Raw genomic sequence first — 288,358 nt, 5'->3', positions numbered from 1 at the left:
GATGAAGAAGATCCAGAGTTAGAAATTAGAACCACGAAAAGATGTAATGAATATAAATATCTCGGATCTATAATATCTAAAGAAGGCACTACCAAAAGAGACATCGAAAAGAGAACGCAGCAGGGCAAAAAAGCGGTAAACATTCTGAGCTCTCTACTGTGGTCTAAAGATATAAGGCAAGAAACGAAATTGACAATCTATCGTACCTTGGTAGAGCCTATTATGACTTATGGGGCAGAAGTTTGGCAGATGACAAAAAAAGATAGGAAAAGAATAGAAGTAGTAGAAATGGATTATCTAAGGAGAGCGTGTGGTATATCTAAAAAAGATCACATCAGGAATGAAGATATTAGAAGGAGGACACATACTGTATATTCCAGTGTAGATAAAATTGAAACTAGACAACTAGTGTGGTATGGTCACGTGAAACGAATGAATGAAGATAGATGGTCAAAGAAAGCTTTAAATTACATACCACACCAAAGAAGAAGAAGGGGAAGACCTTCAGTTGCCTGGGAAGAAAATGTACGGCACATCATGAAAGATAGAGCCATCAAAGAAGACGAATGGATGGACATAAAACGATGGCGGTAGAAATGCGAGAAGCGGCAGAGGCTGTAGGAACCTCGCTGATAGATAGATAGAGATTTTTATACGCTAAATCGATTTTCACTAGAGTAGTGATAGCTATAACCACGTTCCGACTTTGTTATTAATAAATTATTGCAAAAATAACGGTTTATGATATACGTTTACTCACGGTTTTTGCTCTAAATTAAAAAAAAACCACTTGGATTAACATGAAATTTGGCATACACGTAACTAACATGTCAAACAAAACAAGTGATATTGTGCTGATGTCTGTTTTTACCCTGGGGATGAGTTTCACCCCTTTTCGGGGGTTAGAAACCTTTAAAATAAGTCCGGAAGTGGATAAACTGATTAATTCTAAACAACTTTTGTTTTATACAATGTTTTCACTAAGTCAATACTTTTCGAGTTATTTGTTTTTTTTGTTGAGATAACGCATGTTCACCCGCAAATAACTCGAAAAGTATTGACTTAGTGAAAAAACTCTAGAGAACAAAAGTTGCTTAAAATTAATCAGTTTATTCAATTCCGTACTTATTTTAAAGGTTTCTTTTTTCACCCTCGAAACGGGGGGAAACTCACCCCCAGGGTAAAAGCACACATCGGCACAATATAACTTATTTTGCTTGATATGTAGCTACGTACGTGCATACCAAATTGCATGACATTCCAAGAGGTTTTTTAAAAGTTAGAGCAAAATCCGTGCGTAAACGTACTATAAACCGTTATTTTTGCAATAATTTATTAATAACAAAGACATAACGTGGTTTAATCTATGACCACTAGTGATAATCGATTTAGCTTATAAAAATACTACGAAAAAAAAACAAACTTGCTGTAGATAACGCATTTTGAGCTTTTTGTCGAATAAACAATTATTTTATTAGTAACAAAATAAGAACATATTTTGAGTAATCGCGACTAGTCGCATTCGATTCAGCGACCAAAAATACACCAGAGAAGACCTTAACACTAACAATGTATTTACAGGGCTTCTAATAATTCCTGAAAATTAAACGCACCACATTTGGGCTTCCAGACCATGTCCATTGGATTCAGCGACCCAAAAAACCTATAATACCACCATCAAATCGCGGCGACCTAAAAGTGCCCAGTGCCCACGGGACCACCTATGTTGCGACTAGACTATCATGCCTACACCAACATAGATACTGAATTTTCAGTACATATCGGCATGAGGTTTTGACTATTTAGGCAACCCCTAGCTGAACCGTAGTTAAAGAAGAAGCACAAAAATCATTACCTTTGTTTCTCCCCCATTAAGTGCATAAGATATTATAAATAATGAAATATTTTTAAAACCAATAAGTTCACTTGATTGTAAGACTACTATATAATACACAATAGTGTTGCCCAAAATCGGTCTTGGTCTTGCAGTCTTGGTCTTGTTGTTGCGTTTTCGCAAGACCAAGACCACGACTTACCGTGCAAGACTTGAGCAAGAACAAGACTAAGCCTGCGAGACTCTTGCGTTTGCAGTTAGAACTGAGGGTCGTTTTAGGGAGTATATTTACGTTTGGCTATATTCTTAGATATTCTATGACAAACAAAAAAAATTGTAACAAAAATTTTGAAAAATGGACTTATGCGCATTACGAACAATACCATAAACATACATAGCGAATCAAAATATCCATTAAAAGAACACTCGACACATTTGACATGTACTCAAAGGCCATTATTATAATGTAAAAATAAATTTTTTAGTAGGTACATCCTTTCTCAGCATCTGACTTCTTTGCTTTGAAATTAATTGTCCTGGTTTTGAGAATAGTCGTCTTTTAATCATATTCATATAACACAACATTCCTGCGTTGCGACGCCTACAGTAATATCGAATATCGTATCCAAACTTTTTAAAAATAATATGTCACCGTAGCACTTATATAAATTTACATAAATAATTTTTTTCATTATTAGTTTTCTAGGAATCTAAACACCAAAAAATTTCTGGTGTTTAGATTCATAACAATACATAATAGTCTTACTATAATAATATATACTGATAAGATTTAATCTTATCATTATACATTATTATAGTAAGATTATTATGTATTGTTTCTGCTGACTGTGTCCTGTGTTATGAGGTCGCTCGGCTAAACAAAGTTTGCCGAAACAGCGGGACCATTATTTATAAGTATCATAACCAGACAAAACCATAGAGATAATGCCGGATATCGTGTAAACATAATACATAGTGTCAGCATCCTCAATGGATTTCTCCATATAATGGATACGATAATAAAAGCATCCTCAATGGATTTCTTTTCCGTAGGTATAGCTCCAGATTAGATTATGAACGAGCTCGATCCAACGAAAGAAGATGGAACAATACCTTCAGAATGGGGGGAGAGCCTGCCCGCTATGCTAATGCGGAAAATAACGCACCAAATGCACCGAGTATCACCTGCCAGAAGAGAAGTGCTTGGGACCGAGGTAGATAAATACTTGGGGGAAGACATCATCGAATAATACGAAAGTGCTTTGGCCGCACCGATAGTAATAGTGTCGAAAAAAGATAAAACGACACTTTGCGTAGATTATCAACGTCTAAACACTGTGACTAGTGACTCGTATCCGTTACCGCGTATGGACGATATGATACAAGTCACGAAGTAAACATTTTATAATATGATCACCATAGACTTGCCATCGGAGTATTAACAAGTGAACGTCGTGGAAGTTGATCCGGATAAAACTGCCGTGATATCGGAACGGTTACCTCCGATAAACGCGAAGGAAGCTCCAACGCCTCTAGTGCCAAGACGAAGACGAGGATGCCCCAGGAAGAAAACTACAACTTCTGCTGGCCCCTCCTCTAACGAGTTCGAGGCCAGGGGAAGAGACTGTAACAAACCAAACCCTTAGGCTGCACCTCTGGAGGGTTGCTGTGTGATGCGTATTGCCAACTACCAACACATATCGCCTCTCAGAGCCCGATACCTACATGGTCCAACGCCCGGGTCCGAATGTTTTGTTTATATTTTAATGTTTTGCAGATGTAAATAGAACACAGAGACAGTATATTAGCGCTTGCTATTATTCAGTTAATGATCGACTTTTGTATGTTCTTCTTTGTGTGCCGTGCTTGTTTTCAAGCGTTGGCTATCCTCGTATTAACAAGATGATGATATGTTTCTCGGTCGGCAGCTATATGAAACAATTCCTCGACCGTTCGACCAGTCCATTGTCTAATGTTACGCAGCCAGGACAATTGTTTTCTTCCAACCCAGCGTTTTCCTTTTGTACGGTACGACTGTTGTATGGTAAACACGATATACACAGCTCCATCCAATATCGTAATTGTCATTGTAAAAAACGCTTTGAGATTAATGATTAGTAACGTTGTATTTATATTTGGCTATCCAATGTATCCGTCTAGAAAGTATCCGGAAATAAGAAAGCAGAATTATAATTTTACGGTATTTATTTCTATCACTTGAAATATAAAATTTCAACAAATAGTTCATCTCATTTACTTACACAACCTCCATTTAAATCTAAACACTTCACTAAACGTCCAGGTACACTCGAAACTAGGTCAAGGCCTTAATAATTTTCGGTAATGGTGTTCCAGGCCTGTAAAACTGACCGAATCAAACCTTCTTTATCTCGTGGCGCTGCTCGTTCCACTTCAAATCTTCATCAGTCGCCATATGTTTTCAATGGGGCTAAGATCTGGAGATGCTGCTGGCCACGGAATTGTTGCCAATTTGTGTTCTTGCATCCAAGCTTGAGTATAAGCAGAAGTATGGCATCTTGCATTATATTGCTGAAAACGCCACCCCTCTGGATATAAAACATGAGCCGTTTCAAGAAGAAAACCATTTAGGATGTCACAATATTTCGCACTAACAGTAACATTAACTATACAGAGAGGTGTAGTACCACGCTGAGATATTGCTCACCAAACCATTATTTTAGTGGGAAATTTGGAAATTTGAACTGTAACATTTTCTCTTGATAGGACTTTTAGATGATTTGCATCAAGCTGGAAACAACATCATTATCTTCTCGAAAACGTTGACAAACATATATTCTTCGTTGCCTTTGCGGAGGTGTCATTGTAGGGTTTTTTTGGATTCCTTGATATGTAATCTTGCTTTTTCAGTGACAAGCGGACAGCTTCTTGGCTCACTTTTATTCTTCGTTGATTTCTAAATCTGTTCGCTAATTTTCGAGACCCTAGGAGCGGATTTTGTCGTTCTAAAGTCACTAAAGCATTTAAATTGTTTCCGCGAATCCTACGCGGTCTACCCCAAACTGGTATATGTCTCATATCTATGCCATTTTTTATCCTCTTTATTGTCTCATACACTGCACTTTTTCCGAGTTCCGTCAATTGCACTAATTTTTCAACGTTTCGGACACCCTTTCTATACAAATATTCCACCACTTTTCTTTTTTCTACTTGCGACATTATTTCACAAATCTTAAGTCTTTTCACAAACAACAATATTTGACAGATGGTGTTGTCATGCGATTTTGTCCATAACCTACTATCGGCACAACCTACTTAATGCATTACTTTTGTCTTAAAATGTTACAAAAAGGAAATCTATTAAAATTAGGAAAAATATAAAATTCCGGATACTTTCTAGACGGACTATATATTTATGTTATATACTGAAACATTTCTAAAATCAACAAATTCAATTCACAGTGCAACAACTCTATTAAGTATAACAATTCAATGTCAAACTCAAGTATTTTTGCCTGGCCAGAAAAATAATGGATATCAAATGCTTTCTTTGAAATATCGACATAATTTTCAAATGATCCTTTCGGATCTGTGTTTTATTGAAATGAGCGTTGGAAAAAATTCGCTTTTCGCTTCTCAGTAAATTTTAGAGACAGTCTCGGATTTGCTGACTTCCTTGTCAAAGGAAATTTAAATTAGTTGCTGTTTTAGTAGAGTAAATGTGGGAGATTCAGAAAGGAATTTTTAAGCACGATCCGGGGGAGAAAAATGTGTTTGCAAAATTGATATTTACAAAAAAAAAAGCTGGAATACGAATCTAAAATTGGAACGCGAGTTAGTGATGTTTATAATAGGCGAATCATTTTTGTAACATGAATTCCTATAAATATTTTTTATAATACACTCCATAATATAATTCGGTATTTTTAAGCAATTACGATTCTTCGATATTACTATTATAGCGAACGGAAGGAAGAAAAACCATTAGGGCTAAAAAAAAGATCTGGACGATATTATCCTTCTTCTTCTCAAAGTGCCTTCTCCTCAATGGAGGTAGGTTATTACAATTGCAAACTCTTCTCAGCTGTTCTTATTAGCTGTTCAAAATTAAGCCCTGTCAATTGTTGGATGTTTCTTTTTGTTTTTTGCCCACGATTTCTTATTGCAGTTTTGGATTCCTTACGTAAAAATAAGTAACTTTTATTCGAGACATTTTTTCGAATTATGGATAGATGGCGCTATAATCTAAAAGACAATTATTAGAAATGGAAAATTAAATTAAAAATGGAAAGTCCCCACTAAAATGGAAAACTTTACTTAACTTTTTTTAGTTTTAGAACCTACTCTTCACAACCCAACAGGTCCCCAAAGCGCTCGAGTTACTGCACATTTAGCATACTTTGCTCCCCTACCATTGGGTTTTTAATGTTTATTTTCATACCAAATTGCTCACAGGTCGAGTTCGCCTTGTCAATGAGTCGTTGTAGACTGTAGACCCAAGTCGGAATCCGCAGTGACCGCAATCAACACCGTATCATCGGCGTATCTGATGTTGTTGATATTTACGCCATTCACCTTGACTCCATCCTTGGAATCCTCCAGTGCTTCTTTAAATAGAAACTCGCAGTAGAAATTAAAAGAAATTAAACAGAGCAGGGGCGACAGAAAACATCGACAGTTTTGGTTTCAGTATATAATATTATCCTTAGATGGATCAAAGGGGTGACTTATGTAAGATGGTAAAATCCAATCGCATACGAAGCAGATAGATGTGGGTGTAGTTCTTTGGATAGGTCTAATGGAGCAATAACAGACGAAAGATGGATAGATAATATTTAGATAACAATTTGACAGTAGAACATACGGGAAACAAGAATTATAAATGCTTCATTCTAGAAATTGAGTTACAGGGCGCCAATAAATTTTAATCAGTAAACTCATAAAGGATTAAACTTTAAGACAAACATAACACAAAACTAGTAGTAACACTGCTTAAAGCAACATGCTTATCATGCGCTGAAAGAGAAATACCTAGTAATTATTTTTTAGTTAAATTGCTCTACTAAAAATTCTGTCATTTAGATTAAAATGAAATGTAAGTATACAAAACATAATTAAATGTAATTTAATATAATTGAATGGACACGATTTTAACTCTAAGATAGAATTTAATGATAAAATATAATCCTACAACCTACAATGAGAAAGAGAAAACGCTACAAATGAAAATTTTAATTAGTTGCTATTTTAAGAGGGTGGGAGATTGCTTAGTTTTTTTATACAGGGTGTAACGAAAATACAGGTCATAAATTAAATCACATATTCTGAGACTAAAAATAGTTCGAATGAACCTAATTTACCTTAGTACAAATATGCACATAAAAAAAGTTACAGCCCTTTGAAGTTACAAAATGAAAATCGATTTTTTCGAATATATCGAAAACCATTAGAGATTTTTATATTGAAAATGGACATGTGGCATTCTTATGGCAGGAACATTTTAAATAATTATAGTGAAATTGGTGCACCCCATAAAAATTTGATGGGGGTTTTGTTCCCTTAAACCCTGTAACGGTCACGTTACGAAAGTAGCTCTTTAATAATTATTATTATTATTTTCCCTCGGTCTCTCATTTAAATTCTCGTATAGGACCACTGAGGTGACGTCATACCTCGGTGATGGAACGTACTCCACCTATCGAGCATTATTCGGGTTCTGAGAGAATTTGACGTTTACCTTGGCGGAGAAACGCCTCTCGTTCTTTACTTGACTGTGAGCTGTGGTGTCGAATAGATATACCATATAGAATGGCGGATGATTTCCTCCAACTTATTTTATCACATAAGAAATTTAACGTAAAGTAAAAAGTTACCACCAGGGATTGTCTGGAGTGAGGAGACATGTGGGTGACAACTCCTGTTGGAGTATAAATAGGAATCATTCGGTGAGATCTACTTTTTCATAGTAATTTTTTATGTATAGTCTTGGTTTTTGTGATGGAACCTTTGAGATATTAGGTTCATTGTTAAATTTCTTAGTCAACTCATTATTTGGATTTTATGTAGATTATTTCGATTATTGAATATTCATTCAAGGAAAATTATATATTAATATATTTTTTGGTTAGACATAACCAAACATATGCAATTCTCAATTAATATTAGAAATAATTATCATTTCTCTGTAGGTTTTAAATTTATTGAACCTCCAATATTTTTATAAATTCTATATATTTTTACAGATATTCCCTCAGATAAATCATATTCAAATTTCACATTTATCATTATTTGTTCATGTGTTCACACTCAAAATAGTTCAAGGTTACCTGAGATTAGTTTTTGTTCCATCTTAATGATCGGTTTTTCTATGTTAATGCTTCTAAAAAGTTTCCTCAATTATTTCTTCTTCCCTTTACTTTTTGCTAATGTTTAAAATGGGAAATAAAACTGGGAATGTTTTTAGCCATTTGGGAGAAACCCTACCATGAAGTCATAGACCTTATTTGACCACCTAGAGAAACCACTACAGCCACAGTCAAGTCATCATGGGAGTATGTCGATTTGGGAACAAGCTATGGGAGCGTTCCAGCTCAATTTTCGTCTTGGCACCTGGGCCTACAGGAGTCATGGGGTCGCACCATCCTGGTGCATCATTTTCTAGGATGCAACCGCAACCTCGTTTGGGAACATTTAGTGAGGTGTTGTAGTAACTATTGGTTTTTTTTATATTTCAGACTATCTGTTAAATACACTGTTTTTTTTCCAGATTTAGGTTACCTCTGGTTTTTTTTTGACATATTTGTATATTAGATTATTTGGTTCCCAAACTTTGTATCTACGGTAACTTCTTGTGCACAGGAATAAGCCTAGAGAAAATTAGGTTTTTAATACTTTATTATTGCTTTGATATTGGTTTATGTAATTCGGGTAAATTTATTTTTTTCATATTACTAGCTTGTTTCCCAAATATTTTACTGTTATTTGCTTTATTCCATTTGTTCGGTTAATTTATGTCATCGTCGGTATTTATCTCAACTTCATTTCTACTTTAGTCAATTGTATATTTAACTTTATTTATTCATTATTGTATTTTCCCTTAGTGAGGCTTGGGCCTATTTATTTGTAGTATTTTCATCTTTGTCAGTTTCCTTTAGTTGTACGTAGCAGGCGTACTATAACCATTTGGTAGAAGACTTATGTAATTTTGTACCCTATATGTTAGTAAGAGGTACTTATACCTTTAAGTTTTGTAACAGGTAACATTATTATTATCTCAAATATAACTTTTTGTATAACTTATGTCATTTTAGAGTCACATGATATACACTTTGTGTAACTCAGAGATTGTTAAAAATCTAGTAGTTATTTTAATAAATATTTACTTATTTTGTATATCAATTATTTTATTATTCCTTTATGTTCATTATTACAGGTTTAATATATTTAATATTGGAAAGCAGTGTAAGATACCTGGGAAAATGATCGAAGATCATTTTCATGGCGCCCATGATTAGTTAGTTTTATTTATTTTGTTCGTTTTTAGTCATTATTCATCTCCATTCATTTTCAGTACATTATTCTTATTTTATCATTTCATCTTTTAGTCATCATTACTATCTACTTAGAGCTACCGTTCTTCGACAGGCATGCAAACGAGCCGTATCCATCCTTGAGTGTCAAGTTGTTCTCTTGCATCTCTTGCTAGCCAACTCTATTCCGTTTGCCTCTGTCTTTTCATACTTCTACTTATATCCCTTTTATTATTCCCTTTCTTCAGTACTACTGCACTTTAGTAGTATTTTTTTATTTTTTCCTATTGCGGCTTCTCAACGTAGAAGCCACTTCACCCTTTTCTTTCCACCCCAACTATTTAACTATTTAGTTACCTAGTCTCTACATCTATGTCCCACTTAGTCTTTTTTTTTTCCTTACTTCTGTTGGAGTACCTATATCTTTCTTTTTACTTTCACTCCAACAGAAGTTTTCTTATTTTTGTTACAACCCCCACAAACTTTTGTGTACGTTCCAATTAAATTATTATTGTGGTACCATTAGTTAAACTTAATATTTCTAAAACTTTTTTGCCTCTTAGTATTTTTTCGATAAGGCAGTTTTTATCGAGTTGCGGCTTCTTTTTTAATATGTTTACATAAAAATTTTATGGGGGTTTTGTTCCTTTAAACCCCCCAAATGTTTATGTATGTTCCAATTAAACTTTTACTGCGGTACCATTAGTTAAGCACAGTGTTTTTAAAACTTTTTTGCCTCTTTGTATTTTTTCGAGAAGGCATTTTTTATCGAGATATTACATCTTTTTTAATATGGTTCAAAATATACCTAAAAATGTACAATAAATCATAAATAAATTTTCATATTATTACCAAGTCTCCATAATCGTACTTAGCCATATACATATATGTGGTGGATTTGACAAATATTCAAAATATCTCGATAAAAACTGACTTTTCGAAAAAGTACTAAGAGGCAAAAAAGTTTTCAAAATATTGTGTTTAACTAATGGTACTACAATAATAATTAAATTGGAACGTACACAAAAGTTTGGGGGGGTTTAAAGGAACAAAACCCCCATAAAAATTTTATGGGGTGTCCAAATTTCACTATAATTTTTTCTTAAGATACTACTACCATAAAAATGCCACATGTCTATTTTCAATAAAAGATCTCTAATAGTTTTCGATATATTGGAAAAAATCGATTTTCATTTTGTAACTTCAACTTCAAAGGGCTATAACTTTTTTATGTGCATATTTGTACTAAGGTAAGTTAGGTTCAATCGAACTATTTTTGGTCCCAGAATGTGTGATTAAATTTATGGCCTGATTTTTGTTACACCCTGTATATCACATATACACTGACCGGCACAAAAAACGGCCACCCCACAAAATGGATCATTTTTGATGTTTAGAATTTCCTTAACCTGTTGTCCGATTTAAGTGATTTTTTTAATATGTTATAGCCATATTCTTTAACAATATCGGTGTATTAATATTGTTTCCAGACAAGTAAATTATCATTGTATACCAAATACCAGGTGTACCAATCAAGTTGTGTTTTTTTCTCAAAGTTCACCACACCCTGTGGAATGTGGAATATTCTAGCATTTATAAAATACTGAAATTAAAACTCAACTATAGCCTCAGGTTATCTTAACATTCTGTTTGTTTTTTTATTCATTCGCTTTTGTTGGATAATAAAAAAGTTAGGTACTTTAACTAGCCATGTTCTTCATCAATACAGGGAGTTTTTAAATAAGTGCCACAAACTTTAAGGACCTATTCTGCATGAAAAATAATGACCGTTTGCTTTAAAAACATATTATGTCCGCAAATGCTTCGTTTCCGAGATAGGGATGTTAAGTTTTTTTCTTACAAACTGACGTTTTATTTATTGCTCTAAAAACATGTTAAGATATGCAAAGGAAATTTGGTAGGTTTTAAGAGGTTGCTATTGCGCATTTTTGACATACAATTAGGAATGCTATATTCACCATTGGCGTGCATGCAGGTAATATTTGTCATATTACTCGTATGCGCGCCAATGGAGAATATAAAATTCTTAATTGCATGTCAAAAAATGTGCAATAACTGTCTCTTAAACCGTACCAAATTTCATTTGCATATCTCAACCGGTTTTAAAACAATAAATAAATCGTCAGTTTGTAAGAAGAAATTCAACATTTTGTATCTCAGAAACGAAGCATTTGCGGACATATGTTCATAAAGCAAACGGTCATTATTTTTCATGCAGAATTAGCCCTTAAAGTTTTTCGCACTTATTAAAAAAAAACACCCTGTATTGATGAAGAACATGGCTAGTTGTTAAAGTGCCTAACTTTTTTATTATCCAACATAAGCGAATGAATAAAAAACAGAATGTTAAGAAAACCTGAGGCTATAGTTGAGTTTTAATTTCAGTATTTTATAAATGCTAGAATATTCCACAGAATGTGGTATGAGAACTACTTTGAGAAAAAACACAGTTTGACTGATACACCCGGTGTACAATGATAATTTACCTTTCTAGCAACAATATTATTACAGCGATATTGTTAGAGAATAAGGCTATAGCATATTAAAAAAATCACTTAAATCAGACAACAGGTTTACGAAATACGAGACATCAAAAATGACCCATTTTGTGGGGTGGCCGTTTTTGTGCCGGTCAGTGTAGATAGGATTTTATTCATATCCATATCACATATTTTCATATCACATATACGATTTACAATTATTATACTACCTTGATGCAACCTTAACTTGCCACATCCAAAACGGAACGGAACTAGAAGAAGAAGAAGAAGAAGAAGAAGAAGAAGAAGAAGAAGAAGAAGATGTACTAATTAAGCCATATAAATTTTATTTACTTCAAATACATACTACTAAATTATAGTTTATTTTTTAACCAGGAGGAGTAAACTAAAAAGACAGATTCACACCCCAGGAAGTCACTAGAAAAATAACCAAATACATCTTCTTTTTTGGTTGATCATGTCGGCCCTGAACGGTAATCCATAAATATTATATAATATTAATACGTCGCTGAAGAGTTCTAAAAACAATTGCTTTTTATATCTAATCAGACTAAAAATCTAAAAATTAAAAAAATAACACAGAAAACACAAAAATCTCCGATATAACTGAATTAACCTATGAAATGCCAAAAGTGTCAAAACTTGTTAAATGTCATTAGTGTCAAAATTTTATGACAGTGGAGTAAACTTGCCTGTGGTTGGACCAATTACAAACAAGCATTACAGCGCGGTAAATTTGAATCACTCCTCTTGGTTAAAAAACAAACAATAGTTAAAAGTTACGTTTAACACATATATTTATTATTATCGGATTACACGGTTCACTCACTTATTTACTAACTTAATTGATGCGGTATAGGATCTTCTATCCCCTGGTGTTTGTACATTATAATGCTAAGATTAGGATTACTTATACTTATGTTTAATATTCACTTTATACCTACATTAAATTAATTACAATCAATCGCGCAACCAATTGGTTGTAAATGGGTTTCTGTTTTAGTCCAGTCATGGGCCATTTTGTCTGAATTTTGGTACCCCGAGACGATTTTTTGGAGAATTTAGAATTAGGTAGTATTTGTAATTTTCTTTAAAATCTACACTGTGTCAAAATGCCCTTTTACCCTAGGAGTGAAAGCAATCGCTTCTAGGAGAATAAAAAGCTTTTAATAAAAGTAAAAATGGCCATTATTCAAATATTAACCAATTCTAAGCAATATTATATTGCTTATAATTTATTAATTATTCTATAATTTTTTTCTAAAATTTCGCTTTCAGTTTCATTTTTGCAAAACAATAATTTAGCTTGCAAAAACAAAGAAATATATTTAACGACTTCTGTTTTTCTAATTATTACTTGTTCAGGGTGGTTATTACCACCCTCATGGGTTATTTTTAGAGGACCGTGAAACTTGGAACTTTAAACCTTAAATAAAGTTTTGGAGAAAACTGAACATAATATGGAACTTTTGAAAGTAATTAAAAACCTTTCAAATGAGCACTGATCCACACCTTTCACATTCACTCAGCACCTTTCAAAAGTTTTAAATTGATCATATCTCATACAGTGGACTCTCTCTATAACGAACACCGATATTACGAGGTTTCGCTTATAACGAGGTATTCCATGAAATTTCTATTGAACTATAATTCTCTATAACGAGGATTATTTGATTATAACGAGGAAAAATGAAACCAAACAATATGCTTTTTAACTGTTTTTAGGTCATTTAATTTAACATAACCGCCAGAAAATTTAACATGTTAATTTCCTCAAAAAAGACAGAATGAATGGTTATAACAGCATTCCAATAAGATGTAAATTGGAGCTGGAAGGTCAGATAATAGAACAAGTGATGGAGTTTAAATACCAAGGCATCACACTATCTAGCTACGGGAGGTTCGAAACAGAAGTGTAAGATCAAGTGAATAGAGCAAACAGAGTCGCAGGTAGTGTTGCCCAAATGCAAGACCAAGACGAGACTTAGACAGTCTTGGTCTTGGTCTTGCGCTAGTACACCTGGTCTTGATCTTGGTATTGCGCTCCCGGTCTTGGTCTTGGTCTTGGTCTTGCAGCAAGAGTCTTGCAAGTCTCGCAGTTGCCCATTAGCCTATTGCATATCTTAGAACAACGTAATAGAGAGGTACATTTTAAGCTTGAATATCATAGCCATAGTAAAGACTAGCTAAATTAATAAATATCTAAACAACTGACACCGGGTGGGGTTTAAACCCACGATCTAAGTGATCCCTGCCTATGTTATAACTAACTAAAGTTAAAACTACCTCTTAAAACCCACAAAATTTCATTTGCATATCTCAACCAGTTTTAGAGGAATAAATAAATCGTCAGTTTGTAAGAAAAATTTCAACCCCCCCCCCCCCATTTGATAAACAAAGCATTTATAAAGTAAACGTTTATGAAGCAAACTGTCATTACTTTTTCGTGCAGAATTACCCATTAAAGTTTGCCATACTTATTTAAAAACATTCTGTTTGAATGATCAATATAAGTGAATGAATAAAAAAACATAATGTTAAGAAAATGTGAGGCTATAGTTGGGCTTTAATTTCAGTATGCTATTGCACGCTAGAATAATAAGTTAGCATAATGCTAGAATATTCCACAGTGAGAAAAAACACAGTTTGATTGGTACACCCGGTATAAATTGACAATAATTGATTTGTCTAGCAACAATATCTATTATTACTGCTATATTTATAAAGAATAAGACGAAATATTTAAAAAAAATCACTTAAATTGGACAACAGTTTTAGGAAATTTGAGACATTAAAATGACCCGTTTTTAAGGTGGTGCGTTAATTTCTTGGAGAAGTGTACATCGTTAAAATAATATTTCGGTATTATGTTTACACGATATAAGGCATTATCTCTATACTTTTATCAGGTTATGATACTTAATATAATAGCCGCGCTGTTTCGGCAAATTTTGTTTAAGCGAGTGACCTCATAACACAGGACACAGTCAGCAAAAACAATACATAATAGTCTTACTATAATAATGTATACTGATAAAATTTCTGGTGTTTAGATATCTAGAAAACTAATAATGAAAAAAATTAAGTATGTTAATTTATATAAGTGCTAAGGTGACATATTTTTAAAAAGTTTGGAACGATATTCGATATTACTGTAGGCGTCGCAACGCAGGAATGTTGTGTTATATGAATATGACTACAAGACCAAGGACCAAGAGTTTGATATGAAGATATCAAAACCAGGACAATTAATTTCAGAGCAAAGAAGTCGGCTGCTGAGAAAAATGTACTAAAAAATTTTGTTTCTACATTATAATAATGACCTCTAAGTACATGTCAAATGTGTCGAGTGTTCTTATATTGGATATTTTGATTCGCTATGTATGTTTACGGTATTGTTCGTAATGCGCATAAGTCCAATTTTCAATATTTTTATTTACAATTGTTTTGTTTCTCATAGAGTATCTAAGAATATAGCCGAACTTATACACTCCCTAAAACGACCCTCAGTTCTTACTGCAAGACGCAAGGGTCTTGCAGGCTTAGTCTTGTTCTTGCTCAAGTCTTGCACGGTAAGTCTTGGTCTTAGTCTTGATAAAGTTAGGAGGTCTTGGTCTTGCGAAAACTCAAGAACAAGATCAAGTCTGCAAGACCAAAACCGATTTTGGGCAACACTAGTCGCAGGTTGCCTGAATGACACAATATGGAGAAATAAAAATATCGGAAAAGAAATGAAAGGCAGAATTTAAAAAACGGAAGGCCACGAAAACTTTGGAACGACAACTTACTAGAGGCAGATTAATAAAACAGACAGAGTCATGTCTATACAAAAAGAAGAAAAAGAAGATAAGCTTGGTAAGTCATGTCCTTTATAGAACTCGGGCGGTAAGTCATGTTCTTTATAGTATTACGTGTAAACATATGCTAGCAACTCCCGTAATATTTGTGGGCTGTTAGGTTATATGCTGTTATTAAGGCACAACTAAAGTTAATTGTTTTTAAATTCTCTTTAATCGTGTACATAATAAGTCCTAGTCAATTTATTGGAACATATTTAGAACACACCCACAACATCCTACGTTTAAATTTCATCAAGATGTTGTCAATAACTACCCCACCATATCACGCACACCCTGTGTGAATTTAATGCCAACACCTGTAATATTGCCATCAAACGCGTGGCGCTAATCTTTTTATAATTCGACGCTTATTTCCTTTCAATTATTTTTGGTTGAAATTAATCCATTTCCGCGAGCAGTCGGTGGGAAAATTGCATGGAAATGTAAACAGTAGATGTCGCAATTATCGTAATTGATAAAAATGCTGGGGCAGTTTTTTCACCGCTTGGTAATGGATCGCTTAGTCAATTTGCCACAAGTTCATTTTTTAAAACTTGTAAATAGAAAACTGAACAGTTTTATGTGCATGCACATTTTGGGAGACACGTTAAGCTGTAATTTACTGTTTTTAATTAACTTTGATATTTTGTCATGTAATTTTTGGGAGAGTAAAACCATAAATGAAAATAGCGAATTCTTGCGTTACATATGGATTTTTAATAAATTACTTTTAAGAGGAAACAGTAGCGATCAACAGGTAGCAAAAACGCGTTCCAAGATTGCGGCTGTAATTTTGAATATTTTTTCGAGAGATTTGGCACACGTATCCGTAATATAATAAAAAATGGCGGTACAGAGCCCAATTTGAAAAATATATTATTATGTGGAAATTACTCTGTAATTAAATACAATATTAAAAAAACGAGCCTGTACCGCCATTAAGAAGAACAAAAAAATACACTTTCTTTAAATAAACTTTTTTATCCGATGCCTAGATTTTGTGTAATTTTGGAACTACTAAAATTTTTTATTTCATTAGTAGTTCCAAAATGACACAAAATCTAGGCATCGGGAAAAAAAGTTTATTTGAAGAAAGTGTATTTTTTTGTTCTTCTTAATGGCGGTACAGGCTCGTTTTTTTAATATTGGATTTAATTACAGAGTAATTTCCACATATTAATATATTTTTCAAATTGGGCTCTGTACCGCCATTCTTTATTATATTACGAATAAGTGTGGCAAATATCTCGAAAAAATATTCAAAATTACAGCCGCAATCTTGGAACGCGTTTTCGCTACCTGTTGATCGCTACTGTTTCACCTTAATGGGAAATAAACCACAATTAAAAAAAAATGATTTTATTAACGTTTCGAAGCCCAAATCGGGTTTCGTTGTCAAAATACAAAATACTACTAAAATAAACAAAAATGTTGTTGCTAAGTAAAAAAATTCTTCTAATAATTTATTTAACCTGACTCATTTATATTGGCAATTCAGACATATATTATACATTTTATAGTAGAAGACTTTAAAATGATATCGCCAATATTTATAAGTTGCGTTCCTGGGACGACTTTATTAAAAGATAGTTTATTTGATTACATGAAATCAATCCCAACTCAAGAATATCCGTCACAAAAAAATCATAGCATGTGATCTGTCTTTAAAAAGACAACCAAATGCAACCATGACAGTAAAATTCTCGCGTTAGAGATTCCATAGTAAATCACGAGGGAAAACCAGGAAAAAACCTCGCGATACTACCCCGACATCGTAAGTAACTAATACCAAGTTCTGACTTTAATGTGTTTAAATTATAAATAATATTAATAACACACAGATATACAATAAGTAATACTAAAATATAAAATTTGTACTAACTCGATATGTTATTGACTTACTAATCGTGGTATTTTCTTTCTATTGACTTCCTCTTTCAGTATGGGTAACCACATACTGCATTCTACCGAGAAATTTGCGACACAATTGGTTTCATTTAGCATAATTAGAGCCGCTTCTTTGATTTTTCTCTTTTTACTATCTGATTCTTTCAGGACTATACTTGAATCTCTCCACTGACCTCTATGTTCATTATCCCATGCATGTTGACATATTTAAGATCTATCAAATTCTCTATTTTTAATATAAGACTGATGTTCACTTATTCTAACGTTTAATGGTCTTGACGTTTCACCTAAATAAAATTGTTCGCATTCACAAGTTATTTTATAAATACAATTCTTTGTTCTTTCTTGTTCACTGTTAGGTTTAGTTTTAGATAGAATAGATCTCAATGTGTTTGTTGTTTTGAATGTTGTTGAAACGTTGAATTTATTTCCTATTTTATTTTATTTCTAATTTTAATTTATTTCCTAATAAAATCATTTTTTTGGTAAAATTGTGGCTTATTTCCCATTAAAAGTAATTTATTATAAAAATGCCACAAGAAAATAGCTTCAGAACAGCATATGGATTTTTATCGTAAAATACATAATTGATGTAACAAGAAACATACATTTTTCACAGTTATTGATAAACCAAGTAGTGGGTACATAATATATAGTATAGGACAGCGGTTATCAATCTGTGGTACATGTACCATTGGTGGTACATATCATTATTAGCGATGGTACACAAAACACAAAAAAAATTAAAATAGTAGTAATTAGTAAGTCTTGACAGTACAATCTAAACATATAGGTGGTACCAAAAATAGCAAAAAGAATTGTAGGTGGTACACAATTCTCAAAAAGGTTGAGAACCGCTGGTATAGAATAATCCTGGTATTATTATTATCAGTCGAGCGAATGAAGTGAGCGATGCTAGTTCAATGAAGTTACTTTACTGAGGTGGTGGATATCTATGTACAAACTTTATCGTTAACCGTAAAAATCCTGCATTTTCAATTTCAATTTGTGATTATGGCTCCATCATGGAAATAACAAAGGATTAGATGTCACTAAAAATTTGTTTCAATTCGATCTTTGTATCTTTTCTTTAATCATAATATTAAGTATTGGATTATTATATTAATTATTAAACATTGGAAGTATTCTAAGGGATTTGATCGAAAAAGGGTATAAAAATTATGAAGAGGAAGAACAGTGCAGTTTCCGAGCTGGCCAATATAGAAAGAAATCAACCAATACATCTAATGTTTGTAGGTTTACAAAAAGCCTACGATAATGTCCCGATAAGTAAACTATACTTCAAAACAATCGAAAGTAGAACTGGAAGTCAATATTTGAACTGTTCATGTAACTTTGCGTCGATTGATATACGATTTTACTAATTTTAAGTCATTGTGACAACTCTAAAACCGGAAGTCCGATGTCAAATTTCTCATCTTTAATACCATCCTTGGGTTATAAGCTTTCATTCGACACCTCATTTGTCATTCTACCTGGTATAATGACGGAGGAGTTATATTCGCGGTGGTACGGACAGACGGACAGACAGCCTAGGTCAAATTTATCACATGTAGTACCATCCTTGGATTATAAGCTTACATTTGACACCTCATTTGTCATTCTACCTGGTATAATGACGGAGGAGTTATATTCGCGGTCGGACGGACAGACAGCCTAGGTCAAATTTATCATCTTTAGTACCATCCTTGGATTATAAGCTTTCATTTGACGCCTAATTTGTCATTCTACCTGGTATAATGACGGAGTTCCTGCCCAGTTCGAACTCCTGATCGTTGCCTGATTTGTTGATGGTTATATTATATAAGAACTGGCTAAAAGAGCATCATCTACTAGACCTGGATCCCGCGTACCAAAAAAAGTTGATTAATAGCCAGCAGAAAATTTGTTAATAGCTTAACGGTGTCTAGTCGGACAATCTTTGATGAATGGGAACACTGGAGCAATGGGAAGTTTTAATTGTGGAAAAGGGTAAAAATTTGGAACGTCAGACTACGAAAACGTTCCATGTAATTTGTCGGACAGAACTTCCAATTGATTTGTTATCATTTCATTAAACTCTCATGCAAAAATCAAACTGGTGTTTATCACCAACTGGGCATTTTAATGAGTGAAACACGAAGAACATGTCAAATGATATGAATTATATTGCTGACAAATAGCAGTCAGCTTTTTGCATGAGAGTTTAATGAAACGGTAACAAATCAATTGGAAGTTCTGTCCGACAAAATACATGGGGCGTTTTCGTAATCTGACGTTCCAAATTTTTAAACTGTTCCACAATGAAAACTTCTCCTGTTCCAGTGTTCCCGTACATAAAAGTTTGTCCTACTAGACACCGTTAAGCTATTAACAAATTTTCAGCTTGCTATTAATCAAATTTTTTAGGTACGCGGGATCCAGGCCTATAAGATTAGTCTGTGAGTTTGTTTTTAGACTGTCCATAAAAATGACGTTATTTCATAAAATTGATAATATAAAGATGTCCATAAGATTTTTCTGAGATTCTGTATAGGAGAAAGTGGAAAAGAAGAAAAAGGTAGGTACCTAATCAATAATCCACAGAAACATTATTTTGAAAAAAATCGCACTGAGCACTGAGTATAATGCTTTTACTTAGGTATGTAAGAAATCTTCGTTAACAATATATAAATCTACATGGGGGGTCGAATATAATAAATTTAAAATAATAAATTAAAAACTCATCGATAGGTATTTATTTGGCTGTAAACCTATAATGAGTTTTACAAAATTTTAGTTTTTGTTAACACATTGTTACATATACGTGAAGGTTTATTATCAATCAACACAAAGATTCTAAAAGACTTTCAGCCAATAAGGATGATGATTTATGGGCAATTTTATTTACAACTTAGCGTTGTAACGATGATTTATACCTAACGTCCATATTATTTTCCACAATGTTAATTATATATACTCATAATGAGCTTCATGATGTTTGAACAAAAAAAAACAAATTATGTATTTCTGGCAAAGAAACTTTTAAAAATGTTTTATAGTGAAATTTGAAAATTTTCTCACTAATTTCAAGGTTTCAGTTCCCAACCAAGCGTGCTGAGGAAGCATGTGGTTGCTAGGTTGAGGTGCCTTTTTCACTTAGGTAAATAGACAAGGCGAAAACGGCGGGTTCGTTGGAAAAAATATTCCCATGAGATTTTTTTGCATAATCACATTTGTAATACACCCCAGAATTTTTAACAATTTTTTTTAATCAAATTGCAAAAATTTTTGTTTTTGGTCTAAACAATTTTTTCGTTATTTAGACCATTATGGACAAACAAGGTCTCTTGTAATTTTTCTCTAAAATTAATGGTTTTCGAGTTATAAACAATTTAAAATTTGAAAAACGCAAAAATGGCCATTTTTAAGACTTAATAACTCGGTTAAAAATTATTATTATGAAAGTCAGAAAGTGACTAAATTAAAGTTTAGAGCCCCCCTACATGATCCTGAAGAAATTTGTGTCATTATTAATTTATTACTAAGCTGTTATTTTTAATTATTAACAATAAGCTGCAAGAGCGTATTGACGCGGCTGTAAATGTGAGTGCGAGTAAGATGCTCCATTGGACTGCTGGAATGGCATCTCTCTCGCACTCACCATAGACGGCCGCCTAATACGTGCTGGCGCTCATTAGATATTATTACTTAAAAATAACAGCTTAGTAATAAAATTATGACAAAAATATCTTCAGGATCTTGTAGGGGGCTTTAATCTTTGATTTAGTCACTTTTTGACTTTCATAATAATAACTTTTAACCAATTTATTAAGCCTTGAAAATCGCCATTTTTCGTTTTTTTCAATTTTAAATTGTTTATAACTCGAAAACGATCAACTTTAGAGAAAAATTACAAGAGACCTTCTATGTCCAAAATGATCCAAATAACTTAAAAAAAATTGTACTTGCCAAAAATACCGATTTTTGCAATTTCATTAAAAAAAATTGTTAAAAAAAAATGGACGGACCACTTTTCACGTGGGCGACTTCTTGAACCTTATTCTGGGATGTCTCACGAATGTGATTATGTAAAAAAATCTCATGGGAATATTTTTTCGAACGAACCCGCCATTTTCACCTTGTCTAAAAAGAATTCACACAATGGCTTCAATTTACTCTATTAATCATTCGTCATTTCTTGATACAACTAGCAACGACTTTGTTGATACAAAATACATTAACAACAACAGTATACACTGACTAACTTTCACTATTTTAACATCATCACACAGCTAAATTTGTCCACTGTCGGACATATGCCTCCTCAGGATGTCTCCACCCTTCTATGTCCTGCGCAGCTGCAATCCAGTTTGTCACTAAGTAGACTGGATATTTCAACATGCTATTTACTATTCCTCTACTCCTAATTCGGTACTCGTATTTATTTCTCTCTCTCTTGTTGTTTCCCCATTACTGAGGATCATGATTTCTTCCAATATTCCTAACAATGTTTCTCCATTGGTCTCTATCTTCAGCTGCTCTAAGAGCTTCGCAGAATGAGTTTCCAGCTGAATTCTTTATTTGGTCGGACCATCTAGTTGGTGATCGTCCTCTTGATTTTCTCCCCGGAACATTTCCAGAAACAATTAATCTCTCCAAACTGTCGTCACCTCTGCGAACCACGTGACCAGAGAATTGCAGAATTCGTTGCAGACATATTGTGGACAGCCTTTTTTTAATATTGAGTTGGTTTAGATTGGAAACGTTTGTACTATGAACTGTCCAAGGTATGCTCAGCATACTTCTCCAGCATTACATTTCAAAGGCATCAATTTTTTGGCGCTCGCATGCGAGAAGAGTTTAAGTCTCTGCTCCGTATAGAAATATTGAGAATACATGGGCATTCACCAGTCTCATCTTGATATTTTGAGAGATATCGTATTTATACACATGATCAAATTGAGAAATCACGCACGGCCACGGTCAAGTAATGGTTATATATTTATATATCGGCCGCTGATTCTTTGATGGTCAAATAAGGTTGATAGCAAAAACTAGCAATTGCCGCTAGGGCATCCCTGCCATTTCGTTCGTTGCAATCCGTGACTGCACGCCGGGGTTTGTCCTAGTTGGGTCAGAGAGAGCAGCATATGTGCCTCCTGATGAGAGGCTAATAGGTTTCGAAACCGGTAGAGGTGCTTGCTGCACTCTCTGATTGGACTAGAATAATGATGCGGCTGTAGTTTCGTGTTGCAACGAAATTGAAAATGGTTATTCATTTAAGGTTAATAGCATCTTCAGAATTAGGCGAAATATATTTATATTAATGGTATTAAGCGTGGTTAAGACTCCCTATTAGGGAGAAATGGTGTCTCAGCGAAGAAATGGGGTCACACAAGGGGAGAATGTAAGAAGTAAGAAGAGGGACACATTTATTGAGATGTGGCAGAACGCGGGATGCAATGGTCTCTTTCTTCTTCTTCCTCTTTATAAGCAATTCTGCTTGTTCATTGGCGGATTGATACCTCTATGGAAGTTGTCACTCCATCTTTTGCGCGGTCTCAGTGTTAATATGTCGGTTTCGCCATATAGTGTTATTAAGGCATCCTGCCAATCTATTTGCTTTTTGTACTTGATTTCTCACTTCTTTGTCTAGGTCTCCGTAACTTGACAATGTAATTCCAAGGTATTTTACTTCCATTACTTGTTCAATACTGATACCATCAATTTCTATTTTACATCTGATTGGTTCTTTAATAATTACTATTGTTTTGGTTTTCAGAGATTAAATTGTCATATTGATTTCTTTTGCTCTTATGTTAAATCTGTTGACTAATCTTTGCAGACTATCTTCATCTTGGGCTATCAATATTGCGTCATCTGCGTAGCAGAGTATTTTTACTTCTTTGTTTCCCATTCTGTATCCTCTTCCTTTGTTGACTTTTTTGATTATTTTATCCATGATTAAATTGAGAAGCATTGGACTCAATGAGTCTCACTGTCTTATGCCGCTGCCTATATCTATGTGTTCTGTAAGTTGTCCATCTATTTTGACTTCCATTTTGTTGTTTTGGTAGATGTTCTCAATAGTTTTTATGATATCTAGAGGGACTTCTCTATTATACAGAAGATGGATTACATCTTTAAGTCTTACTCTGTCAAATGCTTTCTTGAAGTCAATCAGACATAGGAATGCTGGTCTACTATACTCTAGTGATTTCTCAGTAATTTGCTTTATGACGAATGCTGCATATGTACACGATCTTTCAGTACGAAAACCCTGTTATTCATCTGCTAAACTTATCCTCTGATTCATTACGTCTTGTAAGATTGTAGTTGTAAGTTTTAGGGTAGTATTTAACATGTTGATACCTCTGTAGTTTTCTGGCTGCTTTTTATCTCCTTTTTTGAATAGTAGAATTAGTTCGCTCGTTCTCCATTCTTCCGGTATTTTATTGTGTTTTATGATTTTGTTAATTAATGTTGTTAATTGTTCTGTCATTGCTGCTCCACAATATTCCAGTAATTCGCTTGGTATTCCATCCTTACCTGCAGCTTTTCTGTTCTTCAGCTTTTCGAATGTTCTTCGTACTTCCTGTGCACTTATATTAACATCTTCATTTGTGGTAATTTCTGGTGTTTCCGGTTCTAGCATCATTTGTTCTTTCTCTGCATAGAGCTTTTTAGATAGTCAATCCATGTATCCTTTTTTATGTGTTTTGGTTCTATTAATTCCTTTACCTCCGTTCTTTGACCTCTTATAAAGCGCCATATTTCCTTTTTGGAGACCATAAAAATCATGTTCCATTTCTTTCGAAAAACGTTCCCAGTGATCATTTTTTATTCTTCTTACTACTGAATGTGTTTCAATTCTTAGAGTATTATAATTATCGTATGCCTCTTGTGTTTTAGTTGACATGTATTTTAGGTAAGCTTTTTTCTTCTCTTTACATTTTTCCTTCACTTTTGTACAAAACCATGGAGTTCTTCGTCTTGGAAGCGATTTATTTTTAATAATATTACTTTCACCAAGAACTTCCTTGGCTGAGGCTAAGATATTGGACATAATTTTTGCCCAGCTTTCTTCGACTCCGTTATTTTCTGTGATATACATGTTCCTGCTTTTTTCTGTTAGTCTTTTTTGGAATAGGTATATTGTGGAGTCGTCCTGTAAACTTTCGACTTTAATCTTGGTGGTGTATTCTGCTGTTTTGTTATCACATATATGTGTTTTCATTCTGATTTTGCACAATACCAATTTATGATCGCTTCCTATTTCCGCTGATGTTAGTGCTCTTACATCCAAGATTAGAGACGGAGAGACGGGTGTAACTCTCTATTCGACAGAATAATATAGTCTATCATAGATCTTTGCCTCAAGTGTTTTCAAAAGTGTATTTGTATTGTTCTTTGTGAGGGAAATGGAAGCAAGGGATGCAATGGTGTGTGGTACAATAGACGAGGTCACGGAATACTCGTACTAAATCTGCGGAACTGGCTGGAGTGCGGACCTAGGCGCTTAGAATACTATCTGATGCAGGGGCTGACAGGACACTGAAGTTTCCGTAGCTACTTGCAAATATTTAAAGTGCCTGTATTGTGGGGCTTCGGATACTGTGTCATATAACTTTTTGGTGCTTGTCAGATGGGTAAGAGAAAGGAATGAGCTAGAGAGTGTTTGAATTTATGAGAGACTGTAGAGAAGATAAGATGGTGACTGATGAGAGGTAGTGGAACGAAAAGAACAACTATGTAAGAAAGGTGCTATCGCTATAAGACAAGGAAGAGCGGGAGCTACAGGCAGTTCTAGCAGACATCGAGGAGACAAAACTGGGACACATAGGGGTAGTAAGAACAAAAAGCTGACCACTAGGGCTAAATGCGAGTACAAACCAGAGAGTAAGAAAGTCAGATATAACACTAGGTATAAGACTTCGACAAGGTAAGTGGAATGATGTGTACACGGCTACAAAGAGGCTACGCGACATCTTATCGAAGCCTAGCCTATATTTGGAGGCAGGGCTGCAATGATATTTTGACTTAGACTGAGTCTTTAGCAAGATTATCAATTGTACATATTATTTTACGGTTCTCTACAACCTTTTTATGTATTCAATTTTTATACAGTACATTGGCACCAATCCGTCAACAAAGAAAATAAAAAGAGGATATATGAGACTACAGTAAAAAGTAGGTATCAGTCTATACAGTTGCCAGGTATGGCCACTGAGAGAAAGAAGAAAGAACACTCACAACACTGCAAGCAACTGAAAGGGATGTTTGGAGAAGAGCAGCTGGAATATCTAGAAGAAATAGGATTACCAACGTACGAATTGAAGAAGTAATGGGAATCAAACGACCAATCACAGGTGACTTATTAATTTATCAACAAAATAAGTTATCTGGTTTGGATGTTATTAATTTTTATCTACAAAGAATGGATGAACAACGAATACCAAAGGAAATACTAAAATATCAACCAGAAAATAATGGAAAACGAAATAGACTGAGAACTAACTTCGTTCTAACTTTGAAGCTAGGACAAATAATCCCCGGACAAATAATCCCGGACAAAAAATCCCCACAAATTATCCCCCGACAAATAATCCCCGGACAAAAAATCCCCACAAAAAATCCCGGACAGATAATCCCCACAAATTTTTTTGGACAAAATATTCCCACAAAAAAACCCGGACAAAAAATCCCCAAGAAATATTTTTGCCGAATAAAGTTGTCAAATGAATGCTTATAATATAATCCAAGGATGGTACTAAAGATGAGAAATTTGGCCTAGGCTGTCTGTCCGTCCGACCGCGAATATTCCTCCGTCACTATACCAGTTAGAATGACAAATGAGGTGTCGAATGATAGCTTATAACCAAGGATGGTACTAAAGATGAGAAATTTGGCCTAGGTTGTCTGTCCGTCCGACCGCGAATATTCCTCCGTCACTATACCAGTTAGAATAACAAATGAGGTATCGAATGAAGGCTTATAATCCAAGGATGGTATTAAAGATAAGACAATTGACCTAGACTTTCTGTCCGTCGGACCATCCGACCGCGGGTTGTAAGCCTTCATTCGACACCTCATTTGTTATTCTATCTGGTATAGTGACGGAGGAATATTCGCGGTCGGACGGACAGACAGCCTAGGCAAAAATATTTCTTGGGGATTTTTTTGTCCGGGGATTATTTGTAGGGAATACTTGTGGGGATTTATTGTGGGGATTTTTTGTCAGGGGATAATTTGTGAATATTTAATAAAATTTCTTATTTTTAAACGGACTACATTCCTTTTTGTCAACAAACTAAAACACTTGTTCATGATTGTTAGTTCGGGTCATATTCCTTTAAAAGAATTGATATTTGATTTTTTGTTGTTTCAAAATCTGTAATTATTTGCCGTCTCCTATAGTCAGTCCCTTTTTTATTTTGTACAACGTATGTCAATGTTTAAAAATTCATTGAATTGCACTGTAATGGACATTCACTGTTACACTAAAATCTATTCTTTCGGCAAAATGGGTGCAACCGACTGGACGGAATACAGAAAGAGAAAATAATGGGGAGAAAAGTGGTTCTGGGATGGTATCAGTTGCAGTTTGAGTTAGGGCTAAATGAGTCGATTTAATAGAAGATTAAATGTTTCCAAGAGCTTGCCTTTCAAAATTTAATTTTACACCTTAAGGATATTTTGGTGTTGAAGGTAGGTAAAGGTTTTGGAAAATGGTTTAATGTGTTATAGAAAATAAGTGTTCAGGCATTTTTATGATCAACTTGCTGGATGTCACAACACTAATATTAAAAAATAAAAATATTTAATATTAGTATAAAATTTTAATAAATAAAATCAACTTTATAATAAAATGAATATATTTTGACTAATTATTAAAAAAAAAGAAGAAAAGGGAAATATAGTATAGGTTAGCCAAAAAAAATTGACTAAATTTTGACAAACTCTTGGACGTTTAATAGAAGTCGATTTAATAGAAGATTAAATGTTTCCAAGAGCTTGCCTTTCAAAATTTAATTTTACACCTTAAGGATATTTTGGTGTTGAAGGTAGGTAAAGGTTTTGGAAAATGGTTTAATGTGTTATAGAAAATAAGTGTTCAGGCATTTTTATGATCAACTTGCTGGATGTCACAACACTAATATTAAAAAATAAAAATATTTAATATTAGTATAAAATTTTAATAAATAAAATCAACTTTATAATAAAATGAATATATTTTGACTAATTATTAAAAAAAAAGAAGAAAAGGGAAATATAGTATAGGTTAGCCAAAAAAAATTGACTAAATTTTGACAAACTCTTGGACGTTCATCAATATCCATGTGTTCGTCTTCAAATCATTTTGAAAACGCTATTATCAATCCTCGGAGTACTTCTAACGCTAACGATACTACACTGTTATACATCAAACATGCATACATATATCATCAAACTGCAAAATTTGGTAGGTTTATTGCTGCATTTTCTCGCCTATTACGACTCTATCTTTATTATTTTACTCCTGGCTAAAACCCATTTCGTATGTATACAGGGTGGTTGGTAGGTCGATGGAAATTTTTTAAGGGATAATAGGGGACGCCATTTGCAACATTTTTTGCTAATATTGTATCGCTCAAACTGTTAAGGTTTCCGAAATTAAGTTAAATTTGTCAATATTCGAAAATAAGACTGCTCGTCTATTTAATATTTATAATAATGATATAATTGATCCAAATAATGGCATAACCCAGACATCCAAAGTGAAAGTTATCCTCCAACACCAAATTGTTCTATATGGTCCACATAATGTTCAGAAAAAAGTCACACCATTTTGAGCGTCGGGTTTGGGGGTTAGAAATTGGTTAATTCGTAGTTTTTTAGGTTTTTCGTCAATATTTCTACAACTGTGCGGTTTGGCATAAATAACCTTCTATACAAAAATGTTCTACATTGAATTTGCAATAAAAAAGTTCCTATGCACAATCCTTCTAAAATGAACGGTTCCAAAGTTACGGAGGCAGTATAGTATAATTGGTCCAAAAAAGGCCTAACCCAGACATCTAAAGTAAAAGTTTTCCTCCAACACCAAATTGTTCTATATGGTCCACATATTGTTCAGTAAAAAGTTACACCATCTTGAGCGTCCGGTTTGGGGGGAGATGGGGCAGAAGTCGGTAAATTAGTAGTTTTTTTTTAAGTTTTTCGTCAATATTTCTAAAACTATGCTTTAGCGTAAACAATGGTCGATACAAAAATGTTCTACATAAAATCTATAACAAAAAAGGTCCTACACATAATTGTTATAAAATCAACGGTTCCAGTGTTACGGAGGGTGAAAAGTGGAGGTTTTCGATATTTTTATATAATTAATGATGATGTGCTTCATAGATTATGAAAAAGCCTTCGATCGAGTACAAGATCATAAACTCGTACATATACTGAAACAACTCGACATAGATCAAAAAGACATTCGTTGCATAGAGGCTATTTACTGGAATCAAACAGCTGTCGTCAAGGTGGACAATGAAACAACGCAAGCTCAAAAAATTCTCAGAGGTGTAAGACAGGGATGCATTCTCTCCCCACTACTGTTCAATCTATATTCAGAAAGTATCTTCCAGGAAGCTCTTGAGAAATGCGAAAGCGGCATCAAAGTGAATGGTACCTGGGTCAATAATATACGATATGCGGATGATTCGGTCTTAATAGCAGACAATATAGAAGACCTCCAAAACCTTCTTAATAAAATTGGAGAGCATAGCGAGAACATGGGACTTAGCATCAACATAAAAAAGACAAAGTTCCTTATAATCAGCCGTCAATTATGTCAACATCAAAATGCAAGACTAGCATATAACAACCAAGATGTAGAGCGCGTAAGAAAGTTTAAGTACCTGGGAACCTGGCTATGTGAAGACTGGATGTCGGATATGGAAATTAAATGTCGGATAGAAAGAGCCAGAAGTGCATTCATGAAATTCAGAAACGTCTTTACGAACTCTGACTTTGACCTAAACCTAAGATTAAGATTCACAAAATGCTATATATGGTCGGTGCTCCTATATGGCATGGAAGGATGGACTTTAAAAATAAACACAATGAATAAGCTAGAGGCATTTGAGATGTGGATCTATCGACGAATCCTTAAAGTTCCCTGGACCGCAAGAATAACAAATGAAGAAATCCTGAGAAGAATTGGTACAGAACGACAACTGATGTGCACAATTAAACAGAGAAAAACGGCATACCTGGGACACATAATTAGAAATGAAAGATATCAGTTTCTGCAAACCTTAATTGAAGGAAAGATCGAAGGAAGAAGGGGAGTGGGCAGGAAGAAAATGTCATGGCTCCGTAATGTCAAACAATGGACAGGACTAAAAAACATAGGAGACCTAATACATACTGCAAGGGATAGAGAAAAATGGTCAAACGTGATCGCGAACATCCATTAGTGGATTGCATAAGAAGAAGAGAAGAATGATGATTTTGGGTGGTGAGATTGACGTTTCTTCAAGGGCTTATCACTAACATATCATCGGCCACTGAAATAGCAAATTTTATTTACAAAACACAATCCTGTTAAAGAAAATTTCTACAAATTGCCCAAAGAATATAAAAACTATCGAAAACCTTCACTTTTTACCCTCCGTAACTCTGGAACCCTTGATTTTATGACAATTATATAGGACCTTTTTTGTTTTAAATTTCACGTAGAACATTTTTGTATAGAACATTGTTTACACTAAAGGATAGTTTTAGAAATATTGACGAAAAACTACTAATTTACTGACTAATTTACGGACGCTCAAAATGGTGTAACTTTTTACTGAACAATATGTGGAGTGGACCATATATAACAATTTGGTGTTGAAGGAAAACTTTTACTTTGGATGTCTGGGTTAGCCCTTTTTTGGAATAATTATACTAAAATACCTTCGTAACTTTTGAACCGTTCATTTTAGAATGATTATGCATAGGACCTTTTTTATTTCAAATTTAATGTAGAACATTTTTGTATAGAAGGTTTTTCATGCTAAATCGCACAGTTTTAGAAATATTGACGAAAAACGTAAAAAACTACGAATTTACCGATTTTCCCCCCTCTCCCCCCAAACCCGGCGCTCAAAATGGTGTGACTTTTTTGGTGTGAATGGTGTGAATGCAACTTCAAACACAATTCGGATGTCAAAACAGTAAAACGCACCTTTCATACGCATATAATAACCATATTTTAAACTAAAATAAACCACTTCACAGCAGGTAGATTGTTTGTTAGCATAGCAGGTAGATTGTTTCTTGTTTGTTATGCGTTCGGAGAATGACGATAGCTGATGGAAATTGTATGCGAAGAGTCAGTGTTGTAGGTTTACATTTTTATTCCATTCGTAAAACAGGGAGGTAGTATGCCTAGATAATTTTTAAAAGTGAAATAGACGGTTGTCGAATATTGACAAATTTAACTTTATTTCGGAAGCCTTAACAGTTTGAGGGATACATTATTAGCAAAAAATGTTGCAAATGACGTCCCCTATTATCCCTTAAAAAATTTTCATCGACCTACCAAACACCCCATTTATAGTATCGTTGCATACTAGGTACTTATCTAAGCTTGATACAAGCTAAAAAAATCATAAATTTTGAATATTTTGAAAAAAAAATCATAAATTTTGAATATTTTGAAAAAAAAATAATAAAAAATCTACACGTCATAGAAAAAATGGGCCAACGCGACGGAGATATAAAGGGTGTAACAAAAATACAGGTCATAAATTTAATCACATATTCTGGGACCAAAAATAGTTTGATTGAACCTAACTTACCTTAGTACAAATGTGCACATAAAAAAAGTTACAACCCTTTGAAGTTACAAAATGAAAATTAATTTTTTCCAATATATCGAAAACTATTAGATATTTTTTATTGAAAATGGACATGTGGTATTCTTATGGCAGTAGCATCTTAAGAAAAAATTATAGTGAAATTTGGATACCTCATAAAAAATTTATGGGGGTTTTGTTCCTTTAAACCCCCCCAAACTTTTGTGTACGTTCCAAGTAAATTATTATGGTAGTACCATTAGTTAAACACAATGTTTTTAAAACTTTTTTGGCTCCTAATACTTTTTCGAAAAGTCAGTTTTTATCAAGATATTTTGAATGTTTGTCAAATCCACCACATATTTTTATATGGTTAAATACGATTATGGTGACTTGGTAATAATATGAAAATTTATGTATGATTTACATTTTTAGGTATATTTTGAACCATATTAAAAAAGAAGCCACATCTCGATAAAAGGTGCCTTCTCGAAAAAATATAAAGAGGCAAAAAGTTTTAAAAATACTGTGTTTAACTAATGGCACTGCAGTAATATTTTAATTGGAACGTACGCAAACATTTGGAGGGTTTAAAAGAACAAAACCCCCATAAAATTTTTATGTAAACATATAAAAAAATAAGCCTTAACTCGATAAAAACTGCCTTAACGAAAAAATACTAAGAGGCAAAAAAGTTTTAGGAATATTGAATTTAACTAATGGTACCACAATAATAATTTAATTGAGACGTACACAAAAGTTTGGGGGGGTTTAAGGGAACAAAACCCCCATAAAATTTTTATGGGGTTCACAAATTTCACTATAGTTTTTCTTTAAGATGTTCCTGTCATAAGAATGCCACATGTCCATTTTCAATAAAAAATCTCTAATGGCTTTCGATATATTAAAAAAAATCGATTTTCATTTTATAACTTCAAAGAGCTGTAACTTTTTTTATGTGCATATTTGTACTAAGGTAAGTTAGGTTCATTCGAACTATTTTTGGTCTCAGAATATGTGATTTCATTTATGACCTGTATTTTCGTTACACCCTGTATTTAGAACAATATCTGTCATATTTATGTTTTTCCTTTCCAATAAGTGGAATACGAATATTGAAAAAATAATAGTAGTAACTAAGTAATAATTTCTTACTTTGTATCGTCGCAGTCTGTAAATCTCTACTTTGTCTCCCACCATGTGGACACATGTTCCATTCTGCCCATTTTTAATTACGACTTATCTCCAACCAGCAATCAAAACCATATCAAAGTTCAATTTAAATCACATAATCCTGAACCGCCGTGATGCTCGGTGGGGCATCACAAGGGCTTATTGTTATCTAACAGACAGATGCAAAATTGCCCTCCGAACTTCTGAATGGCCCGGTAATATGATCTAAAGTTTCACGAAATTGCTACTTTGTAAATGATAACATCAAACATTTATTTCAGATGAATACACAGTTTTTCCTTTTCTTTATTTCGATTCCTTTACCTTTTATTAGTTCTTACAATAAGCAAGGACGGCCAACCATGGGCGGCGATGCATAAACAGTAATGAAAATTGGGAAAAAAGTAGTCCGACAATTTAGTTTTATTTGATATTATTCATCTTTTTGGAATACAAAGTATTCTAATTTACTTTGATTAATTATTGGTTGTTAATATTTTGTTTCATTAAAACCGTGGATCATTAAAATTAAAAAGGTGGATCGAGTAGCTCAGGAGTAACCATTGCCGGTCCTAAGCCCGGATGAAGGAGGAAGGTTGGGCAGTGGGCTGACAACCCTCTCCCGGAAAAAAACACACACTTCTTCAGCCTAACAATGATAAACATGCACTGTCCAACAGAAGATCAAGAGCAACATACAAAGGAAAGCTTTTACCAACAGCTGGAGATAGTATATGACAATGCCCCAAAAAATGACATCAAGATTATAATGGGTGATATGAATGCTAAAATAGGCAAGGAACCGCAGTTCTATGGCACAATAGGAAAACACTCTCTGCACAATGAAACAAGCGAGAATGGGGAGTTTTTGATAAATTTTGCTACCAGTAAAAACATGGTTATAAGTTCCACATGCTTCCACATAAAGACATGCACAAAATGACATGGATTTCACCAGATGGAACCACAACCAATCACATTGGCCATGTGCTGATAGACAAAAGGGCAGCCAGTAGTATTTCCGATGTGAGAACACGACGAGGAGCATGCTGTGAATCAGACCATCTTTTAGTACAAACCAAATTTAGATGCAGAGTTAACAGGGAAAGAAACGAAAGACAACAAAGAACAAACAAACTGGACCTGGAAAAACTGAAGATTCAGGAATGTAAAGAGAAGTTCGAACAAGAAGTCGCAAATGAGTTAAGGACACTAGAACTGCACTCCCTAAGAGGGCAAATGGACTAATATCATAACAGCAGTACTGACAGCAGCAGCGTCCACTCTGGGAAACAAGAAAAAGGAGAAAAGAGCAGCATGGTTTGATGACGAGTGCAGACAAGCAATAGAGGAGAGAAATGAAGTATACAAAATGTACATAACAAGAGAGCCTATGAAAATGGACAAATAGAAAAAATGGAAGAAAATTTCAAAAACAACGAAATTAGAGGGGCTAAAAAAGATAAAAAGTGGGTATAAACCTTAAACAAGTCTATGTAAAGACAAAAGTGGGCAAATAATCAGTGACCAACAGAAAGTCACAGAAACCTGGAAGCATTATTTTCAGACACTACTTGGAACTCAAGTAGACATGGAAGATGAAATGGGTATGATCATGATCTACGTAGAAGAGAATGGAGTAGAAGCTCCAACCATAGAGGAAGTTCTCGAAGTCATTAAGGCCCAGAAAAAAAATAAAGCTCCGGGAGTTGACGAAATACCAGCAGAACTATATAAGGTAGGTGGCGACCACCTAGCCAGTCACATCCACGCGCTCATCAAAGACGTATGGCAAGAAGAGAAAATACCCGACGACTGGAAGAAAAGTATAGTATGCCCGATCTATAAAAAAGGAGACAAACTCCAGTGCAAAAACTACTGTGGAATCTCTGTACTATGTACAGCATATAAAGTCCTCACGTATATTATAAACCAGCGGCTCCAACCACTAGCAGAAAATATTATTGGAGAGTATCAGACGGGCTTCCGACGGGGAAGATCGACACTGGATCACATATTTACAGTCAAACAGATCTTTAGCAAAGCATGGGAACACGATGTTGATGTTCACAACGTGTTTGTAGACTTCAAACAGGCATACGACTCAGTCAAAAGGAACAAACTATACTATATACTGGCTGAATTGGCAATACCACACAAGCTGATAAGACTCATTAAAGCCACAATGGATGAAACTCAGGCATGTGTACGAATGCAAAACCACCGGACAGACTTTTTCAACATTTCGCAGGGACTAAAGCAGGGAGATGGGCTGGCCCCAACATTGTTTAACCTGGCACTGGAGTATGCGGTTAGGCAAATTCAAACTGGACGGGGAAATCTACTGATTAACCGAACGGTTCAACTGGCCGCTTATGCTAATGATATTAATATTGTGAGTAGAACAGCAACAAGAGCACAGGAAAGATATGCAGAGTTAAAAACACAAACAAAAATGATAGGTCTGGAAATTAACACAGAAAAAACAAAGATAATGACTCAGACGAGAAGAAATATAGTCCCAGAAAACATTATACATGAAGATGACATTGAAACGGTTGAAAAGTTTACATACCTCGGAGTAGAAATATATGCCGACGGATCAGAAGATGGAGAAATACGGAAGAGTATAACGCAGGCAAACAGAGTTTATTTTGCCCTCTTCCATATATTTCGGTCTAAAAGTGTCCACCGAAATACAAAGATGAGAATCTATAAAACCTTAATTCGGCCAATAACATGCTATGGCAGTGAAGCCTGGGTCCTGAAATAAACATCCAAAAACAAACTTGACACATTCGAAAGGAAAGTACTTAGGAGAATACTAGGACCTGTGAGGGAAAACGGAATCTTCAGAAGTCGATACAACAACGAGTTTTATCAACTTTATAAGGAAATGCCCCTGTCAGACTTCATTAGAATACAAAGATTGCAGTGGGCCGGCCATGTGATAAGAACGGGAGAGGATAGGCTACCAAAACGAGCACTGAATGCTAGAATGCAAGGAAAGAGACCGGTTGGGAAGCCACGAAAACGCTGGTAAGACACAGTAAACAGCGAGGCACAAGCCCTTTTAGGAGTCCGTGTATGGAGAAGAGCAGCCACAGACAGACAAGGGTGGAGGCAAAAAATAAAGGAGGCCAAGGCTCAATTTTGGCTTTAGTGTCGTAGAAGAAGAAGAAATTAAAAAGGTGCTATATTTTACAAAATGAAAGAAAAAAAATGTAAATATACGAAAATACATATTTTCTTTATTTGCTTTGATTTCTAAGTGCCAGATTATAAATTTTAATTTACTACTAATTTTCAAATCAAATTCTTTTTTTCTTCTTCTTCTTCCTTTTGTGTAGATATGGCTCTCTCTGTTTTTTTCCATTGGCATCCAGTGATTTGTCACTCCATCGTTTTCGTGGTTTTCCCTCTGATCGTCCATCTATTAGGGAACAGTCCCTTGCCGTCCTTACTACCCTATTTGTTGTCATTCGCCTTATGTGGTCATTCCTACTCTTCTGTTTTTTACACAGTTATTAATGTGGTTCTCCTTTCGTCTCCGTCTTATATCTGTACTTCTATCTCTATCCGGTAGTGTCTTACTATCGATGTTTAGAAGTGTTTTCTTTTCTGCTGTTTCTAGCATTCTTTTTGTCCTCTCTGTGTCTGATGACTGCTTTGTATATTCTGCCTTTCTTTTCTTTTCCGATACTTTTATTTATCTATATTGTGTCATTCAGGCAACCTGCGGCTCTATTTGCTTTATTCATTCGACCTTGCACTTCTCTTTTCATTTTTTATAAATGATGAACAACATTCTATGTAATTTTTGTATTAAGAAACTTCGTTATCACGCAAGAAAAAGAAAGCCAGATGGAAAGCTTCTGTTAACTATTAACTGACATTTTAGCAATTTAAATCAGGATAGAGAAAAGCATGTTTGAATTTTAGCTAAAGTTTAGCGGCGTGGCATGGAGGTGGGAGTATTTTAAAGGGAGAGGCAGCCAGGCTTAAAGCCAAGGGAGGACTTGGTCCCCTCAGGCAAGGAAGGAGGGAGAACTAGCAGCAGCAAGCATAAAGTAGGGGAGCCAACCCCTGTAGCACCTGTCTTCTACTAATAGCAGGCTCTAGACCAGATGCTATCTGCTCCATACTGCCATAAAAAGAGTGGACCTTAAAATCCAGCAAAAATACTATAAAACTTGTCAGAAAAAAAATACTATAATTTTATAACTATGGGAAAGATGAGAGCTCTTACCAGTCTTAATTTTGTGTGCATTGTTAAGGTTGAGTTATTTTCAAATTCTTATCAGCTTCATCATAGCTATTCTTGATAATACGCCTTCTACGTATCTCTCTGTCACATACGCCTTCGTTTTTGTAAGAGACCCCAGGTCTATGATAAACTATATAAGACTTCAAAGCCCCCGATGTCATTAATATGATGAAAATTTTTATGTGTTCGGTCTATTATCGTGATTATTGTCTTCCTCCTATTTTACATTAGCCCATACTTTTTGGTTTTCCCCTCTAGAGGTCTCATTATGTTTTCCATTTCTTCTTGCATTGAAGCGATTATTAATGTATCGTCAATAGGAAGTCTAAACTGGTTAATTTTTTTTTGTTAGCACCTTTTATATTTTAACACATATATATATAAAAAGTAACCTCCATCCAGACAAACTGATTAGCCGTTTTTCTTTCTAAGGTACTTACAATTTTTTATTTTTTAATCATTTGCATCAACTACAACTACAAAGTTTATTTAAAAATAAATTTATATTTTAGTATTATTTAATCTATATTTGATTATCAAATTGTTTCCCTTAACAAATCAGTTACCTCCAGCCATGAATACATGCAATCAGAGAAACTAATCTTTAATCTCTTAAGAGTCCATTCGGCCCTTTGTATTTTATTTTCGGCAAAAAGATTTGTAAGAACTTTTTAGTTTTGCTTCTTTGCTTCCCGGTAGATGGATCAGGAATTTGAAATAAAAGGGAGGATGAGAAAAAAGTCTCGTTATTCCCTGCAACGGCAACGAGTGAAAAGCGTTCTTGTGAGGAAAAAAGATCGGAGATTGGATCCGAAGGTATCAATTTTCAAAAGGATCAATTAGATAGAACCGGGAGTTTGTCGGAAAGCAGACAATATCGTTAAAGGTAAGGAAATAGTAATGGAAATATCGAAACAGATACGAAACATTCTTTAGTAGGTACACACGCCGGAAAAGTCTAGGGATATTTTGAGAAAGAGACGGAATTTCTTCATTAATTCTGTTGGATTAATAATAATCGTTTTGTAGTGACTATGTCACGATATAAAATTTGAAATAAAAGTTCGTTTACTAAAATGCTACGTATTCTTTGTTCTTTTATATGGCGTGGAGTCATGGACCTTAACTGAAACATCACTGAAAAGACTCGAAGCATTTGAGATGTGGTGCTATAGACGCATGTTGAGGATTTCCTGGATAGACAGAGTTACCAACGAAGAAGTTCTACATAGAATGGGTAAAGAGCGCGAACTAGTCGTAACCATAAAACGTCGCAAACTGGAATGCCTGGGCCATATAATGCGCAATGAACAACGATATGAGCTACTTCGGACCATACTTCAAGGTAAAGTGCATGGGAAAAGAGGTCCAGGACGAATATCCTGGCTGCATAACCTGCGAAAATGGTTTAACTTAACCACTACCGGACTTTTCAAGGCAGCGGTCAACAAAGTCAGAATAGCCATGTTAGTGTCCAACATCCGTAACGGATAGGCACCATAAGAAGAAGAAGTGACTATATAGTAGTGCTGAATATACAACCAAATTTGTTGAAACGTCAAAAATAACGAGAAAACAATTAAGTAAATACAATTACAAGACTTTTGAATTCAATATATAACATCGGAGTGATTCCCACAGGTTGGCTCAAATCCATCTTTGTCGCAATACCTAAAAAACACAATGCGAGAAAATGCTCAGAATATCGATTAATTAGCCTAATGAGCCACACTCTTAAGATTTTCCTAAGAATACTTCACAACACAATTAGACGCAAATGCGAAGAAGATCTCGAAGATACCCAATTTGGTTTTAGAAATGCTATGGAAACCAGGGAGGCACTTTTTGCGCTTAACATCCTATTATGTACAAAGATGCCGTGACCAAAGAAAAGATGTATTTGCATGTTTCGTGGACTTCGAAAAAAGGCATTCGATAAAGTACAGCATGTAAAATTAATGCAAATACTGAAAATATCGGAATAGATGACAAGGATATTCGAGTCATTAAAAATTGTACTGGAATCAAACTGCTATCGTAAAATTGGAGATAACTACACCGATGAAATCTCCATACAACGAGGAGTCAGACAAGGTTGCATTTTATCCCCAACATTATTCAATGTTTACTCGGACCAGTTATTTAAAAAGGCACTTGAGAGGCAGCCATATGGAATAAAAATCAACGGGGAACTACTTAATGTGATTAGATATGCAGACGATACAGTAATTCTGTCAGTTAATATTGAAGATCTCGAAATTCTGCTTGATCGTATTCACGAGGTAGGAGAGGAAATGGGCATTAAAATAAACTCAAACAAAACCAAATTTTTAGTGTTTAGTCGTGACCCGATGCAAAGCTTCAATTAAACGGAGTCCAAGTTGAGAAAGTTCACAAAATGACATATTTGGGAACTGTGATAACGGACCAACTAGATCCAGACATAGAAATAAAACGTAGAATCTCTCTCTCTCTCTCTCTTGGACCATCACTCCTACTGGAGTATTGGGCGCATCTGCGTTTCTTGGCCGATGGTGTAAGACGGCTGGTGGCCAGCTCAGCGCATCTTCTTGTGTTTATTCTCTGGTTAACCTGCGTACCAGTTTCTTCCATTCTCCTCTGTTTCTTGCTTTGTTTTTCACTTCCCCCCAACTTAAGCCGATTCTGTTGTGTTCTCTGGTTACTGTTTTCTTCCAAGTATTATCTGGTCGTCCCCTCTTCCTTGTACCCTCAGGTTGATATTCGAGTGCTTGTCTTGTGATGTTACTAGAACCTTTTCTTAACATATGGCCGATCCATTTCCATTTCTTCTGTCTGATTGTTGCTATTATACTGGTTTGTTTCGTTCGTTTCCATAGTTCTTCATTTGTTATTATATTAGGCCAGTAAATTTTTAAGATCTTTCTTAAGGACCTATTTACAAAAGTCTGTAGCCTCTTTGTTGTGCTTTCGTCGTGCTTCCAAGTTTCTGCTCCGTAGAGTAATATGCTTTTTACACATGTATTGAATATATTGATTTTTGTTGACTCTGTTATTTCACTTGTTTGCCAGATTTTATTTAACGCATTGAAGGCGAATTGTGCCTTCGTTATTCTTGCTTGTATGTCTTTCATGCATCCTCCTTTTCTTTCCATGATTGATCCCAAATAAGTGACTTTCTCTACTTCTTCAATTTCTTTGTCTTTTATTTTTATTTTGTTAATTTGCGGGTTATCATTTTTTAAGATTTTTGTCTTCTCTGTATTTATCCGGAGACCAATCATATCAGAGTACTGTGTTAGCTTATCGACTTTTGTTTGCATGTGAGTTCTGTGTTCTGTTAACAGGCAGACGTCGTCAGCAAATTCAAGATCTTCAAGCTGATTAAAGAGGTTCCATCTAATGCCTGTCCGATCATCCGTTACTTTCCTCATAATCCAGTCTACCAAGATAAGGAACAAAGTATGAGATAAGATACAACCTTGTTTAACACCGCTTTCAATAGCTATTTCTTCTGTGATTGCTCCCTCGTGTTCTAGTCTAGCTTTATACCCATCATAAAACAGTTTAATCAGGTTAATAATTTTTGTTGGTAGACCATACTGTCTTAAAATTTTCCACATTTGTTCCCTATTGACTCGGTCGAAAGCCTTTTCAAAGTCGATAAAACTTAAACTTATGTCTTTCTGCCATTCATTAGCTTGTTTTAGGATGATTCTTAAGGTGCATATGTGATCTACAGTAGAGTGTTTAGCACGAAAGCCTGCTTGGTTACTTCTCAGTTTCTTGTCCAATTCTTCTTTCATTCTTTCGAGCAGAATTTTTGTTAGCACCTTGGATGAGGCGCTTAATAGAGTTATTGCACGCCAATTTTTACAGTTACTCAGATCTCCCTTCTTTGGTATTTTTATTATCAGTCCCTCTTTCCATTCTTGTGGCAGTTCTTCGTTGGCCCATATTTTATTTAAAAGTTTATGTAACATATCTATGGCTTGTTCGGTGTCTGCTTTTATCAGGTCGATAGGTAAATTATCTGTTCCTGCGGATTTGCCATTCTTTAATAATTTAAGTGCGTTGGCAATTTCCTCTCTTGTAATTACCCCAGTGTTAACCTCTAATTCTTGTATTTCAATTTGCTCATCCAATTCTTGGGTTCGGTCATGTTTGGCGTATATTTCTTCAAAGTATTCTCTCCATCTTTGAGTTATTTCTTTCTCAGATTTAATTAATTTTCCTTTTCTATCTTTTATTTCTCTTACACTTCTTGCTCGATTGCCTGTTAGGTTTCGTATAATCATGTATTGTGTTCGTAGATCATTATCTTGTGCTGCTTTCTCTGCTGATTTTAGCATTTCGTTTATGTAATTCCTTTTATCGTTTCTGCATGCCTTTTTCACTTCTATGTTTTTTGCTTTGTATTTTCTTTCGAGGATCTCTTCTTCCCTTGTTCCTTCTTTTTGCAATATGTCTTTCTTGATTTTCTTTCTTTCTTCTGTAAGATGTAACGAGTCTTTAGTTATCCATTTTTTATTTTCACTTTTTTTCAACCCGATTGTTTCGTCTGCTGTCTTCATCATGACCTCTTTGAAGTTTTTCCATATTTCTTCCACAGAGTCTCCATTACAGTGGTGTATACAGGGTGCGCCAAACCTCGGGTCTTCTTTAATTACGGCTAAACTATGAGATATACAAAAAAATGTTTATAACAAAACTAATGTGTATCAAAGAAGTCTATAATTTAAAATTATTTTCAATTATACAGGGTGAGTCAGAACGACGGTATGAACCAAAGTTGTATTTTTTTAAGTGGAACACCTTGTATATTAAATCATTTTTGAATATATTATTTAAAAATATGGAAAATTTGTATAAGGTCTTATAGGCCTAAAATTAATAATTTTCGAAATATTTACATTTTTATTGAGAAAAATGGTAATATTTATAGGGCTGTGGATTATGTTTCCAAGGAAACAAAAATTTAGGTGATAGGTCAAAGTTTTTAAAATATAGTGTTATTTTTAAATAATTTAATATTTTTTACTTTTAGCCATAAAATATACAGTGTGATCACTATTTGCAAATACAAAATTTTCTCATTTTTTTTAAATGGGACACCCTGTATATTAATTTTGCGTTTTGTAGTAAATATTACAACCATTCTTTTGGTATAAGGTTGTATGTACCTAGCATGTTTCGTTTTGTAGATATTTTAAAAAAACTATAGATTTTACGTTTTTGGGGATTTTTTATTTAAACATTTTTTTGCAAAAAAAATAATTATAATCTGGTTTTAGAAACATACACTAAAATATAAAATATGAAAATAAAAACGTAATTAAAGATTAAAATAAATCGTATGCTAGTACAATTCAATTGAATTTAATAACTTTAAATTATTTTACAAAAAATATTTTACCATATTAATGAATGCATAAATTAGTTACTAAATTAAATAAACAACCAAATTTTAAATCAACCGTAGTAATTTTTTTACTACAGAAACTTTCCTGTACCAAATTAATTGTTAGTTAAATTGTATTTAGTTAAACTTTTAATTTACCTTTTAAATTTACTTACATACATCTTCAGAATATAAAAATTATTATAAAGTATGCTTTGAGACAAATGAATGTTAAATGTATCAGCCAAATTATTTCTTAATATAAATAGTATTTACTGGTGTCACAAAAACTGGTAATACTTCTGTAGTTGAGATTTTTGTAACAATTTTTTATATTTTAAATTTTAATTTTTTAACCAAAAAATTTTTGGATATGACATTTATTTTGGGCGAAACCATTAGAAATTATTACCAGCTTTTTTGACACGAGTAGGTACATACTATATACTATTTACTTCTATACTATTTACTTCTTAATATAGTTCCATAACGTTCATTTGTTTCAAAGCATACTTTATACACGTTCTCAAGATGTAGGTAAATTAAAAAGTTATTAACTGATCTTACTCGTAAATACAATATAACTAACAATTAATTTGGTACAGGAAAGTTGCTGCGGTAGAAGAATTACTACGATTGATTTAAAATTTGGTTGTTTATTTAATTTAGTAACTAATTTATGTATTCATTAATATGGTAAAATATTTTTTGTAAAATAATTTAAAGTTATTAAATTCAATTGAATTGTACTAGCATACGATTTATTTTAATCTTTAATTACGTTTTTATTTCCATATTTTATATTTTAGTGTATGTTTCTAAAACCAGATTATAATTACTTTTTTTTGCAAAAAAATTTTTAAATAAAAAATCCGCAAAAACGTATAATCTATAGTTTTTTTAAAATATCTACAAAACGAAACAGGCTAGGTACATACAACCTTATACCAAAAGAAAGGTTGTAATATTTACTACAAAACGCAAAACTAATATACAGGGTGTCCCATTAAAAAAAATGAGAAAATTTTGTATTTGCAAATAGTGATCACACTGTATATTTTATGGCTAAAAGTAAAAAATATTAAATTATTTAAAAATAACACTGTATTTTAAAAACTTTGACCTATCACCTAAATTTTTATTTCCTTGGAAACATAATCCACCACCCTATAAATATTACCATTTTTCTCAATAAAAATGTAAATATTTCGAAAATTATTAACTTTAGGCCTATAAGACCTTATACAAATTTTTCATATTTTTAAATAATATATTTAAAAATGATTTAATATACAGGGTGTTCCATTTAAAAAAATACAACTTTGGTTCATACCGTCGTTCTGACTCACCCTGTATAATTGAAAATAATTTTAAATTATAGACCTCTTTGATACACATTAGTTTTGTTATAAACATTTTTTTGTATATCTTATAGTTTAGCCGTAATCAAAGAAGACCAGAGGTTTGGCGCACCCTGTATTTCGGTTTACTTTAAGTCTGTCGGTGAATATTTTCCTTGTTTCTTCTTGCTTTAGGGTTTCTACATTGAATCTTTTTCTTCTGGTAGTCTTGCGATTATTTTCTCTGGCTAGTTTCATCTTTAATTGGGCCCTGATAAGCATGTGGTCCGAATCCACATCTGCACCCCTTAAGGCCCTGACATCTTGTAGCCAGCTTCTCCATTTTGATTCAATTATTATATGGTCGATTTGGTTCTTATATCTACCACCCGGTGATTTCCAAGTTTCTTTGTGGATCTGCTTATGTTTAAAAATACTGCCACCTATAATGAGCTCATTCTGTTCACAGAATTCAATTAATCGATTTCCGTTGTTATTTTTCCTTCCTAGACCTTCTTTTCAAAAACGTAGAATGGCAATGACTAAAACTACTTTTATGAAAATGAAGTCATTTCTTTGCAATAATCATCTCAGTTTAGAACTAAGAAAAGAATGGTCAAGTGCTATGTTTGGTCCGTACTTTTGTATAGTGCAGAAGTGTGGACGCTAAAAGTATCGATTATGAACAGAATTGAAGCACTGGAAATGTGGATTCATAGACGGATGCTGAAGATACCCTGGACAGCAAGAAAAACTAATGAAAAAGTACTAAGGAGGGTCAACAAAGATAGAGAACTGCTAAAGACTGTTAAACATCGAAAAATGTCTTATCTGGGACATATAGTCAGGGGAAGTCGATATTAAATATTACAACTAATAGAGGCAAAAGGGAGGGCCGTAGAGGTGTAGGAAGGAAACAGGTTTCTTGGTTAAAAAACATTCGTGAATGGACTCAGATATTAAATTCAGGACAATTATTCCATATTGCAGAAGATCGAGAGGCCTTCGCAATGGTGATCGCCAAAGTCGGATAATTCTGATATGGCACGCGAAGAAGAAGATACAATTAAAAAATGTAGGTCATCAGAAAATACATCCGTAATAAAAAAAAACAAATCTAATACAAAGTATGGCGTTCACCCTGGTATATTACAGCTTTACATCTGTCGTTCATAGACAGCATGTGATTGTTAATATCCTGTTCAGGTATATTTGCCATTTTTCTATCATACACTATCAGAAACGAAACGGTGTGTATACGTTACACATATGCGGAGTAATTCTTCCTTGAATGAATACATGCTCGATGGGTTTCAGGTCGGAAGATTGTGCTGGTCAAGGCAACACATCAACAGCTTCGTAGGTAAATCAGTGTCTTACTAAGCGTGCGACATGTGGACGAGCATTCTCAGATCCATTATCAGAATGAGGTTAAAGTTTTAACCATAAGCAGCAGCAAACGCAAGAACGATAGGTTGAAGAATGATGGCGAGCAGGCGAGCTATCGCCAAGCTGTAAGGAAGCGGTCTGGAAAAACGAGGTTCGTTCTGCCACCGATATTATTCCACCCCCATAACAGTACCAACTCTGTGTGTAAATTTCCTGGATAATATCCAGGATATATTATGTCTTAAGCATTCTACATTTCCAGATCTTCTTCACATTCTTACTCGACGAGAATCTGGATGAAATTAAATCTAAATTCTTCGAAGCAAAAAACTGGAGCCCAATCATTACATCCCAGTTTTGATATTCTTGTGGACATCTTCATCCCTTTGAAATATGTGGACATCTCAATGGCCTTCGCCTGTGGATATTTGCTTCATGGAGACGATTTATCACAGTATCACATCCTATAGTTACCTGGTGTGCCCGTGCAAGTCGCTAACCATTCAGGTGCTGAAAGTGTTGGTTGAGCTGAAGTTGTAGCGCGCCCACGTCCTGGATGGCGATCGGTTGGTCCAGTGTCACAAAAACGCCGCCACAATTGAAGTTGGGAGACTCACCAACTTGGTGAACGTCTACCTACATCCCTATTTATCTCATCCAAAGTTAAATAACTTCGTTTAAAACGGCGGAGTAACACCTTATGCCTCCAGGTGTGGAGTTGTCTTAACTGTTTGACAATTTTTTCCTGTTATTCCAATCCTGGGACAAATTATTGCATTTATCTGATGGTTTCTCTTCTACTGAGTCTTTGAGTGTAGTCACAAAATAACTAATTTTATTCATTTTAAGTACCATTCAGCTCAATAGTCGAAGTAGCTCAATAATCGAAAATTAAGAGTTTATTTTAAAAATGTATACGCTATACAAATTATATCCTCGTTACATACGATATATTTTAATTTTTCTCTTAGTTGAATCCATCGGTACATAATTCGCAAATATTTTACGGCTATCCCTACTTTTTCTGTCTTTACATGGCAAATTACGTGTAGTAAAATTCACACTGATATGGATATGTAAACATTACGAGAATGTCATTCTACTTGAAAATGTCATCATTAACTTAAAGAGATGGCTTTTGAATGTTCTTGGATAACTGTTATTTGTATAATTGCAAATTATTAATTCAGTTAATAAATGTGATGATTTTTTCACTAACTACATTATGTATTCAGTGATTGTAGTAATGTATATGTACAACATAAACTAATAATCAATCAAGAAAAGAGGGAAAGTGTTAAAGTGATTTTTTAATAATATATTGTTACTATGAAACGCTTACAATTTTGAACATCTTTAACAACAAAATACTTGGATCACAGAATATATTCTCCTGATGTATTATCTGCTTGGATCTTCCACAAATAATACAAAATAAATAATTTTTTATTAAGTTCACATCTTAAATCAATTATTTTTATCAAATACACTATATAGGTATCAATATTATTTAATCAACAACTTAAAATATTCCCGATGCCATGTTAAATATTTAAAATTGTCACCGATTATCACTGTCTGACTGACAATATGCTGACAATATTTTATTCGACTGAGTGCGTTGTAAGACAAAGATATATTTGGAAAATATTACCACGGACATTGTGTTAATTTTTTTCGAGTCCTGAAAAAACTAATAAATATTTTTAAAAAATTTAAACGCAGAATGAAATACTAAATTATTATCGAGGGCCGAAAGTCCCTTAGAATAAATAAAAAGTTTCTTTTGAATGAGATATTTGAAATTAAAAATCACACTACATTTTATCTTAGCTTTTCACCCCTGTAATTTATTAAAATAAACATTATAGAAGTTTTCAGGGTAAGAACGTAATCTTTCATTCTGCGTTTAAATTTTTCAAAAATACTTATTAGTTTTCTCAGGATTCGAAAAAAATGAATCCCCATTTGAATAGCATTGCAGTCGAAAATACGTACTCATCCCCTTAAAGGATTGTTTCTGGGTTAAGGGGATGAACTAATCAATCGAAACTATATCACTTCGAAAGCTCATAAATAGCTCGTTATAATGCCGCAAATATCGATTTATTATCTATATTTTTAAGTAATGGGGGGCTAACTCAGCTCCCCACAAAAAATAATTAATTCCTGCTCAGTGTAACGAGCCCAAAATTTTGAATTTGCGGAATATGAAATTTTATAAATAGCTCGTAATTTATCGCTCTTTGCTTTTAAGTTCTCCAAGGTGGGGAAGGGGCAGCTCCACAGGCGTTGAGAAATGAAACTGTGATGAATAAGTAAAAGGCGAACAAAATAGGTAATACACTATTTCACGACAGGGAAAAGTACACAAGGGACAGTTACAGTAGTAGAATATTTTTTATTTTATAAGTTTCTAAATTACTACTCCTTTATACTATACCCGTTGTTCATAAAAACAAAAAAAAAATCCTTTTGTGGCATTATTTTACACTTTCATTATTTTTGTTTTCAAAAGATGTTTGTAACTCAAGGTTGTAACACTATATTCTTACTTTCCAAAAAGGAGACTTACAGACTCTAAAACGTTGTCTGGGTCACTAGCGAACCACCCACTCTGTGTACCATCTCATTGTTAAGTTTTTTCATCAAGTTGTTTTGGCGATAACGTGAAAATATCGTACTTTTCAATTATGGGTTATACGTTACAACAACCTGCAATTTATTAAGGCTAAGAATGGGTTTTACATTACTGCCAACGGAAATGGATGATGTGTCTGTTAATTTACTGCTTTTTGTCTTTGCGCCAGAGGCGCTCATTCAATAAATTTTAAAGGAGAAGGTACACCATGTACAATAGAACACCTTGGAAAATATCTGAAACTTAAACAATTGATCAAACTTGCAAAGAAATAATAAACTTGGATTGTATGTCGGTATAAGTTATTTAAAAAATTTTAAATTCATCCAAATGGATTGTAATTCTTCTAAACGTTTTCGGTCCAGTCAGACCATCATCAGTGATACATTCTATTTTCTAGGCTAAACTGAATGTAGGCTAATGTAGGCTAGTTGAAATTGGCCTACATTTTGTTTAATAAAATCTTTAATTGGCGTGCTTGTAACAGGTAGTAAATTGTAAATTGAAATGATTCTTGATCAAATTAGTTGTTTTTTTTTATTTTAACGGGGAAACCAATATAAGTGAATCTTTTAAGATCGACCTAGTATCATTTCAAGTTTACCTACAATTTACTATTATAAACATGTAACTTTTATTAACCAAAGTATGGGCTAGTTTCAACTACAAAGAGAATTTTTCACTGATGATGGTCCAGACTGGACCAAAAACGTTCTGAAGAATCATTCATCTTAATGAATTTAAATTTTTTTTAAATAAATTATACCAACATACATTCGATTTTTTTTACTTTTTACCAGGTGGTTTAAGCTGTGATATTCAGCCAACTAGTAAGGTTTTCTCTTTTAATTTTTTAAACATTGATAATTTCATTCATAGGAGATTGTGACCAATAGAAAGCTACAGAAATCTGAATTAAATTGATAATTTTTGATAATTGCCCGTCGTTAAGTATATTACGTCAGATGCCCTTCGTTGCTACGAAAAAATACACTCAGTGACATTAATGACAATTAATGTTTTAAAAATTATAAAAGTGATGACTTTCAATCGTCAAATATTTATAAAAACTTTGTGTTTAATTGTACTAATTTGTACTTACATAAATAAATTACAATAAAATTTTGGTTTTGAACAATTTTATTCATGAAATAATCGCAACAAATTGCACGCGAATTTTAAAATTAATATAGAATTTTTGCCCTCGTGACACTTTGACATAATTTCACTCGCCTTTGGCTCGTGAAATTAAAACTGTCAAAGTGTCACTCGGAAAAAATTAAATAATTTTAGAGCTCTTGTGCAATTACTACTGATAATCATTTTAGAATAACAAAACATTTATTAAAAAAATAGATCTAGTACCAAACCTTTGATGGTTTGTGCCAGATTCCTTCCAGAACAAATTTTCCATGTACGTGGATTTTTCTATTTACTCCTGGTTTGTGACTTGATTTCGCTCCTTGACGCACAAGGGGTAAAAATGTAGGCATATGCCGATGATCTAGTAATTGTGGTAAGAGAAAAATATGGGAAGGTTCTATTCAGCATACTCCAAAGAACATTAACGAGGTGGTGAGACGGGGAAAACCGCTTTGTCAATCCCAGTCCAGCAGTAGTTGTCAGTTTCACAAGGAGATGGAACCTATGTAGTGAACTATAACGATTAACTTGATACCAGAAAAGGAGGCGAAAAGGTATATAAAATAGCGAAACATACAGCAAAGGAAGTAAAAATTCTAATCCAATTAGATATACCTAAAAGTATATGCAAGGATGTCAAAAATAGATGGCAAATACTTTGACAGTTTAATGAAGAATTTCACAGAAATCCAGTTGACTTAACAGAGAAATTAACAGTAACATAAAAAAGTAAATTTTATATTATTTAAAAAAATCAAATTTTTTTTGCTATGCCCTTTAGTTATTTTTGTATTTTGTTTTCACCCAATTTTAAAAAAAATGTGAAAACTTTGAATTATCCACGTCCGTCTGTCCGTCCGTCTGCCTGGCTGGCTGTCTGTGAACAAAACTCCTCCTTCATTATTCCAGGTAGAATGACAAATGAGGTGACATTATAATCCAAGGTTGGTACTAAAGGTGAGGAAATGTCTGTCCGTCCGGCCGCAAATATAACTTCTCCGTCAGTATAGGAGGTATAATGACAAATGAGGTGTCAAATGAAAGCTTATAATCCAAGGATGGTCCTAAATTTGATAAATTTGACCTAGGCTGTCTGTCCGTCTGTCCGACCGATCGTGAATATAACTCCTCGGTCACCATACCAGGTAGAATGACAAATGAGTTGTCGAATGAAAGCTTATAATCCAAGGATCTATAACTGTGAGAAATTTGACCTAGGACTTCCGGTTTTATAAATGAGACCAGAAGTACTGTTGTAAAGTCACCGCAATAGTCTTCTTCTTTTAGTGCCTATTCGTTTCGAATATTGGCGATCATTCTGGCTATAATTATTTTATTAACTGATGCTTTAAATATATTAGTTATTGTGGAGAACCATTTCCTTCGGTTCTTTAACCATGGTATTCTTCTTCTCCCAATTCCTCGCTTTCCGAATACTTTACCTTGAAGGATTACCTTCAGTAATCTGTATTTAGTGCCGTTTCTCATTATGTGTCTGAGATATTCTAACTTTCTCCTTTTAATGGTATACATCACCTCTCTTTCTTTGCCCACTCTTTGTAATACGGTCTCGTTGGTTATCTTCTCCGTCCACGATATCCTTAGGATTCGCCTGTTTAGCCACATCTAGAAGGCTTCAAGTTTTTTCTTCATTGCTTCAGTGAGTGTCCAGGATTTAACTCCGTAATACAATATTGAGAAGATATAACATCGTAGGAGCCTTATTTTTATCTCCAGATTAAGGTTGTGGCTTTTAAATAGTTTGGCCATGTTATTGAATGCACACCTAGCCTTCTCTATTCTACATTTTATTTCTTGTGAGTGATTCTATTGTTCGTTTACTATTGTTCCAAGAAAGTTATACTGTTTTACTCGGTCCACTGGTGTATTATTGATAAGTAGTTGGGTTTCTCTAATTTTATTTTTACTGATGATCATAAATTTAGTTTTTGATATATTTACTTGAAGTCCAAATCTTTCACTTACTTCATTTACTTTGTTTATTAGTTGCTGTAAACTGTTCAAACTGTCTGCAAAAATAACGGTGTCGTCTGCATAGCGGATGTTGTTTAGGCGTTCTCCATTTAGAAGTATTCCATGTTCGCAATTTTCCAAGGCTTCACTAAATACTTCTTCCGAATATAGGTTAAATAATATAGGTGAAAGTATACAACCTTGTCTAACGCCTTGTAGAATCTGGATCGCATCCGTTGGTTCACCTCAAAGATTCGTTCTTATTGTCGCTGATTGGTTCCAGTATAAATTTTGTATTATACGCCGATCTTTATCATCCATTTGGGCTCTTGTTAGAACATCAATCATTTTTCGGTGTTGAACTGTATCAAATGCTTTTTGGTAGTCCACAAAGCAGGTGTAAATACCGCAAGTCATATCTCTGCATCTTTGAAATAAAACCTGTAGATTAAGTATTTTCTATGGGAAATAAGCCACAATTTTACTAAAAAACTAATTTAAATAAATTTAAATAAATTTAATTTTTAAATAAATAAAAAGTTAATAAATTCATTTTTTAGTAAAATTGTGGCTTATTTCCCATAGAAAATACTTAATTATAAAAATGCCACAAGGAAATAGCTTCAGAACAACATTAAAAAACCTGTAGAATTTAGAACCTGAAAGAAAACTTTCATGAATCCAAACTGTGTGTCTTGTATTCTCTCTTCGCATAGCTTGTATATTCTACGATGTATAAAATTTTAAGAAAAAGTTTTAATGTATGGCTCATTAGACTTATTAGCCTATATTCTCCGCAATTTTTTGCTCCCTGTTTCTTTGGTAAGGTAATAAATTCTGAAACTAGCCAATCTTTTGGGATATTGCCTGTGTCATAGATATTATTAAAGATTTTACATAGTATTCGTAAATATTCATGATCAAGAAGTTTAAGAAATTCAGATTGTACTCCGTCTAGTCCTGGAGCTCTACCTTCTTTTAGTGATATTAGGGCTGCTCTTATTTCTGCCACTAGTATAGGTGATCCTGTTTTCGTAGGTATTGGGGACTGGTTCTCCCTCTCATCAAAAAATAAATTTCGTATGTAATTTTTCCAGGTATTATTGATACTCTCTTTGTCCACGATTATCTCTCCATTGTCATTAAATTAGTTTACTTATTCTTCTGTTTTTACATTTGCCTGTAATTTCTCTTACCTTCTTATGCACGTTGAAGTCGTCGTATTTACTTTGCAGAATTTCGATTTCTTGGTTTTTTTCTCCAGTTCTTTCTGTTTGGCTTCTCTGATGTTTTCTGTATCTCTCGCTGTAATGTTTTATACATGGAGTTATCGTTCTTTTTTTCCTTCTTTCTTCCATTAGTTGCAGAATCTCTGTCGTCATCCATGTCTAATTCTTACCTTCTTCGTTCTTCATAAAATTGTCTTTATTGTCGGAATAGTACATGTACCGGAATAGTACAAGTGATATATTATTCGACGCACCTTCGCAAGACGAGAACAAATATATACTTCCGGTTTGATGACTGTCTGTCCGTTTGTCTGTCCAACGGCGAATACAACTCCTCCGTTATTAATACAGATAGAATGACAAATGAGGTCTCAAATGAAAGCTTATAACCCAAGGATGGTATTAAAGATGAGAAATTTGACATCGGACTTCCGGTTTTAGAGTTGCAACCGTAAGTACTGTTTTAAAGATACTCAAATAGTATAAGCGATATAATAATCATTCGACGTGCCTTAGCCCTTAGCACGATTAGAACAAATGTAAAAGTTTGGTTTTTGTATCACTTTCTGTTAAAAAGTTTCAATCAGAAGTACCATTATAGTCGCAGAAATAGTACTTGTAACCCATCAATCGAAGCGTATTGAAAAGTTGAGTTTGAATCTTTAGTTCCGGTTTTAAAGTCATTTCTGTTTAAACAATGATGACCCAAAGTTTAGTAAAAATGACGCGTATATCACTCGACCCAAAGTTACACGAAGAGTTCAAATATCGACTTTCAGTTCTACTTTCGATTACTTTGGGTGAAAACCTAGGACTTACGAAGTCCAATTACTTGTTGGACTTTAGAGTAAGCGAGGTTTCTTACTATGAAATACTGCGGTCTTCTTAATATGATTTTATACTTTATCACAATGCTAACTTTTTACTTTGGCCACTGGCGTTGTTTCTTTTCTTTACCTTTGTGACTCTTTGCTTTGTGCCTTTTGTTAATATATCATGTATTTTAACAATAACATTTAATTTATTCAGAAATAAACCGAGTAGACCCTTTTAGTAATTATGCAAATATACTGTTTAATTTTTTTAATATTTACTGTGTATAAATTTTAACCACACTTTTTATTTTACTGCAAGCTTCAGTAGCTACACCTCTCCCTTGGTATCACTACCCCATTTTCATTTTTTTTATTCAACATAAGAGGGCGAATAGATTTTATTGTCATTTTGGTATGCCTGAAATAACAAATTGTTGAGGTGAAAAACGGCTGCACGGCTGCGTCCTAAACAAACACATTTTAAATGATATGAATTTTTGATTGGAAGAACCCGGATTTATGTGTCAGGGCAAGGTGTGCTTCGCTTTTTATTTTGCCATGCAAATACCATTTGTGGTAAAATGAATTAACCAGAAGGGGTTGGATAGGACAGCATCAGCTGTGTATTGAGTATATGTTTTTACCTTTCAGACTTTTTTACTTCAGTTAGAATAGATGCTTTAATTTAAAATATATGGCATATATTGTTTACAAACGTATTTCAAACTGTGAAGCAAAATAACATTTCCTTTCATTGTTCTGAAATGATTTTTTTGTTGCATTTAAATTTTCAATCAATTATACGTCATCTACTATTGTACTATTTCTATTAATAGTAGAAGAAGAATGGGCGAAATTTAGAAATGCTATTAAAAATTCAGCAAAACTAGTATGTGGAACTACATGAATCAATAGGAATGTAAAACGGACACCATGGTGGAATAAGGAGGTAAAATTCGAAATAACAGAAAAGAAGAAACTGCGTAAAGAATACTTACATGGCAAAACGCAACCAAAATATATAAGATACAAAATACTTACAGAGAATAAAAGTTAAAGAAATAGTAAAAAAATAGAAAAAGAAAAGCTGGGACAAATTCGGAAAAAAAAGTGGAAGAAGACGGTGAAGAAAATATAAAATTGTTTTATGGAACACTGCAAAAACCTACGAGGCAACAAAGAAGTAAATCAAATAATTGTCCAAAACGCAACAATATTAACCGACGACAAATATACAATGGAAAGATGGAGAGAACATTTCGAACAACTATTGCACGCAGAACAAGTAAAAGCAAAGGAAAATTAAAACAGAAGAAACACAAGATTATGGAAGAAACACAAGCTATACAAGAAGAAGAACTAGGGAAAGCAATAGAAAAGGTAAATACTGGAAAAACTCCTGGGTGCGATGAATTTAGTCCAGAGATATTGGAATATATAGGATATCGGGCAAAAAAATACAGTATACGATGAAATAGAATGAAAATTATAAATGCAAAGGTATACGTATTTGCATATGACATAGTATTATTCGCCAAAACAGCAGGACAACTGAGGCAGAATCTAGAAAAATGGAAGTCAAAAGCAAAAACGTTAACCTAAATGCAAATAAAGAAAAGACACAGATAATAATGAAAATAACAATGGAACAAGATTCGCATGGCCTAATCGAAGTGGAGATAGATCTACAAGAAATAAAGCAAACTAACATATTATATACAAATACCTGAGAACGGTAACAAATAACAGAGGGAGCATCGAGGACGATCTTAATAACTGACTAGAGAATACAGAAAAACTATTTTAGGCTCTAAATTGAGGATTCCTCAATAACAATTAAATATCAAGGAAAACGAAGATGACAATATATGAAATAATATGTAGACCAACATTGACATACGGAGCAGAAAATTAGATTTTAAACAGAAGACACCAGAGTAGAATACAAGCAGTAGAGATGAAATACCTATCTCAGAAGAACGATAGGAGTAATAAGGACATACAAACTTAAAAATGACGAAATAAGAAACATACTTAAAATCAAACAGTTACTCGACTTATAAACCGATCAAGCTGAAAATTGGCAGGATTATTCAAAATACCATCATAAATGAAATCTAGAAAGTCCTCATAAATCCGACCCGAGCTACAAAATTTACGCGGGGTCAAAGGTCACCAAATATGGTTTTTAGCGATTTTCAGCGAAATGGTAAGTTTTATCATAAAATTAGTTCTAACAATAAATGTAGATTAGATAATTATCTATAAAAAATATCTTAATACTTTTTTTCGTAAGAGCCACCGTTTTTGAGATACAACGATTCAAAGAGTTGAAAGAGTTGTAATCGTCATATAGTCCAGAAAGCCACTGCGAATCCGCTAGAAAAAATATTCCGATTCAGATTTTTTGCACAATATTACTCAAAAAGGACCCCTAAAAATTTGCATGTTGCCAGGACCAAAATAGACCGGTCTACTTAGACTCAAAAATAGGAGTGAGGTTACAATAATTACCATTAAGCTGAAAATTGGCAGGATTGTTCAAAATACCATCATAAACGAAATTTAAAAAGTCCTCATAAATCCGACCCGAGCTAAAAAATTTACGCGGGGTCAAAGGTCACCAAATATGGTTTTTAGCGATTTTCAGCGAAACGGTAAGTTTTACCATAAAATTCGCGCTAACAAAAAATGTAGACTAGATAATTATCTATAAAAAATATTTTAATACTTTTTTTCGTAAGAGCCACCTTTTTTAGATACAACTGCTATAGGTATAACCGTTCAAAAGATACGAGGGGGGGTACAGACTTTTGACTAGCACTGTATGACTGTATGTATTAGTACACCAGGTATATACATCACTGAAGCTGTAATACAAGTAAACATAATATTCTATCGGTCAACTTAACTTATATTACACATAATAATATAAGATATTATGAGATAATGTTTCTACTATACAGCTTGCGGTCTACCGAGGGATGCAATTTATAAGCTGTATTATATTACAGTACCAACAAAAAAATCTTTACAAAGTGAATGTAACGCGAAAATAATAAGAATTATTATTTCAATTTTACGGCTTATTCCCAACAAAAATAGTAAATTGATGTAACAAAGTATTAACTTTTAATAATTCTTTTTACTTATGCGTCTTATTAAATTTGTAAAGATGGGTTTTGTCGGAATAAACACGTTCTATAGGTACGTCGGCTAATCTAATCACCCTACCTATTCTTTTCTCAGAAGGAATTGAACATAATAATGAAAGCGAACTTTCTAGGCAAAATGTTTATTGCTAAGTATTAACAAACATTTCAATATACAATAAACTTTAGTTTGTTTAATATTATGCAAATTACACCGTTATCTTCCTGAGTGGCTAAATCCTTCAGGTAGATGACACCTTTGAGGTATTAATTAGTCTTGAGTACTACTCCGGAGTGAAAATACGTGTTAAACCTAATTTTATTTAAATGTGCTGAAGTTTAAAAAAAACTCATTCAACTCCACAAGAAGTTATTTCCAACGGAATTAGCTTCCTTCTCTCTATGTATGGAGCGCCTAAAAAAACTACGTGGCTAGATAATTTTCGATATGCATGTTTCTTTAAAAATATTCGAAATAAAAAACAAGTGCAATTATCATGTCTTCCTCCAACCTCAGCGGCTGCTCATCAACATCTTTTTCAAGTATATTACCAAGTTCAAGTGTGGCTTGGTTATCAGCTAGATCCAAAAGACTGGGGATGGAATCGACAGTTGTTGATTAGAACCAATTCAAACTTTACTCCCACCTGCGCCGGAAAAACTCCTGAACACAATTTTTTGCAACTGTAAAAAGGGATGTAGCGTTGAATGTGGTTGCAAAAAAGTTGGACTGTTTTGTTCGGTAGCATGCACTAATTGTCAAAACCCCTCGTGCTCCAATGTTGGATCACCAACAATTGAGGATTCATTTGATTCTATCGAGGAGCCATGCGATGTGTCATTATTGGGGCAATTTACTTGCACCCAGGATGAACAAGAAGAAGAAGAAGAACAAGGAGAATAAGAACAACAACAAGAAGAAGAAGAACTAGAAGGTGAAGAAAAAGAAGAAGAACCAGGAGAAGAGAAAGCAGAAGTATATATTAGAACATTATGAACCAGTTGGCTAAATTTCCCTTTTTTTTAATTTATACCACTTTTTATAACTTTTATCATTTTTAACCCTTGCCAATATCAATTATTGAATAGCTTCAAATTAAACAGAATCATAACAGATCCGAGAAATAGGGCTACTGGGGAAACCACGTTAAAAAAACGCGCTAATCGCACTACCTCAAAGGTGGTGTGGAAACGTGTGTACCCCGCATAGGTACCCCGTCAAAATAGCCCCGTCAAAAAAGCTCCGACAAAATAGCCCCGACATAATATCCCGCACACAAAATAGCTTCGACAAAATAGCCTGCAGACAAAATAGCCGCGGAATAATAGCCCGCCGACAAAATAGCCCCGACAAAATAGCCCCGACAAAAAAGCTCCTTTCAGAATTCATCATGAAATAATTCCTCAAAAATATATTTTTTCGGAAATGGTAATTATCCTCTATTCAGATGTTTATCTTAACCACATTAAATAAAAATGGTCTTTTCAGAGAACTCTAGTCCTGTCTTCCCTGCCTCTTGAAAGTTTGAACATTTAAGTTAAGCGAAAATCAATGTTTATTTATGATATAAACATTTTTTTGTTTTCGGGCAACAGTAAAATGCATTTTAAATTAAATAAATTAAATACATTCTTCCTTTTTGTCAAATAATTTAAATTAAAAAAAAAGTTTTTGGACACCTTGTATAAATAATTATGTAATTGTTTATAAGAGGCTGTTTTAGCCGGGGCTATTTTAGCCGGGGCTGTTTTGACCGGGGCTATTTTGTGTGCGATCTATTTTGTCGGGGCTATTTTGTTTGCGGGCTATTTTGTGTTCGGGATATTTTGACGGGGCTTTTTTGACGGGGCTGTTTTGACCGGGCTATTTTGACGGGTCACGGTGCGCATATTATGACGATTACAACTTTTTGAATCGTTGTATCTCAAAAGCAGTGGCTCTTAGGAAAAAAAGACATTTTTTATAGATAATTATCTAATTTACATTTTTTCTTAGAACTAATTTTATGATAGAACTAACTAGTATGCATCCCGCGTATGAAAAAAAAGTTGATAAATAGCAAGCTGGAAATTTGTTAATAGCTTAAGGGTGTCTAGTCGGACAAACTTTGATATAAGGGAACACTGGAACAGGGGCAGTTTTAATTGTGGAACCGGTTAAAAATTTGGAACGGTCAGACCACGAAAACGGCACATGTATTTTGTCCGACAGAACAGACTTAAATTCTCCGAACAGAGATTAAACTCTCATGCAAAAATCATACTGCTATTTATCACCAAATGGGCGTTTTAATGAGTGGAACATGTAGAATATGTCAAATGACAGGAATTATGACAGGTGATAAATAGCAGTCTGATTTTTGCATGAGAGTTTAATCTCGGTTCGGAGAGTTTAAGTCTATTCTGTCGGACAAAATAAATGTGCCGTTTTCGTGGTCTGACCGTTCCAAATTTTTAACCTGTTCCACAATTAAAACTGCCCCTGTTACAGTGTTCGCATATATCAAAGTTTATCCGACTAGACACCCTTAAGCTATTAACAAATTTTCAGCTTGCTATTAATCAACTTTTTTTTCATACGCGGGATCCAGACCTATACCGTTTCGCTGAAAATTGCTAAAAACTATATTTGGTGACCTTTGACCCCGCGTAAATTTTTTAGCTCGGGTCGGATTTATGAGGACTTTTTAGATTTCATTTATGATGGATGGTATTTTGAGCAACCCTGCCAATTTTCAGCTGGATGGTAATTTTTGTACCCTCGTATGTGTAAGTTGACCGGAGTAGGTATTGTGATTGTTTTCCAACGACACAAAATAAAATCTTCTCAAGTGAGCACTATTGATCTCCCTGTATACAGATAGACTATAATACAATAGATATACCAGCAGAAAATTATACTGGTTTCATGAAAAATGCATAGTATTTTATCCGTGTTCGTTTTATTACTACATATAAAGGAAATACGTAACTATATGCTATAATAAAAAATTTCCGTTGGTAAGTACACGACAATTTGAAAAGATTCTATGATCGTATTAATAACATTCAACAAGCATCCAACGGACTAGACAAGAGGAACGATGGAACAAACAAGAGAACATCCGAACATCGGCATTCGGCATTTACTACCACCCAGGATCACAGCCTACTATCTTCTGTGTGTATGTGTGTGTCGGTAGGGATTTTCGAGGGTTTTGTGTGTTCTTTTGTCTGCTGACGGTCGCGTATGCTTTTTATTGGATTTGTTGTTACTTTGAATCTTTGTATCATCCTATAATATGGATTTATGGCGTGTTTTGACATTAATACACGTACTTTTAGTATTTTTAAAGCACGCACAAAGCTTGTTTCTTCTTCGTTTTTGAGCTTTATAATGAATAATCGGTCGTGTTTGTGACGACGAAATTTTTTATGTCAAACGGAAATTTGAAGGAGGTTTTACAACATATGATTGAGTTTATATAACAGGTGATAGTAAATTTTATCTTATTCACTGTTAAAGTTTGGTCGGAAGAAAAATATGAAAAGCATTTTCACCTAACCAATACCAGGATCGTTTAAATATAATATAGGTACAAATACAGTCGAACCCGCTTATTAGAATGCCTCTTAAAGGAATATCCCGCTTTAAGGAATAGAAACTTGAGGTCCTGAAAACCTTTCTACTAGCCACCAAAGATCTGTTATTAGAATAGCCCGGTTATAGGAATACTTTGGCTTGGCACGAAGGCTATTCCAATAAGCGGGTTCGACTGTAAAAGAACTGAAACTAGGATGGCTACAGAATGAAAGATAAGGTAAAAGGTTATACAAAAAAATGATATTAATCATTTTGTAATCAAATGAGATATTATTAGTTATAAAACGTACCAAAACAATGAAAATCAAAACAAAAACATACAATACAACACTAAAACTGAAAAAGTTGGTATTTTCCAAATTATTGAAAATTTTAGATTAGGTAATTTCAACTCAAATCTCTTCGACCAAAGTTTCGGCCGATATTAACAATTTTATCTTGTTCTTCTTCTTCCTTTGTGTAAATATGACTCTGTCTGTTTTTCACTGTGTCTTGTCTAGGGATGCAATCCAGCAGCATTTTCAATCCAGCTGGATTTTTGCAAGATTGGCTGAATCCAGCTGGATCCAGCAAAATGTGGAATCAAAATAAAAACACGATTTTAATGTTTTTTTTTGTCTGTATTCTAAATGTTTAAATTTTTAAATGTCTAAATTTTTAAACATGAATTGTTTAGTTTCTTGGAAGTGAGACTTTAAAAAACATAGGCCTAACCAACTTCGCACAGAACTGTGCTGGTCTGTTTTAAATTTTATTTTCAATTTGGAATAAAAACAAATCAATTGTGTCTATTGCATTTATAAAATGGTATTTTCTTTGATTTGTATAGTCTTATAAATTGTATAGATTATATTGATAATACAGTGGAACCCCGATAAGTCGGCCCCCGATAACCCGGAAGTCCGGCTAACCCAGACCGACTTTTATCAAACATTTCATTAATAAAAATATATGTACTTAATACAGTGGAACCTCGATTATCCGTCTCTCCATTAACCGTCACCTCTGTTAACCGTCAGGGTCCGTACATAAGTTGTATTAAGTACATAAAAAAAATTTGAGTCATCAATTCATTTTTTTTAGCATTGCGATAGGCCAGACAAAATTCGCTGAAATGTACAATGCGGTAACAAATGAAGTTATGGCTGAATCAACTGTTTTGTTTTCGTTGCCTAAAGATGACTTAAAGGAATGGTTAATTTGTGATGAGGCCGCAAGCGGCTATCGATTGCTGACAGATGATGAAATCGTTGAAATGGCAAAACACAGGCTGACGAAACAGCTTCAGAAGCTGACACAAACTTGGAATTTGACGGTGGCGATGTCGATGATGCTTTTGCAACTGAAAGATTTGCCTAAAGAAGCTAGAGAAGCTGCAACCCTTGCCAAATGTGAAGCATCAGTAAAACAAAGATTTCAGAATATTTTAAACTAAATTCGACAATATTAACACGAACACAAATTCCTCTTATTGTATTATCAAACAAAACAAAGAAATAAAATTTGAGAGTTGTATTATCAATTTTTAAATTTTTTTAATGTTCTGTTAACCGTCTTTTCGATTATCTGTCATACCCTTGGTCCGGTGCCCTGACGAATAATCGAGGTTCTACTGTATAATATTTGAGAGATAATGGATATTTGTGTAATTTGAACTACATATACGATAGTAAAAAATGACTCATGGCACACGACGTTCATTGTCGTGTTATCGGAAACAACAGGCACCTGTAGTATACTTTATTTATTTCAAACTGTCTTAGCATTGTTTAAAAAAGACTAAAAGCCTATTAAAAATTCTTTTTTAAACAATGGTCTTTTTAGTCTTCACTGTTATTAAATAACAGAACATCGTTGCGATTGAGACCGTATTGCATGTAATACAATCGTATTGTTTGCTTCCGTTCTGTAATCGTTCGTAAATCTATTCATATTTCGTGTTTACGTGTTTTTTTGTCTACGTAATGGCAACAAAACGTAAAAATGTTGTAGTGACAATAGAAAAGAAACTAATTGATAAAGGTGTAATTGATACGTAATTTAGATGTGTAGGTACTGTGCATATAATATATTTCATGTTATTTCAAATATAACGGAGTTTATCTGTAAGTATACCGTATTTTATTAATTTTTACCATTTTCTCCGGATAACCCGGATTTTCGATAACCCGGATCGGCCGCGGTCCCGATTAATCCGAGTTAACGAGGTTCCACTGTATTATTATTTTATTTAATAAATAATTCTTTTTTGATTATGGCGCCATCTATCGACAACTAGAATAACTAGAATAAATGTTATAAATGTCTGTAATCACTGACGTGCCTTTTTTTCTGTCACATACAATTTAATGCGTTAGAGAGAAATCGAAAAACTGTTACGCACTGAAAAATAGTCATGAAAAGGACTATATAAAATTTATTTTAACCTGTGCGGCATTACATTTTGATTTTTTTTTTTATTTTATTAGGCTAAAAACTTAGATAATAGATTATCTTTTAAAATCCTATTTTCAGAAAATTGACCTTAAAAATGTAGACGTGCTAGCACAAAGTAAGCAATATAATTGGAATCATAGCCACGTCTGTCTCTCAGGTGCATTTACCAAAAGCGACTCAATTTTATCACCTCTTTTAACTCTTTTTCGGGTATTTTTTCCCTTCTGAATGTATCCCAAATGAGCCACGATTCAAACTCTGTAAGCAGAGCAAGAAAACGTGTGAGAATTCTACCATGGTGAGGACAAAATAAACGAATTAATCGAAAGAACACACTTTGAATGCGAGATATCGCTTTTTAACTTTTTTATCTTGTTTTCGATATATAGGTGTCAATAAAAACGACGACAGTCGGTGTCGAGGATGTTAAAGAGATCCTTGGCCAGAGGCGGAGTGGACATTACTTCTCTAAACATATTTCTTATGAATAATTATTATTAATTCGAATCGAATCGAAATTAATATGAATTGAGGCCTATAGAATCAAAACCTGCTAGATCCATGTTTTGAAATTTTGTCAGGAGGCTAAAGAAAAAACATTAGAAATGTAAATTTTCCAAAAAGTATCCGGCATTTCTCAATCAAACGGGCATCAATAAATATCATAAAATCGCACACTAATTTGTCATTTTTCTGCATGCCCCTTAGATCTTCAGAAATTTGTACTTTTAGTTTGGATTTAGCAGAACGAAAAATTTAGGATTTATCAGGTTTTAATTCTGATGGGCTCAATTCATCGATAATTATTTGCCTTACATCTCCAACACTTGCTGGTTTAGGTTTATAATGTCCATTTTTCAAGAGAAATTTAATAAAAAATTTTCTTCTTGGTAAAAGGTATATTAGTTTAAAAAGCCCTAAAGGGCTACAAACATATGAACAAAACGTTTTCGCTCTGTAACAAGAGCATCATCAATTTTACAAGAACATGGTGAGCCAACCAAAAAATACAAAGGTCAAAGCCTTTCAAAAAACAGACAAAAGTCTTATATAAATGAAAACATCGAAAAATCCAAAGGATGGATAAAATTCCTAAGGATACGGCCCTAGGGCAACATATGACTCCCACACGTTGTAAGTGGGTCAAAAGGCAACTCAGTTGCCTGCCACCTCTTATAATAGAATGACCTAGTTACCTTTTCGATGTTTTCATTTATATAAGAGTTTTGTCTGTTTTTTGAAAGGCTTTGACCTTTGTATTTTTTGGTTGGCTCACCATGTTCTTGTAACACTGATGATGCTCTTGTTACAGAGCGAAAACCTTTTGTTCATATGTTTGTAGCCCTTTAGGGCTTTTTAGACTAAGATACCTTTTTTAAGAAGAAAATTTTTTATTAAATTTCACTTGTAATTAATGGTATACAGCCAACTACAGGAAGTTCTTCCTTGTGGATTTTTCAAGAATCGCCGTATAAAAATAATGTTTATAATGCAAATTGGGTGAACTATATAAATTATTGCGATATTTATGCACGCTTCGTTGATTAACTAAAGCGTTCGATACAGTAAAGTACGACGAGCTGATGGAGATAATAACCAATATTGGAATAAACACCTGTGATTTACAGGAGGAGGCAGGAGAATCCGACGATATCAAAATCAAACGTGGGGTGCGTCAGGGATGTACATATGTATTGTTATGATCTGCTTCTTATTAGTTTTATATTAATTATTATTTATTTGATTAATTATTTAATTGTCGCAAATCATACATAAAAATGAATAAAAATCTCAGGGTGCCTTTTTATACTATTAAAAAAAATTCTAAATTATCTCACGTTATACTTATCTTCTCTTGTGGGTTCAGTATCTCTTAGTTGATCCTAATCGGGATAAAATAGGGAAAAGAAATGAAGCAAAATATAAAAATAAAAATACATGTCTTTTATTTATCAAAATCAATACTCTAAAATCTCTCAAATCTAGAACCTGTGGACACAGATGTCCGAATGAAATTTTTACCACTTAAATTTATTATAGTTAAAAAAAAAACAATTTATCGGTTTGTTCCCGATGACTTTGGTAAAATAAACTAAACAAAACAAATTTATGTATTCGCAAGATTAGTTATACTTCCTATTTACTTTTAGAAATATTGGAATTTTAATTCATATGCTTTTTACTCAAAATTTTAGTTTCCGAACATAAAAATATCTTTCACATAAGTTGACTGACCTTTTTCTTCACTCACTCTGATGTCTTCTCGTGACCCAAAAACAGCTCTCCCTCGTTGACTATGTTAAAGGCTACTCATCAAAGCCCTCTCCGTTCTCCAGCTTTAAAACTATCAGCATACCAGCACCAATTCTCCAACAAGCCGGGCCTCTTTTGACACGTACTCGATTCAAACAAAACTCCAAAAATTCTCTGCTCTCCTTCTCACAATAATACAGAATCAAAGAGGTATTTCGTCTCAATTTGATCTGTCTCTCGTTCCACTTTTCAACACTATTCTCCACTATCAAACAGCCACTGGTATCTGCTAACTATCTATCCACGAAAACGTCGAACTGCTCCTCAGCAATGCCAAAAACATAATGACTTCTTTTTCAAACTCTCTCAATCATTCAAACCACTTTTTTCCAACTTGCCAAGAATCAGAAACAATCTTTTCCATTCGACAAACAAACAGTCATTTTCAAAATTATTCCGACCATCCTTAATTACTTTCGGGGAAACTTTACAACATTTACTCGGGTTGAAACAAATATTAAAATTCCAAACTTTCTTTTAAACCACCTTTTCTAGAAAGTGATAATTACATCTACCTGTGGGTTCTATAGTTCTCGTAATAAACAATCTATTTCCATTTTAAATCTAAATACATCGTCCTTTTCACTTTAATTATTCACAAAAGTCTTTAATGGTTCATCGGAAAGCTCATTAAAAGAGAAATCCACTTACATCCAAACTAAATTCTAATAAATATTTACAGCTTAATATACAGGGTGTATCAAATTTATGTGCCCGCGTTATAAAATAAAAAAATTTAATTTAATTTTCATTTTGCCTTTGATTGACAAATTGAAAACACAATACCGGTAGTATAGTACTATCACCACTGCTGTTTAACATCTGCTCTGAGGAAATCTTTCAAGAGGCAGTGGATTATATTGAAGCTGCAATTCGAATTTATTTGAATTCTTCTTCTTTTCTTCTTCTTCTTTTAATAGGACTGTGTCCTGTTTCTTCTGTTACAGTCTCTGCTGCGATCCGAAGCAGATCTCGTAGCATCATTTTTTGAGTCTTCCTATGTATGTGTAATTTATAAAGTAATCAAACATACGGTGGGTCTCACAAGTCAATTAATCGAAATAAAAATTAAAAAATGATTTACGGACGTTTTTTCCTTTTTGATAGTTGCGGTGGACAAAATAAATATAGAATAGTTTTTGCTACATACTGTATGTAGTGAAAAAGTTTAATAATAACATTACACATGTACTTTTTAAAATAGCATATTCACAAAACGAGGTTGGTTCAATTCATGCCCTTATAGAAAAACGGAAGAAACAAGTCGTATATGCTCCAGACCAATGGATAACCATGATACGATATGCCAAAGCATCAGGAAGCCTTTATCCGTAATTGAAATAAATCAGAAGCAAATTCTAAATTTTAATCTATTTAAGGATACGCATGTTAATTTTGAAGTAGGTATAATAATAGTAAAAGAGTAAAGTAATAAAGTAAAATGGCCTAAAATATAAATATTTACAAATACGCAATAAAAATGCGAAAAAATTGAGATATTTTATATCATGTTTTCTTCATAGTGATAGAATATTATTGTTATTGTAAAATTTATAATTTCAAATTAAAACTATGAAAACTGTGAGTTGATATTTTGTTTAAATATACCATAAAAACTAATTTTCTCCTATCTATATTGCCAATAACTCAAAACATACATCCTTTTAATAGTAAAACGGGAAAAATAATTAACACGGTGAGTGTAAAATGGTTGTTAGGCGAGTTACAACCTTTTTCTACGAAGAATCATGTTTAATCTCAAGGTTGTATCTCAATCAAACTCAAGATTTTTAATAGTTAATAAAATTTCAAAACAAGCATCTCACAGTAATCCCTCATAATGTTATAAATATCATATCGCATTAATGTAAAAGACACTAATCATTTCGCTACAAATTTTTAAAAATTCATGTTTTTGTTTTTTTCCTCTCCTGTAAAATCGCTAAAAATGAGTTACAACCTTGTTCGATGGGGTGTCGAACACACAAACTTATCTGACACCTTTTTGAATGAAAATTTTGTCTGTTTTTTTCGCCGTCTACCAGAATAGAAGCTTCTTGATTCCAATATAAATGTTGTAAAAGTCTCAGATCTTTATCACTATATTCCAATTATTTCTATGTACTCAAACAGCATAATATCAAGATGGACCCTATCAAACGCCAAAAATCTATAAATCAGACGTAAAGTTAAGACTATTAAATGTTTATTTCAAAGATGACATCTTCATTGGAGATATGGTAAAGTTTTAACTAATAAATCTCAAAGTACAAGTATCTCCCAAGAATAATAATTGGGATGAACGTTACAAAATATTTGTAACTATTAAATGTTTATTTCAAAGATGACATCTTCATTGGAGATATGGTAAAGTTTTAACTAATAAATCTCAAAGTACAAGTATCTCCCAAGAATAATAATTGGGATGAACGTTACAAAATATTTGTTTATGGCATATATAAGAAGTAGTTCAAGAGGGCGCATCTGTTTTGAGATAGACGTTGAGAGGTGACTCATATTTTTTTGCAGAAATTGCTTGGCAATAACTCATATAATAATAATTGAGTTATCCTCCCACTCAAAAAGGTCCGGAAGATTGTTTAAATAATAAAAATGTCAAAAAATGAAGGAAAAATTCGATTTTTTTCTTCGTTTTTTGATTATAACTTTAAAAGTGTTCACTTTCGAGAAAAGTTGCACTAACATAAAAGTTGTGTAATTAAATTTCCTACAATATAGGATTGGTTAAAAGTTTTAAAAAATATCACTTTTGTTGCAAAATAGCAATAATTGCGAAGAAAACCATAAAAACAAGTATTCGAATTTTACGTTTTTCAACCATTTATGCTACACTTAGGACCTTCGTATTTTACGCAGAAAAACTTTATGATACAATAAAATAATACTGTAAATTTTATTAAGATCGGTTAAACAGATTTTGCAAAATAAATTTTGCAATCCAGCTTTCGCTGGAATCATGTTGAATTTTTTTTACATATAGAAGAATGTTGCACCTTTATTTGTAATTGCAAAATTAAAATTGGTTAACTACAACGGGATCAGGAATTTTTGAAGATATTCTTCTTTAGCGGCGAATCGATTGAGGGTAAAATTGTACATGATCCGCTCGCCTGCGCACACTGACAGTATGTAGTTCTGACAGTATGTAGTTCATTGCTAATCTTTCAAGATAGGTATGTATGTATCTGTAACCGTGCAAATAAGTCATTAAAAGAATATATTAGTGGTTTTAGGAAATGTATTATTTATTATAATTCTTGTGTTTTTGGATTTGTGTTTCCCTGTAGTAAAATAATAAAATATTATGTAAGCATAACATTTTTACACTATATGTCGCCCTGTTGTGTAATTATATCCGAAACTTACATGTCTATTTCTAGGGCCTCGCTGGAGTAGTGGGAAATGCGTTAGCACTGAGATTGGAAGGTTGCGGGTTCGATTCCTGTGCGATTCATATTTTCTTTTATTTTTGGTTGTTTTAATAAAAATTTTTTGAAAGTGGTAGATAAGAAAGTTAGTTTGATTTTTAAATAAAATACAAATAACCTTTTAAGTATATTTACTTCGTTTAAATTACCTATTATATAATAGAAGAATATCTTCTTACGTGCGTACAAAGTACACACATTCTTTTTTTTAATAAACATTAATTTTTGGTGCTATGCGCAGGACAGCGGTGTTCGATTCACACAAGTTGATTTCGACCAAAATTTCTTTCAATCTTTATTTACTATATTATTTTCTTACTCTTAATTTTATTGTATTTTGATATTTTAATTCCACAAAAATTAAACTAATCTGATTATTGTTTGTGAAATATTGTATAAACCATTGGATATGTTTAAAAATAATAAACTTTTATTGTCTAAGTTAGAATATATGAACAAAGAAAGTTTTTGCTAAAAAAATTGTTATTTCAATGGACAGAGTATGTGTTTTTATTTTGCAATAAACAAATTTATTTATTTATATCGAAATGTACTACAAATTAAAATTTATCAATCATTATCAGAGGTCATTGGAATGCACAATCAGAGCAAACGTATCCGCTGTCCTGCGTTTAGCACCAAAAATTAATATTTATTTTAAAAAATTCCTGACGCCGCCGTGGTAGTTAATCGATTTTAATTTGGCAAATTGGAAATAAAAGGTACAGTATTCTTCTATACGTAAAAACGTTCGTATATTTTAACTTAGAGAATAAAAGGTTATTATTTTTAAACATATGCAATTGTTTGAACAATATTTCACAAACAATAATCAAATTAGTTTGATTTTTGTGGAATTAAAATATTAAAATACAACAAAATTTAGAGTAAGAAAATAATATATTAGATAAAAGTCGAAAGAAACTTTTTTGGAAATCAACTTGTGTGTATCGAACACCGCTGTCCTGCGCGTAGCATCAAAAATTAATGTTTATTTAAAAAAATCCTGAAGCCGTGGTAGTTAACCGATTTTAATTTTGCAAGTTGCAAATGAAAGGTACAATATTCTTCTATATGTAAAAAAAATAAATTTGTTGTCTGCTTTATTTTCAGTCCTGCAACATTTTGAAAAAATGGAATTTTTTTTTGCAAAAGCTGGATTGCAAAATTTATTTTGAAAAAATGGAATTTTTTTTGCAAAAGCTGGATTGCAAAATTGATTTTGCAAAATCTGTTGAACCGATCTTAATGAAATTTACAATATTGTTTTATTATATCATAAAGTTTTTCTGAGTGAAATATGAAGGTCCCAAGTATAGCATGAATGGTTGAAAAACGTATAATGCCAATACTTATTTTTTATGTTTTTTTTTTTCGAAATTATTACTATTTTGCAACAAGGGTGTCAATTTTTAAATTTTTTAACTAATTCTATATTGTAGGAAATTTAACTACGCAACTTTTATGTCAGCGCAACTTTTCTCGGAAATGAATACTTTTAAAGTTATAATCAAAAAACGAAGAAAAAATCGACTTTTTCCTTCATTTTTTGACATTTTGATTATTTAAACAAAGTTCTGGGCCTATTTGAGTGGGAGGGTAACTCAATTATTATTTATTATATGGGTTAATTCCAAGCAATTTCTACAAAAAAATTAATGTCACCTCTCAACGTCCATCTCAAAACAGATCCGCCCTGGACTAAATATAAATCTCAAAATACAAGTAGGTATCTCCCAAGAATGATTATTCGAATGAACGTTAAAAAATATTTGTTTATGGCATGTATAAGCTCAAATCTTTTTTAAATGTCAGCAAAATTAATGAGTTTTCAATTAATTCTACGATAGATTCTAAATTGAAGTAAGCCACTGATTCATAAGTTCTCCAGACCGGCGTGGCGGACCGGTCTGGACTCTGGACTGGACGTAAAAAGATCAATTTATATGTGTAATGGTCACTTTGGTGATGTTTCGTGACCCGCATTCTCGGCCATGTATTGTCCGCTGTCGTCCTCTGCTCTGCCGTCTGATGCCGTTTGTTGCTTTTGGTTTGTTTTGTTTCAGAATTATTTTGCTTTTTGGGGTTTAAGAATGGTATGAAGGAACGTGAGTCGTCGTGCTGGCTTTTTCTGCGACATTTTAATGATTACATTAAAATACCGTTTGGAGAAAAACGGACAAACGAAGGAATTCGCAATAAAAATACGCGTTACTGAGAAAGTAAGAAATTAAACGACGCAAAGTGCAAGAACGGTCGTTAAGATATATTTTTACTGAATACGGCGAGAATGCGTGTTTATTAAATTTGTAAACAAGTAGGTTACCCCAGGCTGTGGGTATAAAAAGGTGATATCATTCAGGAATTTTTGAAACCTATCAGGTATTGTAAAGGACGATGGCAGGAATAACTTATACTAAAATGTAACCAAAAATTTCAGGAGCTTTTTTATTTATGACGTTTTTCATTTGTTAAATTTGTAATTTTTAAAGATTTTTAATTTTGCAGCTTAGGATATTCATTTTAGAGAAAAACTTATAAATAGAAAATTGTTGTGAATTAAAAAACTTACAATTTGAGCTATAAAAAGTTTAATTTTGTTAATACGTTATTGCAAAACAGCCTCCGAAAGGTCCAAAGTGGCCGTTTTTGCAATTGCATTATTTATTGTAAAATAGTATATTATTCAACGAGCATGTAATGATGGCTATTACTCACGATGATGAAGTTTGCGACACGAGCCGTAGGCGAGTGTCGTAATTCATCAGAGTGAGTAATAGCCATTACATGCGAGTAGAATACTATACTTTTTCTACGACCTTTTTTTAGTTTAATTAGTAAAAAATTTAATTATCAACTACTCGAGATTTAAAATATAATAATTTACAAAAATACCTAAATGCTATTTACCCCTAGTACGTGGCTGAATAATTGGTTGCCTACTATTACCAAATTCTTATTTATTGTAAAAATACAACTAGAAATAGTCAATATAAGTTCTATTCGTTTCCGAAAAATTATAAGCTTAAATTTGTAGCTACGGTCAGTGAATCTAATAAATAGGAAATGGCTGTTGTCGGTGGACGTATTTCATATATATATAGTTATAATGTATATTTACATTTAACTATATAATATAATATAATAATATAACTATACATAATATGTTATAACATATTTAACGCAATATAACTTGAAAAACAAACACAATATTAGTTATAAACTTCAATTAACATAAACAAAATGCGCTAATGTCTCTGTCACTAAATTGAATGATAAACGTCAAAATTTTTAGTAAACAAGATATAAACGTACAAAATATACTGACATTGTTACAGTTAAAATTCCTTTAAAAATTTTTCGAAGTTAATTATTGGTATAAATTACAATAATTATTATTGTATTAAATAAACAAGTTTAGGTAATTTTATTTGCAGTTTATATACGATTAATATTAAAAGTGGCATGCGCCACTTGAATCTAACTTCAGCCCGTGAGTAATGACCCGTGAGTAACTTCAGCCCGTGAGTAATGAATTATTACTTACGGGTACAGTAATGGGTGCTATGAATATTACCTATGAAAAAATAGCGAATAATGAGCATGTTATTAAACGGTCGTAGAAAAATAACTTTTATTTATTTTTTAACGCTTTAAAATGAAGATATTTCAATACCAAACATAAAAAAAATTACAGAGCCCGATTAGTAAACTTGTTGCCTAGATATTATAACTTGTTTATCCCAAGGGGTCGAATGTCGAAGGCTATAACTTTTTGAAAAAAAAAAATCGTGGAGAATTAATCCAAGATTCACTCTCGTTCTAAAGGCTTATATTTTCATATTCTGATATAAATAAATGCGTAAAACATTTTTCAACCTCTTATATCGGGTTTGAAAATAAGGGGGCAAATTTCGTTATAAACATTTAGAACTGAAGCTGCCCCTGTACATTCTATGAGTTTCTAACTTGCAGATTATTGTTGTTGATGACAAACTAAAGATTCAAAACAAAATAAAAATTTTCTACGACCAATTGAAGCTGAGATAATTGCTTTTGTTTTCTTAAATCGTAGTGACTTTATTTAATTAATAAAAATGATTTTTAAAGTGTAGTGGAGATTTATTTTTCTGTACGAATGTGATTTATTGTGTCGGTTGCCCTTAGCAACGGTTAGCAGCTTATAGTACATTGAGTTACGGATTTTGCTCCAAATTTTAAAGCACCGCTTGGATTGACTTGAAATTTAGCAAACATATAGAAAACATGTCAAAGAATAAAAATTGGATTGGGCCTCTGTGTGAATTTCCCCTGGGGGTGACCTTCACCCCTTAGAAGGGGTGGAAAAATATACGTTCAAAGTAGGTAAGTTAGGAAATAGATAAAACGTCTAATTTTAAGCAACTTTTGTTCTACAACATTTTCTCATTTAGTTAATACTTTTCGAGTTATTTCCAAGTAAATACGTTCATTTTTCAACAAGAAAAAAACCCGAATTTAGGCGCTGTTTGGCAAATAACTCGAAAAGTAACTCAAAAAGTAAGTATTTTATTGAAAAAAAAAACATTCTTAGCAAAAACTAGCCTGTTAAAAATTTAAAAAAAATGGTGTATGTATGAACTAACTAGACCCAGCAGAAGCAAAGTTCTAGCTAATGAAAAATATATATATATATAAAAAAAACAAAAAAACCCAAAATACTCAGAAAAGCAAAAACTAGATACATTTTGTTACTCTTTGTGATTTTTAGTCACACTAATAAATTTTAAGTTATTTTGAAAAAAAAAACATTTTTCTCAAAATTAAAAATTAAAACAGATTTACTTAAAAACCATTTTTTTAAATAAGCCCTTTGAACCGATGATACTTACAGATCATATTATAAATAATACAACTGACTATAAGTTAAGATATTCTGAAAAAATCTAAATTCCCTATTTTCTTTTTTCAAATTTGGCTTATGGAAACCTATTATCAGACCAGTATTACGTTATGGATACGTCATGGGCGATGGCAGAATACACGAAAAGAAAACTAGAAGTCATCGAAAGAAAAGTTTTACGGAAGATATTTGGACCTCCACAGGGAAAAAGTTTTCATATAGTTGGCTGTATACCATATAATACAAAAAATTACTAAAATTTTTTAAAAAAGGTATATATTTAAAAATCTCTAAAAACTAGTTTTCGACTGGATGACCAATCATCATTAGTGCTTACCTAAAATGAATATAACCTGATAAGATAATGCAAAGTTTTTAAAATTTTGACTACGGTTTTATGAGAAGTTGTATGTTATACTCACGTGATCTAACATGCTAACCACCAAAATACGATATTATAAAAATATATGGGTAAAAACCTTTTAAAAGTGATCCGTCAAGGAAACATCGATGAAATATGTGAACTTAAACATGGATGTTCAAAATATTCCAAATATGCTCTAGATACCATCTGAGCTCTAAATCGACTTGTTCACATGTTGACTGTATGGTGGCAAGTAACGATGATATTATGGGGACTCTTGAACGATGACATGACAGAAGTGACAGTTCCACAGGAAGTTGAAAAATTAACCTGTCAGTTTTGAAGACTATGGTGTAAATTTTTTTAAATTAAGAAAAGTAACAACAATTGCTCCACTGTGATAAATAATCAATTAAAATAAAATAAACGAGATGTTGTAGTTATAAAATGTATTCACGTATGTTGTCAATGGAGGTGGTAGGCAAACCACATTACACAAAAATTAATTGAAAACTAAAATCAGTTATATCAAACCCTATTGTCAATTGACCCAGGATTTAGAAAAGCAATTTTGTGTTGATTTAAAGTTATCGAATTTATTTAAATCAACACAAAATTGCTTTTCTAAATCCTGAGTCTATTGACAATAGGGTTTGATATCATTGATTTTAGTTTTCGAATAACTTTTATGTAATGTCGTTTGCCTACCACCTCTATTGACAATTTGACAACATACGTGAATACATTTTATAACTACAACATCTAGTTTATTTGATTTTAATTGATTATTTATCACAGTGTAGTGATTGTTGTTACTTTTCCTAATTTAAAATGCTTTACACCATAGTCTTCAAACTGACAGGTTAATTTTTCAACTTCCTGTGGAACTGTCACTTCTGTCATGTCATCGTTAAAGAGTGCCCATATCATCGTCACTTACCACCATACAGTCAGCATGTGAACAAATTGATTTAGAGCTCAGATTGTACCTAGAGCATATTACATGAAATATTTTGAACATTCATGTATAAGTCCACATATTCCATCGATTTTTCCTTGACGGATCACTTTTAAAGGGTTTTTACCCATATATTTTTATAATATTGCATTTTGGTGGTTAGCATGTTAGATCACGTGAGTATAACCTACAACTTTTCTTAAAACCGTTTAAAATTTTAAAAATTTTGCATTATCTCATCAGGTTATATTAATTTTAGGTAAGCACTGATGATGATTGGTCATCCAATCGAAAACTAGTTCTGTGACTGTGATGTAGCCCTTTTTAGTAATTTTTAAATACATACCTTTCATAAAGGATTTTAGTCGTCTTTTTTTATATTTGGAGCAATTAAGATCAAAAATTTATGCCGATGATATTATTATGAGTAGAACATCAACAGGAGCGTAGGAAATATTATATGCAGAGTTAAAAACACAAACAAAAATGCTAGGTCTGGAAATTACCACAGAAAAACAAAAATAATGACTCAGACGAGAAGAAATATAGTCCCACAAAATATTATACATGAAGATGACGTTGAAACGGTTGGAAAGTTTACATACCTGTGAGTAGAAATATATGCCGACGGATCAGAAGATGGAGAAATACCAAAGAGAATAACGCAGGCAAACAGAGCGTATTTTGCCCTCTCCCATATATTTCGGTGTAAAAGTGTCCACCGAAATACAAAGATGAGAATATATAAAACCTTAATTCGACCAATAACATGCTATGGCAGTGAAGCCTGGGTCCTGAAAGAAAAATCCAAAAACAAACTCGACACATTCGAAAGGAAAGTTCTGAGGAGAATACTAGGACCTGTGAGGGAAAACGGAATCTTCAGAAGTCGATACAACAACGAGCTTTATCAACTTTATAAGGAAACAGACTTCATTAGAATACAAAGATTGCAACGGGCCGGACATGTAATAAGAATGGGAGAGGATAGCCTACCAAAAAGAGCACTGAATGCTAGAATGCAGGGAAAGAGACCGGTTGGAAAGCCAAGAAAGCGCTGGGAAGACACAGTAAACAGCGAGGCACAAGCCCTTTTAGGAGTCAGTGTATGGAGAAGAGCAGCCACAGACAAGCAAGGGTGGAGGCAAGAAATAAAGGAGACAAAGCCTCAATTTGGGCTGTAGTTCCGTAGAAGAAGAAGAAGAAGAAGAAGATAAAAAATGGATCTAATATTTCCAATTTAGATTTTTAAACACTTCCTCCAAAACTAAGGTGAACAGTTTGGGTGATAGAATGTCTCCCTGTTTGACTGCCCTGTTTTGGAATTGGTAGTAGACGGACGATATTTAGTAATTATTTTCCGTCTCTGGAAGCTGTGACTGTGCTATTACTGCCAGTGATATTGCTGCCAATTTTCTTAGTGCACGTACTTCTTAATTATACAAGTTCTCGAGATTTTGGCAAATCTGTTACGTATAAGCTATCCGCTAACAATCAATATTTTTTTTCATTGGCCCTAATATACCCAGGGCTATATTATAATAGTAGATTCTACTGAAGGTGCCTTCTTAAAGTGTCCCATCTCGTCCGATATAATGTGTTCAATGATTCGTCACTCTGTATATGTTTACCTTTATTTCTATTTCTACTTTACTTGCTCAACTGTTTTAATTTTTATTATTACGTAATATATTTGGAGAACCCAACCCCGTATCTGCTCCGCGGTTTCTCTCATAACACCTTCCAACAAAGGACTTAAAATTCCCTATTTAGAAACCTAGCCACTATCTATTTGTTTTTGCAGAATATAAATTTTAAGTAAATCTAAACGTGCCGATATTTTGTACCCATATCCTTGATTGTGTCATTTAATACGTGACTCAGTAGTTAGAGATATTTTAGAAAGGATCGGGTACGAGTAAAACAAAAGGTCACAAACTGACTGCGCTTACGTGTACACTCCAGATAGATATTTGCATAAGATAATATAAAATGCATAGTTTATAAAGCTGATGTTTATTTCAATAGGATATATGTTTGTATTGTAAAAGTTGCTCACTAGAAAATTGAGTTTTTCGAATAACTATCTAATGAAACAGGAAAAATAAAATTTTAGTCACGTATGAATAAATTGTAATATTCAATGCATTTGGAAAATGTGGGCTCTGTTCTATATAAGCAAATGCTATAGAAAATTCTATGATAATGGCGGAAAATAAAGATAAATGTAAACATTTCAAAGTATAGGTTCTGTATTTCCACTTTCTTCTTTTGACTAAAGCGCCGCCGGTCATGGTTTGCAAATTTAACAGATAATCCCTTAAAAGAAGTTACCGAAAAATATCCCGAAAAATATAACAATATTCTTGTGACTCCCAGAACTACGAAGCGCCAGACATTGGATGCCTCTCTGGGAGAACGAATCCTAAACAAAGAAATAAGTCGAGTTCTCGTCATATTTTATTATCAGACAATTGATGAACAAAAAATATTGTCGAGTGGAGACCAAGACAAGAAGCACAACATAGCAGAGAAGCACTACGAAGAACCAGGAAGCAAAAACTACTTAAACATATTGAAGATATAAAGCGGGATAGCACTAACTTGATGCAAGCAGCACAAAACAGAAACAGATCGAAAGAACTGAGGCTTACTTACTACTTTCCGTGTCCGGAACACCAACAACTTTAAATTCTGTATTTCCAATGGTTGGCCACATAGATGGCCCTGTCATTTGCTATAATTGTCTTCTTCTGTGCAGGTCTCTCTCATTTCTGTGCATGATAGTAGATGCCGGCTGGTCTGAACCTCGCCACAGTCGCAGGTATCGTCCTCCTGGTATCCCCATTTTTTCAGGTTACTAGCATAACGTGAAACGCCGGTTCTTAGTCTATTTACCGCTTTCCAAGTTGGATACGGTAAATTGTGTCCAGCAGTCATTTCCTCTGAGGGACGAAAATGTATCGCGGTAGCTGACGCTTGCCATAGGTGTATTCGGCGCGTCTCTGGCGTTTCGGGGATGGATCTGATGTTTTCAGAAAGCATTTCCGAGATCTTAGTCTGTTTGGCTGAGTTTGGTGGTCATATAAGGGGTGTCTTCGGTCCGTGTTCTGCTTTTGTCGTTCTTCCTCTGACGTGACTAAAGTTGCACAAGTTTGACTTGAATGTTTGAACTTGACTTGAGTTTGACTTAATTTCAAGTCAAACTCAAGTCAATCCTTCTGACAAATAATTCAAGTCAAGTCAAACTGGTCAATCGTACAGGTTTGAAAATTCAAACTGTTTGTCAAACTAGTTTGAAAGAGTTTGAAAAATAATTTATTTAGTAGATATACTTTTTTGTCGAGATAGATAATATGTTAGTTGCCAATTAAGACAAGAAAACTAATAATACAATGTGTGCCCTATAAAAGTAACTTGATACGGGGAGCGAATATACTCAAAATGGGTCTTAAATTCTTGAAAGTGATTCATGTATGCTTAAAATTGCTTGCTGGCAAGTTTCGTTTTATGTATCGATATCACTTTTTTTTATTTGAGTGTGCCCGCACTTCACTCTCGCCGAAGTCGATGGAGGTTCAACAAGTACGAGAGTGTAGACGGCCACCTTGTCTAACTTTGCATCACTTCGTTCTACTTCCATTCTCTGTCGGTCTGGTCAAAGGGATTTTTGTCGGTATCGCACCGCTCTTTGTCGGTATCGCACTTCCTCGCGAAGTAGAACGTGTGTGTAGAGAGGGTACTTCGGACTTCGGTCAACTTTGGCGAAGTAACTTCGCCGAGAGTGTGTAGCCCGTGTTACTAGATTTAAACAAAGAATTCGTTGGTTTTTTTTTATCATATCAAGCGTAATTTAATCTACTTTAACAAAAATTCATGAAGGAACAACAAAATATTATATTTTTGATAGAGTAGGTTTAATGAATTTTTTGCGACTGGGCAATGTCGTTTTAAAGAATTAGTTCACTATTTTTCATTTTATAACGCTGTTCTTTATTTTTACATAGTATGCACTTTCAGAGTTAGGCGTATTTTAAATACATTGTATTTCAAATACTATTTAAAATACACTGACTAATGTATTTTGTATTTTGTATTTGAAATACCAGAGGCGAAAGTATTTTGTATTTCAAATACTCGAAATAGTATTTTGAAAATACTTTGATTGCAAAATACACTTTTTGATATCTTGTAGCGTTGATTGAGGTATTGGCTTGTAGTAATGTTTATCTGTTAGGATTAACCACCTCTTTGCGGCGGTTACCTGGGCCTGGATTCCGTGCACTGTAGATATCTACACGTCGCTTTCTATCGATGTCAATTTTCGTAAAAATATTTGAATTTTTAGCTTTAATTGAATTATTTTCTAGTTTTACTAGGTTATACTCTAATTGATGTTGAAGTGACACTTAGTAAAACAAGAAAATATTTGAATTAAAACTAAAAATTAAAATATATTGACATCGCGCCGATCGCTTTCTATTAATGTCAATATATTTGAATTTTTAGTTTTAATTCAAATATTTTCTTGTTTTACTAAGTGTCACTTCAGCATAAATTAGAGTATAATCTATCGAAACTAGAAAATAATTCAATTAAAGTTAAAAATTCTAATATTTTTACGAAAATTGACATCGATAGAAAGCGACGTGTAGATATCTACAGTGCACGGAATCCAGGGCCTGGAATTAGAATTAGGGGAGTAGGATTAGAAGATGGGTCATAAACCTGATCCCAGCAATTTAGTTTATGGCTGTGTTTGTGGCAATTCATTTTGGATTATTTTATTTTTGTCTCTATAAAATAACAAATTTGTATTTACACCAAAGAATATTTTACACAAGTTGAGCTTGAGCACAACTAATAGTCTAACAATAGATAGATATTTACTAAAGCGATAAAGCCATCAAGTACAGCATGAAGAATTTCCTATTTCCTATTATTCACTTCTTGAATTTTCGTCGTCAGCAAACATGTGGCCGACAAGATGACCCGCTCCGCCCGGCGCTACGAAAGAAAAAATTACAGTGACCGCATAATATGGGTATTTGTCTAAAAAATACTAGAAAGATTGAAAAGTCAATTGAAGTTTACATTTCGGAATATATTGAACCTAAGATTAAAAAAAATTTTAATCATTTTCGATAAAAAGTCGACGGCGATCAATGTGTTAGAATGTAAGTACCTATGTGTAATGTATGTAATTTAAAATAACATTTTATTCAAACAAATAAGTTTTTCATTTTCGGTTTTTTGTTTTTGAACAAAATTTAGGTTAACCTCCAAAAAAGTCTTGATAAAGAACACCAGATTGTAACCTCTTTGCATTAGCGACGGATCTACGGGGAGAGAAAAAGGGGAAATTTCCTCCTAACAAGGTTCAAAATTAAAGAAAAAAATGGTTGAAACATACAAATATATTACCTGACTGAAACTTAAACCACAGACAGACAAAGTCAACCCAATAAACACGCTAGTTAGAAAAATTGAGGGAACTTAATACATATAAGTTATTATTTATATCTTTTATGTAGTTTGGGTTTATCTTGCTTATTTCTTTTGGTTGGTGTTTCATTGGAAGTTTCCCCCTAAAGCAAATTTCCCCTCCCAAGGCAAATGTCTAGATCCGCAACTGCTTTGCATTCTATTTTGAATAAAATTCGTCAGGAAGTAGGTATGTATTTGTATTTTGAAAATATTTTCAAAATACTATTTTGTATTTTTTATTTGAAATACATCGGAGCAAAGTATTTTGTATTTGAAATACAAGCGCAAGAGTATTTTTGTATTTTGTATTTCAAATACTCATATACAGTATTTTGCCCAACTCTGTGCACTTTGCAATTTTCATTGTTTTAAAATCGCGTGCCGCAACATCAAATAAAACAGTATGTTTATTTTTCTTAATTAATTCTGCTTCGACTAAAGATTTTTTTCTTTTAATTTTTGCAGTGGGAATAACTTCAAAATCAGACTCAATTTGTTCTGGTACTTATTCTGAGCCGAAAAATATTCAGGTTGAGATATTATGTTTTCAGAAAGCACATACTTCAAAACGAACGTAATAAACAAGCCAAGCATATACTTCTTAATATAAACTACAAACTAATTTGCGAAATTACAGAGTACAGATTCAGACCTACCCAAATAAGTCAAAACAAAAGTCGGTACGCTCTTAATTAGAATTGGAAATAAACACGTTGCGCAACACGATATTCAAACTTCAAACTGTTTGAAGAAGTTTGATTTCAAGTCAAACCTAAAGATATCAAATTCAAGTCAAGTCAAACTTTTTTACAAAAAAAAAGTTTGGTTTTCAAGTCAAGTCAAGTTTGTTGAGTAAAATCAAACTAGTTTGACTTGATACATCTCTAGACGTGACCTTCATCCTGATAGGTGGTGGAGCAATCCCAGCTATGGGGTAAACCTCTTCGATAAGTGTTGGTTTCAGGCAACCCGATATTATACGAACCGTTTCATTTAGAGCCACGTCGACGTTGTTTGCGTGAGCAGAGTTTGCCCATACTGGTGCTCCAAACTCCGAAAAACATAATGCTAAGGCAGAAGTTCGGAGTGTGTGTGGTTGTGCTCCCCATTTTGTCTTAGTTAGCTTGCGGAAGATATTATTTCTGGCACTTACTTTCTTCTTGACATCTTGACAGTGGTATCGGTAAGACAGAGTTTCTATTCAGACGGACGCCAAGGTATTTTGGCGTCTTGTTTTGTTCCAGCATCTGACCACGCCATTCCACCTCCAGCGGGCTTCGGGCATGCTTGTTTCTAAGGTGGAACGCACATACCTGGGTTTTTGTGGGATTGGGTTTCATTCAGATTTATTTTATCGTAGTATAGAGCTAAGTCTCCCAGGACATCTGTCAGTTTCACTTCAACTTCATTGAAGGTTCTTTCCTGAGCTGCCACAGCTGTATCATCAGCGTAAATAAATTGCCTTGTTTGTTGATGTATGGGTTGGTCGTTGATGTATATGTTGTATAGAATCGGCGCGAGGACACTTCCCTGTGATAGCCCATTTTTTTGGTCCCTCCACCATCTGTTCTTGGACTGGAGCGTTACGTAGAAGCGTCTATCCTGGAGGAGACATTTCACTAACCTTGTTAGTCGGAAATCTTTTGTAGTTTCGTAGAGTTTTGCGAGTAGCCGTTGATGGTTAACTGTGTCATAGGCGGCAGTTGGGTCTATGAACGCTACTCCTGTTATTTCTTTCCGTTTAAAGCCATCTTATGTTGGGTGAAATTAAGAATTTGACTGCAGCAGCACTTTCGGGGTCTGAATCCTGCTTGTTCTGGAATAATTGTAGTCTCCACATATTCAGCGATCCGGTTCAGTATCATTCTTTCAAATGCCTTGAAAAGGTGGCACAAAAGAGAGACAGGTCTAAAACTCCTTGTATCCGCCGGATCCTTCCCTGGTTTTAAGAGGGCTACCACTCTAGCTTTCCTCCAGATTTTGGAGATTTGTAATGTGCGGATGCAGCAATTCATCATTTTTACGAGCCACTCTACGGTTTTTAGTCCAAAGTTCTTTAATTGTTCTGTTCGTATGTCGTTCAGGCCAGCCGCTTTATTTTTCATTTGGTGGATCGCGCCTCTCATCTCCTCTAGATAAAAAGAGGTACGTAGAACCTAGAACATCTCTTTCTTCGTCGATATTCCGTTGAGCTCTCACCTTGTTCTTTCTTGATGTCGTCTTACCGTTCAGTAGAAGACGATAGGCTATCTGATCGGGTGTGACTTCTGTCATGTTAACTGCCGGAGCAGCGGAATCGTTGCCAAGATTCCGAATCAGCTTCCAGGCACGTCTGCTGTTGGCTGACCCAAGTTCAATAGTAGACGCATACATTTCCAGTTTGTCAATATAAATAAGGCAAATAAATTTAAGTACATAATTGCAAGAAGAAGGGCATTCCGGATAAAATAGTAAATACTACTTGTATGAGTTTAGAAATCTAAATGATCCTTGACACTTACAACGTGTGTGCACCTATATCACCACCGCCGTCAAATATAAATAATGCAGTTAAACAGCAATAATAGTGATTGATTTATTGATAAATAGCGGAATAATTTTTTCATTCGAGTTGAACAACCTGAGTCCATTATACGAACGAGTGTATTATAAAGGAGCTCTCATACATCACAAATAGTAATCTAAGGTATCGACTGACATTCATTTACAGTCAATCTTGCAGTCAATATATCATTCGGTTCGAATCGTGAAACATGTTACATCCACCTCCGGGAATATTAAACTCGATACGACAACAACTACAAATCTAAAAATTATATTGAAGACCGCCACTCAAATATAGTAATTCAATTAAAAATAAATTTGTTTATAGTCATCCTACGATGGACGTTTCATTTTATTGCGTTACCTGAAGATCCTCATATACGGGATGGTCCATCTTGGTTTACACACTCGTGCAATTTTCTGTCGAACGCCAACAGTACTTTACCTTTTCCGAAAACTTAAGAATCGCAATCACTTCTTCTCATTCTTCTTCCTTCTTGTATGTAGGCTTTAAAGCCTGTTTCTTCTGCAATATTAGCCTCCTAAATTGTTTAAGTTATCGCAACATCTTTTTCTTGGTCTGCCAATACTTCTTCGTCCATTTGGTGACTTATCTCGTGCTATTCGTACTATCCTATCCTCTGCCATTCTACTAATGTATTCGTTCCACTCCTGTTTCCGTTTTGTCACCCATCCATTTATGTCTTCTACATTGCATGCTCTTCTTAGGTTTTCGCTTCTCTCCCTATTTAACAGACTTTTCCCTGATATTCGTTGGAGTATTTTCATCTCTGTTGTTTCTAGTAGTCGTCTCGTTTTAGATGTGTCAGGTGTTGTCTCCGCCGTGTATGTCAATATAGGTCTAATTGCTGCTTTATAGATTCTTGCTTTTGTGTCTTCTCATAGGTGTTTCTTCTTCCAGATTGTGTTATTAAGAGATCCCGCCGCTTTACTTGCTTTTAAGCTTTGTTGTCGTACTTCCTCTTCAACATCTCTGTAACTGGTTATATCTATTCCCAGATATTTAAACCTTGCTTTCTGCTTTATTATTTTCCCATCAATTTCGATTTTACATCGTAATGGGTATTTAGATGTCATAAATTTGGTTTTTTCTGCTGATATTGTCCTATTTGCTGTTATATTACAGATGTGTGTTAATCTTTGGAGATCGTCTTCTGTCTCTGCGATTAATGCGGCGACGCGACGTCTGCATAACATAGTATTTGGATTTCTTTGTTGCCCATTCTGTAACCATGACCTTTACGTACTGCTTCTATTATTCCGTCCATTATTATATTAAAGAGCAGTGGACTTAATGAGTCACCTTGTCTGACTCCGCTTTGTACTGGTATAAACTGCGTTTAATTTTCCATTTATCTTTACCTGTATTCGATTATGAAAGTAAATGTTTTCGATGGTTTGTATAATATTGATTGGTATGTTTCTTCCATACAGTAAATGTAAGACGTCTTCGACTTGGATGCAATCGAAAGCCTTTGTCAGGTCTATAAAACATAGATGTGCTGGTATATTGTACTCAATGGCCTTTTCTGTAATTTGTATTTGTACAAATTCGGCGTCTACGCAGGATCTTCCGGATCTGAATTCTTGTTGTTCATCTGATAAAGTTGTTAGTTTGTTGATTTTGTTGGTTAGGACTTTTGTGGTTAGCTTAAGTGCGGTGTTCAGTAGATTTATACCTCTATTATAATTGTTGGAGTCTCCTTTGTCTCCTTTCTTGAACATTGGTATCATTATGCTGTTTCTCCATGCGTCTGGTAGTTTGCAGTGTAATATTAGTTTTTGTATAAGTTTTGTCATCTCTAGGGTTATACTTTCTCCTCGTATTTTAGAATTTCGTTGGTTATTCCGTCTGGTTCTGGTGACTCTCTATTTTTGAGTGAATTTATGGCTATCTCTACTTCTTGAAAACTGATTTCTATTTCGTGTCTTAATTCACGTAGGTTATTGTTTTGATTATTATTTTCCTTTCCTTTAAACAGTTCCGTCAAGTATCTTCCCCATTTCTTTAATTCTGCCATTTCTTTCCGTTGGTTTCTTATGTTGGTTTCTTACCGTAATCACTATTAGTATAGTTAGTATATCTGTCCAGGTTATCGCGTCCTGTACCTTCCGGTTACCAGTCTTCATTCATGTCTGTCGGCCCAGTCTACTGGTGGTGGATCTTTCCCTGTCATTATCTTTTGGACTCCATCAAGCCATAGTGTTTTCGGTCTGAAGTGCAAACCCACAGGTCTTGTGTTTTTTAGCAGAAGAATATGCCTGTCCCGTGTGAGGTAGATTTAGACACGCCAAAAATCACAACTTCGTTAAATGAAAGATGTAGAAAAACTACTGGTTGTATCAAACCTACCTATTCCTTTATCTCTACTGCACCGAACAACTGGATTCGCATCACCAAAAGACTGTTTGGCGAACCTCCAGGAACCAGTCGGCTTAACTTCGATCAATATAGAGTGCTTTACCCGATCAAATGCCTTTTGAAAGTCAATACAACAACAGTATATGTCTACAAATATATCTCGACATCCTTGATCACGTACGTTCATCCAGAACAATGCGCCTTTCGTTCCAAACCCGTTACGAAAACCAAACTATGTGTCACTTTGGCATTCCTCGTATTTATTGTACACTGTCGTCGGCCTATCTTATCGCGTTAATTGTACAGTGTCATCGGCATATTTATATTCCCCTAAAACTTTTTTGAAGACAGCTTCACTATACTCATACTCATTAGACAGCAGCGGTGAAAATACAATACAGCCATGTCTTACACCCGAATAATTTCTATTTATTTCGACATTAAATGTCAAAATCAAATTTTGATCCTCAATTCCTATTTTGACTTTGTGTTCCAGTTGAGTAGAGGTTTGAAATTACTCTGATTCACGGCTGTTAAAGTTTTTCAGTTTTAAGATATTAATTTATCGTGCTAGACCTTGTCAAATGCTTCTTCGAAATCAATAAAGCTTCTTCGTTCAGGTCTAGATTTCTTTGCATGAGCACATTTATACCGAATATTGCTTCCCTAGTTCCCATGCCGTTACCAATTTCATCATCCAATCCAGCTTTCTGTTGTGGTTTACTCATAGAAATACTTTTAAGGTCTGGCTCATTAATGCAATTATTGTACGGTGTACAATAATTGCATTGAAATACTTTTAAGGTCTGGCTCATTAATGCAGAAGAAAAAAATCGGCGGTCATTGGCGATCTTAACAACAACTTAAAAACAATTAAAGCATATTTTTACTTTTCATTGTCCTTTTTAGAGGTCTCCCTGTATGTTATCCGTACACAAAAAGTATTTACGTCGTTATCGAGTGTTAAAATCTGAAGAATCATTCAATCCGCATCAATAACATAGAAGGCAGAATGGATTCTGACGGAATTATCTACGCTAACTAATTTCTGTGGCCGCCGCATGATGGTTCTTGTAAGATGGTTCGCGGCGGGGTGCTGCAAGAACCTATTCTGCGGCCGATCCATCAACCATTGGCGGACAGTTAGATTGCTTTGTGAAAAATAGTCAAATGAAGTGCCAAACAGGTTGTTCTGTTGTTCGTGTGATAAAAACGGATGTCTTTGGTTCGTAATTAAAATTTTATATACTACATACTAGTAAAAATAATTTTTAATACATCAAGTAATCAAGTATACCAGGTTCACAATTGTAGTGTCTAGATTAAATCCTTGCTAAGTACAAGGACCTTACGAATTTTATACGAGGTATTCCGATTTATGTATATAGAAAATTATATTTATAAAATAATTACCAATTCCAGTGTCATCTGCATTGAGTTTATTAAGAAGATTGTCTAATTGTCTTAAAAAAGGATTCATTATACTTGCTGTTTTCACCCAATTTTGAAAAAATGTGAAAACTTTGAATTATCCACGTCCGTCTGTCCGTCTGTCCGTCTGTCTGTCTGTCTGTCTGTGATCACAACTCCTCCGTCAATATACCAGCTACAAGGACAATTGAGGTGTCAAATGAAAGCTTATAATCCAAGGGTGGTACTAAAGGTGAGACATTTTACCTAGGCTGTCTGTCCGTCGGTCTGTCCGACCGCGAATATAACTCCTCCGTCCTTATACCAGCTAGAATGACAAATGAGGTGTCAAATGAAAGCTTATAATCCAAGGATGGTACTAAAAGTTAAAAATTTTACCTAGGCTGTCTGTCCGTCGGTCTGTCCGACCGCGAATATAACTCATCCGTCCTTATACCAGGTAGAATGACAAATGACGTGTCAAATGAAAGCATATAATCCAAGGATGTTACTAAAGGTGAGAAATTTGAACTAGGCTGTCTGTCCCTCTGTCCGTCCGATCGAGAATATAACTCCTCCGTCATTTTACCAGGTAGAATGACAAATGTGGTGTCAAATGAAAGCTTATAATCCAAATATGCTACTAAAGGTGAGAAATTTGATCTAGGCTGTCTGTCCGACCGCGAATATAACTTCAACGTCATTGTATCAGGTAGAATGACAAACGAGGTGTCAAATGAAAGCTTATAATCCAAGGATGGTAATAAAGGTGAGCAATTTGACCTAGGCTGTCTGTCCATCTGTCCGTCCGACCGAGAATATAACTCCTCCGTCATTTTACCAGGTAGAATGACAAATGAGGTGTCAAATGAAAACTTATAATCCAAGGATGATAATAAAGGTTAGGAATTTTACCTACGCTCTCTGTCCGTCTGTCCGTCTGACCGCGAATATAACTAATTCGTCATTTTACCAGGTAGAATGACAAATGAGATGTCAAATGAAAGCTTATAATCGAAGGATGGTACTACAGATGAGAAATTTGACATAGGCTGCCTGTCCGTCCGACCGCGAATATAAGTCCTCCACTATACCAGCCAGAATGACAAATTGAGGTGTTGAAAAAAGCTTAGAATCCAAGGATGGAACTAAATGTGAGAAACTTGACCTAGGACTTCCGGTTTTAGAAATGAGACCAGAAGTACTGTTTTAAAGTCACCGAAATAGTACAAGTGATATATTATTCGACGCGACTTCGCAAGAAGGGAACAAATATATATTTCCTGTTTCATGACTGTCTGCCCGTCTGTCTTTCTCCTCCGTTATTAATACAGATAGAATGACAAATGAGGTGTCGAATGAAAGCTTATAACCCAAGGATGGTAGTAAAGATGAGAAATTTGACATCGGACTTTCGGTTTTAGAGTTGCAACTGTAAGTACTGTTTTAAAGTCACCGAAATAGTATAACGGATATATGATTTGACGTGCTTTAGCAAGATGAGAACAAATGTAAAATTTTCATTTTTATATAATTTCCGGTTAAAGAGTTTTAACCAGAATACCAGAAGTGCCGTTATAGTCGCAGAAATATAACATGTAACACATCAATCGAAGCGTATTGAAAAGTTGAGTTTGAATCTTAATCTTTAGTTTCGGTTTTGAAGTAATTTCTGTTTAAACAATTATGACCTAAAGTTTAGTAAAAATGACTCAAAATTAGTAAAATCATTTATCCATCGGCGCAAAGTTGCATGAAGCGTTCAAAGATCGACTTCCAGTCCTACTTTCGATTACTTTGGGTGAAAACCTAGGACTTACGTAGTTCAATTACTTGTTTTTTTATATTAAGACTATCCTCCTCCTCCTAAGTGCCTTTATTGAGGTTGGCGATCAATATAGCAAATTTTTCTCTGTTTTGGGCTTAATGAATTAAGTCATTCCCTGTTGTGCGCGTCCAATCTGTGATGTTTCGGAGCCAGGATTTTTTCTTTTTTAGTATACTCGTTTTATCTTCGATTTTGCCTTCTAATATTACCTGGAGCTGCTCAAATTCCCTATGGCGCATTATGTGTCCTAGTGTGTTCATTATATCCAATATTTCTTCATTTGTAGTTCTGCTGGTCCAGCTTATTCTTAGCATTCGGCAATACATCCACATTTCGAATGAATTCAGTTTGTTGACGTCATACTGTTTTAATGTCCAGGTCTCACAGCCATATAGTAATAAAGACCACACATAACACTTTAGTGTTCTCAATATTATTGTGACTGATAGATTGGGGTTACAGAGCATTTTACGCCTGTTCATAAATCCAGACCTTGCTATTTCAATGCGTCTTCTAATGTCTTTTGAGTGGTCAAGCTGACTATTTCGTTCTCTGCCCAGGTATATGAATATTTAGGAACTCTGAAGGGTGATACCATTTATTTGTATGTTGGGTGTAACTTGTTCATGGGGGTTATTGTGGAATACCATGATTTTGGTTTTGGAAACGTTAATGTCCAACCCCAACCTGTGAATTTCTTCTGATATGTTGATAATATCGGCGTATCTTACATTGTTAATGATGGATATATTGACTTTGGTACCTTCAGGGCGATCTTCAAGAGAAGCTCTGATGATATATTCGGCATAGACATTCAATAATAGACGGGACAAAATGCACTCTGGACGCACTCCTAGTTCTATGTTTATGTAATTGGTGCTTCCATTGTCTGTTCGAACGCATCCTGTGTGGTCCCAGTATATATTTTTTATGATAGCTATGCCGTGTCCGTACAACCCTATTTCTTTGACTACTTCAATCAATTTTTCGTGTCTGATACAGTCGAAGGCCTTTCTATAATCGACAAAGCATACATTCAGCCCCATACAGCCATTCTTGCACCTTAAGATACCTTTCTGCTTTCAGTGTCAATCTCATAATTGCTTCTCTGGTGCCTGTACCTTTTCTAAAACCATTGAGAACAATTCAAATATTCTTCACACATTGCATGACTCATTCATTAGGGATACAGTTCGATGGTCTTTATATTTCCTTGCTTTTTGTTAGGAAGAGCTATATAATATGTGGATTTTAGCTAGTCATGTGGTAGTATTCATATATAAAATGTTAGAGAGGTAGATTAATTTCCTGACAGGAAATGTTCGGCTGTTGTTAGATCTTCACCAGGTACCTTGTTGTTCTTTGAGTCTTTTATTGTCTGCATAACTTCTTCGGTTAAAATATTTAATTTTCCATCTGTATCTATTTTTGGGGACTTTTCTCTTCTCTGATCACCAAAAAAATCTTTAAGATATTGTTCCCATATTTCTTTCTGTTTTTCAGTGTCTAATTCCAATTCGTTTTTCTTATTTATTACAATAGATAAATGTTTGGGTTTTTATAGGACTCTTCTTCTTCTTGTGCCACTCTTGTGGCTCTTGAAAAACGCGCCCATACGGTTGAAGATTGATCTAGCTTTTCCGATGCGCGCTCTTATTTCTTGGTTATTGGTTCATTCTTCATTTATTCTGGTGCCGAGGTAGTTGTAGTTAGAGACCGACCGAATGTGATTTTTTTGGCCGAAGCCGAAGCCGATGCCGAAGTTCGGCCTGAAGGATACCTTCGGCCGAAGCCGAAGCCTAAGCCGAAGGTGACTAAATATTTGCATTTATAGTAGGGATAGTCGATGGTCGATGTTTTGCCATTAATATTTAGGTAGTCAAAATACCAGTAATCTTGAGTTTTAACAAATACAATCAAATTATTATAGTTCCTCAGAATTTTACTGCGTGAGAAATATTCAAATGAAGATCTTTGAGACATCTTGGCCTATTGTTAAAATTGATATCCTACCTACTACCTGAAAGTTTGTAAAACGTTTTAGTTTATTAGGGTATAAAATAGGGTGTAAACACTATTCAAAGTATCAAAGGCTCGCCGAAGCATATTGTTTAGAGATTATTTATATAGTATAGTTAGTGTATACTCAGAGCACTTTATTATTCCACCTTCGGCGAAACCTTCGGCTTCGTTTTGGCCGAAGCCGAATTTTGGCCGAAGGTTTAAATATTGGCCGAAGGTGGCCGAAGCCGATGCCGAAGCCGATTAATCGGTCGGTCTCTAGTTGTAGTGCCTCACTCTTTCTACAGGGGTTTGGTTGATAAAGAGTTGACCTTCTGTTATCTTTTTCTTGCTGACGATCATAAATAAGCTTTGCTTTCTTTACGTTTATATTAAGTCCATATTGTTGGCTATAATACGTGATTTTGTTCATGAGGACTTGTAGGTCTTCTAGGTTGTCCGCAAATACTATTGTGTCATCTGAATACCTGATGTTATTAAGCCGGTACCCGTTTAGTAGAATACCTTTTTTAGTTTCGTGCAAAGCTTCGATAAATATTCTTTCAGAGTAAAGATTGAAAATTAGTGGGGACAAAATGCAGCCCTGCCTCACTCCACGCATGATTTTCACATATCGGTGTGTTCACCGTCAACTCTGAGGTTGGCACTTTGCAGTCTAATTCCAGTAAAGCTGCTTCTTTTAGTATTTGCATAATTTTGGCGTGTTGTACTCGATCAAACGCCTTCTCGCAATCAACCAGACATGCGTATACGTCGCAATTGACGTCTCTGCATCTCTGAAATAAGACTTGTATTGAAAACAAAGCCTCTCTCGTACCAACAGCATTTATGAACCCGAACTGGTTGGGCGAAATTTGACTTTCACATAGCTTGTAAATTCTCGTATGGATTACCTTTAGGAACAATTTTAGGAGATGACTCATCAGGCTTATCGTACGGTATTATTCGCATTTTTTGGCTCCTGATTTTTTTGGAAGTGCAATAAACTCAGACTTCAGACATTTTGTTTGTATATTATCGGGACCTGCTGCTTTGCCATCCTTTAGCTGTGTTATGGCAGAATAAACTTCCTGCTGTAATATTCTTGGTCCATCATTTACCTCTTCTTCTAACTCAAAGGTGTTATCTCTTCGGTCTTCAAATAGTTTTTCTAGATATTCTTTCCACGTTCTAAATTTACTCTGTTTGTCTAAGGTGATGTTTCCGTCAGAATCAGTTAGATTTCCTCTCTGTCTCCGTCTTAGTCCACCTGTGAGTTCTTTAACTTTCCTATGTACATTGTGACTATCGTACTTTGACAGTAGAGTCTCAATTTCTTGGCATCTCTCCATTGCGTCTTTTTTTTCGCTTCTCTAATTTTTTGCAGTCTAGGTTAAGAGTTTCCTCTGTCCCATCCCTCTTGTGGACAAATGTCCAATTGGAAAGGTATTTCAGGTTCGGTATCGCTGGTTTCATTTATTATAAGTACTATTATGTCCTGATTTATCGGGTACGTTGCTCAGGTTTTCTCGCAGTCTATAATATTTCATCCTCGTCTCACCTCCTATAATTATAGGTAAATGAGGGAGATCCAGTATTGCCTCCATAGATGTCGTTGGTGTGCCCCTAATGGTCTCATTATGATAGTGATAAATCAGGTTATACATCTCAATATAGGTAACTTGTGATTTATTTATCTGTATTTATTATCCATATTAACAAAAACACTATTTTTGATTGCTACTATTTAGCTTTAAAGCTAATCACCTCAAATACGCTTACAGTTAAACCATTACATTTAATATAAGTCTCTGAAAACCTCTAAATCTGACATTAAGCTTCAAAAACAAACTAACTCTCACTGGTGACTGGACTAGAAACCATCGCATCAACTTCCTTCTTGCTGTAACTAATTTTTTCCACGTATATTTTTTCCGAAAAATACCTCTAATCCGATTTTCTTGGCCGTTGTTTTGTCGATGGTCGATGCCGGCGTGATAAATCACTCGCATCCAAAGGTCGAGCACAGTGAGAGATAAGTCAGGAAGAGACCGACCGACTAGCGACGTTCGCGTTGGGAAGGCTGAATGGAAAATAGAAATGTTTGTGGCAGGACTATTTCGCTTAATTGACGTACATGAGCAGGAGACTCTTTTTATTCTTTTCAATGACGATCGTGCTGCTTTCTATTCACATCTATGCGAAACGGAATTTTTTAAATGAACTCTTAGAAGATGTGAAAAAATATTCCAATAAAGGAGGGGACTAAGATATGGAAAGAATTATTTTGACGATTTAATCGACATTTTTGATATTTAACATTATCACTTAACCCTTTCTCCCGCGGATGGGGTCCATCGGTACAACTATATAAATGAAATTGCTTAATTTTTTCATTTTTTGAGGCTATGTGTACCTTTTAATGAAATTGAAATTAAAAATTAAAAAGACAAATCCAAATGACAAAAGCATGTTATTTCTCGTAATGTCAGTTATATGTAATATAATCATTAAATTACCTGGAGTTATCGGTAATGCTAGAAATGCTAAGGATCCATATCAGAGCTGGATGTACATGTTTGGTAATATTATAGAGATTATAGTTGAAAATACAAATGTAAATATACAAAAATATCAGGACATGTTTAATTCTAAATATGGTACGAAACCCTCTTTCCGAACCACCAAAAACGATATTTTTCCGTTGTTTTTTTTTGGTGGGATGCAATCAATTAAAACATTTCAAAAAATACACACGCATAATAATTAAGGCTTTTACAAAACATGTATACAAAGAGAGTCTGTAAAGTGGAATAAATTCAATATCTCAAATACTAATTGTTTTTTTGGAAAATGCTCAGACCCGTCGATTAGTATTTCAAATTGTCCTTTTTGACATTCAATAATAATGTATACAGGGTGTCCCAATTTAGAGATATGACGTCATCGTCGATTTTCTTAAATGGCAACACTGTCATTTTGATAGCTAATTTGATAGGGTTTGTAAAGTTATACATAACTGCAAAATATCAAATTTTTATTCTCTACCATTTACAAGATAATAGAAAATAACAAAGTTATATCTGTAATTTGGAATATATTCAATAATTAAAATACTAACTGTTTTTTTGAAAAATGCTCAGACCCGTCGATTAGTATATCAAATTGTCCTTTTTGACATATAATAATAATGTATACAGGGTGTCCCAATTTAGAGATATGACGTCATCGTTGATTTTCTTAAATGGCAACACTGTCATTTTGATAGCTATTTTGATAGGGTGTGTAAAGTTATACACAACTGCAAAATTTCAAATTTGTATTCTCTACCATTTAGATGATAATAAAAAATAACAAAGTTATGAAAAAGAAGTAATCAACTAATAATTGAATTTAATTATTTCAATAAATTAAGCAAAAACTCATAATGTTGCCCTCAATTATTGTCAAATTGTCAATGGGCAACGTTATGAGCATTTGCTTAATTGAAATAAATAAATTCAATTATTATTTGATTACTTCTTGTTCTTCCTAACTTTGTTATTTTTTATTATCTTGTAAATGGTAGGGAATAAAATTTTGAAATTTTTCAGATGTGTATAACTTTACACACGCTATCAAAATAGCTATCAAAATGATAGTGTTGCCATTTAAGAAAATCAACGATGACGTCATATCTCTAAATTGGGACACCCTGTATACATTATTATTATATGTCAAAAATGACAATTTGATATACTAATCGACGGGTCTGAGCATTTTTCAAAAAAACAGTTAGTATTTTAATTATTGAATATATTCCAAATTACAGATATAACTTTGTTATTTTCTATTATCTTGTAAATGGTAGAGAATAAAAATTTGATATTTTGCAGTTATGTATAACTTTACAAACCCTATCAAATTAGCTATCAAAATGACAGTGTTGCCATTTAAGAAAATCGACGATGACGTCATATCTCTAAATTGGGACACCCTGTATACATTTTTATTGAATGTCAAAAAGGACAATTTGAAATACTAATCGACGGGTCTGAGCATTTTCCAAAAAAACAATTAGTATTTGAGATATTGAATTTATTCCACTTTACAGACTCTCTCTGTATTTTTATAAATGTATAGATTGAGTCTACATAACCTCAAAACGCATTTTTTTTTTGGAAAATGCGTATAACTTTTTTATGCAGATGGCTGCAGTTCTATTTTTTATTTTGCGTATTTTGTCAAAAACTATGTTACTGATTTTTTTCAGATTTTTCCGTAAGCTGCGCAATCTTCAACATTCCGAGAAAAACTGTTTTTTAGATCAGAGATCTACCATTTCAAATAAAAGCTTTTTATAGGGTACATTTATAATTTGAAGTAACTGAGTCTGTTATGATATTTAACCCTAGAACAGCGCACAGTTTGTTCATCTAACGTAGACTGCACAGTGGGGTCTCCAAAAACCCTAATTGTTTTTTTTTAGTAATAAATGTTATTTATTTATTTTTTTCTGCGGTATGTAGTACAAAAAAATAAACAAAAATATTTTATTTTCAAAATTTGTTTATTTAAAAAACATTTCTCATTAGATCTGATAAACGTGAAAAGACATAATCTAGTGCTTTTATTACACTTTTTTAAAAATACGGAGATATGACCAAAAAAGTAAACAAAATTTTAGCGAAATAAAACTTGTCAAAAACCCTTTAAACTAAAATAAAACATAAATGTTGTTACAAGATAACTATTTCTTAATCTTAGCCAGGCCCTTCATTTTTAATTCTGACACACATAACATTATTGAACTCGATGTTCTAAATAGTACGATGTTCTAAAAAAAAATTTCCAGTATACTGACGATATTTTTTTGCGAGGTATTGGGTTCTGTTTGTTCCTCTTCATTATCGTCGTCACTTTGTTCGTTATCAGTGTCAGACTGATGTTCAGGAACATAATCATCGTCTTCATCTGATGAGTCTCCAAAATCATCTTCGATCGTCTTAGGTTCATCTTCATTCGCCACAGGTTTTCAGCTTCCCACTCTAATTCTTTTGTTGTCAAAGAACGCTAATATTTTCTCTTAGAATCTGCCATACTAGCAAATAACAAAAAATCACCTCAAAATTTTAGCACCCCTTTAACTGCACACTGGGGTCTGAAGTACCCACAGCTCCACTAAAAGTGTCACAGCAAACTATACAACAAACTTACGCGGTGCAGCGACTGTCTCCCAACGTATTTAACTGAATTTACGTGCAAGGGATCGCCAAAACACGCAGACATGTGTAAGTTACATTGAACGATTCATGCGCCTGGGTTTTTTAGACCCCAGTCTGCAGTTCCAGGGTTAAAAATGGAAGAAACACGTTCAAAGGCCACAAAAACGTAGGAAGACATTTTGCCTCTCTTAATGAGGGGTGGTGTTACTCTTTTCTACGCTCTTTTCATAATTTACAATATCAATATCGTTCATCATATCTAAGTACTTCTGTACCAAGGTATTAAATTAAAGCAACACTGCTCTACTTCGTTCATCTGACTGTTAAAAATAGCGGCAACACTCTGTAGATTCCGGTATTTTAACTTATAATTACCATTAGATACACTACATTTAATCCGATTGAACAACCCATCTAGGTGTATTATTGTACATGACATTGATTTCTTCAATATCAGTGTCATGTTGTTACAGGCGGCATGGAGAGACCGGAATATTCACAATGTGTCTAAATATTGTTGAAAATACTACGATGAGGAGTCACAGTTGTGCTCGATTGACCTCTTTTGTGGTTTTATCGTAGGCGAAGAGATACAAACAAAATTATAAAGAAAATTGTTTTATGTGTTTAGCACTTCAACAGTGTTTTTAAAAGTCTTTTATGAGTTATTAATTAAAATGTGCAAGAGAGAGAGAATATATGCTAACGGTATAAGTACATAATGCTTTTACTCATTAAACGGTTAAAAGCGTAATAGGAATTAAAAAACACCAAAGAAGAGAGCTTTCGTTTGATAAAGAATGTAAACAAGCAATATAGGTACCAAAGAAGTGAACTATATGTGTAGTATACTCAAAGAACAACACGAGAAAGGTGCGAAAAATTTGAACAAGAACGATGAAAGTCAGACAAAATATGCAGAAGAAAGAAGATGAGATACGAAATAATAAGAATACTTACAGAAATTTCTTTAGCATAAGTAACCAATTACTTTCCAATGTTGATTCCTCGGTCAACTTCCTCGTCGTGCTTCCAAGGCTCCATCATAACAGGTGTTGCTTCTTCCACAATTCCCTGTAGCTACTATGATCGTTTCACATTTGCCAGGTACAACTAAATCTTCTTTAATAGCTGCTTGCACAGTTCTGTCATGATGTGGATGAAGAAATACCTCCTTGTTCCCACTTTGATTACCCTATTCTTAAAATCCAACTGGAATCCATGCAAGTTATGGAGAGTACGGATGAATGTTTCTGTCCCAATTCCTAATTGTATCCAGATTTCTCCAAGAATGTTGGCATTTTTGCCTGTGGCAGTCTGTAGTCTCACCCTCGTTGGTAGAAGTTTCTTACGGCTATTTATAAGATCTTCGTTTATACCAAGCACCTTTGTAGAATTTTGACAAAGTCTATGATACCATAAACAGAGATAAAATACATTTAATTATGCCTGAATTTGATATACCAAGGAAATTGGTAAAGTTTGTTCAAGTCGCCATAACACATAACACAGAAGCGCAAGTATGAGTTCAAAACCAATTGATTTATGCAGGCAATAATTAGTAGTAGACAGGTCTCGTTTATTACACTGTGTATGTCATAATAAGTGTGTCTTGATCGCTCTGCAAATGGGGCAGGCATTATCTTCTGATGATAGGCAGAGTACCAATTATTGCTCGTAACACACTTGGGTTAGATAAGTACTGATCTAGGATGGATGTTAGTCCTTGTAATATATTATATCTAGCTTGCGTCTTAGCTTTAGTAACTTCAATGTGCTGCTTGTAGTTCAATGTTCTATTTAGGGTCATTCTCCATTCCAGTGTCACCTAAATTCATAGAACGTTAAGGTTTGTTGTAGCTTTATTGTTGTTAAGATGGAAGAGGGTAATTCGTGTTTTTTGTGAATTTGGGTGCAACAGATTTACTCTCTAGTATGTTGACAATAATTCAAGGTTTTCTTCTATACCCAGAGGACTACTAGATTGATAGGCGGTGGCACAATCATCAGCATAAGTCAATAATTTTGATGAATTACTAATCGATTAATCATTAGTGTATTTATTGAAGATTGCGGGTGAGAGTACCCCCTTTTGTGGTACTTGTTTTTTGGGCATATCTATTGGGCGGTGTACCCTTGTTTTCCCCCGGGAAATAGAGATGTAAACATCTGTTAGTCATAATTGATAGGAGAACTTCTATTTTGTAGCATTTTGTTATTTTGTACATTTTGTACAGGAGTTGGTTAACAGTATCATATCCGGCCGGTAGATCAATGAATAATTTAATCTTTAATTCTGTTTGATATCCATCGTGGTATGTACTGGATAAAACTAAGTATTTGGCTAGTACATCATTTCTCACTCTAAAGCCTCCTTGTTCCTCTATAAAGTTTTCTTCTGTATGAATGGGTTCTATTGAATATCATTCTTTCATACAGCTTTTATGTTGAACATAGGACACAGATAGGGCAATAGTTCATTGGGTTCTCTCGATCCTCTCCTGGTTTTAATACAGCTATCACTTTAGACTTTAGATTGTCGCCATACTTTTGGGATATTAGCCTGTTCCCAACATTAATTTAGGAGCTTTAGAAACTGCTAAACTCTTTTAATGAACTGCCTGGGGTGTTTTTTTCCTTAACATGGGTTAAGGTTCTGTAGAAGTTGTGCAGCTATCTGATTTGGCCTTACATTGACGTGGGTGGATTTCACTGTTTTGTCTCCAGCCAGACTCTTTATTACTTTGCCTACTCCAGTCGTCGTTCAAGAAGTGGTTTGGCCATATAACTGGCGGTAGTTTTTATACAGTTTACAATTCGTTTCTCGATGTCAGAAGAATGTGGAAAGTTTTGGTTGCCGATACTAAAAGAGGCAGTCAATAACAAGAATATAAGAACAATAGAAGAGTAATAGTAAGTTAGGATCAGCATAAGGATGCTGTTGCCTACAAGATCCAGACAAAACAACTTGTTCGTTATAGATTTGATTATTTGATTTACACTGAAGTCTATAGAAATCGAAAATTTAATCACATTTTTAATATACCACTTCTACTAATATCGTTAAACTATAAGGAGTGTCTTTACCGTGTGGTATTACAATGCTCAGTGTGCATGCACCTTTGTTCATGATCCACTACTGATAAAAAAGTCTGAAAATGAATGAATAGAATCGTGAGGCACCACTTTTTTTAGGCCGGATATTTAATTTATTTCATTTTTGTGCGCCGTAATTGACTGCATACCTCGATTTTTTGTCGTTATTAGTTTTCTGGATACTCGCTTATGTCACGTCGTTATCTAACTGACAAATTAAAATTTTGCGCATGACTACAACACCGTAATAATTACAAATTGTTGCGTCCTTTGGGTCCGTTTTTTTATATTTTAAAAGTCCATAAAAATAATTAATCCCAAGCGTAACTACGTCGTTATTCCCTGTGTTATCTCGTATGTGACAATTTATGTAATTGATATAATTTAGTTTATAAAATCTGTAATTCCATATACAGAGTGGACAAGTTCGAAGCGAGCACTTGCTCATAAAAGTATAGAGATCTTTATGCAATACGATTAAATCAATATCCTTTTCTTCTTCATTTATCATCTCCTTTTATAACGTTGGTTACCATTTATTTATCTAATTAGCAGAGCCTACTTTGCTTCAAATCAGGTCCGAGGCACTACACAATTTTCGGGCACCTAAATAATTATGATTTAATAATACTAATAACTGTTTAAAATAAATTAATTATTTAATAGAAATATAGTTGCACCAAAAATTTAAATTTTAAATAAGTTTAAATTTTTATTAATAATAAATAAAATTTAAAAACCATTAAACGTTGGTTATTATTACAGTCATACAGGTTGAAGGTTCACATTTTTTAAGATACCCAACTGAAATTTAAATTTTAATCTCGGCCTACTGCGAATCCACAAACAGGGTAATTTTTCTATATTTTACTTCGCGTTAGCTAGATATCGGAAAAAGTTATTTGAAAAAGTACTTCCAAATCTTATTTTAACCCTACATACCAAATTACATGACAAAATTCGCACTTTTAGTTTTTTCTGTATTTGTAGTCAGGACCCTAAAATTCGTCTGTCCCGTGATGCATCTCAGGCCAACCAATTTTAAGTTTTAGGATCCTGACTACAAATAACAAAAAAAAAACTAAAAGTGCGAATTTTGTTATGAAATTTGGTTCGTGGGGTTAGAATAATATTTGGAACATCTTTTTCAAATAACTTTTTCCGATATTTTTAACGGGAAGCAAAACATCGAAATTTTACCCTGTTTTTGGAGTCGCAGTAGGCTGCGTTTAAAATTTAAATTTCAGCTGAGTATCTTAAAAAATTTGAACATGAACCTGCAAGACTGTACAAAACTTCATTTGTATTTATTTTGATAGCCAAAATGTATGGCTATCTTAAATGCGACACACTGTATATATGTCATTTCCTTTTGTAAATCATTTGATTGTTGAACCATAAAAGGATAGACCGTTCTTTGACAAAAATTTAATGGTTGCTATTGCTGTTATTCGTTGAAAAAGGTTTCTCCAATGTGCCTTTTCTTCTAAATAACTTTTTTCCATTAATGTTACAATTTTTCCTGCTATACTACTTCTCTTCACTAACGTACCAATTGAAGACATATATTCAGGAGATCGCGTGCTCATGTTGAATAACTGTCCTATTAATATTTTTTCAGTCATTAAGAGGAAACAGTAGCGATCAACAGGTAGCAACGAACGCGTTCCAAGATTGCGGCTCTAATTTTGAATATTTTGTCGAGATATTTGGCACACATATTCGTAATATAATAAAGAATGGCGGTACAGAGCCCAATTTCAGAAATATGTTAGTATGTGGAAATCACTCTACAACTAAATAAAATATTGAAAAAAGGAGCCTGTACCGCCATTAAGAAAGACAAAAAAATACACTTTCTTCAAATAAACTTTTTTATCCCATGCCTAGATTTTGTGTAATCTTGGAACTACTAAAAATCGATTTTTTTATAACAAGAAATCGAACGTCACTGACTTGGCAACATTTCGCGCCTATGTGTATAAAAATTATTGTTTTTGATAGTATAAACGTCACCGTCAGTGTCGAATTACCGACGCACTGTTGCCTCACTTTTGAAAGTTCGCAGAACTTTAGCAATAATGGACCGCGTTTGTTGCCACCTGTTGATCGCTACTGTATCACCTTAAGTATACCTATCTAAAGTTAGAAAAATAATAATTTTCGTGAAAATCAGTTTACAAACTTAACAAGGCTACATTTAGGACTGTACACTAACCACTCACGAAGAATTTTTCTCCATTAGCTTTCATGTCATAAAAAATTGCACTTTGCAAATGTCTGGTTTTATTATTATCCAGTTGTTTAACACATTCACTAATATTATCAATGTATTGATTCGGTCGATTATTTATATTTGAGGCATATAGAATCAAAACCGGCTAGATCCATGTTTTGAAAATTTTCAGGAGGCTAAAAAAACATTAAAAATATAAATTTTCCAAAAAGTATCAGGCATTTCTCAGTCAAAGGGGCATCAATAAATATCATAAAATGGCACACTAATTTGTCATTTTTCTGCATGCCTCTTACATCTTCAGAAATTTGTACTTTTAGTTTGGATTTACATAGCAGAACGACACATTTAGGATTTAGCAGGTTTTGTTTCTGATGTGCTCATTTATAAGATATTGTTGAAATTCCAGATTTACCTAAATGTTTTGGTCAATCGCCTATATCGCTAGGAAAAGAGTTATTGATATTGTCGTTTTCTATAGGAGATGACGGAGATGTACTTGTGACAAGTGAAGTCGCTTGAAAATCAATCATGAGTCATCATTTATCATTTCCTGTTCGTAAAATGAAAGATTTTTGAAAATTTATTTTGTTATTGTAATAAAAATAAAATTTTTTTGGTGATCTTTCCGGGCCCCATTAAAATGCGGGCCTGGGGCAGGTGCCTCATGGTTCTAGTGGTAAAATAGGCCCTGCTAATTAGTCCTAAACATCCAACCTTGGACATAGGCCTCCTCTTCCTTCTTCCTCGCCTCTTGGGCATTTTGTGTCCATTTTAACCCAGCGTATTTCTTCAGGTCATCTGACTATCGCATGTGTGGCATTCTTCTCTCTTTTTTGTAGTTCCACCGTCTCCAATGTATAATCATCTTAGTCAATCTTCCATCCTTCTGCCTAGGGTATGTCCGACGAACTTCCATTTAAGCTTTTCTACTTGGGTTGAGACGTCTTTCACTTTTTCGTTAAGGATATACTTATTCGTTTATTTTCTTGCTTGTTACTTTAATGTTCAGCATTTGTCTTTCCATAGATCTTTCTGTATTTGCTCTGTTTTCCATATGGTCGCTGATTTGCAAAAAGGTGCCAAGTGACATTTTATTTAAAAGAGGGATTATGTGCAAAAATGATAGTTACCACGGTTCTACCTATTCTGTAAAAAGGGGTCAAGTGTATTACTTATTGTTGTTGAGATAGTCTCATAATTTTTTGGTGCCAAGTAGCATTTTTTAAAACTGGTTGTGTAAAAAGGAGCTAAGTTCCATTTAGTAAAAATATAAAAATGTTACTTGGCACCTTTGTTCAAATCAGCGACGATACATTCCTTTGAAAACGTCCAGGTCAGAAAGACATACATGAGGACAGGAATTATACATTGATTGAATACTCTTGTTTTTAGATATTGGAGGTATTTTCTGTTCTTTAGAATATAAGACAGTTTTCAAAAAGATGCCCAGGCCAATCTTATTCTTCTCTTTATTTCTTCGGTCTGATTTTCTTTATTTAATTTAGTGATTTCTCCTAGATATAATATAATCTATATAGGACAAATTTATATTATGATAGAACATATTATGTTCTTATTGTTGATTGGTCATGATTTTTCTTTTACTATAATTCACCTTCAGTCCTATCTTTGTCGATTCTCTATTCAGTTCTTCCATCATTCTTTGTAATTCTTCACTTTTTTAGTTCTTAATACAACATCATCAATATATCGTAAGTGATTCAGATATTGTTAATTTATGTTAAGACATCAGTTATCTCAGTGTAGTTGTTTAAACACATCTTCTAGCGCTAGCGCTTGGTTGAATAGCTTGGATGAGATGGTATCTCCCTGTTTTACTCCTCGGTTTATGTTAATAGGCTCCGTTTGTTTTATTGGTTTAATAGTTGTATTTATTTATTTAATCTGGCACTGGGGTATGCGGTAGGCAAATGCAAACTGGACGAGGAAACCTACTGACCAACCGAACGGTTCAACTATCCGCTTATGCCGATGATAATAATATAAGCAAAGGAAACATACGCAGACTTAAAAACACAAACAAATATGCTAGGTCTTAAAATTAACACAGAAAAAACAAAAATAATGACTCAGACGAGACGAAATATAGTCCCACAAAACATTATACAAAGGGTTGGAAAGTTGACATACCTGCGGGAGTAGAAATATATGCCGTCGGATCAGAAGATGGAGAAATACGGAAGAGAATAACGCAGACAAACAGAGCCTATTTTGCCTCTCCCATATATTTCGGTCTAAAAGTGTCCACCGAAATATAAAGATGAGAATCTATAAAACCTTAAATTGGCCAATAACATGCTATGGCAGTGAAGCCTGGATCCTGAAAGAAACGTCCAAAAACAAACTCGACACATTCGACAGGAAAGTACTGAGGAGAATAATAGGACCTGTGAGGGATAACGGAATCTTTAGAAGTCGACACAACAACGAGCTTTATCAACTTTATAAGGAAACACCCCTGTCAGACTTCATTAGAATACAAAAATTGCAATGGGCGGGACATGTGATAAGAATGGGGGATAGGCTACCAAAAAGAGCACTGAATGCTAGAATGAAGAGCAAAGAGATCGGTTGGAAAGCCAAGAAAGCGCTGGGAAGACACGGTAAACAGCGACGCACAAGCCCTTTTAGGAGTCCGTGTATGGAAAAGAGCAGCCACAGACACGCAAGGGTGGAGGCAAAAAATAAAGGAGGCCAAGGCTCAATTTGGGCTGTGGTGCCGTAAAAGAAGAAGAAGAAGATTTAATTATATTTAATGTATTTAATTTAATTTAGACATGCTACAACAAAACCGTTTCAGAACCATATCAAATGTAGCTTAAACATATTCAAAGTACTTAAACTAAAAAGGAAATATTCCATTCTTCTCGTCTATTATGATGTGATCACTAGAGAACTTTGAAATCTTTACTAATATGGTTCAACTTGCTAGATTTCCTAATCTCTCCTGAAATATCGAACGAGAGTCAAAAGGAAAACCGGCATTTAAGCAAATTCACCTAAGATTGCGTCTTTATCTAGCTCTATTGCTAATTGCTCTCCCCGAAAATATTCTCCTCATCGCCATGAATTAATTCCACCAACGGTCTAATTACTAATTACTACGGTTGTTAAACGCCAAATTTAATTCACCTTTTGTCTGCCTGTGAATCGCTTTCCCTACTCTCTGATGTGAATCATTAGCTCCCGAACCCAGAAATTGGTGTTCCTTAAGCCGAAGCGATTACAAACTACATCAATTGACGATAGGAAGGGAGAATATTATGGAATTCGGTTTGTAGGCCATGGAAACTTGATAATTTAGGTGAAAATATCACATGAAAGTAAACTTCCTTGAACGAAGGGTTATTTATTTCTATTGTTGACCGTTTTCCAACGCTTTTCATTATGTTTTAATTAAATAAAACCTATAGACCAGGAAGGTTAGGTTAATTGGAATGTAGAAACTATAGGGGAATAACCCTCCTTAATACAGCTTACAAAATATTTTCGAGCATCTTATATGGTCGCCTAAGTGCACATTCAGAGGAGCTTCTTGGAGAATATCAAAGTGGTTTTAGGCCTGGTCGATCAACAACAGACCAGATCTTTGTGCTAAGGCAAATACTGGAAAAAACCAATGAATTCAATATCGACACATACCATCTTTTCTTAGATTTTAAATCGGCCTATGATAGTGTCCTAAGAAATAAATTGTATGAAGCCATGGATGAATTCCACATCCCTGACAAACTGATAAGATTGGTTAAGGCTACAATGCGTAAAGTCGTTTGCAAAGTCGAAATACAGGGCGAACAATCACAGGCGTTTGAAACGAATGTTGGGCTGCGACAGGGAGATGCGCTGGCGTGTCTCCTCTTCAACATAGCTCTGGAAAAGGCGGTCAGAGGTGCCCGAATAGACAACAGAGGAAATATTTTTAATAAATCATCCCAAATTTTGGCATATGCCGATGACGTGGACCTAGTTGCCCGCACAACACGCAAACTAGAATAAATGTATACCCCCTTCTCAAATGCCTCAAAAAATATGGGCCTGAAAGTAAACGAGGAGAAAACTAAGATGATGGCATCAACACCCAACAATAGAGCCAGAAACATCGGTCACCAATTCTCTGTTGATAACTCTACCTTTGAAGTGGTGGACAAATTCACATACTTAGGCTCCCTGATCACCAAGGAGAACGTCATGACGGAAGAAATCAAGCGAAGGATAATCCTAGCGAACAAATGCTATTTTGGACTGAGTAGACATATGAGAAGCAGAAACTTAAGCCAAAAAACAAAAATAACCATATACAAAACCCTTATACAATCAGTGTTGACATATGGATCGGAGACATGGACCATCTCCAAGGCAGATGAAAACCCTCTGCTTATATTTGAACAAAGGATCCTGAAAGGCATATTCGGTGGCATCTGTGAAAATGGTATTTGGAGGAGGAGGTACAACTACGAGGTATACCACAGATATAAACATATATTTGGTGGTAAAGACGTAGTATCTCTTATAAGAATAGGAAGACTAAGATGGGCAGGATATCTAGCAAGATCACAGCATAACAACCCTCCTAGAAGAATCCTTATGTCACAACCTGTGGGAAGTAGAAATAGGGGTAGGCCAAAACTTAGATGGAAAGATGGTGTAGATGAGGATGGGAGAAAAATAGGCGCAGCAAACTGGCAACGGTTGGCAATGGATAGGACTGACTGGCGTAATAGACTTGGGAAGTCGAGGCTCTTTCATAGGGCTGTAGCACCGTTGATGATGATAGACCAGGAAGAATCCGTTTTTAGTTTTTAGGTGGACGTGAGAGATGCTGTTCGGATTTTTGCGGATAAAGTTAGGTGATAACTTCGTTAATAATAATCGACTTATGCTCCTTCTCAAATATGCCCGGAACATTAATAAAAAAAATAAAATATTTAAAAATTTCAAAAAAATTCGTTTTTTTTCTATTTTCTTTGCTTATAACTTCAAAACGGTTCATTTTGGAACAAAGTCGTATAGGAATAAAACAAAGATAATTAAATTTTATATCAGATACGATTGGTTAAAAATGTCTTAATTTAACAACCTTGCTGCAAAATACCAATAAATATAAAATAAGGGGGCAAAACAAGCCTGTCCTTATTCAATGTTTTTCCATCACTTAGGTTACACTTGGAACCTTCCTAATTCTCTTAGAAAATTTTTGTAATGTGCTTAAACCGTCCACCAAATTTCATTAAAATTGACTTACTAGATTTTGCATAATAATTTTGCAATCTAAACTTTTTTTAAAAAATTAAAATTTTTTAAAATATTGTACAAGCAAAACTGAAACATACAATGATTTGTCAATTACGTTATGTTTTTTACATATAAAGAAGCAGTCCACCTATCTAATGCACTTTACAGAATTGAAATCAGATTATTTAAGCAGCCTCAGCAATGTTTTAAAGTTATAAACAGTCTTTTGGCTTATAAACAAATTAGTGCTGTGTCCAGGAGGGGGTGCTAGGGGCTTCTTTATTTAGATGGACTTACCCAAGTTTTTTGATGTATTTTGACCCGTAGAACACGAATTTTTTGGGTAACAGTTGATCCGGATGTCTATTGTTATACACAAAGAACTTGAGGAATTACATAACATCGATTTTTCGCAAAATACAACATTTTTTTGTATTTCTTGGGTAATTCTAAGCAAAAAATGTTCTTACAAGTTTATTGGTATGATGCATAGTTTTCGAGATAAACGCGGTGGAACTTTAAAAAAATCAAAAAATTGCAATTTTTGAACGAGAATAACTTTTGATTAAAAAATAAAATAGCAATTTTGCTGACAGAATTTGAAAGTTTAAGTCAAATTATACCGGTTTTAATTATTTGCATTGCTAAAAATTTATTTTTTTATTATTAAACAAAACTGTTTTTTTATAAGCCAAAAAATTGTTTATAATTTTAAAAAATTGCTGAGGCCCCTTAAATAATCTGATTTTAATTCTGTAAAGTGTATTAGATAGGTAGACCACCTTCTTATATGTAAAAAATTAGCCAACTTCTAAATGGTCTACTTTTTGTTCAGAAATATTTAAAAATTTGAACTCTTTTAAAAACATTTATGTTGCAAATTTATTATGCAAAATCTATTACCCGTTGTCCTAGGTGAACCGCAAACGCGACAACGCGACACGACGCGACGCGACGCGAAAATATCAAGTAATGGTTGTATTTGTGTATGTCCTACTTTTTCGGGTTAATCAGTCTACGACAAGACGCGACGAAGTGCGAACTTGATTTGTTCGCGACGAGACACGACACGTGTGACGCCCCATTGCTTTTTTCAATTCAAATTATGCTACGCAATAGTTTATTAAATAAATAAAATCTAATAATAACTATATAGTACCAGTGTTTTTTCATTAACATACCTTAAAGTCAGTAACAGCCTCTCCTCAATAGAATTTGGTTTTTGAAAATTACTTATTGATAGTTATTGATAGCTCAGTTATTAATACTGAGTTTAACAGCTGCAATGATATAATCGAAATTGAATAAGCCACGATACTCTTTAAACCAACGTGGATTATTTCATTAATTTCGGATATAAATGATTAAACTCTCCAAATTTACTCTTTCTAAATATATGACATTTGTTGTCTTTCTTGTTCGTTTATGGAATATTTTAGCTAAGTATTTAAAATATGAACTTTCTAGTAACACTGCCGTATACTTCCCCACACTTAAGAATAGGAATGAATAATAATTGACATCGTCACGTTTGTCCTGGTTTGGTGATGGAAAGCGACGCGATGCGACGCTACATAAGCCACACGTCGCGTGAATTACTGGTCGCATCGCATCGCAACGCATCGCATCGCGTCGCGTCGTTTTCCGTCGCTCACCTAGGACAACGGGTTAGGTCGATTTTAATGAAATTTGGTAGACCGTTTCAGAAAGTTATAAGAATTTTTTAAGCGTGTCACCAAAGTGGTTAAGAAACATTGAATAACAACAGGCGTATTTTGCCCCCTTATTTTGTATTTATTGCTATATTGCAGAAAATGTAATACCGTAAGACATTTTTGACCAGTCGTATATCATACAAAATTCAATTATCCCTATTTTATTTCTGTACGTCTTTGTTCCAAAACGAATCGTTTTAAAGTTATAAGCAAATAAAGCAGAAAAAATCGATGTTTTTCGAAATTTTTAAATATTTCAATTTTTTTATTAATGTTCCGGGCATATTTGAGAAGGAGCATAAGTCAATTATTATTACTGAAGGTGTCACCTAACTTTATCTGCAAAAATCCGAATGGTACCTCCCACATCCAAAAATACACGTTATTTATAGGTTAGTCCTGGTCTATACCTACTTAGTAGTTGTGACAAAAGAAAGACACAAAAAGGTAAAAAAAATAAACAACTTATTTAAGAAATGAGTTCCCTCTGTATTAGTGGACAATAGCAACAAAATTATTGTAAATAAGAACAAAATAAGAATAGAATAGCAGCTGTGACATATAAGTATCCGAGCTGTTTGACAGCTACCAAAATTGTAGTGACGACCCAGAAATGATGAAATCAGAGGTAGAATATGCTTATAGAGTGCTGTATAGAAAGTTGCATGTATTAACTGCCCAAAAACTTACATCGGTTAAACTGATAGAACCAATAACAAACGTACAGCAGAACACAAAAGGGCTTTCAATAAGAGAAAAACAGATTCTACCCACGCACTTCACCTTCTAAATCATAATAGGGATGTTCACTAATTTTTAAATATAGTTAAATTCAATAGATTACAAGGTATATAAAAACGTAACAATCATAAAACTGTTTAAAAATGTATATTTTTTAAGATAAATGAGTTCATAATGTTGATTTTCTTGGAGGCTAGAAAAACGGTACCCTGCAGCGAGGCTACGGTCTGTGACGTCAGCAGTCGTAACTTCTTTGATCGACGACTAGTTTTGTATACTCATTTACTCAGTGTATTTGAATGTGCGCAGTTTTTTACGTATTTAATTATTAAAAATAAAGCCAAATAAGTGGTGTTTTGTTCCTGGGTGTGTAAATACATCAAAAAACAGTTCTGACAAGATTTTTATTACCGTTCCAGCCAGTTTAAAACAGAAAAAGAAATGGTTTGTTGCAGCTAGAACTTAAAATAACTAACTTAAAGAACTAACTTAATAAAATAAACATTATAGAAGTTTTCCAGAGACTTTCGGCCCTTGGTAATAATGTAATTGTTCTTTCTGCATTTACATTTTTCAAAAATACTTATTAGTTTTCTCAGGATTCGAAAAAATGAATGAATTTAAATAGCATTGGACCAAGATTTTGCACTTACCCCCTTAAAGAGTAAATGAAAAAGTTTCGTCACCTCAAATTTGTATTCCTTAAACTGGGATATTCCTAAAAACGGGATTCTAATAATACATACAGTAAAAGTAAACCTTGAAATAACTACATGTGGATGTAGGTATGACTTTATATTATATTAAAATCATTAATAATTTAGTGAAAAGATTGGTTTAAATGAAAATGTATAATACCCAAGTTCAAAAATATCTTTTACCTTGGAACAGTTGTCAACTCGAAATACGAAACAACCGAAATAAGATCTAGAGTTGAAAAGGACATAGCAACATTTAACAACATGCATGAGAAATATTTTCACACATTGCGACATAATATCTCTCCCACTAAAAATGCGGCTGCTAACATGTTATTATTTCCGGTCTTGCTATATGGCGCAGAGGCCTGGACAATAATGGAAACATTAATGAAAAAGCTAGAGGCATTCGAGATGTGGGTGTACCCACGTATCCTCAAAATATCCTGGGCGACCCACACCAACGTACAGGTATTGCGTCGAATGGGAAAACAAAAAGAAATCTCTTTTACAATTAAGAAACGAAATCTTAAATATTTCGGTCATATCATGAGGCATGATAAATATGGTATACTCCAACTGATAACGCAAGGTAAAATAGAGAGCAAACGCGGACCCGGAAGAAAAGACACTCATGACTTAAAAACTTACGCCAATGATTTGGACAAAAATCGATCGAGTTATTCAGAAACGCCTCAAATGAAATTAATACTGCCATGATGATAGCCAACGTCCACAACGGAGAAGGCGCATGAAGAAGAATAAAAATATTTTTAATACACCTAACCAAGGTAAAGTAATAACCAACCAATGTATGTATACAATATGCATGCGTACAATGCATGCATACAACTTTCTCTATTTTTTTTTTGGAGTATTAAGCATTTATTTTTTTAACTTAAAGAAGACATGGAAAATTATATGGAATATACACTCAGTAAAGCTGTGGTAGATTTATTTTTTTACAAGATGCCAATAAATCATACACCATTGTTACATCTACACTACAGTCGGTAGTTTATACGAATCGGCTTTCTGAAAACCTTCTTCCATTTTATTTGTTTATTTTTGTAAAACCCAAAATATGTCCTTACAAACAGTCTATCCACTTTAAACTAAACAAATTCACTATAAAACTCCACTTTAACCCTGATAAAACAAGAAGAGAACAAAATAAAATGAAATTTTATAGAAAGGCTTTTTCAATTTTGTTGAAATTTTGGACAATTATTCCTAGGGTGTTTCTTAATCGTTTTACATGTTTGAAATGCCTTTTTAATTTTTTGTGAACATCCCTATTATGTCCAATTTCAAATTATACATATTAAAAATAAAGGCCTTTTGCTTCTAAAGATACCTATCTTCTAGTGATGTTGGCGAAGACATTGACCCAGCTTCTTCTATTTACAGAAGCGTTGAATTGGCCAGTTGAAGTAAGACTAGTCCATTTCATAAGATTGGCCAGCTATGATATACGTCTGCATTCATGGCCTCTTTTGCCCTCAATCTTGGTCAAATGTCTCTTTTATGGCATCTTCTGTAATACTACAGCTTTGTACTCCGTCGAAAAGGATACTAGAATAGAAATATGCTTTATTGTCATGGAAAATTGTACAATTTTATCGACAAAGCTTATAAAAGTCAAGAAAACCAAAGAATGACAATTCAAGTTACTAAAATTACATAAACCTTCAATATATGTAATTAAAAATAATAATAATAATGAAGTAAAACAGAAACAATCAATTGCAAAATTTAAAAATTTAAATAAATTGCAAATTACATAGTCTACCTAGTAACTAATTTAGTTACTAATTACTAGTTTACCTAAGTTTAACAGTTAAGCTGCTGCATGTGACACCCAAATATAGATAAAAAAGAATGTGTGTGTACTTTGTACGCACGTAAGAAGTTATACTTCTATTATATAATTTCAAAGAAATAAATATACTTAACAGGTTATTTGTATTTTATTTAAATATTAAACTAACTTTCTTACCTACCTTTTTTAAAAATTTTTTATTAAAACGATATCAAAAATAAAAAAAAACTCGGGACCTCTCGATCTCCGGTCACACTCTCTACCACTGAGCTATATTCCCTTTGATTTGACAGCTTACAAGATTTCTCATACATACTGACAAATTTATTTAATAGACCAAGTTAAGTATACAAAAATACTTTAAATATACCTACTTACTATTATTATAAAATATCTTATTCCCGAGGAAGACAAATCCAAAGACACAAAAATTATAATAAATATATTTACTAAAAACACTAATATATCCTTTTAATGACTTATTTGCGCTGACAGCGCTGATACATACATTTGAAAGATTAGCAACAAACTACATACTGTCTGTGTGCGCATGCGCCCGGCATTATAAAATTTCACTCGATCGTAAAGAAGTATAACTTCAAAAATAATAATAAAAATACTACTTGTGCAAAGGGTACTGTAGTTTCTTAGTTATTGATTAAGAAAATCTTCTACTGAGTAATATGTTCTTTCAGATAGGTAGCCTTTTGTCATTTTACGGAATTTGGGGAAAGCTGCTGCAGATTTAAGTTGTAGAGGGAGATGGTTGTAATTTTTTTACGGAATATAATAGGTATATAATAGGGATGTTCACTAATTTTTAAATATAGTTAAATTCAATAGATTACAAGGTATATAAAAACGTAACAATCATAAAACTGTTTAAAAATGTATATTTTTTAAGATAAATGAGTTCATAATGTTGATTTTCTTGGAGGCTAGAAAAACGGTACCCTGCAGCGAGGCTACGATCTGTGACGTCAGCAGTCGTAACGTCTTTGATCGACGACTAGTTTTGTATACTTATTTACGAAGTGTATTTGAATGTGCGCATTTTTTTACGTACTTGATTATTAAAAATGAAGCCAAATAAGTGGTGTTTTGTTCCTGGGTGTGTAAATAAATCAAAAAACAGTTCTGACAAGATTTTTATGACCGTTCCAGACAATTTAAAACAGAAAAAGAAATGGTTTGTTGCAGCTAGAACTTAAAATAACTAACTTAAAGAACTAACTTAATAAAATAAACATTATAGAAGTTTTCCAGAGACTTTCGGCCCTTGGTAATAATGTAATTGTTCTTTCTGCATTTACATTTTTCAAAAATACTTATTAGTTTTCTCAGAATTCGAAAAAAATTAATGAATTTAAATAAAATTAGACCAAGATTTTGCACCTACCCCCTTAAGGAGTAAATGCAAAAGTTTCGGGACCTCAAATTTATATTCCTTAAACTGGGATATTCCTAAAAACGGGATTCTAATAATACATACAGTAAAAGTAAACCTTGAAATAACTACATATGAATGTAGGTATGACTTTATATTATATTAAAATCATTAATAATTTAGTGAAAAGATTGGTTGAAATGAAAATGTATAATACCCAAGTTCAAAAATATTTTTTACCTTGGAACAGTTGTCAACTCGAAATACGAAACAACCGAAATAAGATCTAGAGTTGAAAAGGACAGAGCAACATTTAACAACATGCATGAGAAATATTTTCACCCATTGCGACATAATATCTCTTTCACTAAAAATGCGGCTGCTAAAATGTTATTATTTCCGGTCTTGCTATATGGCGCAGAGGCCTGGACAATAATGGAAACATTAATGAAAAAGCTAGAGGCATTCGAGATGTGTGTGTACCCACGTATCCTCAAAATATCCTGGCGACCCACACCAACGTACAGGTATTGCGTCGAATGGGAAAACAAAAAGAAATCTCTTTTACAATTAAGAAACGAAATCTTAGATATTTCGGTCATCTCATGAGGCATGATAAATATCGTATACTCCAACTGATAACGCAAGGTAAAATAGAGAGCAAACGCGGACCCGGAAGAAAAGACACTCATGACTTAAAAACTTACGCCAATGATTTGGACAAAAATCGATCGAGTTATTCAGAAACGCCGCAATGAAATTAAAATTGCCATGATGATAGCCAACGTCCACAACGGACAAGGCACATGAAGAAGAATAAAAATAGTTTTAATACACCTAACCAAGGTAAGGTAATAACCAGCCAATGTATGTATACAATATGCATGCATACAATGCATGCATACAACTTTCTCTATTTTCTTGTGGAGGATTAAGCATTTATTTTTTTAGCTTAAAGAAGACATGGAAAATTATATGGAACATATACTCAGTAAAGCTATGGTAGATTTATTTTTTTACAAGATGCCAATAAATCATACACCATTGTTACATCTACACTACAGTCAGTAGTTTATACGAATCGGCTTTCTGAAAACCTTTTTCCATTTTATTTGTTTATTTTTGTACCACCCAAAATATGATAAACAGTCTATCCACTTTAAACTAAACAAATTCACTATAAAACTCCACTTTAAGCCTGATAAAACAAGGAGAGAACAAAATAAAATGACCTGAAACGTCAAACAGGTTAAACAATAACACTATGAGAATGGCACGCGCTTGGGGTATGCAACTAGTGACGTCAGGCCAATGGAGAAGCGTTCTTGAAATTTAAAATAATGTTAGATTTCTAATAAAGATTTTTTATAGAAAGACTTTTTCAATTTTGTTGAAATTTTGGACAATTATACCTAGGGTGTTTCTTAATCGTTTTACATGTTTGAAATGACTTTTTAATTTTTTGTGAACATCCCTATTCTTTGGTAACTCAGAGGACGGGGTCGGTAAATAGACGTCAAAGGTAGAATTTCTCGTGAAGTAGTCATGATTAGGTCTTGGTGGAAAGACATGTAGATGTTTACGAATTAAGCAAACAGTTTTTAAATATACAAAGATGGAAGGGTTAAAATTCCGTGATCTTTGAAGTAACTTCTGCAATGCGTTGTTCTTCTGAGGCCAAACAGATATCTTATTGTTTTTTTTTGTAATATGAAAATAACATCGAATTGGGCTGCTGTACCAGAACCCCAAAAATGAAGACCATAAAAAAAATATGTTATATTGGAAGAAGCTAAATTGAGTTCATTCGAAACAGATCTTATAGCATAGCAAGCTGAAGATAGTTTCTCCTGAACAAATCGATATGAAGGGAGCATTTAAGGTTGCTGTTTAAAAAAATACCAAGAAATTTTACAGAAACAACGGTACCGATCTAGCTGTTATTAAGAGGTAAGGGTTGAACAACTCCTTTATAAGATATTGCTACTATTTTAGCTACGTTAAACGAGAGTAAATTAGAGTCAGACTAGGTTTTTGTTGTAAGTAGATTATAAATTATAGTAGCATGAAGTACATACATAGTTACTAAACACGTAGCATCTAAGAATTATTAGGCGTGTATTGATACTTAAAGACAAGTTGCAGATAATCTTGATAAGACTGTTAAAAGAGATTCTGGCTTTTTCAATATGAGTTTTTATTTCGTAGCAACTATCCTTAAAATTGCAGCCCAAATAGCATATTTTTTCGACACTTTCTAACGGTGTATCGTTTATTGTAATTTGGTTGTTTATGTTTCTGTTGTAGTGGCTGATTACATCGAAATTTATTAATATTTAATAGAAATATTCATATTTCGCTTTATTTGTCCCATACTATAAAATCCCTCAAGATTAGGCACTTCATCAATTAACCTTTTCACCCTTTAGGGATATCTGCCTCTAGCTCTTTCTCGTCTTTGGGAGATATTTACTTAATCTTCCTTAAATGTTGATGTCGGATCTTTTATTTTAGAGATTATTTCGTATTTAAGATTAAGTTTATCTTGCCGACATAATTCTAGGGGTGTAGCACTCCAAGCAAAAAAATGAAGGTTTGGTATTAAGAAAAATATTTTTTCAAGAATAATATATTTTTTAAGAAACCCCAATGATTTAAAAAAAAAAAGCAATTTTATTAGTCTACTGTCAATTCGCAGATGAAAGCGTTATTCAAAAAGAAAATGTTTAAAATCTAAAAAAGCTTTTTTAAAGACTAGCAATCTGACTGCATCTTTTGTAAAGGTGTCAGGATACACTAGGAAAACACTTTAACGAATATTTACATATAGTACAGCAGAGGTTAGCAACCTTTTTCGGACGGTGGGACATTTTCAAAATATTTTTTTACTGTCTGACTCACATGACTGTCCCACCGACACTACCCATTAACGTTTCCATAAAACTACGTAAAAGGGTTAAAACCATCATAATAAAAAAAATCATAGGCTACGCAAATGTCTAAAAATATACATTATGATAGGATGAGTACAAACCACAAAAATCTAAAGTATCTTGCAACAACGTTATAGCAACTTTCTCGTAGAAATACCACAAATTAGAATTAATTGACATTATTGACACAGTCCATAAACCGTCTCAGCCTCCCACACGACATCTCTCCATTGTTTATTTGTTGTTAGCTCGCCATCGCTACCGCAGCTTTCTTAATCTCCTTTATTCATGCTGTATGCAGTCTATCCATCTTATCTGGAGACTGCTTCTTCCTCTCGGTCAACTCAGAAACACTTTCGTGATGCTTTCTTTTCTCGGTTTCTGTAGATGATCAGCCCCACCTCATCTGGTCTTTTCTTTATTTCAGTTATCAAGACTGGTTTTTCAAACAGAATCTTCAGTTCCTAATTGCTCCTTAACCACCAGATGTCACCATCTTTATCAGCTGCACACATTCTTCTGGTGATTTTGCTCTTTGGTGATAACTACACCCAGATATTTAAAACGTATTACCCTATCGTGCTTCTGTCCATTTATGGTGATTTTCTATTCTTCTGCTGCTTCCATTTAGGTCCTTGACATGTCATGGACATGTTTTTTTCTATGGGAACTCTTAATTTCAATGAAATAATGGATGAAACAGCATAAACACCTTTTCCTAGAAATACGAATAATCTTTATGAGAGCAGATGAAAATGCCAAGAAAAGAAATGCGGACGTAAATAGAAACACTGTTATCATATTAGAACAGCTAAGAAATAGTCGCCATTGTCTGGAGCAAAACTGATAGTTCATAAAATGATAGTGATCACTTATTAGGGAATTATTAATTACTATTATTATAGGTTTTAATAACAAATCAGTTCTCTGTTGAAACGTATACTCACGATATAGTTAATAACAATACTTAAATAGAAGAGTATTGTAATTTTTTTATTGTGCCTTAGGAAGAATAATTATCTGATACGTATGTGTGACAATTAATTTTGTGAAATACGTATCCTATCTTTGCAGATTCGTACTATTTGCAAAGTCTTCTTTTTCTCGATGTGATTTAATATGTAGTACTTCACTTCGTATGAGAGTATAAATATGTTGTAATATGTATAAATATGTTGCAAATGTTGTAATATTTATATAAGTACGCTCCTGATTTTCTGCTGTGTTGTTTCTACAAATATTTAACGATGTAAATTATATTGCTTCCAGAGGATCTCTCAAAATCAGCGCTGCTGTGGATTTTCAAGAAAAATATTCTCAGATATCCAAGAAATTCAAAGTAAATTTCAGGATTTTAGATGTGTTTTCTTAATTTATATTCAAAATTCTTGTATAACTATCATACAAAAGTGAATAAAAATAATTTATTTAAATTATGAATTTGAGTCTATTTTCTGTAGGTAAAAAAACAAAGCATTTTTGTTGTAATTTGACAAATTTCGGGATAAAAAATTTCATCTCATCAGATTGCCGATTAAGGTTACATAACTACTAAAAGAGGGATATTACTGTTTTTATAGGTTATCAAATATAAATTATGCCGATAATAAATATAAAGGGAGTGTCAAAAGTAGCGATGGGAAAAACCTACCGGTTATAACCTAAAGCCGGTTTTTTCCTCTGCAATAATTGGTTTTTGCCGTTGTTTTTCTGTCCCAGTTATAACCGATTTTTTCTTTTTAAAGTAATAACCGGTGAAAAACCGGATAAGTGGAAAAAATACTAAATTCGAAGAAAAAATGGGAAAATGTTTCCCCCTCCCCCGCGCGTAAATGAGAAATTTTAAGCTGACTGAAACTGATATCACAACACTGATGACTGTTTCTTCTTCTTCTTCTACGGCACTACAGCCCAAATTGAGCCTTGGCCTCCTTTATTTTTTATCTCCACCCTTGTTTGCCTGTGGCTGCTCTTCTCCATACATGGACTCCTAAAAGGTCTTGTGCGTCGCTGTTTACTGTGTCTTCCCAGCGCTTTCTTGGCTTTCCAACCGGTCTCTTTCCCTGCCTTCTAGCGTTCAGTGCTCTTTTTGGTAGCCTATCATCTTTCATTCTTATCACATGCCCGGTCCATTGCAATCTTTGTATTCTAATGAAGTCTGACAGGGGTGAGTTCGTTGTTATATCGACTTCTGAAAATTCCGTTTTCCCTCACAGGTCCTAGTATTCTTACTGATGACTGATTACTATACTGATATGGACTGATATCTATTCGAATGGAGTATCGAAAACTAAAGCGCAATGTAAATGTAACCTATTGAGTATTGGCTACGACAAAAAAATCCAAACACCGGTTTTTGGAACAATCGGTTTTTTTGACTGATTATAACCGGCAGGTTAAACCGTATTTAAAAAACTGGTGTCACCGAAAACCGGTGTTTTGTCAACAACTGCCATCCTTAGTCAAAAGTAGCGGGCGACATGAAAATTGTATCGAAAAACTAAAAAAAAGTGTTCAATATTTTCCAAAAATCTATCAAATGGCATTCCCATATCAAATCAAGTTCTCCCAAAGGATACGGTTATCCCCTGCTCCGCTCCCAAAAGGTGGAAGTGCAGGATCCTGTTTAGTGCCATTTGATAGACTTTTAAAAAATGTTATAGACATGTTTTCTGATTTCCCATTTGGGAGTAAGTTTCTGGAGATATTAGACCGTTTCTATAATTTAAGTATGAATGGTATCACGACAAATCATTTTTTTGCCAATTGGAGCGTCCTCCAACAATCAAGCGTCTCACCAATAGTGGTGCAGCTTCAAAAAGCTATGAATGCAATGCTCTGATGTTCATCAGCGTTAAAAGGAACAAAAAAAAAAGTCCTCAGCGAAATGGAGAAGATTATGAAGATTCTTTTGGATCGGAAGAAGGGGATCTGTTGGAATGTCTCCGGTCAGGGGTAAGGACCTGAAAAAGAGAGATTTTTCTAGGGGAGGAAACCTTGCAAAGGAGCTCGTCACTTGGGGAGAAACGACCTAGGGATGTGAAAATGCGAAAGGAGTTGAGAGAGGGAAGGGAAGAAGGAGGAGAGCTCCTACATTATGGCCAGGGTAAGGGTAATGGAGAAACTTACCAGAGTCACAAATAGTTTAATGAAACTAATGTCCGACCATACATATACAAAAGTCGACATTAAGAACGAAATAAACAATCTTAAGGGCGTCACCGAAGACACGGAGGGCACCTTCAGACAAGTTGTCCTAGGCATCCTTGAGAAACGTCAAAGGGTAGTGGCGTATAGACGGTAAGCGTGTCCACTCAAGTGAACTTCGAAAAGTTCTTCTCCGGAAAACTTCGAAATAAAGAGAGATAGAAATTATCGCAAAGGTGTTGAAGTCATGGAGAAGAGGCTTCGGTTTCGCCTAGTGGTGGTATGTAGAGGGGATGCACCAACATGGATACTCCTTCGATCCTCTACGGTTGACCTGCGGAACGCCAGCTGTGGGCATCATACATATAATTACAAAAGAAAAAGTCAGGAGAAAGAGAACTGTTGAAGCCGTCAGACTATTTTCATAGCCCTTGTGGAGAAAGGAAAGACCGTATTGGACGGGGACAAGAGACTATTGAAAATTCTTTCAACATTGGGAGAAGATATGGAGTCTCTGGGGACCAGAGAGGCCTAAGAGTAGTAGGGCTACGCAGGAGGAAATCTCAGAAAGCTACTGAAAGGACCCTTTAGATTGATGAACCTCCACTTTGCGATGGAGAAGTTTGAACGCGACGAAACGAAATCGGGATACAGAAGGTAATAGTGAAGGGATGCGGAAAATTCTAGATCGAGTCGCTTAAATAACTCAAGAGGAGTATAGAAACCAGAAGAGTTTCATAATAAATATTTTACATAAAAAGAAGATGTTTTCCTTTTAGTTGTAATTATCTTATAATTGTTATAGTCACTATAGACGGAGAGGCAGCGCTGAAAAATCTATTTGAATTTACTAAAGCTAGATTTTTCACAGTTAATTACTTTGACTGTGTCGAGAAACATACTGCGGTCGGTCAAGCGAAACGTAGAAAAGCAACTTTGATACCCTCTCAGTAATGAGACCCCTCAAAAATGATTTTGTAGGATTTTTAAAGAGCTATAAGTCTGTGTAAATTAAATTCCGTAAAATGCCTTAGTTTTTAATTGGGGCGGGTTTAAAGGGCTCGAATAAAGGGGTGTTTCCTCGTAAATAGAGGTTTTAAACAGCTATATCTGGCTAACTATTCACTGTAATAAAAATAGAGGCACAGGGTAATTTTAGTCATTAAAAAAGCTACATACTGATTTTTCATATCTTCAGTATTTTCGGAGATATTTTTAAGTAAAAGGTGAAAAATACAAAACTGCAAAAAATCAATTTTTCTTTAAACTCAAATTCTTCCAAAATGAGGCATTTTAAATAGGTCAAATTCCTTGAGTGTATTAATAATATAAATATAAAAGGAACTACAGAAGGGTGAAGACCAATTTTTAATTAGGAAGGTAGTAAGAGGGTTGTTTTCACTGATTTTTTCGTAAAGAAAAGCAGGTACCGACAATTTTTTGTAAGTCGCTTAATTCTCATGCTATATACTTTTTATTATTTTTTTTGTAAGGTCTAATTGTATGCTCAAAAAAAAGAGAATTTAAGTTTTCCTCGAAAAACGCAAATTTTTCCCATTATTTGGCTTTGAATATTTCAAATTGTGCATTTGACGAAAGACCTTTTGACATTTAACATGCCGTATCTCGGTTTGTATTGGTCCTAAAGATATTATAGGAAAAGAATTTGGTTTGTGTTACTAAAGATACAATTTCGATATCTACAGTTTTTTTGATTAAATTCATATTTTTCGAGGTATTCTCAAAAAACCCTCTAAAAAAGTCGATTTTTTCGTCGAAAAACTGTTATTTTCAAGCGCGAATAACTCGAAAAATATTAGTTTTACGAAGAAAATGTAAAAAACATTTTTTTCTTAGAATCACCTTTTCCATCGAATTAAATGGTTAAAATGTAATAAAAATTTCCACCCCCAAGATGGGGTGGCAACCACCCCCAAGGTTTTAGCGTATGATAGCGGCATGATGTATAAAATGATCCTTGGACTATTCCCTACCTTCTGTGAAAATTTCAAGTAAATCCATGCTGGACGAAAAAGTTTCGAGCCAAAATGCTTTATTTCCTCAATCGACTATTGGGGCCGACCGACCGGCTCTGTCCCGTTATACAGCTGACCGACTATAATAACTTTTATTTATCAAAAATGAATAACCATTTTCAATTTCGTTGCAAAACGAAAATACAGCCGAACCATATTCCAGTCCAATCAGAGAGTGCTGCAAGCACCTCTACCGGTTTCGAAACTTATTAGTCTCTCATCAGGAGGCACATATGCTGCTCTCCCTGATCCAACCAAAACAAACCCCAGCGTGCAGTCCCGAATTGCAACGAACGAAATGGCATAGATGCCCTAGCGGCAACTGCTAGCAAAAGACTAAGTTTTCACTCTAATGGCATATAACATATCCCACCAGAATGAAAACAATGGGAACCTTCTCTGGTTACACCTCCGAGGCTTCTACAATTTGCAAGCCATACGGATGCTGAGACTAAGGAAGATGAGGGAATTCTACAATTTACAATTCACGTCACATCTGCTCAGCGCGGTAAAGTTCCAACGAGACTGGTTCCCTTCATACTCCACACAGAGTAAATGTAAATCAAAAATGAATAACCATTTTCAATTTCGTTGCAAAACGAAAATACAGCCGAACCATATTCCAGTCCAATCAGAGAGTGCTGCAAGCACCTCTACCGGTTTCGAAACTTATTAGTCTCTCATCAGGAGGCACATATGCTGCTCTCCCTGATCCAACCAAAACAAACCCCAGCGTGCAGTCCCGAATTGCAACGAACGAAATGGCATAGATGCCATAGCGGCAACTGCTAGCAAAAGACTAAGTTTTCACTCTAATGGCATATAACATATTCCACCAGAATGAAAACAATGGGAACCTTCTCTGGTTACACCTCCGAGGCTTCTACAATTTGCAAGCCATACGGATGCTGAGACTAAGGAAGATGAGGGAATTCTACAATTTACAATTCACGTCACATCTGCTCAGCGCGGTAAAGTTCCAACGAGACTGGTTCCCTTCATACTCCACACAGAGTAAATGTAAATCAAAAATGAATAACCATTTTCAATTTCGTTGCAAAACGAAAATACAGCCGAACCATATTCCAGTCCAATCAGAGAAGGTTCCCATTGTTTTCATTCTGGTGGGATATATTATATGCCATTAGAGTGAAAACTTAGTCTTTTGCTAGCAGTTGCCGCTAGGGCATCTATGCCATTTCGTTCGTTGCAATTCGGGACTGCACGCTGGGGTTTGTTTTGGTTGGATCAGGGAGAGCAGCATATGTGCCTCCTGATGAGAGACTAATAAGTTTCGAAACCGGTAGAGGTGCTTGCAGCACTCTCTGATTGGACTGGAATATGGTTCGACTGTATTTTCGTTTTGCAACGAAATTGAAAATGGTTATTCATTTTTGATTTACATTTACTCTGTGTGGAGTATGAAGGGAACCAGTCTCGTTGGAACTTTACCGCGCTGAGCAGATGTGACGTGAATTGTAAATTGTAGAATTCCCTCATCTTCCTTAGTCTCAGCATCCGTATGGCTTGCAAATTGTAGAAGCCTCGGAGGTGTAACCAGAGAAGGTTCCCATTGTTTTCATTCTGGTGGGATATGTTATATGCCATTAGAGTGAAAACTTAGTCTTTTACTTTTATTTATATTTAATTTAGAATGTGTGTACTGATTTTCAGCCTTAGTAAATGGAAATAATTACCTTAGTAGGAAAGCAACTTTGATACCCTCTCAGTAACCCCTGTTCTACGTTTCGCTTGACCGACCGCAGTATGTTTCTCTACACAATCACAGTAATCAACTGTGAAAAATCTAGCTTTAGTAAATTCAAAGAGATTTTAATAGAGATAAGAGAAAAATCAGCGCTGCCTCTTGGTCTACTAGCAGTTGTTGAGAAAAATGTATTTATTGATTTTAAAATTCACAAAAATTTAATTATAAATTTCACGACAACTAAACTTTATCACACAATAGTTATTTTCCCAACAAGTGCAGAAAGTCATTCTTTTCCGCACGCGACTGCAGTTTGCCGAACGACGCGAAGCGGGAGTTCGGCAAGCAGTCGGGCGCGGAAAAGAGACTTTCTGCAAGAGTTAGGAACAATATTTTTTCTAAGAGTCTTTAAAAAATTACCAAATCTTCATCAATTAATTTAATTAATATGAAAATACATACACAAATTAATTCTTTGACAAGTTTGTCAAAACCAAACTTTCAATATAATTAGCTAGCATGACGACGATCTTGGTTTCCATGACGATGATTCAAAACGACTGTTATTGTCTACCGATTTGACTTTCGAATATTATGTCAAAATAATTTTATTTCTTCGAATTGCGCGTTAATTTCATTAAAACAGGAACACAATAAGATATATTTGAAATAAATTAGTAAATAATATCTAAATATTAGTTTATTGCATGTATTATAATTACTTTAAGGCCATATTATATATATAGTGGCTAAAACACCCCCGTGGGGGTAGCGCCGCCTTTACAGGCTCTCTAGATCCATGTTTTCGAGGTGGATCAGTCCTCCGTTCTTCTCTTTCTTAAACTGCATTACATATCCGGTTCCAGCTCCTTCTGTCTCTTGCTTTTTCTTCTGCATTTCTAATACCCATGCCCTCTAGATCTCGCTTCACCTCTTCCAACCATTTGGACCTCGGTCTTCCTCTTCTTCTCCTTCCGGCCGGAGACCACTTTGTCACTATGTTTATTATCGCTTCTTCTCCTGCTCTCCATACATGCCCAAGCCATCTCAATCTTTGTCTCTTTATTCTCCTGACTATATCTTGCCCCTTCAATTCCTCATTTATTTCGTTATTTCTTCGACTCCTGTATTCACCCTCTGCTGTTTTTATTGGTCCTAATATTGCCCGAATTATTTTTCTCTCAGTTCTTCTCAAATATTCTTCGTCTGTCTTGGTCATTGTCATCACTTCTGCTCCATACATTAATGTCGGTCTAATTAACGTTTCATAGAGCCTTAATTTAGTAGTTTTTGTTAATATTTTGCTTTTTATCATTTTTTTGTTGGCTTGGAATGCTCTATTTATTGCCAATGTTTTCTCTTTTATTTCGTTTTCTCTTGTTCCATCACTTGACAGCATGACTCCTAGGTACTTATATTTACTTACTTCTTCAAATTTGTATCTTCCCACTTTAACCTCTCTATTAGTAGGATTTTTCCCTAATCTTAAAATTTTTGTTTTGTTTTCGTTAATACTCAGACCCACTGTTTTTCCTTCTTGAATGAGTTCCTCTACCATTTGCGTTAATATATCTCTTCTCTTTGCCATTATCACAACGTCATCGGCATATGCTACAATTTGACCTCCTCTATTTCTGAGTGTACCTTTGTTCATTTTTCTGGTAATATATTCTATTGCCATGTTGAATAGTGTTGTGGATAAACCATCACCCTGCCTCACTCCCTTGTTTGTTTCAAACTCTTCTGTTTCCCCTATTTGCGTTTTTACACTCGCTCTGGTATGGCTCATCGTCATTTTTATAAGTTTTCTTAATTTAAGCGGTACCTGTAGCGTTTTTAATATTTCCAATAGTTGGTTTCGTTTGATGGAATCAAAAGCTTGTTTAAAATCTACGAAAAGTATTTCTAAGTTTATGTTAGCTTCGTTCGCCTTCTCCATTATTTGTTTTAAAATGTATATCGCATCTATTGTGGATTTTCCTTTCCTGAATCCACATTGATATTGACCTATCTTATTCTCTGCTGCTTCCTGTAATCTTCTTTGTATTATTGTTGACAATACCTTATATACTGTACTCAGTAATGTTATTCCCCTGTAATTTTGACATTCTTGTTGGTTTCCCTTTTTATGTATCGTTATTATTTGGCCTGTTTGCCATTCTTTTGGCATTTTTTCTTCTTTCCAGATGTTTACTATCAGTTTGTGTATTTCCCTATGCAACGGTTTCCCTCCTAGTTTTATGAGTTCGCTGTTTATGTTATCTTTCCCGGGTGCTCTTCCGTTTTTGTTATTTTTAATTATTTCAATTACTTCTTCGAGTGTTGGCTCCTTCATTCCATTATTTTCCCACTCTTCCTCCATTTCTGTAATCTCTTCTGTTTCATTTTCTGCCAGTAACTCCTTGAAGTGTTCCATCCAGACTTTCATATATGATTGATCTTGTGTTACTATTTGCCCTTGTTTATTTTTAACTCCATTTACTTTTGGTTTGAAACCTCTGTTCTGTTCTCTGATTTTTGTGTAGAATTTCTTGGTGTTCTGAGTCTTACTTTCCGCCTCAATTTCCTCCAACTGACTATCCATGAATTTTCTCTTTTGTTCTCTTATTACTTTGTTGCTTGCCTTTCTTTTTTGCTCGTACATGTCTCTATGTTCATTTTTGTGAGTCCGCATCCACTGATTTCGTGCTTTTACTTTTTCTTCAACTGCTTCTTTACATTCTGTATTGAACCAGTCCTTCTTTCTTGTAATTTGCTTCGTCCCTAATGTAGTCTCAGCCGTGTGGTTAATTGCTTTTTTAATATCACCCCATATTTCTTCGACATCATCTCTTTCCTTATTCAGTGCGGCAATTCTTTTACCTATTTCATCTTCATACTTTTGTATCTCTTTTGCTTCCTTCAATTTTTCGATATTCCACCTCTTGTTCCTCTCTTTCTGTCTTCTCATTACTTTCATCTTTTGTCTCAGCTTTGCTACCACCAGGAAATGGTCTGAGTCTCCGCATGCACCTCTGTAGCTTCTCACATCCATTATACTTGATTGTCTTCTTTTCGATATTAATATGTGGTCTATTTGTGACTCTGTTTTTTGGTCTGGAGAAACCCATGTGACTTTGTGTTTTCTTTGATGCTTGAACATTGTACTGCTGATAGACATATTATTTCCTATCGCCATATTGCATATTCTGTGCCCGTTGTCATTCGTTTTCTCATGTATTGTATGTTTGCCTGCTATTTGCTGTATATAATCCTCCTTTCCTATTTGTGCATTAAAATCGCCCAATATTAATATCACATCTTCTTTTGGTATTTTTTCTAGCTCTTCTTCCATAGTGTCGTAGAAATGATTTTTTTCCTCCTCTTTCGCATTTTCTGTCGGTGCATAAACATTTAGTAGGGATATGTTTGCCTGTTTAGCTTCAATCCTTAGGTAAGCTATTCTTTTATTTATTAGTCTGAGTTCCATTATTTTGTCTCTCATATTTCCAATTACTATGAATCCTACCCCATGTTGTCCTTGCTTTTCTTCCCCTGAGTATATGAAGGTACTATTCTGTTGATCTATTTGTCCTTTCCCTTTCCATCTAATTTCCTGCAGTGCTGCTATTTCCACCTTATTCTGTATCAGAACTGATGTAATTTCTTCCAGTTTTCCTGCTCTAAGTAATGTTCTTATATTCCATGACGCTATTCTTATAACACCTCCCTCTCTTTTTTTCTTTTTTGTATTACCCTTTCTTTCTTTCTTTTTGCTAATCTTGCTTGTTTTCATATCCTTTTGTATCATTGCCTTGTCCATTTTTCGTGCCGTTGTCGTCATAATGTGTTTCCGTTCCAATTCTAGTTTTTTAATGTTTGATTTTCGTTTACTTTCTTTATTTTTTCTCTTGGATCTAGTTCTGTGTCTCTGTTTGGTGATCTTTCACTCACTGTTCTCGTTCCAGTTTTATTCTTTGTAGTTTCTGCCATATTATCTTCTCTAAAATCTTCGGAATCGCTGTTCCATCTTTTGACCTGGTCTATATCGTACTCGTCTCCGTTAATTATTAACTTATTATATTTTATCTTTGCGTTGTACCCTTTCATCCTTGCCTCTTTCATGTGTTTTATAAGTGTTTTGCGTTGTTCGATTATGGTTTTTGGATAGTCTTCGTTAACAAACCATTTCGAGCCTTTTAATTTCCCTGTAGCTTTAAGAATTTCCGTTCTTGTATTCCCACTTCTTAGCTCTACCAGGACTGGTCTTTTAGAATTTCTAGTTTTGTCTCCTATTCTTCTAATTTCTGTGACCTCTTGGTTGGCTTTGCAAGGTATTTCCATTTTGTTGATGATGTCTTGTACTTTGTTTACCAGTATTTGTGTGTCCTCATCGCTTGTTTCTTCAAGGCCGTGTATTACCAGGTTTTTTCTCTTCATATCCCTTTCTATTTGTTCTATTCTATTTTTATGTTGATGCAGCTCTTGTTTGAGAAGTTCATTTTCATTTTTAAGTTCCTGATTCGTATTTTTTAGTTGTTCCAGCTCACTTTGGATCCCATCTAACTTTTCTTCTATTCTCATTCCTCTATCTTCCATTCTATCTAGTTTTTCCCGCAGTTCCTTTATAAATTCCTCCATTTCTTCTTAGTGAGAGTTTCCACAAGTTCCGCGTCTCCCGTACAGTTCGTGTTAAAGACCTGTTCGTGTATAAAATGATCCTTGGACTATTCCCTACCTTCTGTGAAAATTTCAAGTAAATCCATGCTGGACGAAAAAGTTTCGAGCCAAAATGCTTTATTTCCTCAATCGACTATTGGGGCCGACCGACCGGCTCTGTCCCGTTATACAGCTGACCGACTATAATAACTTTTATTTATCAAAAATGATAGGTTAAATGATAGGTTAAAAATAACTTTTATTTAAAAATGAAGGAAGGTCTATTCAGGGAAAGAATAGTAGAAAAAATATCTTGGAACATGAAAGGAAGCCCTAACACAATTTGGAGAAAAATGGCCAATATTATTAGAGAGACGGCTATTGAAATACTTGGGAAAACGTCAGGAAAGAAGTTTGAAGATAAAGAGACTTGGTGGTGGTCAAATGAAGTACAAGGAAACATAAAAGAGAAGAGAAAATTATATAAAAAGTGGCAAGAAACCAGATCGGACATAGATCTTCAAAACTATATGGTCGCCAAAAAGGAAGCGAAAGTAGCAGTAGCAAAAGCTAAAGCAGAAGCGTATTCAAACCTATACTATCAACTTGATACCAGGGAAGGCGAAACGAAGATATATAAAATAGCCAAACAGAGAGCAAAGAAAGCAAAAGATTTTAATCAGATTAGATGTATCCGAGATGAAAATAATAAAATACTAGTTCACGAAAGGGATGTCAAAAAGAGATGGAGAAAGTACTTTGACAGCTTATTAAATGAAGAATTTGACAGACAGCCTGTAGAGTCAACGGAGACAGTAGCAGCAATGGTCACCAAAATAACCAACGAGGAAGTGGCTCAAGCGCTTCAAAAAATAAAGAAAGGAAAAGCGGTAGGACCAGATGATATTCCTGGGGAAGTATGGAGAGCATTGGGAGAGACAGGAACAAGGTGGCTAGCAGGTCTATTTAATAGAATTATGGAAGTTGGACAAATGCCAGACGAATGGAGAAGCAGTATACTGGTACCTGTTTACAAAAACAAGGGAGATATACAACAATGTACAAACTACAGGGCTATAAAACTGCTTAGCCACACCATGAAAATATGGGAAAGAGTAATTGATAGACGGATACGTGAAGAAACCGAAATATCCGAGAATCAATTTGGCTGTATGCAGGGTAGATCAACAACAGATGCAATTTTCATTATAAGGCAGTTGATGGAAAAATACAGGAGTAAAGAAACAAACGCTCATATGGTATTCATTGATCTTGAGAAAGCATATGATAGAGTTCCTCGAGAGATTCTGTGGTGGGCACTCAATAAGAAAGGAGTCCCTGGTGAATATGTAAAGATTGTGAGGGATATGTATGAGGGAGTAACGACTAGTGTTAGGACAGGTGTGGGAGAGACTGATAAATTTCATGTGAAAGTAGGATTGCATCAAGGTTCTGTGCTTAGTCCGTATTTATTCTCATTAGTTTTGGACCACATAACAGCGAAAATACAGGGGAACATTCCATGGTGCTTAATGTATGCTGATGATGTCGTGTTAGTAGGAAATAGTGAAAGAGACTTAGAACAAAAACTGGAACAGTGGAGACAAGCTCTGGAGGAAAAAGGTTTAAAACTTAGTAGGACAAAAACAGAGTATTTGGAATGTTCATTTAAAGATGGAGCTACTACAAATAAAATGGTATCTTTGGATGGTGAAATGATTGTAAAAAGCAATAGTTTTAAGTACCTAGGATCGGTATTACAGAGTAATGGAGAAATAGATGGAGATGCATGCAGTAGAATTAGGGCTGGATGGATGAAGTGGAAAGAAGCGAGTGGTGTGTTGTGTGACAGAAAAATTCCAATGAAGCTGAAGGGAAAATTCTATAAAACAGCCATAAGACCAGCTATGATGTACGGAACTGAATGTTGGGCAGTGAAAAAGAAAGAGGAACAGCGAATGCATGTGGCGGAAATGAGAATGCTTAGATGGATGAGTGGAGTGACAAAGAAGGATAAAATTAGAAATGAGTATATTAGGGGAAGTCTAGGTGTGGCACCAATTGATGCCAAAATGAGAGAGCATAGGTTAAGATGGTTTGGTCATGTTCAACGTCGAGACGTTAACCACCCAATACGAAGAATAGCTGAAGTGCAGATTCCTGGAAGGAGTAGGAGAGGAAGACCAAAGAAGAGCTGGGGGGAGACGATAAGGCAGGACATGTTGGTAAAGGGGATTAACATTGATATGGCCCAAGATAGAATTGTGTGGAGAAATGCAATTAGGGAAGCCGACCCTGCATAGGGATAAGGCAAAGAGAATGATGATGAATAACCATTTTCAATTTCGTTGCAAAACGAAAATACAGCCGAACCATATTCCAGTCCAATCAGAGAGTGCTGCAAGCACCTCTACCGGTTTCGAAACTTATTAGTCTCTCATCAGGAGGCACATATGCTGCTCTCCCTGATCCAACCAAAACAAACCCCAGCGTGCAGTCCCGAATTGCAACGAACGAAATGGCATAGATGCCATAGCGGCAACTGCTAGCAAAAGACTAAGTTTTCACTCTAATGGCATATAACATATCCCACCAGAATGAAAACAATGGGAACCTTCTCTGGTTACACCTCCGAGGCTTCTACAATTTGCAAGCCATACGGATGCTGAGACTAAGGAAGATGAGGGAATTCTACAATTTACAATTCACGTCACATCTGCTCAGCGCGGTAAAGTTCCAACGAGACTGGTTCCCTTCATACTCCACACAGAGTAAATGTAAATCAAAAATGAATAACCATTTTCAATTTCGTTGCAAAACGAAAATACAGCCGAACCATATTCCAGTCCAATCAGAGAAGGTTCCCATTGTTTTCATTCTGGTGGGATATATTATATGCCATTAGAGTGAAAACTTAGTCTTTTGCTAGCAGTTGCCGCTAGGGCATCTATGCCATTTCGTTCGTTGCAATTCGGGACTGCACGCTGGGGTTTGTTTTGGTTGGATCAGGGAGAGCAGCATATGTGCCTCCTGATGAGAGACTAATAAGTTTCGAAACCGGTAGAGGTGCTTGCAGCACTCTCTGATTGGACTGGAATATGGTTCGGCTGTATTTTCGTTTTGCAACGAAATTGAAAATGGTTATTCATTTTTGATTTACATTTACTCTGTGTGGAGTATGAAGGGAACCAGTCTCGTTGGAACTTTACCGCGCTGAGCAGATGTGACGTGAATTGTAAATTGTAGAATTCCCTCATCTTCCTTAGTCTCAGCATCCGTATGGCTTGCAAATTGTAGAAGCCTCGGAGGTGTAACCAGAGAAGGTTCCCATTGTTTTCATTCTGGTGGGATATGTTATATGCCATTAGAGTGAAAACTTAGTCTTTTACTTTTATTTATATTTAATTTAGAATGTGTGTACTGATTTTCAGCCTTAGTAAATGGAAATAATTACCTTAGTAGGAAAGCAACTTTGATACCCTCTCAGTAACCCCTGTTCTACGTTTCGCTTGACCGACCGCAGTATGTTTCTCTACACAATCACAGTAATCAACTGTGAAAAATCTAGCTTTAGTAAATTCAAAGAGATTTTAATAGAGATATGAGAAAAATCAGCGCTGCCTCTTGGTCTACTAGCAGTTGTTGAGAAAAATGTATTTATTGATTTTAAAATTCACAAAAATTTAATTATAAATTTCACGACAACTAAACTTTATCACACAATAGTTATTTTCCCAACAAGTGCAGAAAGTCATTCTTTTCCGCACGCGACTGCAGTTTGCCGAACGACGCGAAGCGGGAGTTCGGCAAGCAGTCGGGTGCGGAAAAGAGACTTTCTGCAAGAGTTAGGAACAATATTTTTTCTAAGAGTCTTTAAAAAATTACCAAATCTTCATCAATTAATTTAATTAATATGAAAATACATACACAAATTAATTCTTTGACAAGTTTGTCAAAACCAAACTTTCAATATAATTAGCTAGCATGACGACGATCTTGGTTTCCATGACGATGATTCAAAACGACTGTTATTGTCTACCGATTTGACTTTCGAATATTATGTCAAAATAATTTTATTTCTTCGAATTGCGCGTTAATTTCATTAAAACAGGAATACAATAAGATATATTTGAAATAAATTAGTAAATAATATCTAAATATTAGTTTATTGCATGTATTATAATTACTTTAAGGCCATATTAACATATCTAAATTAACACGCGTGCGAAAAAGTAAAAACCGCGTGCGGAAAAGTAACACGCGTGCGGAAAAGTGAAACTTTCTAAACTAAAATGCGTGCGCGAAAGTAGACATTTTTGCACGCTCGTAGAAAAACACCATTTCAGAAACTGTAAAGATTATTGTATATAGTTCGTAGCATTATCAATAGAAGTTCTGCTAATAGAGCCTCATGTCTACTTCGTTTCTTCGTTACGTCTCAAAGGATCCATTCTAAGGAAAAAGTTTTTCGAAACTTAAAAATATGCTTAATAAACCGAAATGGATCCATGCTTAATCAGATTCCTCCTGTCCGTTGCGACTTCCATCCCTTTCAACCGTTTCCTTAATACTATTAGATGTTTGCAGAGACGGGGAAAAAGTTTTTGTCTTGTGTTTTTTTAATCTTATTTGTAGTAATAACAAATGGAGTTTTATAATAGGAATATTTTTCACATAGCTATAATATATTATTAAAATATGGACAATTTATGGGTCATTCCATTTCAAATCACTCAATTTTGGAGCAAAAAAAATTTTGGATCTTCGATTTGTCTGAAAATTGGTATAAAGCTTCTGCGGGACATAGAAATAAGATATTTAAGGTCAAAAATATTCTTCTTCTTTTTTTCTCAAAATGTCATTTTATGCGATTTTACAGTGATTTGGTGTTTATTTAAACAAATTTGCATTTTCTATCGTGAAGTATCAATGGAAAACATAATATTTTAATAGAAATGACTCAAAAATGTCATTATATGTCATTATAACAAGTTACTTTGATTCAAAACAAGTTTTTGATCAAATTTTATAGTGTAGAAAACGTTGAAATACCCATTTTTTACATTTTTCTCCATTCCCAAAATACATCATAATTAGGACGTCATAGGACTTTAAGTGGCGATAAGGATTTGAATTATATTATAATACCAAAAAAGTTACATGCAATATCATTGTCAAAAATATAGGCGTCTACTGTAAGCACAATTAACTCGAAAATATCGACTTCAAGACTAAAATTATTAAAAATAAATTGTAATAATTATTGTAAATACGATTTATTTGAAACAATTTCAGTTTCTACCATTTTTGTCGAAAAGTTAAAAATGGCGGAGATATTGAGCAAAACAGGTTCTTCTTTAAAATCAAGATGGCGGCTAACATAACGGAGTAATTAATTCGTGATTTTAAATTTAGGCTAGTTTTGACTCCCCTAAAGATTAAAAAAATAAAATATACTTTTGAGTCTGATATTACTGCATGTAACTTTTTTGGTATTGTAATATAATTCAAATTCTTTTAACCACTTAAAGTACTATGTTTTGGCTATCTGTGGGCAAATTTTCAGCCAAATCGATGATGATGTATTTTGGGAATGGAGAAAAATGTCAGAAAAGGTATTTTAACGTTTTCTACACTACAAAATTTGATCAAAAACTTGTTATAATGCCATATAATGACATTTTTAAGTCCTTTCTATTAAAAAATTATGTTTTTCATTGATACTTTACGATAGAGAATGCAAATTTGTTTAAATAAACACCAAATCACTTTAAAATCGCATAAAATAACATTTTGAGAAAAAAAGAAGAAGATTTTTTGACCTTAAATATCTTATTTTTACGTCCCGCAGAAGCTATATACCAGTTTTCAGACAAATCGTAGATCCAAAATTTTTTGCTTGAGTGATTTGACATGGAATGTACCATAATATACAAATATCAAAATATACTATCAAAATTAACGCACCACCTTAAAAATGGGACATTTTTGATGTCTTGTATTTCCTAAACCTGTTGTCCGATTTTAGTGATTTTATTAATATGTTATAGCTTTATTCTTCAAGAATATCGATGTAATAATATTGTTGCTAAACAGATAAGTGATATTGTATACCGGGTGTAACAATTATAGTGTGTTTTTTCCTCAAAGTTTGGAACACCCTGTGAAATATTCTGGCTTATATAAAATATTGAAATTAAAACTCAACTGTAGCCTTAGGCTTTCTTAACATTATGCTTTTTGATTCATTAGGTTATGTTGGATAATAAAAAAGTTAGGTGCCTACTTTAAGAACTAACAACGTCCTTCATCAATAAAGGGTGTTTCTAAATAAGTGCGACAAAGTTTAAGGAGTAATTAAGTATGCATGAAAAAATAAACTTTTGCTTTATAAACATATGTCCGCAAATGATTCGTTTCCGAGATTCGGGATGTTGAATTTTTTCTTACAAACTGATGATTTATTTATTTCTCTAAAACCGGTTGAGATATGCAAATGAAATTTGGTAGGTTTTAAGAGGTAGTTATTGAGCATTTTTTGGCATACAACTAAGAATTTTATATTCACCATTGGCGTGCATACGGGTAATATGACCCGTACAACCGTAAGACAACTTTGTCTAATGTTCCTTCGTGTGAAATATTGATAATACTTAGACATTTGTAGTCGTATCAATGTTTTATCGTGATCATGTTGTCTATGATCACTTTTAAATCTCATATATCAGGGCTGGCCAAATTGTGACTCGCGAGCCACTTTCCGAGCGAGCCAAAATCCTTTGAAGGATTCTTTGTGGCTCGCAATAAATGTAGCTGATTTAGTTTTAATTTTTTTGTTGCAAAATGTCTTCAATTACTGACAACAAATATATAACAATAAGTGTAAGATCAAGACTTGGACAAGGAGAAACCTTATAATTGCTGCTATTCAATTTGGCCTTAGAATCTGTAATAAGTAAAATATCATCTGAGCTGACAGGAGGATTTGCGAATCCAGGATAAAAACAATTGTTGGCCTTTGCTGAAGATATAGGGGCATTCGCTCGTCCTGCAAGAAACGTGAGAGAGGTGTTTTCACAACTCGAGGAAGAATCAGGTAGTCTGAGCCTTCGAATAGATGATGAGAAGACGAAATACATGCTAGTAACCAAAAATCCAAGACCAAGAGTTAGGCAGAACATACCGATTAACGACCACAACTTCGAAGTAGTAAAAGAGTTTAAATATCTAGGGGACATTATCATCTGTAACAACAGATGACAAGCACATATAAAAAAAGTCTCAGCAAGAATAGCTGCGTGGAATAGAGCATCATATTCCCTATCGTCATTATTAAGACCTAAGCTGTTAAAAGATAATCTAAATAACGACTATAGAGCCACTTACTCGCCCTACATGGACTCTACATCAGCGGGAAATAAATAAGCTGCTGGTATTTGAAAGCTCAGACTGTCTCAGAATGATATTTGGCCCTCGAAGAGATGAATTGACAGAAGAGTGGACGAGGCGCCGCAAAGCTGAACTGTATGGCTGACTGTGTATGGTACTAAAAACATCGTCAGACATAGTATATATAAACGCTAAGATAAGATGGGCAGGTGATGTGGTAGATCAGGGGAAGACAGAGTGTGAAAGACAGTGTTTTTGAGAGACCATAGAAGATCAGCATAGGCCGTCCCAGAAAAAAATGGAAGGATGATGAAGAATCAAACTATACTTATCCTGAATTAGTAAAGGCTGCTTGTAGAATTATTTGTATATTTGAAACAACGATGTGAACCATTTTATTTCATAAAATAAAAATGTATACCATTTTTACAAATCATCATTTTATTTCACTTTAAAATTCGTGAACTCCAAACGGTAAGAGAAAAATTTAATACCTTTTTTACACTTTAGATAATTGTTTAATTGCGGCTTACGAAAAATTTCAAATTTTAAAAATGGCTCGGACTATCAAGGAGCTTGGCCACCCCTGTCATATATTGTACTCTTTAATTAACTTTCGGACCATTTAGTTTAAATCGTCATAATCTTGAGAAATTTTTTTGTTTAATTTTGAATCAATTGAAAGTCAAATTGGAGTATGTTTATATTATTTCAATTTTGGTTCGTTTGAAAAAAATTTACAATCAATCTGTTAGTATTTTTGGTAACATTAAATAAAAACAATTATCCAGCAATTGTAATGTTTTGTACGTCTCTGGTTAAGCGTACTCCCTTAACAGCATTAGCTTTTCAGCATGTAGTTTCTGAAAACTTAAGAAATTTTGCCAGCTTCTGTACAACTTCCACAGCTGGGGATCAGTGGAAATAAAACTGCGCGAGTTGAGGAGTTTGCAAAGCGAAATTATTGTTATGAATGGGATTAGGGCGATTTTGGATGAGAGTTTTAGTTTTCATATTGTTTCCTATTGTTTCAAGAAAGTTGGAAGGGGAAGTTGTTTTCTCATATGTGTACCAACTTCCTGAGTTAATGTCAGATTTGGAAGCTTTTGGGATTCTGGAGCTGCAATTCTATTATGTGTGCTAAAATGCGATAAAATTTACATAAAGCTGTAATTCAATTTAACGAAATCCAGTCTACTTCTTGCATACTTAATACAAACAATTAAAATATTTCAGGCCTTATACCAGAGAGACTTTGAAGAATAATTTGTTTAAATATTGTTACCTTAGTTCAGTAAGATTAGACAAAGTCCTTTGAAAGAAAAAGAAGAATTATTTTAAAAATCTAAAATTTTTGAGATGCCATCGAAAAATCACGAAATGTCTTGTAATGTTTGCATCGTCACAAAATTTATATGAACAAAGGAAGTTAACAGTTTAAATAACAGTGAGTAGTCATTGAATTTTGAAGTTTATAGTAGTTGTCACTGACAAGTTGTAGGTAAACACATATTGTAATACATATTGTTGGTATAGGATGATATGAGGAATATCGTTAATCAATACAACATACAAAATTATATCCATAATATTGTTTAGAAGACTAACTCCATACGCAGAGGAAATAATAGGCGACAACCAAAGCGGATTTAGACCGGGAAAGTCGACCATAGACCAGATCTTCATCCTACGCCAGGTGTTGGAAAAAAACTGGGAATTCAACCACGATGTACACCAAATCTTCATGGACTTTAAACAAGCTTACGATTCTGTTAGCAGAGAAGCATTGTGGGAGACTATGGTAGAAATGGGAGTACCTGGAAAGCTGGTACGATTAGCACAGGTGAGCACGGAGAACGCTTCTGCACGAATCAGAATTGGCAGCAGCACGTCGGAGGAATTCCTCATTGACACCGGGCTTAGACAATGAGATCCTCTCGCCCCCATGCTGTTTAACTTCGCACTGGAACATGCAGCAAGGAAAGCTCAGCCACAACTAACAAACGGATTTACCGCCCAAGGATCAAAAATACTATTGGCCTTTGCGGATGACGTGGAAACAATTGCACAATCCACCAGAGATGCGAAAGAAATTTTCACCTTATTCGAGAACGGAGCCATGGAAGTTGGTCTTAAGGTCAAGAACCTAAGACCAAGGGTGAGACAAAACGTAACAATTAATGAATACAACTTTGAAGTCGTCAAAGAATTTAAGTATCTGGGAGCGATCATAACATCTGAAAATAAATACGAAAACGACGTGGCAGCCAGGATCATTGCAAGAAACAGGGCATATTACTCATTAATGACCCTACTTAATTCAAAAATACTCTCAAGACTAGCAAAAATGAGAGTATATAAGACGATAATTCGTCCCACATTAACGTATGGAAGCGAAACATGGACTCTGAACCAGCGGGAAACGACAAAATTGCTGGTACTTGAAAGAAAGATACTGCAGACTATCTATGGGCCTTGAAGAGAAGAGACAACAGGAGAATGGAGAAGAAGACACAATGATGAACTCCAGACAATATGTGGAGATGAAAACATAGCACGCTACATTAAAGCAAACCGAATACGATGGGCGGGTCACGTGCTAAGATCGAGTGACGAAAGATTTCTGAACGCCACATTCTGGGAAAGGCCCGATGGCAAAAGGTCAGTTGGTCGCCCAAGAAAGAGATGGAAGGACGCAGTTGCCAGTGATCTACGCAAAATGGGAGTACAGCAATGGGAAATAGCTGCTCAGGACCGACAACAATGGAGGGAAATAGTAAACGTGACTCACATAGAGTTGTAGAGCCAAATGATGATGATAATGATATTGTGGGTGTTTCAATTCGTGATTTAAAGAAGTGTAACATTGATGACAGCGGTGGAATCAAAGAGATGTTAAGGAATTTTTAATGAATAATATAAAATTTACTGAATTGAATAAAGAAACGGATACGGTTCCGGAAAAGTACAAGAGAAAGAGAAAAATTAAAAGCGTAGACAAGAAAATGAAAGAGAAAAGGAAAAGGAGAAACATATATTAGAATAGAAAAGAAGAACGAGGTGTAGAAAAATAGAGATAGAAATCATAAATTAGTAAGTCAGATTACTAGTACCATCCACAAATTAGAATAACAAGACGATAATATAACAACCGATTTAAAAAATAAAATAGTACAACATCGACACGAATTAAAATTTAATTTACAAAAACAAATGGTTGAGTTGGTTGAGTTAAAAATTTGTATTAAAGCTTTTTTATCTAAATAGACTAGAATAGGGATGGGAAAATACTACCGTCTAACCGAAAACCGTTTTTTTTTACTATGTAATAATCGGTTTTTTCGGTTGTTTTTTTCGTCCCGGTTATAACCGGTTTTTTCTTTTTACAGTAATAACCGGATAAGTTACTACCTTTGGAAAAAATAATGAATTCAGAGAAAAAATGGGGAAATTTTTCTCCCCGAGCGCGCGATGAAGACATTTTAAGCTGACCGAAACCGAAACCGATTTGGCAACACTGATGACTGATTTCTATTTTCGATACCAGTTGGGTACGATCCCAACGCCGTTTATGTATCGATTGATTATCTTGGTATCTAATGGGTAATCTAATGGGTATTGGCTATTGATTAAAAAAACCGAAAACCAGTTTTTGGAACAACCGGGATTTTTGGACGGTTATAACCGCAAGGTTAAATCGTAAGTAATAAAAACGGTATAAACGAAAACCGGTGTTTTGTCAAAAACCGCCATCCCTAGACTAAAAACAAACAGCTTCACCTAGCTGATGATGCCTAGCTTCCCATTATACAAAAAACATGATGAAAAGTCATATTCTAATGTTGTGACAATGCTCTGACGTCAGAAATTTTGAATCACGTAAGCGTGTTTTTGTAGTTAAAATAGTATATACTACAGTTATCATCAGATTGGATTGTAATCTAACTTCACCAAAATAATGTTTTAATTGTTAGCTTATTTTAAATTTAATTTCAGTTTTAACCCTAGTTTGTTATTTGTTTGTAATCGCCTATACTGTTGTATTTTAGCTAGTAGTTTTGTTGTTTAACAAACCTCTTTACTGGACCTTAAGATGGGACATAAATTGTAAGTCACGAAACCGGTCACCTTTTTACCAACTAATAAACCAATAAGATTGTGAGTATTGACCTTTTTTCGTAGCTCTTTGCTTTGTAAACAGTTATTGTTTCAGTATAGCTGATTTTTTATTTAAATTAATTTGTTGAGACATGCTTAAGAGCTTTAAGAAGTAAAGGGCAGATACCGTAATTACTGTATTTGCATTCCCACGAAAGGGCATAATTTCTTTAGGCTTGCTTTAAATAACTAGTTAAATACACTCATAATTACCACAAGCCAATGATTTTTAAAATTATTCTTAGCTACTTAATTGGGCAGGTGAGTAAAACAACTCAATTTTTTATAATCTGTAAATGGTTATCGTGCTTCTAATTGCAATCTCGTTAAAACAACATGAATTACCCAAAACTCACTAATTTCGTGTTCCTGTATCGTGCCAAGACCCAGTAAATCAAGCCAGAGGTTGTTTAATACCAGGATATTGATTTAAATTACTGGTTATTCCATGTTGTGCTCTAAAACTAAATTTTAAAACCAACAATAAAAGTAATTATTTGAAAATCTATTATAGTCTGGTTTTGTTTGATTTGTGTCTAGACGGGGTTCGTAGATACTATTCTGTAATTTGCTTTGAAATAAGAAATATTCTTGTATGGTAAACTTGTATTTTTGTAAACTTTCATTTTGGCTTTTAGTTTTCATTTTCCATTAAAAAAGTTCAATTCTAACTTTACAAATATAAATTAAATATTATTATCCTTCGGGTTATTAGTCTATTGACACTTACTAAAGGAATAAAGGAACTATAACGTTAAAGGTGTTTTATTGTTTCATATGTCCAATGGACCCCCAATATGAAAAAATCGCGGAGTGCTACCATTGAAAGTTGTGCGTGTTTGAGAAAGGGTAGTTTTCTATCGAAATATCGCCTTCTAAAGTCAAAAATATATTTTTTTTACAGGAGTTTATTCAAAAAACGAAGGAAAAATAAGAAACAACACAATTTTTCTTTTTTGCCCCGTAACTTTTTTCCGCGAGTGTACCTACACATATAGACGTTGCCTCACGGAAAAAATACTATCCTTCTTCTTCAAAATGACGTTTGTTAGAAGTCTTTAGAATTCACAACATTATCCGAGACAGGATTTTTCAAATTTCACCGCTCACATCATTTTTGGACCATTCTCCTTATATTTTCACAAACAATGTTCTATAAATTTCTTTATACGCGGATTTAGGTAGACCTATACAATTTTTTTATTAAAGTTTATTTAGTATAGACAATCAATAGATAAAACTTATAAGCATGTTTTTTGTTTGTACAAAAGGGTGTATGTATAAATTTGGATTTGTTATCCAGTTATAAAAAAACTCCACTAATAGTCTCTTTGATTATTGAAATGTGCCTTGAAACGCTAAGTATTTCACTGCTGCTGCTTAGAACCTATATGGCAACTCCAATGGTTTGTGCCTCTTCAGTCTCCGAGTCTGCTCACTATTATCTAGCAGGTTTAGTACAAGTTTTTCAATTTTACCAAATAACAGCTGCTGTTAACTTACTATTTCCCCAATTTGGCTACTTGGAGATCGTCTTGGTATTTCCTGTTTAGTATAAACTAAGGTGTATTTGTTATTGTACATAGTACCTTCTACTGAAAGCGTTCCAATATCTCTATGTTTGAGTCTGCGGCCGTACACCATAGCTGTACATCTTAAGTCCATATTGGTTTTAAGGCCCTTTTGTAAACCAATAGTTTGTTTGTTAAGCTAAGTTTTGACTGACAATACCAAGACAATTACAACCTGTGCAATGGTACATTTAAAACGAAAAATTTTTACCTTAGCAAAAATAGATAGATACCTTCGTCTAAATATAACCAGCGTGAGGTCATTCATTTTTTGTGTGCTGAAGATTTGTAACCATTTGTAACCACAAAATCATAAGCCCAACTAAGCAATGTATGGAAACAAATGTTTTTAGTATCCAACGCACCCCCGCAAAAAAGGGGGTTTCCGTTCGTTGAAGAGGCTATATTATAGCCTAAACGAGGATTCACAACGTGTGGAAGGCTTGATTACAGAAATCGAATTTCAATCAGAGCAGTTTTAGAAAATGGTGTTGTGAGAATATCTGTCCATAGTATCATACAAAAACTAAGTTATGGCAAAGTTTGGACCCAATGGGGTTCTCGCCTTTTGTCAAATGGCCAAAAAAGCTTGCGAATGACTATATTATATTTGTAACATACTACGGAATACAGGCAAAAAGGTAATAACTTTCTTTCGAGAATAACCGCAGGCGATAAATCTTGGTGTCATTATTTTAAACCATCCAATGCGCTGTCGACGATGTAATGGAAACAATCAAATTTGTCACCATCAAAGAAGTTTAAAGTTAAACCTTCTGCAGGCAAGGTCATGTTAACATTTATTTTGACTATACTGGTCCGTGTTTATAGAGTATGCAGAACCTAGAGTGCATATTAATGCAAACCTGTATACTGAGACTTTGAACAAGCTCCATCAAACAATAAGACTAAAATGTCCAGGGAAGGGAAGATCTCACGTGGTGTCTTTAGTCTGCACGAGAATGCCCAGCCTCATGTTGCCAAAGTAATGAAAGAAAATCTACAACGAAAGAAATGGAAAATAATAAAGCATCCACCCTATAATACTGATTTATCCCCTTGTGAATTTCAAATATTTAAGTCATTAAAAAATTTGTTAAAAGATAACCGTTGGCAGTCGTACGAAGACGTATAAAATGCAATGAAAGAATTCTTCAAGTAACAGGCACAATAATCTTTTAAGTATAGAATGAATGGGTTAGTGAAACAACGAAATGTGTGCCTTAATTACAGTAGTAATTATTTGTTGATATACAGTGGAACCCCGCTAAGTCGGCCCCCGATAACCCGGAAGTCCGGCTAACCCGGGCCGATTTTCATCTGATAAACACTTTGACTTTCAGTATTTTGTATTTTGACAACGACACCCGATTTGGGCGTCGAAATGTTAATAAAATTATTTTTTAATTTAATTGTGGCTTATTTCCCATCAAAATACACAGTTAATAATTATCAGATAAACATTTCAACAATAAAAATGTATGGAATATAATATTTGAGAGATAATGTGTATTTGTCTAATTTGAACTATAAGATAGTAAAAATGACTCATGGCACACGCCGCGCCGGCAGAAACAACAGACACCTGTCTGTAGTATTCCTTTATATATTTCAAACATCATTGTTTAAAAAGACTAAAAGACTATTTAAAAAATTATTTTTCAAACAATGGTCTTTAGTTTTCACTGTTCTTAAATAACATAACATCGATTGTGACTGTATTGTGTGTAGTACAGTCTTGTATATTGTTCGCTTCTGTTTGCTTACGTTTGTGTTTGCGTGTTTTTAGTAATTTATATGTGTAGGTACTGTGCATATTTATATATATTTCATGTTATTTCAATTCTAACGGAGTTTATCTGTAAGTATACCGTATTTTATTCATTTTTACCATATTATCCGGCTAACCCGGATTTTCGATAACCCGGATCGGCCGCGGTCCCGATTAATCCGATTTATCGAGGTTCCACTTTATTTGCCAATAAATTTTTTTGGAGCAAAGACAAATTTTAGTTGAACAAGCCTCGCATAAAATACAAAAAGACTGATTCGTGCGAAAAACAAAGAATCATTAGATATAACCACGGTATAACTTTCTTTACAACTGATAATTTTCATAGTAACGGCACAAGAAAAAAACCATTTAAATTCAATTCATAATTAAAAATTTTAATACAACAGACAAATGTTTTGATATACGTCATTTGGGCCCACAGTCGGGGGATGATTCAGCAACCGTCATGTCGACTCTTCCTCCCATTGTCTATTTTCGAGATATGCCTTTGGTTTTGTACCCCTTTAATAGCAGAGAGGCACCACATGTAGCGTTCTCATGTACAAAAATAAATTGAAGAGTTCTTCTAACACCGCCTGAGCTACTAATGAATGTTTTTCATGGACTATTTTTTCGATAATCATATTAACAGCTTGAATGATTGTATAAAGCTGTGTAAGTGGGAAAATTCGGTCAAATTGTAGGACTGCACTGGTTATACAGAGTGAGTTTTATGTATGGAAACACTCAATTATCTCAAAAACGGCTTACACGATTTTTATAGACTTTGGAAGGTATGGGTTTTCTAATGCGGCCGATATTATAGTGCTAATTACATTGTTGTCATATTTTCCGTTTTTCTGGAAATCTAATAATGAACTTTCTTATTTCAAATGGAACACCCTGTATATTTTTTGTGTTTTGAAGTCCCTAAGAAATACTGATAATTTTTCATGTTATATTCCCTATACCTAAATACCATAATTTCGGAGTTATTGCTACATTTAATAAAAAAAAAAAAATTTCAACAAATTATAAAAATCAATTTTTTTGACCCGGGTAAACACTATTTTAGGTTGTTTGGATCATGGGGAACAAAAAAGATATTTTATAATTTTCCTCTAAAATTAATCGTTTCTGAGTTATAAACAATTTAAAACTGAAAAAAATCGAATAACGACGATATTCAAGGTTCAAGAACACAAATAAACAATTTTATTTTTGAAACTGCGAAGTACGCAAATTCAACCTCAAGCCTTATTTTATCAGATACCGATAAGTAATTTAAGATTGTTTTATTTTAAAACATTGTAATTTTAAATGTTAATGCAGCCCGATCGCCCGCCCTCTCATATGCACTTCATTAAAAATTAAAAAATCAATGTTTTAGAATAAAAAGAGACAAAAAATCTTATGGCAATCTATCAGAAGAAGAGTTGGGCTTGAATTTAGAAACTTTATAATTTCAAAAATTATATTTTTTACTTGTGTTTTGGAACCTTAAAAATCGTCATTATTCGATTTTTTTCAGTTTTAAATTGTTGATTACCCGAAAACTATTAACTTTAGAGAAAAATTACAAAAGACCTTTTTTGTTCCCAATGATCCAAAGAAGCTAAAATAATATCCACCTGGGCCGAGAAAATTAATTTTTATAATTTGTTTAAATAAAAAAAAAAAAATTTAAATAAATGTAGCAATCACTCCGAAAGTATGGCATTTAGGTATAGGGAATATAACATGAAAAATATTCAGCATTTCTTAAGAACTTCAAAAGGCAAAAAATATATAAGATATTCTATTTGAAATAAGAAAGTTCATTAGATTTGCAGAAAAACAGAAGATCTGACAACAATGTAATTAGCACTATAATATCGAACGCATTAGAAAACCCCTACCTACCAAAATCTATAAAAATCGTGGAAGCCGTTTTCGTGATAATTGAATGTTTCCATACATAAAACTCACTCTGTATATGAGACAAAGAAGGTAATAAAAAATATTTCAAAAATATACAGTGTTTCAACGAAAATTTGACCCCACCCCCAGTAACTCAGAAACCAAGAGTTTATTCAGAATTTAAAAAAACATGTCAATTTGTATTGAAAAAGAAACGAATTTTCATGCAAAATTCGTCCCCCTTTCCCTGCCACGCATCAACCCCAGTTTTGTTTTAAATAGCAAGTGTGGTCGAGTGGCACATCATTTGAAAGGCATTTTTTCTCTCTACAGAACCCTCTAATTTTTTTTTTAATTTGCGGAATAACTTTGGATTTAACTAATTTATAATAGATTTGTTAAGTCCCAAATTATCTTCAAACTTATTACGTAAATTAAAAAAATAGAGTCGTTTAGAAAAAAAACATAACCTTTCAAATGATGTGCCACTCGACCATATTTGCCATTTAAAAAAAAAGGGGGGTCGATGCGGGGCAGTAGGGGGTTACATTTGACGGCATGAATTTTGCATGAAAATTCGTCCCCCCCCATTAAAAATTGACGTGTTTTTTAAATTTTGAAGAAGCTGTTGGTTTCTTAGTTTCTGGGGGGGTCAAATTTTCGTTGGAACAGACTGTATATAGTTTGAAAATGCTTGTGCGTAAAACAAATTCAAATGTTTAATATAATATAAAAACATTCTTCTTTCTTCTTACGGTGTCTGTCCGTTCCGAATGTAGGCGATCAGCATGGCTATCCTAACTTTGCTTGCTGCCATTCGGAATAATCCGCTTTTAGATGTATTGCACCATTTTCTCAGGTTTTGAAACCAAGATATTACTCTTCTACCTGGTCCTCTATTTTTAAATATTTTTCCCTGAAGAGTTGGAATAAGCCATACCTAATTTCGTTCCTCATGACGTGTCCAAGATATTCTAATTTTGTGTTCTTTAGTTGTGTTAATAATCTCGCATTCCTTGACCATTTTACATAACATCTCAACATTAGTCACACGGTCTTCTTCTTCTTCTTCATCTGCCTCATCGTTTAAGAACATTGGCGATCACCATGGCCCATTTAAATCTACCTGCAGCGGTTCAGAAGAGTTCTATTGTTGTTTTATACTCCACTGCTTTCAGGACGTGTTTCCGTGTTTCGTCTCCTCGGTTCTCTCTTTCCTTCCACTTTCCCTTGTATAACTAATCGCTTCAACTCATATTTTCTTTTCTTAGTATGTGACCAAAGTCAAAGTATGTAGTTAAGTTTTCTTTCCTCCATAGTGTTGAATATTTCTTTTTTTTTCATTTTTCTTAATATTTCAGTGTTTGTTAGTACGTGTTTTGTACATGGTATTTTCCACATTTTTCAATAACACCACATCTCAAAGTTCATTTATTTTATTTATTAAGCGCAACAGGCCTTGTAGGCCTAGGGCTAAAATGTTTACATTTCTGATTACATAAATAATATAGTAAATAACTTAATATAACTTACATAACTTATAAATTTTATTTAAATACACTTCAGTCTTTTTATAGACTCCTTCACAACCTCTCTCCATCTCCTTCTGTCCAATGCTAGTTCTTTCCATCTCTCAATGTTACTTTTCTTCAAGTCTTCATATACACTGTCCTTCCATCTTTTCCTTGGCCTGCCTTTCCTCCTCTTTTGTATTGGTCTTCGTGAAAGTACCATTTTTGGCATTCGTTTACTTCCCATTCTCTCTATGTGCCCCAAGTATCGTATTCTCTGTGCTTTGATCGTCGTCGTAATCGTTGGCTCTTGATATAGTTCTTCCAATTCTTTATTGGTTCTTCTTCTCCACTGACCTTCTATTTTCACACCTCCATATATTGCTCTTTGCATTTTTCTCTCCCATCTTTCTAACAGGTCTGTTTCTGACTTTTTGAGCACCCATGTTTCGCTTGCGTATGTTACTGTAGGTCTGATAACAGTCTTATAAATTCTTATTTTTGTTTTTCTTGATACGTATTTGGATTTCAATAATGTGCGTAATGCTCCATATTTTTTATTTCCTTTAACTATTCTTGCCTTTATCTCCCCTTCTTCATGACCATTTTCATCTATTTTGGCTCCCAGGTAAATAATTTCTTTGGCTCTTTTAAACGAGTATGTTTTTTCTCCATCTATTTGTACTATGATGTTATTCTCTTTTTCTTTTTGGATCTCTCCCATTATCATATATTTTGTCTTTTCTTCATTTATTTTAAGTCCGAATTTTTTGGCTTCTGTTATTATGTTTTTCATTAACTTTTGTAGTTCTTTTTTGCTTGTTGCTAATAGCGTCAGATCATCTGCAAATGCTATGCATTGGTGGCCGTTTTTAAATATCGTTTCTTGCATGTTTATTCTGCTTTTCCTGATTATTCCTTCCAATGTTAGATTGAATGCCATTGTTGATAGTGGGTCTCCTTGTCGTAATCCTTCCTTGGTTTCAAACTTTTTGGATGTATACCCTTTCCAAGCTATTTCGTTTGTTGTGTTTTCCATCGTCATCTTTATCATCCTGACAATTTTACTTGGTATCCCCAATTCTTTCATCAGTTCGTACATCTGCTGTCTATTTACTGTGTCGTAAGCCTGCTTAAAGTCTATGAACAAAGCATATAGTACTGTTTTATGTTCGTAACAGGTAGTCTGTATTTCTTTTAAGGCAAATATTTGGTCAGTCGTTGATCTGTTGTTTCTAAAACCTGCCTGGTATTCCCCCAGTATTTTTTCCGAATAATGACTTAGCCTTTTACTTATACTTTGTGCCAAGATTTTGTAAACTATTTCTAATAGTGCGATGCCTCTGTAGTTTTCGCATCGCATTCTATCACCTTTTTTATGTATAGGGCATATTCTTGCTATGGTCCACTCTTCTGGCATTTTTTCTACTTCCCATATTCTTTTTATCAGGTCATATATCTCTTTCTGTAGTCTTTTCCCTCCTGATTTTATCATTTCGGCCGATATTTCTGTTATTCCTGGGCTTTTGTTATTTTTCAAGCTCTTTATTTCGTTCTTTATTTCTTGTTCTGTGGGTATTTCTATTGCTATCTGATCATCTTCATGTTCATGGTTTGTTTCCTTTTGTACTTCGCTCTTATTTAGCAGTTCTGTGAAATAGTTTTGCCAGTTTTCCATTATTTTTTCAGGCTCATTTAGCAACATCCCTTTATCATCTCTCATATATGGGTTGTTTTTTTGATATCCTCTTTCCATTTTTTTTGCTTCCTGGTAGAATGATCTTACTTCTTTTTTTTGAAATTTTTCTTCTATTTCTTTCAGTTTGTTCTCGTTGTATTTTCTCTTTTTGCTTCTACATTTTCTTTTCATGATTTTTCTCAATTCTCTGTATTCTTCTCTAGTGCTTTCTTCGTCATTTGTGAGATTTTTGAGTCTTACTTTTCTTATTGCTTCTGCTACTTCTTGACATTCTTCATCATACCAATCTTTTGTTTTGTGTTTTCTTTTGGTTTTCGCTAGGATTACTTTACTTGTGTCCAAGATTGCTTCTTTGATATTTTGCCATTGTTTGTCTGGGCTTGACGTTTCTTGTTCCCTGATTAGTCTGTTGGTTATTCCCTGTTCATACTTCTTCTGTGTGTTGTTATCTTTTAGTAGTCCTATGTTAAATTGTTTTCCAATTTTTTCTGTTGTTTTATTGTTTCGCTTTATGTTATGCTCGATTTTATATTCTGCTCTCACCAGGTAGTGGTCAGAGTTACAGTCCGCTCCTCTCATGCTCTTTACATTTATTACATTGTTTGCATGTTTCTTCTCTATTAAAATATGGTCTATCTGATTTACTGTCTTCTTATCAGGGGAAATCCACGTTCCTTTATATATATCTTTTCGGCGTAATTGTGTCCTTCGTATCACCATTTGCCTTTCTGTTGCAAAGCCTATTATTCTTTGGCCATTATCGTTCGACACCTCATGCTTACTATATTTCCCTATTATGTGTTCGTATATATTCTCTCTTCCTACTTTGGCGTTGCAGTCTCCCATTATTATTTTGATGTGAAACCCTGGTAATTTATCATATTCTATTTCCAATTGCTCGTAGAATTCATCTTTTTCTTCTTCTGTGGCATCTTCAATCGGTGCGTGTACATTTATTATACTTATGTTTCGTTTGTCCCCTTTTAATCTTATTGTGCATAGTCTATCTGATATTGGTTGGAATGCCATTACTCTTTCCTTCCATTTTCGCTGTATTATAAAACCTGTTCCTAACCTTCTGGTTTCTCCCCCGCTTTTAAAAAATACCACGTCTTCTATTTCTACTATTTCTGTTTCCAATTGTTTTGTCTCTTGTAAAGCTATTATTTCTACATTATATCTTTTAATTTCTCTAATTAATTCTTTGAGTTTTCCTGTTACGTATGTGCCTCTTACATTCCATGTACCCAAGTTGACTTTAGTTTTCTTTTTGTTATCTTTACTTATCGCCTTGTCCATTGCCTGCGTCGTTTCCGTCTTATTTATCTCTGTTGCAAACTGTATCTTGTCATTTTTCGGCTTTTCTTTTTTATTGCTGTCTTGATTTGTTTTATTTCCATAGTTCGTAATCCTATTCTTTGCATTTTTCGTCGTCATTTGTTTCCTTTCATTGCTATTGCTTAGTTTTTTGCTTTGGTCTCTACCACCAACGTTTGGTTCATTCCATCCCAGCGCCATATTTTATGATTGGCATATATTTTCTTATACCCTACTTTCACTTTTCTCCCTTCCTTTCTTAGTTCTTGCGCTTTTTGTCTGACACGTTTCTGTACAATTCTGTCGTTCTTTGATAGGTCATCGTTGATATAAACTAGACCTTCTTCTCGATTTCTCAATTTGGTTTTGTTTCGCATGATTTTTCTTTTATCTTCTTCCTTTTCAAGCTCAACCAGACAAACTTTTTCTCCTAACTTCAGAGCCTTCTCTATTTGTACATCTACTTCTAATTCTGTCTGCATAAAATTTTTCATTGCATGTTTTAGGATATCTGGCCCATTTGTATCTATGTTCAATCCCTGTATAATTATATTTTTCCGCCTTTTTTGATTTTCTAAACTTTCAAGCCGTTCTTCTATTTGATAAACTGCCTGTTTTAGTTTCGTGTTTTCTTCTCTTAATGTTACATTCTCCTGGCGTAGCTCTCTTATTTCATCTCTATATTCTTTCTGCTCTCTACGCATCTCGCTAAGTTCTCTTGATTGTTCCTCGATTTTTAGACTTACTCCTGCCATCATTTCCATAATTTTTTGTATATTCTCCTCCATTTTCTCCTTTCTGTAGGAGGGAGATCTGCTTATTTTCCGACTTTTGTTAAAAGCCCGTTCCAATTCTTCCTCTTTTCTCTTCTTGTCGTTTTCGTCTGTCGTGGTACCGTCACTTTCTGTTCGAAATAATAGCTCTTCGTATTTTTTATCTTCTCTGCTCATTACAACTGGTTCGTTTTACTGCGATAAAGGTCTCGTTCGGACTATCTCCGCGGAAACTTAACCTTTCTCAGTGTAGCGTCTTACTTTTTTTCTTTTTTTTTTTTGATAAAATTATATTGAGCAGTATATACTATTTCGCTCCTCCCTACTTACAGGACTTCCCTGTCGACTTGGCAACACCGCGTTCCAATCAAACAAGAATCCACTTCGAATATCGTAATATCGATGACGTTTTATTTGTTTATGTGTTACGCTTACCTTTGACTTTTGCCAATTTGGAGCACAATTTCAATATTTAGTTTATTATTTTTCGTTCAGCGCGAAGATTACTCACTTAACTTCACACTTTATGCGTTTGCTGTAATTGATTTACTCTGCATTTCGCGAAAAACGGGTTTAATGCAGGAGCAAAATACAATTAATATTCACACACTCAGCACAACGTTGCCTCTCAAAGTTCAATGCGTCCGTAATTACGTATAAACTTGTAATGATTCTCACATCCTGATCATCTATTTTTGTGTTCCGTAATATACAGTGCGCTGAAATAAGTGTTACCCTCCCCCTTTATTAACTTACTTATTTTTTGTACATAAGCAAAATGCTCGGACAGGTCGATTAAAATAATCATAGTATATTATAGCATCAATTTTTCGAACTTTACGCGATCCCTCTTCAGATGACAGGCATAACTTTGATTTTTTTAAATGGTAAAGTACATCATGTGACACCTCATTTAACAGCTTTTAAAATACTAATTACAAAAATGTATATTACTTTAATATTATTTGAGAGCGTAGGCGCAAAATTTCGGCCAAAGTATTTTTAAATGCATTAATTTTTTTTGAATCCTGAGAAAACTAATAAGTATTTTTGAAAAATTTAAACACATAGAAGTGACAACACTTTAAAAGTGACAAAAAATTTAAACACGGTGACATATAAAAGCTTTTGAAATGCCCATTACGCTTTTTAAATGCATTCACTTATTTCGAATCCTGAAAAAACGAATGACTATATTTGAAAAATTTTTAAGGGAAATGAAATATTACATTATTACCGAGGGCCTAAAGTGCGTTAGAATAAACAAAACGTTTCTTTTGAATGAGATGTTTGAAATACTTAATTAAAAATCACTCTAAATTGTCTCTTCAATTTTACCCCTGTAACATATTACAATAAACATTATAGACGTTTTCAACACAATACCAGGAAAGTTTTCGGGGACTTTTGGCCTTCAGTAATAATGTATTCTTTCATTTTGCGTTTAAATTTTTCAAAAATACTTTCTCATGGGTCGAAAAAAAAATTAATGCATTTAAAAAGCATTGGACCGAAATTTTGCACCTACTCTCTTAAAAAGTATCAAAGTATTTGTGTTATGTACTTTAAAAGTGACAAAAAATTTAAACACGGTGACATATAGAAGCTTTTGAAATGTCAATTACGTTTTTTAAATGCATTCATTCACTTATTTCGAATCCTGCAAAAACGAATGAGTATTTTTGAAAAATTTAAAAGCAGAATGAAATATTGCATTATTACCGAGGGCCGAAAGTGCCTTAGAATAAACAAAAAGTTTCTTTTGAATGAGATATTTGAAATAATTAAAAATCACCCTAAATTTTCTCGTCATTTTTACCCCTGTTACTTATTACAATAAACATTATAAACGTTTTCAATACAATACCAGGAAAGTTTTCGGGGACTTTTCGCCTTCGGTAATAATGTATTCTTTCATTCTCCGTTCAAATTTTTCAAAAATACTTTCTCATGAGTAGAAAAAAAATGAATGCATTTAAAAACATTGGACCGAAATTTTGCTCCTACTTTCTTAAAAAGTATCAACGTATTATACATGTTTGTAATCAGTATTTCAAAAGCTTTTATATGAGTTGTCACATGAGGTATTTCCCCATTTAAAAAATCAAAGTTATGACTGTCACCTGAAGAGGGATTGCGTACAGTTCGAAACATTGATGCTATAATATACTACGAGTATTTTAAAAACGAGAGTTAATAAGGGGGGTGGGGGTAACACTTATTCCAGCGTACTGTATATTGTTTTGGTACCTATTTACCATATAAATATTTAATCCTGATTATTTTAACCCTCAAACCTCCACATTTACCACTACACGGTAAAAGCAAAAGACTAAACTAATATTATTTATAGTTTCTTTTGATAGCCGACCGACAATGTCATAAAAAGCCTTTCAGAACCATAACCCAGAACCACAGACTAGACCCAGTTAACTTTTTGCCTCAATAAATTATAAGTTAAGTGTGATATGTCATCCTATGGGGTAAGAAGATGCTTTTTTATGGGTTGATGGTTTAAAATTGAATAAGCAGGTATGCGACTGTGAGGGACAGATTAATTCTTTTAAGATGCTTACAGGAATCAAGAAAGTTCGTCGTTTGGATTTATTTATTATGGGTTTCTTTACGTGAGTTTATTTTAATAAGTCTACGTATTAATAAGTAATAATTTTCGACTAATCATTTTCTTCCAGGTTTTTTCTCAATGCATCTTAAATTTATTGTTTTCATGGTATTTTGGTTTTTCGCGTTTTCTTCTATTTGGAGAATGATACGAATATTTTAACGTTTTGTTTGATTATCTATTGTGATTTGTTCTTTCCACTTCCCAATACCATATAAGCTGTCACGTTATTATTGTATAAGTGATCTTTTCTGTTATTCCCATCTATTGTCTAAAGTCTAACATCTTCATTTCTTCTGTGTTTCAGTTTAGATATTTTCCCTGCTCTTCTGACGAACTCCATTTCCACTGTCTCATTTTTTCCTTATTTGCCTGGATAAGTTTCCAACCCTTTCAGTCGTACGTTGTTATATTATATGCTTTAGATAATGAATCTGTATCTGATCTGTTTATTGATAATTTCACAAACCATACATACTCATAGACGTTTCACGACAATGTTAATCTTTTGGATCGAATTAACGCCATCTCTTGATTGGAATGGGAACTAAATTGACAAATTTTACTTACGTGGGAATTTCAAATTATAAATTTTGCGGGATTTTTGATGAAATTTCACAGGAAATTAAAACAACAGAAAGACAATTCAATGTTTTATTCAATATTTTACTGAAAACTTCAAATATTCCAATTTGTTTTCAAAATGCTAAACACTACTGCCATGTGTCACATGAAAGCACTGATGTGTAATATTGAGTTGAATGAAAATTTTTTAAAGAATCTTGTAGGATGATTGTTTAGATAAATATTACCTTATAATCTTTTACAAACTTCCAAAAATATATAGGCCCGAAATGTTGGTGACACACTTGTCTATTGGAATAAACTGTTTCAGGATCTATTATATTGTTTTTTTTTTAATGTGGAGAAACACAACACGGGATGATCAATGTAAACTAAAAAGTCTACTCATAAAAACAGAGAGGAGATTAATACAATTAATTGATTAAAATTGCAATTAAATCTAATTAAAAACGTAACACCGCTATAATAAAATAATTAAGCCACAAACTGTAAAATAAAAAGTAAATAACAAATTAATTTAATTGTCAACTGTCAGTTGTTAAAAATGACAAGCGAATTGACTGACAGCGACATCTCTGGATTGGAATGGTAACTAATTTGCTGTCTTGACCTTGACAATTTACGTGAAACGTCTATGAGTATGTATGGTTTGTGGATAATTTGGTTTCCCGTCTAATTTTGACGACCAAAATATTGGATTAACTTGCTATCCCTCTCGATATTCTACTCGGTAATATCTCTTCCCATTTTCCTAGATTTGTCGATTCCTGACATGTTCTGGTTTTATGGCTTTCTATTTCTAATATAGGAGCTGATTCTCCAATGCATAGATATTCCGATTTAAAAAAAAATTGTCAAATCACACTTTGAATATTCCTCCAGTAGTTTTGTTTTAATAAATGGGATATTTTCTTCATAGTTGGCTATAAGCTATAACCACTTGATAATCTGCAAATCACTACGTGTCTTGCATGGCGGCATATACATATACAGAGTGTCTTGCTGTATCTATATACCCATTCTGTATCACTTTCTGCGCCAGGTATCTAGGTCCTCCCTAATTTTCCTAACTAGCATGTTTATTAGGTTGAATTTGTCTGTCTGTGGTTTAAGTTTCATGTCAGCTAATATATTTTTATGTATCAACAACTTTTCCTTTAATTTTAGACCTTGTTAGGGGGGATTTTCCTATTTTCCTTCCCCGTAGATCCGCCACTGGTATTACTAAAGTTACACACAGTTAAAATGTTAAAAGAATTAGAAATCAAGTTATGTGTATAAATAAAACTTACAAAAGAGGGTATTTTCATTCAATTATTGTATAGCTCTCGTATAAAAAACACATGATATTTTAGGAATGTTAAAATATAATATAAAGCTTCTATTTTTAATTACAGTATTGCCTCGTTTTCACTAAATCGATATTAGTATATCCCGGTATGTGGCGGTAAATCGGTATATCACGGGATGGTAAAAATGTATAATCTACTCGTTTCTTGTCATCCGTTTGAGATATTTTTAAAAATATTGATAAATTTAATGAAACCAAAGTAATCCAGTATTATGTAATGTGTTTCTGATGGATTTACACGTACATCTTAAAAAATAAATGGAAGTAATTACTCATTTTATTTTCGAATAAAAATCTACTTGTCCAAATTAAATTTTGAGTTTTCAAACACATACTACATTTCTACAATCCAAATCGTCTCCGCCATTTCAAATATAGCAAGAATTCTACAGATTAGTACGGAAACACAGAGAATATCTTGAAATGTGTGCGTAGGCACAGACGCTTCAAAAAACGAAGCTAGAAGAAGAAGAAGAAGAAGAAGAAGAAGAAGAAGAAGAAGAAGAAGAAGAAGTATTCCTATCGTAAAAAGCTTACCACGGAAACTTGCTTATTATAAACGAAAGAATAAGTTGGTTTAAAATAAAAAAGAAACTTTATTTTGTTTGCTTTCTGGTCTTAGTTTGAAACCTTTAGCTACGTAATTCTTCTTTTTTAAGTTCCATCTTCTGTCGAAGGTTGGAAATCATCATGGTAATGCGGACCCTGTTGACTGCCGCTCTAAATAGCTGGGCACTACTACATTCGAACCATTCCCGTAAGTTCTTAAGCCAGGATGTTCTTCGTCTTCCAACATTTCGCTTTCTTCGGATTTTGCCTTGCATAATAAGTTGTAATAATGAGTATCTTTGCCCTCTCATCACATGTCGCAAGTACTCAAGTTTTCGTCGTTTGATAGTTAGTATTATTTCCGGTTGATTTCCTATCCTTCTAGTTACTTCCACGTTCGACATTCTTTCAGTCCATGGTATTCGTAGGATTCTTCTGTAACACCAAAATTCAAAGGCGGTAAACTTATTCAAATGGACTTGTTTCAATGTCCACGCTTCCAAGCCATAAAGCAGAGTAGACACGTAACATCGAAGCATCCTTAGGCGTAGTTCTAACCTTATATGATGCACGTGCTATTTCAATACCTACGCGTTTTAATTTCTTTGGTTTGGTCAGTCTACATCGGATGTTATCCATGTTCCTAAGTATTTGTATTTATCCACACTCTCAATTACAGTATCTTCAATAGTTAATTGGATGTTTGCGTGTGCTGATTTCTTTATGATCATGCATTTAGTTTTCTTTAAATTCATCTTCAGTCCGTACTCATGACAGCGTTCATTAAGGCGTTGCATTACGTTCTGTAAATCATTGTTGTTATCCGTTATTATTACTGTATCGTCTGCAAAACGTAAGTTGTTCAAAACTTCTCCATTGATAGATATACCGTCTATTGAATCTGAGAGCGCTTCTTGAAATACCGCTTCACTGTAGACATTGAAAAGTAGTGGAGACAGCACGCAACCCTGACGGACTCCTCTCTGTATTTTGATATCTTGGGTGTCCTGGTTGTCAACTCTTACCTTAGCAGTTTGATTCCAATATATATAAGATATAATTTTCATATCACGACTGTCAATATTTTTGCCTTTTAATATATCTACAAGCTTTTTATGTTGAACTTTATCAATGCCTTTTCAAAATCTACAAAACATAAGTATAAGTCACGTAATTAGTAATGAGTAATATTTGTTGGAAGTGTCGTGTTACCTAGTAAAGGCAGCTTCATTGTCTTGAAACTACAGTCAGGAAAAATTAGAGGGAGTAAGGAAAAATTAGAGGGTGGCACGATAAAATTGGAGGAACTAAAAAAATTAGACACAGTTATAAAAAATTGAGTGGAGTGATTGTAGATGGCAATTGATTAGATCTCCGTAGTATGGCTATGGGCTTAATCACTGGCAATGTAAATATAACAAATAGCCACTTATTTCGTACCTATATTTGTTTTATAGGGTTTAAACTATAAAGTAAAGTATTTATTTTTGAAGAAACTAATACACTTCAAAAGAAGCCTTTTTGTGATAAGAACTTCGAAAAGCAAGTCTCTAAACTAAGAAACGCTAGCAATAATTAAGCCATAGGAGTGCAATGTCAAAAAAATGAATACCGTGATTGAAAAAGCAAACATGAGCCTCGAACCCCGCCTCTGAATAATTCCGCGTCCACTTTAGATCCTTCATTTTGCTAATTTAAACAAAATTAAGCTGAAGTACTTATTAAGTTCTTTTCGTTTGGCCAAAAGGTCACGACATATTTAAGAGTGGATATAGTGATCACGCGAACGTCGTTTCTGAACCAACCGGAGAGCTAAATGAGGGGTTTCACTTTTTAATTGATAAATTATTGTTATTTAAAGCTATGGGCCTGGCGTTTATAAGGGGTTTATTTGCTTTTTATGAGCTTTATTGGTTTATACTTATTGGAAATACTTTTTAAATATCATCTGATAAAAATTTCTATGAAACTGTACGATGCTGAATAAATATTGAAATTATTGAAGAACATGTGAATAATGGAGCAAACAAATGGAGAAAATATTACTAATTTCTTCACGTGGGCTTTCCCTACCTGTTAAACATCTAAACTAGAAAGAAGCAGAAGCAGTATATATAGAAAATGAATGCAAAACAGAAGAAATTAAGTTCAACATACATTTACTGCAAGACAACTCTCTATGGGATCTTTACCAGAGGAAACTCGATCAAAAATTACAGAAATTCGGTTTTAGATCGTTAAAGAACCATACGAGCATGTAAAGCGCAGAAGAGCTTTGGAAAAACTAGTGAAAAGAAGTGACCAACACAAAATAAAAGAAGAAACCAAAAGAAGATATTGAAGAAAGAATATTCAAAATATGAAAAAAGAATGTGTGTGTACTTTGTACGCACGTAAGAAGTTATACTTCTATTATATGATTTAAACGAAATTAATATACTTTTTATTTATATTTTGTTTAAATATTAAACTAATTTATACTTACTACTTCTCAAATATTTTTATTAGAACAGTGCCGAAAATTAAAATAATAAAAGAATAAAACACACACAAACACATTAAACAAGCCACAAATAATGTCTGAACATTAATTGTCGAAAATTTTTTTAACTAAATACGTATTTTCTGAAAATACAATTATATAATAAATATACTTACAATCATAAAATGTATTAAAAAAACAAAAAAGAAAGTTTTTATTGGGACTCGAACCAGCGCTGATAAGAGCGGTTGGTATTGGAATTCATTCGCCTTCTCCGCTTAGCCACGAACACTATGTGTCATTATTTACGAAGATCGACTAACTAAACGGATTAAACTTGTGATATTTTGATATTTTGAAAATTGATCAAATTATTTTAATTTTGAATTGAAATGATTTAGAATTGAAAAAATACAACAAAACATGGAGTAAAAAAACAATATATTAGTTGAATATTGATAGAAATTTTGATGGTAATCAAATTATATAAATAAAAGTATTACATACTATGTATTTTGGCAGATCAAATAGGTAGGTTTATACCCATGATACATTAACAATTATTACGTACCTGTTGCTTTTAAAAACTATTTAAAAGTCACTACAATATTATAAACTTTTTTGTTTCTGTCCTCACAACAATAAAACTAATATATTATACATTTGTTTACCTTTACCTCCAAACCACAGCTGCCATATCGGATAATTTTTGACATGTCATTTGAACATCCAATCAGAACAAAGTTATAATGCGCATGCGCCGGGCTGGCTAGGTTTTAACGTATAAAAAATCACCCTCTATCGCCGGTAAAGAAGTATAACTTCAAAAATGTAAACACCTAAATCCCACAAGGCATACAGAAGCACAAAGCTCAGATTGAACAATACATAGAAGGTATAAGGAAAAATATATTATACAAGGAAATCTGAATGCTGGAAAGTATTGAAATTTTTAAGGAAAATACCAACGGAAGATATGGAAATAAACTTCATTGAAAAATTCAAATAATTAGAATTTATAACCCCAAAGAATGAAACGGAATGGAAAGATTGGAAGATCATGGAGGAATGAAATATACGCAGCCATATAAAGATGGGTACTAAACAAAACAGAAGAAGAAATGATAGAGAGATGGGAACGCAAGGTACTGAGGACTATTTTCGGGGGAAAAAATACGGCAGATGGTTGGCAAAGAAGAACTAATGAAGAATTAAGGATGCTTTACAAGGAACCAACTATAACAAGATACACAAAGGCACAAAGAATCAGGTGGGCAGGTCATGTCGAGAGGATGGATAGGTCAAGAATGCCAAAGAAGATACTATTAAGAAAACCAGTTGGGACAAGGAGACGAGGTAGACCAAGAAAAAGATGGCACGAAAAGTTTCAAGAAGATATAGGATCGATGGAAATTACAGACTGGAAAGAGAAAGCGAAAAACAGGATACAGTGGAGAAACATAGTGCAGCAATTTTTACATAGTCATTAAATCAAATTATATAATAAATATAAGACATTAGTATATATTGTTATTTGTATTATGTAAAATTGTTATTGTTAAGTTGTAAAGCCCTAGGCCTCCAAGGTCTGTAGAGCATGTTAAATAAATAAATATAAAGACGAGACCTTAAAGATCGAGAATGGCAGTATAGAAAGACTGAAACAAGAAAGGCGGCAACAGTCGTATAAATCCTTGTAATAATATCAAAGACTTGCAACCTCATTTAAAACGAAGGTCGCCCTTAAAAAGGTTGCTCTTTTCTGGTTTCGCTGGATAAAGCTCAATTTAAAGACTTGTCATCTTTGATAGGCCAGGATTACGTACTGAATTAGGAGATGACAGGAAATTTCGTCTCTCTTCATTACCAATTATTTCGCCATCATCTAAATGGTCTTCCAAATGTGCCTCTTAGTTTGAAATTTCGTGCTATGCTGGCCAGTCTAATATGCTGGTTTTATTCCATTTTTATTTGTCTTCTCCATCGTACAATAGTGGATACTGGATTTTCAATTCGGTGTTTGTATACAGAGAGGATCTAAATTATGGAATAAATTCATTTTCTCTAAAATGGTCGACTTTGGAGAAAAATCCTGAAACAGGTCAATTTTTATTTATAAATTACAATTGTTTGGCATATATTTCATACTAGTGATGTCATCCATCTGAGCTTGATGACGTAATAAATGATTTTTTAAAAGGGAATAGGGGTCGTATGGCACCTCATTTGAAAGGGTGTTCAATTCTCTATTCAGTAATATAAACGATAATATCATTATTTATACAGGGTGACCAAAAAAATAATTTTTGAATTAAATTAATTGACGCAAAATGAAGAATGTATGTAATTTATTTATCTCAAAATACATTGTTATGCTGTCAGTAAATAGAAAAAAATGTTTATTTCACAAATAAACATTTCTTTTCACTTAAATTAAATCACAAACAGCCTCCCACCTTATTTGCCAAATAAACATTTTTTTTATATTTTTTGACAGCGATAGAATGTATTTTGAGTTAAATACATTGCATGCATTCTTCTTTTTTCGTCAATTAATTTAATTCAAAAATTATTATTTTGGTCACCCTGTATAAATAATAATATTAATGTTTATATTACTGTATAGAGAATTGAACACCCTTTCAAATCAGGTGCCACACTACCCCTATTCCCATTTAAAAAAATCATCGATTACGTCACCACGTTCAGATGGATGACGTCACTAGTATGAAATATATGCCAAAAAATTGTAATTTGAAAATAAAAATCGACCTGTTTCGGGATTTTTCTCTAAAGTCGTCCATTTTAGAGAAAATAAATTTATTCCATAATTTAGATTCTCTTTGTATATTTCTATAATAACGTTTAACTCACTTTTGATGGATAAAGCTACTGTTACATAATGAAAATAGAGAATATCACTTCTAGATATGGAAATGGGCTTCCGGAGGATTTGACTTGTAGTCTAGAGCTGTCTGTTCGTGCCAGTACTTTGCGTTTGCATTCAAATACCACAGTAGGTATACCATCTGGACGTGACCCGTCAAAATAGCCCGGTCAAAACAGCCTCTTATAAACAATTACATAATTATTTATACAAGGTGTCCAAAAACTTTTTTTTATTTAAATTATTTGACAAAAAGGAAGAATGTATTTAATTTATTTAATTTCAAATGCATTTTACTGTTGCCCGAAAACAGAAAAAAATGTTTATATCATAAATAAACATTGATTTTCGCTTAACTTAAATGTTCAAACTTCCAAGAGGCAGGGAAGACAGGACTCGAGTTCTCTGAAAAGACCATTTTTATTTAATGTGGTTAAGATAAACATCTGAATAGAGGATAATTACCATTTCCGAAAAAATGTATTTTTAAGGAATTATTTCATGATGAATTCTGAAGGGAGCTTTTTTGTCGGGGCTATTTTGTCGGGGCTATTTTGTCGGCGGGCTATTATTCCGCGGCTATTTTGTCTGCAGGCTATTTTGTCGGAGCTATTTTGTGTGCGGGATATTATGTCGGGGCTATTTTGTCGCAGCTTTTTTGACGGGGCTATTTTGACGGGGTACCCCATCTGGATTATCCTCAATTATATCTTCCATTCTTTGGTATTATACCACCATTGATTTATATTGTTCGCATTTATTTTATTTCATATTAATTTAGGGTGAGAAACGAAGATATTAGGAGAATAGTAAATGGAAATGGAAAGGAGAGTAGAAAATGGAAACCTAATGGAAATTGATCTAGACATAATAGACACGATCGAAGCCAAAAGACTTCACTGCTATGGGCACCTTCAGAGAATGCCTGAAAATCGATGACAAAAAAAAAATAGAAAAATGGACTCCGACCGCTAGAAGAAAACGAGGTAGACCAAGATGATCCTGGAGAGATGTCGAAGATACAATGACCGCCAGAGATCTAAAAACTAAAGATTGCCTTGACAGAAAACGCTCGAAATTAGGAAGGGAGAAGCGGCGCCAGCTGTAGAAGAATCGCTGATTTATATTCTTGATAGCCTTTTAACACATTCTTTGAATTTTTCTGAACTTGACAACACATGCAGTGTACAATTTTTTATATTTTACTTCTTCTTCTATCTTTAAGCGAAAGGCCACACGGGCGATAATTTATGGCGCCGTAAGAGCAGTAAACCCATTGGTTGACTAACTCGTCCACCAATTTTAGATGAAATAGGAGTTAGTCAACCAATGCCTTGTCAGGTTTACTGCTCTTACGGCGCCGTAAATTATCGTGTGTCGTGTTTCCTTCGTTCTGATTTGCAGTCTCAAATGTTGGTAATGTTCAAGAAAGTTAATATATAATTTTAATTTATTAAAAATGAATGTCAATTGACGATGATTTTTAAAAATATTTTTAAAAATGTTTAATTCTTTCCTTTAATAATTTCAATGATATCAAAATCTTGTTAGGCAATCCCAATTATATTGGAAGAGTCAGTAAAAGCAAGCGAATCCATCCACAAACAATAGCAATAGTAAATAAAACTCCGGCGAGTTTTATTGATATTACAACTTCAAATATGCTCCCGATACACACAGCTGAATATTCCCCTAGGAGTGTCTATTTATTCCCAATAAATCACACGTACTTGAACAAAACCTCATTTGAATAACCTAATCTAATGTAACCCCTCTTTTAACCGTGTTCGTTTCGAACCCATTCAGCTATTTTTAACCCTTATTTCAGACAAGTTTAACTCATCCCCCTATAAACTATGTATCAAGTAGATATCTAAAAAAAACTTGTTTTTCGTATACAGTATGTCCTAAATTTTAAAACCTGATAAACATTTTTGACAGAATAGGGAACTTGCACATTTTTTTTATTACATAATAATGTTCAGTTTTATATAAAAATGAGATTTACAAAATTTCAGGCTTCAAAAACTCATAATAACTTAGAGGTACAAAAAAGTCTTCTTTATCTTAAAATAGTTCAAACGACCCGTGACGTCACAGAGTTTAACTATGTGGTTCTGTTTATGGTTATATTTACGTATATTCTTCTTCTTCTTCTTTAGTTTATTGGCCTCCCCTACTTGGGTATCGTATTTGGCCAGCTCGTCGTCGGGGAATAAAGGAAAAATATTTATATTCTAATGACATTTATCGTATGTTGTTGTAATAATATGTACCAGTTTGTTTAGATTGGAGTTTGATACAGTTTTTGAAGGAAAGGAAAGAAGGTTTACTATTGAAAATAAAACCATTTTGTAAAAGTACAAATTTTCTGAAAAAAAAAAGTTTTTCAACCTAATGAAAATATTTGTAAATTAAATATTTTTAAAAGATTTTTAATTAAAAAACTTATTGGCCCATCTTCCTGGTGACACCTCCTAGGCTTCTACAATATGCAAGCCAAATGGATGCTGCAGTGAAGACAAACGGGAAGGAATTCTACACTATGCAATTCACAACCCCCGTCTGCAGCGTGGTAAAGTTCCAACGGAAAATGGACCTAGTTACTCTATAGGAGTAATACTAATATAAAAATAAAAATGTATACCATTTTTATTCAGATGCAATGCGAAGCCAAAACTGTCTTAATTTTTACTTAGATCAGAGAGTGCAGCCAGCACTTTAATCGACTATTTCACCTCTGGTTAGAGGTTCATCAGAGACTGCATAGGCTGCTTTCTCTGGTCCAGGTAAACATTTTCGACATATTAATCCCCCATTGCAACTGACGAGAAGGTAGTAGGTGCGTAGCGGCATCTGCTAAATAAAAGACTAAGTTTTTCAACCTAATGAAAATATTTGTTAATTAAATATTTTTAAAAGATTTTTAATTGAAAAACTTATTGGCCCATCTTCCTGGTGACACCTCCAAGGCTTCTACAATATGCAAGCCAAATGGATGCTGCAGTGAAGACAAAAGGGAAGGAATTCTACACTATGCAATTCACAACCCCCGTCTGCAGCGTGGTACAAATTTTCTATGAATAGTTCAAACGATCAAAAACACTTTTAACGACACATAACTGTATTTTTACTCACGTTTATAATGTCTAATTTAAACTTATATTATATACAATTGGTGTAGAATGTAAACATACAACCCCGTGACGTCACGACGCGTTTTGGGGTGGCTGGTATAAGTTGAATTTTTAGTCGTCTTTAATGTCCAAACGAAAGACAAACAAAACTTTTTTATCTTTGATACATGTTCTAAATTACGTTCTGTTGTGATTTATACCATTTTTTTCGAACTTAAAATTTTATGTAAGTTCCCCACTGTAACAGCTGGTATGTTTGTTCAAAATACGGTTCGAAGATGTATAACAAAATGAGAGAAGCTATTACAGTTTATAGGTTTACAGGTTACACTAGGACGTAAACTAAGGATGTGTTCTTTAATATTAATAACTTTATTAATAATAAGCGTTTGCGAAATGTGCAGCTTTAAAGCTATTAGCGAGACACACAATAATTATATAAAATAAGCGTGAGTAGTAACTAACTTATAAATGTGACGTTATAAACTAACTTATAAATGTGACTGGACGAACTTATTAGACAAATTCCAAAACTATACTTATTAACACAAATACGCGAGAGTTTTAGTAACTCTAAACTAATAAAAGAAGCATTCAGCTACGCTGGATTGCAAGTTGATACTAACTAACACCAGTACGCGAGAGTTTAAACCCTAAACTAATAAGAGCGGCGCCCAGAGCTCACTGGAATCTCAGTTGAAATAAAATAAGCCAGAGTGCCTAAACTGATAAATGCGACGTCCTGATTAAACGAATTCTAACTTAATACTGTAAAACTAATAAAAGCGACGTCCTGATTGGACAAATTCCAAAATACTTCGAGTAATATATGACCCTTGCAGACATAGCGTAACAAACAAATGGAGCGCAGACTCAACAACGAGTAAGAGCCTCTTATTGGAAAGGAACATGTAGTGAGATACATAAATCCAATAAACTAAGATGGGCAGATCATATGATACGCAGTAAAGATAATCATTTTATAAACAATGTGTCTTGGGAAAGACCCAATGGGACGTACAGAAAGGTCTGTAGGACGGTCTAGAGAAATGCGGAAAGATGCAGTCAGGGAGGATCTGAGGAAACTGGGAGAAATACAATGCAAAATAGTAGCACAAGACCAGCAAATATGGAACTCAATAGTAAACATGGCAAAGTCTCACGAAGAGTTGTAACGCCGTTAATGATGACGAGAATGATGATGATATTTTGCAAGACATTTCCATAGGCTTCCCCACTTCAAGGAATCGAACACTCGTGTAATCGACGAAGCATAAGTAGGTTTTATTATTAAATAAGTACATAATATGGTTTTTATATTATGTGTTGGACATTGGAAAGCTGCCAATGAGTCATTTCTGTATAATTGACTCATTGACACTTATTGATTGTGTAGATACTTATTTCTCCTCTCTTCTTGTGACATCACTAGAAAAGCTGCACCACTTCGGCTTTTAGAATTTAAGCTATCTCTATACCTTTGAATAGAATCTGGATTTTGATTATTGGCTCCATTTTGAGTTGACTTAACATTGTTCTGAAGCTATTCTCTTACAGTATTTTAATTTTATTTACTATTCTTAATGCGAATAAACACTAATTTCAGCCGAAAATAAAAATATGTTTTGATTTCTACTTCCGGAAATAGTTCTTAAAATATCAAATTTCGATAAGAACGATTTCTGAAGTGGAAATCTAAAATTGGGCTTAATTTCTTTTGAACATAATAAATAGTATTGGCTGACTTGGCTTGACGTTACTTAAAACTTAATTATTCTTGTTTCTGAAAGAATGTTCGATGTCTATGAGTGTACCGTTACAAACGTCACATCTTTGATATTTTATTTTTAAATAAATATTTTACTTTATTTTCTTTAATATTTCATTAGTAATAATTCTCTTCTATTTGTTTTACCAGTTTTCTTCGTTAAAAACTCGTTGGCGCCCTCTTTTATTATTCTCTTTTATTATTCTCTTTTATTACCCTCTTTTATTATCTTCTATTTAATATAATATTATCTCTTTTCGTCTAAAATCTAAATCATCATACTGAACGTACCCCGTATATTGTTACTTTGTGAGTATCTGTCTTTCAATACGGAACATGCCTGCTAATTCATACGTACTTGGTCGTCATTTCAAATGTCGTTTTCAATGACGGTGACACTTCATCCCTACTCCCTGACACAAACTGAAAGGGAAGAATTATTCCTTAAAAAGGCATGTAATTCGAATATTATATTTATTTTCTATCAACACTTAATATTCTCTTGGGGTGAGTTTTTCATACAGTGTTTTATAATATTTTTTTCTAAAATCTTTTATATCTAACCTACCTCCCATCTAAAAGCATGGTTTCTGATATTTTAGTTTTAAATATATCTTTTTAATTTACATATTTATATGCACGTTTAGTAATCAAATTTTAACTATTCTCCCCATCTTAATTCCATTTAATTTACCCCTTGCCATCTGCTACTGTTTGAATACTTTTTGGCAAAGGGTACCTTTTCTTCTTGATGTCAAAACTTATACACGCATTATTCTTCTAGTTTTTCTTTGGGAACAAATCACTTTTCTCCCTTCGGGAGACACCAGCATCCTCACCGTTGATGGAACTAAGCTGACAAGAATAAAAGAATGAAGACCATGACATCTAGACTGCAACAACTACCATCTCCAACTGCAGGGGCCTAGGACCGAACATCCGCTCAGGCCTACAAAATGTCTACAGTAGTACCATTCGACATCAAGAAGTTACCATCAAATACCAGCTACCAAAAGCCATAAGTATAATCTACAAATTGTTAGTTTTTGGCAAGAATTTAAATATATTTGTTAATGCACTTAATAAGTCATATTTTTATTATATCTTTATTGCACAATAAACGTGATTAGTTAAAAATATTGTTTTGTTTGCTTTCATTCCGAATCTTCATACTTCATATCTAAGATTAGGACAAGACGAACACACACCTGAGTGAGAGTGACTGAGCTAAGCTGAGTGTTGTTTTGAAGCTATTTTCTTGTGGCATTTTTACAATTTTAACTATTTATAATAGGAAATAAGCCACAATATTATTAAAAAATGATGTTTATTAACGTTTCGACGACCAAATCGGGTGCCGTTGTCAAAATACAAAATACTACTAACAGAAACAAAAATGTTGTTGCTTAGTAAAAAAAATTCTTCTAATAATTTATTTAATTTGACTCATTTATATCGGCAATTCAGATACATATGATACATTTTAAAGTAGAAGACTTTAAAATGATATTGCCAATATTTATGAGTTGCGTTCCTGGGACGACTTTACTGAAAGATAGTTCATTCGATTACATGAAATCAACCCCAACTCAAGAATATCCGTCACAAAAATGTTTTAGTCTCAAAGAAGGATACTGGATATGAGACTTAAGTGTATAGAAAACCAACACATACCAACAGATATCTCAATTACAAATCAAATCACAACATCAACGTTAAAAAGGGAATCATAAAATCCTTATATGATAGAGCCAAAATTACTTGTTCTAACGAAAATTCATTTTTAGAAGAAAAACAATTCTTAACAGCTGTTTTATTAAAAAATGATTATCCTTTATCGTTTATAATTAAGGAATTGTCAAGATTGGATCGAATGGAACAGAACAACGTAGAACGGGATCCTACAACATTCACAAGAAATAATACGAGGAAAATATCAATACCATACATAAAAGGACTATCCGAGAAACTTAAAACAATAGGAAATAAATTCAACATTTCAACAACATTCAAAACAAACAACACATTGAGATCTATTCTATCTAAGACTAAACCTGACAATGAACAAGAAAGGACAAAGAATTGTATTTATAAAATACCTTGTGAATGAGAACAGTTTTATATAGGTGAAACATCAAGACCATTAAACGTTAGAATAAGTGAACATCAATCTTATATTAAAAATAGAGAGTTTGATAGATCTCAAATATGTCAACACGCATGGGATAATGAACATAGAGTTTAGTGGAGAGATTCAAGTATAGTCCTGAAAGAAACAGATAGTAAAAAGAGAAAAATCAAAGAAGCGGCTCTAATTATGCTAAACGAAACCAATTGTGTCGCAAATTCCTCGGTGGAATGCAGTAGGATGTGGATACCCATACTGAAAGAGGAAGTCAATAGAAAGAAAATACCACAATTAGTAAGTCAATAGTCGAGTTAGAACATATTTTATATTTTAGTATTACTTATATATCCATGTATTATTGATATTATGTATAATTTAAACAAAATTATAGTAAAGTCAGAATTTGGTATTAATTTTGAGAGTAATTTAAATGTAAGACCAAATACTTACGATGTCGGGATAGTATCACGAGGTTTCTCTTGGTTTTCCCTCGTGATTTACTATGAGATCTCTAACGCGAGAATTTTAATGTCACCGTTGCATGTGGTTGTCTTTTTAAAGACAGATCACATGCTATGATTTTTTTGTGACGGATATTCTTGAGTTGGGGTTGATTTCATGTAATCGAATGAACTATCTTTCAGTAAAGTCGTCCCAGGAACGCAACTCATAATTATTGGCAATATCATTTTAAAGTCTTCTACTTTAAAATGTATCATATGTATCTGAATTGCCGATATAAATGAGTCAAATTAAATAAATTATTAGAAGAATTTTTTTTTTACTAAGCAACAACATTTTTGTTTCTGTTAGTAGTATTTTGTATTTTGACAACGGCACCCGATTTGGGCGTCGAAACGTTAATAAAAATCATTTTTTAATAATATTGTGGCTTATTTCCCATTATAAATAGTTAAAAGCTAAGCTGAGGGTGTAGCGATGGCTATCTTGGATGATTGAGGTAATAATATTTTCGAATATTATTTCAATTAGCTGGGGTAATCCATCGCCTGCCTTTTTCGTTTCATAAGGATTAAAATTGTTAGAAACCCCTTTTACCTTGCAATACTGCTCCTTACAGCGCTCTCTGCTTCTCAATAATTTGTTAGATTACAACCAACAATAGTCTTCTTACTCAATACCTTTACCAGTTCGTCTAAGAATTGACTGGTTTAAGTTTAGGGTTTAGCTCCCAAATCTGAGAATTTTTGCAGTTACTTGAGCGCGTCAGAAAATCACATGGATAGAAACCTTGTACCCTATAAATGTACCCATACCATATATTGGATCTTAATACAGGGAATTCGTTAAGGGGGGTCCGAAAAAAAAATATATCCTTAGAAAAACTCGAAATTGTCAGATTAAGATAAGGTAAGTTAAGTACATGTAGTAGGGATGGGAAAAACCTACCGGTTTAAACCTAAAACCGGTTTTTTCTTTTTAAAGTAAAAACCGGTTATTAGGTTTTTACGGAGATTAGGATTAGGTTAGGTATTATTTCGGATCCGAGTCATAATTATTATTCTCAAGTAATTATTCCAAACAAAACCATAATTCAAATTTTATTTTATTTTATAAAATACAGAAGCAAACTGAAAGTGCAATCTCACATCAGCCAGAAACAATTATTAAGTTTTGTCAAAAACCGCCATCCCTAACATGTAGAACAGTGTATTATTTAAAAATCTATCGAATGATACCAAACACGACCCCATGGAGAGGGGGAGGGGTAAAATTTTAAATAGGAACTCTGCGATATTTCGCGAAATGAACATCAGATCGAAAAACTGCAAATACACGTATTCAATATTTTTGAAAAATATATCGAATGACACCAAACACTACCTCCCACGAGGATGGGATGGGAGATTACTTTAAAATCTTAAATATGAACCCTCATTTTTTATTGCAGATTTGGATTCCTTGCGTAAAAATAAGTAACTTTTACTCGAGACATTTTTTCGAATTATGGATAGATGGCGCTATAATCGAGAAAAAGGATTGTTGGAAATGGAAAATTAAATTAAAAAGTGGAAAATCCCCAACTTTATGGAAAACGTACTTTTTTTTGCTTTTAGGACCTACTCTTCACAACCCAATCGGTCCCCATAACGCTCGAGGAACTGAAAATTTAGCATACTTTCCTCCCCTACTAATTTAGTGTCGTCTTCGGTGAATCCTAGCTAATCTTATCTGAAATTTTGTACTCAAGATAGTACTTTTATCAATTCTAATTAATTATAATTTATAAGCTCTTACATTATTGTGATTGATTGCAATATACTTTAAATAACACAAAAACACACATTTTAATGTAACATTATTTTTAAAGATTGTGTGACAACCGGTACACAAAATACCTTTAAAAAACAAATCGCGCGCCCTCTACATGTTGACACAATCGAAACATACTTTTCAGACATTCTGTGTAACGTCCCGTGATACATCAAGTTTTTTGAAAGGGAACAGACGTATCGTATCAAATTAGCATTTTGTAGACCGCAACCCGTTCGGCCGAAACGTAGTGGCTGCAAAGCCCGAGAGGATACAGGCCAGCAAAGAGACGCGGAGGGTGGACGAGAACGTGTAATCCCCTCATTTGATTCCGAACCCATACTTTGGTTGAGGCAAGGACAATGTAACTACATCGACAAAAAAAAAGACCAAAATAGAAAAATGAATTTAACAAAAAGTTTTTGCCAGTCTGGCTCTTTTTGTGTAATTGACATTTTTTCTCTTTAAAGTGATTTTCCTTTGTTGTTCTTAGACTAATAGAAAGACAAAATGGAAGATACAAGGTTTTATTAGGACTAGTTCGAAATTGTTAATTTAATTGATTTTGGATGAAAACATTTCAAAGAAAAAGTACAGTACAGTAAATAAATTCAATTTCTTTGCCAAAAAAGTTCTCACTCTTATCGGTCGGTAATTTTTGCGATATTTGTGTTAATTATAATTATTAAATTGTCATTTATTGTATTAATGGTAAACTAAGAAATCATATAATTAATTAATTATCACATACACCACTAATTTGCTTTTTTTTCTAATACTAAAAATTAGAGTTTTTTCTAATAATTTTTAAATTATGTTTCTAATAACCTTTGTCCTCTGAAAATAATCAGAAGCGTCAACAAAGAAGTAAAAGTACTCTGTTACGCAGGGGTCTACCCCAAAATTCCCACAGTCAAAATCCCGACAGCCACAATCCCGACGGCCAAAATCCCGACACGCCAGAATCCCGACAGACCAGATTCCTGACAGGTTTGATAAGTTTCTTTTTAACATATAATTACATTTATTTCTTGTTTTTTGTTTATGGTCATCTGTTTTTTATTTTTTGTTACTAGACAAAAGTATTTACCATTTAATATGAACTAATTTTCTAAATAAAATTTGTAACATGGGTATATGAATTAAATTATTTTTTTTGCCAATATATATCCAATAATATATGTATAATCATATCCTGAATTCGAGTTTACTTTCATATAATAGATATTACCATGTAAAATGTCACTTACAACCTTGCATTTCAGTAAGTATAGCTTTTATATTATAAAATGAAGTGTTTAAATAATTTTTTTTTAAATACATAATAATTAGTACCCGTACTTATTAGTAAGTAATAATTTTTCAATTTCAATACTCTGTAATATATGATTTGGTATTACATTTGAAAAGGAAATAATAAATATTCAAAATGTAATGGTCGGAATTTGGACATCTTGGCTATTAAAGCACCCTATGTAACGCACAGCCGGCACAGCTGAATGATGCTGAATTTTTATGTTTGTGCGTCGCAGTGTTGCCATGCTGTTTTCTATATATTTCTTTCATAATTTCAATCAATGTTAAATGTACCTACAAGAATAATAGAATAATAATATTTACTCCTCCGTCATTATACTAGGTATTGTCCTTTTCATGAGCATTTTTCAGTACGTAACAAATGATAGGAAAAAGGGTAAGTCCGTGATAATACACATTTATGACATTTATTCTAACATTGCATTTTAGTTAAATCTGACAGTTGTCACATTTTATTTTCAATTTGGAATAAAAACAAATCAAATGTGTTTCTTGCATTTATAAAATGGTATTTTCTTTGCTTTGTATAGTCTTATAAATTATACAGATTATATTTGAATATTATTATCTAATTAAAAAATTATATTTTTTTATTATGGCGCCATCTATCGACAACTAGAATATCTAGAATAAATGTTATAAATGTCACCGATGGAATGTAATCACCGACGTGCGTTTTTTTCTGTCACATACAATTTAATGCGTTAGAAAGAAATCGAAAAACTGTGACGCACTGAAAGATGATCATGAGAAAAAGAATATAATGACAAATGAGGTGTCAAATTAAAGCTTATAATCCAAGGATAGTACTAAAGGTGAGAAATTAGACCTAGGTTGTCTGTCCGTCTGTCTGTCTGACCGCGAGTATAACTCCTCCGTCACTATACCAGGTAGAATGACAAATGAGGTGTCAAATTAAAGCTTATAATCCAACGATAAACCGACCGTCGGACAGACCGACGGACAGACAGCCTAGGTTAAATTTCTCACCTTTAGTATCATCCTTGGATAAGCTTTCATTTGACACCTAATTTGCCATTCTACCTGGTATAATTACGGAAGAGTTGAGTTTGCAAACAGACAGACAAGACGGACGGACGGACAGACGGACGTGGACAATTCAATGTTTTCACATTTTTTCAAAATTGGTGAAAACAACAACATAATAAACTTTACTTAATTGGTGTTTCAAAACTACTTACTTTTAACACATTACACAATATTACAAGGTTTCTAGCAAGTTAAACGTCACAATGATTTAAAATAATCAAGTAAAAACCTATATATACATAACATATTAGAACATACCTAAAATACACAAAAATGATACATTTCATACACAAATATAATATCACAAAAAATTGTAACGTGATAGTATGAAAAAATAGAGGATACGGCAACGGTGTTACATGTGACGGCCGGACCGGGTCGCTCCAATGCCAATATCTTACACAGACATATTAGGGTGCTTTAATATCCAAGATGTCCGAATTTTTACTTATGCGAGGATTGTTGCATGTCGGGATTTTGGCCTGTCGGGATTCTGGTGTGTCCGGATTCTGGCGTGTCGGTGTTTTGGCCGTCGGGATTTTGGCTGTCGGGAGTTTGGGCGCCACAGGTCACGCAGACGACGCAATATTGATACCCCAAGAAGAAGATAGTCTGTGCAAAGATTAGTCCACAGATTTAACATAAAAGCAAAAATATTCAATATGGTAATTTCATCTCAGAAAACAAAACTAATAGTAATCATTAAAGAAACAATCACATGTAAAATAGAAATTAATACAAGTAGTGGAAATAAAATACCTTGGAATTACATTGTCAAGATACGGACACCTGGACAAAGAGGTGAAAAAGCAAGTACAAGAGCAAATAAGACTGGCAGGATGTCCTAATTATGTGATATGGCGAAACCCACATATGAATATTGAGATAAATTTCAATGGGGATTTCAATGATCTTTGAAATTTTCCTTAAATAGATGGGCTAGCTGGTTTTCGATTCAGAAGTGTGCACTCTAGCGCTGTTGAGGAAGCTTGCAATGGCAAAAACAGCTGTCCAGCGATTGTGCATCTTTCTGAATCGAAAGCAAGCAAAACCATCTTTTACTTTTCTATCTTTACTCAGATTTAAGTACTAGGAAGTTACTTTCTGTCCTTTTCCTGAATGAAAACGCATATAGTAGAGTCCTTTTTGTTTTCTATATTCGTCGTCTGCCGTCTTATAAATTTTAAAAGTCGCAGATTAAGGATGTAAGTACCAGAAAGAACTTCCAACAAGAAAAGTTTCAGATTTAAATAACTATTTATTATAAAAAAATTCAATCAAAAGTATTTTGTAGCCCAACCGGTATATCCGAGAACTGAAGAAGCATTTTAAAATTTAATTACACACCATTCAAGATATTTTTTGTTGTAATTGAGTCTGTTTTCAGGTAATTATTTAATTCAGAACATGACCGGTAATTAGAGATGCACCTAAATACCAGAACTAAGATGGATACCTCGTTTAGATTATATCTATATCTCTATTATACCGTCGGGTGTATACTTAGTTCACAGCGAGAAATTTCAAAAACTAGCCGAAGCAGGAAATGATATGCATTTTTAATTTTTCAAGATGGTAGTTAGGAAATTATGCAGTTTTTAGTTGAATACAACTTTTTCAGAATGTTCTAAAAGGAACTAACTTGTAAGAAACTTTTAAATATATTATGAGCGATTATGGTGTAATATTCCAGAGGCCGATCCGTTAATTATCGTATTAACAAACATAACATTTTTTACTTTTTCCATCTGTTGACCTTTTTCGTAATTATTTTTAGAATAAATATTATATTTAAGAGCTCATAAAAATGTGATGTACCAATTAGTTTGATAACAACATACATATCTACATACATAATCGGAAACATCTTATACCCGTAGGTGTCGAGGTGTACAAGCTCTCTTAAATTTTGTCTACAAATTTAGGACACTCTTTTCTGTCTCTAGCTAGTTCCTTTGCCTCACTCCATGTCTTCCCTCTTTCTTCGAGAATCTCGTTTATGCTTTTGTTCCATGATTTTCTTGGTCGTCCTCTACGGTTTTTCCATATTTTTCTCGCTTCCCATATCTTCTCCACCTGTTTCTTTCATTCTGATCATGTGTCCCCACTATTTCAGTTTATTTTCTTCTGCTTTAACCTTGAGTGATTTCGTTCCTTGTTCTTGTCTAATGTCTTCGTTTCTTCTTTTGTCTGTTCTTCTAACACCCAGCACTTTCCTCAAGTATTTCATTGCACTTGCTTGCAGTCGCTTTGTTTGTCTTTCGTCTTTCGTCAAGTACCCAGTTTTCTGCCCCACAGGTTAATACAGGTCGGTACACTGTTTGGTATATGGTATACGATCATTTTAGTTTTTGTTGTTATTTCTTTTCTGTTCAAGAACTTTTTGTATAGTGCATGATATATTCTAGTTGCTGAGTTTATTCTGGCACCAATCTCGTCTTCTTATGTCCCTTTAATAATCAAACTTATTCCTAAGTACATGAGTACTTCTCTCTGATCGAATACATTTCCTTCAATGTTAGTGTTTATTTTTATGTTGTTTTTTGTCACTACCATCATTTTAGTTTTCTCGGTGTTTACTCTTAAGTTGTATGATTTTAATTCTCCTGTCCACATTGTCATGTTCTTTTGAAGGTCTTTTTCTGATTTTGCTATAAGCACTATATCATCTGCAAATACGCATGCTTCTACTTTGACTACTTGCATGTTTCTGCATCCTGCAATATATTTTGTGTTTTTAGCCAGCAAGCTTTTATTACTTCATTCATAACGCTTATAAACAATAGTGGACTCAATACACCACCCTGTCTGACTCCATCGCTATTTTTGAAGATTTTTGTAGTTCTGTTTCTTGTTCTTACTTGGTTATTAGTATTTTCATACAGACTACATACCACCTTCAATAGTTCTTCATCTACATTTTTTTTTCTCTAGGCACTGCCAGATTCCTGTCCTGTCCACCATATCAAACGCCTTTTTCGTATCTAAGTATGATTACGTAATGCGTAAGTAACGCCTTATAAAAATGTGATGTACCGATTGGTTCGATAACAAATTTTATTTAATTAGCAATCATGAATGAGATTGACTAAAATTTTTATTAATATAATGGTCCCAGTCACCAAAATAAAATATTGTTGATAAAAATGGTTGTATTGTATTGTTTACACTAAATTGTTTACTATAAAAAATGTGCTGCAAGTGTCCGGCAGTAATACTTACAGTAAAGAATCACCTAAACAAGAAAATGCTAAATACATGAATATGTATTTAGATAGAGGACTAACACAGACAAAACATTTTTGTCAAAAAGAAAATAAGTATGACCTATACTAAGTAAAATGTTACAGGCTATTGTCATGTAAAATCAACTTTGTCAATTAACAATAAACTCCATATCTACAATACCTATTCTAGCGAAACCAACCTCTGCTGTCCAAATCACAACCAGACAGCCTTTGCCTTTACTCAAATCCCCTGGAATAGGACCCACAACAATCATCGCAGACCTATACAGAATTTGTCAGCAATGAATATTTTTCAAAATTCTATTAGCCAATGATTTCAAATAACATACGTATAAATGTTGAATGGGTTGCATATGAGAGTTCATTTTGAATGAAGTAAAATACCACCATCAAGAACTTTTCCATATACTTGTTAACCTTTACAACATTTTCCGTCTATTCCACCATATCTTCATTGGCATAATTTGAGCAATAAATCATGTTATTGAATACTCAAGAAGGAGCCCCTTGTAGCGGAGTGTAAGTACAACACGTTACCATTGCATAATTACAGACTGCATACATTTGCATGTATTTCGGAGATAACTCAAAATATTTATTTTTCGGAAATATTTATTTTTCGGAGATAACTCAAAAAGTAAGTATTTTAGCGAAAAAAATATTCTTAGCAAAAATAGAGCCCCTAAAAAGTTGAAAATATGTTGTATACACGAAGTCTGTGGACCCAGTAGAAGCAGAGTTGCAGCTAATGAAAAGTAGGTTCTTCTTCGTCAAATTCCAAATCAAATATTTCAATGTAAAATAACCCAAAAACGGAGCACTTTTAGGGGAAAATTCATTTTAAATTTTTTAAAGCGTTAAAAAAAAGGTTTATTTTTGTTTTTTAAAAAAACTTGTAATATTAAAAGTAAGTGAATTACGCTCAAAATATTGTTGGTCCCTTTTATTTTTTGGAAAAAAAATCGCGAAAATCACCCCCTAGTTAGCATCACATATAAATTTTAATATTACCACTTCACAAGTTACTTTGTCTATGTATTATTTATATGATCTGTAAGTTTCATCGGTTCAAAGTGCTTCGTTTCGAAAAAGTTGTAGTTAAAATGGCTTGAACGAGTAACTAATCACGAGTTTAGACAAATTTTGAACAGCCATAGCATAACCAATTTTTTCTAACAAGAAAACAAAAAATCAAAAATATTCAAAAAAGCAAAACGTACATTTTACTACTCTTTGAAATTTTTGGTTTTCCTAATTGTTTTTGAGTTAATTCCATAAACAATTACGGTTTTTTTCAAAATAAAACAAAATGTTTTATTTTAAACCCAATTTTTTTTAAATCTGAGCACTTTGAACCAATGAAACTTATAGATAATATAAACAATACATAAGTAAAGTAATTTTTAAAGCGGTAACAATTAATTTTATTTAAGAAGCTAATTAAGGGGTGATTTTCGCCATTTTTTTACCAAAAAATAAAAGAGACCAACAAATATTTTGAGCATAACTCACTTACTTTTAATGTTAGAAGTTTTTTAAAAAAACAAAAATAAACCTATTTTTAAACACTTTAAAAAAGGTAAAATGCATTTTCCCTGAAAAGTGCTCCGTTTTTTTGGTTATTTTTCATTAAAATATTCTATTTGGAATTTTACGAACAAGAACCTACATTTCATTAGCTGCAACTCTGCTTCTACTGGGTTTGCAGACCTCAGGCATACACATTTTTTTTCAATTTTTTATAAGCTATATTTCACTCGCAAATAACTCGAAAAGTATTGACTTAGTAAAAAAACTCTATAGAACAAAAGTTACTTAGAATTAGTCAATTTATCCAATTCCGGACTTATTTTGAACGTATATTTTTTCACCCCCGAGAAAAAATTTTTCACCCCGTATTTTCCAATTTTTGTAAAATGGAGGGGATGTAGAATTGTAAACTTTTTCGTATATAATAATAGACAATTTCAACTACCTATAAATAAACCACCATAGACGGAATCATGATAGTAAAGTGAAAGCAAGAAGCCAACCAATCAGCAAGAACTGGAAAAAAGTTGTTTGTTTATATACATTTTTTTATTCTCATTTGGACCAAAATACAATTTAAATTAATTTCAATTAAAACAGTGTATATTTTAAACCTCCACATTTTCAGCAACGTCCATAATTTAATTCACAAGAGACATAAACATTAAAAAAAATCCTAATACTCGTCACGAGTGTAACTGTAGCCAAAAAGGCCACAAAAGCAGAAATTCAATTAAAAGCAATTAGTCACCCACCCAATTAGATACCCATTGAATGCAATATCATTAGTCATCATTCCATAGCGGAAAGGAACTGTCCTTTTTCGTTTTTCGAATCGACGAGTCCTGGGAATTTTTTTTCTGTAAAAAGACCAATTTAATTAAAAGTTCTCTACATGGATATTTACAGCTTTATGGATAAAAATACATAATTTTGCTTTTGATTAGCAGACAATAATATAAGAACTTTTTAAAATTTCTACAGATATTTATACAGGGTGTCCAGAAACTCTACCGACAAACGAAGACAGGACATTCCTCAGATAATTTTAAGACAATTTAACTAAATTCACCTAGTCCGAAAATGCTTCCTAAGGGAGCTAGAGCTCTTTGAAGATAGTGTCTTGTAATTAGTTTTTCCTAAATACCTCCAGAACGGTTCTAGTTAGAAAAACGAAAATTAGTACACATATTTATCTTTCAGAGATAAATCGATTCCATCCATTGTGAATTTTTAGTACCAGTCATAGGCGTCCGTTTTGGGTGGGAAAACAGTTATTTTATCGCATAACTATTTTGTCTTTAACTTTTAAGCATTTTTGATACTGGATTCTTAAATTGTGAGGTATTCTAGTACTAAAAGGTACTCTTGCTTTAAATCGGTAGGACACACCGTTTTCTAGAAAAATCGATTTAAAAATTTTTCGTTTTCTGAATTGGAAAAAAAAATAAAAAAAAAATAAAAAAAACGGTGTATTCTACCAACTTAAAGCAAGAGTAACTTTCAGCACTAGAATACCTCATAATTTAATAATGTGACAAAAATCCTTAAAAATTAAAGACAAAAAAGATATGCAATAAAATAACCGTTGACCTACCCAAAACAGACGCATATGACCTGTACTAGAAATTCGCAATTAATTAAATCGATTCATCTCTGAAATATAAATAAACGTACCAGTTTTCGTTTTTCTAAATCGTTTTTTTTTTAATTATTTTTTGATATTCAAAAAACTAAAAATTTTCAAATCGATTTTTCTAGAAAACGGTGTATCTTATAGACTTAAAGTAAGAGTACTTTTTAGTTCTACAAAACCTTACTTTTTAAAAATCCAGACTCAAAAATGCTTGAAAATTAAAAACAAAGAAGTTATGCGATAATATAACTGTTGCCCTATCCAAAACGGACGCCTATGACCGGTAATACTATAAATTTACAATAGTTGGAATCGATTTATCTCTAAAAGATAAATATGTGTCTTCATTATTTGTTTTTCTAAATTAGTGGAGTCACTGAAGGTGGATATGAGCTATTTCCTCCGATTTCGTTGAACCTCCATCGATTTGTATGAAAATTGGTGAGTGGTTAGAGGATATCTCAAGGAACAAAGGTGACATGGTGCCAACTTGCGCTTTTACCCTGGGGGTGGATACCACCCCTTCTCGCGGGTGAAAATTATTTTATTAAAACTAACCCCATATTTCGCTAGAGGGACAAATTTCAAGCAAAATTTGTTATATAAAGTTATTAAAATAAATCAAAACTTTTTGAGTTATTAAAGATCAAAGATTTTAATTTTTCTTGAGAAAAATGCATGTTTTTAACCAATTTTTCATCAATAACTCAAAAAGTGTAAGTTTTTACAAAAAAGTTATGATTATCAAAATTGAAGCTTATAAAAAATGAAATAAACCGCTTACTAGAAAAACCTTTTTATGTTAACTAAAAGTGAGTTATAGGTAATTGAATATTTTTTTTTTCGGCGAGTAAAAAACTCAAGTATTCAGGCTGAAATAACGGGAAATTGATGCATTTTATAACATAAACTTATTAAACATTTGTCAAAGTACTTAAAAATATCTATTAAATGAGCCCCCGAATATGTTGATAGCGTTAAAATTTATGCTCCAAAATTTTTTCAAAATTTATCTTTTAAAATTTTTTCCAAAGAATGTTATAGTTTTTTTTTAATAATTCCGTTCGTGTTTACGATATTGGATTCATCTAACAACTGTTAAACAGTTAATTACAAGTGCAATTTAAGCACGTTGAACCTAATCTTTTAAACCCCTTACTTTTTTTAAAAAGTAAAGGTTCGATGAGCCCGGTTGCATGGTTTCCACAGCAAAATTTAAGATTTAAACGTTTCTATCTCGGTTATTTCTTACCCTATAGAAATAGTAAAACAGGTAAAATATTTGGCATAGAAAAAACAAAAATTTGGTTATAATAATTTGTTACGTATATTGAGTATTTTTGGAGTTATTATCAAAAGAATATGAGAATTACAATAATTTTAAAAATGATCATTTTTTTTATTATATCTTTTTTTCAAAAATATGTATTCTAAACCAGTCAAAATTATCGAAAAGATTACTGATGCTAATATAAAGAAGTTCTTGTAAGGATTACTATAAATTTTAATTTTTGTGGAAATGGCGTATGTTTTATTTTTCACTTTTTCCTAAAAAATTCGAAACGGTTCTGTTATTTTCATTATAACTTGCTTAATTTTAACGCTATTACCTTGTTCTGAAGCTCATTAAGTAGGTATTCCGAAGTACTTTGGCAAATGTTTAGCAGGAATATTTTATACATTGCATCGTTTTTCCGTTATTTAAGCTTGAATACTTAGATTTGAGTACTCGTCGAAAAAAATACACATTCAATTGCCAATAACTCACTTTGAACTAACACTAGTTTAGTTCTTTAGAGGAATGTATTCATTTTTTTATTATCTTCAATTTCATTAATCATAACTTTTTTGAAAAAGCTTATAGTTTTTGATTTATACGTGAAAAACCGATTTAAAACATACATTTTTTTAAGAAAAAATAAAATCTTTGGTCTTTAATAACTCAAAAAGTGTTGATTTATTTTAATAACTTATATAAAAAATTTTGCTTATAATTTGTCCCTCTATCGATTTATGGTATTATTTTTAATAAAATAAGTTTCACCCCCGAGAAGGGGTGGCATCCACCCACAGGGTAAAAGCGCAAGTTAGCATCATGTCACCTTTGTTCCTTGAGGTATCCTCTAATTACACTCCAATTTTCATGAAAATCGATGGAGGTTCAACGAAATCGGAGGTGAAAACCTTCAGTGACTGCACTAAATGGAAGCGTTCTGGAGATATTAAAGAAAAACTAATTACCAGACGAAATCTTCAAATAGCTCTAGCTCCTTTAGGAAGCATTTTCGGACTAGGTGAATTGGGTTAAATTTCTTGAAATTATCTAAGGAATCTCCTGTCTTCATTTGTCAGTAGAGTTTCTGGACACCCTGTATATAATTAAAAATAAACAAAATTTACTAAAATGGAGAGATGCGTCATGATACTGTGAATAAAACTGGCGTTTTCTAAATTGTCAAAGGGTTAGTTTGAAAACTTTGTTTAGATAATTGCGTTGATATCCTCTCGGCCGAGCTTTCGAGAGCCTTTCTGACATCATCTTCAGAGCTATCGGGGTCTCAGTCTCCTGAGCCTCCATACACTACACTTTTGACTACTCATTGCAATACTGTTTTTTTTTTCGATGGGGTCTTTAAGCTTTAAGTATACCTTGGTTCTCTGGAGTGGCGCTTGGGTAGGGTTGGCGCGAAACTTTTTGACAGCAGGATTTGGATTGCCGCTTAAGTGGGAGTTAACGCAAAGATTTTTGGTGGCAGGATTTGGATTGGTAGGTGGATTGGACGAAGTTCTTTTAGGAGGGGTCTCCAAGTCGAAGGCAACCCGGTGTCTTCACCTCTTTTGTTTAGTTAGACAATTTGGCCGTTTTTCGATCTCTATGGTTTTTCGAATAATTCTTGGTTCATAAAAGCGGCTGGTGGCAATGGTTCTGGAGTGTGCAAGTCGTGAAGTCACAATCGTGAAGAAACTGATAATAATTGAATAACACTAAATTTCTAATTTAATTCCATACTACTTAAGTCTTCTTCCACTTGTTGTCCCCATCTCAGTTTAGGTCTGCCTATGGTTCTGTTACCTAATGGTATCCATTCCGTTAAAACTCTTAACGGGTTGCTCTTCTCTCTTCTCATTATGTGTCCATACTATCTAATTCTCTGTGCTTTTATTGCTCTAACTGTTCTCTTGATCCACCCATTCTTGTATTTTGTCATTCACTCATTGTATTCTATCCTCTTTGTTTTCCCACTTTGGCCTCAGTGTTGTTCTCATAATTGTCCTTTCAAAACTTTCAGTTGTTTCATTGGTGTTCCATTCTCTCTTCCTGTTGAGTATCCAATCGCCTCTTCCCTTCTTACACCTTACATGCTGTTCTGATTTCGTCGCTTCTGATTCGACATTCAGTGTGTTTTCCGCAATTCTTTTTAGTATACGGGTCATTCCATTTCAAATCACTCAATTTTGGAGCAAAAAAAATTTTGGATCTCCGATTTGTCTGAAAATTGGTATAAAGCTTCTGCGGGACGTACAAATATGATATTTAAGGTCAAAAAATCTTCTTCTTCTTTTTTTCTCAAAATGTTATTTTATGCGATTTTTCAGTGATTTGGTGTTTATTTATACAAATTTGCATTTTCTATCGTAAAGTATCAATGAAAAACATAATATTTTAATAGAAAGGACTCAAAAATGTCATTATATGGCATTATAACAAGTTACTTTGATTCAAAACAAGCTTTTGATCAAATTTTATAGTGTAGAAAACGTTAAAATACTTTTTACATTTTTCTCCATTCCCAAAATACATCATAATCGATTTGGCTGAAAATTTGCCCACAGATAGGCAAAACATAGGACTTTAAGTGGTGAGAAGGATTTGAATTATATTACAATACCAAGAAAGTTACATGCAATATTATAGTCAAAAATATAGGCGTCTACTGTAAGTTAAATTAACTCGAAAATATCGACCTCACAACAAAAATTGTTAAAAAGAAATTGTAATAATTGTAAATACGATTTATTTGGAACAATTTCAGTTCCTACCATTTTTGTCGAAAAGTTAAAAATGGTGGAGATATTGAGCCAAACAGGTTCTCCTTTAAAATCAAGATGGCGGCTAACGTAACGGAGGAATTCATTCGTGATTTTAAATTTAGGCTACTATTGACTCCCTTAAAGATCAGAAAAATAAAATTTTGGGCAGCTCGGCATTCAAGATCAAATGCTATCCCGACTGGACTAATATATACTTTTGAGTCTGATATTACTGCATGTAATTTTTTGGTATTGTAATATAATTCAAATCCTTCTAACCACTTAAAGTTCTATCCTTTGGATATCTGTGGGCAAATTTTCAGCCAAATCGATGATGTATTTTGGGAATGGAGGAAAATGTAAAAAACGGTATTTTAACGTTTTTTACACTATAAAATTTGATCAAAAACTTGTTTAGATTCAAAATAACTTGTTATAATACCATATAATGACATTTTTGAGTCCTTTCTATTAAAATATTATGTTTTTCATTGATACTTTACGACAGAAAATGCAAATTTGTTTAAATAAACACCAAATCACTGTAAAATCGCATAAAATCACATTTTGAGAAAAAAAGAAGAAGAAGATTTTTTGACCTTAAATATCTTATTTTTACGTCCCGTAGAAGCTATATACCAATTTTCAGACAAATCGGAGATCCAAAATTTTTTGCTTGAGTGATTTGACATGGAATGTACCATACGCATTTCTTATGTTTCTAGCATTCCTTTAGTTTTAGATGCATCATATCTCGTTTCAGTTATATGAAACTATTGATCGTATAGCTCTTTTGTAAATTCTTGTCTTTTCTCCATATTGCATTGTTCAGACATACTGCTGCTCTATACTCGGCAGTATTTGTATCTTTTCTTCTGCTTCTACATATATTACCTTAACTGGATAGTGTGATGCCTAAATGGTTGATGGTTAATTTTCATAATCTGTTCAATGGTAATTATATTTTACATCTGGTCTTTTTTTATGACTATTTTTTGTCTATTTGTATTTGTTTCCTGCGATGTGGTACCTTCTTTGCCATTATATTCAATAATGTAGGTACCAGTCTTTGTCGTCCTAATTTCCGGCTGTTAGTATGGCATCGTCTTCACAGCATAGGATTGTAGTTTCCTTATTTCCCATCTTTTACGCCTTTACTTCTCTTCGCAATTTTAATTATTTATTGTTGTTATTGTTAGGTATTTATCTTTGTAGTTTTTTTTATTTCCAGTATTTTGTATAGGAAATGTCTTTTAAATATTGTCGTATATGATTTATTACCTGTATATTTATATTTAGTACCATTACATGGATACACGGGGAGGGAAAATGGAGAAATATGTCCCCCCTAACACGATACAAAAATACAAGAAAATTTTTTGAAACATAAAAATATATTGGCTGACATAATGTAAAACTTAAACCATAAACAGACCAATTTAACACAAAAACCATTTAGGAAAAGTAAGGCAACTTAATGCATATAAGTGATTATTTACGTAGTTTTATGTAGTTTGGATTTCTAGTTTTATATTTTTTATTGGTGTTTATTGGAAATTCTTCCCACCCACCAATCTTTTATACTCCGTAGATATTTGCTCTAATAGGTAGATATTTTCTTCTGAGAAATTTTTAACTATTCTTTAATCTGAACCAGTCTAATTTATTTTATAATCCGCGGCTTATTCCTAAAGAGATAGTTGGCAAAAACTATTCAATATATTGGTAGTAAACACTTTATTGTTACCATCATTAAAAATACCGTATCATAATCGTCGAATTTGCGTATTTTTGTATCTAGGGCGAACTTCCATAATCATTTTATATTCATTCTCAAACATTTATACCACTTAATAATAAGATTGGAGACTTTAGTTTCCGAACAAGGAAAACCTTTTACACTATTAAAACTATCCCCCTATTTCATTCAAAATACATGCTTCTCTATTACCCAGCCCACCAGTGCAGAACCAAAAACAATAAAATCCGCCGTCTAGTCTATACGGCGAGTCCATGGCCGCCACTATCGCGGCCTACCAAGACCTCAACACTAAATGAACAAAAGGGTTAAAAAAATGAAAATGCGAAGAGGAAGTAAACGAGTATCGCGAGTAGTTGCTATAATAGCGGACTTCCGGTGTGAGTAACTCGCGATTGGCGGAGCGCAAGATGTTTGTTTGTTTAGGGCTTGCCTTCTTTTTTAATCTTTAAATCTAGAACTGGAAGCAATATGGCGGCCATGTCCGGTACGAGTCGGAGAAACGGGTTCAAATTGGTGGGCAATTATAATTAATTAGGTGGTTTTGCATGCGGGGTAGGTAGTTATTTTTGACATTTCCCACCTATTTCGTTTGTACAGTGGTTGATATCACCGACAGATCAAATAGTAATTCACAATAATAGCATAGAAATGTTTATATGTGTATTTTAAATTTTAATTGTACTGATATTAGCAGCTGAATAGGCGTGGGAATTTTTTTAATATTGGTTGAGATTTTCCTGTCGGTGTTAAATATAGTATCCATTTTGTTTTTCCTTAAACCTCTACTGACTTTATATATTAGAGCAAGGTAGCTTTTTAGATTTGTTTTTCTTCTTTTACGTAATATATTATATTATATTATCATTAAAATTACCAATTAAACAAATACAAAAATTCTTTATTTTGTCAAACAAAACTGAAAAAAATAGTGTCTAAAATATTGTTATATTTCTATTTGATATGAAAATTAAATTTTGATAATTATAAACAAAGTTCAATTTAATATAAAATAATTTCAATTTTCTCAACCACGGGCATATAAATTTAAAACAACCTGTATACAACAAATTGTTATATGTAATTTTAAGAAGTGATTAGAATAAGCGTACGAAACTCGGAACAATGTGCTTAGATAAACAAAGTGAATGACGCGTACCATTATCGTTCTTCTCGGAAGGTCGATCATTAGCCTATGCTAAATAAAACTCAGTGAAATAGATGATAGTTCATTATCGTTTTTCGCGGAAGGTTTCGATCATTAGCCTATGCTAAATAAGACTCATTTGAAAGAGAGAATAGGTCATTAAAATTTGTAAATAGTTAGAAAGTATTTTAGAATGGGAATTAAATATTTTCTTTTGAAATCCATTAAGCATATTTAGAAAGATTAAAAATTGGTTTCGAGGAATATTACGAATGAGAGTTGGTGGTGGAAAATTGATTTGTGAATCTGAAAGGGATATTTAGAAAGTAGGTGAATGAATGACAGAGTGAGGTCAGAATGTTTTGAGCTGTCGAGAAGTGAAGTCGAGTAGTAGACGGTAGTGTTCGAGGAGTGAGAAAGCCGGTGTAGTTCCGTGAGTGTGGAGTATTTATCGTGGAACGAGAAGTAGGCCAGGTCGAGAGTAAAAGAACCTCCTTGAGCCCAGAGTGTCCCGGTAGCTGATAGCAGTTTCGAAAAAGGTAGAACACAGCATCACGACAAAAGCAGGAACGAGAGCTATTCGAGCTAGTTTTTCAAAGGAGAACATCACTGGAAGCCAGGACGAGGTTTGATCGCAGCCAAGGATAGCAGGAAAGGGTCTTGTGTGAGGACATTTTCAGTTCACCAGGAAAAGGTCAGTCTCATTTGTTTGGACATGAATGTATGGGTTTTCGTATTAAATTCCACATAAAAAATTGAATAACATAATCAATAATATCAGAAAAGCTTCATCAAACTTAAATAGAGTTGTTCCTAATAACTCCTAATAGTTAAATGTTAATAAAAACTTTCAATTGAAAACCAAAAGGAAATAAGATTCCCATTTGTAAATGTTATGTTTAAGAATAATAAGAAATAGCAAATATTAAGCATTGATTGCCTTTTTAAATAAAATAAAAAATATTTTGATTATAATTGTAACCCATATGTGTATTTTTTTTACTCTTTTCTTTTCTATCCCGATTAGGAACCATTAAGAAATATTTAGAAGCCACGGAAGTAAGTAATTAATTTATAATTCGCCCTGAGATTGAAAACATATTGATATGTGATCTGGTTAATTAATTAGATTAGTATTAATACATTGATTAAATTAAGTAACATATAAGAATATTATCTCATATCAATAATAAAGATCACCTCAATATATATATTATATAAAACTTATATTCAGCAATAATTGTTTACATGTTTATAAGTTTTCATATGATATTTTTTTCTGTTTTACCCAATTATTGGATAAATACCTAAGCCCAAAAAAGGGAAAAAATAAAACAATTTTTTTAAAGCTGGATTTTTAGATTTCTAATGCACCATTAAACACTCTTTCAGACAAGGACACTTGTGTCTGACACCGGTGTCCGCCACCGGTTTTCAATTGCAGCAAAGCATGAGGCACTAAAATCAGTGACACCGGTGTCAGACACCAGTGTCCTAGTCTGAAAGGGTACTAAATCACTTAAATCGGTTGAAAGTTGAAAAGCTCACAAAGTCCTTAAATATCTAGAACTGCGTAACGATGACTTGGAAAGTTTCCTTATAATAGCAGTCTTTAAAAAAAAATCTTCTTCAGTTTTATTCCACCCTTTCTTTTTTCTCGGCAATTTTGAATTTGTTCTCTAGCTCTAAGATTTCCAAAAATTAATAACCATTTTTAATTCCGTTGCAACACGAAACTACAGCCGCACCATTTATTATAGTTCAATAAGAGAGTGCAGCAGCAGGCACCTCTACCGGTTTCGAAACTTATTAGTCTCTCATAAGGAGGCACATATGCTGCTCTCTCTGACCCAACCAGGACAAACCGCGGCGTGCAGTTACGAATTGCAACGAACGAAATGGCAGAGATGCCCTAGCGGCAACTGCTAGCAAAAGACAAAGTTTTCTTAATCTAATATCACACAAATAACATTAAAGATATTACTCTGCATCCCACCAGATTGAAAACAATGGGAACCTTTTCTGGTTACACCTCCGAGGCTTCTAAAATTTGCAAGCCATAACGGATGCTGAGACTAGAAGAAGATAAGGGAATTTTACAATTTATAATTTACGTCCCGTCTGCTCAGCGCGGTAAAGTTCCAACGAAAATGGTTCCCTTCGTACACCAATCAGAGTAAACGTATTATGTGAATCAAAAATTAATAACCATTTTTAATTTCGTTGCAACACAGCAATCTACGTAAAGATATTTATTTTGATATACTTTAGCTCTTTTAATTGCTGGGGTTTGTCACACCCCACCTGTCTGTTAGTGGCAAAAAGTTAACCTGTCGGATGCCGGGTTAATAACGCGGGAGGTAGTGTCACATTTTACCGGAGCATTTTAGCATGGCTATTTTCTTTTTATTTAGTTAAGTGTTCCAAAGCTTATTAACGAATGATGTGTCAGTTGGCCCAAAACCGGGGATTTTAAGCAAGAAAAGGTAAAATATGAAACTTGATGGAAAAACGCTACAACTTATATGTCAAATATTTATCTCCGTGACTTACGTGTATAACTGCATATAATACCTAGCTACTGGCTTTCACCCAGGCGACTCGGGTTCGATTCATGGCGTCTAAATTTTTTTTTGTTTTTAAAATTGACATTTTGATTTGAAAAATAATTATTTTTATAGTACCACGTTTTTATTATTTATACGACACAATATAAAAAGTCTGTATGTCTTTTATAGAATTGTAAACTATGCATTTGATCATATTATGATTGACCATAATAAGCCAATTTGTTATACATGAACCCCTGAAGCTTCCTGAGTTGGTACGATCCCCTTTTCACTTATATTCAGGGGTTCATGTACAACAAATTTGCTTATTAAGGTCAATCATAATATGATCAAATGCATAGTTTACGATTCTATAAAAGACATACTACATACTTATTTATATTGTGTCATATAAATAATAAAAACGTGGTATTATATCAAAAAATAATTATTTTTCAAATCAAAATGTCAATTTAAAAAAGAATTTCAACGCCAGGAATCGAACTCGAGTCGCCTGGGTGAACGCCAGTAGCCAGGTATTCTAGGCTATCTACACGTAAGTCACGGATATAAATATTGCACATATAAGTTTTAGCGTTTTTTCATCAAAATTCATATTTTACCTTTTCTTGCCTAAAATCCCCGGTTTTGGGCCAACTGACAGATCATTTGTTAATAAGCTTTGCCTAATACCTGTAATAAGCCTAACTAAATAAAAACAAAACACCCATGCTAAAATGCTCCGGTTAAATTTGACACTACCTCCCGGGCTATAATTGGTTACTAAAATTATCACCAAATAATCCCACAGATTTTACTTCTACGGCAACAATATCAATCATACACCGTCATACTAATAATGCCAATATAAATGAACAAGTGTAGCATAAAATTCCTTGAAAACCACATAACCAAAATAAAATTGTAGTTATAGTTAACGTCCACATGTTGACATGTTTTGTATACATACTTAGTACCTTTTGCTTTTAGAGTTTAAAGACTTTCTGTTCAAAATGCCATTCAAACCTTAGCTGTGCTATCTTACGAAATACATAAGTAAAGAATACAAAATCGTTTGTCAACAGAATAATAAAACCGTAACCAAGCAATATACATTTTCTTCTGAACATATTTTTGCAAAGGTAACAAAAGAAAAACAAAATAATTTAGGAGCACAGACAAACACTTAAAAAGCTCTCATTCAATGTTCCTTTGCAAACACGATTGCGACCCAAAACAAAAAAGTAATCGCCCGCGATCAAACCAGAAAGGAGCCAAAAATCTCGTCCTATAGATATTCCCAAAGGATTTATTTATTTCCTGAACAAAAAGATGACAAATGGTTATAAGTCGAAGATCGAATTATTCCTTGTTACTGGATGCCTTTGAGGTAGAATACAGTGTCAAGCTTTCTGTTGTTCGTAAATGATGAATGGCGTCTTGTCTTTATACACAGGGCCGGTGTAAAGATTTTAGGAACATCTCTAATGCGTGTCTACTAATGGAGTAATATCTTTAGATTTAAAGTTAGTATTATTATTCATATAAAGGAATATACAATTACAATAAACAATTACGCCGAAATGATATATATAAAGGAACGCGGATTTCCCCTGATAAAAAGACAGTAAATCAGATAGACCATATTTTAATAGAGAAGAAACATGCCACCAACGTAATAAATGTAAAGATCATGAGAGGAGCTGACTGCAACTCAGACCACTACTTGGAGAATACAAAATCAAGCATAACATAAAGAAAAACAATAAAACAAAACAAGAAATTGGAAAACAATTCAACATAGGACTATTAAAAGATAATAACACACATAAGAAGTATGAACAGGGAATAACTAATAGACTAATCAGGGAACAAAAAACGTCAAACCCAGACAAAGAACGGAAAAGTATAAAAGAAGCAGTCTTAAACACAAGTAAAGTAATCCTAGCGAAAACCAAAAGAAAACACAAAACAATGATGATAAAGAAAGTCAAGAAGCAGCAGAAGCAATAAGAAAGGTAAGACTCAAAAATCTCACAAATGACGAAAATAGTAATAGAGAAGAATACAGAGAATTGAGAAAAATCATGAAAAAAAATGAAGAATCAAAAAGAGAAAATACAACGAGAACAAACTGAAAGAAATAGAAAAAAAATAAAAAAAAAAAAGAAATAAGTCTACCAGGAAGCAAAAAAACTGGAAAGAGGGTATCAGAAAAACAACCCATATATGAGAGATGATAAAGGGATGTTGCTAAATTAGCCAGAAAAAATAATGGGAAACTGGCAAAACTATTTCACAGAACTGCTAAATAAGAGCGAAGTACAAAAGGAAACAAACCATGAAATTAAAGATGATCAAATAGCAATAGAAATACCTACATAACAAGAAATAGAAAACGAAATAAAGAGCTTGAAAAATAACAAAAGCCCAAGAATAACAGAAATATCGGCCTAAATGACAAAATCAGGAGGAAAAATACTACACAAAGAGATATATGACCTGATAAAAAGAATATGGAAAGTAGAAAAAATGCCAAAAGAGTGGACCATAGCAAGGACCCTATACATAAAAAAGGTGATAGAATGCTATGCTAAAACTACAGAGGCATCGCACTACTAGAAATAGTTTACAAAATCTTGGCACAAAGTATAAGGAAAAGGCTAAGCCAATATTCGGAAAAAGTACTGGGAGAATACCAGGCAGCTTTTAGAAACAACAGATCAACGACTGACCAAATATTTGCCTTAAAAGAAATACAGACTACCTGTTACGAACATAAAACAGTACTATATGCTTCGTTCATCGACTTTAAGCAGGCCTACGACACAGTAAACAGACAGCAGATGTACGAACTGTTGAAAGAATTGGGGATACCAAGTAAAATTGTCAGGACGGTAAAGATGACGATGGAAAATACAACAAAAGAAATAGCTTATAAAGGGTATACATCCAAAAAGTTTGAAACCAAGGAAGGATTATGACAAGGAGACCCACTATCAACAAGTGCATTTAATCTAACATTGGAAGGAATAATCAGGAAAAGCAGAATAAACATGCAAGAAACGATATTTAAAAATGGCTACCAATGCAACAAACAAATGTTGCTATTAGCAACAAGCAAAAAAGAACTACAAAAGTTAATGAAAAACATAATAACAGAAGCCAAAAAATTCAGATATAAAATAAATGAAGAAAAGACAAAGTATATGATAATGGGAGAGATCCAAAAAGAAAAAGAGAATAACATCATATTACAAATAAATAGGAGAAAAAACATACTCGTTCAAAAGAGCTAAAGAAATTATTTACCTGGGAGCCAAAATAGATGAAAATGGTCATGAAGAAGGGGAGATAAAGGCAAGAATAGCTGAAGGAAATAAAAAAATATGGAGCAATACGCACACTATTGAAATCCAAATACGTATCAAGAATAACAAAAATAAGAATTTATAAGACTGTTATCAGACCTACAGTAACATACGCATGCGAAACATGGGTGCTCAAAAAGTCAGAAACGGACTTTTAGAAAGATGGGAAAGAAAAATACAAAGAGCAATATATGGAGGTGTGAAAATAGAAGGTCAGTGGAGAAGAAGAACCAATAAAGAATTCGAAGAACTATATCAAAAGCCAACTATCACGACGACGATCAAAGCACAGAGAATACGATATTTGGGGCACATCGAGAGAATGGGAAGTAAACGAATGTCAAAAATGGTACTCTCACGAAGACCAATACAAAAGAGGAGGAAAGGCAGGCCAAGGAAAAGATGGAAGGACAGTATGTACGAAGACTTAAAGAAAAGTAACATTGAGAGATGGAAAGAACTAGCATTGGACAGAAGGAGATGGAGGGAGGTGGTGAAGGAGTGTATAAAAAGACTGAAATGTAATTAAATAAAATTTATAAGTTATGTAAGTTATATTAAGTTATTTATTATTTATGTAATCAGAAATGTAAACATTTTAGCCCTAGGCATACAAGGCCTGTTGCGCCTAATAAATAAAATAAATTATTATTCAACATTTATTATGTACTACAAACGCACAAAAACAGATGAGATTAAATGACTTCGTTAAAAGGACAGTGAAGACAATAATCACATAAAGTTCATTCTTTCTAGATTTCAGAAGATCATCCTAATATTTAGTCTTGTTCGTTTTCATTCCAGGGATTAGATGTTTGCTCGTTCTGGCATCAAACATTGCTCCTCATTTTCAACAGGCATCCGTTCTTTCTCTCAGTTTTTAACATATTAATTTGTCTAGTTGTCCCCTCTACCTATCGTCATCATCATTATCTTAACCTTTATTTCTATGCGGAGTCGACTTCTTAAATTATGTCTTTCCGTTTCTATCTTGGCTGGGCCATACCAACATCAATCCCCTTTGTCGACATGCTTTGTCTAACCGTTTCCGCAAGCTCTTTTGTTCTCCTCGATGTTGAGCATGCCTAAATCATCTTGATGTTGAGCATGCCTAAATCATCTTAACATATTATGCTCGCTTATTTTGGCATCAATTGGTGGCATCCATAGATTTGTTACATCAAAATTTGTTACTTTACTCACCATTTTTTCATATTTTAAATATTCCTGATGTTAATGAAAAGGTATTGTTTTTTAACAGTATTTTAACAGATCTTTTTGATTTTGTAGCTCCTTTTAAATTAATTAAAATACAGAAAAAACGGCCACCTTGGCTCACAGAGAATATTCAGTTAATTATTACACTTAGAACTAAAGCATTTACAGGTTGTAAAAGGACTAAAAATTTAGCTCATTGGAATTATTATAAAACTTTAAGGAACCAAGCCAATATTATGTTACGCAATGAGAAGAAATCTTATTTAGAAGTAAATTTCTTGGGGGGTAATTCAAGTAAAATAATGTGGAAAAAATTTAATCAGTTAAATATTAACAGTACAAAGGAAAACAATATTCTACCAGAATTTTTGAATAGGCCCAATGAAATAAATTCTCATTTCTTGTCTAATGCTCTAACAAATATGCCACTTGATCTAAATCTTTTATACTTTTATAATAATAATGTTAGAAAAAATTTTTCACATTTGTTTAAGTTTGAGACTGTTGGGGAAATATTCGTCTATCAATTACTATTAGAAATAAAATCCAAATCTACAGGTTCTGAATTGCTCACTATTGATATGATACTTATGTGTTGCCCATTCATTGTTCGTTATGTAACTGACATAATTAATACTTGTTTGGCAAATAATGTTTTTCCCGATGCTTGGAAAATTGCTAGAGTTAGTTCTACCAATTCCTAAAATAAAGGAAGTAAAAGAGCTTGGTGAATTAAGACCTATTAGTCTGTTACCTGTACTATCAAAAGTTTTAGAAAACATTATGTATCTCCAAATCAAAAGTCACTTAGATAAATATAAAATATTTCCTTCCTTCCAGTCTGGCTTTCGCAGTGGCTATAGCTGTAGCACTGCTTTGCTAAATATGAATAGTTGCGATGAATATACCATCACCCTGCAACAAAGAGCTGCTAATAAAAAAACAAAGGAGCTCTAACAAGCAAACTAGGTCATAAAACAACGTGACAAAAATATTCAGAATGGCGGTGGCTCATAGACATCATCCTGATACTCAACTAAATCAAGCTAAAGCAGACCTGATCAATAACAGAGAGTCCCATAAAACAGTGTTTAACAAATGGATCCTGTGGGTCAAAACGCTCACAGGGCTCTATTATGCCGATTTATTGGGCCGATTCAACGCCGAATTGCAGAAAAAACGACCTCATTTGGCCAAGAAAAAAAATTCTCTTCCGCCATGACAATACACCGGCTCACACCTCCGCCGTCGCCATGGTCAAATTGGTCTAATTGGGTTGGGCTACGAATTCTTGCACCATCCACCGTATTCTCCAGATTTGGTACTGTGTGACCATTTTTTTTAAAAACTGAGTCAAGTTTATCCGCCGAAAAGGAAACTATGAGTTTTCTTTTGTAGGCTTAGTACTTATTGGACCGCCCTAGTCTAGTACATACATACATACTACTCGTATACACATTATAGCCTGGTTAGATACATTTTACATGATGATTAAGGATTGATAGTCCTCACACTTCTTGGCACTTCTGAAGCAGAAATAAATGATAACTTAAAGAAAATCAAACAAGAAGTGATAAAGACAACAGATGTAAATGACAAATGGAACGTAATACAAGAAACGTTAGTAGAGGCAGGAAAGAAGATATTATCCACAAAAATAATAAAAAAACAGAGATGGATGACTTCAGAAATCCTAGAGCTAATGGAGGAAAGAAGGAAACATAAAGGCAGGAGTAAGGCAAAATACAAGGAAATCCAGAGATTAATAAGAAAGAAAATAAAAGAGGCCAAATCCACCTGGCTGGCAAATCAATGTAGTGAAATAGAAGAATATTCTAAAAAGTATGATAGCTTTAACATGCACAAGAAAATTAAGGAAATCACAAATACACAGCGAAAAAAGAGAGATGGCCTTCTTAAAGATATAAATGGAAAAATTATTATAGAAGTCAAAGAGAAATTAAAAAAGTGGAAGACATACATAACAGATCTGTTTGAGGATAATAGACAAGAACCGGAAGAAATCGACAGCGAAACGGGACCAGAGATTATAATGGAGGAAATCGAACAAGCAATACGAAACGCAAAAAACGGAAAAACTGTAGGTCCAGACGAAATACCTGCGGAATTACTGAAATGTCTAGACTATGAAACTCTACCGGTACTACTGGATCTGTTTAATGAAGTATATAAAACCGGAAAAATCCCTCAGAAATGGTTGGTGTCCACCTTTGTAACAATACCAAAAACAATATACGCCAAAGATTGTTCGGACTACAGGACAATATCACTAATAAGCCATACCCTCAAAATATTTCTAAAGGTGATTCATGGAAGATTATACAGAAAGCTAGAATATGATATGGATGATACCCAATTTGGGTTCCGCAAAGGACTTGGAACAAGAGAGGCATTGTTTGCGTTTAATGTCCTCTCTCAAAGATGCTTAGATATGAACCTGGATATTTACTCCTGTTTCATCGACTTCGAAAAAGCGTTCGACAGGGTCCGACATGAAAAACTAATAGAATTATTGAAAAACAGAGATATAGACAGACGAGATTTACGAATTATCATCAATCTGTATTGGAATCAAAAGGCCAATATAAAGATAGAAGAACAGGAGTCCGAGAATATTGATATAAAGAGAGGAGTAAGACAGGGTTGTGTTCTGTCGCCGCTACTGTTTAACCTGTACAGTGAAGCCATATTTCAGGAAGCGATAGCGGAGCTAAGTGATGGAATCTCTATAAACGGAACAATAGTAAATAACATAAGATTCGCTGATGACACCGTTATAATGGCAGATACCCTGGAATCACTACAAGAATTGCTAAATAGAATTAACGATTATTGCATTCGATACGGACTAAAAATAAACAAGAAAAAAACTAAATTTATGATTGTCTCAAAAACAGAACATGGAAATGAAAGGTTAATGATAGAGCAAACCCAAATAGAAAAAGTTAAGACATACAAATATCTGGGAACCTGGGTTGATGACAAAAATGACCAAAGCAAAGAAATTAAAGTTCGAATTGAAACTGCAAGGCAAGCATTTATAAAAATGAAGACACTGCTTACAAACAAAGACCTTCAGTTGCCTCTCAGATTGAGGGCTCTAAGATGCTACATATTTTCTATATTGCTATACGGAATGGAAGCTTGGACATTGAAGAGACAACACATAAGAAGAATAGAAGCGTTCGAAATGTGGTGTTACAGAAGAATATTGAAAATTCAGTGGGTTCAAAGGATTACCAATGTTGAAGTGCTACGACGTTTAAATAAGGAGTTAGAAATTATGAAAAGTATAAAAACTAGAAAACTGGAATATTTGGGTCACATTACCAGAGGAGAAAAATATGAGTTGCTGAGAATTATTATGCAAGGAAGGATCCAAGGAAGAAGAGGCATAGGAAGAAGACGCATCTCCTGGCTGAGGAACCTTAGAGAATGGTTTAACTGTAGTTCATTACAACTATTCAGAGCAGCAGCCAACAAAGTGACCATAGCCATTATGATATCCAACCTCCGATAGGAGAGGGAACTTTAAGAAGAAGACACTTCTTGGAAAAGTTTGAGATTTCAATAAGATTAAAGGCCGTCCCTGCGTAATGGCGACCACAACCTTGAAAATCATTATTTATGTTAACTTTCTTTGGATAACAATCGTTTGAAAATTATTCAGCTGTGCTATAACTCGATTGTGTAGTCGCTTCTTGCTTGCGGTGTGTTGTCCTCTTCGGTCATTTTGAGGATTTATTTGGCGGTGGTTTGTCAAAATATTTTCGAAAACGTAATATTTTTCAGGTACCTCGAATCAAAAGATGTAGGGTAATAGAACATAAAAAGGCATTAGGAGCGTTGAGGTCTTTTTGAAAGGAAAATGTACGTGGGGAAATGTTAACGGCAGCTGGAGAAGAAGAATAATTAAGGTTATTGATGGCGTTAGAAATGTTTTTAGTCAATTAAACTGAATGAACTGACTTTTAGAGGATTTATATTTATTTAATGTTTGGGTTGGGCCCATAGTAGAAAAAAATTAATTTTAACCTTTTGTCTAGTGTAATATTTTTTTAACACGGTCAGTCGCAATGTATCCACTAGATAATAGTAAATATTTTGATATTCTGATTATTGCTGGTCTAGTTGCATAGGTTACACGACATTTTTAGTTATTACTGTTCGTTGTCTATAAAAAATTTTGTGCACTCTCCTCCTATTAAACTAGAAAATGGTAACTGGGCCAGAAGTAGCGCACAAAAAGTAGAGCTATTTGCCATACATCTTGAAAATACATTCAAACCAAATGAACCTCAAGGAGATGAAGAAAGATGGAAGGAACCCGTTCAATTAGAGGAAGAAATTCGGCTAACTACACTAAAAGAAGTGCTTGAAGAAATAAGGGAAAATATTAATCCGAAGAAAGCTCCGGGCTATGATCTAATTACGGGTGAGCTGTTGAAAAATCTTCCCCGAAAAGCTATCGTAAAATTAACAAACCTCTTTAACGGTGCATTCAGATTAAAATATGTACCAATGATATGGAAGATGGCGGAAGTCATTATGATTCCTAAACCAGGAAAACCAGCACATGAGGTTTCGTCATACAGACCGATATCTCTGCTTCCTGTAATATCGAAGCTGTTTGAGAAACTGCTCCTCAAGCGAATAAAACCAATTATTGAAGCAAGAAATTTGATACCGACACAGCAATTCGGATTTACAAATAAGCATTCAACAATTGACCAGGTGCACAGAATCACAAATATTATCGAGAGATCCCTAGAAGAGAAGAAAGTCTGTTCAACTGTATTCCTTGATGCTGCACAGGCTTTTGATAAAGTCTGGCATGAAGGTTTAACATACAAACTAAAATGTTTTTTACCTATACAGTACTAAAAACTTTTACAATCATACTTAAAAGAACGACATTTTAGAATTAAGCAAGAAGACTGTTTTTCAGACTTAAAAGAAATTAGAGCAGGTGTTCCACAAGGCAGTGTGTTGGGTTCAGTCCTATACCTACTATACACGTGTGACATACCTGTACTGGAAGACAACACAGTTGCCACCTTTGCTGATGATACAGCTATTCAAGCAGTAGGGACGACAAGTGAAGAGGCGACCAACAAGGTCCAAATAGCAGTTAACCAAATCCATGAATGGACACAAAAATGGAGAATCAGGCTGAATGAAACTAAATCTGTCCATGTTAATTTCACCAACAAAAAAATAGAATATATACCAGTTATAATCAACAATATCCAAGTACCATATGCAGATACTGCTAAGTATTTGGGTATAACATTAGATGCAAAACTACGCTGGAAGGTGCACGTTAAGAAAAAAAGGGAAGAACTAAATATAAGATATAAAAAAATGTATTGGCTAATTGGAAGAAACTCCACATTATCGAAGCATAATAAGTTACTAATTTACAAAAAAATATTGAGACCTGTATGGACTTATGGATGCCCACTATGGGGGTGTACTAGACCAAGTAATATAACAGTAATACAAAGATGCCAGAACAAAATACTAAGAAATATTGTAGGTGCTCCTTGGTATGTTACAAACAGTGATCTCCATAAGGACCTAGGAATGGAAACTGTGGATTTAATCATCAAGAAGATGGCAGGAAGTCACGAGCAACGACTTCATATGCACGAGAATATTGAGGCAATCCAGCTCCTCGATACCACTGGGCAATAGAAGACTGAAGAGGACAAAGCATTATGAACTAGTTTAAGTGATAGGTGATAGTGAAAAGCAGAGCATAGTGTTGTGCGCGTTAGTGTGTATGCTAGAATAGTGCACTATCTTGTTAGGTTAGATAAGAGACGCTATGGGGTAAGCTCTTAATTTTAAGAAACATTAATAATTTAGGTTAGATTAAAATTGCTCATTGGTCAAGTATGACCAGATTGTAATTGTAATAATCATCATCGTAGTGATGATTATGGGAAAAAAAATAAAAAAATTTAAGGAAGATCTTTGCACTTGTGCTTGATGGAGCAGCAGTTAAGATAACATAGTAAGGCTATTATGGGAAGAAGTCCCAACTAGAAGAAGACCAAGTGGACAACCTTGACTCCGTAAGCGAGATCGTGGAGAATTGGATAGAGATTGCTCAAGATAGAAAGGAATGGATGCATGTTGTCAAGTCATACCCTAAAACACACGAAGCGTTGTAACGCCAGGGAGTAAGTACAGTTGAGTCCGGGAATCTTTACCCGTGCGTCATCATTTAAAGCATACGAAATAAGTGGCTGATAAGTGACAGTAAGTGACTTGCTGTTGCGTTTAGTAAATTTCAATTTCCGACTTATCATCGACTTATTTCGTATGATTTAAATGATGACACACGGGTAAAGATTCCCGGACTCAACTGTAAGTAAGATTGTTTTAAGTGGAAGTAAGCTTGTGAATAATATTGTAAAAAAAGATTTTAAGATTCTAAGGCTCAGAAGATAGAGAAGCTGCTAGAAATTAACGGAAGTGGCGACATCTCTGCCAGCATGCCAAGATTCACAAAGGATTGACAACCAATTATGGTGATGAAATTTATCAATAAAACATTTTTATTTAAACTTTATACACTGGTGATGGTTTATTAGATGTCATAAATGTATGTAGAATATTAGAAGCAGTATATATACTGTACTCCAAAAGGTTTTGCCTTCCTAACTATAAATCTATATTTATATAATTTCAATACACACATAACTTTAAATAAATATTCTCTTTTGCATTGTTGTAGGATTATCTCCCCTTCATATTTTGCTGGTAAATATTTTTACTATAATAATATGTTACATAGAAGTGTTATTAACTCTGCTGCCAAAGGACTCTCCTTTTTTACATTGTTATAAAACTCTGTTTTCTTATGGAATAATGCAATAATTGAATAATATACACAAGGCCTCATGGAGGAAAGGCAAAGGAATAAAACCAACAAGACAAAATACAAAGAAGTGAATCGTGAGATTAAGAGAAAAATTACAGAAGCCAAAGAGAAGTGGGTTCTGGAAAACTGCAAGGAAATAGAAAAATATGAAAGAAAGTACGATAGCTTTAACCTGCATAAAAAGATCAAAGAAATAACAGGTAAAAAAGTGAAACAAGCATCCATCGTAAAGACAAAAAAGGTAAAATAATTACAGATTTAAATGAAAAACTGGCAAGATGGACAGAATACATTGAATAACTGTTTGCAGACGAAAGACCAGAACTAGTAGTGGCAGAACCTACAGACGACACAACAGGGCCTGAAATCCTAAAAAGCGAGATAGCATCTTCTATGAGGAACACTAAAGGGGGTAAAGCTGTAGGACCAGATGAAATTCCGGTAGAATTGTTGAAACTTATATGACGACGACACACATATGATGTGACCGAGGTATTCGATTTTGGCTGTTTTTATTTTGATTAACAGCTCTTTTTCTTTTTTCATTCTCAGAAAAACACCCTCATTAGTAATGTGGTCGGTATAAGATATCTTCAGGATTCGACGATAAAGCCACATCTCAAAAGCCTCAATTTTCTTGCAGGTGGCGTCTGTGAGAGTCCACGACTCAACTCCGTACAACAGTATAGGAAATATATAACATCGTAGTAATCTGACTTTTATGGGTATCGACAAATCATGACATTTGAACAACTTTGCCATTTTTTGAAATGCAGATCTTGCTTTCTCTATCCTACATTTGATTTCTATAGAATGGTCCCAATTTTCATTGTTATTTCATGGTCAATATTTTTAACATTCAATATTTTTAACATCCTTCAAAATCAGATAACATAATGTAACCCCAACTGTTTAAAATCAATTTAAGGGTTTTTACCCGTACATTTTGGTGGCTTAAAGCATGTAAACCTGTAAGTATAACTATCTATTCACCTTTTTACCTTTGTCAAAATTTAACCTCACGTTTGTTTTACTTATAGAGTTATACTTATTTTAGGTGATAACACTGATGATGGAATATTGATTCCGAAAACGTTTTGTGATACAGCCCTTTTGAGGGATTTTAAATACATATATTTTTTATAAAATAAGGTTTTTATTTTTTATTATATTTCCCTCCTTCTGTTGCACTCTTTCTGTAAATCTCAAAGACTCGTAGGTATATTATGTTTTCCCTTTGAACATAAATTCTTTATAACAAAAAGTTCACAAACCTCGCCAATCAATAAATAAACCAACCTCGATAGTAGAAATTAACTTCCAAAGAAATATTAGATATTCGAAAATTGCAGACAAACCTTAAAAGAAAATCGAAATGTAGTCATTTACCAGAGGAACCTCGGGCGAAATTCCATTGATACAAGACGGCCAATACATATTTCTCTCAATTTCCCATCCTCCGAGAGAGGAGAGAGAGCCCTCGGCCTTCGGGCCCTCAGCAATCCAACCAACAACAAAAAGGCATTCCTTAAATAATATTTGTTCAACTAATTTCACTTAATAAACACTCGTCGCATTCTTGGTGAATTCTTAAGATGTGCACAAAATGGCAATATAGTCTGAGGGATTGAATTTTATCTATCAAATTATAGCTAAAATTGTAATAAAGAAATACCAGAGACAGATAAAAACAGATAATCTTACGAATGGAGAAAATAGTCGTCTCAAAAAGAGATAATAATTTATTATTATCTCCTACATACAATATGATGCAAAAAGTATGGAATAAATTCATTATTTCAGAAAGAGACGGAGTTTAAAAAAACGTCTTTAATCACGTACATTTTAATTCTTGAATGACCATCAATTGCTATAATATAAATATGTGATAAACCTCAACGAAATAGTATTGGTACATAAATCTGTGCTTTGTGCGTAAAGTGAGTTAAGTCCAAAAATTGTCGAAATTAGCCAATGCACTATATGTATTGTCCTATATAAGTCCAATTCAATTCCTAAACTGAGATATTCATTTTACACAAGTGAAAAACAATCAATCCTAACTGTGTAAAGCGTGGTAAATCCTGAATTTAGACATATCACTCTTTACACTAAACATTATTTAAGAAACAAGAAGACTCAGTGTGTTAAGTCCCACAATTTTGCGACTTAACACACTGTACACTAATAAGTTATTACGTTGACTCTCTGTACCGCCTTAAAGCTGATTTGTCTATTTTACTAAAAGCATTTGGAGAAAGTCGAAGATACATATAAACTATTATTCAAAAGAAAAACTCATCTTCTTCGGGCATAATCCAACCGGATGAAAGAGGAAATTTTAGAACTGAAGAAGAAAGGAATAAAATAAATAAATTTTTAATTAGAATCCCAGGTTATGACGTACTCAAGATGAGATTGTGGGGAAAATTTGTTTCTCCACATTTGACGATAGTGACACTATATATGAAGAATACAAGCGTACCGTATCTGAAACCAGTTCAAAACCGGTAAGCTATACTAAGTTTTGTGAGGAGTTCCACAACTTAAATTTAAAAATTAAAAAGCCTTGTTCAAAATGTGATAGGGTAGACATGCAACTTAAAATAATGTTCTGAGATTGAAAACTAGGAGTTTTTAAAACAAAAATGACCACCTTGATAACGTCGAGTGTGCGTATGGGTCTGAAAAGACAAAGAAAATACAAAAGTTAACGTTCAACCAAAACTGTGACATTTGACATGCAGAAATGCCTTCCCACTCCACTCGTGCATAGTTCTGTAGCCTTGTACAAACGCTAACTTTGGACTTTTAATCTAACAGTCTACGACTGCAGTGATGGCACAACTTACTGTTACTTTTGGCATGAAGGTGTAGCTGGCAGAGGTGCTAATAGAGTTGGATCATGTGTATACAAATTTATTTCTAAAGCTTTAAAGCCTGTTGCGAAAAGTTTGACCATGTTGAGATACATGTGATGGTCAAATAAAGAATAGTCATGTAGCAGCTATGTGTGTGTATGGTAGCCCTGCAAAATTGTCCTAACTTCTTCTTCTTCTTCTTCAGGTGCCGTCCTCGTTCCGAAGTTTGGCTATCATCAAGGCTATGCGTATTTTTGTCCTAACTTGGAAGAGATTAATCATAAATTTTTTAGTACTGGATCTTCCACCATCCTCATGATTAGGCCGAACTTATACAAAGCACTGGTAAGAAACGCCCTCTTGTGATGGAGGAAATGAATCGAGATAGCTTCTTTGACTTTGCTAAGCTGCTAAAAACCGACATTCAGCAGCGAAAAGATGATGTTGGAAACAATTTTAGCTGGAAAGATGTACAGTGGCTGAAATTTGTCAAAAACGAGCCTGAAATAATTTACTATAAGAATTACTTAGACCTAACTTTCCTAACTTGAAAGAGATTAATCATAAATTTTTTAGTATTGGATCTTCCACCATCCTCATGATTAGGCCGAACTTATACAAAGCACTGGTAAGAAACACCCTCTTGTGATGGAGGAAACGAATCGAGATAACTTCGTTGACTTTGCTAAGCTGCTAAAAACCGACATTCAGCAGCGAAAAGATGATGTTGGAAACAATTTTAGCTGGAAAGATGCACAGTGGCTGAAATTTGTCAAAAACGAGCCTGAAATAATTTACTATAAGAATTACTTAGACCTAACTTTCCTAACTTGAAAGAGATTAATCATAAATTTTTTAGTACTGGATCTTCCACCATCCTCATGATTAGGCCGAACTTATACAAAGCACTGGTAAGAAACACCCTCTTGTGATGGAGGAAATGAATCGAGATAGCTTCTTTGACTTTGCTAAGCTGCTAAAAACCGACATTCAGCAGCGAAAAGATGATGTTGGAAACAATTTTAGCTGGAAAGATGTACAGTGGCTGAAATTTGTCAAAAACGAGCCTGAAATAATTTACTATAAGAATTACTTAGACCTAACTTTCCTAACTTGAAAGAGATTAATCATAAATTTTTTAGTACTGGATCTTCCACCATCCTCATGATTAGGCCGAACTTATACAAAGCACTGGTAAGAAACACCCTCTTGTGATGGAGGAAATGAATCGAGATAGCTTCTTTGACTTTGCTAAGCTGCTAAAAACCGACATTCAGCAGCGAAAAGATGATGTTGGAAACAATTTTAGCTGGATAGATGTACAGTGGCTGAAATTTGTCAAAAACGAGCCTGAAATAATTTACTATAAGAATTACTTAGACCATAATGAACCGTTTCAATGCATTAGTTTCAAAAGAAGAGGCAAAGAAATCATTAACAAAATGGACCATAGGTTACGTTACCCAGGACAAAATCATATACCTAAGAAGAAAAAAAAAATGACCTCCTCAACCTGCTTTCATACATTTCACCAGTATGTATTATACCAATTCTATAAAGACTTAATAACCTCAAATGAAGCAGAGGATACCTACACTGATGACAGTGATGACATTCCTGTTAAAGAAAATGAAGAGATAGTGCAATTAGTTGACAAAAAAAAAAAGAAAGTAAATGTGAAAACCACGAAAAAAATGACAGTTGCTAAGAAAATAAATCAACAAAACAAACTGTCAGGAAGAAGTGAGAAAATGTAAATACTAAAAAATAATACAACTTAAAAAAAATATTGATTTGTTTTCCATATCAGTTTTTGTTTGTTTTTTGTATCATTTTACTTATTACTTTGTATTACATATTACTTACTTGGTTTATGATGAATAAATCAAGTATAAATAAATAAATAAAAGTTTTGGTCTTGCTAAATGTTCTTGTATTATTATTTATTAAAACCTGCTACTTTCGTCTTAAGAATCCCCATTATTATTATTAAATATTATTTTTTATGCTTTTTGTAATAGTTTGTGTTATGCGTTAAGCGTCTTAAGTTCATGATATTTGTGCAAATTGTGTTAAGTCCATGTAAGAAAAAGTTTATTTTTTTTTATAATACTTATATAGTTTGTTTATATTATTTATTGATGATGTTATTGAGAGAAATAAATATTTAATTGATCAAAAGTGTTTAAAAGAATTTTGAGTGATACATTCTTGTAAAAACTCCAAAAGTATATCTCGAATATATTATTGCAAACTTTAAACGCGTTTATCTTAAAACAGTGTTGCAGGACTTAACTCTCTTTACGCACGCACGGAGCACAGAAATATAAATACTTAGGGCATGAAATCAAACTTGCCAGGAACAGTCAAACTGCCGAACTACAAAGAAGGATCACCTTAGCAAGAGCTGCATAAGAAGCTCTACCAGACATCTTCAAGAATAACATGCCAAATTATTTGAAAAAAAAAACGAAGAAGACACCAAAGTGTGCTTCTGGTCATGACTTTCGGCGCTGAAACATTATCGTTAACCCAGGCCACAGCAACCAAATTTAGAGTGACCCAAAGAAGAATGGAACGGTCACTACTTGGGCTGACTCTCAGAGACAGGGTTAGAAACAAGGAAATCAGAAGGACAGGCCTCACAGATATCATAGAACGAGTAGCATGGCTGAAGTGGAATTGGGCGGGCCATGTAGCCAGAATGAAGGACGGGAGGTGGACCCAAAAAGTTACAGTGTGGAGACCACGAGCAGACAGAAGAAGTAGAGGTAGACCACCTACACGATGGACAGACGACGTCAAAAGGGTCACTGTTGGAATTGGTTGCAGGAAGCCCAAGACAGACAAAACTAGAAGAAATTATGGAAGGTTCAACTTTAGATGCAGAAGGCTATATGATGAAATAGGTGATGGACATTACGTCGTCAGTCTTAGCATAATGACGTAATCGACGATTTTTTAGATAGGTACAAACCGAGGACACAGGGCATGCATCTCATATGAAATGTCCCCTAATCGTCTTTGCAACGCTGTAATATTCGAATATTTATTGCAACGCTGAAATATGAATAAATCTTCTTCTTAAAGTTCCATCTCCTAGCGGAGGTTGGATATCATAATGGCTATGGTCACTTTGTTGGCTGCTGCTCTGAACAGTTGTAATGAACTACAGTTAAACCATTCTCTAAGGTTCCTCAGCCAGGAGATGCGTCTTCTTCCTATGCTTCTTTTTCCTTGGTTCCTTCCTTGCATAATAACTCTCAGCAGCTCATATTTCTCTCCTCTGGTAATGTGACCCAAATATTCTAGTTTTCTTGTTTTTATACTGTTCATAATTTCTAACTCCTTATTTAAACGTCGTAGCACTTCAACATTGGTAATCCTTTGAACCCACTGAATTTTCAACATTCTTCTGTAACACCACATTTCGAACGCTACTATTTTTCTTATATGTTGCCTTTTCAATGTCCAAGCTTCCATTCCGTATAGTAATATAGAAAATATGTAAATATGTAGCATCTTAGAGCCCTCAATCTGAGAGGCAACTGAAGGTCTTTTTTTTGTAAGCAGTGTCTTCATTTTTATAAATGCTTGCCTTGCAGTTTCAATTCGGACTTTAATTTCTTTGCTTTGGTCATTTTTGTCATCAACCCAGGTTCCCAGATATTTGTATGTCTTTACTTTTTCTATTTGGGTTTGCTCTAGTATTAACCTTTCATTTCCATGTTGTGTTTTTGAGACAATCATAAATTTAGTTTTTTTCTTGTTTATTTTGTGTCCATATCGAATGCAATAATCGTTAATTCTATTTAACAATTCTTGTAGCGACTCAAGGGTGTCTGCCATTATAACGGTGTCATCAGCGATTCTTATGTTATTTACTGTTCTTCCGTTTATAGAGATTCCATAACTTAGTTCCGCTATCGCTTCCTGAAATATGGCTTCACTGTACACGTTAAACAGTAGCGGCGACAGTACACAACCCTGTCTTACCCCTCTCTTTATATCAATATTCTCGGACTCTTGTTCGTCTATCTTTATATTGGCCTTTTGATTCCAATACAGATTGATGATAATTCGTAAGTCTCGTCTGTCTATATCTCTGTTTTTCAATATTTCTATTAGTTTTTCATGTCGGACTGTGTCGAACGCTTTTTCGAAGTCGATGAAACAGGAATGAATATCCAGGTTCATATCTAAGCATCTTTGAGAGAGGACATTAAATGCAAACAATGCCTCTCTTGTTCCAAGTCCTTTGCGGAACCCAAATTGGGTATCATCCATATCATTTTCTAGCTTTCTGTATAATCTTCCATGAATCACCTTTAGAAATATTTTGAGGGTATGGCTTGTTAGTGATATTGTCCTATAGTCTGAACAACCTTTGGCATATATTGTTTTAGGTATTGTTACAAAGGTTGACACCAACCATTCCTGAGGTATTTTTCCGGTTTTATATACCTTATTAAACAGATCCAGTAGTACAGGTAGAGTTTCATCGTCTAGACATTTCGGTAATTCTGCAGGTATTTCGTTTGGACCTACAGTTTTTCCGTTTTTTGCGTTTCGTATTGCTTGTTCGATTTCCGCCATTATGATCTCTGGTCCCGTTTCGCTATCGATTTCTTCCGGTTCTTGTCTATTATCCTCAAACAGATCTGTTATGTACGCCTTCCACTTTTTTAATTTCTCTTTGACTTCTATAATAATTTTTCCATTTATGTCTTTAAGAAGGCCATCTTTCTTTTTTCGCTGTGTATTTGTGATTTCTTTTATTTTCTTATGCATATTAAAGCTATCATGTTTTTTAGAATATTCCTCTATTTCACTGCATTGATTTGTCAGCCAGGTGGATTTGGCCTCTTTTATTTTCTTTATTATTAACCCCTGTATTTCTTTGTATTTTGCCTTATTCCTGCCTTTTTGTTTTATTCTTTCCTCCATTAACTCTAGGATTTCTGAAGTCATCCATCTCTGTTTTTTTCTTATATCTGTAATATTATGTCTGTAATATTTTCTTTCCTTTCTCTACTAACGTTTCTTGTATCATGTTCCATTTGTCATTAACATCTGTTGTCTTTATCACGTCTTGTTTGATTTTCTTTAAGTTATCATTTATTTCTTGTTTTAAACTCTGACGTATAGGTTCTTCTTTTATCTTTGAGACATCGAATCGTGGTATATTTGTTTGTTTTTGGATCTTTTTTAATTTTATCTTCATTACGCCTACTAGTGGATTATGGTCTGAATTTATGTCAGCTCCGGGGTATGTTCTCACAGACTTTATAGTGTTTTTATATCTGGATTTGATTAAAATGTAATCTATCTGGTTTCTTACAATGTGATCTTCCGAATCCGCTGGTGATTTCCAGGTATAAAGTCTTCTTTTAGGTAGTTTAAATAATGTATTCATTACTACCAGCTCCTCGCTTTGGCTTCCCCCCTTTCATTTCTTTCTCCCAAGCCAAATTCTCCCACACATCCATCCACTTTTCCTTTTCCAATCTTGGCGTTGAAATCTCCCATCACCAACAATATGTCATCTTTTTTTGTGGATCTTATGATTTCGTTCAATTGCACACCACTTATTTATAGACTATAAGCATACCACTCTGTAAATAGAAGAGAAATGATGGAGAAAGAGAAGTGAACTGGGGAAGTAATACGTATGTCACAAAACAAAATTATTGGTTTAATACATAACAAATCGGTGAAAATTGCTTATGCAGAGGATACTAATATTGTTGGAAAAACGGAAAACGCTGTAGGGAAGGTGTACGTAACACTCAGAGAATAGATGGGGCTACAAAAGTGGGTTTAATAAGAAACACCAACAAACCGAAAAACGTGAAAATAAGCACGCAACCACAAATCCTCCGGCCACTTGTTATAGAAAACAACGTTATCTAAGCAGTTAACCAATTTGTATACATGAAAGCGCCTGTCAACACTGAAAACAACCCTACCGCAGAGATAAACCGCAGAATATGCATTGCCAGCAGGTGCTATTTTGAGATTAAACTCATTTCTTCAATTTCAAGAAATACGAAGGTAAAACTTTACGGAACAATAATTATACGCGCGTTCCTAATATGGTTCAGGCACCCGGACACTTATAAAAAGTAAATGAAAACAGGTTAATATATTTCGAAAGAAAAGTACTAAGTCGAATTTATAGAACAATAAATGACAATGGAGTGTGGAGAAGACTAGAGAACTTCGAACTTAACAGAATATACCAGGAACCAGATATCATAAAATACATGGACCCATTGGTCGGAGAAGAAGAGATAGTTTCATAACAAGGTTCCTTAACATCGATGAAGATATGAGAAATAAAGGAATACGTACTTGGTGGAGGAAGGCGATGGATAGGAACGACGAACGGCATTTAAGTCGCATGGTGATATAAAACAGACATGGTTGTCCCATACATAGGCTTACCCTAATTACGAAGAGTCAAACCGGCAAGCAGACGAAGAGGCTCATTAGAGTGAAAACTTAGTCATTTTCCTTTTGCTTTTCGCTTAAGTTGTGCTTTGCTATCATATTTTAAAAGCAATCAAAATTATTAAGAACTGAAAACAGATTAATAAATGCGAATATATTTTTTATTAAAAAGAAGAAGGGGTAAAGTACAATTAATATAAATAACGCGAAGTTTTCGCCATTTATGGAATCTTTCAATTAATAGATCTGTCCCAGTCGAGTTAGTTTTCTTCATAGAGTCAATGGTTTTGTTAAATACATTTAACTCTTCTTTGCGTGCCATCTCCGCGATGGAGGTTGGTAATCATCATGGCTATTCTGATCTTAGATGCTGCTGCTCTGAATAGTTCGATTGATGTGCATCCGTACCATTCCCTCAAGTTACGCAACCATGAGAATTTCCCTTGTATAATTAATTGAAGTATGTTGTATCTCTCATTACGCATATGGGTAATCTCTCATTACCCCAGGTTTTGCAGGTTTCGTGTCTTGATGGTTTCCAATATTTCCATTCTTTTGTTGACTCTTCTCATGATTTCGTTGTTTGTTACATGCTCGGTCCATGATATCTTCAGGATTCTTCTATAAACCCACTGTTCAAATGCTTAAAACTTTTTAGCAGTCGACGCATTAAGTGTCCATGCTTCTAGCCCTTAAAGCAGAGTTGGGAAAATATAATATTTTGTCAACCAAACTCTAAAGTCTAATTTCAGTTCTCTTGCACAAAGTACCTTTCTTATTTTATTGAATTTTGTTCGTGCTTCTTCTATTCGAACATTTAACTATCCAAGCAGAAACCAAAAGTAAATTTCTCCAATTTCTGTTGTCGAGAGGGCAGTTTACTGGAGCAAGAAAATAATATTTCAAGCCTTCGTTAGCTGCAGGATCCTTTCCACAGCTGGTAATAAAGGCAGAAATTTTGTATTTCCATGTTTCAGTAATTTTTTTGTACTCAATGTCAGCTGTCTCACAAAACTCTTTTAAGTTTGTAATGTGTACGGTATATGTACAAAAATATTTGTATATTTTACAACGATAGCCTCTATTTCGGCAAGAAAGAAGACTATCAACTGCATGTTGGAGTGTACTTATTGTGAACAATGTGTGCGCTGCAACTAATGCCTTTTATGTTAACGCAGAGACCTTCCTTGAGCCTGAAATAGATGTTGTTGGTGCCTCACCTGTTCACCACTCCGAAATTCGTATTACAATTATTATCATATCATATTACAATATAATTATCACTACAGAAAGCAGCCACCTTGTTTTCTATTTGGTGTTTTTTGATTATCGATATTATGTGATTTTCCAAGATCGCTTCGTACTTGCGCAGAGCCGAATTTGGGATCAAACAGCTTCTATATTAATTTTGAGGAGCAGTCAGATATTTTAAAATGCATACCGTACATTGCTGTATGTAATGCAAAAGTAGCTTCTTTAGCAGCAATGGAAAGTTAATTTTCTGCGGTTTCGTCATTTTTGAAAACCTATGATATGGTAGATGAGCTTGCAATGGTACTTGCGCTGGCCTTGTGTTTCGAGCACCTTAGATGGTTCTTGATCAATGCCCGGGGTGTCGGTGTTATTCAAATTTGACCGGGACGCTAATGCAAACCGGCCGGGACAGGGTTCTCAAACCGGGACCGTCTCGGTCAAACCGGGCCGTATGGTAAGCCTACCCATACATACCCCAACCCAAACAACATGTTTTTGAATTTTATCGCATAATTCTGGCAGATCTTGGCAAAATCCCTCTATTCTCTTATTTTCTTACGTTGGTGCACATACATTTACAAAATGTAAAATTATTTTACTGAGAAATTTATTTATAAGTCTTTGTTTTGCAATTTTAGGGCTGTATATAACGCAGCTAAAGTGTAACGCAGAGAGTCACTGAGAAATTAGATCCAGAATTGAGCAGATCAGAGCCGCTCTTAGAACGATGTCCAAGGCATTATGTAACAGATAGCTAAAATTGGCGTTGCGGATCTGTCAACTTCGCTGCTACGTGTTCTCGGTCTTACTTTATGATGCCGAGTCTTGGACTATGAAATAAAGTTATCTAAAATAGCATTGAGACTTTTGAAATGTTATAGAAGATTTTTTAAAAGGTTCTTGGGCGGAGACGATTCGAAACTCCACAATATTAGGGACCGTTCAAGTATTACGTAACGCAGGTTGGGGGGGGGGGTCAAAAACTTCAAAAATTGCGTTACGCAATAGTTAAACTCCCATAAGAGCAGAGCCGTGCGGTACATCTTTTCAATATGATGCAATTCTTCGAAATGCCGCCCCTTAATGGTTATTTATGATATAAGTGTTCAAAGTACAATTATAAGGCACGCATGTGAAAGTTTGCAGAATGAGCGAAGCGAATTCTGCAATTCACATGAGTGCCTTAAAAGTGTACTTTTTAACACGTATATCATACAATATTTTTTCTACAAACCTCTTATATATCAACAATTATAAATTATTCATTCTCAAATACAGGACAATACCTACAAAAACTTTTACTTAAACTTGAAGACATTCAATTTTTATATTTTTCTTGACATTACATCAAAACTGCCTATAATTTCAATACCAATACTTTAGTTTTTTTCTACAAACGTGTTAAAAATGCAATAATACAGTTTAAATTAAATTTTAAAAAACCTTTTAAACCACATTTTTCAAATTGCGCAAGTTGTACTATGAATATTAATGTTAAGGTAGCGATCAACAGGTAGCGAAAACGCGTTCCAAGATTGCGGCTGTAATTTTAAATATTTTTTTGAGATATTTGGCACACGTATTCGTAATATAATAAAGAATGGCGGTACAGAGCCCAATTTGAAAAATATATTAATATGTGGAAATTACTCTGTAATTAAATACAATATTAAAAAAACGAGCCTGTACCGCCATTAAGAAGAACAAAAAATACACTTTCTTCAAATAAACTTTTTTTATCCGATGCCTAGATTTTGTGTCATTTTGGAACTACTAATGAAATAAAAAATTTTAGTAGTTCCAAAATGACAAAAAATCTAGGCATCGGATAAAAAAGTTTATTTGAAGAAAGTGTATTTTTTTGTTCTTCTTAATGGCGGTACAGGCTCGTTTTTTAATATTGTATTTAATTACAGAGTAATTTCCACATATTAATATATTTTTTAAATTGGGCTCTGTACCTCCATTCTTTATTATATTACGAATACGTAAGCCAAATATCTCGAAAAAATATTTAAAATTACAGCCGTAATCTTGGAACGCGTTTTTGCTACCTGTTGATCGCTATTGCTTCCTCTTAATAAATGAAATATAAATATTTTGACGTTTCACAATTTGACAATTCACTTTTAACTGCAGTGCCTTAAAATTTTTAAAGCACTAGTGCTTTAAAGTAGCATTTTTAACTTGAAATGAGTGCTACTTTTTTAGTTTTGTTTGTCTTATGGAGCTTCGTAAATAGTTTTTAATAATTTTTAATTTTGAAAAACTTCTTTCCTCACTAGCTACCGAGACAGTGAATGTTAATAAAATTCTTAGCGATACAACTACATTTGGGCACAGTACAAAGAGGGAACCTCTATATACTGTGATTTGGGTATACAAAAATACTTAGTTCAAAACTTCTAAAGGTTTCATGGTTATCATTTGGGATATACCACGCAACTCTTCTAGAAGATCATTTGCCTGTATATCTGATTCTTTTTCTATTGAAAGTATTGAATGATACAATATTTTTTAATGTTTGATTATTTATTTCCCTCAATTTAAAAATATTATCAAAAATTTATTTATTTATGAATTTCTAGAAGAGGAAATATAGATGAAAAAATTCATTTTAAATTCATCTTCTTCTGACGCTTTATTATTGACGCTTTTTTCTCCTGGCTCGAATTTCATTTTCCGCTGGAAATTCGGAACTTATATCAAGATTTTCTACAATTTCATTAGAAGTAATTGTAATTTTCGTTTGGTCATAGCCAGATTGTCTGTAACTTTTAATTTTTTTTTATTGTTTCTGACAACCTTTTTACACAATCTGACAAATGTATATGTTGCAACATCTTCGAGGCTGAATTTATATGAAATAAAATATCATGCCAAAGAACTTCGCATATAAATTTATAATTTTTAATGTTTTTTGCTAATCCTCGTGCTTTGACTTAAGTTTCTGTATCTTTGTTGACTTCTTCTATTATTTTGAATAATGCATCATATATCACAAAATTGAAATCAAGGTTTTTCATGCATCTATTCGACTTGGCCATCTAGTATCGATTAACAGTTTTAGAGTTAGTTGTGAAACATGTTTTATCAGAACTTCCCAACGCTTTGTAGAACCAGAAAAAAGTGTAAAATTCTTGTATAATACAAAAAACGTTGTTGTTTTTGTAGAAGACGCTTTCACTTTTAAAAGTAAGTTTACAGAGTGGCATGCGCCACGCTTTAAACTCGAGTGATACACTCCATCGGATATTTTCAAATATTCTGTTTTGCAGACCCTTTCTTATTCCTATGATTATTTTAATGTATTTTCATTTTACTGATTATGCCGCCCCCCTTGTGATGCCGCCTGATGCGACTGCCTCACCGCATCATAGCACCGCACGGCCCTGCATAAGAGTGCGTTACGTAGGGGGAGGGTTAACAATCTTCAATAATCGCGTTACGTAACGTAATACCTGAACGCTCCCTTAGAACGTCTCCGCAAGACTACTGAGTTTATAAAAAGCATTAAGATGAGAAAGCTGGAGTACTTCAGACATGTAGTGAGATGTCGCAAATATAGGATGCTACAAGAGATTATTCAAGCGAAAATAGCAGGCAAATGCAGTCCAGGACGAAGAAAGACTTGCACTGAAAAACATAATTGAAGCTATTTTATTTAGTGGCCGTGAATAAAGTTCAGATAGCTATTACGATGGCAACAAATGTTCTAAAAGGACATGGCACATGAAAAAGAAGAAAATTGGTAGGTATTAAAAGTAAGAAATTTTATTTGAGCAGTTATTAGAACTTATAATTTTGTGGATTAATATTTAAATTAATTGGTCTTCTCTACACTGACATAATATCTTTTAATGTATTAAAAATGCATTTTCAACTGTCTCGAAAGTTCTCACCCAAAAGTAATCCTGTCATCTATATTATCTCACGTTAATTCCACACTTATATCCGCCTTAAAGGAGCCGGTGTGGTCTTTCACAATTAATTCTTCAAACACAAAGAAGATATTTCGAAAACTAAAGGCGGAAGATATTTCTAACATTTTCTGATATGAATATCTAATCAAAATGACATAATACGCTTGTAGGAGATATCGCAGCTTGCTCCATATAAAAAGATAATCAAATTATGGTACCCAAACAAGATAAAAAAGGACTAATACCATTCTTTCGGTATTATATACTTATCTGAAGTTGAACCCAAACTGAAAACTGACCACAGCGTTTTAAAAACGCCTGGGGGCATATTTGTCTACCTGTTTGGGAGATGCCACTCAACGAGGTAACAATCATTGACGTGGTTGCTCTTCTTAAAAAGGGTAAACGATTTAAATATTTTTATCAAAAAAATATTAAAGAGGTATCAATTGATAAATTTAAGAGGATGGGTACGTATTTTCGACTGCAATGCTATTCAAATGGGGATTCATTTTTTTCGAATCCTGAGAAAACTAATAAGTATATAATATAACGCAGAATGAAAGATTAACAATGTTTATTTTAATAAGTTACAGGGGTGAAAAACTAAGAGAAAATTTAGTGTGATATTTAATTTAAAATATCTCGTTCAAAATAAACTTTTTATTTATTCTAAGGGACTTTCGGCCCTCGGTAATAATACGGGCTTTTATTCTGAGTTTAAATTTTTCAAAAGTATTAATTGTTTTTTTCAGGATTCGAAAAAAATGAACACAATGTCCGTGGTAATATTTCCAAATCTATCTTTGTCATACAACACACTCATACAGTCGAATAGAATATTGTCAGCATACTGTCAGTCAGACAGTGACAAGCAGTGACAATTTTAAATATTTGACATGGCATCGGGAATATTTTGAGTTGTTGATTAAATAATATTGATATAATATAGTGTATTTGGGACCGTTCAAATATTACGTAACGCAGGTTGGGGGGGGGGGGGTCAAAAATCTTCAAAAATTGCGTTACGTAATAGTTAAACGGCCATTACAGTGCGTTCCGTAGGGGGAGGGGGGGTCAAAAATCTTTAAAAATCGCGTTACGTAATACTTGAACGCTCCCTTTGGTAAATAATTGATTTAGGAAGTGAACTTAATAAAAAGTTATTTATTGTGTATTATTATTTGTGGAAGTTATATATGTGGAAGAGAATATATCTGGATAATATATTTTGTGATCCAAGTATTTTGTTGTTAGAGATGTAACAATATATTATTAAAAAATCACTTTAACATTTTTCTTTTTTTCTCGATTGAGTTTTAGTTTTTGTTGTACATATAAATTATTACAATCACTGAATACATATTTAGTGAAGAAATTATCACATTTATTAACTGAATTAATAATTTGCATTTATACAAAGAAGAGTTATCCAAGAATATTCAAAAGCCATCTCTTTAAGTTAATGATGACATTTTCAAGTAGAATGACATTCTAGTAATGTTTACATATCCATACCAGTCTGAATTTTACTACACGTAATTTGCCGTGTAAAGACAGAAAAAGTAGGGATAGCTGTAAAATATTTGCGAATTATGTACCCATGGCCTTAAACACAATGCTTTTAAGACTTTTTTTGCCTCTTAGAGCTTTTAAGACTTAGTACTTTTTCGAAAAGTCGAAAAGTTTTTATCGAGATAATTTGAATATTTATCAAATCTACCACATATTTATATATGTACGATTATGGAGACTTGGTAATAATATGAAAATTTATTTATGATTTACAGTTTTAGGTATATTTTGAGCCATATTAAAAAAGAAAAGCCACATCTCGATAAAAGGTGCCTTCTCGAAAAAATTCAAAGAGCCAAAAATTTTTTATAAATACTGTGTTTAACTAATGGTGCCGCAGTAATATTTTAATTGAAACGTACACAAACATTTGGGGATTTAAAAAACAAAACCCTTATAAAATTTGTATGTACACATATTAAAAAATAAGCCTCAACTAGATAAAAACTGCCTTATTGAAATAATACTAAGAGCCAAAAAGGTTTTAAGAATATTGAAGTTAACTAATGGTATTACAATAATAATTTAATTGAGACGTACATAAAAGTTGGGGGGGGGGGCGTTAAGGGAACAAAACCCCCTAAATTTTTTATCTTCTTCACAAATTTCACTATAATTTTTTTTTAAGGTGCTCCTGCCATAAAAATGCCACATGTCCATTTTCAATAAAAAATCTCCAATAGTTTTCGATATACATATTCGAAAAAATCGATTTTCATTTTGTAACTTCAAAGGGCTGTAACTTTTTTTATATGCATATTTGTACAAAGATAAGTTAGGTTCATTCGAAATATTTTTGGTCCTAGAATATGTGATTTAATTTATGACCTGTATTTTTGTTACACCCTGTATTATTTCATCTTACATCTTACCCAGTACATATACATATTTAGAGAATAACCGATTTGTTTTCTTGTAATAAACATGACATACAGTTTATATTATCTTGTTCTATATTTCAAAAAGAATAAATACTTAAATGTTTATCAAAGTGAAGTTTACCACAAATAGTCTGGGTAATTGGATAAGCCAAAGTCATTAAAAAAAAACAAGGTAGAAAAATTCCAGCAAATATAATAAAAACTATACAAATCCTATAAATAGATCCAAATTCCTGCTCAATCATATCTCCTAAATTTCTTCCCATTTTCTATTTAAAATATTTTTAATAATAGGGGGTAAGTTTCGAAAAAGCCCCAAACAAAGAATTATTGCACGGAATTGATGAGGACAGGTTATAAATAGTATTTTTAGTTTCGTTTCTACTCCCACGTCCACGGCCTAACAATGGTCATAACCCATAATGAGTGTGATGGGTAGAACATCGTTACCATTTACATAGGCGTACCGAAAATCTCTTAAAAACTTCTTGAAGCGTTTCTTTAAATGTTAACATTATGGTAGTGCTAAAAGTTGATAACTTTACTTTTTCATGTTATTTTCCATATTGGAAATAGCTATTTGTATAACATGGGAGTAAAGTGCCTTTTCCTCCCTCGAATGATTGGACATCTTGGATATTAGCGCACCCTAATATGTCTGTGTAGATATTGGCGTTGGATCCGACCGTCACATGTAACACCGTTGCCGTATCCTCTATTTTTTCATACTATCACGTTACAATTTTTTGTGATATTATATTTGTGTGTGAAATGCATCATTTTTGTGTATTTTAGGTATGTTCTAATATGTTATGTATATATAGGTTTTTACTTGATTATTTTAAATCATTGTTAACTTGCTAGAAACCTTGTAATATTGTGTAATGTGTTAAAAGTAAGTAGTCTTGAAACACCAATTAAGTAAAGTTTATTATGTTGTTGTTTTCACCAATTTTGAAAAAATGTGAAAACATTGAATTGTCCACATCCGTCTGTCCGTCCGTCCGTCTTGTCTGTCTGTTTGCAAACTCAACTCCTCCGTCATTATACCAGGTAGAATGACAAATTAGGTGTCAGACAACCTAGGTCTAATTTCTCACCTTTAGTACTATCCTTGGATTATAAGCTTTCATTTGACACCTCATTTGTCATTATACCTAGTATAATGACGGAGAAGTAAACATTATTATTCTATTATTCTTGTAGGTACATTTAACATTGATTGAAATTATGAAAGAAATATATAGAAAACAGCATGGCAACACTGTGACGCACAAACATAAAAATTCAGCCACATTCAGCTGTGCGTTACATAGGGTTCTTTAATATCCAAGATGTCCGAATGATTACTGCCCTCCGCTACGCGTCGGTCAGTAAACTTCATTTTCGAGAGGAATAGTAGCACTTTTCTCCCTTTTATACAAATAGCTATTTCCAATATGGAAAATAACATGAAAAAGTAAAGTTATTAACTTTTAGCACTACCATAATGTTACACCCCATTCCACGAATATACGACCCTCCTGGATTATCGCGACAACGAATATTTTACTGTGCAAAATATGAAGAACGAAAGTAAATTGCAAATTATATTCTTGTTTATTAGAGTAATTATTATAGCAAAATACTTCGAACTTCTTACGTTGCACACTAAAATATTCGTTGTCGCGATAATTCAAAACAGTCGTATATTCGTGGAATACACCATAACATTTGGTAATGTCGCATATGGTGCCAAGTTGCATCTAAGTGAATTTAAAAAAAAACTAATAATTTAATCATTATTTTGGTGAAAATTAGCCCTCCGCCAGGTTGCCAGATCTTGTAACAATTCTCGAACTTTTGCATTAACATGAACCGATTCAACAGATAGCAATTACGTGGTAGGCTCAATGGTTTCAGAAAAACACGTGCTATAACTAGATAACAAGAGTTAGCTAGTTGCAGCATTTAGTGTATGTTGCATTCACGATTATTTCGATTAAGCAATAACTTGATAACTCATCTTGTCAAGTTTTAGCGCTGAATATTGGGTTCATTTGAGTTTTATCAATTTTCGTCAATCATAAGTAAATACTTAACCCGTTTAGAGAGTTATCAAGTTTTTACACAATATGGAGACAAATAAAATACATCTTGCAAACTAGTTGTCTCAAAAACTGTTACTGGAAGTTACGTCTATTGTAGGAATTCTTTGATGATCTTTAATGTTTTTAAGTGTGAGTGTAATCCTGGAGACAAGTGGGTTGTGATCTGAGGCCACATCTGCTCCAGGATATGCTTTCACGGCTTTAACAATATTACGGTATCTTTCATTTATCATGTTCTAGTCTATTTCATTCCTAACCACTTTCTCTGACGTATGTGCGGGCGATCGCTATGTATAGACTCGTCTATTTGGTTACTTAAAAAATGTGTTTGTAATAATCAAGTTCTGCTCTTTGCAAAATTGTAATAGACGGTTCTCTCTCTCGTTGTGATTTCGTAGACCAAATTCTCTACACACTTTACACTCTGCCTCCTTCCAATCTTTGCATTTAGAGGCACCTAGGACTATCGTGATTTCTCTAGTCTTCACTTCTTCGTTACAGGCATTCGTCGTAGGAGCATACACGTATCAAGTTCAATGGCTTTTCATTGATTGTCATTTGTTTCTAGCTTCTGTCATAAGTTGCATAATCTGTGTATAATATTATTATACACGGATTATACGACATATGACAGAAGCTCGAAACAGATGACTGTGAATGAAAAGCCCTATTTGGCGTGAGATTTCACTAACTTTAATACCATTATAGTTCAGAGAAATAAAAAAAATATCCTGTTGGTGACACAACCCCCTCCAGACCGAAATCAAATTTTTTGAGTAGTATGTACATCTATAATAATAATAATAACCTATAAGTTTCCTGCAGCCATTTTGATGATATACATAGTTATAAACAAATGAAGATCAAAAAACGGTAAATTTTCGCTTTTTTCGTCTATAACCAAAAAGTTAAGCATTTTAAACAAATTTGAGAGTGAGAAACTCATAAATCGTATAAAAAACTTCAACATTTCGTTCGCTGAATATGTCTATCCTTATTGGTTGCTTAAACAATTACAAAATAAATCCTAAATTTTGAGTTTTTATAAATATTCATAACTTGTGGTAAAAATTAACTTAGAATGTTCTTATTATACGGAATGCTGAGAATTATGGTGGTTAAATTATACCCTAAATTTCAATAAAATTGGTCAAATAGTTTTAAAGGTATTTAACTTGTTTATCCCAAATTATTTTTTTTGCAACGCTATAGGTCAGAAAATGATGAAGTTACACTAATACTTTGAATAGTTTATGAAAGAAGAAGATTTATACTCTTAATTTAATTAAAAAAAAATAATTCTAAATACTGCAAAATTATTTTGCAAAAACATGTGAATTAAAAAAGGGGGGACTAACTTCGTCCCTAATTGTCCTAGGACAATTGTTTTTCTTTCTAAATGTGTATAAAAATTCAGTGTTTCCAAATATGAAAAAATTATTTTTCTACGGATAACGGTTAAAAAGTTATTCTAATTGTTTATAAGTCAGCAAAAAATCGAGGTGTTTTTGCAAAAATAATTTTACACTGTTTAAAATTACTTTTTGTCATTTTTTTTTAATTAAGTCAATAGTATAAATGTTCTTCTTCCATAAACTGTCAGAAGTCTTACTGTAACGTCATAATTTTCTCACTATAGTGTTGCAAAAAAATTAATTTGGGATAAACAAATTAAATAACTTTTAAACTATTTGACCAATTGCTTGGAAATTTAAAATATAATTTAAGCACCAGAAGTCTCAGCAATTCGTGTAATACGAAGGTTCTAAGTTAATTGTTTACATAAGTTATGAATATTTATAAAAACTCATAATTTATGATTTATTTTGCAATTTTCTAAGCAACCAATATGGATAGACATTTCAGCGAACGCCATATTGAAATTTTTTAGACGATTTAAGAGTTTCTTACTCTCAAATTTGTTTAAAATGCTTAACTTTTTGGTTATAGACAAAAAGCGAAAACTTACCGTTTTTTGATCTTCATTTGTTTATAACTATGTATATAAAAAATAAAAAAAATACCAAGTTTATTGTAAAAGGTATATATTAAAATACCCTAAATAAGGGTCACAATACAAAACGTTTTCGGATTAAGGAATCCATCATCAGTGTTTAAAAGCCCTAAAATTAAGTATAACCTAATTAAATGAGATAAAAGTTAAAATTGACAGAGGTTTTCAAGAACAAGAGGTCATACTTACAAAATTTGCATGCCTGAGCCACCAAAATGTATCGGGTAAAAACCCTTTAAATGTAAATAATAAGGATGTTTTACATATTTATATAAAATTCATTGGATGGTATAGATAAACCTGGATGTTACCCAGGGAAACACAGGACTCTCCCCACGTGGTTGGAACTTTTTTTGGAGAAAACCTCACATATTGGATTTCAATGGCCAACTGACAAGTGAATTCAAGAGCAACCCAAAATGACATCAAGAACTGTCAATGTAACCTAGTTGTAATATTACTTCAGCCACAACATTAAAGATTAATTTAAATGTTTTAAGATAAAAAAACAGTATCAAATTTACAAATAGTAAAAATAAAAGATGTTCACAAAATATGAAAGATTTTATTCTAAAAATAATGCATTAATTAAGTATTCAAAATAGGGAAATGAAATGTTTACGTTACAGGAAGTTATGCAGTCAACAATACCAATAGGTGTTGTATTGGTGGTATAAAATTGTCAATACGATTAGACAAATAATGGTAAAGGCCTTATACTAGGAACACAAAATAGTATGTAATGTATACATATGTGTACGATTTTAAGAGTATTGATGAAATGATAATTGTTTAATGACTGATAACTTTCTTGGTAGTCGACCCCACATAAATTGTATAATGATAGAAAAAGTGATATGATAATTGTAAAAATACGTTTTGTTTTTATCTGATTTTTATCTGAAAATGAGACTAAAGTAACTTGATGAAACTGAATCCTCCAGAGACCTGACATCAAATTGGTTAAAAATGAAATGGTTGTAAAATATGGGGGGGAGTAGGACGGTATGAGAAGTCTGACAGAGTATGTTGTGATATTGGACCATGGAAGATGTGTAGTGTGTTGTAATGAAATAATAGTTATCTAATCTATAAGCTATGAGATGAGGCTAAGAAGACAGGTGGCTGGAATGAGACTCAATTCTGATGGATGTGGTTGTATATGTGATGTAGGAGCTAAATTTTGGAAAATTAAAGCTGGTGTGAAATAATGAGGATGTAAGAGGATGAGGTACAAATGAATATTAAAGAGTTAAAGTAAGATGTTGCTTATCGACAATTGGGAGTGAAATAGATGTATGTGGTCGTCATAAATGGTGTAGCAGAGAAGAGAAAATTGTATCTGATGTGGTTTATGAAAAAAGTTGACGGTGTAGGGGTTGAAAATCTCGGTTAAATGACACATGGCGATTGACACAGTTAGGACTTCTCTGCTTCTCTTTAACTATTTCTAAGTCTTCATACAGGTCCAATTTTAGGAAGTTTTTTTTGTGAAATATTATGTAATAACGAGACATCTTCTGGGATATTAAGGGTATGTTTGTTTTTTACAAGATGTTGAGAGAAAGTAGAAGTGTTTTCTCTTTTGGTGTGCTCTAAGGAGCGTGAAGATAAGGATCTACAGGTCCTACCTATATATGTAGCGTCACAATCAGAACATTGTAATCTATACACACCACTACGATCCATGTAGTTGATAGGGTCTTTGGAATTGGTAAGACACTGTCCCAGATTGTTGGGCACTTTGAAAGAAATATGAGTATTATCAACTGCTCTTTTAAGAATATATCTAATGTCTCCAGAAAGACGTTCATGAAGATATGGTAAGGAAGCATATGAGGGTTTGAAGGTCAAGTCTCTAGGGAAAGCAGTCTCTCTCAAGACTCTAAGGTGTCTCTTTTGAATAAGTTTGTAGACAATATTAGGATCGTAACCGTTGTTGAACGGTACCCCGTCAAAATAGCCCCGTCAAAAAAGCTCCGACAAAATAGCCCCGACATAATATCCCGCACACAAAATAGCTCCGACAAAATAGCCTGCAGACAAAATCGCCGCGGAATAATAGCCCGCCGACAAAATAGCCCCGACAAAATAGCCCCGACAAAATAGCCCCGAAAAAAAAAGCTCCCTTCAGAATTCATCATGAAATAATTCCTTAAAAATACATTTTTTCGGAAATGGTAATTATCCTCTATTCAGATGTTTATCTTAACCACATTAAATAAAAATTGTCTTTTCAGAGAACTCGAGTCCTGTCTTTCCTGCCTCTTGGAAGTCTGAACAATAAAGTTAAGCAAAAATCAATGTTAATTTATGATATAAACATTTTTTTCTGTTTTCGGGCAACAGTAAAATGCATTTTAAATTAAATAAATTAAATACATTCTTCCTTTTTGTCAAATAATTTAAATTAAAAAAAGTTTTTGGACACCTTGTATAAATAATTATGTAATTGTTTATAAGAGGCTGTTTTAGCCGGGGCTATTTTAGCCGGGGCTGTTTTGACCGGGGCTATTTTGTGTGCGGGCTATTTTGTCGGGGCTATTTTGTGTGCGGGCTATTTTGTCGAGGCTATTTTGTGTTGAGGCTATTTTGACGGGGCTTTTTTGACGGGGCTGTTTTGACCGGGCTATTTTGACGGGTCACGTTGTTGAACGCTATTTGACGAAGAATATTAAGTTCTTTATCATAGTTTGATGGTGATAAAGGAATAGTTTCAAGTCTATGGATGTAACTATGGAAAGCTGCATATTTATGTGACATAGGGTGGTTAGAAGATAAAGGTATGACATGATCAGTCTGTGTTGGTTTCCTATAGATACTGAAATCGAAATGGTCATCTAATCTGGTAATAGTGAGATCAAGAAAGTTAATTGATTGGGAAGATTCTAGTTCCATAGTGAACTTGATGTTAGGGTGGATTTGATTGACTTTAGAAAGCAATAGGTCAGCTGAATTAGAATTACCGGAAATGAAAAGCAAAATATCATCTACGTATCTAAACCAATGGAGTATTTCCGGATTTTTCATGATATGAGTGGATTCTAAATGATCCATAAAAATATCAGCTAGGAGAGGGGATAAACAACTACCCATGGCTAGGCCATCAGGTTGTCTATAAAATTTATTAATAAATACAAAGAAGTCTTGAGCTAGACAAAATTGTAGTAATTGGATGATGGAATTAGTAGTAGACGTAGTAATAGAGTTGGCTCTTAGAAGAGAATGTACCAGATTAATAGTTTCAAGTTTAGGGACAGAAGTGAAAAGGTTGCTAACATCAAGTGAAAGCATAGTAATGTTGGGACGAAGGTTTATTTGTTGGAGATTGTTGACTAGTTGAATGGTGTTTTTGACTGCGAAGCGAGGGGTGAAATTCGTCAAGTTGTTAATGATATTTAATATGAATTTTGATAAGATAGATACTGGTGTGTTTATGAAGCTAACAACTGGACGGATGGGGATGCCCTCTTTATGTATCTTAGGTAAACCATACAGTCTGGGTGTCAAAGGATTGCTTGGTATTTTATAGTAGGGAGCAAACTGTTCTGAAAAAAATTCTGCAAAGGGTTTCAGGTTGTCTTTAAGTTTATTGATGAACTTTTTTGAAGGATCGTCTGTTAGTGGAATGAAGTTGTTGTTAGAAAGAAAAGTGATGACTTTGTCATTATATAACGTTTGATCTAGGATTACTAAGCAGTTACCCTTGTCTGCTTTGCTGATGATTAGATAGCCTCATCTCATAGCTTATAGATTAGATAACTATTATTTCATTACAACACACTACACATCTTCCATGGTCCAATATCACAACATACTCTGTCAGACTTCTCATACCGTCCTACTCCCCCCCCATATTTTACAACCATTTCATTTTTAACCAATTTGATGTCAGGTCTCTGGAGGATTCAGTTTCATCAAGTTACTTTAGTCTCATTTTCAGATAAAAATCAGATAAAAACAAAACAGTATTTTTACAATTATCATATCACTTTTTCTATCATTATACAATTTATGTGGGGTCGACTACCAAGAAAGTTATCAGTCATTAAACAATTATCATTTCATCAATACTCTTAAAATCGTACACATATGTACACATTACATACTATTTTGTGTTCCTAGTATAAGGCCTTTACCATTATTTGTCTAATCGTATTGACAATTTTATACCACCAATACAACACCTATTGGTATTGTTGACTGCATAACTTCCTGTAACGTAAACATTTCATTTCCCTATTTTGAATACTTAATTAATGCAGTATTTTTAGAATAAAATCTTTCATATTTTGTGAACATCTTTTATTTTTACTATTTGTAAATTTGATACTGTTTTTTTATCTTAAAACATTTAAATTAATCTTTAATGTTGTGGCTGAAGTAATATTACAACTAGGTTACATTGACAGTTCTTGATGTCATTTTGGGTTGCTCTCGAATTCACTTGTCAGTTGGCCATTAAAATCCAATATGTGAGGTTTTCTCCAAAAAAAGTTCCAACCACGTGGGGAGAGTCCTGTGTTGCCCTGGGTAACATCCAGGTTTATCTATACCATCCAATGAATTTTATATAAATATGTAAAACATCCTTATTATTTACATTTAAAGGGTTTTTACCCGATACATTTTGGTGGCTCAGGCATGCAAATTTTGTAAGTATGACCTCTTGTTCTTGAAAACCTCTGTCAATTTTAACTTTTATCTCATTTAATTAGGTTATACTTAATTTCAGGGCTTTTAAACACTGATGATGGATTCCTTAATCCGAAAACGTTTTGTATTGTGACCCTTATTTAGGGTATTTTAATATATACCTTTTACAAGAAACTTGGTATTTTTGTGATTTATGGTATACAGCCAGCTACAGGAAGTTTATTTTCCTCCTGAACTATGTATATCATCAAAATCGGAAATGCAGGAAACATAAAGGTTATTAATATAGATGTCCAAACTACTTAAAAAATTTGGTTTCGGCCTGGAGGGGGATGTGTCACGAGAAAAATCTTATTTCTTTGGACTATTACTCTTTTTCTGAGTTAGGGAAAAGCCTTCCACTGCTCTATTAGATATTTTATAAGTATTACTGCCAAGCTGTATCTACGTTGGTTGTCTTTGGTACCGGAATAATATATTGTGGCTTAATTTATTGCCAAACAACTTGAATTGGGCCACTTGGCTTCACTGAAACCTAGTACATCAATATTAAACGTGTTCAAAATTTGAATAATATAGTGCATCTTACCAGACTGAAACATATTCTAAACACTCCTGGTTCCAATCTAGTGCTCAATAGTATTGTTCTCTCGTCTTTGTTCTTTTGACAAGGAATTCGCTAATTAACGACGTGAGGGGACTTGTCTTTTCCTCCCCTGATGGATCTTGGCTTCCGAGTGCCATGATAAGTGCCTTGATGATTGTACTAGGAATATCAATCGGGATCTTTAATGTAGTGGTTTTCCTTGCCTTCTACATCCTTATGCTGTTGCCCATGATTTTGGTTCCTCCACCTTCGGGACCGAATTCTCAACCCTACGACAAAGGTACTTCTTTCCAACTCCTCTGCCAAACACCGTTGGTTAGTAAGTTGGGGATTGCTTATACAGGCAATGATTCGGTGAATTACCTGTTGGTCAACGGGAGGTATTTTATTTCCCTCCTACCCACCGGTAAACTGAATCGTGCATTCAGGTCAAGGCAGCTCTCTAGATGTTGCAGGTTCCTTCAATCGTTATTTGACACACTGAAGCAGAAACTTGTAAGAAATGGCTTAATGCGCAAAAGAAAAAGTGTTTCTCTAAGACAATGACAAATTCAAAGAGACGGTTCGTTAATAAAGAAATCAGCTCGAACGAAGAGATAATTGACGAAACAAATATGTACCTATTTTGCAGATTTTCCAGATTATTCGGATGGCAAAAAGAATTTGGAAATTATTGAGATAAAAGGAGAATATATCGAATCAAATAAAAGAATTTTTTGGAAAAAAATGTTGTTCATTTCAAAGGAGATTTATTACTTATCAGACCATCTAGTATTGTATTATTTGGTGTATTAAATTAATAAAAATATTTTGGTTTATTTGAGACTTTCTATTATATGTAAGTACAGTGGAACCTCGTTAACACGGATTAATCGAGACCGCGGTCGATCCGGGTTATCGAAAATCCGGGTTAGCCGGAGAAAATGGTAAATATTAATAAAATACGGTATACTTACAGATACATTCGTTATAATTGAAATAACATGAAATATATATGCACAGTACACATCTAAATTACGTATCAATTCCGCCTTTATCAATTCTACCTAATGCTTCTAGTTTCTTTTCCATTGTCACTACAACATTTTTACGTTTTGTTGCCATTACGTAGACAAAAAACACGCAAACACAAAATCTGAATAGATTTACGAACGATTACAGAACGGAAGAAAACAATACGACTGTACTACACACAATACGGTCTCAATCGCAACGATGTTATGAACAGTGAAGACTAAGTCCATTGTTTAAAAAATAATTTTTTAATAGTCTTTTAGTCTTTTTTAAATAATGCTAAGACAGTTTGAAATAAATAAAGGAGTAATTTACCAGACGTCTCAGCAAATTACACAACAGGTGCTTGTTGTTTCCGATAACACGACAATGAACGTCGTGTGCCATGAGTCATTTTTACTATCGTATATGTATGTACAAATACCACAAATATCCATTATCTCTCAAAAATTACATTGCATACATTTTTATTGTTGAAATGTTTGTCTAATAAAAATCGGTCCGGGTTATCGGGGGCCGACTTATCGGGGTTCCACTGTATGTATATAAATCGTTGTAATTTTATACATGCTGACAATCATTCTTCTCGAAATAAGTGGAATTGATGTATGCTCACAAGCGTGAGAGGGATGCTCACAAGCGTAAGCGTCCCACTCACACTACATTAAAATAGAAGAAGCGTGTAATACATGGTGCAATATACTTATTCTCACTTACTTGTTTCATCATTAAATCAGTTTTTACATTTTGCTAATGGTATTGCAAATTCATTTGTGTTATTATTGTACAGTTTTAAAAGTAAATAAAATAAGACTAAGTTTTCACTCTAATGGCATATAACATATCCCACCAGAATGAAAAATTGAAAATTGAAAATGGTTATTCATTTTTTAAATAAAATAACTTCTAATATTGAATGGGTTGCATATGTGAGTCCATATTAAATGTAGTAATGAAACACAGACTTACTCACAATCATTTAATTATACTTTGTCAAAGTATAATTAAATGATTGTGAGTAAGTCTGTGTTTCATTACTACATTTAAAATAACTTCTGTATACTGTATACCAGAGTAGATTTGTCAAAAACCGACGTTAGACAAATTTACTTTCGTTATTCGCATTTTATCCTCAAGATGCATATCAGTGATCAGGTATAACGACAAATATCTCTCAACAATAGCGGAAAAAAGTAGTTCTTCTTTCGCAATTGTATATCTCATTGTGTCACAATGTGACCATTTCTATTTCAATATAAGTAGACATGCATTAAGCATGTTTTCAAATTTAAAAAGGATTTTTTACAAAATTTTACAGATGATTTGAGCACAATAGAAGCAGTTTTGTCTGTCTGAACGATTTGTCTTCTGCTTATGTTGATTTTGGAATTCGATAAGAAGGTATTTAGTTACTGTCTTTCCTCGGGGAATGCACGTGGAGTAGAAATAAGGATAGGAGGACTGTACATATAATACAAGGGTGTTTACACTCGTTTAAAGCAATTTTGAATGTATTTGGGATACTAAGGACCAGTTATAATAATATATTTACAATCAATTATAATTAATCAGGGATGTCGTATCCCAAGAGAACGGCAGTTCTCGTCAGTGGCGCACAACCCCCTACACGCGACACTATATTATTCACAAAGTTTTCGATTTTCTATATCTGACTGAATTGAAAATTGGGCCAAATCAATCCTTAAAGTTTAGGAAAAGACTCACCTATCCATATGTCAACCATCGATTTTGGTGCAAGGGTGTGGATTTTACGGCCCTTCCTATTTAGGGTCTGTTTTTCGTTCTCGTCCCCAAAACTACCAAAAATTTCGAAAATTTAAGTCCGACCTTTGCGGCCTGTGATAGTACTGATCATTACCTTTACAACGCATGTCTAATTTTGAAAATCGGTTATACCATTCAAAAATTATTGAGCTCAGAAGTATGACTCAATTTATATTCAAAAAAGGTTAAATGTTTGTGGATATGTATGTATGTATTGTTGTGATCTTACTTTTGAAATCTAATGATGTTCTCAGATGTAATTTATCATAATTAATTAATCAATAATTATCTCATTAATCAAACAGATCAAATACCAATATAGTGTCAATCTCAGGGCTAAATTATAATATCAATTACTTACTTTCGTGGCTTCAAAGTATTTCTCAGTGGATTCCTAATCGGGATAGATAAAAGAGAGTAAAATAATACACACATACGGATTTCAATTAGAAATTATAAAAATCGTTTATTTTATCTAAATGGCAATAACTGCTTAATATTTCTTATATCTTATCTTTCTATCTTTATTTAATACAACAGTTACAAAAAATGGGAATCTTATTTCTTTTTGTCTCCAAATTTATTTTATTTATAATGAACTATTATGATTTATCAGTAACAAATTGATTTAGGTTTGATGAAATTTTTTTAATAGTGATTGTGTGGCTCAATTTTCAATGTGGTATTTAATACACAAACCATAAATTCATGTCATAACAAAATAGACTGACCTTTACTGATGATTTGACAATGTCTTCACACAAAACACATTTCCTATTGGCTTGGGTTGCGATCCAACGACTCGTCCAAATCTTCCAGTAATGCCTCTGCTCCTTTGAAAACTACGCCTCGTACAGCACTCGTTCCTGCCTTCTCCTGATGCCGTGTTCCACCTTTTTTAAACACTTCAACAAAAAAAACCGGGATACTCTAGACTCAAGGAGTTATATACTATCTCGACTCGGTCTATCACTCGTTCCACGATATCTTACTTTTTATTTTTTAAAGTCAAAACTAACCACCCCGGCATTTCACTTTGTTGTACACTCTTCTCGAAAACTGGGTTTCGCCTCTCGATCGCTCAAAACACACTGCCTCTCATTGCTCATTCAATCTCCTCCTTCCAAATACCCCTTCCAGCATTCAAAAATCAACCAATCCAAAGCAACTTTCAATTATCCGTATTTACCAACACAAACTTTCCTTTTTCTAAATATCTTAATGGATTTCAAGAAAAAATAATATTCCCCATTTCAATTTTACTTTCCACATTAATACTCTTTACAAATTTAATAACCTATTATCTTATTTACTAGAATATGAGTTATCGGTGGTTATTGACAACCTTTCCACGAACACTTTCTTTTTAAACATCACTCTAATTGTTTACTTGAGTCGTATTGTTCCTGGGGTTCGTAAACACTTCTCCGAAACACTTTCTTAAAAACTTCCTATACAAAATTTGTTTTTACAGGGTGTTCCAAATTTACATGCCCGCGGTCGAGAAAAAACGAAAACCTTTATTTTTATTTGAATTTTAAATATAACTATAGACTTTTATTTCTTATGTCAAATAGGAATATAACAGTATGTATTGTTGTATAATTTTTATGGGAAAAATTTAGAAAATAAATTTATATCAGAGACCACGAGATCATAGATTTTCATCGCCCTGTATATGACAAAAAATTGTAAATATTATAATTTAGTTAGTAAACAGTTTTTTCGCGGAAAGTGAAATCGTTAAGTGATTTGTTAATGGGTCTCGGAACGGACTCAAACAATGGTGCGGTAAAAATTAGAAAGTACATTTATTTCGCTGTGGAATGAACGATGACGTTTTATAAATGTTTCTTAGAAGGATAGGCAGTAAGCAAATTTATTGAGTTTAGAATATAAGGCTTCTTGTTTAGCATTTTGAAACAACGAAAGTAATTTGTTATCTCCTAGAATTTAACAAAATGGAAAAGTTGTATACAAAATAAGTTGGTTCTTAAGAAATGAAAATATGGATGTAGTGGGTAGAGATAATGTTTGTGATTGGCGGAGGAAGATAGATAGTGGGGATGAGAGTGTTGAGTCTGATTTTGGGGAGAGATAAAATGGTCACTGTGTAATGAATATCTGGAGAGTACAGTCCAGTTTTTAAAAAGTGAGAAGTCGGTGTAAAGTGGTGAAATTGGCCTTTGCGAGCAGAATCGTGGTGAAACGAAATCGTTGCCCGAGTTGAGAAGTTAATTGTCCTTGTGTCCGAGGAGATTCCTGTTTTCCTGTCTAGAACGAGTAGACGGTGGATATCAATTTGCACAAGATATCGAGCAGAGAGAAAACTGAATGAAGATTTCGAGCGAGTCCCGTTGTTTGTTTGTTGGTGAAGCAGTTTGAACGAGAAGGACCTTTCGCTATATCCTAGGAGCAAGTGTGGGAGAATCGAGGACTAGAAGAAGTAAAGAAGAAACAAAAGGTTAGTTAGAATTTTTGTGAAATGGAGAGAGTTGTTTTATATCTACACCATATTTGTTTATTTTTGTATTGAGCAGTTCTATAGCATAATTTATTCATTCCAAAATTTAAAGGAGAATTAAGTAATCAATTCCAAAGGAGAAAAGTAAATTTTAGTATTTTTTGTAAAAATTATGCAAATAAAATTTTTGTTAAAACAAAGGAGATATCAGAATTAAAGCTTAATTTATTAGATGAGAAAGAGTTGCAACAGAATTGAATTTTAGTATAATCTTTAAATCCTATTTTTATGGTATATTGGATAAATAAAAAATATTTATAACATTCATATGACATCGAGTGTGTTTAATTTCCCTCTTTTGTCCCTGGATGAAGTAAGCAACTAGAGATACTAGAAGCCACAAACCGAAGGTAATGCATTAAAATTAAAATAGCCCTGAGAATAACATTTATTAGAAAATTTAAATTAATTTTGGTTTTGTTTTACATAAGTAATAATAATTAAAAAAATTAAATAATTAATCAAAGTAAGAATTTGCTGATCAATCTCATAACAGAGAGAAATACAGAGCATAACAGTATGTACGTATTATGTATGTGGAAAAGTTAAACCGATATGAATTTTTTTTTCTGTGTTTGAAGAGGGGTTAGGGCCCATTCAGAACCGGTGTAGTTTCTGACTTTTGACCACCCATAAGCCAGCTATAGGACTTGGTAGGTACAAAACGGCATATATTTTGGCGGTATATATCTTCGGTTCAAGAAAAGATAGGAGAACAGTAAATACACCAAATCAATAGCGTTGAGTTAAGCTTGCAAATGGTGTTTAAGCTGTCAGGATTAGTCATACACACGGCTCAGTATAGCCGAATAACTGAAAAACTAAACTTTGAACATTTTGGTTTTTCGACAATTACTCAAAATTTCAACCTACGAATTACGCCAATAACTGAGCATTTGTAGGACTCTAGACGAATCTAACGGTGTATACCTTATATCCGGGAAAATTCGAATTTTTAAGTTATAGGCTTCATAACTATGATCAAATCTATTTCTTATGGGAAAAACGATTTTATAAGCTCAATAATTCCTGCAATAGCTTCAGTTATTATACTTGACCTTAGATGTACAAGATACTACTTGTCAATACGTTTCAAACTCATGTTTAGTGAACAAAATCGGTTAAGCCGTTTAGAAGTTATTAGGCTACAAAAGTATAATCCAATAACGATTGTTCCCTAAATGGTTTATGTAGTTGTAGTGGTTACGACGCTAATTTGATCTGGCAACGGGCAATCCGAGTTCATTTACCGGTCATCCCAATATTTTTTTCAATCTATTTCGAATAGAAAAAAATCTAGTGTACATTCGATGTACACTAGATCATTTTGGGAGATAATGCGACAAAGGCGAACATTTATAAAGCTTAACGTGTAATCGAGAAACATTACATTAAACTTCATACATTTAATTTATAAATTACTTTCAAAAATTTCTGATACAATAATAAACCGCTAAACTCCGTAAAAATGAGTGGCGCACTCAATATTCCAGCTACAAAAGATCTAATATGAATATTGCGTGGTACAAAAATGTATTTTCATTTTGAAGCAAAATAAAATTGTAGTTTTATTTTAAAAGATTTTTTCATAATATTTGCTAAATTTGAAGTAAACGCGCTACAAAAGAGCTTCAAAATTCAAACTGTGAAAAAAATATATCGTATATCGATATCTTCACTCGATATATCATATGATACGATATATCGATGTATAATTTGTTTTTGCCATCCCTATATAGGTGTCGCTCTTCTGAATTTGCACATAGCGAATAAAATAGGTTTAAATAGATATAGCAGAAGAAAAGATTTGCATTACGTGGGAAAGCTGAAACGAATTTTGCGAAATTCCTCCGATAACAAGAATGTTATTAAATCATTAGTTGATAGGAGCACCGTACTCGCCCGGAAATTGTTCTTTAATGTTAATTTTCGACCCATTCACGGCCGAGTCTCGTTGAAACCCATAAAAAGGCAACAAGTAAGTACATACCAATTTAATGAATGGTAATTATACAAATAGAATCGCGAAGAGACACCCATAATCCATAGAAGACGCGATGTAAATGGGTGTAGATGTGTCGGTTAGTATGGTAATTTTTCCACCAGGGGCGCGAGCCAGCTTACCGTGATTTATGACTGCGCTGAGAATAAGTATATGCACATGTCTGAACAAGTTTCGCATGGGGACGACTTATACAGGGTCTTACAGAGATTAGCGATTATATAAGGGTGACTATTTCCTTTTGATATAAAAGAAGAGTACTTGACTTTATTTATAAAACAGAAAAATCTATATATTGCTTACACATTTTCAAAGATATAATAACTTTTATTTACATATTTCTGAACCAAAAACATAAAGAAGGCTAAGCATACAAACATCAAAGAAGACTTAGGACTGGAATTTAAACAAAAATTATACAATAGAACAGAAATACAGTCGGAAAAATGAAAGAATACCCATGAACGATCACATTAATAACTTATTTTGTATTTGCTGTCTTTCTCTATAAATAACATTTTTTATAGTTTGTTATTTTTACAGAAAAAGACAGCAAATACAAAATAAGTGATTGATGTGATCGTTCATGGGTATTCTTTAATTTTTCCGACTATATTAGCAAAGCTTTAAAATAAATAAAAAAAATATATATATTTTAGTTTAAGGAAATATATAACAATATTTTAAATAAAGAAGAGAGTTAAGCAATTTTTTCCGGTTTTTCTTGTTTTTGAAGTTATACTTCTTTAGGCGCGATTGGAAAAATGTTCCAGTATGAAGTTAATTGTTAAATCTTTCAATTTATGTTGAAAATCTGACGTTTTTTAGATATTCTACGATTCATCAAGGAAAAAGTAATTGCGGGAAGGCTACAGTTCATAAAAAATGACGTAGATATTAAGGTTATTTTTAATTTTTGGTATTATTTTAAGTATAAAAAATAGTTTAATATTTAAATAAAAATACAATTAAACTGTTTAGAATATATTTATTCCGTTGAAATCATAATAATAGAAGTATAATTTCTTGCGTGTCTACAAAGTACATGCTCATTCTTTTTATATGTAACCTGTCTCGTGTTTACTTGGTAATATTTAGTGTTTTTTGGAACCCACTTTAAGTCAATCTGATTTTCGATCACTTTGGTGGTAATAAATATACACTCACCGGCACAAAATTCTGCCACCCAAAATTTTTGATTAATTTTGACAATTTATAACTTTATTATTTGTACTCTGATTTTCAAGATTCTTACACCAGTTTGTAGGTACATGTATTGATATCGTTTGGTATTACTCCGGTAACAAAAAAATTTGCTTGCATGGCATTATACAGCGGTGAATGGAAGCGTTGTATTTTCTCCTAAATGGATTAGCTGATTTTGTTTAACAGTCCTGTCATATTGGTAATCTGTCATTAGGTATCACTAAAATGTTGTTTTTTGAATTATCCACATATCTCTTTTCTAATAAGAGCTGTACCATTTTTTGTAAATAAAAACACTGATTGACTCATAAAATAGAGGCTGGATTGATAAGATTAGAATGGCCCACATGAAGCCCTGATCTTAATCATATATTAAGAATTTATGGGATGAATTAAAAAAAGGTATTCGCCTTCATCCTAGGCCTTCAGAAAATTTGGTACAGTTATGGCCCTAGTAGAGGAATATGGGGCTATTCTCCAGGCAAGGATAACACATCTTTATTCGATGCTAAACAGATTGCGAGCAGTCGTTGCTGCCAGAGGTGGACAAAGCCGCTATTGAATTGTTTTATTTTGTTGTTAATTTTGTTTTGTTAATTTTAGTGCCTTTGATATTTTTAATTAAATAAACTTTCAAAGCAGTGTTTTTATTAACAGCTCTTACAAGAAAAGAGATATTCAGATAATTCAAAAAATAAAACCTTAGTGATACCTTTAGGATAATACAAAACGAGTATGAAACAAAATCAACCCTCCAATTTTTCCACAGAATTTTTTAAAGTTAAGAAAAAAACAACGCTACCATTCTCACTCCCGTATAATGCGATCTAAGCAAAAAATTTTTGTTACTGGAATAATAACAAACGGCATCAATACATTTACCTACAAACTGATGCAAGAATGTTGAAAATCGGAGTACAAATAATAAAGTTAGAGATTGTCAAACTTAGTCAAAAATTTTGGGTGGCGGAATGTGCCGGTGAGTGTATATTCCATGTTGATAAAAATTGATCTTGCTTACTTAATTCTGGTTTTGATAGTTTCGAGGGGCATAACCCAGGTCCAATGTCACCTTGAGGGCTAAAAAAGCTGTTATTCACCGTTTTAAGGTTCAATAATGTAATATTAAAATTTAGTGAAAATCCACGGACCTCATGACAAAAGTGACCGAAAAGTAAAGATATGGCTCTTAGTATACATACATATAAATACATATAATATGTGTGTATTACTAAATAAAATTTATGTATCTACTTATTATTTAAAAAGCCACACATTTACACCAGTAGAGAATCGTAAATCTTAAAGTTTGTAAAAGCGCTGGGAATAAACCCTAAGTAAATATGAGTAGCGTATGTTCTACAGCTATGTGAAAGTAAAACAAATTATAAATACGTTGTATGTACTGAGGATTAAGAAAAAACTAATAAACTGTAATAATTAAGAATGTTATAGTGCACCAAGTTACACTGTTTAGTTCACCAAACAATTTATCTATGACGTTTACTAATAGTGTTTGATTAAATAAAACTTTTTTTTATTTTTTTATTGTGCTTTCACAACGTTACTTGCTCGTGTTATTTTACCTTATTTGTAATTGGTAGACTGCTGATTAATCATCTTCCTCCTCGTAAGTGCCTTCTCTATTGAGGTTGGCGATCAATATGGCCATGATTGGATAAATGGATTAATGATAATTGCTAGATATTATTATGAAGCTATTTTCTTGTGACAATATGCTATTTTTATTAGGGATATCCCACACTTTTACTTTAAAAAAAGTTTATTTTGACGTTTCGATTTCCACTTCGAGAATAGAAGAACTCAAGAGATATTTCTGTGCTCAGTGCGTAAAGAGAGTTAAGTCCTAAAACACTGTTTTGAGATAAAAGCGTTTAAATTTTTAAATAATATGTTCGAGTTATACTTTTGGAGTTTTTACAAGAATGTATCCCTCAAGATTCTTTTAAATACTTTGGATCAATTAAATATTTATTTCTCTCAATAACATAATCAATAAATAATATAAACAAACCATATAAGTATTATAAAAAAAACAATAAACTTTTTCTTACATGGACTTAAACAATTTGCACAAATATCATGAACTTAACACGCTTAGAGCATAACACAAACTATAACAAAAAGCATAAAAAATAATATTTAATACTAATAATGAGGATTTTTAAGACCAAAGTAGCAGGTTTTAATAAATAATAATAGAAGAACATTTAGCAAGACAAAAACTTGTGTTTATTCACCATAAACCAAGTGTAAGTAATAATACAAATTAAGTAAAATAATACAATAAATAAACAAAAACTGATATGGAAAACAAATCAATATTTTTATTATTTAATCTTTACATCTTTTCCCTTCTTTCTCACAGTTTGTTTCGTTTATTTTTTTTTCTTCATTTTAAATATATATTTTCATATTTATTTATACTTACACTGCCATTTTTTTCATGGTTTTCACATTTACTTTCTTTTTTTGTCAACTATGTAATAGTTGCTTTATCTCTTCATTTGCTTCATCAGGAATGACATGTCATCAGTGTAGGTATTCTCTGCTTCATTTGAGGTTATTCTTTATAGAATTGATGAAATACTGGTGAAATGTATGGAAGCAGGTTAAGGAGGTCAGTTTTTTTCTACTTGGGTATAGAATTTTGTCCTGGGTAACGTAAACAAGGGTCCATTTAGCTAATGGTTTCTTTGCCTCTTCTTTTGAAACTAATGCATTGAAACGGTTGATTAAGGTCTAAGGTATTCTTATAGTAAATTATTTCAGGCTCCGTTTTAACAAAATTCAGCCACTGTAAATCTCATACCGTTTTTAAAAAAATTCAAAGGGCGTTTCTTACCAGTGCTTTGTATAAGTTCGGCCTGTATAAGTTGTAATCATGAAGATGGTGGAACGTCCAGCAAAAGCTGTTGAATTTTTTAAAATAAGGACGTGTGATGTATCACACTCAACGTGGGTGTGGCAGGTACTAACAAATTTATGATTAATTGCTTCCAAGTTAGGAGAATTTTGCAGGGCTATCATACACATAGCTGGTACATGAGTACTCTTGTTTTGACCACCAGATGTATCTGAGTACCTATATGATGAAACTTTTCACAACAGGCTTTAAAGCTTTAGGAATAAATTTGTATACACATGAGCCAACCTCATTAGTACCTCTCCCAGCTACACCTTCATGCCAAAGGTAACAGTAAATTGTGCCATTACTACATGCAGTCCTAGAATGTTTTCTTAATCTAACTTTTTAGACTCATACGCATACTCCGCGTTATCAAGGAGGCCATTTTTTTGTTTCAAAAACTCCTGGTTTTCACTCTCAGAACATATTTTAATCTGCATGTCCAGTCTATCATATTTTGAACAGGTAACTAATTTAGGCTTTTTAATTTTGAAATTTAAGTTGTGGAACTGCTTACAAAACTTACTATAGCTTACAGGTTTTAAACTGTCTTCAGATAGGGTACGCTTGTATTCTTCATATTATAGTGTCATTATCGTCAAATGTGGAGAAACAAATTTTTCCCACAATCTTGTCTTGAGTAGTGGCTTTCATAAGCTGGGATTCCGATTAAAAATTGATTTACTGTATTTCTTTCTTCTTCAGTTAAAATTTTTTTTCCAACATTTCTTCTTTCATCCGGTTGGATTGTGGCCGAAGAAGATAATCTTTTTTTTTGAATAATAGTTTATAAGTATCTCCGACTTTCTCCAAATACTTTTAGTAAAAAAGAAAAATCAGCTTTAAAAGCGCGTGAAGTACAGAGAGTCAACGTAATAACTTATTAGTGTACAGTGTGTTAAGTCGCAAAAATTGTGTGACTTAACATCCTGAGTCTTCCTGTTTCTTAAATAATGTTTAGTGTAAAGAGTGATATTATGTCTAAGTTCGTGACTTAACACGCTTTATACAGTTGGTATTGATTGTTTTTCATTTGTTTAAAATGAATATCTCAGTTTAGGAATGGAATTAGACTTATTAGACAAATTATACACACATGTAGATATCAAATTCTAACATACAGATAGTGCATTTGCCAATATCGACCATTTTTGGACTTAACTCATTTTACGCACAGAGCACAGATTTCCTCGATAATGCATTCGTCATTATCAATATTAGTTCTCTAGTCAAATATGAGAAACTTTCTATTGTTGAACTTCATAGATAAGATGTATATATTTTTTTGTCTCATTATTTAGAGTCCATTATTTTCAAAGGATAAAAAAGGAAAAAAACACAAAAAATAAGAAAAAAGACTTACATAAAATTATGAGTAAACTTTTTGAAATTGAAATATATTCTGAAAAAAGTCTACCAAGTATCTAAGTACCTAGATACTAGATATCTGCAATAAAGTTGCAAATAGTTCAAAGTGTTGAGTAAAAACTTCCTCGATTGCCAAAGTAATACACTTTGCAACTATAATTTATTTATGAAATATTTGCAACATCCGGATATTGACCAAAAGAGAAGAACAAGTCTTTACAGTATTCTTATAATAAAATATAGCCAAAGAAGAGAGTATCGAAACAACATGGTTGGGTCCAAACTCAATTAACACGAAAACTCACTTAAAAAGTGTTCAAAGAACGGCGATTTTAAAGTTCATCCAATGCCGAAAACTTGTTATATAATTGAACGGAACGAAATCCTCTCGAATTCGGAAAGAAATATTGAATTACTCAGAATTTCTCAGAAAGTCATTAAAGAACAGGGATGGATAGGCCAATATGTACAAAAACCAAATCGTGTCAAAACTTTCATTCAAGTAACAAGCACAAATCTTAAATACACTTTTTTGACAAGGTGTAAATTTAACCCATTCACCCCTACAGATATATAAAAAATTATGATTCGATAGTACATGCGCCTTTACTAAAAGGAATAATAGATAGTAGACCAGGACGGATCTGTTTTGAGGTGGATATGAGAGGTGGCATTCGGATTTTTGCAGATAAAGTTAAGTGACAGCTTTAATAATTATAATCGACTTGTGCTCCTTCTCAAATATGCCCGGAACATTAATAAAAAAAATAAAATATTTAAAATTTTCGAAAAATATCGATTTTTTTCTACTTTCATTGCTTATAACTTTAAAACGATTCATTTTGGAACAAAGTCGTAGGGAAATAAAAAAAAGATAATTGAATTTTGTATAATATACGACTGGTTTAAAATGTCCTTAATAATTACTCCTCAATAATTGGGTGCTCCTCAATTTAACCACTTGTTATGTAACCACTTACCATGTATTACACAATCAATGTCCATTGCACCTGAAAAGAAAATGAAATATTTAGGGATTATTATAGACCCCACACGAAATGGGATCTACATATAAAGTATTTAATAAATAAATTAAGAGTAATACTGTACAAATTTAGAAAACTAAAACAACTGGTACCTACCAATCACTTGAAAACTTTATATTTTGCATTGGTTGAAACTCATCTGCGATATGGAATTTTAGTATGGGGTTCAACTTTTAAAACACATATCACCTCCCTAGAAATTATGCAAAGAAAATTTCTTAAATTAATCTTGTCCAGAAGTACAGTGTATGCATCTGATAGTCTATATACTGAAATGAAAATTTTGGATGTAAGGCAGTTATACTATCTGTGTTCTGGCATCAGGTTTTATTCAAATAAAAGTTTAGATGCACTACCAACACACCAATATAATACTCGTCAAAGAGACCATTTTATTGTTCCTCTTATGAATAAAACTAGTACACAAAAATCGTATATTTACATGGCTCCCAAACTATATAATACTATTCCGGACTATATTAGGTACATTGTTAATTTACATAGTTTTAAACACCAATTGATTTCTTTTGAATACAGACAGATCAATTATACACAACTACTTTGATATATTATAATGATCCATTGGTAGATTGAATTGTTAGATTTAAATGTTTTTGTTACTTTTTATTATATTATTAGACATTAATATTTTTAACTTAAATTGATTTTTAGAAATTTTATATTGTACATATTTAGTCTATTCTTTCACGGTTTTTGCTCTAAATTTTAAAGAACCGCTTGGATTGACTTGAAATTTGGCATACATATAGCTTACATGTCGAAGAAAAAAAGTGATATTGTGCCGATGTGTGCTTTTGCCCTGGGGATGACTTTCACCCCCTCTTGGGGGTGAAAAAATATATGTCCAAAATAAGTCTGGAAATGGGTAAACTGACTAATTTTAAGGAACTTTTGTTCTATAGGGCTTTCTCGCCAAGTCAACATTTTTCGAGTTATTTGCGAGTGAATATGTTAATTTTCAACAAAATAACCACATTTTTAGACGGTTTTTCGCAAATAACTCAAAAAGTAAGTATTTTGTCGAAAAAAACGTTCCTAGAAAAAATATAGCCCATAAAAAAGTAAAAAAAATGGTGTACGCGTTAGGTCTCTGGATCTCGTAGAACCAGAGTTATAGCCAATGAAAAATATATTCATATTCACCAAATTTGAATTAGAATATTTCGACGTGAAATATCCAAAAAATTAAGCACTTTTTGGGGAAAATCCATTATAACTTTTTTAAAGTGTTTAAAAAAAGCTTTATTTCTTTTTTTACAAAAAGTTTCTAGCATTAAATTTAAACAAATTACGTTCAAAATAAAGATGGTCCCTTTTGTTTTTGCAAAAAAAAAATCGGGAAGACCACCCCCTAATTAGCAACTTAAATGAAATTAACCGTTACCGCTCCACAAATTATTTTACTTATATTGTGTTTATACGATCTGTAAGTTTCATCGATTCAAAGTGCTTATTTTTGAAAAAATTTGGTTTCAAAGTAAAATTTTTAAAAATTTAAATCTTGAAAAATATGCTTTTTTTTCAAAATAACTTAAAAATTGTTAGAGATACCAAAAATCTCAAAAAACAAAAAAAGTCACATTTGCTTTTCTGAATATCACGTATTTTTTTGTTTCTCTATTAGACAAAAATTGATTAAAATTTGGTGTTTCTAAATTTGCATACATTCGTGATCAGTGACTCGTTCAACCCCTTTTAACTAGAGCCCTTTCAATAATAAGGACTTTGAACCGATGAAACTTACAGATCAAATAAACACTATATACACAAGTCAAGAAACTTGTGAAGTCGTAACGATTAAGTTCATTTAAGATACTAATTAGGGGGTGATTTTCTCGATTTTTTACCAAAACCAAAAGGGACTAACTTTATTTTGAGCGTAGCTTGTTTAATTTTGATGCTAGAATTTTTTTTATAAAACAAAAATGAAGCTTTTTTTAAACACTTTAAATAAGTTAAAATGAGTTTTCCCCGAAATGTGCTTCATTTTTGGTTATTTCACGTTAAAATATTGCATTTGGAATTTGACGAATATGACCCTATTTTTCACTAGGTATAACTCTGCTTCTGCTAGGTGTAGAGACGTGATATATACACCATTTTTTTAAATTTTTTACAGGCTATATTTTTGCTAAGAATGTTTTTTCGACAAAATACTTACTATTTGAGTTATTTGCGAAAAACCGTCTAAAAGCGTGGTTATTTTGTTGAAAAAATGAACATATTCACTGCCAAATAACTCAAAAAGTATTGACTTGTGAAAAAACTCTATAGAACAAAACTTACTTAGAATTAGCCAGTTTATCCATTTCCTGACTTTCTTTGGACGAATATTTTTTCACCCTCAAGAGGGGGTGAAAACCACTCCCAGGGCAAAAGCACATATCGGCACAATATCACTTTTTTTGTTTGACTTGTTAGCTATGTGTATGCCAAATTTCATGTCAATCCAAGCGGTTCTTTAAAATTTAGAGGTTTTGCAATATTTTACCGTTAAAGAACGGACTAATTGTTGAATTTATATTTCCCTCGAATTGAATAATCTATATCATTTTAATTTCAAATTTTTATACATAGTTTTATAGATTATAAATTATACCTATTTATATTATTATGTAACCGAAACAAGTGTGTAGACACTTATCGGTATATGTACTACTTTACTCAAATATTTTATTTAAATATGTATACAAAGCTGTAAATTTTTTTTTTGAATAAAGTTCATTAATTCATTCATTCATTACCCTTTCTGCAAAATAGCAATAAATACAAAATAAGAGGGCAAAAAAGCCTGTTTATATTCAATGTTTTTCAATCACTTTGGTTGCACCTAGAACCTTCATAATTCGCTTACAAAATTACTAATACATACTTAAATCGTCCACCAAATTTAACTAAAATCGACGTTGTAGATTTTGCATAATAATGTTGCAATTTAGATTTTTTTAAAAAAGTTCAGATTTTTTAAAAACTTTCTCAATAAAAAGTAGACCATTTAAAAGTTTGCTAATTTTTTTTATACATATAAAAAGGTTCTCTACCTATCCAATACACTTTACAGAATTAAAATCGGATTATTTAAGCGGCCTCAGCACTGTTTTAAAATTATAAACAATGTTTTGGCTTATATACAAATACAGTGAGGACGTTTGAGTTGGAATAAATTCATTTTCTTGAGAATGGGCGACTTTGGAGATAAATTCCGAAACAGATCGATTTTTATTGGCATTATTATCATACTAGTGACGTCATCCATCTGGGTGTGATGACGCAATCTAAATATTGGAATTAATTTAATTCATTTTTTTTAATTCATACCCTGTATAAATAATTATTAATGTTTATATTAGTGAATACAAAATTAAATAGCCTTTCGATTGAGCTATCACACGGCACATATTAATCTCATTTAAAAAAATCATCTATTACGTCATCACGCCCAGACGGATGACGTCACTAGTATGATATATATAACAAAAAATTAGAATTTAAAAATAAAAATCGACCTATTTCGGCATCTCCAGAGATGCCTATTCTCGAGAATGTGAATTTATACCAACTCAAACGTCCTCACTGTATTTGTTTATAAGCCAAAAAAATTGTTTATAACTTTAAAACAGTGCTGAGGCCGCTTAAATAATCCGATTTTAATTCTGTAAAATGTATTAGATACGTAGAGAACCTGTTTATATGTAAAAAAATTATCAAACTTCTAAATGGTCTGCTTTTTCTTCAGAAAGTTTTAAAAAATTTGTACTTTTTTAAAAAAATCTAGATTGCAAAATTATTCTGCAAAATCTATCACGTCGAGTTTAATGAAATTTGGTGAACGATTTAAGTATGTTGTAAGAATTTTCTAAGCGAATTACAAAAGTTCTAAGTGCAACCAAAGTGGTTGAAAAACATTTAATAAAAACAGGCTTATTTTACCCCCTTATTTTGTATTTATTGCTATTTTGCAGAAAGGGTAATAGTAATAATTTAAGACATTTTTACTCAGACGTGTATCATACAAAATTTGATTACCTTTTTTTTATTTCCCTACGACTTTGTTCCAAAATGAATCGTTTTAAAGTTGTAAGCAAAGAAAATAGAAAAAAATAGAAATTTTTACTTACTTACTTACTTAATCAGTAGACCCATTTGTACCTTTCGGTGTTGGGCCGTTTATAATACAATTTATTAAATTACAGTAATTTACAATCTTCTAAGGTGTCCTAGCTCTTAATGAACTCTCTCCATTTCTTCCTGTTGGATGGCATCTGTGTAACTTCCTGCCAAGTCTTACCCTTACTCTGTAGTATCTGCGAGACGTCATAATTCGATTCTTTAATGGGTCGTCCTCTTCTGTTCTTCCCTATTGGTTTTGCTAAATTTTTAAATATTTTAATTTTTTTACTAATGTTCCGAGCATATTTGAGAAGGAGCATAAATCAATTATTATTGTTGAAGTTGTCACCTAACTTTATCTGCAAAAATCCGAATGCCACCCCCGAATGCCATAGACGTTTTTTCACAGAATCGCCCTGGTCTATTTATGTAAATTTTATTTCATTTGACTAACATATTTTCCATAAGATCTGTAGTGTCCTTTTTTAAATTTTGCAATTTAATAATTAACATAAAATTTTGGTAATTTTAGTGGAGTACGTATCTGTGGAAATGGTCTACAATTTTCAACATATTTTTTACTTCCTTTTCCTTATCGAAGAAAAATAACAAATAGATTCATGTTAATGTACAGCAATATCCCTAATGGATTCTTTTCAGACAGATTTTGTCTTCTTATATTGCTTATGAATAAGAGAGAAGTGAGTTTCTGTTTATGCTTTGGAAATAAGTGCCTTTTTACGAATAATACAATTAGTTTGAGATTGAATTGGGTTTGTTTTTATGAATTCTGTGTAAAGCAATACGCAGATGCAGATGGAGTTGTGCAAGGAGAAGATATAATATTTTCTCTGGCGCAGAAAGTTGGCTGTATATATTTTATATACAAACACTTTGAGGGTTTTGTTTGCATTTCTTTTGATATCTATGCAAGCTAATATCCGAATGGCTTATGAAAATTGGGTCAATCCTCAAAGGAATTTTTAATTTTGCAAATGGTGCTGCAAATATTTATTTTTTAAAAGTATTGTAGAATTAAAACGTAGAAACAGACTTTTATACTTGTCTTTTTTCAAGCTTTCTAAGTAAGCCTTATGTAATAATTCGAAATAATAATATTACACAAAAACAAAAATATTCAAAAATAAATCTTACATTAGCGCGTAGCCAACATTAGCGCGTCCTCAATATTACTTCGGGAGATACTATGCTTTTTCTCATGAGGATCTTTCAGTACGTCACAGTTTTTCGATTTGTTTCTAACGCATTAAATTGCATGTGACAGAAAAAAACGCACGTCGGTGATTACATTTCGTCGGTGACATTTATAACATTTATTCTAGTTGTCAATAGATGACGCTATAATCGAAAAAAAAATTATTTCCGAATTACATATATAACATATCTACGAATATAATCTGTACAATTTATAAGACTATACAAATCAAAGAAAATACCATTTTATAAATGCAATAAACACAATTGATTTGATTTTATGCCAAATTGCAAATAAAATGTGACAACTGTCAGATTTAACTAAAATGTCATGTCACTAAAATGTATATTATCACGGACTTACCTTTTTTTCTATCATTTGTGACGCACTGAAAAATGCTCATGAAAAGAAGCATAGCACACCTTTTTTCGAAAGTTCTGCGAAGCTGTGGCAACAGTGCGTTGGCAATATATTTCACATTAATTAAGAGGAAGGCTCAATTGTGACAATATACTCATAGGCGCGTTAAATGGATGTAATAGAAAACAATATAATTACACAATTATTGTACAAACATTTAAAAAACTGTACTGAAAAACAATTAATTATAAGTAAATTATAAGTAAATAAATAATAATACCCCGGAAATGATAAAATTCATGGTGACAGAGGGAATGGATAGCATGAAAGAACTAATGAATAATATCATAAATAAAGCAGAATTTCCAAAGGACTGGAAGAAAGACATTATATTACCAATACACAAAAAGGGAGACAAGAGAAACTGTAATAACTACCGAGGTATCACCATGTCAAGTATCCCTGGGAAGGTATTCGCAAAAATAATAGAGACAAGAATAACAACCCAAATAGAAACAACTATGGACGACACACAGTGTGGATTCAGGAAGGACCGAAGCACGCAAGACCTAATATTCACAGTAAGACAAGTAAGTCAGCAGGTAATCAAGAAGAATAGAGAGATATATATGTGCTTTATTGACCTGGAAAAGACGTTTGACAGAATCCGAAGAAAGGACGTATGGAAGACACTAAAAGAAAAGGGAGTCGACAGACACATAATAGAAGTAATAACGGATATGTACAAAAATAATACAAATACAGTAAGAACCAATATAACGAGGAATCCAGAGAATTTACCACAAGTCAAGGTGTCAAACAGGGATGCGTACTGAGTCCACTGCTATTCTCAGTGGTACTGGATGAAGCGATAAAGAAAGCCAAGAGAAGAATGAGAAAACTAACATTAGGATACTGGCCTATGAAACGAACTCAACTATCGGAGCTACTATATGCAGACGACATGGTATTGATAGCAGAAAACAGAGAAGATTTACAAAACAATCTTGAAATCCTAGAAGAAGAACTATCAAATATAAATATGAAAATTAATACAGAGAAAACAAAAACAATGATAATTTCAAATACGAGGAAGACACACACAATAGAATTAGACTGGAAACAACTAAAACAAGTGGAATATTTTAAATACCTAGGAGTAATAATCGAATCAAATGGTAAACAAGACATGGAAATAAACGAGGGAATGGGACGAACAGGACGCTTATTTAACACTACGAAAACAACATTTTTGGGGAAACAAGAGATACCGGAGAAATTAAAAACGGCAGTCGTTAAATCAGTAGTTAGACCAACAATCATGTATAGCAGTGAGACATGGACATTGACGGGGAGACAAAAATCCAGAGTCAATGCTATGGAAATGAGGTTCCTGAGGAAAATAGCAAACAGAAACAGGACAGACAAAATACGAAACGAAACAATTAGACAAAACCTAAAACTAGAACCTTCTTCTTCTTAATGTGCCCTATCAAGTCCCCTTGACGTTGGCGATTAACATGGCGATTAAACTAGAACCACTCAATGAAAAAATAGTAGAGGAACAACTTAGATGGTTCGGGCACGTGTGTAGAATGTCGAACGAGAGGTTAACAAAACGAGTGTTCGAAACGGGAGTGCAGGGGAAAAACAAAAGAGAAAGACCAAGAGTTATGTGGGTAGATGAAATCAGGAAAGAAGTCCAGAAGAAGGGATTGACATTGGAAAGTGCAAGAAACCTAACGCAAGATCGGAAAGTATGGAGACTACAATGCCAAACTCAACTCCACCAGCCTTACACCTAAAGGTGGAAAGGCTTAGGACGAAGTAACTAAATAATAATAATAGTCCCTCGTTTTATACCACTGACGCGACTTTGGGATTATAGCAGGGTAGTCTGCTATATCTAGGGCCTACGGTATACAAGGAAGGTAACAGGGCCAGTGCTACGCTTCAACCGCCTATTATTACCCTTGGTTTTACCCAAGATACCCATTTTATTCAGGCTGAGTCGACTTGGGACCTATAGACGTTTTTAAAAATGTCTAGTTGTTGTTAGACATCCTACCGCTGAGCTGCGCCGGCATTAAGTAAATAAATATTTATAAAATTTTACTCTAAAGGTTTTACTCTTTATTGAAACGAAAACCAATAGATAACCGAGAGATAAGAATTATAGAAAATCTACTTTATAACCAGAGAGCACACATAAAACTCGATACCACAAAATCAGAAAACATCTAAATTCAACGAGAATAGTAAGGATGAGGTTCAAAGCGGTAGGCAATGGTGATGCTGATTATAAGATGCTGTCCAAATTAGCATCTCGAGCCTTTCCTACTCAATTCCTATCCTCTCCTCCACAAAGTGCGATCTTGACCACGCGGGTGAACCCTGAACACATGGGCAACCGTGCTGGAGATTGGGTAACTAACCCCAGTGTAAAGCAGGGTCAGGGTGGACGGATGAAGGGAGAGCCGCTGCTAGAACAACAATCAAGGTAAAAAAGAGACAATATCTACAACAACAATTTTCAGAGATAGAATAAGACCATAATATAAGACCATGGACACAATCAAAGTAAAACATTCTACAGAGATGTAAGACAACATAAGAGAGGCTTCTTCAATGTTTCAATTTGAAAAGTTGCCACCCCCTATAATTTGGTCCCTATATATAATCTAAAAATATGCAAAAACACGTCAAATTTATTTGTGAGGGGGAAAATCTTTAATGGAAAGAAGGGTTGAGTGATACCTCATTTGAAAGGTCATTAAATTACCTTTTCAAAAATACCACATACCTTATATTTCTTTTCAGTACTTTTGGAAAAATCTTGGAGTAAAGACTCTAAAAAAATTATGGAGTTTGGAACTCGACACTTAATATCTTTACAGTCGGTCTTACTTGATTTTTGCAAAAATACTCCAAAAAAATACTCTAAATACTCCAATACCCAAAAAAATTTAATTTGGAGTTCAATACTCCAAAAAAAGTTTTGGAGTTCTGAACTCGATACTTAATATCTCTATGGTTTCACTTGATTTTTCCAAAAGTACTGAAAATAAATATAATGTATGTGGTATTTTTGAAAAGGTAATCGAACGATCTTTAAAATGAGGTATCACTTAACCCCCCTTTCCATTAAAGATTTGGTGGGTTGTGTTCGCCCCCGTTAGAGGGTTAATGTAATTTAGTTGAAAACTGGTCTACAAAATGTCGCCCTCACAAATAAATTTAACGTGTTTTTGTATATTTTTAGATTTTCTATAGGGACCAACTTATAGGGGGTGGCAATTTTTCAAATTGACACCCTATATATTATAAGGACACTCAATGTTGACAGAGATAAAAATGGAGAAATACTCACTGCAGAAAATAAAGAATAGAAAGATGCGCTGAACATTTTGAAGAACTTATAAAGGTCCAGAATGTCACTGATGTTTCCGTCAAACGGTAGAAAGAATAGAAATACTCCCACCAAGCCTAGAAGATATTGGAAGTGCCAGAAAAAAACACTTAATACGATAAATCCCCTGGGCTGGACAATATTGTTGCTGACTTAATTAAAAAAAAAAACGGTCAAGAAGTTATAAATAAATTCCAGCACTTAATGGAAAAGGTCTGCATGCATCCGCATATGTATATACAGTGCATTCATAAAGTGTGGAAACGGTCTATTATCGCATGACTTAATTATTTTCAAAGTTAAAGCTTTGACAGGTTCATTTTTATTTTTAAATTACGATTTTTCGACGTATATCCCATAATAGTGACGTCATCGATTTGGGCGTAATGACGTCATAGATGATTTTTTAAAATAGAAATAGGGGTCGTGTGGTAGCTCATTTAAAAGGTGATTCAATTATCTATTCAGTAATATAAACATTAACATCATTATTTATACAAGGTGGCCAAAAAATAATTTTTGAATTAAAATAATTGACGCAAAAAGAAGAATGTATGTAATTTATCTAACTCAAAATACATTTTACCGATGCCACATAATATAAAAAAATGTTTATTTCATAAACAAACATTGCCTTTCGCTTAAATTAAATGTCAAACAGCCACACACCTGCCTCTTGGCAATTTGATCATTTAATTTAAGCGAAAAGCAATGTTTATTTGTCAAATTTTTCTCTTTTCTGACAACAGTAAAATGTATTTTGAGTTAAATAAATTACATATATTCTTCTTTTTGCGGCAATTAATTTAATTCAAAAATTATTTTTTGGCCATCCGGTATAAATAATAATGTTAATTTTTATAGTACTAAATAAAGAATTGAATCACCTTTCAAATGAGCTACCACGTTACCCTTACTCCCATTTAAAAAAATCATCGATGACGTCATCACGCCCAAATCTATGACGTCACTATTATATGATATACGTCAAAAAATCATAATTTAAAAATAAAAATCATCCTGTCAGAGCTTTAACTCTGAAAATAATTATGTCATGTCATGAGATAATAGACCGTTTCCACACTTTATGAATGCACTGTATATTATTAAAGTATTCATATCCGATTGCAGTACTTATGATACACCCTGTACAAAACAATAATTTCCTATCTGATATGAATATCAAGGAGATTCCACACAGGCATGCACAATCCAATTTAGGTGGATAAAATTCAAAAAGAGATTTTTATCAATCCCGAGGACTAACATGGGTGTATACAAGGAGAGCCTTTCATCTATTAAGTGGATGGACTATTGGCCTTGCCCACGCACCTCTTGTGTATGGTTTGTTAGAGGATACAAAAAAATTGTAAAGGTACTTAATCTTAATAAAAAAGTCTTTTGTAGTACCTATATCAGATAAATATGGGAGATTGGAAGGTTGGTTGTTTGTATGGAAAAAAGGAAGTTGATTGTTCGATTGACTACAAAGAGACTCGTTAGGGTAATTAAGATTGTTCAGAATTAATTAGTATTTGGTTTTGTCATTCCGTTTGCTTTAATTAAAAAGTACTAATTAGCCGTAGTAGCCAATATTAGGATAGAAATCAAAATTGTAAAAATCAAAAAGAGAAAGATAAAACCTAGCCTTAAAAATCTTAAAAATATATTATATTAATGAAATTACTATGTATGGTTCAGGAAAATTAGCAAAAAAGTAGGTACCCTGTACCCTGATACTGACCCGACCGCGAATTTACAAAATCTATACTATTTTAGTCATGGGGGCGACTAAATTCGAGTAGGTTTTGTATGCAGAATATTAGTTACATATCCTATGCTATTTCGGTCCAGGAATTAACTGTATCCGTGTAGGATTTGTAAGCGAAATTTTTTATTATTATTGAGCAAATGTCTATACTGTTTCCATTATGTAAGTAAAACTAATCAAATATTTACTAAGTGGATTTATTATTATATCATAAAATTTACATATGTTTTGAAAATTAAAATGAATAATATATATTTGGATAATATTAAAAATTAAAAACAAATGAATAATTACTAATATACGAAATATACCTGTTAGTTAAAACCATATGGAAAACATTTTTATTATTGATTTTACGAAAAAAAGATACATATTTTTCATGAAAAGTTCTGCATGGTCTAAAACCGAAAGTGCACTCATCTGATATTAAGTTTTATTAATAGTGTATGAGAGATGTCAAAAAATATGAATTTTTGTCAAGAGTAAAGTACCTTTATATATTTCACAAGATTGAAAATTGTTATTATGAAAATTTATTTGGACTTAAAAATAATGCTCTACTATGCAACTACATTCTTCTAATTGAAAAAAAAAATTGAAAATTTCTCAAATTATCTCAAATTAATTTTCTCGATATTATTAGTTTTACGAAAAAAAAGTTATTCTTTATAAAAAGTTTTGCATGGTCTAGAAACTAAGATACAACCATAATTTATCAAATTTTATCAATTGTATACAAGGTTTGTCAAAAAATATAAATTTTGTTCAAGAGTAAAATACCTTTATAGTTCACAATATTTCAATTAAAAAGATGTAATTGTATACTCATATATGTTTTTGAATTCTGAACAACTTTTTACAATAAAATTTTTCAATATTGTGCAAAATAAAGGTACTTTACTCTTTAGCGAAATTCATATTATTTTTTGACATACCCCGTATAAAATTTATAAAATGTGAAATATTATTATTGAATCTTATTTTGTAAAACGTGCAAAACTTTTTATAAAAAATAACTTTTTTTGGTAAAATTAATAATTTCGGAGTTAAAAATAAAAATGTAGTTAGGTATCTTTAATTTTTTTTTCAATTAGAAGAACATAATTGTGCATTAGAACATAATTTTTAATTCCAAACAACTTTCGATAATAACAATTTTAGATATTGTGGAATATAAAGGTGCTTTACTCTTGAGAGAAAATCATATTTTTTGACATACCTGGTGTACTTTTAATAAAATTTGATATCAGATGATTGTATCTTAGGCATTCGACCATGCAAAACTTTTTATAAAGAACAACTTTTTTTCGTAAAAGTAATAATAAAAATTTTTCCATAAGGTTTAAACTTAGTGGGACATTGTATAAGAATTAAAAAAATATCTAACATGGGTATTTACTAATATTAGATACTTACTAAATTATTGAACAGAGTTAAGTCAGTGTTTCTTTTTGCACTAGACTCGTTTTTCTTCTATGCTTAAACTAATGTTGTGAGGTTTCTTCTTTTTCTTTTTTTCCAAAGTGGTTGGTCTTCCAGACTGTATGCGATTCTGACCTTTTAGTCCCCTATCCTTTCTTCGAGCTATAGCGTAGGCTCTACTCAAATTTTTCGGTTCCTGGCAAATCGAGTTGTGTGAGATAACATAGATACTATTTGTGACGAAGTTTTAATTTTTTCCAATGTTGTCACAAATTTTTTCAGCACTGTGGTATTCGAGGGACATTGATCTTTTTTTAATATATCTGAAAGTCTTATAAATTCGGCGTGCATTCTATCATTTTTTTTTTCAATTAGAAGAATGTAGTTGCATATTAGAAAATTAATTTTAAGTCCAAACAAATTTTTGTAATAACAGTTTTCAATCTTGTGAAATATACAGTATGTCAATTGTATGTATACAATGTATACAATTTTGATCAAAAGTAAAGTACTTTTATAGTTCAGAATATTTCAATTAGCAGGATGTAATTACATACTGAAAAATAGTTTTTAATTCTTAATAACTTTTCATAATAACAATTTTCGATATTGTAAAAAATAAACGTATGTTATTCTTGAGCGAAATTCATATTTTTTGACATACCTCGTATAAAATTGATAAAATTTGACATAAGATGGTTGTATTTTAGGTTTTAGACCATACAGAACTTTTTATTAAGAATCACTTTTTTTCGTAAAATTAATAATAAAAGAGTTATCTGAATTCAAATAACTGAAAATAATGTTAGTTATCCATAATTAAAAAAAAAATTTCAATTAGAAGGATATAATTGCATACTAGAATATAGTTTTTAATTCCAAACAACTTTTTATAATAGCAATTTTCAATATTGTGAAAAATAAAGCTACTCTACTCTTAAGTGAAATTCAAACTTTTTAACATACCTCGTATAACATTCAAAAAATTTAATATTTGATGGTTAAATCTTAGGCTTTGTACCAAGCAGAGCTTTTTATGAAGAATAACTTTTTTTCGTAAAATTAATAATAAACAAGTTTTCCATATGGATACAACTTACAGGGACATACTGTATAAAGGTACTTTACTCTTGAAACAAATTCATATTTTTTGACATCCCTCGTATACTATTGATACAACTCGATATCAGATGATTGCATCTTCGGTTTTAGACCATGCAGAACTTTTTATGAAGAATATCTTTTTTTTTCGTAAAATCAATAATAAACAAGTTTTCCATACGGTTCCAACTTACAGGGACATACTGTATATATCCGTATATTAGTAATTATTCATTTGTTTTTAATTTTTAATATTATCCAAATATATATATTATTCATTTTAATTTTTTAAAAATATCTATATTTTATGATATAATAATAAATCCACTTAGTAAATATTTGATTAGTTTTACTTACATGACTGAAACAGTATAGACATTTGCTCAATAATAATAAAAATTTTGGCTTACAAATCCTACACCGATACAGTTAATTTCTGGACCGAAATAGCATAGGATATGTAACTTATATTCTGCATACAAAACCTACTCGAATTTAGTCGCCCCCATGACTGAAATAGTATAGATTTTGTAAATTCGCGACCCGGCCGTTTAAATGACATACATAACAGTTGTGAGTAATATGGACATTTATATAACAAGAACCTATTGATTTCTGCGGTCGTCGATCTTTAGACTTTATAACAAATTAAATATTAAGGTCAAAATTCTGCAAAGTTTTGCTTATTTCTTCATGAGCAAAAGGTTTTGAAACAAATTTCAGAGTAATAAACTTATGTTGTATAAAAATCTTCAAATTGGCGTTATTTAAATGCTTTTTTCCTTATTTGTTGTTAAAAAAACTGGGAAATAAGCCAGAAATTTGAGTTTCTTATAAATGTTCATATATTTTTTTAATGAACTAAGAACTTTTATATTACATTGAGTGTGAGTGCTCAGGCTTCTATGCTTAAAATATGCTCAAAATTTCAGAACGATCGGTCAATTAGTTTACATGCTGTTTTATTTATTTATGCCAAATTATTTCTTTTGCAACAACTTAAGTCAGGAAATGAATGAATGAAGTTACAGTAATTCCACGGGTAGTATATGAAAGAAGAAGGTTCATTCTATCAATATTATTAAAAACATGAATAAAAATAATTCTGAATTCTGCAATATTATTTTGTATAATAAACATGTTGATTTTTGGCTTATAAACATTTGGAATGGCTTTTTAACCTTTACCTTGGTTTCACCATAATGTTTTATATATATTTTTTTCAAAAATTAAAAAAGTGGCTAGTCTGGCAAAATTTGGGATGAAGTTAGACCTTTTTTTAAATTACAGCAGCTTTGTTTATAGCAATGAAGAGATTGGCTTCATTTGAAAGAACATATGTACTTTAAAATTTTAATGCGCCAAATTCGAAAATGATTACCTTTTAACGGAATCGTCCATAAAGCTTCAAAATGTAGAGGGGAAAGGTGATGTTATCTCTGGTTATTGTTTATGGATATAGACGTTTCTTTTTTTAATTTCCATGTACTTTTTGCGTGCACTATTAATATGCATTGTCTGAATAAACAAAATAAACCATCTGATTTATTTAACAAATTTGTTTTTTATCTTTTATTTTTTGGGTAATATACTTACGTACTCGTATTATACTTCTTCAATAAACTTCGTGTGGGTATTTCCTCGTATGCTGAAAATTCAATGGACCGACCGCGTTAGAAATGAAGAAGTTTTAAGGCGTATGAATAGAGAACGTGAACTCACAGAAATTGTCAAGAAACGTAAAACATCTTATCTTGGACACATATTTAGACACAACAGGTATAATAACTTCCTTCAACTAATTATAGAAGGGAAAATAGAAGAAAGACGCGGCCAGGGTAAACGGCAAATGACCTGGCTGCGCGACATCAAAGAATGGACAGTGGACATACAAAATATTATTTTATATTTTGACAACGACACCCGACTTGGGCGTCGAAACGTTAATAAAATCATTTTTTTGGTAAAATTGTGGCTTATTTCCCATTAAAAGTAATTGATTATAATATAAGTATAATATAATTTTTATCCTAGGCCGTACTAGTTTATCCTGCAGTGTTCATATTAATATCAGGTTAAACTAGTTTGACCTAGGCCAAACTAGTTTATCCTAACGCGTTTAGGACAAACTAGTTTGGCCTAGGCCAAACTAGTTTGTCCTGAAATCGGGTTTAGCCGGTAACATATCCATATTTTTTGTTTAGAACCAAGATTAAGTAAGTGGATTCACATTCTACATTTTTGTTATCCATATAATTAACTTTTATTCTTTATTTTAGGCAGTAGATTTCTGGAGGTAGTTTGCAGAAGCACCTGCCAAAGTGAAGCGGGTCGGAAAAGATGCTAAATCACTCTAATCATAAAAGAAACAAGTACCAAAAACAATTACAGAACCCATCAAGACCAGTGTCGCCACCCACTAGCCTACTAATTAACCAAATCAGATCCATCGATTTTTTAATGGATTATGGACACAGGTTCCAAAATTTACAGGGGCGTCCCTAAAATTTAAAAGTAAATTTATAAATACTATAAATGAACTACTGGACAAAAAACCCGACTTTTCGAATTTGTAAATCAAATAAATAGTGCATTCTTTCACGGTTTTTGCTGTAAATTTTAAAGAACTGTTTGGATTGACATGAAATTTGGCACGCGGATAGCTAACATGTCAAAGAAAAAAAGTGATATTATGCCGGTGTGTGCTTTAGCCATGGGGGAGAATTTCAGCCCCTACAGGGGGTGAAAAAACATATGTCCAAAATAAGTCCGGAAATGGATACAGTGACTAATTCTAAGAAACTTTTCTTCTATAGAGTTTTTTCAGCAAGTCAATACTTTTCGAGTTATTTGCGAGTGAATTTGTTCATTATTCAACAAAATAACCACGTTTTTAGATGGTTTTTCGCAAATAACTCAAAAAGTAAGTATTTTCTAGAAAAATCATTCTTACCAAAAATATAGCCTGTAAAAAAAAACTGAAAAAAATGTTGTATACGATAGGGCTCTATACATAGCAGAAGCAGAGTTATAGCTAATGAAAAATAGGTTTATATTCGTCAAATTCCAAATCGAATATTTTATCGTGAAATATCCAAAAAATGAAGCACCTTTTGGGGAAAACTCATTACAACTTTTTTAAAGTGTTAAAAATATATTTATTTTTAGTTTATAAAAAATTTCTAGCATCAAAAGTAAATAAGTTACGCCCAAAATAAAGTTGGTCCCTTTTGTTTTGCAAAAAAAAATCGGGAAGATCACCCCCTTATTAGCAACTTAAATAAAATTAATCGTTACAGCTTCACAACTTACTTTACTTATGTTGTATTTATATGATCTGTAAGTTTAATCAATTCAAAGTGCTTATGTTTGAAAAAATTTGGTTTTAAAGTATAATTTAAAAAAAATTTAATTATGAAAAACATGCTTTGTTTCATAATAACCTAAAAATTGTCAGAGATACCAAAAGTCTCAAAGAACAAAAAAAGTCGGCTATACTTTTCTGAATATCTTGTATTTTTTGTTTTTCTGCAAGACAAAAACTGGTTAAGATTTGGTGTTTCTAAATTTGCATACAGTCGTGATTAGTGACTCGTTCAAATCCTTTTAACTGCAGCTCTTTCAAAAATAAAAACTTTGAACCGATCATATAAACAATACATATACGAGTAAAAAAAATTGTGAAGTGGTAACGATTAAGTTCATTAGATATGCTAATTAGGGGCGATTTTCCCCATTTTTTTTTTCAAAACAAAAGGCACCAACTTTATGTTGAGCGTAACTTGTTTACTTTTTATGCTAGAAATTTTTTAATAAAGCAGAAATGAAGCTTTTTTTAAATGCTTTAAAAAAGTTAAAATGAGTTTGTTAAAATGAGAAATACTTCGAACTCCGAAGAAATTTAGTTTTTGTATCAAAATGTCGTGATTTACACAATCAAGAGATAGTATTCGGTATATAGTGGAGTCGCTGAAGGTGGATATGAGCTATTACCTCTGATTTCGTTGAACCTCCATCGATTTTCATGAAAATTGGTGAGTGGTTAGAGGATATCTCAAGGAACAAAGGTGACATGACGCCAACTTGCGCTTTTACCCTGGGGGTGGATGCCACCCCTCCTTGGGGGTGAAAATTATTTTATTAAAAATAACCCCATAATTCGATAGGGGGACAAATTTTAAGCAAAACTTGTTATATAAAGTTATTAAAATAAATCAAAACTTTTTGAGTTATTAAAGATCAAAGATTTTAATTTTTCTTGAGAAAAATGCATGTTTTTAACCAATTTTTCATCAATAACTCAAAAAGTGTAAGTTTTTACAAAAAAGTTATTATCAAAATTGAAGATAATAAAATATGAAATAAAGCTCTTACTACAAAAACCTTTTAGTGTTAACTAAGAGTGAGTTATAGGTAATTGAATGTATATTTTTTTCGGCGAGTAAAAAACTCTAAGTATTTAAGCTGAAATAACGGGAAACTGATGCATTTTATAACATAAACTTATTAAACATTTTTTTCAAAGTACCTAAAAATATCTGTTAAATGAGCCCCCGAACATATTGATAGCGTTCAAATTTATGCTCCAAATTTTTTTCAAAATTTATCTTTTAAAAATTTTTCCAAAAAATGTTATTGTTTTTTTTTTAATAACTCTGTTCGTGTTTACGATGTCAGGTTCACCTAAAGACTGTTTGAAAGTTAATTCCAAGTGATATTTAATCACGTTGAACTTAATCTTTTAAACCCCTTACTTTTTTAAAAATAAAAGGTTAAATGACCCCAGTTGCATGGTTCCCACAGCAAAATTTAAGATTTAAACGTTTCTATCTCGGTTATTTTTTACCCTATAGAAATAGTAAAACAGATAAAATATTTGGTCCAGAAAGAACTAAAATTTGATTATTTATAGTTTTTTACGTATATTGAGTATTTTTGGAGTTATTATCAAAAGAATATGAGAATTACAATAATTTTAAAAATTATGATTTTTTTAAATCATAACTTATTCAAAAATATGCATTCTAAACCGGTCAAAATTATCGAAAACATTACTTATGCTAATATAAAGAAATTTTTGTAAAGATTACTATAAATTTTAATTTTTGTGGAAATGACGTATGTTTTATTTTTCACTTTTTCCTAAAAAATTCGAAACGGTTCTTTTATTTTCATATAACTTGCTTAATTTTGACGCTATTACCTTGTTCTGAAGCTCATTTAATAGGTATTCCGAAGTACTTTGGCAAATGTTAAGCAGGAATATTTTATATATTGCATCGTTTTCCCGTTATTTAAGCTTAAATACTTAGATTTGAGTACTCGTCGAAAAAAATACACATTCAATTGCCAATAACTCACTTTGAACTAACATTAGTTTAGTTCTGTATCTGAGGAATATATTCAATTTTTTATTATCTTCAATTTTAGTAATAATAACTTTTTGTAAAAGCTTATAGTTTTTTATTTATACGTGAAAAAACGATTTAAAACATGCATTTTTTTACGAAAAAATAAAATATTTGATCTTTAATAACTCAAAAAGTGTTGATTTATTTTAATAACTTTATATAACAAATTTTGCCTATAATTTGTCCCTCTATCGACTTATGGTATTATTTTTAATAAAATAATTTTCACCCCCGAGAAGGGGTGGCATCCACCCCCAGGGTAAAAGCGCAAGTTGGCATCATGTCACCTTTGTTCCTTGAGGTATCCTCTAATTACTCACCAATTTTCATGAGAATCGATGGAGGTTCAACGAAATCGGAGGTGAAAACCTTCAGTGACTGCACTAATATTATTTAGAACAAACATGAAGATACCTGTATGATTTTTATAATTCTGCTAGAAAAATCTAAAAAGACTACAGAAGATACATCCCAGTCTCGGTTTAGTATAAACATTTTTTTTATAAAGAATTTTTACTCCTCATATAAAAAACGTATGCAGCGTCTCTGCCAAATGAGGCCCGGCCGTATGAAAAGCCCGTATAATTTTATTTACTTAACTGACGGGCCCCGTTTAAAAGGTAACGCCTCCAAAAAACAAAAATCTCTTTATAATCGACGGGCGCCCCAAAGTCGACTCGCATTTTTTCTAATATACAGAGGATACCGAAAATATTGCCTATAAAAATACGATGGCTTCGGTTGAAAGAGGTCCGCACGGGATGTCGCCCGGACGATGAAAGACGGCTGCTGGGTGCTCCTCCCCTTTAGGGACGTAAAGGTTGGCGGCACTGGTTTTTGAAAAATTAATAAGGCATAATTAAATTTTAGAAAAAGAAAAATTTAGGAAAACAAATAATAACTTTTCGAAACTTGGAATCTTGTGTATCTGGGTTAATATATCAACGGTGAGCAGGCAATTAGTGATGTTGATTATAGTTACTTTCTAGTATCCGTTACAAATCGTTACTTTTGTATAAAGTAATCATTTACTTACAGTATTCGTTACTTTGATTACTTTTGTTACTTGTGTATTTGAGTATAGTACCCTCGGAGATCCGTGGAAAAAATTTACACCCAAAATAACAAAATTCAGTTTGGCAACACTGTGCGAATGTTGATACTAACATATCCTTTTTAAGATAAGCACAACGTTAATTTAATCCAAACAAATTAATATATTTTTTTTGCCAACAAAAATGAGATTTTTCAACCAAATAATGTTTCAAATATGATGTGCAAAATAATTTTTAATTGGGTTCTGCTAATGGGCTTGCTTTTTTTGTCATTAAAATAAAAAAAAACTAAATTTTACTCATTAAATCAATATTGTCCGGTTATCGTCTTAATTATTTTAACTGTACTAATATCCGTTGAGTAATTATGAATGATTAATAGGTCGTTAAAACATTTTATCTATAGCGGCTTCTGGAATATCTTAAAAATATCGAATTTCATTGATAAAATGCGCATATTCCACCGATCTTCGCTTCGACAATACCGGTAATCATATCACAAGAATCACATTTCTCAGTACATATTTTGTATTAGTGTTAGTAGGATACTTTGATTACTATAATTACTTTTGTATTTGAGTACCAGTAATCATATCGAAAATCGAATTTCTCAGTATTTTGTATAAGTATAAGATCCGATATACCAACGACCTTCACCGATCTATTTAATGGATAGAAATTAAATGATATGTAATCTATTATGTTTAGTTAAAAATTATTAAAAACAAGGGGTGCTCGACATAGTTTTGTCCAGACTAATTAATAATTAAAAATGAACTTTGGATTATAACAATAACAATAAAATACACATAGAACAAGGCATTTAGGAAAAAATAAATGATTTTTAGGGAAATCGTAAAACAGAAAGAAGTGTTCAATAGAAAAATGAGTGGAAATGCATAATTGCAGTATAAAATGCATCAAAAGTACATAAACATGTCAAAATCAGTATATTAAGGGTCAGATTTTGTTATTCGGGGGTTTTTGGGATCACTGAACACGACTACACAAGCAGAACCAACCTCCGAAGCACCTGCTGCCCAGGGTTACTGCTAAGGTACGTCATCTACAGTTTCGAGAGTCAAATACCCCAAAATAAGAAAATCTGGCTGATATATCTGCCTTAATATACTGATTTTAACATGTTTATCCATTTTTAGATTCGTTTTATATACTTTAAAATGTAATAATGGATTTCCACCCATTGTCCTATTGTAGACTTTTTTCCAAAGGTCATCCTAATCCTAAATACAATGCAAAAAGTTGCAAGTCTCTATGTACCTACTACATTTAAAAATAGATTTATTCCTGTGTTTTTAGTGTTAAATGTCCTGTGTCCTGGTCCAATAAAAACAATGCCATACCTACATGTAACATTAAAGTTGATAATCATAGTCTAGAAATATTAAAATTTCTACACTTTTTCCGGTCAATCTAAGCTATTTATTATTAAAATCTAATGTGTTGCATTTTTATTTTCAAAGGAACATCTGTGAAATCCTGTGAATTATCTACCTCGACAAATCGTATAGACATCTGTTTTTTGGGTGCATGCTTGTTAAATGATATACCTCTCTCTGTTTCAGCTACTTCTCAGCGCCCTGTAAAATTTTTGTAAAACTCTTCATAGCCTTCGCCCTTCATAGATAAAATTATAGTTAACTGTACTGATACCGAACACTCGTGGAATACTGGTCCGATTCTGATATCAACCGATTGTAGATACAATACTCAAATAGGTACTCGCTCTGATACGATTGGTACGAAGTAATCCGAGTAATCAAAGTAATCAAAGTAACGACTTGCCTCTCTGTATAGTAATCGTTGCTTTCGGTATTCGTAAGTAACGAGTACTTTGTAACGAATAGATACTTTTTCAATATCACTACAGGCAATATGATTATGAAGTTTTTGGTTTAAAATTTTGTTAATAATTGTTTGTTCGGTTGTACCCATTGTAGAGTTGATTCTACGGTTGATTCTCCAAGGCAAGATTGAAGCAAGAGAGGCCCTGGACGTAGACATATAATATATCTTAGCTGGATAATCTTAGGAAGTGGACTGTCTAACGTCAACTGATCTATTTCGAGCTGCTATGAATAACATAAGATGGGTCAATGTTGTCGCCAACATCTCAGGAGATAGGCACATTTAGAAGAAGAAGACCAATTGCATTAGAAAGCCCTGAAATAAGTATTCCCACTACCACATAAAACTCAGTTCTGCTCATATACAGGCAAAATATCAACAAAATTTCCAAACACGTAAAAAGAAGAATGGAATAACACGAGCTTTCAGAAATAACAACAACTTAGGCAAATATATACATTAAGAACAGTAAGAGCCAAAAGAAGAGGAAAGTATGGAGTGGTGTATACTTACAAGCTGATTGTGGTGTTGGTGATTGTTCAAAAATTTACATCGGTTAAACTGGCAGAACCTTTGACAAATGCGTAGTAGAACACAAAAGGACTTTCAATAATAGAAAAACAGATTCTACGTATGTACTTCACCAAAGGAATATTTTGTGTGTTATGAGTCTACAATTTATTTCCAAATAGTGGAAGGATCAGGTCAATATATCTGTTAGAAACTAAGTTTGGAAGTTGCTACACTCCAACCGGAATAGGAATAGATGTAAGCTGCGTGCAAACCACAAAAATGGATACAGAATTCAGAATTGAGCGCCTTCTGCCGGAGTTTGAAATTTGACAGCGCACACATTGTGTTCCCGTCTCTTCCTATTCCAGTTCACATGTAAATAGTACACTCAAAAAAATTTAGTTCGTAATATTGATTAACAGTGATTATTGAATAGTATTTCGTTGTAACAACAATTTAATTTTTTGTTTCAACGAACTTTTAGACATTGACGAATGTATTTGGTTATTGTCATAATCATTGAGTAATAATTGTGAAAATAACTAGAGAGCATTAATCAATAACACTCAATTTATTCAGCCAATAACTTAGTTTCGTATATTTAATAAATAACGTTAATTCTGGCAGCAACTCACTTTCTTGATTACCTAGATGAGAAGCAATTACCTTGGTTCATCGTGACAACGTACAGATTTCATTAAAACAATGTACAAATGTTGTTAATTAGAGTAATATATGATTATTGTATAGATGTAAACTGATTGTTGTGACAACGAATGCATTAAACAATCTACTACTGCGTTTAATAACCACAATCAATGCGTTCATGGTGACAATAACCGTAGTTAATGAGACAATAAATGTTTTGATTGACCATTTGAAATGTAACGGCTTTTCCTTATCGTGATACCCCTAGCTTCTCCGTGTTACCATTGTTTAACAAAGAATTCTTTGTTAAACAATGCTGTTACCTCTGCCGAAGTGCAGAATAATAATTTCATTTCGTTTCCAAGTGTAGTCCCCAGTAAAAGGAAGTTTTCGTGTGTCTATGATCGTGAAATTTCGGTCGAATTCTTTTTAAATTTTTTTCGAATCCTGAGAAAACTAATTATTATTTTTGAAAATTTAAACGCAGAATAAAATATTACAGTATTATCGAGGGTCTGAAATCCCTGAGAACTTCTATAATGATTATTTTAATAAGTCACAGGAGTGAAAAAGAGAAAATTTAGTATGATTTTTAATTTCAAATATACCATTCAAAAGAAACTTTTTGTTTATTCTAAAGGACTTTCAGCCCTCGGAAATAATGTGATCTTTTATTCTGCGTTTAAATTTTTCAAAAATACTTATTAGTTTTCTCAGGATTCCAAAAAAATGAATGCGTTTAAAAAGAATTTGATCGAAATTTTGCACCTGCGCTCTCAAAAAGGATTAAAGTGTTATACATTTTTGGAATCACTATTTCAAACCCTTTTAAATGAGCTGTAACATGATGTACCTTCCCATTTAAAGAAAAATCAAAGTTATGCCTGTCACCTGAAGAGGGGTCGTGTAAAGTTCGAAGCATTGATGTTATAATATACTTTGATTATTTAAAAAATGGACCTGTCCGAGCGTTTTGCTCATGTGCTCAAAATAAATAAGTTAATAAGGGGGGGAGTGTAACACTTATTCCAGCGCACTGTATAAGTGAAATCATAATATGATTTCTCATATTAGGAGAAATCACAGTGTAAAGTCTATTAGGTTTAGGGTTTAGGACAAAAAAGGGGGATTTAAAAAATTATTATTAATCAATATCATACATTGGGCTAATGCATTCAGTAATTATTAATATAAAATAGGTTCATAGTAGGAATGAACGAAACTGATTGTAAGAATGAATAGAATTGCTTGTAAGAATAACCGTATTTATTGTGGGAACGAACGGAATTAATTGTAAGAATAAACGGAAATAATTGTAGAAATAAACGAAATACGTTAGGAGAAATAACACTGTTATTGACACAACGAATAGACTTCGTCGGTCAATTAACGACGTTGTTGTTTCAATGAATAGTGTTCGTTGACTCAATAAAGTGATATTATGGTATACATAATCATAATGAATGTTCATCCATTCAATAAACGTGATGCATTGGCTCAACTAACGAAAATAATTAATTGATGAACATCGCTTTGTTGTTCCAATAAAACCAAGAATTGGACAAATTTTAAGTATTGCGTTTGTTGTCTGAATTAACATTTTTATTGATATTACGTACCTTTTTCGTTGAGTGTAGAGAAACTGAAAATATGATGATTTATTTCTGTTTATAATTTTTTAAAAGACTTTAAAATTGACACCTTTACTTGACACTGTAAGAGATCCACTGTGTTCTACATCCAGCAATAAATCTACCGATTTATCCAATGAGTTTCTTGAATGACATTAGAATGTAAGACGCTTCTAACAGTTCCTAAGATCCCCTTTGAACTCGACAAAGAGAATTCTAACACAACACACTGTCTTGTTCCAAGATGTACCAAACTTTACACAAGCCCGTAAAAATATTAGAACAATACTCTGGTAAAGATAAAACCGACATTGTCCGTGGCGATGTTGCGTAGGACAAAGAGATTTATACCTTATTGTACTTACCTATGAATAACATTCTACGGGATTCTTTTCGTAGGTACTTTGATGATTTTCGAACGAGAACCTGTAATTATCTTGCTATTTATTGTCTAAAATTGCGCTGATATCGAATTAGTATGTTAATTGGTGCCGATGCATGCTTTTTTATTGATGGTAATTATGATATTTATTAGTCTTTGTCTTCGGCCCCATTAGACCACATCGTTTTACTTCATTATACTCGACACGATCGTCTCTATTATTTTAAAGAATTAGCTTAGAATAATAAGAGCTTGCTATGGACGTAGGTAGAAGTTAATATGCATATTCATTTCCTTTTTTTTTAATATGTACAGAATATAGGCAACTGAATAGCCAATTCGAAACAAAATAGAAATTGGAAAATAGATCTAAACTAGTTATGGGAAAAGTTAAGAAAGCAAAAGAGGAATATAAACAAAAAATAAGGGAAAGTATACCGGTCACTAGAGATTTGGAAAACATAAATATCGATGAAATAAATCAGCTATTAACCGATATATTAGCAAAGGCGGGAAAAGAGGTAGCACAAACAACGATAAAAAAAGGAAAACTATATTTCCCAGGAAATAAAAAAGCTCATGAGCAAAAGAAAAACATTAATAGACCAAGATAAGAGAAACACAGCAGATTACAAAGAGGTAAACAAAGCTATCAGAAGGAACATTAAGGAAAGTCAAAGGAGAATACACGAAAAAAAAAATAAAAAAAATCCATTGAACAAAATAATAATATGAAGTGCTTAAAACCACAGCTTGGAAGTATACAGATTAATAGTATAAAGAACAAAGAAGGCATAGAGACCAATAATATAGAAGAAATTATACAGATAACACAAGAATATTACAAAAACCTGTACAATACAAAACAGAAACCAGCACAAGAAATCCTTAAGCAACTACAAATAAAAATAAAAAATGTCAATTCCGACTTACAACCAGAAATCAGTAAGAATGAGATAAAAAGAGCACTCAAGGAGATGAAGAATAATAAATCGCCAGGAAAAGACGAGATAACTGTAGAAATGCTAAAAAATGGTGGGAAAACAACTAGAGACGTTTTTGTACATACTTATGAATAAAATTTTAATGACAAAACAAATACCCAACACTTGGAACTAAGCAGTAATAAAGTTACTATTTAAGAAAGGAGATAAAAAGGATCTAAAGAATTACAGACCCATAACTTTACTAAATGTAATGTACAAACTATTAACCAAGATATTAACAAACAGATTAACAACTAAATTAGATGGATACCAGGCAAGAGAACAAGCCGGATTTAGAAAAAACTTCAGTACAAGTTTTAACCTTTTAACGATGAAGATATTAATCGAAAAAGCTAACGAATATCATATCCCACTATACATGGCATTTATTGACATCGAAAAAGCATTTGATAGTGTGGAATACTGGGCAGTAAAGAATTTTCTACAAAACAGCAGAATAGACTACAGATATACCGACTTAATTACAAATATATATAATAAGGCAACAACAACTATTAAGCTAATGAAACAAACGGAGCCTATTAAAATAGACCGAGGAGTAAGACAAGGAGATACCATCTCGCCCAAGCTATTCAACCAAGCTCTAAAAGATGTGTTCAAACAACTACACTGGGATGGCTTGGGTATAAACATAAACGGGCGATATCTGAATCACTTACGGTATGCTGATGATATTGTATTATTAACAGAAAGAAGTGAAGAACTACAAAGAATGATGGAAGAACTAGATAGAGAATCGACAAAGATAGGACTGAAGATGAATTACAGTAAAACAAAAACCATGACCAATCAACAAGAAGAACTAATAATTACAGTATCACAAACAAGAATAGAACAAGTAAAAGAGTATATCTAGGACAAATCACTAGATTATGTAAATAAAGAAAATCACACCGAAGAAATAAAGAGAAGAATAAGATTGGCCTGGGCATCACTCGGAAAATTGTCTTATATTCTAAAGAACAGAGAATACCCGCAATATCTAGAAACAAGAGTCTTCAATCAATGTATACTTCCTGTTCTAATATATGGCTCTCAGACATGGATGTTTACAAAAGAACATATGGAAAAAATAGCAAAGACAAAAAGATCCATGGAAAGACAAATGCTGAACATTAAACTATCAGACAGGAAAAGAAAGGAATGGATCCGTAGCAAAACAAAAGTGAAAGATATCTCAACCCAAGTAGCAAAGCTTAAGTGGAAGTTCGCCGGACACACCCTACGGCATGATGAAAAATGGACTGAGACGATTATACATTGGAGACGGTGGAAACCACAAACGAAAAATGGGAAGGCCACAAATGCGATGGTCAGATGACCTGAAGAAGCACACTGGGTCAAAATGGATGCAAATTGCTCCAGATAGAGACGCATGGCGCATGGTGAAGGAAGAGGAGGCCTATATCCAGGGATGGATGTTTAGGGCTGATTAGATAGATAGATAGATAGATAGATAGATAGATAGATAGGCAACTTGACATGTTTAGCAGAAGCATTAGATTATTCAGAAGAATGATAAATTTAAATTATTCATGTGTGCGTATGAAGATGAACGAAGATGAAAGGGAGAAGGAAATATTAATAAGAAGAATTACAGGATATATACGTACTATCCGGGAGAAAACAAGCAAGAGAAAAATAGTACAGAATTTTTTATAGTCAACAATAAGATAACTCAAGCTTTTAACTGTAATGGAATAAATTAATTATTTATTGAAATGAAAAATCCAGATATACAACTGATTAAGTTCAACAATTTAAATTCTTGGGAGTAACTGTGAATGCAAAAATGAAATAAGTGAAGAAGTGAGATATCATAGGCTAAAGAAGAATAAGAACTTATCCAAAAATACAAACCTGAAAATATACAGAGTTGCAACCATATCAGTAGTTATATACGCATCTGAGTCATTGTGCCTCACAGAAAAGAGAAAAGATAAAGAAGAATATTAAGAGTATTCGAATAGAAAATCCTCAGAAGAATTTTGGGTCCAAAAAGAATGGAAAAATATGAAAATATGAAAGAAATATGAGAGAAATATGAAAATGGGAAGAAGAATGGAACCCTGAACTAAGAGACATAAAGAGGGGAGAAGATATAGTTAGATTTATTAAAGTACAGAGTCTGAAATGGCTGGTACTGATTACTACTCGTTAAGAAGGTCACCAGATAGATGCCAGAAACTAAAATAGCAAGGGGAAGACCCAAAGAGAGATGGGAGAACCAGGTCATGAGAAATATTGAAATCCTGAAATTGAGAAACTAGAAAAAACTGTGCACACATCAAAATTAGTGAAAGAAAATTGTAACGAAAGCCAAGTCATATCTACAACAAACTTCGTACAAGAAGAATTGTGGAGCGATTCACTGCAATAAGCGAATGAGAGAGCTCTAAATAGGAGCGGCACACATTATATCAGGAATGAAAGAACTTGATGAATATTTCGAAAATAAGAATGCTTTAGAATTATTAAATTATTAGAAATATTTAAATAAAAATTGTGCAATATAATAACATTAACTTTCATAATTTACCAATTATTATAAAAACCTAAATTCAAGTTTAAAATATATCAAAAAAATATATAGAATTATATCTCTTTCGCATCCCTATACAAAATAAATTACTATCCTAACAAAGTTTGTTATATGGATTAACAGAGTTTCCAGTATGTCACAATAATTTCACAAAAGAACTAAAATCAATAGTTGCGAACAATAGGTATACAGAACACACCAGATAGCATATTAAAACAAAATGTTGATAAATAGGCGCCAAATAAATTTCAAATTGATTTAAAATTCCAAATAATCGAATTAAACGTTTTAAATATTTGCTGATAGGATTGATGAAAGTTAGTGGAATTTTGTTTAAATCTGCAACAGGAGCACATTGTCTGAAATAATAAAATTTATAACACGTATAAAACTGGATTTATGTTACGAGGGGACGTGTATGACACGGACCGTGAAACAATAGACGACGCACGTCCCCGTTGTCACCCAGTCCCGTTGTACTATAAACTAGTCAATGTCTTTTATATTACACGAATCTTCAACGTGTCCCGCAAGGCAGCCGTGCCATCTACGTCCCTCCCTAAGAAAAATCAGCCTTAACATTATTTCCTATACACTGATTACATACTTACATACGTTTACAGAATGTTTCTTAGTCTGGCTAACCACAGACGAATGGCAGTGTTTGGTATTGTCTTCAGCAGTCTAAAATAAGAAGCAAAATAAACATAGGCCACGAGATATCCAAATAATGATAACAACAACGATAACTAAAACCGTAACAAAATCCACAAGGAAAAGAAAAAGTTTTCCTGTAGTTGGCTGTATACCATCAATCCCAAAATTGGAAAGAAATCCTTTGTAAAAGGTATAAAATTTTTTTATTAAAAATCCCTTAAAAGGGCTACATCACAACAAAACGTTTTCGATTTTTATAAAAAATCATCATCAGTGTTCGATAAACTGGATACTAGCTGAGCCACAAAAGAAAATATCTGGGTAAAAACCCTTTACATAAAATATAGAAGCCTTAAAAGTGTATACTTCAATTAAAAGGCCTGTGATGGTCACATGGCAAACAGGATAATGCCCTAAGGTAAAGTATACAGGTTTCCCAACACGTGGGATCAAAATTAAGTTGATCACATTTCAATGACTTTCAATGGCAAGTTGCCATTAAGTCATTGAAATGTGATCAACTTAATTTGGATCCCACGTGTTGGGAAACCTGTATACTTTACCTTAGGGCATTATCCTGTTTGCCATGTGACCATCACAGGCCTTTTTATTGAAGTATGCACTTTTAAGGCATCTATATTTTATGTAAAGGGTTTTTACCTAGATATTTTCTTTTGTGGCTCAGCTAGCATCCAGTTTATCGAACACTGATGATGATTTTTTATAAAAATCGAAAACGTTTTGTTGTGATTTAGCCCTTTTAAGGGATTTTTAATAAAAAATTTTTATAAATTTCACAAAGGATTTCTTTCCAATTTTAAAACCGTAACGATAAACGATAACAAAAACCAAAAATTATACTAAATATTAACAAATAACACCTATTTATGGTATAGGCGTAACGATGTTAATGAAATAAAGGGCAAGCAATACTTCAAAATTAGCAAAAATATTCTTCTTCTCCTTCATCAGCTTCTTGCCTGCTTGCTTCTTTGCCCCTCATTTCTGTATTCACCTAAACCTTTCTTTCCCACGTTCTCTGCCACATATTCCTTTCATCTTCTCCTTGGGTTTTCTATAGCTCCCCTTTCATCAACTTCTAACAGCTCTATACTTCATCACATATATTTTTATATTTCACGTGGCCAAACCATTGCAGTCTTTGTTCTTGAATCTTTTTCGAGACTCTAGTCACCTCTGATCTTTCTCCAATCAAGTCGTTCTTGATATTGCCCCTTCTAGTGTTATGCTGCCTCCACCATAACATTCTTACTTCAGCTACATCCATCTTTTTTTCCTGAATCTTCTCCATATGTCACAATTCACCGCAATACATCAATGCTGATCTCACCACACGCTTGTATGTCTTTACTTCCACGATTTTTCATCGCTTCTAGTTAAACCAACCAGGCAGTATCCTGTGGGCAATTTATCGATCCAGTGTCCCATTGTTCGTTATGTGGGAGCCAAATATTTAAATTCTCCGTCTCGTTTTAGTTTTTCTTTCAGCAGTTCTATGTCCAATCAGTTCTGTTCCTCCCAAGCTTATAATATATTCCTTTTCCAATCTGCTAATTGTAACTCCTCTCTCTTCAATATACCTTATCCAACCCTCCAACCACACCCCTAACATTTCTATGTTCTCCGCTACCAACAGGAGATCATCAGCAAAGGGCAGTTACCAATACTTTTTTGTACCTCTTTTTTGACATTTATAACCCTGAATGGGTCTTTGCCTGTCTGGCAAAGATAGCTATGTCCTTTAATTCAAACTTCTCTTATACCCTTCTCCAGATGACTATGTCATTTAATTCAGAACTATCTTGTGGCCTTCTTCTCCGTTGTCGTTAATAATTTATAAGGCTCGACTTCCACGTCATCAAATCATCTCAAGCTGAGTCTTCATTTTTTTCGTCTTTCTTTCGTGTTTCATTGTAATATTTTTTGGTTACTTTTGTATCTCTCTGTCTATGGACATGTTGCAGCCATGACAGTCTTCTGACTTCTTCTTTTTTGGCATTTATAACCCTGGATGTGTCTTTGCCTATCTGGAAAAGATGGCCATGTCCTTTATAAGGGTCGAATTCCACGTCATCCAATCATCTCAAGCTGGATCTTCCTTTTTTCGTCTTTCTATCGGCTTCCATTGTAATATTTTCTTGGTTGATCTCAAAGCTTTCTGTCTTTGAACATGTCCCAGCCATGACAGTCTCTGACTTTAAACAAATCGTACAATGTCGTGCCATTTTTATGAGTAAATTTCACGTGTGCCGTTTTATGTGTAAATCTTCCTCCCCCCTTCTCAGTCGTTTCCTCATTGCTGAGTGTCGTGATTCCCTATAATACGAGCAACTATCTCTTTCCATCGGCTTCTGTCCTGAGCTTCCGTGATGGATTCAGAGAATGTTTTTCCACTGGCTTTCTGTTCTTGATCCGTCCATCGAGTAGGTGAGCGACCTCTGCTTCTGCGCCCTTCAACGTTTCCCGAAATTATAAGTCTCTCAAGATTACCATCACTTCTTTTTGCAATATGGCCGAAAAATTTTAAGACGGTGGAGAGCCAAATAGAGGAAAGTCGAGTCTGAATATTAAGCTCTTGGAGGATTGAGCGATTTGTTCTGTGTTCCGTCCATGAGATCCGAAGCATTGTTCTCCAGCACCACATTTCAAAGGCGTCAATCCTTTTTCTATCGTCCGATTTCGTTGTCCATGTTTCGGATCCGTAATTAAATATGGGAAAAATTAAGGCACGTACTAATCTTATTTTGGTGTTCTTCGACAAGGAGCGATCTTTCCAGATTTTTCGATAATCGACTCATAGCGTTTTTGGCCATGCCTATTCTCCTGCGTATTTCTGATTCACAAGATTCTGTATTACCGATGTAGGATCCTAGATAATTAAACTCGTTAACCACTTCAAACTGGTCTAAGGCTCCTGTTGTCTAAAGTGAATTTGAATAATCTACTATCATAATTTCTGTTTTTTGTTTATTGATCTTGAGACCACATCTATTGCTTTCGGCTTCCACTAGCTGCAGCAGGCTGGACATTTCTTCTTCGGATGCAGTTATTAATGTTGTATCATCTGCATATCTGAGATTTGAGATCTTCTGTCCTGCTATAGAAATACCGCCATTCCATTTGTCGAGTGCTTTTCTCATTATATATTCCCCATAGAAATTAAAAAGACTTGGAGATAGAATACATCCTTGTCGGAGTCCTCTACCTATTTTAAAAGGATCGGACTTATGGTTTTTAATTCTTATTCTGGTTTCACTGTTCTCATATAGGCTTTTCACCAGAGCTGACAGATGATCAGGAACCACCATCTCATGTAGAACTTTCCACAAAACTGTCCAGTCTACACAGTCAAATGCCTTCTGATAATCCAGAAAGCAGATGATCATCGGAATTTTGAATTCTCGTGCTTTCTCAATGAGTTGTGGCATATTTAGAATTTGCTCCCTTGTGCCTTTACCCTTCACGAAGCCTGCCTATTTTGTGGTATTTGTCTATCCAGGTATGTCTGCATGCGACACTTGATGATTCTCAACAGAATTTTACTTGGGTGTGAAATTAGTGAAATGGTTCGGTAGTTACTACATTTTGTGGTTACGCCTTTCTTATGAATGGGGATAAATACACCAATGACTGGGCCATTTGCCGATTCTCCATACATGATTGCACAGTCTCCATATTAATTGGAGACCATGTTCACCCATGTTCTGTAAAAGTTCTGCCGTGATGTCATGGCAACCAGGTGATTTATTTCTTTTAAGGTGTTTTATGGGTTCATCGACTTCAGACCTTAGAATATCTGGTTCTAGGGTTGTTGTTGAGACTTGCAGTGCTGTTATATGATTAATATTAGAGGTTTCAGCTTTATAGAGTTCTGTGCAGTATTTCTTCCAAGTCTCCAGAACCGCATCCATATCGCTTATCATATTACCTGTCTCATCCTCTATAGCGTAATTTCTGGGTTTGAATTCCCGAGCCAGTAACTTTACTTTCTGAAAGAGATCTCTTGTTTCATTTCTACTGAGTTCTAGCAATTTTGGCATTGAAGTCGCCTATTATCATTACAATGTCTTTGTTTGATATTTTGTCGAGTGTTGTCTCCAAAGTTGTGTAAACATTTTCCACAATTATGTCGTCTGCTGTTGATGTAGGGGCATATACTTGTATAATGTGTAAGACACAAGTTGAGCCTAGAATCCTAATGTTTCCGGAAATTCTACGAAAGTGTCCTGTTCCATTCCAGTGGGTTTCACTTATACCAAGAATCGAAACGCCATGATCTTTCATTTCTTTCTCGACTATATGTAGTTTTCCAGGATGCTGTACTAAACCTTGTATGTTCCAGGTTCCTATTTTGTGGGTCTTTCGGAAAATCATCTTGTTATAATTGGATGTTCCAGTAGCATATTTCGCACTTGCGACCTGGTCCCCTATCGCATTGTGCCCGGTAGCACATTTAACATCTCCCACCCCGGACGTGGGATAACGCCGATTGTCAATCGGATCGCCTGACTGCACACATCTATTCCGTCTATCACTCATATACATAGGGAATTCTCCTAGGAAGGAATAGTGCAGTGGTTTCCTCTTGCCTTCTGCACCGCAGTATCAACAGCCGGTTAAATCATTATTTGATTGCTGCCTGTGAATATGTGATGACAACCCTGAGAGAAGGTTATTTTCCTTCAGCCTTGAATCACTAATGACATAGCTGCTGCCCTATGCCATATCCTCAGTTGATCCACGTCCACGGGTGCTTATTTGGTAAGACCTTATTCACACCTGTCTTATATATCTATAGGAACGTTCCCTATCAGCCTTTGGGATGCGTCGTGTCGAGGTTGAGGACTCCCCCGCCCATTTGTCTTCCGTGAAGTACAGATGTGTAAATGTGTAAATAAAACAGTGTAAATTATAATCAGCAAATATGTTACAAACGTTCTAAAGTATAAAAAATCTCTGAAGAAAAAAACCTAAAGAAACAGTTTATAACTTTTTTAATAAACGACTGTCAAGGTGCTTAAAGTGACATTTAAAGAGTACACTGTCAACGAAAACACATAAAATTCATAGAAATAATCATCCAGTGCGACTCTCCACTTTTGGTATGTTTAAGATTTTAGCATGCCATATAAGTTTAATTCAATTTTCGAATCTGCCTCTCCCACTTCATAAATAGCCAGTTTTATGGACAATTTTTCAATACAAAAATCCCCAACAAGTCGCAATAGCGATCTTTGCAGTATTTATGTAGCAGGTCCACAATACGACGACAAACGATTACGACTCTAGTTTACATAAGAAAAACGTCAAGTGGTGTTCAGTATTTCTACCGAGGGCTGGTGGACAAAAAACCAATCGTAAAAAATACCATTGCGCGTTCCTTAAATAGAATCCGAAATTATTTTTCTCGCTTATAACAATCATAACCGTTTATGTCACATTCTTTTACTTGTCACATATTTTTCCTACCACCTTCAGAAAATGGTCTAGAGATGGGTCAGTTATTGTGGACTTAAATGGTTACTTGTTACTAATATTTCGCCCGATTAGATTAAAGTTGTAATTGACATTTTCGGCAATTTTGAGTTGCTCGTACACGTACGAATGACAGTACACGTACGTCGTACAATTACATGCACAATAAATTCTTCTTCTTCTTCCTCAGCTTGTTCTTTTTCAGGGGTCGCTGTTCCTAAGGGTACGAACATGCCGAAGATACTTTCCGTATCCTGTTTTGGCATCGACATCGCTGTAAACCGCGATGCAAGGTCGCGAGGGTGAACGGGTGACACATCCTTGGTATGTGCGATCTCGTAAGAAAATGAAGGTTTGTTTTGACATCGATGTAACGACCGCGATCGCGACCTACACCGCAAACATCCATGTATCTTCGGCATGTTCGTGCCCTAGCAAATTCCTTGGACATCATCATCAGGAATTTTACAGTCAAAAGGTCAACACGTTGTCAGCTCCATCTAATTCTTTGTGAATATCTTTCCTTATTATTCCTCAGCTAGAAAAAAAATTCATGACTTTGGATGACGGTTTTCGCATTACATTTTTTATTTTTCTTAATTGTCTCAAAAAGAAGTTATCTATATCATTTTAAAAAGAAAATAATTTAGTTACTTTTAAAAACTATATCTTAAGTTTGAAAAAACCACATATAGAATTATAATACAGAGTGATTGATTAGTAGGGTAAATCAATAGCTCCGCTATAGTAATAGATAGCAATTAAAGTTAATAACAAAAATTTTAGCTACCTTTGAGCTTCACATTACAAAATTAGTTAGAATGTTACAGGGTGTTCGATAACACAGTGGCAGACCAAACTTATGTTTTTTGAAGTTATACTTCTTTACGGGCGTAATGACGGTGAAATTTTATATGGTAAAACCTAGCGACCGGGCGCATGCGCATTATAACTTTGTTCTGATTGGATGTTCAAATGACATGACAAAAATTATCCAATATGGCAGCTGTGGCACAGCTGTGGGACTGTGGTTTGGTTATAATGTATGCTTGTTGCGTTTTAAAATTTGTAGGAAGAGAAACAACAAACAAATAGTTAGTTAATGGTTATACTGCCTTTTTAAATAGTTTTCATATTATATTTTTGGACTTATTTACATAGAAGAGATGATTGTTGCATGCCAATGTGAAAGCTCATCAAACGGTGACTAGTATGAGTGCCGCAGATCTCGTTTATTCAAAGCTAAAGAATCTTTCACTGGTAAGTGTTTTATAAATAGTTGATCAAATTTTGTTATGATATTTGAACATAGCCACTTTGCACGACGCAAGTGATTGCGAAATTAATTAGTCGTTATACGGGCTCCGATACCTACATTGAACCTACCAAAATACATAAGTAGTATGTAATACTTTTATTTACATAATTTGATTACCATCAAAATTTCTATCAATATTCACCTAATATATTGTTTTCTTACTATATGTTTTGTTGTATTTTTTCAATTCTAAATCATTTCAATTCAAAATCAAAATAATTTGATTTACATAAGTTAAAAATGTCAAAAGGTTAATCTGTTTAGTTAGACGATCTTCGCACATAATGACAAGCTGTCTCTGTGGCGAAGTTTTAATGCGAGTGAATTCTAAGTATATTTATTATATAATTTTATTTTCAGAAAATACGTATTTAGTTAAAAATTTTTCCGACAATTAATGTTCAGATCATTTGTGACATTTTTAATGTGTTTGTGTGTGTTTTATTTTTTTATTATTTTAATTTTTGGCACTGTTTTAATAAAAATTTTTGAGAAGTAGTAAGTATAAATTAATTTAATATTTAAATAAAATATAAATAAAAAGTATATTAATTTCGTTTATAATCATATAATCATATAATAGAAGTATAACTTCTTACGTGCGTACAAAGTACACACACATTCTTTTTTTTAAATGGAACACCCTATATCTAATTTTAAATTCGAAATACTGCTAACTTCTTCATCACAAAAATATAAAGGTTTGTTATGTTATACAGGGTACTTACAAAGTTATAACCAATTTTATATGAAAATCGTAACAAGTTTAACTCCCTGTATAAATAAAAATAAGCAAAACAACAATGGTTTATTAATGCCATATTTTTTAACGTATTGTCAAAATTTTCAAGAATGGTCGATATTGCTTATTTTCTTCATATCAAATACAGGGTGAGTCAAAACGCAAGTACATTATTTTCTCAGTAATTTTAAATGGAACACCCTGTATTTTATACCACTATTAAAAAGTACCATTACCGTACTTTAATTTTAAGATAACATTCCCTATATCTAAATTTATTAGGTTTCGAGATATTTTCCTTTCTCAATGGACCAGTAGCGTGGCCACCCAAATCACCAGAATTTAATAAACTGGACTGATTTTTTTGGGGTTATGTTAATAATGAAGTTTATAAAATACCTCCAACAACAAGGGATGAGATGAAAAATAGAATACAAAGTGTATTTCGATGTGTTAATTTACAAATGCTCCGTAGAGTAAGTAGCTAATTCAATGATCGTTTTTAGGCGTACATAAATGTGTTATGTGTTAGGAGATAATTTTGAACACCTTATATAATTAAATATTAAAAATATTTTATTAAAAGTAGCTTCTAATTTATTCAAACATGTTTTTTTGGAAAATGTATTACTGATAAATTATGCTTCGTTCTTTATTTGTTACATTGTTACATTTACATACAAAAGTAGTGTTTAATTGTCTTCACAAAACATTGTATTTTGTGTTTGTGTGATTTTTTGTAAAATTTATTACTAATTTTCTTTGTTTATTTGTTGCATCTATATAAAAAGATAGTTTTTAATTGTTTCAAAAATGTTGCATCGTTGCATGTAGTTGTTGTGTTTTTGTTTGTAAAATGTATTACTAATAAATTATTTTTATTTATTTATTTGCTAACAAGTAACAGTGTTACATTGATTACCAGATTGATAATCGGTAATCTTAAATTGTCAATTCAGTCATGGCTTACTTAAAATTTAGATAAATTTAAACACCTAAAATAATTTGCTCTGAAAAATGAAAATATCTCGAAAACTAATAAATTTGGGCATAGGGAATGTTATATAAAAATTAAAGTACGTTAATGTTACTTTTCAATAATGATATAAAATACAGGGTGTTCCATTTAACATTACTGAGAAAATAATGTACTTGCGTTTTGACTCACCCTGTATTTGATATAAAGAAAATTAGCAATATCAATAATTCTGAAAAATTTTGACAATAAATAAAAAAATATGGCATTATTAAACCATTGCTGTTGTGCTCATTTTTCTTTATACAGGGAGTTGAACTTGTTACGATTTTCATACAAAATTGGTTATAACTTTGTAAATACCCTGTATAACATTACAAACCTCTTAATTTTTGTGATGGAGAAGTTAAAAGGATTTCGAATATAAAATAAAATATAGGGTGTTCCATTAAAAAAAACATAAGTTAGGTCTGCCACTGTGTTATCCAACACCCTGTAACATTCTAACTAATTTTCTAATGTGAAGCTCAAAGGTGGCTAAAATTTTTGTTATTAACTTTTATTGCTATCTATTACTATAGCAGAGCTATTGAGCTTTACCCTACTAATCGATCACCCTGTATAGCCCTATAAACTTGAGTAATATCCTCTTAAATGTGATAGTGATTCTGTAAAACTAACAGGTTTTTAAGAATCACATTTTTTGAAACGTTGCGTTGTAACATTTGATAAAATTTTTGAGATTTTTTTTGAATGAAACATGGTACGACGCGACGTTTGAAAAGTAATTTTTCTACAACCACTATTCAAAGTGTACTTTTCTGCACGGTTTTATGTTAGCAAACTTGATATTTTCTCACAGTATAAGATATTTGACATTAGTGTGCAGAAAAGTGACGTTTCTGTGCCGCAAAGTTCTTTTCTGCACAGTTGACTACCTCATTCTGAGTAACGTTATATTCTGTTTACATCCGTGGACTACCGCATTCTGAGTAACGTTATATTCTGTTTACATCCGTGGTTAAACTTTAGACAAATATATAACCTATAAGACAATTATTATATTTAACTATAGCATAGAAACTAAATTATGGATGTTACAACTGTTTTATTTTACAATTTTATTCTTAATCCACATTTTATAATTATCAAATAACCAATAAGGATTTAGCAACCTGTGCAAGAGACGTCGAATGAAGTAGGTTTTGTGTAAATCCGTGACTGCATAAATATAATGTCAATAATGTGTAATAATTGTTTAAATTTAAACAAATTAAGGCAGTGCATTAATTTTTTAACTGATTTCTGTGCAATTTGTTTAGGTATAAGGAATTTAAATTGATTAGTAGGTATTAATTTATGTTTGAAATTTATCACATAGGTACCTATTATAATTAATCGTCGTTTGGAAATTGTGATTTTTATTTTTAGGAAAAACTGTGCTTGTAGAAAAAGTATAGTGTGAAACACGTGCAGAAAGGTAATTTCTCACTCGTTTGAATTGCGGCACTCGCTTGCGCTCGTACCGCAACTTTTCAAACTCGTGAGAAATTAGTACCTTTCTGCACTTGTTGCACAATATACTATTGTGGTTTAGATTTTTAGACGTAAAATTGTTCTAGTAACATATTTTTAAATAACTTTTAAACAAAATTCATGTAAGTCACAATTTACCGCCCACACTGTAGACACAACTGGCTAGTGATTTTAGCAAGTAATTTTGTCAATTTGATAAAATTTGCAAGAAAATAATTACCAAATACATAGTTAATAATTACTAAATAATTGGTAATTTTGGCAATTTTGGCAAAATTGGCAAAAAAAATACCAACTAAAATCATTAGCCAATTGTGTCTGAGTTTAGCGAACCGACTATAACTATAGAATATACTTAACGTTCTTTTTTCATTTCCAATTTTTAAAATCTAATTTGATCAATGGAATGAAAAGTTATGTTAAATTAAGTCATCTGAGCGATCTGCCGAACGCTGCCATATAGTGCACTAATGCCAGTGAGAGGGGTGACTCAAGCGTTGTAAATAAAAAATTATAGAAGCTGCATTTATTTTTAGAAAAATTTTTATATAGGGGTTTTTGTGTAAAATTTTCTGAATTTTTCAATGATAAGATCAGTTTTTTTCTAAAATTTATAATTTCGTAGATATTTTAAAAATCAACTAATTTTTCGTTAATTTGTCTAATAAAAAATTAAGCACCCACTTCTGAAGTTGAAGTTGAACTTTTTGATAATGGTGTTTATTAGGTATACATTTCTTAATGAAATTATTCGAAGTTCTATCTTGTTTGTTTTTTTTTTTCGTAAGTAAAAACTCCATTGACTCCATTATAACGAATTAAAAGAAGATTTTCTTAAATTGTTCCCCGGAAAATAAATTTCATCTACTTCAGTGCGAATCGTCCTACTCGTTTTCGCTAATTTATGGAATATTATATTACCGATCGCGTGATTTTCTCAGTGAATTCCAATATTAATAGTGATCTAACGGTGCAAAACATTGATCAAAAATGCGTTATTTATTGCCAAAGTACTGGTTCCGATGTCAATGGCAATTGATTTTTTACATACTTAATTGGAGAAATATTAATCGGCAATATTTTACTTTTATTTAATAAATTGGAAAGGTTGTAAATAAAATATAAGGATAATTTCAAAATGCGAATAGCTATAAAGTTTTTAAATTTGATAATCAAAAGGAAATGAAAGTTTCATTATTAAATCAAGAATACATTAATACTGCATGCTTGTCTAAAAATAAATGCCAGATTTCATTAAAATCTAATATAATGCTTTGAAGTTATACCGACATTTATTGGAAATTAACACAACAATTGTTTGAGGGTTTAGGGTTTTGAGAGTTTTCGGTTTTGGGAGTTCTAGTCATTTGAATTTAAGGAAGTTTTGAAATTTTTTTCTTGGGACATAAAATCAGGCTTGAATCAGGGGTTGAATTTGTCTGTCTGTAGTATATTTCATGTCAGCTGATATATTTTTTATGTTTCAACAATTTTTTCTTTTATTCTCGACCGTGTCATGGGGGAATTTCCCTTTTACCCCCCACCCCTAGATCCGCCACTGTTCAGTAGTTTTCTAAAGATAAGGTGAAACTACAGCTATGCTGGTATTGGATAAGTGTGAAGCATTCATGAAAACATGATAATTCTTATGTCAGTCCAGCAGCACATTTTTTACTGCACTTCTTCAGTCTTCTGAGAGCTTTTCGGAGGTTTACTGAAGACTAAAATACGATGCATTTATTTTTCACTACGAATTCATATGCAACACGCAAATATGCATGAAGAAAATGAGTCTTTCTTTTTTCTATAATAGATATTTTCATTCTCTTGACCGTGAATTAGTGCAGTTAACGTAAGCCGAGCTCCTGAATTCAAGAACTTCAGAAGGCTGTAGCTCGAGAATAATAGTTTTTGAGACCCAGGTCCTAGGTGCCATGTACTTTTTTAATCTACTCACGGAAAACTATAATTGACCGAAGTTTCGTTAAATTTGACCGGGACCACTTTTCCATAAGGAGTGTTGCGGGGTCCTTTCCTCTCACATCCCAAAAATCTGATTCTAATACCTTCTTGGCCGATTTCTGACATGAGCTCGTTTCGGAACCGAAGAGCGAGGTTCATACCACTTTTTATCCTTTTATTTTAATTTAAGATCATGGCTATAAGACCCAGATCGCATCCATAGTGACGAATCGACGCACAAAATCCACTTTATCATTTCGAAAACGCTCTAAATATTGTTAAGTCGCAGTCGGATGTGTTTTGTCCCATTGGCAGCAATGCTGCACTTATTACACTCATTGCTTCCAAAATATTGCTTACACTGACCAATCAGATGCCCAATAAGTAGATTGCAATTCCACTAAATCTCGTTTAGTCACTCAAATAGAACTTCACGATATTCGATAGAAATATCGATGTACGATATTTTTCGAAAATATCGAATATGATACCGATACAATACGTACCTTAACAATATTAATGTCGATCAATACTCATTCTTTGAAATCAATACAATACTCTTGCATTGTCGATACGCCTGCCGCGATATTATTGAGAATATCGTTATCGAAAAAAAAAAAATAAAACGCCACGTGGGTGCTACATAAGAGTGTCCCAAAAGTAGTGGAACGGTCGAATATTTCGCGAACTAAACATCGGATCGAAAAACTGAAAAATACGTGTTCAATCATTTTCAAAAATCTATCCAATGACACCAAACACCAACCCCCACTACACCCGCTGGAGGTGGGGTGGAGGGTAACTTTAAAATCTCAAATGGAAACCCCTAGTTTTTCTTGCAGATTTGGATTCGTTACGTAAAAGTAAGCAACTCTTATTCAAGACATTTTTTTGAACTGTGGATAGATGGCGCTATAATTGAGAAAAACGATTTATCCTGGTACCATAGGTAAATTATAGAAACGGTCTAATATCTCGAGAAATACACTTCCAAATGAGAAACCAAAAAAAAGGTTTTTAATACTTTTCGAAAACCTATCGAATAACACTAAACATCACCCTCAAACCCACCCCCTGGAGGTGGGGTGGGGGTAACTTTAAAATCTTAAATAGCAACCCCCACTTTTTATTACAGATTCGGATTCGTCATGAAAAATTAAGCAACATTTATTCGAAACATTTTTTAGAATTGTTGATAGATGGCGCTTTAATTGGAAAAATACGATTTATTAGCGCCATCTATCAGCAATTTTAAAAAATATTTCGAATAAATGTTGCTTAATTTTTCATGACGAATTCGAATCTGCAATAAAAAGTGGGGGTTGCTATTTAAGATTTTAAATTTACCCCCCACCCCGTCTCCAGGGGGTGGGTTGGAGGGTCATTTTTGGTGTTTATCGATAGGTTTTCGAAAAATATTAAAAACCTGCTTTTTGGTTTCTTATTTGGAAGTGTATTTTTTGAGATATTAGACCGTTTCTATAATTTACCTATGGTATCAGGATAAATCGTTTTTCCCAATTATAGCGCCATCTACCCACAGTTCGAAAAAATGTCTTGAATAAAAGTTGCTTACTTTTATGTAACGAATCCAAATCTGCAAGAAAAACTAGGGGTTTCTATTTGAGATTTTAAAGTTACCCCCCACCCTACCTCTAGGGGGTGTAGTGGGGGTTGGTGTTTGGTGTCATTGGATAGATTTTTGAAAATGATTGAAAACGTATTTTTCAGTTTTTCGATCCGATGTTTAGTTCGCGAAATATTCGACCGTTCCACTACTTTTGGGACACCCTATATAAGATTTATAAGACGCACAAGCGCGTATGCTTTCCATTAATGCGAGAGAGAAGGATGATGAACCCAATAAGTCAATCAATTTCGATATTTTATTTTTAAAATCATCAGATAATATCGATGTTTTTGAAAAGAAATTGAAAACTACTTGCAATCTCCAAGACCTGGACCAGACACAAATATTTTATTATGGGGGAAATCATATAGTAGTGTTTTCCCCGTTTTATCTCGGATAGATAGGGATTTTTTGTGTGTCCAAACGACGTCCGTACCAGTCGAGCGGTTTTTTTCTGAGACAGCGCTGGTACAAAAAAAATACTAACGAATAAAAGATGCTCGTTAAAACACAAAAGTATCAAAGAACTAATTTGTGTGAACAGATGAATGAAGAGCTCTTTAAAAGATAATATTTTTTGTGAGGTTTATCCTATTTCTAAAGAATTGTTTTTTTTTTATTAATTTAATCCTTTTCATGTCGATAGTTTATCGAGTATTGTATCGATATCGTATCGAAATCAATATCAATACGATATTTTTATAAGAAAGTATTGCCGATATCGATACACGATACGATACTTTATTGGCATGGCGTAACCAATACAATACTCAATACTTAAAAAGAAGTATCGATATTGTATCGTATCGTGAAGCTCTATCACTCAACGATTTCCCAAAATCATATCCTAAATTTTTTCTACGATTTCTGGTATTGTTGTTGTTTGTTGACGTCCTTCACGTGGATCGTCTTTAAGGTTTGTAAGACCACGTTTAAATAGTAGCAACGCCTCTCCTATCGAACTGTAAAACTTATTGAACTATGAAAATTAAAATCAATTGCTTGAAGAGAAAAGAGAGAAAAATAATCTGTGTTTTATTAAATATGTAATTCTTCTTCTTCTTCTTTTAGTGCCTATTCGTTTCGAATATTGGCGATAATTCTGGCTATATAATATATTTTATTAACTGATGCTTTAAATAGATTAGTTGTTGTTGTGCAGAACCATTTCCTCAGATTCTTTAACCATGATATTCTTCTTCTTCCAATTCCTCGCTTTCCGAATACTTTACCTTGAAGGATTACCTTCAGCAATCTGTATTTAGTGCCGTTTCTCATTATGTGTCCGAGATATTCTAACTTTCTCCTTTTAATGGTATATATCACCTCTCTTTCTTTGCCCACTCTTCGTAATACGGTCTCGTTGGTTATCTTGTCCGTCCATGATATCCTCAGGATTCGCCTGTATAGCCACATCTCGAAGGCCTCAAGTTTTTCTCCATTGCTTCAGTGAGTGTCCAGGATTCAACTCCGTAATACAATATTGAGAAGATATAACATCGTAGGAGCCTTATTTTTATCTCCAGATTAAGGTTGTGGCTTTTAAAGAGTTTGGCCATGTTATTGAATGCACTTCTAGCCTTCTCTATTCTACATTTTATTTCTTGTGAGTGATCCCATTGTTCGTTTACTATTGTTCCAAGATAGTTATACTGTTTTACTCGGTCCACTGGTGTATTATTGATAAGTAGTTGGGCGTCTCTAATTTTATTTTTGCTGATGATGATAAATTTAGTTTTTGATGTATTTACTTGAAGTCCAAATCTTTCACTTACTTCATTTAATTTGTTTATTAGTTGCTGTAAACTGTTCAAACTGTCTGCAAAAATAACGGTGTCGTCAGCATAGCGGATGTTGTTTAGGCGTTCTCCATTTAGAAGTATTCCATGTTCGCAATTTTCCAAGGCTTCACTAAATATTTCCTCTGAATATAGGTTAAATAATATAGGTGAAAGTATACAACCTTGTCTAACGCCTCGTAGAATCTGGATCACTTCCTTTGGTTCACCTTTAAGATTCGCTCTTATTGTGGCTGATTGGTTCCAGTACAAATTTTGTATTATACGTCGGTCTTTATCATCCATTTGGGCTTTTCTTAGAACATCCATCATTTTTCGGTGTTGAACTGTATAAAATGCTTTTTGGTAGTCCACAAAGTAGGTGTAAATATCGCAAGTCATATCTCTGCATCTTTGAAATAAAACCTGTAGACTAAACAGTGCATCTCTTGCACCTACGCCTTTCATGAATCCAAACTGTGTGTCTTGTATTTTCTCTTCGCATATAGCTTGTATATTCTACGATGTATAATTTTAAGACAAAGTTTTAATGTATGGCTCATTAGACTTATTAGCCTATATTCTTCGCACTTTTTTGCTTCCTGTTTCTTTGGTAAGGTGATAAATTCTGAAACTAGCCAATCTTTTGGGATATTGCCTGTGTCATAGATATTATTGAAGATTTTACATAGTATTCGTAAAGATTCATCATCAAGAAGTTTAAGAAATTCAGATTGTAATCTGTCTGGTCCTGGAGCTCTACCTTCTTTTAGTGATATTATGGCTGCTCTTATTTCTGCCACTAGTATAGGTGATCATGTTTCCGTAGGTATTGGGGACTAGTTCTCACTCTCATCAAAAAATAAATTTCGCTTGTAATTTTTCCAGGTATCATTGAACTCTCTTTGTCCACGATTATCTCTCCATTGTCATTAACAAGTTTACTTATTCTTCTGTTTTTACATTTGCCTGTAATTTCTCTTACCTTCTTATGCACGTTGAAATCGTTGTATTTACTTTGCAGAATTTCGATTTCTTGGCATTTTTTCTCCAGTTCTTTCTGTTTGGCTTCTCTGATCTTTCTCTGTATCTCTCACTGTCATGTTTTATACATGGAGTTTTAGTTCTTGTTTTTCCTTCTTTCTTCCATTAGTTTCAGAATCTCTGTCGTCATCCATATCTTATTCTTACCTTCTTCGTTTGTCATAAAATTGTCTTTAATGTCGTCTATCGTTTTATTAAGGGATTCTATCTTATCTTCTGTGCTTTCCGTTATATTATCGATTTCTTTGAAATTTCTATAATGGAATGTTTTGCTGACTATTTCTTTTACTTCGCTACATTTCAGTTTTCTCATGTCATGTTTTTTTACAGTTTTTTCGCCTATTTTCTTTAACTTGGTTCTATACACGCCCACTAAAGGATTGTGGTCAGATTTATAACCTATTTATAACATACCTACTGGATACGAGGCCTGGATACGAGGCCACCACTTAACACCACAAAGTATACGAATACTGGTCCTAGTATTTTAAAAGCGGAAGTAGAGAAAGCCATCAAACAGAGCAAAAATGGGAAATCTCCAGGCCCTGATCAAATACCATCAGACTGGCTCAAACTTCTGGATGACGATAATGTCTCACAATTAACAAACATTTATAACCATATATACGAGACTGGAATGATGCCACATATATGGTTGGAGTCTACATTTATTCCACTCCCAAAAAAACCTAATACATCATCATGTAAAGACTTTAGACTAATTAGTCTCATGAGCCACTCTCTCAAGCTACTTTTTAAGATAATTCTTAATAGAATCAAGCAGAAATGTGAAGAGACAATGGGAAACAAACAATTCGGTTTCAGAGAAGGATTGGGATAAAGGGAAGCTTTGTTCTCAATGTTAACATTACTTCAACGATCATGGGAAGTACAGAAACCAATTTACGTCTGCTTTATAGATTTTGAGAAGGCGTTTGATAGAGTTCAACATGATAGGTTGTTTGAATATCTAGAAATGATTGGAATAGATGATAAAGATCTGAGACTTTTACCACATCTATATTGGAATCAAGAAGCTTCTATTCTGGTAGACGGCAAAGAAACAGACAAAATTTGCATTCAAAGAGGTGTCAGACAGGGTTGTGTGTTATCCCCAACTTTGTTTAACGTATACTCAGAAATAATTTTTAATGAAGCCTTAGAAGGACAATGTGGAGTTCGAATCGGGGGAGAAACTATTAACAACATCAGATATGCAGACGACACCGCGATCATGGCTGAAAATATCGAAGATCTTCAATTCCTTATTGATCTAGTCACTAGAGAATGCTCCAATAACGGACTTAACATAAATGCAACAAAGACAAAGTTACTTGTGGTTAGTAAACAAGACGTCGGCCCTATGCAACTAATTGTCAGTGATGAATCAATAACAAAAGTTAACCATTTTAAATACCTAGGATGTTGGATAAACGAGACACTAAATCCGGATGAAGAAATTAAAACTCGTATAGGAATTGCAAGAGGAGCATTTGTGAAACTTAGATTTATTCTGAGCAACTCTCAGCTGAATTTACAACTAAGAATCAAGTTCCTAAAATGTTATGTGTATCCTGTATTACTATATGGATGTGAAACCTGGATCATGAAGGTTAACATGATGAACAAATTAGAAGCCTTTGAGATGTGGTCGTATCGTAGAATGCTCAGAATATCTTGGGTTCAACGCATTTCAAACAGAGAATAAACAGAGTAGATCAAGGCGAAGGTGACTTAATGAAGATGATAAAAAAGAGAAAACTTGAATATCTGGGGCATATAATGAGAGGTAGCAGATACAGGATGCTGCAGTTAATACTCAATGGAAAGATCGACGGAAAAAGAGGAATTGGTCGAAAGAAATATTCATGGCTCCGAAACCTTCGTCAATGGACTGGCTTATCAGCAGATCAATTGTTACATGCCGCACAAAATCGAGAACGATATCGGCAAATTGTTATGGAAGCTACCCACGCCTAAAAATTTGGGCACGGTACTTAAAGAAGAAGATTTATAACATATTATAATAGACATATGGTTAATATCGTTAGTTGAAGTTGCATTGGGTTAATTATTGTTTTAATTTTGGATCAAGCCGCGGTGATACATATACATCAATTATTACATTTAATCATATTGTTAAATCAGCAGGCATTCCTCTCGCATGCTTCTTCCTCGCACCATTTATAAATAAGTTCTCGTGTGTCTCTCCAAAAAACGTATCCAATAAACTCTCACCCAATTTTTAATATTAACAAATTAATCGCGTTCCTGTACTAACGATCCGAAACGACAAAATGATGCAAATCGACCTTTTTTTAGATAGTGTGAAGCGTTCACGGGCCCGCGGTAGGAACCCCGCGGGATACCGTGTAACAATCTTATTTATCTCAACTACTACAACTTTAATATATTCGAAGAGGACATCAATCAGAGATGCCAGCCTCGCTTATTGGAAGTCACACTGCGATTCACAATGGGAATAGGTTCCTAAATCTCGACTTTTTGACCGCTACGGTACGAGAAAACTGACACAGTTATTAAAATTAATCCTCTAGAGATGGGCTCGGTGTTGTTCAATTTTTTAATTGAGCAATATTGAATATTAAAGGAAATTTATCTGGATAATTTAGTATCGTTCAAGATTCTAGATTTAGTGCAGAAAATGAGTAATTGTCCGCGTAAATTTAGAAGTATTAGACTAAAATTACAAGTAGCCAAGTTATTAGAGACTCGGAGTTTACTTCTTCACGTGCCATATAAGAAATACCCGACGACGAAGATTACCATTGCAACATTACCTGCAACCAGGCGCGGATACAGGGGGGGGGTGGGCAACGGGTCCATGGACTCCCCTATTGTATTTAGTCTATAAGTTTTTTTTATTATTTATTATTTTTTTTTGTTAACTCTAAACTTTAAGCCGTCATGTCAGTACAACACTACATTATACGACAACCGCTTCCAAAGAATTGAAAGAAATCATAAAATCTAATAAAACACCCTTCTCTGAAAAATAATCTGTAGGCGCATTTGTTTGGGTACTGGTGGAACCATAAATAACGGAAATATTTTTCTCAATTCAAAGAATAACAAAAATGATATTTTAAAATGCAAATACATTACACTGGGTATAAACCTTATCTCATTAAAAGTCACGTTTCAAATTTGGGATACAATAAAGATATAAAAATTTGTATTTTAGTAGATAATCCATGCGTACCTACCCATTGATGGTAGAAAGGATAATCTTTGTGGTAAAGAACGACCAGTGAGATTAATAGTCGTGAATTGTCTATCAATCTTTTTGATACCGTAGGTATCTGGGATTATATTTTATCACAACAACTAATCTATTTAAAGCATCAGTTAATAAAATAATTATAGCCAGAATGATAGCCAATATTCGAAACGAATGGGCTCTAATAGAAGAAGAATCCTTAGAGTAAGTGTGAGTCGTCTGGCTAAATCTGGAAAATATAATATTTCAATTTGAGGTAAGTCTGGCCCCCCTATTATAAATTACTAGATTCGCGCCTGCCTGCAACATTACCATGCAACATTCTCGATCTTCTGCAACATGAAATAATTTTCCTGCGTTTGATATCTGAATCTATTACTACTGTTTTTTTCTGCCAAAAAACTTGTTTTTCTTCCTACACTTCTACGGCCCTTTATTTTGCCTTTAATGATCAGTTGTAGAATTATATATCGGTGTCCCTCCACTATATATCCAAGGTAAGAAATTTTCGATGTTTAGAATTCTTTAGCAGATTTCTAATTTTGTCGACCCTGCTAAATCAAGCTCTCCTTCTACCCTGTATTCTTCCTTGGATTACAACAAGTTATAACGCTCGCCCCTTATGACATGTCCTAGATATTGCCGTTTTCTAACTTTAAATGTATTTAAATCATCCCTTTCTTTTCCCATTCTTCTTAACACTTCGAGATTTTTGACTCTATCCACCCAACTTATTCTTAATATCCTTCTGTAGGCCCTTAACTGGAAGGCTTCTAATGTGTCCGAAACATCTTTCTTTAATGTCCAAGCTGCTAACCCATAAAATAATAAGGAGAACACGTAGCATCTCAGAAGTTTTATCTTTACAGAAATTGTAACATCCCTGCTAAAGAATACTTTTTCAGTTTGTTGAAAGAACTTCTTGCCTCCGTTTCAGCAGCTCCTCCTTTCAGTTTGTTGAAAGCACCTGTCTATGAATCCACATTTTCAATGCTTCAATTATATTCAGTATCGACACCTTAGTGTCCACAGGTCTGTGCCATCCAAATCCATTCTAGATTCTAATAATTATTTTAATGAACAATATTATATTCTTCGTATTCAAAATAAAGGCCTTAGACTATCTTTATTAGAATCTATGGAAATTAATAAATTAAAATGCACTTAAATGCCAAGATACTCTGCCGAAACAGGTATAGTGATATTAACTTTGTGCAAGTAACTAATAATCAATATTGTGACAGTATTGAAAACAAAAGTGTTTCGATGTTTTATTGTATAAAATGAATTTCTATCAAGTAACGGTCGAGTCCATCAATTCAATATTTAATGTCAAACTATTCAATATTGGATTGTAATCATTTTGTACAAAAATTCACCCAGTAATTAGTGACTCTCCCTGACCGTCGACAAAGCACCAAAAGGACTAGACCTTCACTCGAATTGGAAAGAACAAAGGATATTTTTGTGGCAAGATTTTCCTCAGCTGACAAATCCGTAGCTTCAAGT

Source organism: Diabrotica virgifera, chromosome 2 (genome assembly GCF_917563875.1).
Source record: "Diabrotica virgifera virgifera chromosome 2, PGI_DIABVI_V3a".
NCBI classification, from domain to species: domain Eukaryota; kingdom Metazoa; phylum Arthropoda; class Insecta; order Coleoptera; family Chrysomelidae; genus Diabrotica; species Diabrotica virgifera.
This window is presented reverse-complemented; position numbering follows the sequence as displayed.